We start from the raw sequence: 274,920 nt of genomic DNA, 5'->3' as shown, positions 1-274,920 counted from the left end.
CAGTTTTGCCAAATTAACCAATTCTGATATGTCGGTGATAAAATAAGGCAAATTTAGTTTCGAAATGTGAAATTCCCCAGTTATATGTTGAATGGAAAAGCAGCTGCTGAGCTCCATTGTCCTGGACGTTGTGTAGTGCATCAACTAACGGTGCATGAATTACTGGGACAAGATCTTTTGGGATCTTATTTTGTCTCCACTCATTATCTGTGGAAAAACTGATGAATTTAACCTTCTTCTCACACGACCACTGGTGAAACGTCATTAGCTGTAACATAAAGGGCAGAAATAAAGCAAAACAGTTGACACTACCAACAGAGAAAAACGTGTCTCTTCAGGTTGAATGGTACGATTGTACAAAAGCTGTTTTGCAGAAGGTAACAGTTCAGTTTTAAAATGTGAAACTCAATAATGAAATGTAAAAACTCAAACAACAGTTCTTCTTTTTCTTTGTATTTTGCAAGCAGCAGATCTGCCTGGGGAGAAACAACATGACCCACAAATTAGCAGAGACACAACTGTCTTCAGCTCCCTGCGTCCTTCTCAGCAGACCAGGGGCCGTCGCTGAAAAACTTCCAAGATCACTTACCGAGAAAAAAAAAACAAAAAACAGAAGAGCAAAAGAAAATTGTGGAGCGGCCAGGCCACAGCCCTGAGGATTATTCTCCTAGTGTTACATGGCTTAGCTGCAGCCCAACCTTTGACTCTTGTTAGGGATGACTTGACTCCTGGCCCTGTGCAGGCAGGGAGGGGCCTCCGGTTTGTGTTTGTTGCTTATTGTATGGAAATAGAAATGCTACACATTTATTTGGAGGTACACTGGATGTGATGTTTGCTAGGAGTGTTAGCAGGTGAATTTTGAAGGGATTGTTCAGGAGTATTTATGCTAGCTTCAGTGAAAAGGTTGTAAGAATCTGCACTTACATTTTTAAAAACCTCGAAGGAGTTTGTAAACCATCAGAACATTTGCATTTAAAGGTGGGGTATTATGTAAAATTGACTTTTTTTTAGCTTTACGTCATGTTAAAATGTTATTTTGTCATCAAGGTTGAGCGTCAGAAGCTACAGGAGCTTCTTAAAGAGACAGAAACCCAATTTTAAGTCAAAGATCTGTTATGTTTGAAATATATAGAAGTTTTGTAACAATTCAAGGTGATTTTGTTATAAAATGTCACTATTATGTGCTTGGAAAATACCCAACCTGCCCCTTTTATGGGGATTCACATAGATAAACATTTAAACCAATGATCTTCCTGTGATCTTTGTTCTGTTCTTTGTGCATTTAGATTTATTTCAATGTTAGACTTTCAGCTTTATTTTATAGTTTCCTTCACTCTAAATCTATTCATATATGGCAGTTTTTGGCCCATCTAATTCTCCACTTGTGCACCAATCTTTGGGATCAGAGTTTCTGCTACATTATATGCTGCGCTTTGTGTTTCTCTATTTACTCCCTCGCTATATAAACTCAACGTTTCCTCCGGTTACTCCTCATTTTGTAAGTTTTCCATTTCCATCGCTAAATCTTCATCTTCAGCTCAAGCACTTGTCTGAATTTCAGCCCAGCTTTAAACTCACAAACCAGCCCAGTGATGTCACGAGAGGCCGATCTGTTTTCGCTCTCTGTTGAGCATCGCCACATCGTGTTCGTGCTTCATTAGCGGAGCACGATAACGGTCGACTCTTTTGTGTGTGTGCCATGCGGCTGTGAGCGCTCAGCTTCATGCTAAGTCCTCCCAGATCTCCCAAATGCCGCTGCACATGTGTATAAACACTTTACAAAGCTGCGCGTAATCTGCCTTTTCTTTGCTGCACTCTTAGTTTCATCTGCGGGGGGATTACTGTAACACTTTCTGTGTGGATGTGAGAATCTGCAAGAGGAGGAGGAACATGCAGAATGGTGGGAGAAGGAAAACAAATTGTATGTAATCTCTCCATAGAAAGGACAGTTGAACGAAGGGAGTCTTGCCGGGCCTCCATCTTTTTTTTTTTTTTTCTTTTTTTTTTTCTATGGGACAGAAAATCCCATAATCCTCCATGTTTGATGTCTCAAGGCTAATGGTGTTTATTAGGACAGCCCGAAAGGCGCTTTGTCCACGGCACGGTTGCTGTTGAGGTTTTGAATGACATTGCAGGAGGAGAGCTGGTAACTTTAGCTTAATCTTGGCTTAGCCGGCCCCGATGCATGCGCAGGTGTGTGGCCCATAAGCCCAGAGGAGGCCGGGCTCTCCTGTGCAAACCAAAGATCAATCCTGCTGCAGGGGCCTAAGATGTCCCGAGGAACACACAGTGCACCTTTAACCCGGGAGATTTTAGCCCCTTCATGAACCAAACTGCCCATTATCACATTTTAATTAAATGACTGCTCTCATTCCGTTTATCTACTCAATAAGATATGGGATGACCTTTTTCTGCCGAGTCAGCGTACGTTTCATGAAGCAAGCCACGGAGTTTGAGTTTATGTTTCAGCCGCTTCATTCATCTCCAAACCTTCTGCTTTGCTTTGGCCTCCGGGTCGTTGCCCTTCATCAACACGCCGTGTTTGTGAGTTTAGTTTTCGTTCACACAGCAGGTCCTGAAGCTCAGTTCAGGTTTTGGTTGAAATCAGATTTTTTGTTTTTTGCATGGTCGATCGTATTACTAATTCAGTGGTTCTTAACCTTTTTTGAGGTACCGAACCCATCAGATTCATATGCACATTCACTGAACCCTTCTGTAGTGATGAATAAAATGATTTTTTTTCCAAATTCAAGACATAGGGTCAAATCCAAGATCACTAAGTCTTCTTAAAAGGTAGAGTCTCTGAGAACAGTTCTTCAAAATATAATCAGTGTTTTCAGCAAAGTTGATCTGACTGTCCAGGAACGACCCAAGGTATTTAAAATTTGCCACAGTTTCAACAGGTTGGCCATCGAGAGAAACTGGAACCACTTTAAGGTCTTGTTTAGATCATTTAATTAGCTCTACATTCTTAAGAGAATGAAAAATTAATAATAAATAAAAAAGACTTTGCGGTATTCTGATTTAGTAATGTAATTATATTAGTTGTGTTACCACCCCCACGCCACTAGAGGCAGTAGCAAGCCCGAAAAGATGTGACTAAGGAGCAGATTTAGAAGTTCACCGAAAGCTACAGTATTTGGTAAAAACTGTGAGCTTTGCTGAAGTAATTAAAGACAAAAGTTCAAATCCATGCTGAGAGTGGAGCTCCTTCAATCAGGGCTAATCCGCAGCTCTGATTGGCTAAGCAATGTAACGTGATCCACTGATTGGCTAAGCAATGTAACGTGATCCACTGATTGGCTAAGCAATGTAACGTGATCCACTGATTGGCTAAGCAATGTAACGTGATCCTCTGCAGCAAGTGATGGCAAAGCCGCGCGTCATCACGACTTTACACAAGTGTGTCTTTACCTCCGCGGCAGGCTCCGCCGAACCCCTGGGGTTCGACCGAACCCAGGTTAAGAACCACTGTACTAATTAAATGCGACCGCTATGAGACTTAATGTGTGAACGACCCTAATAATGGATGGAGACATTTATGGATAAAGTTTATTCAGCAGTTTTGTCACAAGATCATAAAAAAGACAAAGGAAGCTAAGAAGAAGATAAGACAACTAATAGCAATGAGTTTCATGCAGTACTGACTGCATTTTCTGTAGGGAAGTTTGTTTTCAGGTGAAGTTGGAATCAATCTGATTGTGATCCGCTTCACTCACACAGAATACTTTCATAACTTCATAATCATCATTTTCAGCCATTATTCACGTCCTGATTAATCAACTGCCTCTAACTTTTTCTACTGCAGAATTACGACGTACGTCTCACATCAATGACATAACAGCTGGAAAATAAGAATCGGGCCATTAAGACAGCCGTAAAAAAGTCGAATATTTTTCGCATATGGTCATAAAAAGCAGATTTCAGTCGGTTTTCAATCAATCAATCAATCAAATTTTATTTGTATAGCATATTTCAGCAACAAGACATTTCGAAGTGCTTTACATCATAAAAACACAAAAATACAAAGTCATAGAAACACAGTCTGGTTAGAAACATTTCATTTTGCCGTCATTACACGTCAGAATATTGATAAATCTTTCACTGGTCATGTTTCAGCTCTAAACTGGAGAGTTTTTAGTCGAGATTTAAAGGAGCTCAGTGTTTCGGCTGCTTTGCAGTTTTCTGGAAGTTTGTTCCAGATTTGTGGTGCATAGAAGCTGAATGCTGCTTCTCCTTGTTTGGTTCTGGTTCTAGGGATGCAGAGCAGAACCAGAACCAGAAGACCTGAGAGGTTCTGGAAGGTTGCTATGACAACAGCAGATCTAAAACGTTCAGTGATTCATAAACTAACAACATATTTTAAAGTCTCTGATCTACAGGAAGCCAGTGAAGGACTGTAGAACTGGGAGATGTGCTCTAACTTCCTGGTTTTAGTCAGAACTCCAGCAGCAGCGTTCTGATCAGCTGCAGCTGGAGGAATGGTTTTTTTTATTCAGATCTGTGAGGAAACCAATGCATTAATCAATGCGACTAAACATAAAGTCATGGATGAGTTTCTCTAGATCTCGCTGAGACATCAGTCCTCTGATCCTGGAGATGTTCTTCAGGTGATAGAAGGCTGATTTTGCCTGCTGTGTGAACGTAGCCTAACATTTAATATCCAGTAAGTAGAAAGTAAAGCTTCAAAAGCTTCCTTTCTTTTTTTTTCTCCAGCAGTTTCTAATCATTTTATTTGTTTTTATTGGATAATAAAAATACATTCTTGACAAAAATGGAATTAAACTTGACACAACGTGGAAATTATGTCAGTAGCAATGTGGACAGCTTTCATGCCACAACAACCTTTAAATGAGCTCAGTGTATATTTTTACAAACAAACAGGACATTACTGCAACATATTTTATTTCTTTTTTGTTGTTTTTAGTATGAAGCTTAAACTTGACCTGATGAACAGCGAAGACTCTGACTGCTGACTCACTTAGAGCCTATTCCTCCAATAAACGAATTCATTTCCAATAATTTAATAACCGAAATCAGCTCAGCGATGCGTAAACACTATGTTGATGAGGTCACGTTTACCTCATGGCTGCATCTTAAGGCGGCTGCGTTAACCTACATAAAGAACCAGGGTGACATCATGTGTGGATTGAAACACTGTGTGATGAAATAATGTGATATTTTTAGACACAAAGGAGTGAATGTGATTCATTTTTAGGATCAAAGGCAAACAGAGGACTTATTGTTTCTTTTTTCAGTGTAATTCCCAAACCGAGGGTTTCTTCCCTGTAAAGGAAACCCTCATCATTTGCCCAAACCCAACATTTCTTCGATTGCTACCATCATCCATCAAATTACACGTTTTGTGGTTTCATTTCCCAGTGGGGAGGATTCTGCCCCCTCTGCCCTGGATTCACCCCGCCTGCGGATTCACTCCTTCTCCACCCCTCTTTTATTTACTCCACAAAGAAAGCTTGATGCACAGAAGAAAACATCACTTCCTGTTAGGAAGGAAATGCCTCAGCGTCATAAACACGAGTCCATTAATCTTTTCTAGCTCTCTGTTTGTGATTCAGAGCTTCTTTTTGTTGAGAATCTGTGAAATTTCTCTGCCAGTTGATTACAAACAGATCTAAACGTGAACACAGTTGACCAACAGGGGGCGATAGCAGGAAGTTTAACAAGCATATCGGTTTCACCAGAATCAAAGTTTCTGCTTAAATCCTCTTTTGATGACTCGTGTTTTTCTTCTTTTTCTTCTCATTCGGTTGCTTTTTAAATTTAATTTGACTTTTATTGGTGTTTTTGAACCGAAAAAAGAGGAGAAAAGTGGATCAACAATTATCTACGGCTGAAATCAGGAGGAGCGGAAAACTAACAATGCCAGAGTTTGCAGCGACCACCTTCTAACAGGAAACGATCGCATCGTTTAAATTGTATTTTCAGATGTTTTATTGGACAGTTACTTAGAAAGACAAGCATTCATATTTAAGGTAAGATGTGTTATTATTTTTAACCATTTTTTAATGGATTTTCTGTAGATCGCTGCGAATGGTTGATCTACATTGGTCAGATGCAGCATGACTCAACATTAACATACAAATCCAGCATGAATTTGGGTTTTACAGAAGCTAAATAAATTACAAGTAGATCCAAGCACATAGTGGGTTAGCTTGTTGTTAGCGATAGCATTGTTATCGTAGCCTAATTACTTAAATTAGCATAACTCACTTCTCACCCGGGCAGAAACAAGTCGACAGACATTTAATGCTTCTTTCGATCCTAAATGCTTGAGCCAAACTGAAATAAAATAACTTTATGCTTCCAGGCTTTCGAAAGCCTTCATGTGACTCTCCTATCATATGAGTTCTGCAGCTCCAGATAGTTAGTTATGTTACAGTGTAAATCCAAGACAATATGGATCATATCCTAAATATACACGTATTTTTTATTTATTTTATACATCTCGTCTGTTCCAGCCCATTTGGGGCATTATCATACTCGTTGTGATCCATTTTGCTCTGTTTTGAATCAGAGAAATCCACTTCCGGACCCCCATCTGAATTTTGCGCGTCATCCGGGTCACGTGTCCGAAACCCAGCAATATACTGACCTATAAATAAATTAGTTCAGAGAAAACTGAACTAATATATAATATATTATTATAATAATATAATATATTATTATAATATATATATATTATAATAATATATTATATATTATATTATTATCTGATGATATTACTTATATTACAGTCAGCTAGTTAAAGTGAATTTAAATGAAGGGCTTCAGGTTAAATGTAGATAAAAACTAATAACGCCTTTTAGATTTTAATTTCTTCTTCTGAATTTTATCCTGCTTTGTTTTGCTTTGTTGACAAAGTTTGCGGTTTAAGCTTAATAAAAATGAGAAAAAGTGACCAGTTAGAAACCCTCTGAAAGCTGCTGTGCCGTACAAATATCATCAACATCCATCCTTGTGACTGAAACACGAGGGTTTCCCTGCCAATTGTTTTTTCTGCGGCGTGCTAATTGCAGCCCCTGGTCGTCCATCAGACCCCCGCTTCGCCCACTTTTGATGTGACAGCTCTCGTTTTCTCTCACTGGCGATCCCTCGCTCCAGCCATGCGTGGGTCACGATGTTCTGTGAAAGTGGCATTAATTGTTTTGAACTATTTGGTGGCCGACCGCAGTAGGTGGGCTTCATAATCTATACTGACACCAGAAGAAGACGGCCAGGAAACGCCGGGACCCCCTGCTCTGCAGCAACTGGTAATTAGAGAAACTGACTTCGAAAGAGGAAGATGATTCTCATCTTCCGTTTCTGTTTGGTGGAGTTAAAACGTTCCAGAAGCTCCTGATTCAAAGAATCATCATGACAGGATGTCTACGTTCTGCGATTCAAAGTCTGAGGTCTGAGAATGAAATATGACCTCAAAATAAATAAATGATCAGAAGTTGCTGACAGGAAACAAACTTCCTTCCTACAATTATAAGACAATCAAATCAGGAAAGATTATGTAGGAAGGGAGGAAGAAAAAGGACAGAAAACAAAGGCAGGAATGGTGGGAAGTCGAAGGAAGGAAGGATGAAAGTAAGAAGGAAAGGAAAGAAGGAAGGAAGCAATGAAAGGAGAAAGGGAGAGGGAAAGAGAGCAAAGAAGGAAGGAAGGAAGGAAGGAATTAATGAAAGAAGGAAGAAATTAAAAAGGAAGGAAGGGAGAAGGAAAGGAAAAAAGGGATCAAAGAGGGAAGGAAGGAAGAAATGAAGGAATTAAGGAAGGAAGGAAGAAATGAACGGAAGAAGTAAATGACAGGAAGGGAGCAAAGAAGGAAGGAAGAAATCAATGAATTAAATAAGTAAGGAAGGAAGAAATGAAAGGAAAAATGCCTTTTCTTCATGAAAGTAACTTTTAATTTGTCGTTTATCACAATCTGATGTTTCAACAGTTTGATTAAGGTCTTTGTATTGACATAAGTTTTGTATTCTTTGAAGAAATATTTACAGTTTTTGTGTTCTGGACTCAACACTTAAATCAGACTTCTTCTCTGAGCTCTCCTTTGGTTGGACAAATGATTCTTTTTTCTCGGTGGAGTAAAAACGTTTTTCCAGAGCCACAAAGCGAACAGCTGAGGAGAGTCCAGGTGAGCCTCCTCCTCCTCCTCCTCCTCCTCCTCCTCCTCCTCCTCCTCCTCCTCCTCCTCCTCCTCCTCCTCCTCCTCCTCCTCCTCCTCCTCCTCCTCCTCGTGATCACTGGCATGTTACAATCACTTTAATTGGGCTGTGTTTGATTTTCAGCCACAGGTCCTCAACACCCCCCACCACCGGCTCCACACTCCAGCAGACACCCAAAATACTCTCCACCTCAGTCGCTAAAATGAAGCGTGGAGCTGTGATTGGCCGGAGCTGAGAGTGACCGCGCAGCTGGAGGGAGGCGGATGGCTCACAAGCTCCTTCCACATGTCAGAGGCGTCTCTCTGGTCTGCTTCTTTACTTCTGTTTTTCTGGATGGACACCTTAGAAACAAGATGACGCCTGCAGTTTACTGAGCGATTCAGGATAAAGATACAATCAGTTCAAAGGTCATTCATTTGCTCCCAGAATGACCAAACACTGCAAAAACATGAAATCTTGCCAAGTAGTTTTGTCTAGTTTCTAATTCAAATATTTTGGTACATTTGAAATAAGACAAACTAACTTACACGTAACTTTTCAGCAAGAAATAGCAGCTTGTTTTAAGTCAATAATTCCTTAATACTGATGAAAAGTAGTTGTTCTATTGGCAGATTATTTCACTTATAACAAGACATTTTCCCCATTTTAGAAATTAATTTATGTGTCAATAAAACTAGTACTTAATATCAATATTAAGGAATTATTTACCTTAAAAAAGCCTCTAGTTTACTAAGAGATTTGCACTAGAAACTAGACCAAAAATACTTGGTAAGCGTTTGAGTTTTTACAGTGTTCAGTGCACATACTTGAAATAAGACAAAACTAATTTATAAGTAACTTTTCAACAAAATTTAGTAGTTTTTTAAGTCAATAAATTCCTTAATGAAGATAAAAAGTTCAAACGGCAGGATATTGAACTTAGAACATGGGAAAATGTCTTATAAGATATGATAGTGGAACAAGCATTTTTTTAATCAATATTAAGGAATTATTGCCTTAAAACAAGCTGCTATATGTTGCTGAAAAATTACTTCTAAGTTAGTTTTGTCTTATTTCAACCGTAAGATATCATCACTAGAAACTAGACCAAAAAGTGACTTTTTAACAATATATAGTAGCTCGTTTAAAGTCAGTAATTCCTTAATATTGATTTAAAAATGTACTAGTTCCACTAGAAGATTATTCCATTTATAACAACATGTTTTTCCCTTGTTATAAATTAATTAATCTGCCAATAGGACTTGCACTTTTTTGTCAATATTTAGTAATTATTGACTTAAAACAAGCTCCTATATCTTGCTCAAAAGTTGTAAGTGCACTAATTTACTTTAGAAACTAAACCAAAAATACTTTATAAGATTTTGTGTTTTTGCAGTGCAGTGACAACAAGGATACAAATCTGTATTTGTAGAAAAAGAAACAGTCCGTTTCTTCTTCTCTCAACTTAAAAGTCTTCATTCAGACTCAACGTGGGACTTGAATGTCTTTTCATGAGACTAAGTTGTGATGTGCTCTGTTTCACATTAGTCCAAAAACTTTAAAAGAGAGCTGAACTCCACAGATTAATAAATGAATTACTTTTTAAGTACCGACTTCCACTTTCCTAATCCAATCCAAACCCATCCAGTTGATGGTGATTATTATATCCATGACTGCTCTGCTGCTAATTGAAGAGGTTTGTCTCCATAAAGCGATAATAAACAGAGTTGGCTCTGTGCTGTTTCCAACTCACCAGTGCGTCATGCTGGATGGGCATGTTTCCATTCAAAGAGGCCAATTAGGCCTGCAGACGTCCCTGTTCAGCACCGACTGATCAGGCTGAGGGCACAAACACAAACAAACACACGCAGGACCCCATTATCCTTCACCGCATCCAAACATTTAACTCTGAAACCTGCAACTTGGGCAGAACTGCTGACACGGCGCCTTTTAATGCAGGGGTGTCCAAAGTGTGGTCCAGGGGGCTGTTTGTGGCCCTTGGAATGAGTTAGTGTGGCCCCTGCACTGTAAAACATTTGAAGTTGGTTTAACGTGAAAATGAAAGCTGACAAGAAAATTTTACTGGTTTTTACTATGAAATTAAGATATTTTAACTTGATATTTTGAGTAAAATAATAGAGAAATTGTGAAATAATTAATTGGTTTAAATTGCAGCATTAAGTTAAAACTTACAATTCAAGATGAATGAGCTTTAAAAACAATGTTTAAACAACTTGTCTCTTGTTGTTAAATCAACTTCATGAACTTTAATTTCTGAGTTAAAACCAATAAAATGTTCTTGTTGAGTTAAACTGCATCGTCAAGGCAGCAGGTGGACTTTCATTGTCAAGTTAAATCGCCTTCAGATGTTTTACAGTGTACGGCACATATAAATCTGTCATTAATGTCCTGTACAGCACAAATTCTGCTTCTTCCCATAAATCCATTGAAATGAATCTGCTTTAATCACCAACTGAGAATAAATGTAAGAAGTTATTGGAGGGAATTTCATGCTTCATCCCGGCTCTCGCTCAGGAATCTGTGCTAAATTAAAGCACATATTTCCTCCGGGGTCCTGGGGGCTGGACGTGGGGCGGTTTCATGCCGCCCTGTCAGTTGCTGTTGCTGAATCAGTTTGAAGACGGATCAAAGAGGTTTTTCTCCCCAAGCTGCAGTCTGGTCAGTCGGACACTCGGGCTCCTGCGTGTCGGCTGCAGATTGGACCGTCAGGCGGAGCAGCAGCAGCTCTGTGCCCTGTTGGTCCTCTGCTCCTATGGGTCACTGTGATCCTGCTCAAGAATAACAAGCTTTACCAGCTCTGAGATGCTCTGGCTTTTAAAAATAAAGTAAAAAGAGATGGAAAATAGAATCGTGACGTTTTTAAAACTGTTTAGAATGTTGAAAAATGCCAAAAACTTGCGTAGCAATAATTTTCAGTTCAGATTAAATAATCCTTTTGTCACAATTAAGGCTGAAACAATTAATCAGACTAATTGTGATTAATTGATTATTGAAATAATCGTCAGTTTAGTACTTCATTGATCACTAACTGCAGCACACAGACTCAAAAAAAGGCCAAAGACGCATTCAGAGTGGTAACTAAGCCAAAACTGTGCAATGTATACATACATTTCCTATTTAAAATAATAATAAAAACCCGTTGTTTGTGAGTAAGTGGCATAGTTTTAGCTTCATTTGGTTCAAATTGTGCAAAAAAAACCCCCCCAAAAAACAAAAAAACTCTAATTAGGCACTTTTTGTCGTCCATCTAATCCAAAAATTGTATCTTCCGATTCGTCCTTTGCAGGCGTGCACTGACTGAATGCTGCATTTCAACACAGCATTCAGTGTTTGTTCATTTTGTTATTTAAAAAGGAACTGAATGATTTATTTGCATGTTTTACTGTATTTCTAATATTGCATAAAAAGGCGTCAGTAGTTTAATGAAAACTAATTATTTTTGTCTGATTAGTCGATTATTTGTCAGAATAATCAACAAAATAACCGATAACCAAAATAATTAGTTGTAGGTCTGATTAATTATCTTTGTTAAATGTAGGAGGTGTATATTTTTTTCCCAACATGATGTTAACATGGACCAATGCAGTTCTTTGGAAGAGTTTGAGGTATTTTTAGTTAGATTTTTTTTGTAGTGTAGCTGATTTTCTGCACATGTGTTCAACAGTATAAATATTTACAGTGAAGCTTTACTCTAAGTGCATTTTGGTGTGAGGTGGCAGTTTACATTTCCCAGCATTTTAGGCCAATGGAGTAAAATTTCCACAACCTTTGGTCCTCCTGCAATCTCTCAACATTCGACTCCTATCATATCGTCCTCACACACACACACACACACACACACACACAGAGCATCATAATTACACCATGTACAGCTTTCCCCACGTAACAGCCTATATTCCATCTTAATTCCCTATCAAATGCATTGAAAGTGCAGCTTGTTGACTGATCTGTGGCGGCTGTCTGGAGCACATAGATAAATCGTGTGTGTGTGTGTGTGTGTGTGTGTGTGTGTGTGTGTGTGTGTACTACATACAGAGAACCTCTTCCATTATATTCACCAGTAAAAGCAGGTCATTCTCACGTTTTTGCAGTTAGTTAGATTTAAAGGTTTGATGTGAATTAAGTTTTGGTTTGGGTTAGGAATAGACTAAGATTAGGAAAATATCTGGATAAATACAGTTACTACAATGGAAGGAAATCCATACAAAGTCCTCATTTTGCATAGATGTACAAAACTGTGTGTTGGTGTGCATCAGCTATAGATTAGCACCTTATTATCCGTCAGTCTTAACCTTTGCTAACAAAGCTGACACCTATTTGCCAAACAACCTGGAAGACAAACAAACACTCAACAAGAAAACCTGATGAAAGCTGACGTAGAGCCGAACATGGAGAAGCAGCATTCAGCTTCTAGGCACCACAGATCTGGAACAAACAGCTGAAACACTGAAGATGTGCTTCCATTACAAATTAGCACAAATCTTCATCTATATTCTGCTAACATTGAAAAAACACAATTTTGCAACTGTGGTGTTTCCTTTAAATAATTTTTTTTAATTAAAATCACATAGGAATAATCTCATCCAGGAATAAGTCTTTATAAGTCATATAAACAGTTACATGATATATTTCAGCCATGGTGTTAGCCTTCATCATCTACCAGCCATCGGAGGAAACGTCGGCGTCTTATCCAGACCTTGGAGAGAGATGCCTCCTATCCTATGTGGCGTTTTGGGGAAATTGCAGTCGGCCATTTTAGAGAAGAGCTATAGATTCAAGGAGCCAGCAGCTGTGCACTGTGCCAAAAACCCCCAAAACAAATCATCATCCTCCTCCTATCACTTCCTGTCGTCCTCTTCGTGGTTTTCACCTGTAGTAACATCCAGCTGCTGATCACGTGATTCGTGTGATGGGAAAAAAGTGTGAAAAACCTCCTGATCCTAGCACAAGAACTTTTTATCAAAAATTTCCAAATGGACTTGTTTCCATTACTCAGATTTATTTTTGTAATTTCATGTTGCACATTTCCATGGTTCCTTTATATCAAAGCTAAAAACCCAACTGTTTCGAGTTGCCTTTAATTAGTAGTGAAAGTTGATCAACTTATTTGATGAGTATCGATGATTTCGATGATAACATTTTACTAAATGTAATATTTACTGCTCGTTTCACAACTGGAGACTATGAAGCTTTTATGATGTGAACCACTTTGAACCTTTTGTTGCTGAAAACACAAATCAATCTGACTTTACTAGTTAGAAAGAGATGGTGGACAGATTTACTATATATCTTAGGCTTTATGATAAAGTACGAGTACATAAAAATCATCTTTTTTAGAACCTGGATGGTTTGAGTGTTTGGTTTTTTATGGACATGCAGGCATTGACCAACTGTTGCACAGTGAGAAATATTTTTATTTTATCCCTACATTTTCTTTGCATTATTTTGTTGTTAAAAACATAAATTAATTATATTCAGCGTTACCATAAAAATTCATTTGAAGCTCCAAATGAACCATTTTTACAAACCAGATTAGGAAATGGCCTCCATTCGGGTTTTGATGGATAAATATTATCAGAATCGCACATTAGCTTAATCTCTGTGTTTATTTCTGCTTGTCTTCATTCTTATTAGTTGTGACCTGCTGTTCCCCCCCCCCAAACTCTCACATTTACCCAGAAAAAGATTTGTTCCCGAGTGAGGTAGGAGGGGGTAACGCAGCTGTCAATGGACTCCCATCAGGTCAGTGTTATCATAAGCTCCCCATTAGCATCTCTGGCTTTTCTCTCTTTCAAGAACGGCAACAAACAAAATATTTACATGGAAATGAGTGAAATGTACCTAATTAGTTTCTCTCCTGGCATTGTTAGGCAGCATAAAGATGGGGCCGAATCGCTTTTGAGTTTCCCAGCTTGAGCTCAGCAGCTGCTCAGCAGTGAAGCCGAGGAATTCAGCAGGAAAAAGTTTTCAGATGTTTTTATGTTTACAGCTTAAAGGAGGAATCAAAGCTGAGGAATCGGCAGAGGTGGAGACAAAAACTCTACTCAAGTAAGAGTGGCACTACTTCGACAAGTAAAAGTAAAAAGTATCCGTCCAAAGAAATTACTCAAGAGTAAAGAAATATTTGGTAAAAAAGTTGACTCAAGTACTAAGAAACTGGTCAAATGACCAATAATTTTATATTTAAAGATTACGTCATCAGACGGACCAAAATGTAAAAGAGTTAAGTGGAAATTTTGGTATTTTAATGACGAAGGTAACAATAATTCAAGTAATGCAAGAAACAAAAAAAATTACAAAATCAGGCAAAGAAAAAAATTTTCCAAATCAGTTTCTTTCACTAACAGATTTATGAAACTTTAACAGAAACTGAAGGTGCGTCTGGTGAATTTTTGGTTAAAACATGTTTGTTTTTCATTCAGTGGGTAGAAAATTCAGAAAATGTATTCAAGTTGAGAGTAAAATTTGCACTTTTTAAGCGTACAAAGCTTTTTTACGTATTATTTTTACTTTGCTATATAAAGTTAAGCGCAGTAAAAATACTCCTAAAAGTACATTTTTAAAAAAAGTTGCTAAAGTAAATGTAATTGAGTAAATGTAACCAGTTACTACCTAACTCTGACTTAGCATGTTAGCAATGAAGTTTTCAGAAAGGGAAGGAAAGCAAAGGTGATATATTCTGAAATAAACTAATTTGGGGGATTAAATGCACATAATGTGCCCCAGATCATGTAAATCAACTGAAGCTGATACCTCAGCTACACTATAGATCTATAATTTAATGTTTACATTTTAAGCAGCTTCACAGATGTCTAACATCATGTTTTTACTGTCACATTACAGCCCTTTCTAAAGCCAAACATTACGGAGGTTGTTTTATTGTGTAAATTGTGTAAAAGCACCTTGTGGTCTGCAGCAGGTTATGTTTTCATCCCTGAAGCCTTTAAACTGAGCCTGGATCAGAGTCTCCAGAGCCTGCTGCTGAACTGATCTGAAGAGCAGGATTAGCCCTGTTCACAGGCTTTTCTGGGCTTTAATCTTTAATCCAAACCATAATATACACCACACCATCAGTGGCTGCCGCTCATTTCTGCTTAAGATGAAACCGTCACAGAGCACTCGCATGTCAAAGGCCACTTAAACAACAGCTGTTTGCTTAGAGCAGTGGTCCCCAAACTATGGCCCGCGGGCCAGATCCGGCCTGCCGCCACATTTGGTCCGGCCCCCTGAACAATACCAGAGAGCATTCAGATTTTTTTTTCATATATTGCATTTTCCGGTTTATATGTGGATTTTTCTTCAACCACCAGGGGGCTCTTTAGCAGGAAGTGTGTCCTGTAAACTGTGGGTGTTTTGTTTTGCATGGCGCATTGCTGCCATCTGTTGGACTTTTAGGGAACTGCTTGACTTTTATGTTATTTAATCAGTACGGTTGTTTCCTAGCAGTAGAGCAGATGAACACGTGTTTGTTATGAATGCCGCAGGTCGAGTTCTTCGAACCAATGCCTGTAAGTAGCTGCTTATACTTCAAAACGAGCCTTTATGTTAACATATGGGGAATTCATATGTTAAAGTTACTTTCCCTCAATGGAATACTAGTCAGTCCCAGTTACTGTTTCACTAACAGTTTTTGCCCATGTGCTTTCTGGGTAAAAATCAATCGAGAAACGCGCATCGCATCGCCCCCCGCCCCCGTCAACAATTTCCGGCAGCGCAGGTGATAATATGAGATATGAATGGATGACAGTTTGTTTTTTCACTCATTCAGGAGGAATTGCTGATCGTAGCACAATTTCACTTTTGCTACATCATTGAATATCTGCAAAATGATGACTCAGTATTTAGTTTAAACCAAGTGGAATCAAAAGGTCTTGGTTAAGATATTGAAACATGCTTTTTTTTTTTTTACCTTAACTTAACCTTGCAGGGTGTTGGTGTGGGGTGTGCGCTGTGTCTGTTTTCACCAACAAGGGGAGCTCATGTGAGGAACATGAGGATATTTTCCCAGTCCTTTTGTTTGGTTCAGTTCGAATATTCTCTGATCGTTAGATAAATTGACTGCAAAAACATGAAATCTTACCAAGTAATTTTGGTTTAGTTTCTAGTGCAAATATCTTAATTCACTTGAAGTAAGACAAAATAACTTATAAGTAACCTTTAAGCAAGATAAATGAGCTTGTTTTAAGGAAATAATTCCTTAATATTGATGAAAATGTTCTAGTTCCACTGGAAGACTATTTTACTTGTAGCAAGATATTTTTCAAATTCAAAATCAAAAATACTTTATTAATCCCAAAGGGAAATTAAATGTTGTTGTAGCTCTTCAAGATTTTCCCCTTGTTATAAGTGAAATAATTTTGTTATTTTTTTGTTGCTTACATGAATTACTGTCATGTTTGTGCTTAAAATACAAAATGTACACTTAGCTTTATATTTTGGTCCGTCTGACGGTGTAATTTTTAAATATGACATGATTGATCATTTGATTAGTTACTCGGTACTTCAGGACAATTTTTACAAAATACTTTTTACTTTTACTTGAGTAAAAATATGTTGAAGTAGTGCTACTCTTACTTGAGTATAATCTGTGGGTACTGTGCCCACCTCTGGGTTTAGATTAGGATTAGCATTGAGGCGTGACTTGAGTTTCATGGTAATCTCTGGGTTTAGGGTAAAGAAATTATTTTTAAAAAACAGATGGAAATCAATGCAAAGGGCTTTTCCACTGGCAGATTATTTCACTTATTGGAAGACATTTTTTCCATGTTACCAGTGATATAATCTGAAAGTGGAACTAATATTTCTTCATCAATATTCAGAAATTATTGACTTAAAACAAGCTCCTATTTCTTGCTGAAAAGTTACTTGTTGGATTTGATTTATTTCAAATGTATTAAGATATTTGCACCAGGAATTGGACTAAAAAATGGTTTGTAAAATTTTGTGTTTTTGCCAAGTATTTTTTGCCTCCAAGATGGTGAAAATATTTCAAATCACTGCATCCAAATGGCTCACATTTCACACACAGTCCATACCGTTAACATCCCTCCAGATTCACCAGATCCTTTGGTTTTCTCCCCTCTACCGGGACGAGGCTGGGGAATTTCCCGGCTCTCCTCTGCGCTGCCGACCCGGGGTTAATAGGTGTTCAACACTCCTATTATCCAGGAGCGTTTGTGAATTACCAGCAGAGTGATGTTTACCACTGATATATATATATGCTAATGTGGATCCCTAATTGGGTGGGAGGCGCTGAGGGCGGAGGGGTTGCAGTCGAGTGTAAAATTGATTTGTGAGGGCCGATATTTTATTTGATGGTAGCGGTCGAAGTTGTTGGCAGGAGTCCGGTGAAAAAGTAGCTCCGTTTCAGAAAAATGGACTAAAACTCTCCGGTGATGATGGATTAATGTGTTTAATGTGATACAGCTCTGGACTCAGGAAGAGTTCTGAACTCTTCCTGAGTTAAAACATCAGTGTTGTTGTTCCTAAATGAATATGAACCTGTTTTCTTTGCATTATTCGAGGTCTGAAAGCGCTGCGTCTTTTCGCTATTTTGACCATTTCTCATTTTCTGCTAATAAATACTAAATTTCTGCTTGGAATTTCAGAGACATGTTGTCAGTAGTTCATAGAATAAAAGAACAAAGTTCATTTCACTCAAACATAAACCTATAAAAAGTAAAATCGGAGAAACTGATCATTTTATGTTGTCTCTTAATGTTTTCCAGAGCTGTACAAAGAAGCACATTTTAATTACTTTCTGCTGTTTTTATGTTTTCATCTTTGCAAAGATGCAAAAAGGGTTTCATTCAGAAGAAATAAGTGTTTTGCATTCTTTGGTATTCTGCAGTGAATACAGCCACCCAGTTATATTTTATTATTATTTGCAGTTAGTACAATAAATTTAATTAACCTCCATGTTTGTGTTGTGTGTTCACAGAAGATTCACATTCAGGATGGTTATAAAACAAAACACATCTATACAAAAGCATTACTAAGCGAATTTTCACCCCTGATATTCTGGCCGACTCGGTCTGGTTGATTTGTTGCATTTTGAGCTGCTGCGGTTCGTTTTCACGCTGCACTGTGTCAAACGAACCGAACCCTCTGAGAAACCTGTTCACCTCCTCGCCTGTGGTGGCGCTGCACCGAGAACTACTGAAGGAAACGACAAACTACTTTGGATAAAACACTGAGCGCAACTTCCTGCTTCATAAGATGTAAACAAAAACAGAGTGGCGTCAGATTTTAGCGGTTGAGGGATTTCTGTTTTATTTTTGGCAAATTACTACAAACCATTTCTGCCGCTAGCGCTAAACTCTCACATTTGTTTTTTGGCGAATGCCCTGCGCTTTTAGCCCATTTCCTGCTTTTGGAGCGGTTTCCGACCTGCTTGGTATTCACATATAGATCCCTTTCACGCATCAATTATGATTCTTTATGTCAGGATTTTTTTTCCAAAGTGTTTTTGATTTTCTTAAGGCATAAAAAAGGTGCAAAAAAAATTTTTGTAACAAGAAAATATTTTTTATAAGATTTTTGTTTTGGAGATTGGTGGTCAATTTCTCCAAATACAAAGGTTTTTTTTTGGAAAATACATCAGTAGTATTAGTCTTTAGAGATTACTCTATGTCACAATATTTTTTTACCTGCAAAGATCCTCTTCAGTAGAAGGAGGGTCTGAATATTCCTGAGTTGCTTTTTGTCGGTCGGCCATATTGGATTTAATAAAATGTTTTTTCTTGTACTTGCAGTGGATGGCCAGTAGTGGGCAGTGTGTTGTATGATGCACTAGTGTCCACTTCAGTGGTCTGTGTGCATTTATAACTTAAAAATCCACCAGAAAAATGGCTTTTAGGCGTCTGTCCACTTCAGTAACCGTGATGCATGAAAGGGATATTCGAACTGCACCAGATTTCACTTCAACCGAACCGAGACCGAGGATTTTTGGCCGACCAGGATTCGCTTTTTTGGTCTTTACAACAGTTTGATTCACTCCCCCACAAACAAACTGGACTTTGAAGGCAAACAAACTAGAGCTTGATTTAAGTGGACTAAGCAGGGCTGGTGTGAATGCACACTATGACACCAGGAGCGGTGTTTTTTATTTGGGCGGCTGCCCAGGGTGTCATTAGAAAGGTGAAAGGAAGCAGCTGGTAAAACGGAATTTAACTTCTGTTATGTAATATCTGTCACTTCCACCCTAATATAATGTTCTGTTGCATGTGGTTGTTGAGGATTTGGATCCCCTGCTTAACACTGAGACTAGTATGACCAGGTTATGAGCTTTTTATCCTGCCTCAGTCTCAGATGATTCCCATCACTTTGGCTAGTTTGGGGTTGGCAGAAGGAGGAGTTTGCCTTAGGCCCCATTTATAAGAACCACTAATAGACACCAGGACTCTGACCTAAAGAAACAAACTTCATCAGTTCTTCATCTGATACCTCAGCTCTTTAAAATCTGTCTGAAAATCCAAGAGTTTCCCGTTTTTTTTTTCTTCTTAGCACCTAATTGTGATTCTCAGTGTGTAAATCAAGCACGCTTGGACAAATATGTTTTCCTTTGATAAGTTGAATTTCATCTCATGTGCCAGGCTCCGCTCCCTCTTTGTGGCTCAAGCCGAAGGTTTTAAGCTGCCGTACGTGAGCTGCATGGCTGAACGTCTGCGGGCTTTGAAACAAACAGCCTGCGAACTCTTTAAGTATATTATCGGCCAAGTTCTTTTAAGAGCACGTTGCTAAAGAAGCTTACCATTTAATTAATGTAACTTCAGCAAGATTACACCCGGCCCAGCCTTGTAAGCAGAGGCAGAGTCTTATTGACCTTCTATGCAAGAGCTTAAAGACGCAAGAATGGCGTTTTTACTCAACTTTGATGGGATAACTGGTATAATCTTACATAGGAATGGGAAGAATAAAGTGTTTTAAACATAATTCCCATCCAACCTCTGAGAGGCCCTGCGTGACGCTCAAGTGGCCCACTGCGATGCGAAAACTTTCCTGTTTCCTGAAGTGAAGCTTGACTCTACGAAGCCTATTTTTGTTTTTGTTCAGGATTTAAAAGAATCATTTTGGGCCATTTTAAGCTCAGAAAACATGAGCTTCAAAAACAACATGTTCTGTTTATTGATCTTGATATAAATTGATTTCTGAGGATCTAGAAAATCTAGAAAAACTCCAACTTTAATATAGAAATAATGTTGATTTTATTTGATTGACTGTCCAATTGTGACACAAACTGGTCAGCTAACAAATAACATAAATCATGATAACAAATAATAGCATTAAACAAAAATATCATCATAATATTTGGTATTATCAAAATTAATTATTCCCTTTAAGTTAACAGAGATTTAATACAATTCTTGTTTCATAAATTAAATAAAATTAGATTTTTTAAATGTTTTTTGGTCCTTTTCTCCACCCAAAACCTCAATGCTCAGACCTAATACTATCCCAGATGTTACCAACAACCCCCAAAGCCTTTTTCTGTTTTTTCTTTCTTTTTTGTGTGTTTTTGGTGTTGCCCTTTCAAACATTCTTTAACAGTGGGATAAAGACGACGGGAGGGATTGGGGGAGATTAGACTACGGGATCCTGCAGGCATTGTCTGAGAAACTGGAGATAAAAAAAAGGGGGTGAAGAAGAAAAAAAAAACGTTGGTTCGGTTTTGATTCTGGGGTCTGGGGGGCAGGGAGGGACTGCAGAGGGAGGGAGGGGGCGTAATGGCGGCGGTGGGGGCGGAGCCAGGAGGCTCAAAGTGCAGGTGGTTCTGCTGGCTGGGCGGTCAGCTGCCATGTGGGCTCAATAAAAGGATATGGATATATGGAGACGCCCGGGCTTTCTGTTTTCTCTTTCTCATTTTGTGTGACAGAAGAGATTTCAAAAGCTTAATCTGATCTACATTTTTTCCCAGATGCCCTGATTCCCCTTATGGATCTTGATTATTGATATTTTTATATACACTGCTCAAAAAAATAAAGGGAACACTTTAACATTTAAGTGAACACTGAAGTGTTCCCTTTATTTATTTGAGCAGTATATATATTTAAAAAAAACACACACCATGAATGATCATTGATTAATTTCGGATGGATCTTTCTCAACAAATGCATTTTATAAAAAGTCACAAAAGACATGTTGGCTTTTCATCCTAATATCTATTTTTAAAAACACCAGTGGGATCCATTTGCTTAAAAAAACAACTTTGTAGCTATAATGTTAAATATTGGCTTTGTGGTTAAGACTACAGTAACAGGACATATTAGCTCTGTTTCCCTTTACCAACGGTGCAATTTGACATTTGGGAAATAAATCTGCTAAATGGAAACAGAGCAATTTTGAAAAGACTCCAAGTTTTTTGCTAGGATTCTTTGGTCGTATTGAAATTGGCTTGTTTCAAAATGGAAACACTTTTTTCTCAGCACACGAGTCACATGATCAGCTGGATGCTGATCATTTTAACAACTTATTGCATGAACAAACTTTTTCATGTGTGATTTTTATAGCATTTCTTATTTAATGGAGGCACCACAATGGCCAAATTGTGTTTTTTCAACATTAGACTTTGAACGCAGCAAATATACAGAGTTCAATAAAGTATATTACATATTAAATCACTTTAACAGAGTTTTCCTTCAACAGCTATGAGACGTCTCTAAGTGCAAATTTTGCAGGTATGATTGTAAAAATGACAATAAGAATGTATATTTCCAATGTTGTTTTTTTTGCTTGAAGAAACATCTAAAATAAAACAAAAGTATTTTTTGTCACTGCAAAAGTGGTTTCTTGTTGCTATTATTCAACATCATACTTCATCATCTGTGACTCTAATTCACCTGCTAAACATCAAGGAAGATAAACGAGAATCTCTGATTGCACACTGCAAAAACACAAAATCTAAACAAGTGTTTTATGGCTGGACTACTGCAAATATCTTAATGCACTTAAAATAAGACAAAACTAACATATACGTAACTTTTCAGCAAGAAATATGAACTTGTTTTAAGTAAATAATCCCTTAATATTCATATTTGCAGATTCACTTATAACATTTGAAAATATCTTGTTATAAGTTAAATAATCTGGCAGTGGAACTAATATGTTTCAGAAATATTAAGGATTTATTGACTTAAAAGAGGCTCCTGTATCTATGTGTTTTTGCAGAAACTGTTTCATTGATTTTCTTGTCCTTTTCAAACCTTGGCAGTTTTTTTTATTTTCTTTTGTCCAGATGTTTAGTTTATGAAATGGAGACATCTGCCATGGGACCCATCTGAGGGGCGTTTCTTTTCCGCTGCAACAACTGAGGATCATTTTCTCTTTGCTTCCTGTGAGCAAATGTTGTGATGTAACTCTTCCCATAAAGATCTATTTCTGAAAGCTTCAGGTTTCCAGTAGTGCCTCATATTTAGAAAAGTTTGTTTAGGAAGGCTTGAAACTGAGACAGCATTCTGATTAATTATTTACATTTTCCTCAATCGTTGTGTTACCCCTTCATATTGTTCTCTTCTGGAGGTTGTTTTAGAGACATGTACAAACGGATAATAACACATTTTCAGTCAGATTATTGTCATTTGAATCAAGCCAAAGCTTTGTCTTTTTTAAGAATATCAAGAGGCTTCAGCAAAAACCATAAAATCAGCAAAACTTTCCTTTCATTCTGTTACGTTTTAAAAACCTTAACATCACTTTAACCAATTTTAGGATCTCATAAATTTAGTCTCATTTCAGATACATTTACTTTCAAAACAAACAGGTAAACTGTGAGTTACAGGAAAAAAAATACATCCCTTAAGGTCACGTTGTAAAACATTTGAAGTTGGTTTGACTTGAAAACAAAAGTCCACCTGCTGCCTTGAAAATGTAATTTAAGTCGACAAGAAAATTGTTTTGGTTTTAACTCAGAAATTAAAGTTCATGAAGTTGATTTAACAAGAAGAGACAAAGTTGTCTAAACATTGTTTTTTAATTTCATTAATCTTGAATTGTGAGTTTTAATTTAATGCTGCAAATTAAACCAAATCATTATTTCACAAAATGCAAGAAAAAAAAATCTGTCCTCACCTGGTTAAAGAGCCACATTTCTCCATTATTTCACTCACAATACCAAGTTAAAATATCTACTTTAAAATAATCTAAATTTCTGTTTCAAGTTGCATGAACAAAATTTCTGATCTGATAATGAATTTTATTAAACTCCTCAATGAATTCAGCTCAGAAACATTCAGTGTGATCAGGACTTTATCCTCAGGCTTTAAAATAAACATTGTCCTTAATAAATCACCAGAGTCAGATCAATGTAACGCACTTCCATCTCAGGATACAGAAACATGCCGCTAAGCATTCTGGGAAATAGTTCCCACTCCTGTCTTTTTCTTCTTTCAGTTTTTTAAGTGCAAACCTAAAAACTCTAGTTTATTCAACTCTTGGATTTTTGACTAAATTAATAAAAAGTGAACACAACTTACTGCTGTAAGTTTATCTTCCACAAACTCACATTTAGGTTAAAAATATAAAACTTTAAATTTATCTGACTCAAACAGTAGAAGACAGTAGAAACAACTAAATGCAGCTCAAATGTTTTGCAGTGTAACGGCACTAATGCTGATTAATTTGTTTTTGGGGTAGCTGATCGGCGGGGGGTTATCAGCTGGTGATCAGCTGCCTGTTACAGATCCGATTCAGATGTCGGCTAATTAACACCAGCTGAATCTCTAATCTGCTTCCATTCATGTGTTAAAGTGAACAGGCTTTAATTGTTCTTTCCTTTAGTCTTTAATGTGTTTTGGTTTCAAAACATCCACGACAGGAAGATGGATGAAGCTGACAAACGGCTTCATCCATCCATTTAATTTGATGACTTTGGTTACGTCTCGCCGCTTGTTTATTTGTTTTAATTATATCCTCACTTTAATATTTTTATGGTTTTTAGTCAGAGGAAAAACTTACTTCAGTTTATTCTCTGTCCTCTTAAAACTGATGCCGCTATATATTTTTTAAAAAGGTATTCCTGCAAATTAGTAAACAAAAGCTTTTATTGTGAAACGCCTTACGTGTTCTCAGATCAGCGGAAGTGGCTCAGATTCATTTTAAACGTCACATTTTCAAATGACATTGAAAGATTTCGCCAAACTGGCGCCCCGGTGGGTTGAGTTTGCCATGATGGAGTCAGCGCAGCCATTAGCGCGGCCAGATTGATTCATTACACTAATGTGAGTCTAACCCTGTTGGCCCTGTTGAAATGCGTGCAATATGACACTCCTCAAATTTGTTCTAACACATGCCCTGGGGAGCCAAACACAGCCACCGCTAATGGGGGAGGAGGAGCCAATTATGCAGAGCGGAGCTGACTGTCAACAGATATTAGGACGGTATCTGTTGTGGCTGCTATCAGCAGGACCAGCCTCCTCCTCACACACAACAAACCCACATCATCTCCCAGAATCCCCCTCTGCTGCGCAGTTTGGGGTTCAAAGACGCGGCAGGAGCAGGAGGAGCTGCAGAGTCTCAGATGGAAAAGTTGTTTTTAAAGTGAATCTTTAAGGCATCCAGGTCACTTTGAGATGAGGATGATGGATTCAGGCTCGATTATTTGTCTGATTTATACAGTAGTTACATTTGATTGAGTAATTTCTTTGAAAATATTTACTTTTGGGAGTATTTTTACTAAAAATGTACTTTTTATTTTTGTTTTATTTCTAGTCTTACTTGAGCAAAATGTCTGTATTTTCTACCGACTGAATGAAAAAGAAAACATGTTTTAACATGTTTGCTAACACTGCGGTGTGAGTTGGGTTGTAGTTACATTTACACAATTACATTTTCTTGAGTTTTTAAAAATAGTATTTTTTCTATGCTGTATTTTTTACTACTTGAGTAATTGTATTATGAAGTATTTCTACTATTACTTGAGTAAGATTTCTGGATTTTCTACCCACTGAATGAAAAACAAACATGTTTTAGCCAAAATTCACCAGACACAGAGACACACCTGCAGTTTCTGTTAAAGTTTCATAAGATTTTTATTGAAAAACCTGATTTGAAAAATTTTTCTTTTGCTTGATTTTGTTATTTTTTGTCATTTAAATGAATTATTGTTCTTTTTTACCCTTAAAATACCAGAAGTTCCACTTAACTTTATATTTTTGTCCATCTGATGATGTAATTTTTAAGAATGATTAAATGATTGATAATGTGATCAGTTACTCAGTACTTGAGTAGATTTTTTACCAAATACTTTTTTTAAATATGTTGAAGTAGTGCTACTTTTACTTGAGTAAAATTGATGGATGCTCTTTTGGCTACGTATCACAAAATGTATCAGGACTTTTAAATACCTTATGGACCATTTTTATTTATTTTCAATGCATAATTCATTGATTTTTGAACCAGAGCCATGCAGTTTTGTAGTTTACATCTTAATCTGAAGAGCAATTTTCTCACCACAGATGTTTTTACTTTTATTTCCGGTTCACCAGTTTATTATACACATGTTAAGAGTTTGTGTGATTCCTGATTTTTGTTCCCACTTAAACTGGAACGATATAGGAACCTTTTATTTCAAGATAAAAAAAAGTAGCCCATACCATAAATTGAAATAAAAACAAATCATGTAAAAATAACACATCCATCACAAAGCAGATACACAATTATTACAATATTTTAATCTAAAAAGCCACATGTTGCAGTTGTCAGAGCTCTTACATAAGTTTATACACAAGTTTACATGTTATTCATGACAAACAGTTTTACTTGCAGATGGTCATCATGAAAGTCTGGAGGTTTCAGAAAGCGTCCTGATTGGTTTATTTCCAGTTTCTTCATTATAGCTTTACTGTAGTTACACCACAGGTTTGATTAGATGTTTGTTTATCTAAACCAACATGAACTGATTAGATAAATGAAATGTTTTGTTTATCTCCAGATAAGAAAAATCTAAATAAATCTCACAACTTGTTTCAAACACAAATGACAGAAAATCAATATATTTGATTCATGAAAACATGTTTTTCCCAGTCAAAAGTGCTGAAAAACATATTATCAGTGAGGTGAAACGTACGCTGCTTTTTCTGTCTCTGTTTATTACAAAAGCAAAGATCTTTGATTAGAAGAAATATTTTCATCTTCATGTCAAACTTTAACTGTGAGGTTTGCTTTTCCGATCAGAACAGATTTTTTGTTTTTCTCCAGAACCTGTTGCTGAGCTCAGACTAAACAAAGAAACGTTGAAACGCATCTCTACTAAGTGATGCTCTCCTGTGAGTGAAGCAGCATCAGACTGGGTGGTCTTTATTTACCTGAAGCTGAGGGAGATTTCTGCCCCCTGCGAGCCGCTGCCGTCCCCTGAACCGCCCTAAACTCTGTCAACACCCGACCAAAACTCTGAGCCCGAAACAACCCGGATAACGGCCGCCATCAAAATGTGCTGCGTCAGAAGTCTTTCTGTGGAAGTCAGTGGTCATGGGAATGCAAGTTATTAATTTTGTGTTGAATAAACCAGAGTTTTTAGGTTAGCACTTAAAAACCTGAAAGAAGAAAAAGACAGGAGTAGGAACTATTTCCCAGAATGCTTAGCGGCATGTTTCTGTATCCTGAGATGGGAGTGTGTTACATTGATCTGACTCTGGTGTTTTAAGTACTTATTTTAACTTGGTAATGTGAGTAAAATAATAGATAAATGTGGCTCTTTAACTGGGTGAGGACAGGTTTTTTCTTGCATATTGTGAAATAATTATTTTGATTAAATTGCAAATTGTTTTAACTGACAATTCGAGTTTTAACTTGAATTAAAACTCACAATTCAAGATGAATGAACTTAAAAACAATGTTTAGACAACTTGTCTCTTGTTGTTAAATCAACTTTATGAACTTTGATTTCTGAGCTAAAACCAAAACAATGTACAGATATTTAGTTACAACGTCTGCATTGTAATGTCAAGGCAGCAGGTGGATCTCATTCTCAAGTTAAACCACCTTCACATGTTTTACAGTGTGAACTCTAAACAATGTGTTTTATTCTTGTTTATTAAGTGCAGGACGAATTAAAAATCAATCAAATTTTATTTGTTTAGCATATTTCATCAACAAGGCATTTCAAGGTGCTTCACATAATTAAAGAAAAAAAATAAAAACAGTATGTGACATTAATAAATAGGTGAAAAGTAAAGATAAAAACATTAAAAACATCAAAGACATCAAAACCTGAACTCTAATCCTAATTTATCCATAAGCAACTCTAAACAGGTGGGTTTTAAGTTGGGATTTAAAGGCACCCAGTGTTTCAGCTGTTTTACAGTTTTCTGGAAGTTTGTTCCAAATCTGTGGTGTGTAGAAACTGAATGCTGCTTCTCCTCATTTGGTTCTGGGGATGCAGAGCAGAACCAGAAGATCTGAGGGGTCCAGACGGTTGGTACAGTAATAACAGATATTTGAGGTATTGTGGTGCTAAACCGTTCAGTGATTTATAAACTAACAACAGCATTAAAGAGGAATAAAAAGTGGTAACCGTGCTGCCTGACAGCTGGGTTCCTCCGCGCCGTGGGCCCGGCGGCCTCACCGGTGCCACTCCTTCCCCCCTGAAGGCCACATTCTTCCAGATCCATGCTGTCTGAGCAAACTGCCCTTCTGAGGCATCCTGACTGGCCACTGCCTTGGCAACTTGCATTGTTGCTCGATGCAAATCTGCTCACACTGGGACAGAGGCTCGGGGAGGGGGCATCCTGGGCTCAGGAGCCGGGATAGAGAAAGGAGGCAGGCCAATAAATGAAAGTTTGCCTTAAATCCTCAGGATAATAGAGGCAGAGGTTGGGGCCGAGGCTCGAGGCCGAGATAAACAGAGGGATTACTCCTTGGTTTTGCATCACTCGCTCTCCTCTGGGTGGCCCTCAGCCATCAGGAAAGCACAGAGGGGAGAGGGGCTGGCGAGAGAAGAAAAAACGTTTAACGCATGGACATTCTCACAGCACATGGGGGAAAAGGAGTGAGCCTAATTCCATCAAAGACTGAGAAATTAGCAATTAATTTATTCCAACCTCCCTGCCCCTGCTCCTTTTCTATTTTCAGCCCAATTGTTGGTTAGTTCTGCAACATCTGGTCCAGAACAGTCAGCGCGCCTGATGACGGATGCGCCGTCCATTAAAGTAGAAAGGCAGAGAAAATCTTCCCCTTTTCATTCATTTCTTGTCCATGGGAGATTAGTTTGGTATGAAGAAAGTAATCATTAAAAATGTTGCTCCTTTTGCAGGCCATGCATATCCACCACGGGCAGCGCCTTTATTTGCAATTGTAATTTAAAGAATAATTAAAGAAGTTAAATGATTTTGTAAATGTAGAACAACTTGAGTCTTTGTACTCAAGGGTGCATGAACCTGCACCTTATGGCTGGTTGCTCCGATAAACCCGGTAATGAAAGAATGCAGCGCCGCACTAATGACAAATTTTTGGAGTGTATTGGATTTGCTCAGCCTGCAGCTCGTGCTGACGCTGATGAACTGCAGAGCAGGAGACTGGTAGCAAACATTGGGACTGATTTTTACAACAGGACGTCAGTTATGTAATTTTTATTACAAAGCAAATCAATAAAAAAATAATAATTTGCTGATATCTATGGGCAGATTGGATGTGTGCAGCAACCTGCAAGTTTTAAAAACTAGATATAATGAAATGTATTTTAAAATCCAATCCAGCATTTCAAAATGTTTGTATTTATTTAAGTATTTCTGTCTAACAAAATTTAATAAACATGTTTAATTTGTAGCCGAGCGCCTTTAAATTAAAGCCTGAATATTTTTAAAAGACTTACAGTGGAAACCACTCATTTACATGCAATTCATAAAAGACAAATCATTTCTACATTTTAATGTCGCAATTAGGAGGAAGGTTGTTTTTTTTACAAAGAGAGAAATAGTTTTCACAGTCAGATTACTTTTCTAAATTCTCTGAAAACTCAAATGACGATGTTAAAGTTTTGTAACTTTCTCTGTAATTTGATTTCAATCAAATTTGAGTTTGATTTGGAAAGTTTTTCTTTTGCTTGTGTGTTATTTTGTAATTATGTTATTTATATGAATGATTAAAATGGTAAAATGATCTGCCTGATTTTGTAATGTTAAAAATGAAATGATTGATGTTTTAATCAGTTTCTCTACTTCAGTAAACTTTTTACCAAATACTTTCATACTCTTTCTGGAATAATTTCTTTATATATATATATACATATATATATTTATTTTAAATTGAGTAAAAGTTCAACTCTTACTTGAGTTCAACTTTTGATTCTGTGAAAACAGAAAAGAAACTTGAATCAACAACCACATAAAGACAAACTAGCCAAGAATTGAAGCAGAAACAGTTTTTTCTGTTCCTCCTATAAGCTGCTGATTAACAGGTGGGCAGATTGAGAAAAGCTCCAGCTGCAGCTGCCATTAAGAAAAATCAGCAGCAGTAAAACAGAAACGGGTACGGGACAAAAATGGAGGAGAGAAACAAAACACAAAGTTTAACAAATATGGAAACAAATCTGAGAAAAACCCTTTAGTACTAAGATATTCATGTCTGACATAAAGACTGCAGAATGACTTATGAACTTATGCAACGATGAACGAAATAAAATCAACTGGGAAAGCAAAATGCCGACATCGTTGTTGTTCTATATTTACCAAATGAACAGCAGCTGTTCACTATGACACACCCAAACGGCACAACTTCACCTCGGTACGTTCCTCCGCTAACGTTTGACATTTTGAATGATGTATGTAAACCTGTTAGGTGTAGTGTTGCCACGGTAACGTCAAAACTATGTTGATTTAGCACACGTGACGTATTTCAGCGTAAAACAATACAGACTTTCTAACCGTAGTCAGTTAGAAATACGTCTACGCTTCAGATCATTAAGCAGAGAAATCACTGGTTTGAGTAAAAATTATATTTTCACATGGCAAATAATTTAGTAGCACGTTTAGTCGAATGATGGAAAACCTGCATGTTCAGACGAAGGCAGCACAACATGTTGGTTATGGTGCTTTTAGCTCTAAAACTGAGTGAGGTGAGTTTGTCCAGACAGATAAAAGAAACGCTGAAGAGAGAAACGCATGAAGAAGAAAAGCTGATCAGATAAACTGATCCGAAATGTTTTAAACCGAAACCTGAAAGATGTAAAAGAAAATGAAAAACTTCCATCACTACAAATCAAAGAGAAGCAAAGACTCGAAGAATAACTCAGTTTTAAAGTACAGCTCTGGAAAAATAACAAAAAAAACCCAATTAAAATAATCAATTTCTCTGATTTTACTCTTTATAGGTTTATGTTTGAGTAAAATGAACTTTGTTCTTTTATTCCATGAACTACTGACAACATGTCTCTGAAATTTAAAGCAAAAATGTAGTTTTTATTAGTAGAAAGGTGAGAAATGGTCAAAATAAAAAAGATGCAGTGCTTTCAGATCTCAACAATGCAAAGAAAACAAGTTTATATTCATTTAGAAACAACAACACTAATGTTTTAACTCAGGAAGAGTTCAGAAACCAATATCTGGTTTAAAAACCAGGAGGTTTTCAATGCGGCTCTTCGTTTTTTCCAGAGCTGTTTGATCTTTACCAGCTTCTAAAACCTGAAACATACAAAAAACACAGATTTAATAAACACAGATGAAGCCAAACGCTTGAAAGTTTGTGAAACACGAAGCCAGTTCCCAAACCTGTAGCTGCAAATGAGAAAAAACAAAACAGTAACTTATATTAAATCTCCTTCTAAGGACGAGAACAAAATTATGAATCTTAAACTGAAATCTGTCTTATATTTGTAAAACTCAATTTATGTTCTCAGATGTTTGTGCTTTTTTGGGTTTCCTTTACATTTGGGACAGAAAAAAAAAGTTAATTTCGTAATGAAATCAAAAGTCTGACCTCGGCGCTGTATTTTATTTTCCCATGATTCTCTTGGCAGCGTCTCGGCGAGGAAAACAGCCTGACGTGACGGAAAGAAAGGAGTCGCATCCGTCCGGCTGTTGATCACGTGACTCTTTCGATGCGATAAAAGTGTTTCAATACGGCTGAAAAATCATGAGCGCAAAAACATGAGCTTCTTCAAAATTGGCTGGGTTCTGCTAAGCAAATGTATTTTTGTCATTTCAATTTGCGCAGCTGTAGCTTCGCATCAAGCAGCTTTTCACTTACTCTGATTAAACTGTTGGAAAACTGCAGCGAGACAGAAACGAGGAGAAGCAGCATTCACCTTCTACGCGCCACAGATTTGGAACAAACTTCCAGAAAACTGTAAAACAGCTGAAACACTGGGTGCCTTTTGAATCTCAACTTAAAACCCACCTGTTTAGAGTTGCTTATGGCTAAATTAGTGTTAGAGTGCGGGTTTTGATATCTTCGATGTTTTTAATGTTTTTACTTTTTATCTATTTATTAATTTCTTTTTATTTCTCTTTCTCACTGTTTATGTTTTAACGATGTAAAGCCCCCGCCCCAGAAAACGTCCCAGTTAAAGGACGTTTAACTGAAGTCCTAAAAGGGGCGCGGGTTTTAATGTTTTAATGGGTTTTTTTCCAAAATCTTTCTCTTTCACCGTTTATTCAATGTCACATGCTGTTTTTATTTTAATTATGTAAAGCACTTTGAAATGCCTTGCTGCTGAAATATGCTATAGAAATAAAATTTGATTGATTGACTGTTGCTGTAAACTCTGTAAGTGGAGCCACTTCAGCAGATGAATCCTAAATGAGGGGCTTTATTCACATCAGGAATTAAAGACATGCTGCTATACTTCTGCTGTTTTACGTGAACATTTAAAGTTTGTTCATATTTCTTCTCGTAATGAAATCAAAAGTCTGACCTCGGCGCTATATTTTATTTTCCCATGATTCTCTTGGCAGCATCTCGGCGAGGAAAACAGCCTGACGTGACGGAAAGAAACTTGAAAGAGCACAAAGGCACAAAGAGGCGGAGGGCGCAGCGGCTGGAGGCGGCCGTCTTGGGCCCAACCGAGGACCCGGCCCCGCCATAAAGCCGGGCCACTCCATTTCTGAGCGAATGCTAATGAGATTTCTCTGATCCTTCTGCTGCTTCCCATGTTTTCAACACCTTCAAGGACCACATGGCGCTCGCAGCATAAAGACAACTAAATGAGAAATCGGAGCGTTTTTTGTGATGCCGGGGGCCTCCTCGCTTTTCAACCTGGCCGCCCATTCAGCCAACCCTCCCCGAGGCGGGAGGATGAAAAAAAGACGGTGCTACGGGGGGGCGGATAGGTAAATAATAAAAAAAAAAAAGCATTTTGTGAATGAGAAGCAATAATCAATTTATGGCTGTGTGAGGAAGACGGACTGCCGGATGGGAAGCTGCAGGGGAGGGGAAAGCAAAGGAAGGGAGATGCTCGCGTTCTGATTCTCTTTCTCACAGCCGCTGTAATGAGATCACTGACATCTTGAGCCGGCCTTCACTATGGCCGCCGAACAACGGGCCACCAGATGAAAGGTGAATGGGCGTAGGTTCCCGCTGACTGGCTCAGAAGCGCTTTAATAGCACAGCGCTCGAAGAAAGGTTCCTGGGCAGGAGCTCATATTAGCAGCGAAGCACACTGCTTAATAGGATGATGCCTTTTGGCTTTTGTCATGAGATGATTAAGGGCTTCGTTGTCACTGGTGCCTGCAGAGCACAAGGCACTAGAACCCACTCTGACTGGCTTTATTGTCTGACTCCGTGTTGCAGAAAGGAGAGCTTTTGGTGAAAACACCTCTCAGGCAGCTATCAGGTGAGCTCTGCCTTTCAGGCTCACATACATGGCCTCCTTCAGCATATCTCAAGTGCTTTGTTTTCCTCTAAAGACCCTTAAATGTGTCACCATGTCCGGACGACGACAAATGCCAAAATGAGAGCAGCAGGCTGCACACATGAGGCTGCACTGCAAAAACACAAAATCTGACCAGGTTTCTAATGCAAACATCTCAATACGCTTGAAATAAGACAAAACTAACTCATAGATGACTTTTCAGCAAGAAATAGGAGCTTGTTTAAGTCAATAATTCCTTGATGTTGGCAGATTGTTTCACTTGCTATAAGTGAATTTTTCTGCCATTAGAACAGGAACTTTTTCATCAAAATTAAGGAATTAATTTTCATATTTCTTCCTGAAAAGTTCCTTATAAGTTCATTTCATCTTATTTTAGCTGTTCTAAGACATTTGCACTGGAAGCTAGACCAAAGATACTTTTGTATTTTTACAGTGTAGCCTGTAATTATCCTTGAACAGATTCGTTACTGTTGATGAGAACGGATCATCATTTCTTTCATTACAACCTTAAATTAATCCTTCCTATTAGTAATGTAAGTTCGCTAATAATGAGCAGCGGTGGACAAAAATGTACTCAAGTTAATTTACTACAGTATTTTCCGCACTATAAGGCGCACCTAAAAACCTTCAATTTCCTCAAAAGCCGACAGTGCGCCTTATAATCCGGTGCGCCTTGTATATGGACCAATATTGAGCCACAACAGGTCTAGCAACTACGGCAAGCATAGACATAATATAAGGATAGCCTTCATAGCGGGGCTAAACCCCTATTACACCAAGCACTGTAGCTAATATTAGCTGGTATCTCCCCGGTGGACATAAATACAGTAAAGTAATATTCTAATCACAATATATACACAATAATATGTCCATCTTACTTGTGAAATGTTGTCTGTGGAGCCCTCACATCAATAGTCCATCGATCCGAACAACAATATCCCTCAGTGCTGAGGCATCTTCTGCTGTTTTGATTGAACAAAGTAGGAGGGGCTACCGCTCCAAGATGGCCGCCGTATTTCCTGCGCCGGAGCAGCCAATGCGGCGTCTGCTCTTATATTATGTCTGACTTAAGCAGCCGCCGACTTCTTTTTCTCCCGTAGAAGAAGAAGCGCGCGGTGCATGCTGGGATAGTTGTCAGAACGCTGGTTTGTTAATAAAGTTTTATAACATATTTAAAGCCAGGGGGGAGGGGCGGGGAAGAGAGACAGAGGCTGCGGCGGCAGCGTGTCGGTTGGTCTTTGTTACCCAGAAAGCAGTTGGGCACAATATCGCAACACCAACACCGTGAGTGAAACAATGACTGGGGCAGCCTACTATATAAAGCATTCGTGGAATATATATATTTTTTTTTTTTACAAATGTTGATGTTTAAAAATAGCGTATGGAACAAATCGGCAACCCAAACTGAAGCGTCTATTCTATGCGCCTTATAATGCGGTGCGCCTTATTTATGAAAAAGTTTTAAAATAGGCCATTCATTGAAGGTGCGCCGTATAGTGCGGAAAATACGGTAATTGATGTTAAAAATTGACAGATTTTCTCTTGTACCAAAAGGGTTGATCGTCTTTCCATAACATAAAGTTTTCATAATATACAGAATTTAAGAAAAACATCATTACATCTTAACAGTGTTTTGTATTAAATACTGACTGAATGAAAATTGTTTTCTTCTCTCTTACGATCAAAGAATCAGTTTGTTTGTGTAGCACATTTCAGCAACAAGGCAATTCAAAGACATCATAGAAACATAAAAAAACATATCACATGGTCAACTGTTGTGAAAAAGTAACAGACATTGTAACAGATATTGATGTGTATTTGATGATTTACTGCTGTAAGTTTATATTTCGCAAACACATTTAAGTTCAAAATCTAAAACTGGATACATTTATTTGACTTAAAGAGTAGAAGATAGTCGACACAACTAAATGCAGCTCAAATGTTTTACAGTGTGGGCTCTATATTTCTTCCGCTAAGGTTTAATGTAAACATCCATCAGTTTTAGACCTGTCCTGTGGCACAACATAAAGGCATGAAGTTAGCTCTACTTATGCTCTAAATAAAAGGAATATTGTGTGTTATACTGTCATCACAATTTAGCACATCCTGAAGGAGGCTGAAAAGAATGAAAACTGGCCAGTCTGACGTTAAACAGAGAATGCTCTATTTCCATTTTTTGCAATCAATGCAGGTCTTTTCAGTCAGGAGAGCTTTATACTCGGGATTAGTTTTGGTGACTTAAGAAGCTAGACTAGCGCCGTACCCCCACCATCTGCAACTGCTCGGCACTCCTTAACCCCCCTTCCACCCTCCTTAACCTCCCCAAACCCCCCCAACCCTCACAAAAATAGCACAAGGATGCCGCCACCCTTTTCACTCCTGCCTAACAAGGCAGCTCCGAAGCACAGGCCCACTCCAAGTAATTAAATCAATCCCTTTGTGTTCCCCGATATTCCCCTTCAGTGGGTGACTGACTGCCCAAGATCTGATTACGACTCTTCATGCATATTCAAGCTACAACTTGCCAAGAACAACCGCATACTTTTTAAAAAACAACTATTACCAACGTCCTCATTTTTAAATAACGTTCTGGAGGGTTTTTTTCTGTTGTTGTACAGTTTGTGAAGTCAAAGGTTTGATTCTGACTGACTGTCGAAGGAGGCGCGGTCGTCACCGACTGTCGAGGCCTCGGCGAATTTGGGGGAAAAAGGCGTAAGAAGAGAAGTTAGGGTCGAAGCCCGAAAGACAAATTGGATTAGCAAGTATTGGATTAAAGGTAAAACGGAGGGATAACAAACAAGAAAAGCTGCCTGTGATCACAGGCTTTAATATATTTCTTTTCCTCTTAGATCCCTTTATTCTCTGCCTCCCCCTTTTTCCTCCTTTCTTTCTTTCTTGAGTACAGATCCCAGGCTTAAGACAGACTTATTAAAACTGGGATTAATTTGTAATGCTCCCCTAACCCTCGGGGTCAACCGAAGATTTGTTATCTAAAGCAAACAGGAAAAATGTACTCCAACAACACGAGGCGTTAAAGCCGTGTCCGTGGGGCTCCGGGGAGACTTTAGCTTTGTGTGAAAGGTGTTATCCGGAGATATATAGGAGAGGAGCGACAGCCCATTAGGGCTCTCAAGGTGTGGATTAAGATGATAATTCAAATTTACAATTATATCTGGCTTTTTTAGAAGAAATATTAGGGATATGTTTTTAAAAAGTCATGTAGAAATCACTAAGAAAACTCTGATTAACCCCATCTCTTTCATTTTTATTTAGTTTTTGAGAACTTACATCATCCTAAAGTGATTTAAATGTTATTTTTGTTTTATTTTCTATGGGAAATCAGTGAAGGTGCAAAGCTGACCAGCTGACCAGCTGACAGACCGACAACATCTACAGGTTTGTTGTTGGTCCTTAAAACCAAAATCTTCCTTCATCCTCCTTGATTTCAAAGGATCGTTAATCAACTTTTTAATAATTTATAATACTTGCTACATTTCACCAAAACCAAGCAGCTTTATCCATAATCTTTTTGAGAATTTTCACAGCATTTCTGAAAGAAAATGTGTTTCAGTGTAATTTTTTTGTTCTGTTTTTATTCACTTTGCTGCTGTGAGACATTAAATTATGTTTCTGTTACATTTTCTTTCAGTTCACACCGAAGATAAAACAACATGGGTGAAAAGGACGACACAAAAACAAATATTTAATTTGATGAGCATCTTGTATAGTATTAAAAATATCTATTAGAGATACTTTTATTACTCATATGATGATGAACAGATTTACTGTAACGCTGAGTTGTTTCTCCGCTGTTGGCACATTTAGCAGCGCATTCACAAGGGTGATTGACAGCGCTAAGACCCTCCTCCTGACTCTGATTGGTTGTTTTTGGCCAGGAGCTGTGATTTCGTTTCACAGATCAACTGTCTCACATTTCACTGTCGTAACATGGTGACAGTTTGAACAAACATGTAAATAAAATATATTTTTTAAAAGTTACATTCTGCAGCTTTCAATCAACTTTAAATCTAAACTTTATGATTCTCAGAACATAAAACCCCCCCAAAATTATAATTATCAGCAGAAAGTTGCTGACGACTGAATAGCTTCTTTATTCACTGATAACTTTTAAACGCACACTGCTACTCTTATTTTCCTGTGAACTCTTTTGACATCATATAAAACTCCTAAATCGAGCTAAATTAGATTTATTTAAATGAAAACATTACAACCCTTAACCTGAAAAGGAGTGAAATGAAAACATTTCTTTTTAAAGTGAATATATTGATTTAAAATCATTGTTATGGGGGAATCCAACATAAATCTGAAAGTTTTCTTTTCTTATCAAAACATTGAAAGTAATGGTGTTTTTTCTTTTTTTTTTGTAATCAACATTATTTCGATTTAAGTGTTTTTCCTTTTACAAAGATCTTTGACCTGAACAAATGAAGGAAAAAGGTTGAGCCGTCTCCTCGTTTTTCCTTGGCCTCTGAAAATGTGATCGGTGTCTCGCATGTCCATTTTCCGTTGGTAATCCTCCACAAATTGCCCTCCGCTGCAGTTTGTGCATCTGCTATTTGCACTGGATTAATGTGAGTCACTGGCGGCAAGTGTTCAAATCAATGTTTATTAATGGTTTCTTTAAGTGTTTAAAGATTAAGTCATTAACATATTGATGAAGTTTTTAAAGTTGCCCGTGGAGAGAAAAGGAGCCGGAGCTGGAGAGGGTTAGACGAGCCGCCAGGAACCAGAAAACGAGACTCTGAGGAGGAAGACAGAAAAAAAGAGGAACAATAAGAGTCTGGTGGTTCATTCAGCAACAAGGAGAGGCTGTGTTACTGCACCACATACATCCACATTCCTCTTTTCTTCAAGATTCACACTGAAACATGCAGTTCTGGTTGTTAAAGTGACTGAAACATCCAGTGAGAGCTGCATTCTCAATGCGATGCAGCTCAGTCAATTCAAATTGATTTTACTGTTCAGGAATGGCCGCCGCTGCCCTTTTGCTCGCCACTGTAATTCCCTCCCTCACCTGATAAAGGAGCCGATCCATAATAAATCAATTCTAATTAGGTTTATGTTAGGAGGGAAGAAGGAGGAGGGTTAGCCCGTTGCTGACGGGACTCTGCTGTTGTTTTTCCTTTCTATCCGTCAGTCATCAGCACACTTGATATCACTTAATCTTGTGATTATTAAGTGTGGATTACTGATGCCGTTATTTGCTTATGCTCCTTGTATCAAGGACATACGAGCGTTCTTTCCTCCAAGCTCTTTTCTCTTTAATGATTTTGTGTCAAACAAAGGGGCCAAATTTAACAGAATGTGTCAAAGTTGTTTCTGCTTCTTTTAAAGGTGATCTGTTTTGCTGGATGGATTGATGGTCTATATAAAACATGTTCATTGTCATTTTTAGACAGAGATTTCAGTCTGATCAGTTCTGCCTATTCTGATCTCCTTTAAGGTGTTTTAGGGCGTCTTGTTCCTTTAAATCCACACAAGCTGCTGCTGGCCACACACCGAAACTCAACACTTACACTCAAACTTGAAACCCAATGTGCAATTATACAACTGCTTTGAAAAGCAGACGAGGAGCCTCCTGCACAACCAACAAGAATACATAAAGTGGTTTCTAGATAGTAAGTCAATAACAAAACACTTGTCTTTTCCAGCAGCCATTGCATGCAGCGGTAAAACCAGCTGACCAGACGTGCTGGAACTTCCCTGGGGTTGCTAGGTAACAAACTTGGCTTCAGTGGGGTTGCTAGGTGACGGGCAGTTCCTGCTGATTTGTGACGTTATATTTCCTCTGTGTGTGTTTTTAAGTGATTGGGCTTTTTTTTAGAAACAGTAAAAATATGCAATACAAATAAACTTGACTTTTGAAAATAACGACCTTTAAGCAGGTACAGAATAAACTTTTTTATAAACCCCACATTTCTTTACTAAAAATATCTAGTTTACTACACTAATCTTAAATGTTGTTTTTACATTGGCTGTAAGTAGAAAATCGTCATAATTAACAAAACCAAATGCTTGAAAGCATCACTCTGTGTACAGTTAATCTGTAGAATGTGAAGTAACTTATTTTAATTTATAGGAGATAACTGTACATACAGTGTGTTTATGATCAGTTTTCAATAATGACTAAAGACAGACAGAAGTGTTGCTTAACATAGGAAAGAGATAAATAATTTAGGAATGTTTCAGAGGACGCTTTTTAAAATAAACGGTAACAACATGCAGAAGTAAACGCAGAGCTGTCCGTCCCCCCGCTCAGAGTCTAGTTGCAATTCTGAACTTAACAATGTACCACTCTGCGCCTGCCATTGATTTCTCCACCATTTATTTCTGTTTTGGTTCATGCATGGGGTCTCTGCATTTGAAAGTGGATGCTCGTCTCTGAAAGACGGATCCATGCATAGACTCCACTACTTTTGTAGTCTGCTGCGGTTTTATATGATAAGGTTTTTTTTAGACGTTCAAAATCAATATGTAATCCTGTGCAGGGGCTTATCCCCAGGACTGGGCCATTTGTGGGGCTCTTTGAGCTTTGTTACAGGTCTTCTGGGCACTCCGTGCTGCAGATTGATTAGCTTCAGCACCAGAATCCTATCAAATAGCCAGCTCTGATGATGGAGCAAATTCTCTCGCCGCCTCTAGTTGACTGGACCTGGAGATAAGGACGGATGGCAATTCCTTGCCTTGTGAAGGCCGAGGTGCAGGGAGGGAGAGGTTGTGTCTGCCCTGACCCCCTGCGTGGCTCACACAGAACCAGGAGCTGCTTGGGAAGGAGGGTATAATTTTTTTGTGGTCGTTCATACTTATAACTTAATGTGACCGCAATTAGACTTTGTGCGAACTGTTTACGACCCCAAAGTGACCCACATTCGCAGAAGAAGAACGCTGACGTCAACCAGCAATGCATTGTTTACAAAAATAAAAATGGATGCCTCTATGTATTAGATCAATTTCAAAGTTTATTTAGCAATGGGAGCCGATCGTGTTGCCACAAGATCTAAAAAGAAGGCTGTGGCTTTTTGTGGAGCATTGGAGGCAGCTTGTGTAGAGAAATCTGTTTGGGTGTTTAGTCAGAACCAAGAGTGGTGGGATTGTGATGCGATGCTCGTCAGGGGAATTTTAATCATAATTTCATGAATATTTTTTTTTTTTGGTCATTGTTTAGGTCTGATCTGGTTTCGTCTGCAACATTTTCTTAGGGAAGGTCAGACTAAACCAGGCCAGAAAAAATTTAAACAGAAAAACTTATTTATTTTTTATATTTTTATTGGGGTTTACATTTATGTATTTATTGAAGTAGATTACTGTATGCCTTTCTATGACCTGAATGGGGGGCTAGTTGAGTGGCAAGCATTTTTCAACAGGGGCCAATGGCCCCTTTCTTCCCCCCTTGGAGACGCTATGATGCACGTCTCAGGTCACATAAAAGTTGAATAAAATTAAACATGAACCTTCAGATCACAGAGTCTTTGAAAATTGGACACATATTTGACTTAGTTAGTACCACATATGGAAGTGTCACAAATACAATTTTTTCAATGAAAAAATCTTAATTGGGCCTTTTAGACCTGAGTAATTTTATTATAAAGTATCGTTATGCTGGATTCTCCACAGTGAGAAACTTCACTGAATGGAAAACAAACATGACACAGAATCACACCTGCAGTTATTATTTAAGTTTCATAAGTTTTATTTTGACAGAAATTGATTTTTATTTTTTTTATTTGCCTTTTTTTATTATTTTTTTTAAATTATGTTACAAAATTAATTCATTTCATTTTGGTCCTTCAACTGATGATACAATTTTTAAATATTAAACAATTGATAATTTGAACAAAAACTAGAAAACTTTTTACCAAATACTTTTTTACTCTTCCTTGAGTTTTTTTTTTTTGGATGGCTTTTGGTTTTATTTTTACTTTAGTAAAAAATACGTTGAAGTAATGAGTCCAATTTTTGACCTCTCACGTTAAAGTCCTGGTTTTGCGTTTGGTTTTTTATCTTTCCATGTTCGGACGATAGCTTGAACAGAGATCTGTGATGTGTTATTATCTAAGCTTGTTTTAAACTTTTCAACAAGAATTTTACCATTTTTATCAAATCTACAGTAATTTGTAAAGTTTGAAGATGATGAAGATTTTTTTTTTTAAATCATCTTTTTGGCACATTTTCTTCAACTTTGTTGAAGTTACCTTTAAAATCAAGTTTGCATCCAGCAGATGGGAAAAACCTTATCATGTTTACTTTATTCCTCTTTTTTCTTGCACAGAGGGTGCCAGGGAAGTGAATCCGTGCATTCCTGCATGCCTTGCCAGCGCTCACATGGTTACCGGTGCTCCGCATTGTAAGAGATATCTGAATGAGCGCTGGCCATGCGAGTTTTAAGGTGATTGCCCGAGGGGCAGCAGAGTGAAAGAGCGAAGAACAGAGCCAGAGAGGAGAGGAAGGGGGGCATAATCCTAAAAGGATTGGAAGTTCACCCCCATACACACACAAACACACACACACACACACACCTTAGTAATTCCCTTCACACAGTGTGTGTGTTTCAGGGGGTGATGGGTACTGGATGGGGTCAGTTGGTTTCGTGGCTCTGGTGTCTGATTTCTCCATCCTCGTCGTCCCCCCTGCCTCCCTTCATTGTTTGCCTTCTTAATGAGCGGGGCCGGGCCCGGGGCCCCTGATTGACACCTCCAGACTGCTCTCTCTCAACTCTCTGGGGTTATCTCTGTCTGGACTCGCTTCCTACTGTACCTGATGCCAAACGACGAGTTGCTTCTTATTCCCAATGAGATACTAGCAAGTCTGTGTTTTTTAACACTGAAAAGTGACTATTCCACTTCCTTGAACAGGTTAGAATAGATCTATTTGATGTACAAAACATGTTCATTTAATTAGCTGCAGAAAATCGTTCTTAGATAATGAGATTTTAGTCTGGTCAGTTCTGCCTATTTTGATCTCCATTCACAATTTGCTGTTTTTGAACGTTTTGTCTCTTTAGATCCAGATAGTCTGCTGCTGGCCACGCCCCCTAACTTAATGTTTACACATGCATCAGAAAATGTCTGCAAGCAGGCCCAAAATTACGCAAAAAGAGACTCCTGCACAACCAACAAGAATGCAGTAAGTGGTTTCTGAATATTAAGTCAACAACAAAATATTTGTCTTTTCCAGCAGCCGTTGTAAAGCGCATAAAGAGGTAAAACCAGCTGACCAGACATGCTGGAGCTCTGCTTGGGTCGCTAGGTAACGAGGCAGTGCCTGCTGATCTGTGATGTTTCATTACAGAGGTTTTTGAAACGGCTCATTTTTCAGACACCAAAAAGATTAACTTATTGCCACAAACTGTCTCGGGTTTTTTTTAAGCACTTGGTCTGTTTTTTAGAAGCAGTAGAAACTCAAATGAAAGAACAAAAATGTGAATTTTGCGTAATACATCCCACTTAAGTATAAATACGCAAACCACTCTTGCACATGGGCGTCATCTTCAATCAGTATTTTAAGAAGCGCTCACTGTGGTATAATTTTAGACTGATGTTCTTCCTGGTGGAAAGAAAATGTCCGCAGTACTTAAACACAAGTTCTTCCTCCTGACAACTAGCGATCCATAAAATTGAGATATTCAGATATTCGTTTCTTTTTTCTTTAAATAAAAATAAATATAGCAAGAATACTTGACGAGACTTTCAAAGAAAATTAGCTTGTTTTCTGTGCTTAACCAAACACACAAGTGCATTATTAGGATGGAGGATCATAAGTGTCTGAATAGTGTAAATTTACGCAATAAAAATACCTAATTCTGTGTGTGTGTGTGATAAGATCTGTCAAAATGCCTTTCTAAATATAAACTGGGTTTAACCAGATGAGATGGTTGTCTCTTTAACTTGCAGACGGTGTTATTTACGCCTTCAGTGAATCTCCTCTCCGTTCTGCAGATGTTTGTCAGATTGCTCCTCACACACAGCTGTGCACACAGCCAGGTAAGATGACAGTCAGTGAAGTGCTGTTATCTACTCCGCCAGCCTCCAGTTGCTCCACTGAGCCCAGTTCATCATTACTGGGACGGCGTGTGCAGAGAGGACGCGGCGGCCGGGTCAAGTGACTGCACTCTGCAGAGAGAAACCTCTCCTGTCCTATCTGTCCCATCAAACTGCTGCAACACCTTTATAAATGACAACAATCTGCCTACCAAGCTCCTTTCCAAATTATCATCACACATTTGGTCAAGTAAACAAAGTTTCTTTGGTCTAGTTTCTAGTGTAAATATCTTAGTACATTTCAAATAAGGCAAACTTTTTCAGGAATATATAGGAGCTTAAGAGTCAATGAAAAGAGCCTTTAAACTGATCTTTTTTACATAGTGAACTTTTTGCAGCACCAGCAAATGCATTTAAAAGTTCAAGTTTACCAGATGGATTTTTTTTCTTACCTGCACCAGTAGCACTTTTATATATCTGTATGTATTTATAGTCACACTATAGTTTTTCAGTATTTTTTTGTGTACTCTGGTAGCTAAGCAACAACATTTCTAACCCTAACCCAATGACAAGAAAGTTAGTCTATGTTTAATTTTATGGCTGACAAATAATCACTGTTTGATGTACTGTAATTTCTACTTTAACTGACCAACGATATATTTAAATTTCGTAATTGGCTCTAATCACAGTCGTCTCATCTTTAAATATTTTTAACCGGTTTGTCTGTCATCATCCAGCCTCTAGTTTTTCTTTAAGCCTCTTTCACAGCAGAGTTCTTAAATTATTACAATTTAAACTATTACTTCAACAGCATGCTGGATGATAAACGGTGACGGTCGTTTTTATAAACTTTCACAACTCAAAGTGAACATTTTTCATTAAAAAACTGCAGAATGAAGTTTGTTCTTACCTGTGAGTCGCAGTGAAACAGAAGCGTTCAGCTCAGAGTAGCAGCAGTGTGTGTTCGCAGCGCCGGCCAGCATGTTTCACCTGGGTTGTGTTTTCACCTGCGTGCTCAGGATAAACACCACCCCTCTCTGGACTCGCCTGGTTCTGGAGGTTCTTCTGCGTGTCCGGTTCTGTGTGGCGCTTTAAAAGGACGGCAGTGAGCGGCACCAGCCTACGGGAGCCTGCAGGAGTCTGTGTGCTTTCTGACAACCTGAGATTTTATGCATCATGCTTTTGATGACCACCAACAACACAGAGAGGAAAGCCTCTGCAGACTTAACCCCCACCATCTCCAACACACACACACACACACACACACACACACACACACACACACACACACACACACACACACACACACACACACACACACACATCTCATCAGGCCGCCTGATCCCTGGATTTACAGGCTTAGTATTAAGAAAATACTCCTGCAATTTGGGATTAAATCCCCCAAACCGTTTCCAACAACAATGACTGTCCGTCCGTTTGATATCTTGATACTTGTCATCAGTTGCTGCTTTTATTGCCGTCAGGCACCTGAAACTTTTAATCTGCTCATTTAAGTATTTCTGAGAAAAGCTGTTTTTTTTAATTATGCATTTTGATGTTAAGACACTTTTAGTGGAAAAGCTGGATGTAAAATATGTTTCTGACTTTTCTTGACAGTTGAGCTGCCTGGTTTGTTTTGTGCTATAATTACTTTTTTAAATGTTTTAAACATTAAAAGCCTTTCCTAGGAATAAACTGATAAACAAACCTCTTCGGTTTAGATTGTTACACATGGCTTTACATCGCCCATCATTTATGTGCTGAGTTAAACCAAACTTTAGCTTGGAAGTTTATGAGAAGCAGCTTAACATTTTAGTTAAATGACCTAATTTTGTGTCTATATTTCAACTTTTCTGTCCTAAACCAGCTGTTTGATGGTATTCCCGTCAGAAATAGTTGGAAAAACTGTAGATTTTTCCTATTTGCACCGTCATTAAGAGGAACAAGTTCAAATAATAGCAGGATTTATTTAGTAAAAGTGGAACAATTCCATGTATTTATGCAGAAAATTAAAACAAATGTAACATCATTTAAATGGTTTTCTTTAGCAAATATTCTTATCGCTATAAAAATATTGGTTGCTGCAGTTATAATGTCACATCACATTATAATGACGGAGTCAGCTGACAGGGGAGTCAGCAGCAACAGGTGGGAGAGGGGCAGCACTGGTATGTGCACAACTGGCAAGTAGCAAGTACTGATCATTTGGGCGCATCTCAGATTTGTAGTTTTGATTTCATTTATTACCCGAAATTGAGAAACCTGCTGCAAGAGTGAAAACGTTTCCCGTCTCTCTGATGAGCAACGACTTAAATAAATGTATACATTTGGTAATATGACTCCAGGAAGTATTATTGATCAGCAAATGTAGTTAATTTAGTATAATAAGGGATTAGTTCTGTCATTTTTATTTATTTGAGCCAGAAAAATGAACTGAAGCTTTAGAGAGTTTAATATGAAGCTTAATTCAGTTATGTAAATACAAACACTGATTAATTTTAATCAGCGGACTGGGCCAACACTGAAACCATCTCATTAAATCTGACGGATTGTTTTCTTTGTTTTAAAGTGAGCTTCAAATATTTTTTAGAAATGGCTTTTTGTTATCCTCCTCTGGGTTTTTGTCATTTTTAAATCTTGAAAGATGCTTTCTAGGTAAAGTTTTACTTTTTTTTACTAAGACGCTGCAGAGTTTTCTTATTGCTCATATTTATCTTCCTTCATACACTGAAAAAACTAAATCAGGTGATCCAACTTCAAAAAATGAGTTAATTATTTACAAATTATGTTTATCCAAGTGAATGTATTAAGTTGCCACGTTAAGCAAACGTCAATAAAGTAAGTTTAACAAACTTGAATTGTATTACATGTAACTCTATTTATTCAAACTGAAGCTACTTTCTCTATTTCTGCATTAATACAATAAATATTGACCTTTATTTTAAAGTTTAAGCATTAATGAAGGCAGCTGATTTATTCTTCCCTCTCCTGCAGGCCGAACGGCTCCAACTTTTACGCCTAAACTTTTCGACTTTCAATGTGACGTGTCGCGCCCTGATTGGTCCGCTTCCCCGGCGGAGCGCTGTGATTGGTCGGCAGCGCTGGGGGCCGAATGTGCGGCTGCTTGATTCATAGAGCAGCTGGTTTCACAAACCTTCATCAATCTCCGTCCGTCAGCAGCAGCAGGAGAGAGAAGAGCCGCGGATCACCCAGACAGCGACTTTAGGCTTTTATTTTCTTCTTTCTTTAACGTCTCGGCCTGGAGGCTGGTGTGAAATTATACAAGAGGAGCTGATCTTCAAAATAACCGAATAAATCTTCCCTGATGTGGATATATCTTCTAAATATATGGATAAATATCGTTGGTTTAATATTTAACGGGAATCTACAGAGGAGATCGAGAAAGGTGAGACCTGGGAATTAACTTTTTCTTTCTTTCTTTCTTTCTTTCTTTCTTTCTTTCTTTCTTTCTTTCTTTCTTTCTTTCTTTCTTTCTTTCTTTCTTTCTTTCTTTCTTTCTTTCTTTACTGTAATAACATGTAATTCCATGCGGCTGGAATTACTGGGATATTTTTCTGTCCATTTTTCTGCAACCCTAAAAATCACGCAACGTGCTGGATTGCGGTAACTTGCAAAACATATTTGGGTCGCGAATTAAACAAATTGATAAAATAAAACTGTTTGCATGGCGGCTTTTCCTAAAGCCTTGTTCTTAACATTATTTATTAAATCATTAATATTACAAAATATTTTATATAAAAAGTCTATTTGATAGGAACATAAATACTCCCAGTTGAATTTATCTCCATTTCGGATTACATTTGTTTCAGCTCACTTCGTGTAAAATAACTCAGGCCGTGGATAAACTTTGTACAGTCACTTTCACGCAGTTTGGCGTCAAAACGGACAAAGAACTGCGTAAATGAAGCTCTGAAGTGACGAGTTTCTCAGCGGAACCTAAACATGACATGAACTCCACTGTCAGGTTTACTCCTGATGTAAACTTCCCAGGTGGAAACAGGCTGGAGAAACGCGGACACTCCGCTCAGATAAGAGCTCTCTGCTAATTGCCGCCTGTAGATCTAATCTAAATTATAATGGAGCTCATTTGCACACAGTTTTCGGCGCATTTACATTGCGCAATCCGGGCGCTTCCTGCGGTTTATGGAAACAAGCGGAGCGCTGATGCCTGAGTTCAGCTTTCAGGCGGAAACGAGCTTCACTTTGCGAATATGCGCTGGTTCACACCCAAACTGATGATGATTCCATCAGCGGGCTGTTAAATTCATTTGGTAAATACCATAAATACATTTAGAAAAACATCAACCTTCTTTAAATAATATTTGTCCACAATTACGCGTGTCCGAATGCAGTCGAGCCGAGTTTGGATGCGATATAAAAACCTTCCAAAAGCTGCTTCTGTTTGCGTCCGAGGTGGAAATAAACAGGTTTAAACTGCAGCATTAATCCGCGGTGCAATGAGCCGCGCCTCGGGTTGAGTGGCTCTTCAGGAGCGCATTCCCTCAGAGGATGGAGGAAATCCTCCAGCGGCCTGAGATTCAAACGCGAGTCTCCGCAGGTCCGTCTTAATGGCTGAATTAATGATAACATCACGGAGATGAAAGCCGGAGCGCGACGGGCAGGGAAATGAAATGAGAACCCATCATGTTGACTCGTTTCGGACTGAAAGCTGCTTCATTTCCGTTCAGCTTCTCATTTCTTTCATTCCCTCGAAGCTGTCGATTAGTTTCCATGTCACACGATTGTTCGAATCATCAGCATAAAAGAATAAATAAATAAAAATATTACAATTCAGCTAAAATCAGGGTTCGTTTTTTTTTTTTGTTCTGTTGAATATATTATGTTAAAAATAAGATTTTAGAAAATCATTAATATGGGATTTAAGCAGTTTATCCTCAACTCAATACATTAAAGTTTTAAACATCTTATGCTTTAAAAAACCCGACTGGAATTCAACCAATGAAACGTGTTTAACATTTGGCGTAAATCTAGTTAGATTTTCATCAAATTTTAATAAGTTAAAGACATTCAGCCAATAAATTTAAATACTCATTTCAATAGTTACATTTTTATAATAAATATTTTTCTCTGCCTTGTGTCACCATGTTAAAAAGAAACAAATGATGAGATCACGGTTTAAAGACATAAAGCATTACTGAAGAAGTAAAAAAAAAAACTTTTAAAATCCTATTCTGAGGTGGGATGTAAATGTTTTTAGCGATAGTTAAGATTTGTGTTAATTCTGCAAACAAACTTCAGCTTTTAGCTCAAAACAGAAACTTTCTCCATTCTTAGCTTTCTGACTTTGAGGGACTTGTTAAACTCTTTATTAATTAATTTGACTATTTTCTGCTGAACACTTTAAAAATAAGATCTGAATGAACCGACATGTTCCGTCCAATTCTAAAAGTTGATTGGTGACCAAAGTAAATTAACTACAGCTGCTTGAATGAAACTGTTATTTAACGTCATATAAACAAACGTGCTTGATTCGTTAAATGCTACATTAGTTATCTTTAGAAATAAAATAAAATAAAATAAAATGAAGCTCCCGTTTGGAGGCACCGACTGATCGAGTTCAGTTCGGAACAAAATGGGAATATCAGGTGTTACATTTTATTTAAAATCAGGAGTTATGACATCTGCAGCTCTAAAATATAACATTAAAAGATGCTGAAGCAGTTCTTCGTTAATTTGAGGGAGTCAGCATTGTAGATAATTCCCTTCACCTGACGTAGTTTTTGAGTTTTGCGCGTGTGTGTTTCTGCAGGAGCCGACGGTCCCAGTCGATCACCGGGGACCCGCACCTGTCCAGTCCGCCCAGACTCCGGTCTCCCCTCGCTGCTTCTAGCATGATGTCTTACCTCAAACAGGCCCCGTACGGCATGAGCGGGCTGGGCCTGAGCGGAGCCGCCATGGACCTGCTGCACCCGTCCGTGGGCTATCCCGGTACGCACGAAGTCAAACACAAAATGACGCCTGCAAATGGAAACAAAAACCTCCAAAATGTCTTGTTTTTTTTTCCACTTCCAGGTGCTTGTTTTAGAATATATTCTTATTTTTGTGATGAGTTTTTGCTAAGCTGGTGTGTTTGTTTTACGCTTCAAGCTGAATCCTACCTAAAAGCACTTCATATTCTTAATTTGACTAAAATTAGCGAAACTCACCGGCACCAATTATCCACTTTACTGTAAAGATGAACGATTGTCCGATTTTATCCGATATTTCACATTAAATTATTTGGATTTCGGTGTAGTAAAGTTTGAAAATGAAATGTAAGATTTAGCTCTAACAACATCCAGAATAAAACTAAAGAGTAGCTGTCCTAAAGAATTACTCAAACATATAGCGTCCATTCAAATACTGATCATAACATCTGATTTAATGTTAAAAATTATTTTTTTTAATAATGTCACCAGGCAGACAAGAATATAAAGTTAGGAGCACATTCTTGCATTTTACAGATTAAAATAATAATAAAATCAAATGTAGGCAAAACAAATCCTTTCTCCTAGATATATATATAAAGCAGGTTAAGATATTTCCAGTGACACTATTCAGTGTTTACTGTATCTTTGACCTCTAAGGGACCCAGCAGGTTCAGCAAATGGAAAATAACTTTACAATAAAACTGCAGCTTGTGCAGAAACACAACGTCTCACTTTAAGATAAACTGGAGGTTTCTGATTTAAACAAGTTTTATTCTTCATTCAGTAAAGTTACTCATAGTGGGAGCATCCAGAAATTTTACTCAAGTAAATGTGAAGACACTTCAAAGCAAAATTAGCCAAGCAAAAGTAAAAGGTGTGGTGTAGTAAAACTTGTTTTTCCAAAATGTACTCAAGTAACTTATTATTGACACATCTTAGCAGAGGCTGTCAGGACAAAAGATTCACATGACAACTTGTTAGAATATATTTGAAAAGTTTATTAATACTTCTCAGGTTTTACTCCTTTTTTCTATCTTGGCTTCTAAATAACAGCTAAAGAAAAACCAACTAAATGAGCGAAATAATCAAACAATTATTCAGTGAAAAGGAATTTAACTCAGTATTTAAATTTATGATGTTTTGGTTCCCAAAGTCGCCACAAACAAAAACAAAAGCCCATTATTTGATCTTTTTGGTAACAAATTCACTCAATTTGAATAATTTAGTTATTACTGTAAAATATGTTATAGTTTGGTTGTAGCAAATTTATTACAGGAAATTTTTTATTTTTTATTAGATTTTGTGAAAAATTAAAGAATCAGAACAATTTAATTAGATGCAAATAAAAGAAATATCTAATTGTGCAATTCAAACAGTAACACCAATAATACCCAATTACAAAGGAGTCGGCAGAAACGGAAGCAAAATGTCACGACAAGCAAACAGTTTCTATGAAAACTCGTTTGAGGATTAATTATGACAAGCTGCAAAACAATAACAGTTCATGGATGATTAAAACATTTTTACAGTTAACATTTCATAATGTATGTCAAATTAAATAATTAAAAGAGCAAAATAAATAAAGTTCACCAAAATATAGTGACAGTTCAGCCCACAAAATGTTTACAATCTTCTAATCTGTCATGTTTTTTGCATCGAGTTTCATCCAGAAAACGTGAAGCAAACAGAAAACAGGACCGAATCTTTAGTGAGATGCAGTAAAGAGCTGTTGTTGTTACAGTAACTTGGTGACAAACAGACCAAATTGTTTGCAGTGTAATTACACCAGGATGTGGCAGTTTTTTAATCGGGCAAAATGGCTCTCTGCCCAGGACTGCAATCCATCAGGGGGCGACAAGCACTCTGAAATTAAGATTTTGTCATTTGCGTCTGTAATTAGTTTTCTGCTGCTTGCATGTCCAGCGGTTGCACACCAGTGTCATTTTACAGTGCAGAATGCAAGCACTGTAAAAAAAAAAAAAAAAATGCTAATGGTTCTGAAGTTGGTGTCTGATTTGAAGATTTCTACTTGGTTTTACATGTTGGGCTTTTTGCTGCTTTTTTTTTGAAGGAATTTGAACTGAATTTGACCATAAGTAGCTCAAAATCTAAATGATTAAAACTGAAATTGACAATAGAGTCTTTAAGACACAGCTTGAGATTTATTCAAACTTAATTTGTTTTGTAAAAACACAGAAAAGAGTTAAACGTTAAGCACTTTTTCAGATTGAATCAAGATCAAACATGGACTCAATTCATTATTCATTGCAGATTTTTACTAAACAGCAGATTTAATTTATTTGAAGTTTTTAACATGAAGGTGATTAAATAAAAGCAGGTATCGCTGTGCAGGAGACGCTCACCTGTAATGTCAGGAGAAAAACCATCAGGTTGCTTTCCAAGTTTCTGCCACAAAAGTTTTGAGTAAACTGGGTTTGTGCAATTTTTGTTCATCGCTCCAAGTTTTGAATTTGGTTGTTGTGTTTTGCAACTTTATAATTAAAGTTTTCCATGTTTATGATGTTGATTTGTTCTTTCATTGAAAGCTGATTTTTTTTTTTTCCTTGAGGGAAAATCGTAACAAGTTTAGACCGAAGCTTTATGCACAGTTGCACATTTAACTTTAGGGTTTTATCAGGGTTTTGAAGTGTCCTGCATGGTGATCAACAATAACACTTTTTTGTGATTTTTTTTGTTTTTTTGTTCCATCAGCCAACCCTCGAAAGCAGCGGCGGGAACGTACGACCTTCACCCGGACGCAGCTGGACATCCTGGAGTCTCTGTTCGCCAAAACGCGCTACCCAGACATCTTCATGAGGGAGGAGGTGGCGCTGAAAATCAACCTGCCAGAGTCCAGAGTGCAGGTCAGCGAGGAGAAACAGTCACAAAAAATACACAACTTCTCATCTGGAGGAGGAAAAAATACTGACTTGGCTTCTTTTTTTTTTTAGTCTGGAGTCGAAGGTTAAATTTAAACTTAAATGCGTTTTCTGAAGCTTCCAACTTCAGGAAATAAAGTGTAAAGAGTTTAATAGGATTCAGTGTCACTTCCTGTGAGACTCATCTGTGTTTCACCTCGGGCTCCATTAACTTTGCTGTGAGCAAGAAATGTTCAGCGACTTTCAGTCGAGTTTAGACAAGTCTTTAAAGAAAGGAGAGAGTTTGGCAGCTTTTGATATGACGAGCTTTCTATCTAAAAAGCTTCTCAGAGATTTTCCTTAGCTAGCTTTAGAAATCCTCAGCCGGGATTAGAGCTGGAATACCGGCTGCTTTTCCTTGTTTTATCTGAGAAACGTCCAAGTTTCAACATTTCTATTATCATTGTGGGTTACATTTTATAGAAACAAAGATTATTTTAGCAAAATGCAGCAAATGTATATTGTTGTATTAGCTTCACAGCTACAGTAAGTTACAAACTAGGAAGTTGTTTTTGTACAAAATGAATTAGGTAAATGGAAAAGAAAAAAAGCTTTCTTTATCTTACAGATATTTTTTCTTCAAAAGAATTTAATTAACCCGAAATCTGAAAGGTGTGAAGATGAAAAGATTTTGACAAAATGTGGCACATCTCATCATCATCTTTTAAGTTTTATAAATAGTAATTATTAGTCATTAATTATCTAAATCATAGAAAACCTGAAGCTCGGGAGGTTTTCCTACACGGTTATAACCAGGTAACATCTTACCTGTGTTGGCTCCTTCATTTGGTAGAAATCCTGATTATTGACCCCAGAGGTTGAAGTTAACTAAACCTAAATGGACTTTTACCATCCACAAACAACTGATTTCTCAAAAACATCATAGTGAATATTATTTTTATGAACATTTAAGCTTTCGCCATGCAGTTATTGACAGAAAGTCTGATGATTATTTACACAAATCAGGAAAGTATGAGGCAGAACTCCACAAATGATCTTCCTGTGATAAAGGAAAGCAAATGGAAGATGGAAAGAAAAAACACTTAATAAAAACAATCAAAGCTGAGTAAGCTTTAACCTTAACCACTAGTACTTTTTTTTTCTTTTTATTATATGTTTTTGCAAAAGACTCAGATTTCCTACGTAAATAATCATTGGGTTTTCTGTGAACAGCCACCTAATGCAACTGTGACAATAGTTTAAAAGTCTGCAAAATGCAATTCATGAATATATTTAGACTAAAGTTATTTTTGGAAACTAGTTCACTTTGGTGAACTATGTTGAATTAGCCATTAGCTTTAGCCTCAGGGATCAACTAATAGTGAAAAAAGACTGAAGGTCAGATATTAACTGATCACAACATTTTAATAAAAGACACCCAAAACCCTGAAGTATCAAGTCAAACAGGTCAGTTCATGTAGAAAGTTTTTCTCTATTGATCCAGTTTGGAGGTGAGACACTAAATTAGAAATACAGTTAATTAAGGCAGAAGTCAGCATTTTGCATCTCCGGTTGTTGTTTGATGCCAGAGAAGTTTAACTAAGAAGAAAATGTTTGGACTCACTCTGAGTTTTATGTATCTGACGTAGATTTATTTTAGTAATTGATTATTCTGATGAGCAAGCGAGTAATCGGATTTTAATAATTGTACATTCTGCAGATTTTTTAAGCTTAATTCATACAATATCAATGTGATTGATATTGCAAATAAACAAATAATTAAATTCCTTAAATACGCATTTTATTTCCTAAAATGCAATAACATGGCTCTCCTTTGAATATGGTAGATCATTTGTAGCAAAATATGCATCTTCAGCTAAAATAATACTAATCTGTTGACTATTTTTAATAATTGGATAACAAAATTTCAACCAGGTGAAGTTAAAGCTATGTTCCTTCAGGGGTTCTGGGTAAAACATGTTTACAAAGAAGGTTTCCATATAAAATGTAAAATGTATATAATTTTGATCGATTAATCATGATTAATCGTGATTAATCATGATTAATGAGATCATTCATGATTATTTGTGATTAGTCACATTATTTACACATTAATCGCACTGTCAATGGCATGGAGTGTGGCTTAATTTATGCTCTGAGAATGTTTTTTATTCAGCAAGTGGCATATTTTAGAGTTTGTATAGCCAAATTAGTGATTATTTGATTACTAAATAAGTTGACAATAAGTCCATTAATCGATTAATCACAATTAATCCGATTAATCAAATCAAATAAAATTTTATTTGTATAGCACATTTCAGCAGCAAGGCATTTCAAAGTGCTTTACATCATTAAACACAGAGTCATGCAACACTGCATAAATAATCAAAAGCATTAAATTTCCTGCTGAGTCGATGTTCTGCCCTTCAAATCGGCAAAAAAAAAAAAAGCAGGGCGACAGAGGGACTCCAACCCGCACCCCTTTTCATCAACAATTAATCGTGATTAATCACAATTAATCAAGATTAATCAAGGATTAACCTGGTTATAACTGTGTAGGAAAACCTCCCGAGCTATCGTTTCAGGTTCACGATTAATCACAATTTTGTGATTGATCACAATTAATCAGATTAATTGCTTCAGTCCCAGTCTGATGTACAGTAATGACCTTTTAACGTCTTCGTTCCTCAGGTTTGGTTCAAGAACAGGCGAGCCAAGTGTCGGCAGCAGCAGCAGAGCAACAACAGCGCCAAGGTAAAACCACTGAAGAAGAAGTCGTCTCCGACCAGGGAGAGCACTGGATCGGAGAGCAGCGGCCAGTTCACTCCGCCGGCTGTGTCCAGCTCTTCCGCCTCCACCTCTACCTCCTCCTCCTCCTCTTCCTCGTCCTCTGTCTCCTCTGGTCTTGGCGGTCCTGCTTTGATCAGCACTTCTACCTCCGTCACCGCTCCGGTGTCGTCCATCTGGAGCCCGGCGCCGATCTCCCCAGCCCCGGCGCCGGCCAACCTGCCCGACCCGGTCGCTCCAACCAGTGCATCCTGCATGCAGCGCTCCGCCACCTCCTCCTCGAACGCCGGAGCAGCTTCCTATCCGGTGTCCTACAGCCAAACGGCGGCGTACAGCCAGGGCTACCCGGCCTCGGCGTCGGGCTCCTACTTCAGCGGGGTGGAGTGTGGCTCCTACCTGGCACCCATGCATTCCCACCACCACCCGCACCACCCGCACCAGCTCAGCCCCATGACGGGCTCCTCCATGACCGGACACCCACACCACCATATTGGCCAGACGACGGGCCACCACCACCACCACCCGCCACACCACCACCAGACGTACAGCGCGCCCGGCTTGGCCTTTAACTCCACAGACTGTCTGGATTACAAGGAGCAGACTGCAGCTTCAGCCTGGAAGCTCAACTTCAACGCTACCGACTGTTTGGACTACAAAGACCAGGCCTCTTGGCGCTTCCAGGTTCTGTGACTTCCTTTGCTCCTTGCTTAGTATGCTCAAAAACCTTCGTTTTGTTTGTTTTTTGTAAATTGAAGATCCTGAATCTAATAGAAAAGAAATTTTTAAAGGGGCAGTGTTATGAAAAACGTATGTTTTTTTTCATCTTATTCCCTCATTTGAGAAATCCTTTCATCTCCCCTGGCAACCATTCAGCTGCACAAAACACCTAGGTGGACTTTGCTCCGCCCCCACTCAGCTCCTTCAGACTAGCCTGCAGCAATTAGCAAACATCTGATGTAACTGCATATCTGCTGAACTCCTTATATGAGCCATTTCTCAGTGAAACACTGGTAAAAAAAAAAAAAAAACACTATTAAAGGGTTAAAGACGAGCACACTTTATTTAAAATAGTGTCCATAAACCTGACATGACACTGTCATAAACATGAAGGAGTGTTCATGAACTTTACGACCGTTGTCATGAACTGTCATTCAGTAAATAAACTGCCATGCACTAAAAGTCACATTAAAAGTCCATTAAAGGCGTAAACTTTGCATTATTCGGTCAAGAATGACCCTTTCAATGTAAAGTTCTATTAAAATTAACATAAAAAATTCAGTAGAAGAGTCAACTTTGCATTAAAAGTGTCATTATTTACTGAATGAGACTTTATGAGCACTCCTTCATGTTTATGATACTATCTTGTCTTAAATAAAGTGATGTTGTGATGACTTCCTGAAGGCGGAGTTTCAGAACGAGCTGGAGTTTTTAAAGAGACAGAGACCCAATTTCAAGGCGTTAAATTACAAAGTAAAATTTCTTTAAAATCATATTTGATATATAGCATTTTTTTAAACAACTTAAGTAAACATAGTTACTTATAGTTGTGCTGTAAAAGTGGCACTATGTGCCTGAAAGAGACAGAATGCTGCCCCTTTAAAGACGTACCTGTGAATGAACTGAAACCATGCACTGAGCAGCTACACCTTGACTTCAACCCTGCTGTTACTTGTGGATTATTTTTCTACTCCAGAATTTGGGAAAGAAAATAAAAACTGACTTATTTCCAACTGAAGGCCTTTAACAGGAAAACTCCTCTGGAGATACACACAGTCTGGGATCACCTCAGCGATTGTTCCCTGAAAGAAAGAAATAAAAACGTACAAGATGGGGAGAAACAGCCACCTGTTGGACAATACGACGGGCTGAGATCTTATTTTTAACAACGAGATGCTGCTGGGATTTTCAGCCTGAATCTCAGAATCTCCATTTTACAGGAGAGTGTCGCAGAACGGTTTGCAGCACTTGTTTGGGATTGTCACACTTTCCTAGTTGCTCTTTGCAAGGGAAAGAAAAGCAAAATGTGAATTTGTATCACAATGTCAGAATGCTGTAGATTATAAAAATGTACATTTGTGTCTTTATAATAAAGTCTTGTTTAAACCCCGAGAAATGTTTGTCATTTCTAAAGATCCAGTGTTGGCAGGAGCAGTTAGTTAGTCGCTCTGGTTTAAAACAACGTGGTGAACTGATTTTACTGCATTTATTGCTACACTGTTAAACATTGGAGATGTATTTAGTTGTTTCTACTGTCTTCTACTCTTTGAGTCAAATAAATTTAGCCAGTTTTAGTTTTTTAACCTAAATGTGAGTTTGTAGAAGATAAACTTACAGCAGTAAGTTGTGTTAACTTATTAATTTTGTCGAACCTCCAAGAGTTGAAGAAACTAGAGTTTTTAGGTTTGAACTTAAAAAACTGAAAGGAGACAAAGACAGGAGTGAGAACTATTTCCCAGAATGCTTAGCGGCATGTTTCTGTATCCTGAGATGGAAGTGCGTTACATTGATCTGACTCTGGTGTTTTATTAAGGAAAATGTTTATTTTAAAGCCTGAGGATAAAGTCCTGATCACACTGAATGTTTCTGAGCTGAATTCATTGTGAAGTTTAATAAAATTCATTATCAGATCAAAAATTTTGTTCATGCAACTTGAAACAAGAATTTAAATTATTCTAAAGTAAAAAAGTAGGTATTTTAACTTGATATTGTGAGTAAAATAACAGAGAAATGTGGCTCTTTAACCAGGTGAGGACAGTTTTTTCTTGCATTTTGTGAAATAATTATTTAGTTTAAATTTCATTGTTAAAACTCACAATTCAAGAATAATGAACTTAAAGTTTAGACAACTTGTCTCTTGTTAAATCAACTTCATGAACTTTAATTTCTGAGTTTCATCATTTATTTTGTTATGCCTGTAACAACAAACACGTCCAGCTCTGGTTAACTTACCTGCTGATAACAAACTGTTTGCTCACCAGTTTACAATCAGCCAATCAGATGGACTGATCAATCAATAACCTCCAATAACGTCGTTCCTGGGTGAGGAGATGACAACAGACCTAATGATTTCCTGAGAAACGTCACACATTTACCTCTGCTAGTATGTTTTCTGGGCTAAAGTGACGAAATGATCACGCTACCTTTCTAATTGGAATTTTTATTTTACGCTATAAACTCCATAAACTCACTGAGATGTGAGTTTAACAAACTCACATTAGAGAAATAGTTTGTTATTCCTGTAATAAGCAAAGCAGCACCAAAATTTAAAAGACTTATTTATTTACAAAAACAGAGCAGTGTGTTTGTTTTATATGGCTGCGAGTTTTTGGGAAAAGTTTCCAACAAATTTTCAAAATTTAGCCAGAATTTTCTCTAAGATGTTTAATGACCAGTCAGAGCCTGAAGGAGGGGCTTAGTGCTGTCCATTCAGCTTGTGTACGTGCTGCTCATTGTGCTAAAGGTTTATTTTTATTTTTTTTACTTTATCCTAGTGACTCCAGACATTTGTGTCCAGAGTGATTTTTAAAGATGAGGATGTCTGAAGTCAGTCTCTAGCTGAAGCAGAAAATTTCTTGATTTAAAACAACTGAAAATGAAAATGTTCTTATTAGCAGTGTACAAAATTATGGTGTATATTAACAGTCTATATGTTAAAGTAGACAGTTGTTCATAGTTAAAACTTTATTTTTTACTGAAAAGATTCTGATTATCAGATTATCAGCAGGCAGAGCTTCGGGTTTGGATGAGAGACTTTTTGCGTTAGGATGAGGATGAGTTTTTCGGCTTTATTTAAATTATTGTGCTTTGCAAACCATCAGTACACTGTAACATTATTTCCACATCACACGACTCATGTGATTCACAACTGGATGTTACTACTGGTGGAAATGAGGAAGAAGACTGCGTCAACAGGAAGTGGTGGGAAGATGATGGCGCAGCATGTTTTTAAACAACGTATCGTGAGAACAAACTTATTCACGTGTGATTTTAATTGTCTCATATTTAATGGGAACACTGCAACTGAGAAATTGTGTTTTTCTGACATTATACCAGCAAAGTTTTGTGCATATTTGTAATGGAAACGCAGCTACTGCAAAAAAAATTTCAAACAAACCCTTAAAAAGCTGCACATAAATCTGGGCACACAACATTCCTGCTTCTTACCTGTTGGTCACATTTTAAAATCAATCAGAATCACATAAAAGATCAACAACACAAAACTCAGAAGATGACAATCAAAGGTTTCAAATCTTTTGTAAAAGATATTAAAAAAAAAGAAGTAGTATTTGCTGTAGCTCAAAGTGGGTCAGTGTAAATGTTATCTCTGGCACCCAGAGGAAAACATTCAGCGAGGATGTCAATAATCAGAGCCGTCCCCCTCAGCAGCGCTGGACCAGGTTAGCAAACATGTACACTGGCATTCCCCGTGTTTGTTTGGCCGCAATATACAACTCATTTGATCCGAGGGAAAAAGGGACGAATCACGATTTTAATTAACCACTGCCCTGCTTCCTTGCTGTGTCCCTCCAGCAGCTGGACAAACAGTTTTTTTTGTAAACATGGCGTCTGCGCCACGTGTTTGCCCGCCCTGCATCCAGCCGGGTTTTACCAGCATGCACCGCTGCCTTGTGCAAACACCGACCCAGATGTACCACAGTAGGGCAAACTAATCTGTAGGCCACGTTCAGGCCATGAACAAGATGAACGGCGGCTCATTTCTTATCTCTGTAGTGACTAAATGTCTTGCCTAAATAAATTCCAGGTTCTTTTAGGAGCTTTTTTTTAACCACTTAAGTGAGTAAAAAGAAAATTAACAAAAACAGTTAGAGAAGTTCTGCTGGACAAAGATATTTCCCAAAGAAGATAGCAGCAGCGAGAGAAAGAGCAAATCCACCTTTAGATGAAGAAGATGGTCCTTTGATTCATTTTTATTCTGCAAGGGAGAAAAATGCACAAATCACAAACGATAGATAGATGAAGAGCCAGGACTGAATTATGAAAACAATCTCAAGTAACTGCCATGATTTTTAATGATTTATCACATGAACACGTTTATTTATGTGCACTTTTAATTTAATTCCTTATTTAATGGAAATGCTACAATTGCAAAGTTGTGTTTTTCGACATGGGCAGAATATTGACAAAGATTTTCTTGCATTCATAAAGGAAATGCTGCTGGTGACGCATCATCTTCCATCCACATTCTCAGTGAGAATCATCATTTTCAGGGAAAACGTTGCCAACATTTTTTAAACAACCAGGATGATTTTCAAACCAACTTGTAGGTGAGAAAAAAACTTCTTGTTACCTTTTAATCCAGCATTTTTTTTCCCATCAGTGTTTGGGTTTGTGGATCTTATGAATTAAACAAAAAGGCAGAAAAAAGGTATAGAAATCAAAATGATGAGTTATCATTATAAACCCTTCCAGCATCTCTGTGTGTTTGTAGTTTCATATGGAAATGGCTTTCACACGCCAGCTAAATAGATTACGATACAGTGAGGGATTAGGGGTTGCCTTGCCGCCGGCCCGCTAATCCTAAACGCAGACTGTCATCAGCCCTCACATGTCCGGGACTCCTTCTGCACAAAATGGCTCCTTGGCTTAAGAAGCCAATCTAGTGACACACATGCACACGCACACACACACACACACATGCACACACACAAAGACAATCCGCTACCTCCTCCTCCTCCTTCAGCATGAATATTCCTATCAGGCCTGTCAGCGACAGGAAAGACAATGACATTCGTCTTCAAAGCAGGAGATTAGATGCTGCACGAGACAAAAGCCGACTCTTTGAAGTGATTTCAGTTCACATTCCAGCAAGTTAACCACACGACAATAACAGTTCGGGAGTTTTTAAAAAACTTTGGTCAGACTTCAGGGATTTCAGCTTCTAGGCAGGAATCACAGTCTGAGCGCTTTCTGCCTTTCTTTTACATACGTTCACGATGCAGTCGATTATTTTGGATGTTTCGAGAACAAACTGTACATTTTCCTCTTGACCAACTGTGTGTCAGGCTGCACTGAGTCCTTGCAGATAATATTTATGTCTTGTCAAGAAACTCCCCTAAAAGCCTCACATGAACCTTACTTAAATATAAAATCATGTATGCTTTGATTTTGTCACCTAAGGGTCATATAGTTGTGGTATTTGTAACAAGGTCGATCCTTCAGTGGATTTAAATGCACAGATTAAATAATAACATTTCTTCAGAGCATTTGGAAAGTAATGTCTGTGATCAGGTGTGTTGTAGATTCAACGAAAAGGGAAAATAAAAGCAAGTTTTAGGGAAACTTCAACTGATGAAAATATCGCCAATACCAACATTTCAAGACAAATACAGTCAAGTAGTTTGGTCAGATTTAAAAAAAAATACTTTATGTTAAAAATGAAACAGCAAATTAATGCACTTAGAATGAGTATGTTTATCCTTTTCTCACTAATTGAATTAATAATAAAACTATCTAAATAAACAACATATTAACTGCCACGCGGTAAAGTAAAGATAAATTATTGCAGGATTTATTTTTGTTCCATATCTTACTTTTATTAATGAATGCATGTATTTGTTTGTTATTTTTATAAGGAAAGGTAATCGTTCTGCTTTTATTTGTTTGTGTTTACAGTAGAAAGTCCTGGGCTGAAATCCCAGCTTGGCAGAGGAGAGAAATTTCACGTTTCTCTGGTGAATTTTGTAGCGTTTCTCTGCTTCCTGAGGTCTGAGGGTGTGAATACTTTCTGTCTTCTTGTTTTTCTGTGAGGCAGCAGGTCCAAACTTTAGCTATGAAAAATTTACTGCAAATATTCATGAAATTTAACTGACACACTTTTGCTCTTAACTGCAAATATTCATGCACTTTTGTTATTTTCGTGGCACATTACGCTTTCTGACGCACGCAGGATGGATGTTACATTCGCAGTTTTATAAACATGCAGATATTTTTGAAATATTTGGAAACTTGCACAATGTGTTCCCTTCCACAAAAATACAAACCCTTATCTTAAATGTCGTTTTTGTTTTGTTACCTTCCAGATCTGCAGTGCATCTTGTTCTCGGCTTCCTACATTTGATGTCTGTGCTTCCTGAGTGCCTGTTCTTTTCTTCCGAGGCCGTGCTGGCTGAAGCGGAGCCTCTCCTTGAAACAAACAGCGATACGAAATCTCTTTTGTCAGGGCCGTGCCTAAGCCTAATCTAATGATTCAGATGACTGGGGGCCATATTTAGCGGATAGCCACTGGCTCACTTCAAACAAGCCGCTACGGGTGGAACTTTCCCAAGGATTAACACTTAAAGGAGAGCCAGAGAGAGGAAGAAAGAGGGGGGAAAAAACAGAGTGGATGTCTTGCAGGGAATCCAGCATTAAGTCGAGTCTCAGAGTGCCAGAGAGGAATGTGTTTGCTGAGCTGTGATCCAGGACTGTTTCAGCACTAATGGAAAAACTGGCCCAGTATGTCTGACATCCGACGTCGGGGCTTTCTGCTAAAACAAACAGACATGCTCATCGAGTTAAATGGTGTTTGGGATTCAAGCAGAAGTATGAGCGATAATAGCTGATCTGTGTTAGCACCGTGACAGACTGGAGAAGAAAACCTGGAGGGTGTAAGGAATGATATTCTATGTATTTAAGGAGAAAACAAAAAAAATGTTGCCAGTGCAAAATCATGAAGTTACTACAGTTAATTAAAACTAACGTAATAAAACTGACATTGAGAAATGAGCTGAAATAAATAAAAACGATATTAAAGATGGATTAAAGCTCTAATATGCAGTTTGTTTATTTGTTTTACATATTTCTTAAAACTGCCTCCTCCTGTGATCCTATTTCTGTCTGAAGAACTGCACCAGAATCGACCAATCAGAGCGTGAAGGAGGGGCTTAGCGCTGTCAATTCCGCTTGTGTACACGCTGCTCATTGTGCAAAAGGTGGAGAAACAGCCTACAGCTACAGGAAAACTGATTATTCTATGATTCATGGTAACTACCCTGAGCATTCACAGCTGTCAAGTCAAGTTAAAGTTTATTTATGTAGCACATTTACAACAGCCTCAGCCGAGGAAAGTGCTTCACAACAAACGCAACATCGCAGGCAGATAAATGATAAAATAGAAAATAGTTTAGTTCAGTAAAAATAATACAAATGTAAAATTGGCAAAGATACCAAAAGCTCATGTGAATAAAATTTAAAACAATACTTAATTTGAGCTGCAGCAGTTTTCTTCCATCCTTTACGTTTTCTCTTTATCTGGCATTGAAGCCCAGGGAGGATAAAACGCCTCAGTTGCTGGTTGTTTTGGAAAAGTCCTGGATAAATAATCATTTAAGTTAGAAAAACATTTGTAGGGAACAAGCTGTAGCTTGCAAGAACTTGATTGACAACACTAACACTCTGATTGGTTGTTTCTGACTGGGAGCGGTGTATTTCTGCAGATGGCAGTAGGACTACAGGGAGGAACTCCATTGTTTTACGTACTTGCCTCACACCCTATGTGCTGACAGTTTTAACAAACGTGACGTATTATTCATAAAAGTGACATACTGCAGATTTAAAAGTTTTTTTTGTTTGTTTGTTTTCTGGGCATGAGACTAAAGTGAAGCTGTTAGGTCCTCTGAAACTAAAATCAGGCTCTTTGTGTTAATTCAAACTAACATATTCTGTCATCACTAGAAAGCTCTAACTTGATAAAAATCACAAAAGTCTAAAGCAAACAAATATTATTTCGTAACAGCTTCAGAAAGATCTAATAACTGAACTTATGATGCTGATTTGTTGCCACTCTGTTAATACAATGACAAAATTAAACAACATTTTCTTCACATCCAGTAATATTTTCAGGTGGATGTTGATCAACAAAGGTTATTATTTGAAGACTCCAGATGTGTTTTGCTAATTGAACTTCCCCCGCTGAAAGATTTGCCTGTTTGTTGGCGACCGACTTTGTTTCTGGCGCTTCGGTAACGAGTCGGAGCTTGTGTCTGACAGCTGGAGGTGCCCCTCGGTGCTGCTGTCACCGCTCTGACTGACAGGCCGCTGCAACACAAGGAACCCTGGATTAAAGTCAGCCAGGCGTAAACAAACACTGACTTTCCTAAAGGAGTGCAAAGCAGAGGGCACAGGGTGCTGACCCGGTTCAGACTCCAGGGATGTTATTCTGCGACTGCAGCAGGTGAGATTCTCAGAGGAGGAAAAGGCTGAAATCATCCTAAGTGACTCAGTTGGCCGTCATTGAACTGAGCCTGAAATGGTAGAAACATCAACAATCCACGTCTGTCCAGTTTGAGTTCAGCAGTTAAACCTGAGAGGACGAAATGATGCATTTTCTAATTAAATGAAATAATCCCCATTAAAGAGAAATAACAGCGATTTCTTCTCGATACACTGTAAAACATTTAAGTTGCATTTAGTTGTGTCTACTACTGACATTTACTCTTTAAGTCAAATACATTTATCCAGTTTTAGATCTTGAGCCTAAATGTGAGTTTGTGGAAGATAAACTTACAGCAGTAAGTTGTGTTAACTTTTTATTAATTTAGTCAAACCTCCAAGAGTTTAATAAACTAGAGTTTTTAGGTTAGCACTTAAAAAACTGAAAGAAGAAAAAGACGGGAGTGGGAACTATTTCCCAGAATGCTTAGCAGCATGTTTCTCTGTCCTGAGATGGAAGTGCGTTACATTGATCTGACTCTGGTGTTTTATTAAGGAAAATGTTCATTTTAAAGCTTGAGGATAAAGTCCTGATCACACTGAATGTTTCTGAGCTGAATTCATTGTGATGTTTAATAAAAATCATCATCAGATCCCACATATCTTTTAAAACCCACTAAAATATACGAGTTTTTCAATCACATTTTAAAAGGTGCGATTTTTCCACAATGTTGTAAATCACAGTCTGGAATTAGATTTTGCAAAATACCCAAAATACCACTTGATTTTCACAAGTTTAGAACTGAAACTGGAGTATTTAGCACTTGTTAATTGTTAAGACTAACCTTGATATTCAGCAATAAAAGTTTTTATTTTCCTTTGTTCTAATCTTTATCATTAACATCAGTAGGATATTGATTCATTTTGAAAGATGTGGTTTAAAAAATATCTTTATATAAAAAAGTGATGCCAGAGTTTTTAGTCCTTTATGTTGCTTTTTAAGTGTAAAATGATAAAGACTGAACAAATAAAGAAAAAAGAAAAGAAAGACTGTGTTAATGTTAATTTGAGAACTTTTAGCACATTAGTAGTGACTTTAAGATGGAGAAACGTCCAGCAGGAGAAACGGTCAAACACTTTTATCAGTGTGTCAACATTCCTGCAGATAGTGAGGTCTAGATGTCACAGCACTTTCCAAATCGGTTCAGTTTAGCAGCGATCTCATCTAGATTGGCTCTCAGATCTTAATTCTTTGTTTAATAATTTGCTGCTAATCGCCTTCCCTCCCAGCTAATGATAAGGCTGCCGCCTTAGTTAAAGTAAATCTTCTCATTGTGAGCTTCTATAAGCTGTTCAATAAATAAGATTAGAGCATATCCTCTGTTACGTTTGAGAATAAGACAAACGCAGTCAGATCCACCTGTGATTATAATGCCATGTTTCTGCCATCCATCCATTTGGCTACTTTAGCATTTTAGTAAGATGGAAAACCAGCAGAGTCAGTTGTTAGGTAAATTACCATTAGCAGAGCAAACTGTTGATGTAATCCTCCACACTGTAAAACATTTGAAGTTGGTTTAACTTGAAAACAAAAGTCCACCTGCTGCCTGGAAAATGTAATTTAAGTCACAAGAAAATTGTTTTGGTTTTTACTCAGAAATTAAAGTTCATGAAGTTGATTTAACAACAAGAGACAAGTTGTCTAAACAATGTTTTTACGTTCATTAATGTTGAATTGGGAGTTTTAACTTAATGCTGCAATTTAAACCAAATATTTATTTCACAATATGCAAGGAAAAATCTGCCCTCACCTGGTTAAAGAGACACATTTCTCTATTATATTACTCACAATATCAAGTTAAAATATCTACTTATCAGAAGATAGAATAATTTCAAATCCTTGTTTCAAACTGCATGAACAAAATTTCTGATCTGATAATGAATTTTATTAAACTTCACAATGAATTCAGCTCAGAAACATTCAGTGTGATCAGGACTTTATCTTCAAGCTTTAAAATGAACATTTTCCTTAATAAAACATCAGAGTCAGATCAATGTAACGCACTTCCATCTCAGGATACAGAAACATGCCGCTAAGCATTCTGGGAAATAGTTCCCACTCCTGTCTTTTTCCTCTTTCAGTTTTTTAAGTGCAAACCTAAAAACTCTAGTTTATTAAACTCTTGGAGGTTTGACTAAATTAATAAGTTAACACAACTTACTGCTGTGAGTTTATCTTTCACAAACTCACATTTAGGTTCAAAATCTAAAACTTTAAACATATTTGACTGAGTAGAAGATAGTAGACACAGGTGAATGCAGCTCAAATGTTTTACAGTGTGTTTGAGGTCAGAGATACATGCGGATGCCTGGGTTTGTGTGGACAGTTTTGGTGACTAATTAAAGTAGTGTGTGACCAATAGGGTGAAACATCAGTGTCCGTCCACACATACCCTCCTTTGTCGTCTTTAAAGTGGTCGTAGGGGTGTTAATAATTTGACCCCCACCTAAAGTGTCTCTTAAGTGATGAGGAGGAGAGGGGCTGTTTGAAGACTGACCCTTCAACTTGTTTCTTGTCCTCCCCTCCTCCTCCTCCTCCTCCTCTCCCTCCCCTCTTCTCATTCTCCTTGTCCTGTTGTCTTCTTCTTCTATCCTCTTTCATGCTCTGTGGCCTCGGCTCCTCCTTTTCAATCTGCCGCGCTCAGCAGTCAGCTCTTACAGGACAAACAGACTGGAACTGTTGCTTTTCTCTTTCATGTGTGGGTGGGAGGCCGGGGCTGTGGGTGTGGATGGTAATGAGAGGTTAAGGCCACGAATATGTTGAACACGTGGATTTCGGACGGTCGTGTTGAAACTTTGGTTGATTCAGTTGGACAACAAGATGCTGCTGAGAAGTATATGGTCTGGACCACAGCTGGAAATAATGTGCAGGTGTCATAATCTGTGGGCACCTTTGTGTTTTCTATCTGTCCTCTCTTGTTTCTTTTAATTTTATTTCTTATTTGCTGTCCCTAGAGTCCACACTGACTTTGATTTAAAAAGCTTTTCACTTCACTTGCAATCTGCTTCAGGAGGAACTGAATTTGAAGGAGCTGATCTCATTTTTTTCCTTCAAGGGTTTTATAAATGATTCAGCAGAAACAAATTTTACATGTTTGAATTGATTTTATGTCGGGTTTATTTTTTGTAATGTGTCGTTTCACTGTATTGTCGTCATTAGGAGATTTATGCTGGTTAAATAAAGGATAAATGAAGAAGAATTTATTTATGTTCAGTTTTTTAGGGCTCGTTGACAGCAGCCCTGTTTATTATGCTTTAATCAAATTCTAGATTACTTGTGTAGAAAGTCCGGTTTGTTTTTGGAGGTGTGAATGCAAAATCAAAATCTAATAACGCAAACTCTGCTCCACTTACAACCCGCGGTCCCGATGTGAACTCTGGTGCAAGCGGATTGGAGACCGCTCCAACAGCAGGGCATTGTGGGTAAATAAACCCAAAATAAACACGACAGTCTAAAGCTAGAGGGGAAAATAGCTTGTAATCAATTACCAAAGCAAAAGGAACATTTTACAACCGCTAACATCTGACTCTATTCCATTTTGTTTACATTTTGTGCTTCATGTCTTCTTCAGGTTTTTGTAATGTTTTCTTCAGTAGTTCTTGATGCAGCGCCCCCCAAAGACAAGAAGGTGAATAAGCTTTTCATCGGGTTTGGTTCATTTGGCACCACACCAGGTGAAAATGTAACAAATTTAAGTACCAGGTAGAAAAACATCCTTCGTTACGTTTTCTCCTCCTTCTTCACTTTTCTCTTGATTTATGGAAAAGGAAGAGATTAAATGACATGTTGGTAAAACATGGGGCCACAACCTTGCAAACACAGAAACTGACCTGGAGTTCATTATTTCTCCTCTCCTTTATTCAGCCTTGTCCTTACTTTGAGATTATCATCGTGTAAAAAGTCTGTCAATTTGTCCTTTAACTTTCTTATGAATAATTAATTAGCTAAATTTAAGAAAAAAATCTATCTTTCCAACATTCTTATTTTGACTATCTGCACAGTGATTTGTTATACAATGTTACTATTATTGTTGTTTTTGTTGTGGTTTTTGATAATCTTATTTTCTATATATTGTTTTGACACCTGAAGAACTTTTTGTGGACAATAATAAAGACTCTTTCGTATCTATTTTATTTTATTCTTGCCTCTTAGTGTTTGTTAAACTCAATTTTCTTAACAATAATTAAAAACATGTACAACTATAAACGTAAAAAGTCTTGTTGGTAGCTAATATTTGAGTAAAAAATTGATTGTTCTCTACTTTCTTTCTGCTTTCTGATATTTTTCACCTGTTTTATAGAGCTTCCTGTCAGTCTACTCCAAAAGCACTTGCAAGAAAAATCGTCATTTTTTCTGTTTCCTTTATCCCCCTACTTTCCTTCCTCCTGTACTTTCTTCCCAATTCCCAGGCACTTGTATGTTTTCTCAGCTTGGGAAGGCTGCAGGCGGCAGAGCAGCAGCAGCAGCAGTCGGGCCGCTGGCTGCCAAAAAGGGAATTAAGTCAGTTGCCAGGCTGGATAAGAAATTGGATTCTCTTCCTTTTCTGTTATCCCTCTGGAGCAGATCCTGTTGGGCGTCAGGGAGGGGCTGGGGGTTTTGGAGATGGAGGAGCGGCGTTTGGGGATGTACAGGTGGTACGGCGGGGTTAGATCTCTGCCAGGTTGCTGTCACCTTTCTGAGTCCACATCAGGCCACACCTTCCCCTCTAAACCCGGGCTCCGTGTCTGAGCGGCAGCTGCAGCCAGCCGGGGGCCGGCATCAGGAAAACCAGACACACCAGCTTATGCATCTTCACAGGATGCAGCACCTGGTCAGACCTCCACCCTGCTGGGTTGTAACACTGCTGACTTATATCATTAGAGGCTTTGGGGCTCCATCACAAATCTCCTGGCAACTTCAGCTGGCACCATAATGGAGGAACAGCAAAGAGCCCGCTGTGTGTAAATAATGCTCTGTTTGCACCGTATTCTGGGGAAAGGGAATCAGAGGTTGTCTTATTTTTCATGCACACATTGTGGTGTTATGGCTTCAGAGGGTCCTGGTCGGGGCTCTGGGTCCCTGTGACCTGATGTGTGCACACACTGCTTCCTTATTAAATAACATGACTTGCTGTTCCCAATGTCTTTACTGGAACAAAACTGCAAAGCCACAAAATCTTACCAAGTAATTTTTGCATAGTTTCTAGTGGAAATATCTTAGTACTTGAAATAAGGCAAAACTAACTTGCATGTAAGTTTCCACCAAGAAATAGGAGCTTAAGTCAGTAATTCCTTAATTTTGATGAAAAAGTTCTACTTTTACTGCAGATTACTTCACCTATAACATAGGAAAAATGTCTTGTTATAAGTGAATATATCTGTCAATGTAACTAGTACTTTTTTTTTCTTTTACCAATATTGAGGAGTTATTGACCTAAAACGGTCTGTCTGAAACTGTGGTCCAGGGCCGCCCTCTAGTGGTCCGCAAGGTACTGCATTTAAACTGCCGTTTGTTTTTTGCCGTGACGTCAGGTCAAAGCATACAGTTAGCAAAGCAATGTTTTCTGCTTTGATAAGCAAAGCAGAAGACAAATAAACAACATATGAAACACTTTTACAAGCATCAAATAAACCGTTCCAGCATGTTTGGTCAGCTGGTTTTACCGCTGTATGCGCTGTACAATAGCTGCTGGAAAAGACAAGTGTTTTGTTGTTGACTTACTACCCAGAAACCACTTGTTGGTTGTGCAGGAGGCACCATTTCTGCTTTTCAAAGATGTACAGTTGTATAATTGCACATCTGCGGGCAGAGATTTTCATGTGCGATTGTAAACGTTGAGTTGGAGGGCGTGGCTTTAAAGTGACAAGACGCCCTAAAACAACTCATTCTAAAAGGATTTCGAAATAGGAAGAACTGGCCAGACTAAAATCTTATCTAGGAATGATTCTGTGCAAAAAAATATTAATTAACATGTTTTGATTAGGCCATAGAGTTAAACTAACCCGTTCAAGAAGCATAATAGGTCACCATGCGTCTGTTAAGCCTCTTTTCTGTGTTTCTTCTTCGTCTTTATTTTGGTGACATTAGACCTCAGTTTTCAGTTTTGTCATTTTGGAAATTGTAAACAATAACTTAGAGTTTCTAATTGGTCCTATATTTTCCCGACCGGCCGACTACGGCTGTGCTATCACTGAGGGGGTAGAATTAAGACCACATAGGGAACCAAATAACATTTTTAAAAGCTGGGAGACTTAAGTAGAAAATTGGCTTAGCATGCAGATTGCAAAGTCAACAATGGAAACATATATCCCATCTTGGAGTGATTGAAGTCCCTGTCTTTCAGATGAACAAAGTGTTTGATTTCCACCATGCCTCTTACATAAACTGCTAACTTGATTTCACACCCTGCATCTGAGGGTGACAACAAACGCTTTAATTAGAGAAAGATGATGCAGGGAAGAGGAGGGAGGAAAGGTGATAGACGGTAACAAATCCCCAGCACACGGCAGACAGCTTAAATATACAACCAGCAAAGCGAAATATGATTTTTTTTTCCCTCCCTACTTTTCATATCGTATTATTTCTCTCTTCATTCTCTAGCTTAAAACTGTGAATATTTTTGCATAGCTTAAAGTCTGGGTGCTATCTCACCCAAACTTACGCTGTTCATTAGCATCGTCAGGGGTTTATGCAGGAGGTGTGTAAGGCTAGAGGGGATGGGTGCATGCCAAAATGAGGCCTTTGTGGTTAAGATCTGGACATCGAACGCATCATTCTGGTTCGGGCAGCAGAATGACGGGCGCTTTGTCGCCCTTCGAATTCGGACGAGTCACCCCGCAAGATTAGCCCCTTTCAGAGTAGCTCCATTATCTAAGTAGTTGTTGTTACGGTGATGGAAGAGAATAAAAAGAAAGGGAATAATAAAGCAAAGCAAAAAGATCAAATCTATCACACTTGATCCTCTGGACATTATTAAGTAGGCAGGCTGATCAGGAAAAGTGATAAACGCTCAGCAATAAGCGCGCCAATCATCGCCTTCACCTTCTCTACAGCCTGCAAAACAATTGCCTTCTCCACTCTCAGATTGGGCTTTATTGGTCAGCAAATAATCAAAGCCCCTTTTTTCCATTGGAGGGGATTAGAAAGGCAAAGTTAAGCCTGCTGGATGAGACACCATGGCGGAGAGGCCAGGGGTGGTCTCCTTATCAGGGATATGCTGTTGGATGCAGCTCTGCCACAGAGCAGATTGCTTTCACTGTCACTTGTCTGCAGAGAAGAACAAAGAAGCAGCGCTGCCACAATAATACCCCCGCTCCGATGGGACACAGAAAATGTTCCTTTATGTATCTATTATTAGGGGCACTAGGATCAAACATGCCTCCACTTTCTCTGAATGTTTCCTTTTTTATTCTTTTATTCACCAGCCCTCCATTGAGCTGGGTTAATTTGGTTTTTATAAACTACTTCCTCTATTTGGGCGAGACAACACTGCAGGGTGTCCGCATATCCTTAAAAAGTCTTAAATTCATGTTTCTAAAATTAAGGCCTTAAAATGGCTTAAATTAATCAAGAAAATGTAAGATGGCCTTAAATACGTCAAACAAAGGTCTTGATTTTTGTTGTGGCAGGATTATTAAATCTTCAGGTTTTCCCCCAGTGTATTATAAGCTTGGCGGGCCACCAGGCTTTACTTGTGCCCCCACCAGGCTTAGCATTGCTTATTTATTTGCATTTTTTAAAACTTTATAATTGGTGTTCAGATATTAATCCTCCAATCTTCCAATAACACATACATATCAAGTGATATTTTCACATTTTCTGTCCACTTTAAGCATTTTTAACTTGAAAAAACGCTGGAAGAACGACTGCTGAGCGCCTCAACCGCCAGGCTTAGCAAGTTTTCTGGGGGAAAACCTTGAATCTCGTATATCATATATAGTTTTTGTGATGAGATTTGAGTCAGACATGACATGGTTGAGGCTACTGCTAAGTAGCTGCTAATTAACTCTTGCTAGCTGACTAACTAGCTTGATGAGTGCAAAATGATTACCTTTAACAAATCTCTTTATTATTTCAAACTCTAATATTATTTATCAATGGAGGTCAAGGAGCATCCCACACCAGATTGATTGGAAGATCAAAACCCTCTGTAGTTTTTTTTTTTTTTCTAAAAAAGAAAACAAAACAAAACAGTAAACAGAAGGACTTTTCCTTCAGGCCGTGTGGTTGATCTCCAGAAATTTAACACCATTTTGGATCAAACAAATTTTAAGTTTCCAGTGTCACGTCTTTTTCTTATCTTTTCCTGTCTCACTTTTACCATCTCATGTTTCTCCTCATCGGCCCTTTTACACGACTCTTTCTTCTTCAGCCTTATTCTGTCTCTGTTTTAGGATCTTGAGGGATTCCTGGCTCATTTGATGCTCTGCAGAGAGGCGACATAAAGGAGTGAGCAGCCTGAGGGGCCTGACGGTGGCGTTAGGCGGACAGAGTGGCGCCAGGACTCACCAGCAGCCACAGTCCAGCACGTTTCCTCAGATTCCTTCAGTGCAAATTAAACACGTGACACAAACTCTTATTTTTAATGTGTCTACTGTTTTTGTAAGAAAAGTGAAATGGCTCATCTACTTTACATTTTCAAAATTTTGTGAAATGAAAAGTAATCTATTAATTTATTTCCATATATCCTTTCCTCACTATTGATAGAAATTATTTAATATTATATTTATTTCCATTACTTCTCCATTGCAATATGACACATTTGGAGCCACGATCAATTAAAATTTTTATGATCAATTTTGCTTTTGAAATATTCAGTGACAATTTATTGATATTACACCAAATTTTTATAAAACATTTTAAATTACTAAAGCAATGTGCAAATGTGTGCCATTTGTACTTTGCTACTGAAATGTGTAGCATTTGTAGCATTATAAATGCTATCATTATTTACAAAGACATTTGTAAATAGCAAAATAAAGTAACAAAGTAAAATTCTAATTTAATTTAAAAACATCTTCTTGTTTCCCGGCTGGTCAGTTCTTCATTGTTGTTTTATTTACCTGCGTCTTCATTCACCATATGATTGAAATTCCAAAAATAATTTTGTTTTGTGGAAACACAGCAACTTAAAAAAGGACTCAAGCTTTTCAATAACAAGGTTTTGCACTAAAGTGAAGTGTTTTTCCGTCGGCTATAAAATTTGTGTATTTTGCAGAACTTCAGTGGAAACACAAGTCGTATGATCAATAACTGGATGTTACTAAGACAAAGAAGACGACAGGAAGTGGTAAGAGGATGACATATTTTTTAAGGACTTATCACATAAACAGTTATTTACCTGTGATTTTAATTGTGAAATTGTGTTTTTTCGCCATTAGCCAATGTTAGAGCCATAAATAGGAAATATTTAAGTTATTTGTAAGATGGTTTGTTTGTATTTTATAAATTTTAGTTAAGACGATTGATATTTGTTTAGGCATTTTTATTGTGAAATTTAGTTTTATTTTGAAAGGCTTATTTCCTGTCTGTTTGTATATTGCCTTAAACAAAAGGAACCATTTTCTGATTACTTAGACATGGAGCAAACACAGTTTTTGACCATCCACGTTTCGCACCCGTCCTTTACTTCCAGTGTCTAAGGAATGACACAGATATTGGATCTGTTGCCATATCAGCCAATATAGAAAACGTTTTGTGAACATTTGAAAACTTCTGTTTGAAAGTCCTCAAACTTTACTCTTTACATCCAAACCTAGAAAGTGATAAATGAATCCAAATGTAATTAAACTTCAAGAAAAACAACTATTCTTTGATTTCTTTTAGTTTTGTCAGACGGGTTGTCCTCAAGTCTAACAATATTCATTATAACCTCAGTGCTATAACCAGGCAAGAGGCGACACGATGTTGCACATGGGAGATGGCAGGACATTAGGAGGTCGTCTTCACTTACAAAACATGTGAAATTCTCAGGACTTCTCTCCCTCAGGAGGGGAGCAAGGGTGAAGAGTTGAAAAGTTCAACTCTTCACATAGAGCGAAAAGAAAGGTAAGTGGTGCAGTCATGCAAATATCTGAGGCGAGGACAGAAGAGGAGGCGGAGGGCAGGATTAGATCGAGCTAAGGTGACAAAAGGACAAACAATAGGTGGAGCTGCACTGAGTATTTGACAGAGTAAACTGAGATTTATGCTTTCTTTTGGGTTGACTCCAGGTTTTCACTAGGAATATTCCTCAATCCAATGTTGGAGAAGTTTACATCTCAACAGAACCGCAAGAGAAAAATGCTGTTGACACACAAAAAAACACACTGATATGTTTAAAACACACACTGCTGATACAAGACTGTAAATTAACACTGCAGCTGCAAAATCAGGTAAGATTTTCAGCGTATTTCTGGATAATACTACGCAATTTTTTATTTCTTTCTACAAATAAAGCACAAATCAGCAATGGTTTCTTTGAATAAACGTTTCTCACAAAACAGTTACATCGTAAATCTGCTCCTTCTAATGTCTGACGATTCATAAATCACCACTCGAGCGCCTCACACCAGCGAGTTTTCAAACATTGAGGTTTCAAAGAGGCTTGAATTATACATTTTTCTAAGTAGACTCAGAATTATTGGTTTTAACTTTATTATTAGCGACTAGCGTATAGTTTTCACATTGCTATTTTAAAATCTTGTTCTAGCAACAGGCCACTGTTAACCATATTCAGCTTCTATGCGCTACAAATCTGGAGCAAACTTCCAGAAAACTGAAATCAGCCGAAACACTGAATGCTTTAAAATCAAGACTCAAAGCCCATCGGTTTAGATTTGCTTTTAAGCCATAATAAATGGAACATTGATCAATATATTTTATGTGTATTGATGATTTTAATGATGGAAATCAACAAAATGCAGTGTTTGTTACTGGTTTCATAATTGGTGGCTGTATGATGTGTTTATGATGGTTTTTTTCAAGCCTTACCTGCCTTGTTGCTGAAATGTGCTACAAAAATAACTCTGATTGATTAATATGTCTATTTATTATGCTTTTCTGTCAATTTTCCTGTTTGTCAAGAAAGCTGACTCACCTCACAGTAACCAAACGTTCCTACTGGTATAAATAAAGTAGATTGATTGAAAACATATTTATTCTGGAACTAATTGGTTGAAAATGGTACCGATGTTATCAGTGTCAAGTTTGGATTTTTTTTGTATCTGGGACTAATCTAGATGTCACTTGGTTTTACCCAATTTGCAGGACAGGAAGAAGGAGATGCAGTGAGTGAACACTCAGAGGGGATAACTCAACACTTTCACCATTTGTCAACACAATTAGCCATTAATCAGCATAAGAGAGCTGGCTCTGGCCCAGCACCAGCACTTTAGGCGTTTTCTATCAGTGCCATTCCAGACAGATGGTGGAGTAAGTGTGACTGGCACAGGAACCGGTGGGAACAGAGCGGATATTGTTGCCAGAGAGTATTAGGACGGGGGACGGGAGGGTGTGGTGAGTGATGCACAGGGCATGACCAGTCCTAATTATCCCAAAACGTTGCCAAGTGTTGGTTATCTGACGAGGTTTAAGAGCTGGGGTGTGGAATTTTCAAAACAAAATTCATGTCGTACATAATTTCTAAAAACAACTCTTGTTCGTTGCCATCAGCCCAGCTTTTGGTTTTTCCCACGATGTGAGAAAGAGCAGCGAAGGAAGCGACCAGCGACTGCTATCGGAGCATCTGAAGCAGCTCGGAGTTTTAATCCTTGGTTTAGATGAGTTTCTCCGATCCAGTTTGCAAATCCCCATTGGAATGTGACCGTGAACACACCGACTTTACCGAGATATGGATCGGCTGACGTGGCCCTGAGGAGCTGATAAACAAAGCAAGCTGGGGTACAGCAGGTGCAGCGTGACTGCCCAAGGAGGGATCAAAATGGCGGATGGGTATTGTGTTCATACGGGCAACGGGGAAGGCCAGACCCTCGCCGTCTGCTAGGATCAGCAGATAACTGGTCATTCCAGGTGAGATCAGCAGTTCAACCAAAGGTCGGACTAATCTGACACAATATTCCTTATTTTCACACGCAACAAGCATGATCAACAACAGAAAAAAACTGTCTTGGCGATGCAATCAGGCTATCTGTGCTGCTATCCTCATAATCCAAATATTCATAATCCCTGCACAAGTTGGTTCACAAGACACAACAAACAAATCCCGAGACATAGAGGTGACGCCAGATGTAGAAATGAGCTTGTTCTTTTCTCGTAACTTCATCAGGCGAGCGATGAAAATCTCAGCTCGCATCCAGCTCGACACTCAGAAATGAACATTCCCAACATTCCTGCTCTGTGCCGACGACCTGAGCTGCTGAAAGACAGCTCCGCTGGCAGCTTTAATTACTGCTCACAGTTGCAGTCATGGGAAATGTCGTCAACAATAAACTTCAGCAGATTTGCTGGAGTGGAAAAAAAATACTTGTACTTCAAATTTGTTGAGGAGAATCTGGAAATATTTGTGCTGAGTGGAAATGTTTAGTTCCTGCAAAGCTGCACTTGCAACACATGAGATTTTCTGTAAGTATAACTTTCATGTGTGGCTTTTTGACACATTTTCTAGTTTTTAGCCACAATATGACTGCTTTTGTTTTTGTTTTTCCAAAGAATTTCTTAAGTGATTCATTTTAACATGCTGCTACTGACAGTGTGGTGCTTTGATTTTGACATGACTTTCTTGTGCTTTTCTTGGATTATTTAATTATTATTTACATAAATCCATCGTGTTTTTGTGTGAGATCAGGTCCATCTCAGTATCAACAGCATGTTGCTCACGGTGCAACGAGATCATGTTTTTAAAGTAACTGGTCTGTAAGTTTTCACATCTATCTATCTATCTATCTATCTATCTATCTATCTATCTATCTATCTATCTATCTATCTATCTATCTATCTATCTATCTATCTATCTATCTATCTATCTATCTATCTATCTATCTATCTATCTATCTATCTATCTATCTATCTATCTAGTTTCTATCACAAATATTTTAGTACGCTGGAATTAAGACAAAGGTTTTCAGCAACATATGAGAGCCTGTTTTCAGTCAACAATTCTTAAATTCTTAGATGAAAAAAGTTGTAGTTTTTCTGACAGATAATTTCATTTAAAACAGTTTTAAAAAATATCTAGTTTAACCAACTTTTTAAAAATATTATGGACTTTAAACATGCTTATGTATCTTGCTGAACACTTACATTTTAAGTTATTTTTGTCTTATTTCAAGTGTATTATGATATTTACACTAGAAACTTTCTTGAGAGTTTTTGTTATTATCAAGAATTATGCCTACCTACAGCGGAAAAACACAAAATCTTACCAAGAAATAGTTTAGTTTGTATTGCAAAAATGTTAGTAAACTTAAATTAAGACAAAAATGACTAAACACAAGTTTTCAGTAAAGTATGGAGCCTGTTTTATGTCAATAATTGTTGGATATAGATACAAAAAGTTGTAGTTCCACTGCCAGATTATTTAACTTAAAACGGGAGAATATATCTTGTTCAGCCAGTGAAACTAGTACTTTTTTAATCAATATTCAAGAACTACTGACTTAAAACAAGCTTATGTATCTTTCTGAATTATTTTAAAGTTCTGTCTTATTTCAAATGTACTAAGATATTTGCACTAGAAACTAAACAAAAGTTCTTGGTAAGATTTGTTGTTTTTGCAGTCAGTCCCTCCGTCCGTCTGTCTGTCCTGTGGAAGAAGTCAGAATGAGAAGCTTTTGTATTTTGAACCGCGTGTGTTTTTACATGGAAGTGTCAGGTGTGCCTGTGTGTGCAGGAGCCCTCACCCTTATTGGCAGCTGTCAGTGACTGACAGCTAAAACGGAGGGCAGGGAGGACAGACAATGCAGGGTAATGAGAGATGCGGTGAACAGGCTGGGCCATGCCTCCGCTGCTGCAGCGCGGCTAAGGTGACACGTCAGGCCCACGCCGCAGCGCTTTGTTTACACGTCACCTGTCAGACCTGAAGAGGGGCCTGAAGTGGAGAAGAGGCACTCATTAATACCAACCGATGATTACTGTTTCCAACATGCAGCTGAGTGATTACTGGGAGGAGCCTTCATTTGCGAAACGCACATTCGTTGTTGGCTTCCAGCGATCATCTTTGGTTGAACTTTTTGTTTCCACATAATTTATTCAGAGGAAAGAGTGCTTTGAGAGAGAAAATGTTCCTTTTTTTATTGTTTGAACCTGTGCTGACCCTGAGATGGTGAATTTTCATACCAGACCGGTTGAGCGTTTAACGTGGTAGGGCATGTGAAAGCAAGATATTTTCTTTATTCATAGTCCAAAGTGCAGCACAGCAGCTGGTGGGGCACATCTACCTCTACCTTCACAGCCAGTTTTTCAGAGTTAAATCAACACTGTGCCAAGATCATTTGGTTCTTTTCAGAACTGACATGATGCCACCTGTCAATCATTTTAGCGGGTTGGTCAGCTGCAGACCAGTCTGATGAGGCAAAAAATATCTGTTAATGCATTGAGTTCCACCAACATTGCCATTATAACACTGTTTGTTTGTAGCGTAGTATGTGCATTTCCACTATCATATAGTTCCGCAAATTGAAATTACAAAAATAAATGAATAAAAAATAATGGAAACATGGCATTTTTGATAAAAGCTGCTTCACTATGATCCTGTGGTTTTCAGCCATATAAAAATAAATGTATTTCGCAAAACCTCAATGCAAACACTTTTATCACGTCACAGGAGTCATGGGATCAACAGCTGGATGTTACTACTGACAAAAACCACAAAGAAGTCAACAGGAAGTAGCAGAAGGATAATCATTTGTTCTTTGTTTTCGGACAATGTGCAGCTGGCTCCACCAAGTTCTCACAGCATGACGTTTGGCAGCAAACAAGCTTTTTCACATGTGATTTTAATGTCATTTTTTATTTAAAGGAAACTCTACAATTGAGAAATTGTGTTTTTTCAACATTAGCAGAATGTAAAGAAATATTTGTGCACATTTGTAGAGGAACCACGTTAATAATGCTACAGTTTGTTGTGACCACCATCTCTCTGCTCTCATCCAACTTAAGGTTGACTTCATGCAACAGCGTCAGGTTGTAAGTGTGTTGGATTCTCACTCTAATTGACCGAGTGACTGGCTAGCTGTTATTTGGCAGGTTAGGACCTGCTGTGCAAATCACTCAAGGAAATCCACCAGGTTTTCGTCTGACCATGAAATCCTTCGTTTGAATTCACAGCACTAGGAAAAACTTCTCTGCACGAGTTTACACAGTTTACTGAAGCTGATAAGTGTGATGTAGAGATGTATTCTCCCGGGAAGAACCAGGGTTGTTGCTTTAGAATATTTTGGAAATTTCTCACACCACAAGAAATTATCACAAAGCCCTAAGAACTGATGCCATCTAATGTCATAATTACTGCCATTTCTGGTTCCAGCCTTTAAAATGCCAGCTTCTCTGATGGGTCTGAAACTTTTCCTGTGGCTCCCCCTTCAGGACAAACCCGAGAACTTCAGCAGGCTTCAAAAATAAATACATTTTCAAAATTGTTCATTTTGACTTAAACTCTATTATTTTTCTCTGTCCAAGAAAATCATAAATCTTTCTCAAAAATAAATCTGGATGAGTTTATTCAGCCGTATTCCCTCAGCCCAACTACATGTTTTTAGTTTTTTTCTGACCTATTATTAAGTTTCACCACCTGTAACGCAGTTTATTTGCTCTACTTCCGCATGTGAGCGGAGCCGGTGTCATGTCAATTATTTCAAATTCAAAATCATCTAAAAAAAAAAATCTGATCTAGGACTCAAGTAAAATAACTAAAAAATAATCACAAAAGCAAAAATTGTGTTGCTCATCCGGGGGAACATAATTTGTCCCAGGTGGTTTTAGATTTTAAGACCAGTCTAAATCCATTAGATTTGTTTTCAAAATCGAATGCATAATGTGTGAGTTTGAGAAAGATAAACTTACAGCAGTAAGTTGTTTTAAAGTTTTATTAATTTTGTCAAACCTCCAAGAGTTTAATAAACTAGAGTTTTTACCTCCTAAATAACTGAAAGGAGAAAAAGACAGGAGTTGGAACTATTTCCCATAATGCTTAGCGGCATGTTTCTGTATCCTGAGATGCGTTACATTGATCTGACTCTGGTGTTTTATTAAGGAAAATGTTTATTTCAAAGCCTGAGGATAAAGTCCTGATCACACTGAATGTTTCTGAGCTGAATTCATTGTGAAGTTTAATAAAATTCATTTTCAGATCAGAAATTTTGTTCATGCAGTTTGAAACAAACATTTAAATTATTCTAAAGTAAAATAAGTAGATATTTTAACTTGATATTGTGAGTAAAATAATAAAGAAATGTGGCTCTTTAACCAGGTGAGGGCAGTTTTTTTTCTTGCATATTGTGAAATAAATATTTGGTTTAAATTGCAGCATTAAGTTAAAACTCACAATTCAAGATTAATTAACTTAGAAAACAATGTTTAGACAACTTGTCTCTTGTTGTTAAATCAACTTCATGAACTTTAATTTCTGAGTTAAAACCAAAACATTTTTCTTGTGACTTAAATTAAATTTTCAAGGCAGCAGGTGGGCTTTTGATTTCAAGTTAATACACCTTCAAATCACTAGCGGAACAAGTCAGCGTAGGGCCGGGGGCGGGCCAATTACCGGGCCCCTAACGAATCACCGGGCCCCTTACGTGCATCAGCTGTTGGAAACTGTTGAGCGGGAGGGGGAGGGGATGGGGGGGACGAAACTGAAACTGTTGACTTTAACATTAAATACACCTTTGTCAACAGGTGAGGGCGCACTTTTTCCGTCTTAAATCAAGTCGGAAAAAGTGCTTAAAGTCGCTTAAATCAGACATTTACGCGACTTGAAACCATTCCTCCCTCCCTGGCACCTCCAGACCCGGGCCCCCATCCGGCCCGGTTCGGGGTGGGGCAGCCGCCCCCCCTATAGCTCCGTCCCTGCTTCAAAAGTTTTACAGTGTACAGGTGCTAGCTGGCCATTAATCCTGATCAAGTTAACATTACTTTTAGGCTTAGACTTTTATTTAGTCAGCCAAGATCCAGACATTTTTGTATTGAATGAAACCTGCTAAGCAGAAGTTCCCCGTTTGACCACAGAGGGGCGCTCTGTTGCTGCTGGGAAGCCTAACATCCTGAGGATAGATCCCCTATCCCTCCCTCTGCTCCTCCCCCACCTGTGTGCAGGTGAGCCAGGTGTATAAAGGAGTCTTTCTCCTGGTGCAAACAGACTCCAATAGATCCACACACTGAGATCTTTGTCACAAACCGTCGGATTTCCTCAGGAAGATGGAGACGCCTCTCGCACTCTGCATCGTTCTCGTGTTTGTCTCCTCAGGTAATTAAAACAAACTTAGTTTCATATTTCATGGACTTACATATTAGAGCTTGTATGACTTCAGCTTAAATTAAAAATTGATGTCTAAAAAGTTTTCTGGGATCTGACTCCAGAGGTAAAGAGATGAAGGTCTTGCATTTACAGGCCGGAAAAAGAAAAACCTGACATTTTTTGAGAAATTAATATTTTCTGGTAACATTCACCAGAACCTGATGGGTGTCACCTGATTAATTGTTGTAGTTAATAATTTTTATTAAACTAAACCAGTTCATCTAAACCTGCAGCTTTTATTTTACTTACTTCTCTGCAAATTTCTTCAAAATGTGAAAAAAAAAAATCCAGTTCTCATAAAAGTATAAAAGAAATTCCTGTTTTAGTTTCTGTTGCTTTTGTTCTTCAGGTTTGGCAGAAAAGGTAAAAACAAAACCTGTAAGGAATAAAGAGTCAATCATAAGTTAGGAGATCTTATATTGGGATATTCAACAATAAAATCCATTGTTTTCAAATAGTTCAGTACTAATTCGGACATAAAGGAAAACCAGATTTGCAGCCTTTCAGTGTGAATAACAAAGTGAACCATAGATCTGCTAATACTAGAACACACAGACCGTTTTTGGAAACTACACAGACACCTCTGTTATCACACTGTGACACAAAACCATTTGGGTCAGGGCATGAAAGCTTTGTCCTTTTATAACCTGTTCATGTTTTCTTTATACGGATCTTTTTACACACTGGCTCAACAATGTCAGCTCATTTTTGAAAAGGTTTCAGCTCAGACTGATCAGGAACACTTTTCCAAACTTTCCCCAGGTTATAAAAAGCTCTGATCTGCATTTTCTAAAGTTGTCGTCCAAGACCACAATCTGAAGCCATAAAACCTGTCCAGAGGGTTATTACATTATTTATTTTCACTGGGAAAAAATAAATAATAAACCTCATAAAGCTTCACTGGGGAAGTTTCTGTCCTTTTGAAAAATGCAAGATGGAAAAAAGTCCAGAAAATATATACATTTTTTACTCATTTTTATTTCTTTCACACTTATCCAGACCAGGAAAAAATGTAAGTGTGAGTATAAACTCTGTTTCAGATTCATGTTATCTGAAACAGATAACATGACTTGACTTATCTTATTTAAAGATAAGTCAAGTCTCTCTTTGTTTGCCTGCTGAACGTCTGTGTATTGTTTTTCTGTTTGTTCAGTGTTGGTCTCCAGAAGCCATAGTATTACTGCAGCACCTGGGTCGATTACAGCAAATGAAACCACAACCAGCAACAGCTCAATATCTCCTCAACCCACCAACTCCACATCTGATCCAGGCGTCACCAGCAACACCACGGCAGTTACAGCCGAATCCTCCAACATGACGACTGCGGGCAGCAACGCAACAACGATCAACACCACTTCCCCAAGTAGCAACAGCTCTACAGTTTCTCCAAACGTCACACCAGAACCAGATGGAAACAACGGCACGCAGAACACCAGCACCAACACCGACTCACCACTGGTCACAAACCCGACTACAGCCGTTCCAGCGAACACCACGTCAAGCATGAATGAAACTGTTTCCATGAATCCAAACTCAACAAGTGCTCCAAACCCGACTACAGCCGTCCCAGCGAACACCACGTCAAGCATGAATGAAACTGTTTCCATGAGTCCAAACTCAACAAGTGCTCCAAACCCGACTACAACTGCCAACACAAACCAAACATCTGAGAATGTGACGGCTACCCCAAATGTGAACTCAACTGTCACGCCAAACACAAACCCAGCGATGACCCAGAACTCCAACCTCACCTCAAACCCAACAACCAGCTCCAGAACCAGCTCCAGAACCAGCTCCAGTCCCGCTGCGGCAGGTGGGGGGGTTCCTGGATGGGGTATTGCTCTGTTGGTTCTGGCTGCTCTGGTTCTGCTGCTGCTCCTCCTGCTGCTGATTGCTCTGGTGAGTACAGTTTACATCTTTAAGCTCATTTCTCTTGATGCAGAGCAGGAAAAGCTGCCGATTAAATCCCAGCAGCAGCACACTGTAAAATGGTGTTGTAAAAAGTTAAACACTAAATTAAATATGTCAACGAGTTACCATAGCAGAGTACTTTTTACAGTACATTCATTCCAGTCCTGTTTGTTCCGCTTTAATCAAACTCTAATTTATTTGTCTAGAAAGTCCAGTTTGTTTGGGGAGGTGTGAATGCGCGATCCAACTCTGATGTGGACCAAAAAAGTGAACTCTGGTCCACTTTAAAGTCCAAGTCTCGGTTGGCTGATATGAATGCCAAGTGGATTGGAGAACGCTCTAAAAGAAGGAAGTGGACTATAGTGCAGTGTATTCTGGGTAAATACAACCAAAACAAAAGCTCAAGTCTGGCTTGTGGTCTTTTACAAAATACAAAGGTGGTTGTAGGAGAAATCCTACAACCACCAGAATCTTGAACTCGTCCATTTCTGTTCACATCTTGTGAAGAAGGAAGTTTGCACACAGGGTCTTATAATAATGTTTTCTTGTTGTTTCTTTAGTGGTTATTGGTGCAGCGCCACCTGTACAGGTGAGGGAAAGAGTGCTGTATAAAAGTGAACAGCATGATACAATTTTTATCCCCAAATGAACAGAGTCTCCCAGAATATAAGACATGAAAATGACACCAGACAAGATTTCAAACCTGTTCACCTCCTGTCCTGTGGTGGCGCTGCACCAAGAACCACTAAAGAAAACAACAAGAAAATGTTAGAAGAAGACCCTGAACGCAACTTCCTTCTTCACAAAATGTTAATTAAAATGAGTGGCATAAAATTTTAGCAGTTGCAGGATTTCTCTTTTGGTCTGTGGCAAAAGACCACAAGTCATTTCTTCCGCTAGCACCAGACCTGCGCGTTTTGGACTTGTATTTACCCAGAATGCCTTGATCTATAGTCTACTTTCTGTTTTTGGCCTGCTTGTCATTCACATGAGCGTTCAAACCGCACCAGAATTCACTTCAACTGAATCAAGAGCGAGGTTTGTATGAGGACCAGATTTTGCTTGTTTGGTCCGCAGCAGGTGTTCGATTGCATATTCACACCAGATTTTCTAAACAAAGAAACAGGAGCTTTATTAAAACAGACTAAACAGGGCTGGTGTGAATGAACTCTTATTCTATTTCTGAATTAATGGGTCAGTGTGTACGCCTACTATCTGAACACTCAATTAGAAAAAAACTGAACAGTTTTTGTTGCATTCTGTGTGTTGATTTCAATGTTAACTGGGATTCATGTCTATATTTTTCACCTGTCCTGTCCTGAAGTTTCAGGGACATCATATGAAGAAGCTGCCTGTATGATATTTATAGCTGTGATACTTTATGAAATCAGTGTAGACAGGCTGCACAATAAAATATGATCCTGTGTTTGACCTTCAACCTTTTGAATGGATAGTGTGTACAGTAGGTGTGTACATGTGGAGAAGGTGTGTATGGCAGTTTGTCACATGGTGATGTGTAATTATTAGAATGGCGAGGTAAAGTCAGATCATTTTATTTATATCACACATTTTCAACAACAAGACAGTTCAAAGTGTTTTACATGAATTAGAAGGAAAAACAAAGAAAACAAAACCAAAAGAAAGACAAAAACATAAAGGCAACAACAACAAAAGGACAGAAGTACAACACAATTTAAACTAATAGGAGTTTCTACAGATCTAAAGTTTGTTCTCGATTGGTAATAAGAATAATTTCTTATTACCAATAAGTGTTCCACAATTTATCAACTTCTAAAGGTTTCTCTGGATCTTAAGTTTGTTTTGGATTAGTAAGTATAAAACTAGATGTTGGTTCCAGTTGTTCTGGATTTCTACTCTCTACGTTTGTTCTATATTTGTGAAGTATAAAGCTAAATGTTGGTTCCCCAGGAGAAGGCTAGAAACCTCACAGTAGATAATACCCCCAAAAAATCAAGGGGCAGCAGCATCAGCAAGAAACACTTTTCTCAAAACAACTTAGAAAATATAGAAATCAAAATGTTTTTCCATGTTAAGTGAAAAAATCTGCCAATGGAACTGGTACTTTTTATCAAAATTCAAGAAATGCAGACTTAAACTAAGCAGCTTGTCTTGCTGAAAAGTTACTTGTATGTTAGTTTTGTCTTATCTCAAGTGCATTAATGTGTTTGCACTACAAACTAGACAAACATTCTTGATAAGGTTTTGTTTTTGTACACACAGGCCAAAAAGGCGTAGCAAGGCTTTTTATGAGGAAGGTCATTTTAGCAGTAGATGTGACTGGGAAAGTTATTGCATGCAGGTATTGTAATAAATGTGCTTTGATAAAGGTGTTAATATGTGCAAAAGCAGTGTTTGATGTAATTAAAGTCTTATCTAGACTTTTAAACTCGCCCCTTCCCCATTAAAGCCTCCACCCTGTTCTAAGTTACGTTTACAATCAGAGTAAAACCATCAAAGTTCACGGTTAGGCTACACCTTCAAACGCTGCATTTTGTGTAACTTCTTTGATCCTTCCATTGATGTCTTCTCTGTAAATGTGCTTATTGCGTTTGCAGCTGGTGTGGTTCTGCTGCTCGAGGCGCAGAAACAGCTTCAGTCCCTACTCAAACCTGATTGAAACAAACAACATCCCGATGTACACCACCCACAGCCGCTTCCATTCGGCCAACGGCAGAGATCGCGTGAGTGAAACATTCGCCATCGCTGCTGATCCGGTTTGCTGCTGGATCCTAGAGCTTCGCGGTTTAAAGATGGGCTTTTGATTCATTAAGTAGCTGAGCTTTGGTGACCTACTGTGCTTCCTTGAACAAGTTAGGGTAGATCTATGGGCTATATAAAACATGTTAATTACATTTTTTTTGCAAAAATAATTATTAGATAATGAGATTTTAGTCTTCTCAGTTCTGCCTATAATGAGCTGATTCAGGGTCTCTTGTCACTTTAAATCCAAATAAACTGCTGCTGGCCACGCCCTCCAACTCAGCATTTGCACTTGAACATGAAAATGACTGCAAACAGATGCGCAAATACACAAACGTACATTTTTGAAAAGCAGAAGTGGAGCCTCCTGCACAGTCAACAAGAATGTGTTAAGTAGTTTCTGCATGATGTCAACAACAAAACATTTGTCTTTTCCAGCAGCCATTGTACAGGACACACAGCAGTAAAACCAAGTGACCAAATGTGCTGGAGCTCAGCTTGAGTTGCTAGGTAACGGGCTGGGCATGGCTGGGGTTTCTAGGTAACGGCACAGGGCCTGTTGAATGTGACTTAACAATTGGGAGGTTTGATGAAAGATCTAATTTCCTAGACACCAAAAAAACATTAACTTATTGTCAAAAAACATTAGGAGGGTTTTTTATAAGTAGCTGAGACCCAAATGGAAGCATAAAAACATACAAAATGTGAATTTTGCATAACAGGTTTCCTTTAAAAAACTCCTAAACTCAAGATACAAAACAGTGATGTATCATCATCATGTGGGAAATGGTTTCAGTGGATTCAACATCCAGGAGAGTCTAAGCAAATGAAAACATCTGCCACATTTTCTGGATTTGCACAAATATGAAACATATTTATTCCTCAGAGAGAAATGACTTTAATTCTAAGGAAACACTGAATTTCTGTGAGAAAAAAACCCTCTCAAGTGTAAATCTAATTGAACAGGAACAGGATCCAGCAGATTTAAGATGGATTATAACGTCTCCAACCTCCTGAGGACAGTGTGTTGAGTCTGGGTGTGTCAGAGAGGACAGGCTCAGTTTGAAAGTTATTAATGTGCATTTTTATGAGTCAACGTTTAACAAGGGATTGCAGAGGGACACTTAAAACACTGAACTGTGATGAATGTTTCTGAGATAACAAAAAAAGAACAAATAAAAGCCGTCAGGGTGTGTGTTGACTTTTAGCCACACACATCCTGTATAAATCTTCCTGGAGTTTTGTAATCTACTATTAATGATTTCATTATATTTCTGCCTGGAAATCAACATAATTATTTTCTACAGTCTGCACTGCAAAAACACAAAATGTTACAGAGTATTTTTGGTTTAGTTTCTAGTTCAAATATCTTTGTACACTCGAAATAAGACAAAATTAACTTGCAAATAATTTTTCAGCAAGAAATATGAGTTTATTTTAAGTCAATAATTCCTTAATATTGATGAAAAAAGAACTTGTTCCATTGGAAGATTATTTCAAGATAACTTTCCCCTGTTTTTAGAGAAATAATCTGCCAATGAAATACTTCTTTTTCATCAATCTGTGTGTTTTTGCAGTGAGACACTTTGAGTTAAATTAAGTTTGATAACTTAAGTGGAAATGTATGTCCACATGAAGTTAAAATCAAAAGTGTAAGAAGCTGATTAAGGTAATCACATTACTGATTATTGATCTGTTTCAGGAAGATGTGACGAGGCCCGGGAACCAGCAGAATGGGTCGCACACCATCATCCAGTGACGACCCTGAGCAAGCCAATCAGCAGAGAGGAATCACCAGACTACAGCTGTTTTACAGTTTTATTATTGTAATCATCATTATCTCATGACTGCATCATATTTTTAAGTCCTACTGACTTTATTTATTGTCTGTAAAGAACTTTGAGACTTTGTTGGAAATCTATAATACTGATTCTATCAGCTTTTTTATTTGAAAAGCTGATATTTGTATTCATATATCTTATAATTTATATATTTTTCCATCTATATCCTCTTGTGTATCCCAGACATGGATTTGAACCAAAGACTTTCTGACTACAAGCTACCAACTGTGAATCCCACTAATATATAATAAGTATAAAAATGCTAATTATATGTTACAATCATAGTATTTTAGAATAAATGTAATGAATGAGATATGAGAAGCTGCAGCTGTAAAACAAGTGAAGTTGGTTTAACTTGAAAATGAAAATCCACCTGCTGCCTTGAAAATGCAATTTAATTTGACAAGAAACTTGTTTTGGTTTTAACTCAGAAATTAAAGTTCATAAAGTTGATTTAACAATAACAGACAAGTTGTCTAAACATTGTTTTTTAAGTTCATTAATCTTAAATTGTGAGTTTTAACTTAATGCTGCAATTTAAACCAAATAATTATTTCCTTATATGCAAGAAACAACTAAAGAGCCACATTTCTCTATTATTTTACTTCAATATCAAGTTAATATAACTACTTATTTTACTTTAGAATAATCTAAATCCTTGTTTCAAATTGCATGAACAAAATTTCTGATCTGATGATGAATTTTATTAAAAATCACAATAAATTCAGCTCAGAAACATTCAGTGTGATCAGGACTTTATCCTCAAGCATTTAAAAAATCACAGTTTCTGTTAAATCACTTTTGCATCTCTTTGACTCTGTGGTTCACCAAAACAGTTAAGCATTGTCCAATATTTTAGTTTTATTTTGTTCTGTGTCCTCATAAAAAAAACACACCCGTGGTAAAAGTAGTCTACAACGGCTGCTGGATGTGGTCTCATCTGGTCCTAAAAATCCTGCTGACCAGCTTTCATCAGCAGCTGGGATGTGGCCGTGTGCGGCAGAAAATCAACATTGTTCATAATAGATACTGTCTGAGTTATTATGCCTTATCTTCCATTCAATTTCATATAGATGCAAGAAGCACTGATTAGTCAGATACTGGTTAGCGGCAATATTGACACAAGCAATCCCACTTTGTCCGCTCCAAACGGTTTTTGTTTTGATTATGTTTTCTTTATATCACCATGACAATCCTAAAAAAGATTATTAGAAATAATTCCATGAAGAATTATTAGAAATTTGAAAATATAGTACAAAGCAAATGGATGATTAACTTTTTAGGTCAAAATGATCTAAAAGGTCCAAATGATCACAATTATGATTCATGTTTTATACCAACAAACTTCTAGATTCATCACTTCTCTTTCTGCTGCTTTATCAATAAGTTGATAGATTCTGTTATGCATATTCAAAAATTCTCCACTTTTTTGTAATTTTTAAAAAAAAGTGAAAAACATTAAAACATCTTACAAATAGTTTATAAGTGTTTGTAAATCTTAAGTAAATACTTATTATTTTTATTATTAATATTTGGCATTTTAAAAAACATGTTTTTCCATTTAAGCGATTTAATTTGATCGGTAACATTGGTCATGTATCGTCTATAAGTTTGTTCTGGAGAATCCAATATCTTCTGCCATAATCTGCGGAGACTGAAGAATCAGAGACAAAAGAAAATTGGGCTTGCACAACAAAAGAAAAGAAAACACTGTAAAACAAAAGAAAAACTCTCCATGAGCAGATTGAATCACACTGGACACTACAGTGTGCCTGCCAGGCCTGTGTGTCTGTATAAATGCCACACAAATAAGGAGATTTTGCTTTAAAATGCCAAATAATCAGGAGAGCAGCAAACACAGAGCTTAGACAGCCGCCATTTGTGTTGTTTTGTCTGGTTTTGTTCTGGATGCTTTAAAGAGGATGATGCAAATGAGGATTGTGCATAAAATTAAGAAAATTGCACACAACACTGGTTATTATCTTCATAAAACTGTGTCTGACAGAATGTCTTCAGTCAGAGGCTTCTCAAGATTTACTGTAACACTGACTGCTGCAGGAGATCATTCCTGCGAACACAACCAGCAACATCTAGAACAAATATCTGAGGAAACATTTTTAATTTCCCTTTAAATTCCTGTTGTTGTTTTTTTAATTAACTAGTAAAATTATTGTTGTGTTTCTTTGTGTTTAAATTTAACCTTTTTAAATGTTCCTGCAGGTTTTGGTTACTATTAAAAGATGTTTGTATTATGAAAAATCTCCATCTTTATTCGTTGAGATTGCAAATTGCAAAGTAAATAAGAACACAATGGCAATTATATATATATGCAATGGCAATTTTATATATATATATATATATATATATATATATATATATATATATATATATATATATATTAGTGGTGTGCCGATCGATCGGCTACCGATCATAATCGGCCGATTTCCGTGAAAAAGTGTATGATCGATGATCGGTGATCGCCGATCACGGTCTCTTGTTGCCGATACCGATCACCTGCATCTCATTTCTCAGCCTGCCTGTGCAGCTGGTCTCCTCTTTCCTTCACACTGCACAAACTCGCAGCAACAAATCCTAAGCGATGTGGAACTATAACGCACTGAGTGACTGGGGAAGTTTGCGTGTTGCGGCGGAAAATTGAAGCAGGTCAAAATGCATCAACACGATGAAGCTAATACGACATAAAAACAATGGCATACTTGACGGAGTTTGGCTACATCGAGGCTCACTGCAGTAAAAAAGACATATGGAGGATCAGATAGCAGGTAAAGCAGCGCACAGCTACAAACACTCACCCGGATATATATATATATATATATATATATATATATATATATATATATATATATATATATATATATATATATATATATATATATATATATATACTTAAACAAATATAAATCTTTGCAAATATAAAACTTTTTCTTTTATTCATCTAAAATTTAAACACTTCAGATTTGACCATAAAACACCATTAAAGTTACCCCTTTTTATTGTAGTAAATATATTAATATGAAATTTATTATCACATTATTTTATGTTACAGAAAATATTTTGCTTTCTTCAGATCAAATGGAATTTTTAGAAAATGATTTCATATTTAAATGCAAAAAATGTGATTTAAAATGTCTTCTTTTTAATAACCACCTGGCCTGATGTTAGCTTATGCTCTTTTTATCCCACTTGATCTTCTGCTGCCCCTGTCCTTAATATTTCTGTCTTATTCAGGGTATCAGGGTTTAATTTGGCACCAGCTGCTGTGTCCCAGTTTGCTTTTTATCGTGTAGGAAAATTCCATGTGAAAATGGATCCTCATTGTTCACAGACTGATTCCTGTCCTCCAGCCAAAAGTCCAGGTTTATTCTTATCCAGGGCAGAGAGTCTCACAAAGGCAGAAAACAAAGGTGTGTGATGGGGTGTGGCAGCAGAGCAATGTGTGGCCTGAACCGTGTCTTATTGTAGCACAATGAAGCAGGTATCAACGTAAAGGACTGGGCCAGGCGGCGAAATGTTTGCTGTCGTGATTTGTCAGCTGACGACAAACTGACTCTTGGGTTTCTATTTATTCATTGTGGAAATGTGACTAAATGTTAGACTGAGTCATTTTTTCCTTTTAATTTCCGTAAGTGGAGAACCTGGTTTCTGACTCACAACGCTGCTTTGCACTGTCACTAACTGGGTAATAACAGATAAAATTATTGTTGAAAAATGTTTTAACATTTTTATTAAAATTGTTATTGTTAATTCTGGTGAATAGCTTAATCACATCAGATAAATCAGTAGATTTTAGGTTTGGAAACAATCAATTAGATGAAGTTTATGAAGTTCTGGTTGGATTTTCTTACCTTCCATAAGGGGGCGCTGCAAGATCTGATTTTTTCTTTTATTCTGGTGATTCTATGTACACTGTAAAACTTTTGAAGTTGGTTTAACTTGAAAATGAAAGTCCACCTGCTACCTTGAAAATGTAATTTAAGTCACAAGAAAATTGTTTTGGTTTTAACTCAGAAATTAAAGTTCATGAAGTTGATTTAACAACAAGAGACAAGTTGTCTAAACATTGCTTTTTAAGTTCATTAATCTTGAATTGTGAGTTTTAACTTAATGCTGCAACTTAATCCAAATAATCATTTCACAATATGAAGAAAAAAAAAACTTGTCCTCACCTGGTTAAAAAGCAACATTTCTCTATTATTTTACTCACAATATCAAGTAAAAAAATACTTATTGAGCTTTTAATGGTGTTTTTCTGCAGTTTGCTACTGGTACAGACACAAAAATAATAATCTGGTCATGTGGCAGTCACAGTTTTATTAATCAAATATTTTAAAGCAGATAGCAGACATTCATAGACATTAAAATAAATATAAATGACAGCGGTACAGATATTCTGTTATATCTGTTAACAGACTTACAAGAGTATGTATGTCAAATTTCACTCCAGAATATTTTATTTAAGAGGTAGGATTTTGCTAAGGTTGATCGTTTAAGTTGTGGTTTAATCAGCTTCCCAATTCCTCGTTTATTTTTCACTGAAACGGAAAAAAGTCTAAAACAATCAGAAGAGAGTGACTGACAAACAAACACCAGAAGATGATCAGTTTCTGATTGACTTGGCAAAAACCAAGCGTTTGATTTGAAATTAAAACATGTTAAATTAACTTTGTTTATTGAATTAAAATGTGCAGATAGTAGTAACTGGACATATTTTATGGGCTGCACAGTGGTGCAGTTGGTAGAGCTGTTGCCTTGCAGCAAGAAGGTTCTGGGTTCGATTCCCGGTCTTTCTGCATGGAGTTTCCATGTTCTCCTTGTGCATGCGTGGGTTTTCTCCAGGTACTCCGGTTTCCTCCCACAGTCCAAAAACATGACTGTCAGGTTAATTGGCCTCTCCAAATTGTCCCTAGGTGTGAGTGTGTGTGTGCATGGTTGTTTGTCCTGTGTGTCTCTGTGTTGCCCTGCAACAGACTGGCGACCTGTCCAGGGTGACCCCACCTCTCGCCCGGAACGTTAGCTGGAGAGGCACCAGCAACCCCCCAGACCCCACTGAGGGACAAGGGTGTAAGAAAATGGATGGATGGACATATTTTATTATCGCTAACTGCTTTAATATTTCTGTAACTTTTAACAGTGTTAAATGTTAGTTTTTACCTGAGATGATTTCTTTCTGATTGTCTCTCAGAAGCTGGTGATGGGAGGGTTAGGAGCTTGTAAGTCACTTTTCATGGCATAAAGTGCTTTGAGTGATCAGTACGACAAGAAAAGTGCTTAATATATTCAGTATATTTACCATTTAGTGTGACATACTTATAGAAACAGGAGTAACACAGAGATTAATAATACAATCAAGATTTACCTGAAATTAATATTACACAACATTTTTGTCCTGAAGTGCCATCCTTCACTGAGTTAGTCCAACTGTGGCTTTGGTTTTACAAGATAAATACAGGCCCACCCAATCAATTAGAATATTACCAAAAGCCCATTTATTACTGGAACTTTGTCTCTAAGTGAAACACATTATATAGACTAATTACACGTAGATAGATGTTAAAAGCCTTTATTTCTGTTAAGTATAAAGATTTTCCATTTACAAATGAAAACATGACATTTAAAATCAGAATATTGCACCATTAAAAACATATGTAATACATAAATGTCGGTTTACTTAACACTTGCTTAAAGGTTATTTTTCAAAAAGGCCTCATTTGAATGCAAGTTTTAATTTATTGAATATGGCTGTACATTCCTGAATTATTTTAAAAACCAATTATGTTTTTATGTTTAGAGTTTTTTTAAAGATGGGCGAGTGGGCGACTTTATTGGGAAATGCTTATCTATTTGTGATGACGGCGTTGATGTCATCATCCACTAACAGGAAGCACGTTCCTGTTTTCACCTTATTCCCCAAACAACATTTTACAGTTCAGGTATGGCCAGTTATTGGCCTTTACTGGAAGAATAATAACAAAAAGAAGTTTGAAAGTCGAGCTTTTAAACATTATGTGTGGCTCTTTAGCTCAGCTGCTTGGAGTGTTGTAATGCTTAAGTCATGGGTTCAAATCCCCATACTGGAAAATTCAAATCTAAAGTCTGGCAACCAATACTAAAAAATAAAAAAGCATGACAAATGAAATCTTTAAAATAAAATGCTGGAAAATGAAATATTATTCATGTTGACTTTGAGCACTTTACTATGATTTCCATTGTGTTAAGATCATGTAAGTTGTTCTTAAATCGACGGAAACTCGTCTGTAAGGTAAGTTAGCTCAGCTGTTTGGTGTGTGGTGCTTGTCTTCCCATGCAGAACTTTCTGTGCATGCCCCTTTACTGTTTCTTGCTGATTTTCATCAATGAGCTAATTCTGCGGTAGCCTGCCACTCACTGCCTTTATGTAACGCTATAATATGCATTTTGGGTTGCAGCAGCCTTCGTCTCTTTTTTCCCCTGCATTGACGTCACTGACTCCCACTCGCACCTCCTTCATACACCAGTTTTACTGTACAACCACTAACACTTTTTATTTACACCTGTGCCACGCATGAAACTCTCCATGGCGTCCTGGTCAGAGGCTATTTGCGGACTCAAAATCTTATTAAGCGACTAGACTGGGCTCGGCGCTTTGGGTCTGCGTATTTGTGGGCTGCAGGTAGGGTTGGGCGGAGGTGTGAGTTGGAGCCGCTCGTAAGAGACGCAAGAAGGCGTGAAAGTCGGACTGCAGCGCGGTTAAGGACGCCTCGGGGTATCCTGTCGCACCTTCCTCTTTACTCTGCCGTCTTTCTGTTGGGTCATAAGCCGCCATTTTTTTTTTCCTTCAGAGGACGGCTGTTATCGTTTGAAGGCAACAAAACACGGCGGGACCATGCTGACGCTGCTGACGTCCATGTATCTGGTGGTGCGGGCTGTTTCCCAGCAGGTGAGCTAAAAGCAGCACAGCTGCTTAGAAAAACCGGGGGACGGAGCCGACTTTGAACGCACCACGGCAGAAGAAGTCATACGTAAAACCGTTTCTGTCCCAAATGTGTCTGCCTCTTATCGTTTTTTTTTTTTCCTTTCTTTTGCTACATTGGTAAATATAGGGGTGCAGCATAGGGCCCTATATTTTTGTTAGGTAGGCCTTTAAAATGAAAATATTAAAAAAGTATTTCTAAACATACTAACACGTTTGTTGCTTTGACATTTGACAAAGGTAAATCTCTCTGATTTATTCAATAATATAAGTCAAAGTCTGAGGTTTTGATAAAGTATTTACTCCAGTAAGTCAAAGAATGTATATCAAACAACTTCCGCTTACTGATTTCAGAATAAAAGTCTCCAAACAAAGCCAACCTAATTAGCCATGAAATGTGAATTTTTATGTAAAATGTAATAACAACTATAATTGTTGGTATTGTTATTGTGGGTATGCATTTATTGTTTAAAATTACTCATTCAGAGATATAGTTTCATTAAAACCTTTAAGGATACATGAATGTATGTCAAACCTAATCTTTATTCAAGTGAAAACATGAGCTACATGATTTTATAAAGTCATGCAATGGAGATATTGTTAAAATTGACAATATTTTTAAAAATATTGAGTCCATTTTTTTCTCTCATGCTCTTCTGCAGCCAACAGCATCTTTATATCAAGTAACTGAGATTTCTTAGAACAGTCTGAATGTATTATTGGCATAATGTGTAAATTAATAACATTGATGTTATAATTGTATGTAAATATTAACCATTAGCACTTTATTTGGTGTATGTTATGCAGGCAGTTCAGTGAAAACATTTTAATTTAGGTACATAATTTAGGTAAATAATTCTTTAACTGATGTAAGGTTTAAACTAAACACCTCGTTGTTTATTTATTTTTCTTTTAATTTGCAAACAACGCTTAATAATAAAAGAAAAATAACTCGAGTGACCCCCACTAGAACGATCAACTTCAGCAGGAGCGGATCTACTTTTATTTTGACAGTTACATTTTCAGACTTCCGGTTGCGTTCTCTGTGTTTGCCGGTGCTTTGCAGCAGCTGAACAAACTGCAGCTTATCAGCACCACGGTCAGCTCCTCGCTCTGCTGAGCTGCTGCAGCTTTGAGCAGCTTGATAAAAACAGAACTTGAAAATCCAACATGGCTGCTGTGCCCTTGACCTGCTTACACCCTGGCATCAGTTTACCTGGAAACACCACCTGATTCCCTGTCTGATCTCTCCTGCACAGTGCCTCCCAGCCCTGATCCTGCATGTTTTTTTTTAGACGTTTGCCAGCCTCAGCACACCTGATTTTAAGGAATGAGTTACCTCAGCAGCTTGTCATCAGGTTTTCCTGTTAGTTGGTCATTGATTTCAATCTTGCATGCTGCCGTACTCTAAGAAGCAACAGCTACATTTATCACTCTGTCGGTTGTTTTTCATGCAATGTGTCTGGTTTCAGATGAGGTTTTTGCGCAGTGGTGGATAAATACAAGAAATGAAAACTTGTAACCTTTTTGAGCTTGAACCTCTTTTAAAAATCCTCACTAAAGCATTTATTTAAGAGTTTCAAAGTTCAAAGGGTAAAAAGCGTATTTCTAATTTTAGCATCTACTGTACAAAATAACTTTAAGACAATAACCTCTTGACTGTTCCTTGTAAAAGCAGAGTAGTCCTAGAAGGTCAGACGGGATTCATTACAAGGATTTACCTCCTGCCAAGCTACAGATAACAGGTTGACAACTTAACAAGTTTACAGTTAACCCAAGAGACTTCCTGCAGCAGAGGGAGAGACTTTTACTTTGAAATGAAAGTAATCATCTAATTCAGTGGCCCCCAAACTTTTTCCTGTGAGGGCCACATAACTTTTCCCTTCCTATGTTAACATAAAGGTTCGTTTTGAAGTATAAGTTGCTACTTACAGGCTTCAAAGATTTCGACCTGGAATGCAGCGTTCATAACAAACACGTGTGTTCATCTGCTCTACCGCTAGCAAACAACCGTACTGATTAAATAACATAAAAGTCAAGCAGTTCCCTAAAAGTCCAACAGATGGCAGCAATGCAAAACAAAACACCCACAGTTTCCTGCTAAAGAGCCCCCTGGTGGTTGAAGAAAAATCCACATATAAACCGGAAAATACAATATGTGATCTGAATGCTCTCTGCTATTGTTCAAGGGGCCGGACCAAATGTGGAGGCGGGCCCGCGGGCCGTAGCTTGGGGACCACTGATCTAATTCAACCCAGTGAATTCACCTGGGATGAATCAGTTACTTATGTTTTACACAAATGAGCACTTATTGTGTTATAAAAATGAGTTCTTAAATCAGGATTTATCAGAAAATAACAAGAATTTTATTAGATTCTTGTTATAAGATTAATAGCTTATTTCTGAAAATGTTTTTTTAAAACCCTCCTTGGGTCTTTTTTAAAGTCTTAGTTTTATGCATCTTTGCTTAACACAGATTTTTTTTTGGTTAATACACATTTTAAACTAAATGGAGTAAATGACTGAAATCGGTTCAAAACTTTGTTCCGTTGTCGTCCACTAGGTGAAGATATTTTCTTATGTACTGTAAATTTTTCAAGGTGCATAACACCAACACAATCATTAAAATAGTCATTTAAAGCATCACTAATTTAGGATGTTAAATAATTTTATTTGCTACATATTGTGAGGACTGAAATGAACGGTATTCCTGAAAATAATTTAGAAAAACATATGGTGACATCTAATAATATTATAAAAATTATTAAAAGTGCATTTTTTTGTGTGTGTTGCAGAGAAAGCACAAAATGAATTTTTGGGCCCGTATTTTACTATAATCTAGTAAAATATGGGTGCATAACACTGGCTTTGCTTCACATGCTCACAGCCTAATACAGGATTGATTTCAAGATCTTGTTATTATGCTTATATAATAACATATTCATATCCCATCAAGAAACCAAAGGTCAAAATACCAAATGCTCCTTATCATTTCTAAATCCAAAGTAAAAAGCAATCATGGTGATCATGTGATCTAGCTTATCCTATTCTCTGAAATAATTAGATCTTTTCTGAAAATTGATCATTTAAAGAAAATTTTAAAGATTCACTTTCACTCAGTTTGTTTTTGAGCTGTTTTTACGATTTTATGGTTTTATAGTTGTTGTTTTTTTACATGTTTTATGTTTAAATCTTGAGTGCTTTCTGTAAACACATTAGTGTTTTGCTTAATTCATTTTTCAAAATTTCCTCTCAAGAATATGTATCTGAATACTATATATATATATATATATATATATATATGCAGTTAACCCTTACTGAACCTTATTCAGTGGCTTTGTAGATTTTTTTTTTAAGGTTAGGTGATTCCTCGAATACTTAGTGTAATAGTTGGTCTTTTTTCTCCCAAAGGTTCAAGATCTTACAGGTTCTTAAAGATCTTACAGGTTCTTAAATGACAATGGGATCTAATGGGCTTGTGTCTTGAAAATATATTTTAAAAGTGAAATGTTAATGATAGGGAAACAGACTTATTAGACGTCTTATTATTAGACGTCTGACGTCTTAAATAAAATCGTGTAATTTCTCAGTTGGCCACAAGATGTCACTGCTATGCGGCTTAAAGAATCTCTTCTAAAAAAGGAGTCTTTTCAGAAAATCGTTCACTGTTGTATGTGGCACGAGTGGGCGCGGTTTGATCAGAGCAATGCATTATGGGGTGTTGCGTTCTTTTTGAGGTAGTTGCAGTCAGAAAGGGTGAAAAAGCATCGTAAAAAGACTACAAGTCCCGTACTTAAGTAGGAAATGTCACTTCAACGTCTGACTGTAGAATACACGGATAGAGGTGACCCCTCCGTCTACCAGTCCGACTCTGAGCAGGGAGAGCAGCAGCTGAGCCAACGCAACTTCATCCTTTAGCAGAAATGGTAAGAGGAGCAAATTAATGATTAGAAATATCACTTTATCATCTTATAAAGACTTTGCCAACGTACGTCTTTCGAAATAACCCAAATGTAGTTTTGTAGACGGTGGAAGCATCGCACGTTATTGTTCACTTTATGCTAAAATGCTAATATTATTCGTGGGATTTACTCTGTTTTGGTGGGCTGCTTTAGCCGGGATGTTGCGCAGTTAGCATCTCGGTAATGAGGGCCTGCGGTTGAATGTAAACACACAAAGTTAGCATCAAGACACAGCGGTGCTTGTTAGTTCAACACTGAGCGCTGCTGCTGCTGCTGCTGCTACTCGACGGTGCTTTCATACATTTTCATCCGCTTTGACACAGACAGGGCGGGTGGCGTGGCGCAGGCGTCACAATGACGTCACCGAGACTTTTGATTTTTATTCTGCCCGATTAACCAATCAGGGCGATCTTCATCACGGTGGATTTTAACGGTTGAAAAACGATTACATATTGGCTGTTTAGTCTTTTAAAGCAGAATGATGTGAAGATGATTCTTAAATGCCAGCAAACAAATCAAATTAAAAACAAAGTTGAATGACTTGAGATTCAACTTAAGGTTTATGCAAAGTAATTCTGTTGTTTTGAGTGATCTTAATGGAGTTTGTGGCCGAGTCTCCTTCATGTGAAGGACAGAGCTCTGCTGCAGGGCTAGTTGCTGTTATTGACCTTGTCAACAAACTGCCTCACAGGAGGGTTTAACCGGTTACAGACATGCACTCCTTTCATAAAACAATGTACACACACAACGAGTGCACAACAGAAATGCAGGCTGCTGCCATAACATGTCTCTTAAGTAACTGGGTCGGTTACTCAAACGAGCCACTCTTGTGTTTTTTCCCCTCCAGGCTGAACCAATTCGTGTTGTGGTGACTGGTGCTGCAGGCCAGATTGCTTACTCCCTGCTGTACAGCATTGCAAAGGGAGATGTGTTTGGCAAGGACCAGGTAAGATTCATTCAGGTTTTATTATATAACCTTCAGCATCAGCAGAAGGCCCCCTTTTGCCATGAACCCGATCACTGCACAGCTGGAACAAAGTGCTTTACTGTTATGTAATGGAATTACAATGAATAATGTACGTTCACTGAAAGAATACCCTTGATTTACTTGCAACATGGCTTGATAATGTAGAGGCGGAAAAGAAAAATAAGACTTTAAGAAACAATCCCAAGAAATTTAAGTATAAGCCGGAGATGCAGAGAGTTGCACTGATCCTACTCAGGACCCAGTGAAAATATATAATCTGTATCAGTTTCAGGATTTAAATTCAACCTTGTAAAATTGTCTCAGAATGTAATTGATGCACCATTTGCTCAAAATGTAATCATGTTGGTAACCTTGCAGCTCAGCAAAAACAAAAACCGACATTTTATTTTACAAGTTTCTGAGATACAGCCGTGCAGAAAAACATGTTTAGTGACTTGCAAAAGCACCTCTTGAGGTTTTTAATAGAACTGCAGGTGATAAACTAACATAGAAATGTGCACAGTTGTGGAGCAGAAAGAAAATGAAAGGTGTAGCATGCTTTTTGCTTTCTTTCTGTTTTTTGGGGCACCACTTTTACCCTGACAGTGATAAATAAAACCCAGTTCAAACCTATTCCCTTCAAAAATCAGCTAATTGGTAAGAATTGTCAGTTCAAACCTATTCCCTTCAAAAATCAGCTAATTGGTAAGAATTGTCAGACATGCACTTAACAAATATAGTCCTGTTTGCAGTTTGCAACAATAGGTAAAGGACGGGGTACACAGGAAGTACATGCTTTGGTCAGGTGAGACAAAAAATGAACATCTTGGTCTATATTTAATATCCTATGTGTGAGCAGCTATAAACTTTAATTAGTGGCTGCGCTAAATATCCTGAAAGAACAATTCATAGCTGCAAAGATATTTAGAAAACTTGTGGAATTGAAAGTGTTATTTGTTTTGCTCCTAAATTTTAAAAAAATTAAACCCTTTCGGTGTTTAAAGTCAGGTGTTGACTTTAAATACAGTTTAACAAGATGGAGAACTCTGTAAAAATGTCTTTCAGGAAACATTGAGGAATATGAAGGACATTTGGTGGCGTAAATTCTAGGAAAGGTTTTAATTTTTCTGAACCAGATGGAATGTCATAGAGTGTGCATTTAAACCAACATTGAGATCACCCTTTTCACCCCTGAACTGTTAGTTCTTGACTTTGTCGTCTGAAAAATCCTCCTAAAATCAATTTTCCGTCGTATCATCAGCCAATCATCCTGATCCTGCTGGACATCCCCCCCATGCTGCCTGTGCTGGACGGAGTCGTCATGGAGCTGCAGGACTGCGCCCTCCCTCTGCTGATGGGTGAGTGTTTTCCTCTTTCTAATCAAAAGGAGACTAACACTTCTTTTAAAATCTTATTTAACGAAGGTTTTTATACCTGTTGTTGAGTCTTACGTTAAAACGCTTCATCACAAACGATGCATATGACCCCTTTTGTTTCATGATGTTTTCCCAAAGAAAACGGACAATGAATCACATATTACTTTCAAGTGGGCTATAATGAGCCTCTGTGGTGTCCTTGAGAAGTGCTTCTCCTACACACAGGAGGAAGGAGTGTCAAAAACAAGGCTTCTGATTGGATGCTGGTTCAGCCACCACAGCAGCCAATCAGAGCTGTGGTGGTACAACAATGAACAGAGCAGCAGTGAGCACAGATTGAAGTTCAGTCTGATAGCAGATGGATTTGGTCAACCCAGCAAACGGCAAACCAATGTTATCATTAAGATCAGTCGAAGCAGCAGGAATTAATCTCCAAGATTAATCTCGGTAATGAGATGGTGTTTCTCTGAAGTCTTCAGATCTTTTAGCTTTGAGACTGAAGGAAAAAGTAGCATAGTATGCATAGGAAGTCGTCAGAATGTTAAGAAGAATGCATCCAGGTCTTTACTTTTCCATCAAAATGTTCAGGCAACCTAACATGTTCCACATTTTCTTTTTTTTTTTTTCATTTGAATATGGACAAGTGTGTAAAGTATAAACTAATACTGAACACTATGACATTTATAGCCTTAGGTATAAAGGCTGTAAATAGCCTTTATAACTTCCCCAGAAGTGCACTTCAACTTCTGGGGAAGTTGCAGTGCACTTCCCCAGATGGGCCTTTAATAACATAAAACAATTTAAGAACATTAAAACAACATGGCAAGATTAAATGTTATGCATAACATAAATCCTAAACTTCTGCCTCTGCTTTCTACAGAGGTCATCCCCACTGACAAGGTGGAGGTGGGCTTCAAGGACATCGATGCCGCCATCTTGGTGGGCTCCATGCCCAGGAAGGAGGGAATGGAGAGAAAGGACCTCCTGAAAGCAAACGTGGCGATCTTTAAGACTCAGGGATCCGCTTTGGACAAGTATGCCAAGAAGAGCGTAAAGGTGACGCCTCAGGCTTCCTTTGGACTTGGTTATGTGTTATTGGGCTACATAATGGTGTCTAACCTCAGCTTACTGCACTCCAACTTTGAGGGAACAATTTCCCAGAAAAGTTATTTTTTTCTTTCTATTGTTATTCTTATACTGCTACTGACAAAAACATGAAAGTGCTGAAATGGGCTCTTTTCACCAGGAAAAACTGCTGTCTTTTTACAAACCCAGCAGTTTTTTTCTGCTGTCCTTTAAATCTGTGTTCAACCACAGTTTCATGTTGCTACAAAGTCACAGTTTACTATAATCTATAAATCTGTAGCAAATAAATCAGCACCTTATGTCATTAAAACTTCTGAGTGACATTAGATAGGTTAAATATCTCCAGAAATCAATGTGTGATAAATGGCAAATCTGTGCAGGAAGGAAAACATTTAATTATTTACACTCTCACCCACAGACAGGCTGATTTTATTAATTTTGCATATGAATATTGCGCTATATACTTTAGTTATCTGTCGGATGGTGGTTAAAACATTTAAATGACAAAAAGACAAAAACAGAAGGAATTTGTAAGGGTGCTTTTTACAGCACTTTATCTATAAAAATATACAAGTTTAACAGTTTGTTCTAACTTTTATTGATGAAAAGGGTCAAGTTCCACTAGCAGATTATTTCACTAAAACATGGGAAAATGTCTTGTTATAAGTGATATAAACTGCCATTGGAACAAGTACTTATTAAGCTGTTACTGACTTAAAGCCAGCTCATATTTCTTGCTGAGAAGTTATTTGTAAGTTGTAATATGACATTTTCACTAGAAACTAAACCAAAAATACTTGACAAGATTGTGTTTTTAAAGTATGACTATCTAGTGATTTTGACAGAAACTTCCTGATATTATGATATCAGCTGTTTCTCAGCTGTGTGTAACTGCTGTTGCCTGACTCACAGAGACGTTCTTGATTCTTCCCATCAGGTTTTGGTGGTTGGAAACCCGGCAAACACAAACTGTCTGGTTGCCTCCAAGTCTGCTCCATCTATCCCAAAAGAGAACTTCTCCTGCCTGACCCGACTGGACCACAACAGAGCGTGCTCCCAGGTATGTCCAGGTCTTTATGAAGATGGCCCTCATTTATGAGCACACTGGAAAAAACAAGGACAAAACGACTTCCTTTAGCTTCTTGAATATACTGTTGAAACCAAAAGTAGAAGCTTCTTAAAGAGGCAGAGACCTGTGTGTTGATTCTAATTTGAAAGAAGATTTTAAAGTCATGATTGCATAATAAATTTAAAAAAGTTCAGTAATTTCTATTTGCATGATTAATCTTTTTCTCTCTTTTTCTGGATGACAAATGTCTTCAGTCTGGTGCTTTGGTCTCAACTAACGCTTAATTCATTTTATTTGTTGTTTTGTTTATTTATCCTGGACATTTAAAATGTCTTCCAGTTCCAGTGTTAAATGTTCATTAGAATTTAAAATTCATTTATCTCTGAGAATTTTTTGATGTTCTCCAACAATATTATCGTTTATCATAAGAACTTTTAGGACAAATTGTAGCCCTGCAAAATTTAAGATGATCCTCTTAGTTACAGTACATCTCTCTGACCTGCAGGTGGCGATGCGTTGCAGCGTGTCCTCCAGCCACGTCAAGAACGTCATCATCTGGGGGAACCACTCCTCCACTCAGTACCCTGACGTCCACCATGCCAAGGTGAACGTCGCCGGCGGTGAGAAGTCCGCGTACGAAGCTGTGAAGAACGACGCCTGGCTCAGAGGAGACTTCATCTCCGTGAGTACTCGGCCTCCTGTCAAAGACGGGTGTATGAAAATAAAAAAGAATTTAAAAATACCTTTATTTTTGAAATATTTTCCTTCTGCAGACGGTGCAGCAGAGAGGTGCAGCCGTCATCAAGGCGAGGAAACTGTCCAGCGCCATGTCGGCTGCCAAGGCCATCTGTGACCACATGAGGGATATCTGGTTTGGCACCAAGGAGGTCAGTGTGAGCAGAAAGGACAGGAAGTGGTTACTTTGACAAAAATCATTACTTCCAGAAGAAGAAAAAAAAACAATACAATGGAATATTAATCTTTGAGGGTTCGTCTGAAAACATGGTATGAGTTCATGGGGTAGGACGTCATAAGTTGTTTGTTTTTTTACTCCCACTCCTTTTCGACCATGTTAAGATTATTGTGGTACAAAAATATGTCTTTTGCATTTCTTGTTCATGTCTGTTTTTTTAATACTGCTATCATGTTTGAAATAAATAAAATTTAAAAAATGCTGCTTTCATTTCTCAGCAGCAGGAACTCTTGGGATAATACTATTTTCTGTTTTAATTTTATCAAAATAAAAATCAGAACCTTTGTTTTTCTTTTTTATATTAGTAGGTATTAACAAGTATGTCTATCAGACATTTTTGTCTGATCTTTGCTAATTATTTTAAGCTCAATCAGTTTCCCTGAACATTAATTTTGAAGTCTTCACACAGATTGTCAATTGCATTTAGGTCTGGACTTCGACTAGGCCATTCTAACACTTGAATATGTTTGATTTAAACCACTTTAGCTCTGGCTGCATCTTTAAGGAGTATTATGTAAAATCAACTCTTTTTTTTTAGATTTGCATCATATTACGATGTCATTCCCTAATCAAAAACACACTAAGTTTGTTGCTTTGATTCCTTCATGCATGTTTGAGGAATCCTTAAATCTCCCTTAGCAACCATTCATGCCTAACAGCAATTAGCAAACACCTGGTGCAGCTGCAAATCTGCTGAGCTTATACAAACTGCTCATTATGCTAGAAAAGGCACGATGAAGAGCATTTTTGTGAATCTGAAAATGAGTTTAGTAGAGTAGGAGCTTCTTAAAGAGACAGGGATCAATTTCAAGATGTGAAATATGTCTGTGATGAGAAGCCAAGCTTTTTTTAAGTTGTTTTTGATACAGCATAGTTGGTGTCACTCTCTGTTGTTTAAACTACTATAAATAGTTTCTCTGTTTGGTTTCCTGCAGGGTGAGTTCATCTCCATGGGTGTGTATGCTGCTGGAAACTCCTACGGCATCCCGGAGGACCTCATTTACTCCTTCCCTGTCCAGATCAAGGTGAGCTGGATCTCAAAACCATTTCAGTATGAGAACGATTGATGGAATCAGGCTGTTCTGTTCGTATGGGTTAGGACACTCAACTTTATTCCTGTTGATTGTTAAACATATTCAGTTTTTTTCTGGCGACTTTAAACCTTGAATGAGAAATGTTTCTTTTTGTCAAACTGAGGCTTTTAAGTGAAAAGAAAACCACTTGTTTCAAAACTTTTAAGTATCATACACAAAGTACAGGGTTTGTGAAATCCTTGAAAATGTTTGAATTTTGTAATAAAGTGCAATCTAATGTTTCTTTAAAAGCCTATATTCGAAAGACATTATGTACAGTTGTAACCAGATATGAAGAGATAATAAAACATGATTTTCTTTTCTCACTGTCTGAAGTTACATCAGGCCACATCTCTCGTTTTAGGTCAGTTGGAATTACCAAAGATATTTTTATTTACTAAATGCCTAAAAACTTGGCGAGAACATTTTTTAAGAAATTTAATTACTTAAGAGAGATCCATCTTTTTCAGTTTTTTTTATTTTATTTTTTTACTTAGACCAGTCAGGTCTATATGGTGTGTGTAAGAGAGGCATTTTTTTTATATTTTAGTTTACCTTGTCCCCTCTGTAGAATGTACATTACTATCACAAGATATTATTAGCGGTAATAAACAATGTTAGAAACAGTTAAATCGAAACAGTTTTTTAGTTAGTTTGTATTTTTATCTCCAAGGTGTGGTGCTGGAAAAGTTTGGAAACTTGCCTTGTAAATACTTGAACTTTACTGTCGGATAAGTGTACGGACCCTGAAAGTGTTTTCTCTGTTCTAATTCCCAGAACAAGTCCTGGAAAATAGTGGATGGTCTCGACATCAATGACTTCTCTAGAGCCAAGATGGAAGCCACAGCAGCCGAGCTGGTGGAGGAGCGAGACACGGCCCTGGACTTCCTGTCCAAGTGACTGTCCCCTCCTGCTGACCAGCAGCAGCTCTTACATCCTGGCTGTTCTCGCCTCTGAAGATGTCCTCCACTGCTAAACCATCTGAGCTGGAGTCTGTGTGTCACCTCTGAGAGTACGTGTGGATGTGTGTGTGTTCGAGCGTGTGTGTGTGTGTGTGTGTGTGTAACTTGGCCCCTTCTTCAGGTTTCCAGAAAACCTGCTATAACCTCCACAACCTGGCCTGACCTGTGTGTGTGTTTGCGTGTGTGTGTGTGTGTGTGCAAGACATCAAGACGTCTCTGTTAGTAGATGAAAACACACACATTAGCTGTGCAGAAACTGTAACAAACCATCTTCTCTTCAATAAAACTATGAAATCTGACCAACCCTCTCCAGCCTCATCAGTTCTCATCACTCTCACTACTACACACCTCAGCCTGCTCCTAAACATCTCCGTTTGTTTTAAACTGAGCTGAAACAAGAGCTCAAAGGTTTAGCATTTGATATAAAACAAATGGCATGCTTTGTATACATTTTACACACTCAGTTTTACATACTCGTAACAGCCTTTTGGTCCATCGTTTGCTTACAGTAGACGACAGCAACCACACGGGGGCGGCATAATTTCAAATTCAATTATGTGTTAGTGTATTTGTACACAGTAAAAAAATCTATGAAATAATTTTTATTCGAAATGAAACTAATAGGCAGTAGATATAGACGCATAGATGGATATAATATTGTTTATCTTGATTACTCAAAACCAATAGCATTTGTGTACAGACATGAGGTAGTGTGTTTGTTTTTGGTTAAAACTTCTTTATTTAGTGGGTGGAGTATCTAGAAACTACTCAGGTAAAGGTGGCGACACTTAATACTCAAGTAGAAGTAAAAAGTACTAAAAACATTTCTATTTCTAAAAGGTACTCTAGTAAATGTAGAGCTGAGTAGTAACTAGCTACATTTACTCAATTACATTTACTGGAGTAACTGAAAAAAGTATTTTTTACCACACTGCAACTTTTCACTTCAGCAATTTTATTATGAAGTATTACTATTCTTACTTGAAGAACAAAAATGTTTTAAGCCAAAATTCACCAGACACAGACACATACCTAATAATAAACTTTAACAAAGTTGATTATTATTAAAAGAAACTGATTTGGGGGAAAAAAACTGCCTGACTTTTTTTTTGTTGTTATTGCTTATATGAATTATTTTCATCCTTAAAATACCAAAAATTCAATTTTGATCCGTCTGTTCAAGTTATTTTTAAATATTAAATGACTGATAATTTGATCAGTTACTTAGTAGGCTACTTTTTACTTTTACTTGAGTAAAATATGATGAAGTAGTGCGCTCTTACTCGAGTACAAGTTTTGGGTACTCTACCCACCTCTGAGTAAATGTAAGTTACTAACATACTGTAATAATTTTACAGTAACAAGTTACATGTCGATATCGATCAGAAAAATAATAAAAAGCAAATAAAACAGAGTTTTTATGACGTGTTTTTAACTGTGCTTTTTTTTATAACTTAAATATATTTAGCTTTTATTAGCTGTTGACCGGACGAAAACATAAAAGTAAAAGAAACTCGTTTTGACTTCATCATATATAGTTTCGTAATCATGTCTATGATCGAGTTCCTCAGTGGGCGGGGCAAACATTGACGAACGTCTTGGACCAATGGCGGCCGTGATTTCCAGCTCCTATGGTTACGTCACTACCGTTAGAGTGAGGGACGGGCTCGCGCTGCAGAAGCAACAGGCTAAGCTTCTCGGGCGGCGTGATGACGCTGCTGCCAGTTTCCACCTTGTTACTCGCCTTTTTTCTGTCCCACCTTTAAGTCCTCGGGTGGTCCATGGTACTCAGTGTGAAACTGTCCGTCCGAACCGCGGAAGGTTTCTGTTTTTTAGGCTTTGACTTTTTGAGCAGGTGGGTAAGAGCTTCGCTAGAGAGAAATGTAGCTCTTAGTGCAAGTTTGGTGTCCTTTTTCACGGCTGTGGGCTGACATACGTGTTTTATTTAAATGCACCGAGTCTTGTGCTTCTGCCCTGAATCTGTGTCAAACCAATGTGCATTTGTGTTTGTGGTTTTATGTGTCACAGAACTTGCACACACACATTATTAAAGTTTGAAACATCATTAGGGTCATTTTAAAACCAGATAGGTGTATTTTCTAACAAATCAACCTATTTAATTATGTATATTTAAATCCCCAACTGAAGCTATAGAAATGTTTAAAACACATAATGTGATGAATCTGAATATTTCAAGCTGGCTTTACCCAAATAGTTACTTTATTACGAGATTATAAATGCATTTGGGCCTCAGAAGTTTGACCTTTTGACCTCAAAAACAAACTGTTTAAATCTCTCCGACCTACTTGTTTTTGATGCCAAATATGGAATATTACATTGCACCTGTTCCAGGTCTACTTTAGTGAAAGCCTCTGTCAGTGACTTAAACATTAATTTTTACTCCTTTAGTGTAAAATAGATGTTTTTTTTAAAAACCCTGAATGGGTTTGCAAACATTAAAATATTTTTTTAAATGATGTTTGGCTGCTGGGAGTATTTTATTTAACTCTCTAAAACCTGCTTTTAACCTAACAATTTTCAAAACATAACCTTTAATCAAAAAGATGCAGACTAATCCACTTTGAATTCTTGCTCATTTATTAAAATGGAAGCCTTTTTATTTCTGATACTTATTTTGTTTTTAATTTGCCCAAATGTTTGGGTGTATTTGAGACTACCACAGTGTATGCTAATCAAAGAAGAAGAAAAGCCAATATAATAATAATAATAATGTTTAAGGCGTAATGCTGCTTAAATTGTATCCAGATGATTTAGTTGTAAATGTAATCAGCTGTAAGCGCCAGAAGTTCCAGCCCAAAACTTTAAAGTGTTGTGGACGGAGACCTGGAAGGGGTCTGACGGAGACACTCCCAACACACACTTTGACACTCTCTCTGGTTGTGTGTGATTGGTGTGTGTGTCTGTGGGCCGGCCCTGCGCTCAGATTAGAATCACAGCCCAGAGTGTGTGAGCTTCCTCTGAGCTGAGGATGAGGAGGCTGTGTATTGTTGTGGGACAGAGACTGGTGCTGCGGTTTTAACTAGGGACCAATTTTGACTTTTTAATGCATGTAAGGACTCTTGGTGAGCTGCTTGACCTGCCAGGAAAACCTGCGAGCTGCTGACTGTCTCCACAGCTTGTTACTGTAATCTTTGTTCTTTAAACAGACGCTGGTAAAAATGTCACTTACGGTAGACGGTAAGTTTACTGCCTGCTAGAAGAGTCATCAGGACTTTTCAGAAAGGTTTTCTTACCAGACGTGTAAAAAAAAAAAAGTTTGATAATGACAATTTTTTTTTTTTGCTAATATTGCTTTTAATTAGAATAAATAACAATAGCAAAAACATGAGTAGCTCATTTGTTTCCAAGGGAGTAAAAAGGAAGATCTTTGTGTGCGTTTCCAGCCCTCATCAGAGGACCGATGACGGAGTTTGAGGAGAAGCTCCGTCAGCAGCATGAAGCCTCCATGCATAAGGAGCTGGAGGCGCTGCTGGCCACGGCCAACAAAGCTGAAGCTGAGGTGGGTAAACCTCTGCAGAAACGTCCTCAAAACTCCGATTGCAGGTGAAACCATGTGGGAGTATTAAGCTCTTGTTGTTTGCAGGTTTATGCACTTTAATCATGTTTATTCTGTGCACTTTTGTCTTTTATTGTTAAATATTCCAAAAATGACAAATTTGTCATAGTCCATGACTCTTGTTCCACTGTGTGGGCCACATAGTGGAACAAGAGTCAAGGACTGGTTTATCTGTATTTACATGTATTGAGTAACTGTTTGCAGACAGTGTTCCTGCAAACCGAAAGTCCGTCAGAGCTTCTGTCTGGAAACACGGCTACGCAGGAATCGAGATAAACAACCTTTAAGTTCCGACCCAAATGCACACATGATGCTGAAATGGCCTGTTTAAGAAAAACAAGCAGTGCTCTGGCATCTTCTGCCTGTTTTAAACACAAGTTTTTCACAGATTACAAATATTTTTTTGATATTTCTGAAACTTTCTAACACTTTAGTTGTGTCTTAGCTATTTTCCAGGCCAGCCTCGTCACTGGTGCACAGAATATGGGTCAGTTATTTGGTTAAGAAAAAAAGGTGTTTTTTAAAATTATGTTCTCTAAATTAACAGTTATATCTTTATAAGAAAACATAGACGACACAAAGGGATACCAGTATTGTTTTTAAAGTTTGATGATGGAGGAGACAACAATCCTTTTAATGCAAATATATGAACATAGTCTATGACAAATTATCAACTCAAAGCTATTTTTATGTCACTTAAATATTTGTTACTATATTTTTTCAACAAACAAGTAAAACAAAGAAACTGAACGATAGAAATGTTAATATTCTGACAATTTACTAGATTAGTATGTTTGTTAATTATTATTCCAGTTCTCATTCTTCATTTAAAGTCTTATAAAAAGGTCAGTTTTTTTCCCATTTTTTGCAGAGTTGTGCTTCTTGTAGCCTTACCATCTTTGTCAATTTTTCCATCAAAATATTTCTTCCACAATTTTTATGTATTAAGCTTTTGTTGTTTGCAGCTCTTGGTAATGGAGTAATGTTATTTTTAAGTGGTTCTCAGATTTTTTTATAGCAGCTCCCTCCTCATTAATTACTAAAATGGGAAATATGACAGACATTTTACAAGAGGACTTGAACTTTGAGTTCCTCTTTACTCAGAGAGCTCAAATCCAAATCTCAGTCTGTAAACATTTACAGAAAGCTCTGCTGAAGTCAGAATGTCCAACATTTTCTAAAATCCCACCAAGGTTAAGATCCAATAAACATCTGCCATCCATCTAAAAGTTATTGATAGATAACAATAAACAGTTTAGTCAACATTTTGCACTAATTGTCTGAGCAATCCGCTTTTGTCACTTCTGATACTGATACAGAAAGACGGTGCTGAATTGACTTAAAACATTTCTTATTTTAAACACAGACAAATTGATTTCATAACTGCACCAGTACAGCAGATAAATACACCAATCACTTCACACATTTTACATGGTCCAACATGTAAAAACAACTTTAATTTGTTCAGTCAGTGCAATTAAGAAAATAACAGCCAATTAAAATAAATAAAAGAAACTGAAACTGATCAAAACAATAGATTGACTACCAAATAAACTGCAACAAAAATATATTTCAAATGGTTCAGAAAGTGCAATAAGGAATTCTAAATACAATGTAAAATAACAAATAAAACATAAAGTTGCCCTTAACAATCCAGCACATTGTCACCAATACCCGATTGAGATTTTCTTTCAATATTGGTACAGATACAGATATTAATATTGTATCGGTGCATCTCTAGTTTGAACATTATCACATCTTGCTGTGCAGCTTTGCTTGGTTACCATGTTGCTGCAAGGTTTATAAAAGCAGAGAAAGATTATTATTGGCTTGTGCCAATAACGGCCGTTAGATTGAGAAACAAATCAATCAGTAATTCTCACCGGCTCGTACTTTTTAATTTCATTCCCACATGCAGGCTCCAAACTTCTCATTTGATAAGTTTTTCTTTGCAACAAAGATCGTTTGTTTAACTGTTTACTCAGTTTAAACAAAACATGAGGAAAAACCTGTTTTCCATCAGAGACAACTAATCTTTGGTTGGTTTTGTTTCAGGTCTCCAGAAAAGACTTCGATGGCTTCAAGAACCTCTTCCACAGATTCCTGCAGGTCAAAGGTCCCTCAGTGGACTGGGCCAAAATCAAGCGGCCACCAGAGGAATCGGTAAGCCTCCTGACACCTGAAGTCATGCTGTTTATTCGGCTCCATGTCGCAATCCCTCTGGTTCTGCAGTCCAGCTCTGGTGCTCACAATAAGCTTCGACTCGGACGTCAGGCTGCAGGATTGAACAAAGTCTTTTTTTTTATAGCACATTCCCACACAGTTTTACATTAAATCAAATACATTTAAAGTACATCTAAACTAAATGTAGCATGAATTTAACTTAAAAGTCTCACTTTAGCATTCAAATCCAAATAATGGTTCCCATAATTTTCAAGTAACTTTATTTAATTTACAAAATCATTTTCAACAGAAATTTGACTGCAGCATAGATAATTAATTTTATTTATAGTGGCACAACTCAAACATAAATGTCGCAATCTGATGCGATTAACAAGATTGTAGCAAAAGCTAATTCCTGTCTGCAGTCCTTTGACAAGTTACAAAAATGAATGTACAATAAAATAAGACAAAAAAATGTAACACTATCAGTTGTTTTCCAGTCACAATACACACGCACACACACACACACACACACACACACACACACAGTTATACAGATATCAGCATCAGCAGCTTTCTACTCTGAAAACTTTTGCTACATGTTATTTTTAAATAAATCCCTTCAATTAAATCTCAGTTTAACTGCATATTTGCATCTTGAAATGTCCACTTATTACCCATAAAACCAGGTTCTCTGCAGACCGATTCAGCCTAATGAAAGCTTGTTTTTCAGCTATAATCTGCTCCGTCTGCACCGCCCCATTTGGGAAGAAAAAGTAAACGTTGCCTACGTTGCAGCATAAATGAATATGTTAGCTGCATTTAGCTGCTTTTAATAGTAACTGATATTTCTGGGTTTCTAAATGTGGCTCCTAGTGAGTTTGCAGCCGCCTTATTTGATGTCTGTGTTGACAGCGAAAGTCATTCAGAGTCTGGTTCTCGCTCAAGGACACACTCACATGTAGAGCGTAGCTGTGAGCAGCAGTCACATGATTAGTCGCCACTTGGTTTACTTCCTGAAACTCGTCCTCCCTCAAGACTCGCTGACCCCACAGGGTTGGTCTGCATGCGGCTACTTTCCTGGTTAGCGTAAGAAAACTAGTATTTTTTGTAATTATTCAATAAATGGAGATATCTGAACATTAAGAATTTAACTTTACAGACCTTCCAAATGTCTTCCAGATTTTTTACAATTGCTCTTTTTATTTACTTTAATGAATTTTGTTTGAATTTTATCTGGCAGTTAGTGGTTCACTGATAAATCGACACCAGTTTTCTTATTTTTGGAAGATCAACAGTCGGCTGATACTCGAATGAAAAACCAGTCTTCTCCATCAATCTTATCTGCCTCTTATCTGCTGGTGAAAATCAGCCACATATGTGATTAGCAGTACTCACCCCACTAATGCCAGCCTATTTACTTTGTCGCTACATTTAAAAATAAAAAAAATCGATATTGGACAAAATCGGATTCGGCAGATCAGGCTGTTTAAAGATTTGTGATCAGCCAGAAAATTGCAGTTTGTGCATCTTTGGTTCTGAAACGGATGAAAAATAATATATTTTATTCTATATTACTTGCAAACAAAAATTAACAAATTTTAAAAGCGGTTTAATACAAATGCGTTTCACGCTTTGCAAATATTTATGTGTTGGTGTACCACATAATATCCCAGTGAAACACGTGGAAGTTTGTGTTTCTAATATGACTAAATGTGGAAAACTTTGTGTAGACGTATGAATACTTTTGGAAAGCTCTGCTGCACAGAAAAATAAAGGCAAATCCTTTTGCCTTAAATTTCAAATCTTTGTTTTTACGTAAACTTTAAAAACGATTACTGCACTGCAAAAACAAAACATTTCCAAGTAGTTTTGTCTAGTTTCTATGGGGCACATATTTTACTAGTTCACTTGAAATAAGATAAAAAACTAATCTAACTTTTTATCAAGAAATAGGACCTTGTTTAAAGTCAGTAATTCTTTAATATTGATAAAAAAGTATTAGTACCACTGACAGATCATTTCACTTATAAAAAGAAATTTTTCCTACACTGTAAGTGGGAAAAAAATTATTTACATGAAGCTTACACTTTTTTTAATCAATATTGAATAATTATTTACTTAAAACAAGCTCTTATATCTTGCTAAAAACATTATTTATAAGTTAGTTTTGTCTTATTTCACGTGTACTGCTTTGCACAAGAAACTAAACAAATACTTGGTAGGGTTTTGTGGTTTTGGAGTGTAGATTGATGTGAATTAATCTGCTGGTCTGACTTCAGTTCCTTCACTAAAACGTGGAACTGTTCCTTTAAATGATTCACTGGCAGTAGAATGGGAATGCACGTCAACCTCCTGAAACTAGCAAGTGTAACCAGACCTAGACGTTGAGAACATCCAGGTTCTGACCAGTTATTAATCAGCATGGTGACTTTTCACACACACACACACACACACACACACACACACACACACACACACACACACACACACACACACACACACACACACACACACACACACACTCCTAGAATACCCAGGACATTGAAGGTTACGGCTGAGAATAGCCTGACCGCCACAGCATTCACAACGTTCGCTTTGGAAGACATTAAACCCCCGAGATATCCACCCACCCAACTCCTTGATAATCACTGGGTCACACGAAAAAATGAGTCTAATTCATATGAAATGCTATATTTTGGTGTGCAGCTGTTGCTGGTTTGGTGCAACACTCACATTAATCACTGACCTGTTGCACAGCATTCATTTGAACCTGAGATAGAAATCAAGAATGGGGCCAACACACAGCCTGGTTTCTTCTTCTGCACCTGCACAAAGTTATTTTCCAATAAGTCAGTGTGTGTTTGTCATGTTTCATCAACATGTCTGCTGTAATGGGGGGAAGCGTTTAAGAGCTTTTCTCTAGCTTTAAAGCTGCCCTCCCCCCAATAACTTCACCAGGACACGAGGTCTTCAGATTACAGACAGCTGGTTGAAGACAGAGGGATAGCAGCCTGTAGCAACAGCTCCCAAAGCTCAGATCCAACTGGGGTTCTGGACATGCAAGTCTGGGTCTTTGAGGTTCTCTTTAGAAATGAACCCGGTTATTGAAACAGAAAAACAAAAACTGCATCCATCACGCTGTCAGTCTTCACAACAAAATTACCAAAGACCCCCTGAACGACGTCTCCACTCTCCACAAAGACAATTTCAGCTGAAAACAAAATCCATCCCCTGTTCACGTTTTATTTCTTTTCATTTACCCTCAGCAGGACACAGATTTGATTTAAAAAGCAGCAGAAACAACAAATTTCAATGGAACCTATTATGCAAAATTAACTTTATCCACATTTTTTTTCTTCCAGTTAGTCAACTGCTTCTAAAAAAAACAACACCTAGCCATTTTTGGAAATAAGTTGAAGTTTTTTGATGTCCAGAAAATGAGCCATTTCAAAAACCTTCCGATTGTTAAGTGACAATTAATGGGCTTTATCGGTTTCCTAGCTGTATGCTCTGTACAATGGCTGCTGGAAAAGACAAGTGTTTTGTTGTTGAGTTACCATCCCGAAGCCACTTGCTACATCCTTGTTGATTGTGCAGGAGGCTCCACTTCTGCTTTTTAAAGATGTGCGGTTGTATAATTGCGCATCTGTTTGCAGCCATTTTCACATGTGAATGTAAACGTTGAATTGGGGTTTTTGGCCAGCAGCAGATTATTTGGATTTAAAGACAAGACGCCTTGAAGCAGCTCCTTGTGAAAGGAGCTGAAAAAATTCAGAACTGACCAGACAGAAATCGTATTATCTAAGCAGAAAAATGTAATGAACATGTTTTGTACAGCCTACAAACCTATCCTAACCTGCTTACTTCTGTCTATTAGCCATTGCTAAAGCTACAGGCAGACTACAATTCTAAAACAGCTCAGAAAATATATCCCGTTTGCTGAATGGCCTGGTTGCAATTCTACCAGATGAAGCCAAGTCAGAAAGTCCAGACAGGCATGACCAGGCTGAGAGAAAACTGTGAAATAAATAAATAAAAGCAACAAATTGACCAGTATTTTGGCCGGTGAAGCTTATTGTTTTCACATCAGTTTTTAAACTGGGTTTAAAAACTGTCGTCGTCAATGCCTGCTTGCTCAACGAAGAGTCGGGGTCGTGACCCGCTTACATTTTTATCCTGTTGCTCAGAAGCTGGAAAGTTTGGGAATCAAAGGTCTATAGGATTGGTTGCGTTTCTCAGTCAGTTGCTAAACCTGCAGATCAGTTTTAGATTGGCACTGACTTGTGTGATTCCTCTACATGAACTGTCTGCATGTCAAATGAAGGCCTCTCTGCTGCTGCCTGATTAAGTTGCAGCTGGTACTGAGACTCGCGGTGTGTTCAAAGTGAAACCGTAAGCCTCCGCTCAGTTACGACTGTCAGGAGCCAATAGGAAGCAAGCCTTTAGAAGTTTATTTTAAGGGTTGATTTTTAAATAATCCGCCATGACCGCTGAAAATAAAAGCATCTGGCTCAACCTGTTATGCTATTTAGGGATCTCTGACCCTGAGATGGCCTGTTTGGGAAGGTGAATAGGACTTTGATTGATCACAGTGACTCATAAAAGTCTAAAAAGTTATTTAGACACAGACATCCTTTGATTTGGAAAAAGTGCAGCATCTTTATATAGATACAGTGAGCTCTAATAATCCTAAATGTTAAAATCATAATAGTTTTGGATGGTTTCAAACATAGTTAATTTTAAAGTATCGCTACAATAAATCCAGTTCTTCTCATATGAACATTTCCAACGAGATGGTTATTTACAGGGAGAAAATAAACGACAAACATACAGAGAGAAAGTCACAAGAATCTCTTGAGAAAGTTCTGTCATTACCTGAACTGTTTGACTACACAGTAGTACGTCTGATAATCTAAAATTAAAAATGCATCATAAAGTCAACAGTTGGGAAAAGCAATAAATAAAATGTCATTCTGCCATTGTTAAAATTATCAAAACACATTGAACATATTGATCAATGTTCCATTTATTATGTTTCAAAAGCAACTCTAAACAGGAGGGGTTTTAGTCTGGATTTAAAGGAGCTCAGTGTTTCAGCAGTTTTTCAGTTTTCTGGATTTTTTCCAGATTTGTGGTCCATAGAAGCTGAATGCTGCTTCTCCATGTTTGGTTCTGGTTCTGGGGATCAAGAGCAGAACCCGAAGACCTGAGAGGTTCTGGAAAGTTGCTATGACAACAGCAGATCTTTAATGTATTGTGGTGCTGAGCTGTTCAGTGATTTATAAACTAGCATCAGTATTTTAAAGTCTCTGATCTACAGGAAGCCAGTGTAGCGACTGCAGAACTGGGTGATGTGCTCCAACTTCCTGGTTTTAGTCAGAACTCCAGCAGCAGCGTCTGGATCAGCTGCAGCTGGAGGATTGATTAGTTTAGTCAGACCTGTGAGGAGACTAATGCATTAATCAATGCGACTAAAGATAAACACATGAATGAGTTTCTCTACATCTCGCTGAGACATCAGTATTTTAACTGTGTTTATGCGACTCTGAAGGTTCAGGTTTGAGCCCATCACTACTCCCAGGTTTCTAGCTGTAATAACTGAAGCTGTGTGTAAATGTTATCCCCTCTCTTCTGTTTGCTCAGGTCCAGCCCTACGACAGGATCAAGGCGAAGGGACTCCCAGAAAGCATCACTTCCTGCCTCAACAAGCTCGTCGTGGTCAAACTGAACGGAGGTCTGGGAACCAGCATGGGCTGCAAGGGCCCCAAAAGTCTGATCAGCGTCCGCAACGAGAACACCTTCCTGGACCTGACTGTGCAGCAGATCGAGGTGCAGCAGCAGCTCTGCAGTGGGAAGAAGCATTTAGATCCGCTGCTCATGTTTTCAAAACTCTTTTTGCTCGTTTTGTTTGTAGCATCTCAACAAAACCTTTAATGCTGACGTGCCGCTGGTTCTCATGAACTCTTTCAACACTGATGAGGACACCAAGAAGATCCTGCAGAAATACACACACCACCGGGTCAAAATCCACACATTCAACCAGAGCAGGTGCACAACGCACTGACATCCATTTGGTTTCCTGTAACTAGTTGCTTAAGAAGCTAAATGAGACATCAGAACAGTTTTTAAATCAAGGAAAGCATATGCACATTTTATTTTATGGCTTAATCCAAATTGTATTCGTAAAGATGGTGGCATCGTATTCAAAAAGATTTGAGGTTTCAAAAGCTGCCAAATGTGGATCAGCAAACTATTGAGCAAAGGCTGTGATTTCTTGGATTTCTTGGTTTTTTATTGTAAATGCCAGTCTTGGAGTAAATTACTTCCAAACATTTTATTAAGTAATGTTTATTATTTCAGCTCCCGGTTCCTCAAGATGATCTCCAATGTGGATGGGACAAGTTTTAGGCTTTTAGCGGGAAATGTCTTATCCCTTACACTGCAAAAACACAAATCTTCCAAGTATTTCTAGTGCAAATATCTTTGTACACTTGAAATAAGGCAAAACTAACTTAAAAATAACTTTTCAGCAAGATACAGGAGCTTGTTTTATGTAATTAATACTTAATATTGATGAAAATGTACTTCTGTATTCCCACTGTCAGATTATTTCACTTAAAGGGGAAATGTCTTGTTATAAGTGAAATGATCTTCCAGTGGAACTAGTACTTTTTAAAATTAATATTGGGGAATTACTTACATAAAACAAGATCCTGCATCTTGCAAAAAAGTTGCCTTTAAGTTAGTTTTTATTTTAAGTGTCCTAAGATATTTGGACTAGAAACCAGACCAAGATTTAGTTTTTTGCAGTGCAGGATGTTGGCAGTCAGAAAGATTTGCTCCATTTCAAACTTACTGGATCATTCTAGTATCACATGACAGACAAAATATTTCAGTTGTGTGAAAAATTAACTGTAAAAAAGGTCTCAATAAGCTACATTTCATTCACTCAGATATCCGAGAATCAACAAGGAGTCTCTGCTGCCGATCGCTAAGAGCATGGGCGTGAACGGAGAGAACACGGAGGCCTGGTACCCGCCGGGTCACGGAGACATCTACGCTAGCTTCTGCAACTCCGGAGTGCTGGACAAACTCCTGGCTGAGGGAAGAGAGTACATCTTTGTGTCCAACATCGACAACCTGGGAGCCACCGTGGATCTCTTCATCCTCCACCACCTGATGAGCCAGCCGGCCGACAAACGCTGCGAGTTCGTCATGGAGGTCACGGACAAGACCAGAGCTGACGTCAAGGTGAACGCGGTTTATCCTGCTTTCCAGTTTCTGTACCGATCTGAGGAATCTACTCCGTCCCCTCTTCGTCTTGGTCTCTGCAGGGTGGAACTCTGATCCAGTATGAGGATCATCTGAGGCTGCTGGAGATCGCTCAGGTCCCCAAAGCCCATGTGGACGAGTTCAAGTCCGTCACCAAGTTCAAGATCTTCAACACCAACAACCTGTGGATTTCCCTGCCGGCCATCAAGAGGCTGCAGGAGAACAACAGCATGGACCTGGAGATCATCGTAAACCCAAAGGTAAGTCGAGAGGGCCTCTGATTTAGAGTAGACTCCGTTTGATTAAGACCAAAATTACAGCATTTTAACATTTTTCAGTTGATGTGGTTCATTTTCACACTGTGTCAAACGAACCAAACCCTTTGAAAACCTGTTCACCTCCTCACCTTTGGTGGCGCTGCCCCATGAACCACTGAAGGAAACGACACAAAAACACTGAGCTCAACTTTCTTCTTCACTAGATGTAAACAAAAATGGAGTGGCGTCAGATTTTAGCAGTTATAGGATTTCTCTTTTGTCTTTGGCTGAAGACCACGAACAATTTCTCCCTCTACAGCTAGATTTGCACATTTGTTTTGGTTATATTTACCCAGAATGCCCTTCACAATAATCCGTTTCCTGCTTTTGGAGCGGTCTCCAGTCCACTTGGACCATTTATGCATTCGAACCGAACTAAGACCGAGGTTTTTAGGCGGACCAGAGTTCTCTTGTTTGGTTCGCATTAGAGTTTGATTGTGCATTCACACCTCTCCAAAGCGGACTAAACAGGGCTGCTATGAATGCACTCTAACTTTTTTAGGGAGCATTCACACCAGCCCTGTTCAGTCCTCACACTGCAGTTTGTTTGCCTAGATAGTCCGGTTCATTTGGGGAGGAGTGAATGCACAATTGAACTCTGGTTTGCCTACAGCCCTCGGTTTGGTTGAAGTAAACTCTTGTGCAGTTTGAATCCATGTGTGAACGCCAAGTGGACAGGAAGCGGACTATAGCATAGAGTATTCTGGGTAAATACAACCAAAACAAAAGCATGACTCCAGAGCTATCTGGAGAAATGGCTCATAGTCTTTTACTAAAAACAAGAGAAATCCTACAACTGCTAAAACCTGATGCCTCTCCATTTCCATTTCTATTTTGTAAAGAAGGAAGTTGTTTTTGTGTCATTTCCTTCAGTAGCTCTAGATGCAGCGCCACCACAAGTGACGGAGGTGAACGGGTTTTTCTATTGGTTCTATATTATTTGAGACAATCCAGTGAGAAAGTGAACCAACTGAAGATTTAGCAAAAGTTACAACTTTGGTCCCCAATCGAACCGAGTCTACTGAACCATCACTTATGAAAACAACATTCACGGATTGTATTCTTTGACTCGGAATCAAATGTGAAACATTTTGGATTGACCTGAACTTTTATCTCCTCTGCAGACATTAGATGGGGGTCTGAATGTCATCCAGCTGGAGACGGCAGTGGGCGCTGCCATCAAGAGCTTCAAGAACGCCATGGGAGTGAACGTCCCCCGTAGCCGCTTCCTGCCGGTGAAGACCTCGTCCGACCTCCTGCTGGTGATGTCCAACCTGTACAGCCTGGACGCCGGATCGCTCACCATGAGCAAGAAGAGGGAGTTTCCCACAACGCCGCATGTTAAACTGGGCAGCTCCTTCACCAAGGTCTGCAACCATCACAACCTGTTTCTGCCATTTACCGTATTTTCCGGACTATAGATCGCACCTTACTATAAACCACATCTACAAAGTTTTAAAAAAAACAAAAAAAACGGAAACGTTCATATATAAGCCGCTGGTATCCGCTGCTCTCGGTTTTGCAATCTGCTATTAAGGACGCAGCTCTGCGTCTCCAACACCAAACCATGGATTCGTTCACGCTGAGCTTAGTGCAGCAGATATCGATCTGGTAGTGCAGATCGATAACCTTCAACTTAAAATCTGCATCATATGAATTTCTTCTTGTAGTTTCCATGATTAGGGAGTATGCGTTTGAAAACATGTCTCCGTTGTGCCTGCTGCTAGCATGTGCTTGTTCTAAATGAAAATCAACTCTTTCTTCCTTGATTTCCAATTTTGATTTCCAATGATTCACTTTCTGCTAAAGCGCCCCCTGGTGGTTGAAGAAAAATCCACAGAAAAGCCGCACTGGGCTATAAGCCGCATGGTTCAAAGTTTAGGAAAAAAGTAGCGACTTATAATCTGAAAAATACGGTAATCTGTAAACAAATTTCAAACAGAAGCCAGACTGATGACGGGCGAAATATGCTTTAAGTTTCTGCTGTTTGTTTGTTTCTGCAGGTTCAGGACTTTCTGACCAGGTTTGAAAATATCCCAGATATGTTGGAGTTGGATCACCTCACTGTGTCCGGAGACGTCACCTTCGGGAAGAACGTCTCTCTGAAGGTAAAACTGAGATATGACCAGTTTTTCACATCTCAGAAGAATTAATGTTTTAATTTCAACTTATGAGGTGTTGATTTCAATTAATTACATAGAAATTAATGCAATTAATCACTTTTTTATAATAAAGTTCTGAGTGGAACCTGTATATCGGCATGGTTCTGGTACGCCCAGGCTTGTCTAATTAAAGGAAACACATGCAGTTTACATTTACTTTTTTCTGGATATGTGTCTACCTTCAAAATATAAAAGGAAAATTTCATCAAGTAATCGCTGTAATTAATGTAAATTCCTCCTGATTTGATTTGTGTGTCGGTGCTGTATAACGTTTGTCCTGCTGTGGTTTTCTTTTTTTTTCTTTTTCTGTATAAATAATCAAAATATCTAATAAATATGTAAGTAAAAAGATTATTAAAGTATAAATACTGGCTATTGCTGCTCATTTTCAGTAAAAAGCTGGATAAGTGCCTAACTTAAAATTCATCTGGGGGCCACAAATGGCCCTCAGGCCACACTTTGGACACCCCTGGTGTAAATAAATGACTGATTTAATGTCCAACCAACAATAAATTTGATTTCGGTTAAAGTGAAATCATGAAATGCGTCATTCTCACCAGGGAACCGTCATCATCATCGCCAACCACGGCGACAGGATCGACATTCCGGCCGGAGCGATGCTGGAGAACAAGATCGTCTCAGGAAACCTGAGGATCCTGGATCACTGAGGCCTTCGGGGAGGAAAACAATACACCATGTGCACTATGGAGAGATTTCTGCTGTTTCTCAGACGGGAAATGTGAATGTTTAGGTCAGGTTTGTTCTCCTGATGTTCTCTGAAGACACAGAGTCATCAGGGCTGTTGCTGCAAGATGTGGAACATTTTTCCTCAATAAAGCTGTACAATATGATTGGAGTATTTCGTCGTTTGTTGAACTGAAATGAGCTTTTATTAAATTTGGTTGATTTAATGAAAGTAGGACAGTGATGTTTTAAAAATTCTCAGTCTTCTCAATTTTATTTGAAACTATAAGTGAAAACCAATGTAAAATATTTAACTTGTAAAATGTCTAACCCAGCAGTCAGCAACGTTTGACGTCCATAGAGCCATTTGTGCCAAATGCATTTTGCCCACAGCCACAAAGTTGCACCATTATGGGGTGGGAGGAAGCAATGCGTGTTTTTTTTTCTAAATAATTGAGATAGAAAAAATGTGTGCTTGATTAAATCAACTTGCTTTATATTAGGAAACGTGGCGGCCTTGGACTGAACGGTTTGAGTTCACTTCCACCGCCGCCATTGACAAAACTACAAGCAGACTACAAATCTAAAAGCGCAGAAAACCGACGTCATCGTTAACTTTTGCTTGCTGATTGGCCCGGTTGAAATTATACCGGAGGAATCCAGGTCAATGGGAGAAATATGGAGCTAAATTGGGGCCATTGGGGTGTGTCAAGTCTGAAACTGAAAAAAATAAACTTTTAATCTGAAAAGTGAGCTGTGAATTGAGATTGAATGAAGTGGGACAGCATAGGAAGGCAATGGCTAATGATAAACTCCCTCTTTGAAATGAAATCTGACCGACAGCAGAAAACATGCCATAAATAAACAGAACACAGTGCAGTCCATCATCCCATTTTATTCACAGCAGGATTGAAGAAATCAACATCTTTTTGGACTCATACATGCTCCCAGACTCTCTCCCTCTCCTTTGCACAGACACAGTGGTATGGTAGGCACACCGTGTCGAAGAGCTCAGATGTGTCGTCTAACAGCAGATCAAAAGGAGGCACTTCTGATGCAAACAGTGATGAGCGTTCATGCTTCGAGTGTCATACAGGAGACGGATGTGCTCAAGAAGTTTCCAGTTCACCGACTTCAGACCATCACTGATTCACATCCGATGTTTGTTAGGATTTTATCGGTTTTCCTTCGTAGGAGAACGTAGCACCCCGACTTCCCCCTAAATTATAATTGAACAGAGGCAGCTGAAGTGGGGAAACGCTGCTGAACAGAACTAAACGCACTGAACCTTTAAACCTGTAGGGACTTTAACTCAATCCAACCGTTTCATAATCTGCCAGTGAAAAGCTACAAGCTGGTCTCTGCTCTCCTCTTCATCATCGTGCTCTGATAATTACCAAACAGCAGGTGTGTATGGGATTCTCTGATGATAAAAAACAAAAAAAGAAAAGCCTGAGTAGCAGCCAGCTAAAGAAGACGTGATGCATGATTGGTTAATCAACAGAATCCCCACGTTAGAAACAATTTGACTTTGGTAACGACAGGATGAAGCTGAGGTTTGAGATGCGTTCACAGTCGGGGACGCTTCAGATTCTTCAGGATCACGATTTCCCCTCAAGTCCCAAAAAGCTGTTTTGTTAATCGTATAAAAGTAAGAAAAACCCTTTAAACATTGCAGCCAGCTGAAGGAAAAAAGTTTGTCCCAATTACGAATGTTTGCAAGAAGTCAGAAAAATAAATTACCCCACCATTAGTTTTCCTTCCTCCCACTAAGCAACTCCAATAATTTACTAGCGTTTGTGTTGAACTGCACACAGTGGGACGAGGTGGCGATAGCTTGAAGGAGACTGTGTGCGTTTTCTTCGGTCTCTGTAGCCGTCAACGTTCCAGCTCGCCGCCGCTGCTCCTCTTCTCCTAGATTAGTGTTTTTTTTGGTCCCTGCGGGGCCTCCTCCGCCCCTCGTCTCAGACGGCCACTTGTGGCCAGGATCAGCCGCCGGTTCTGGGCGTTAGGGTATCGTCTGATCTGGACGTCCAGACTCCATCACCTCTTCTGCTCCCAGATCTCGGCCATGTTCAGGTCGAGTCGCTCCAGGCTCTTCAGAGCCAGGATGTTCTCCGTGTAGAAGGCCACGTCCACCACCACCAGCCTGCAGACACAGTTTATAACAACTGATATAGGGAAACTGATCGCAAGTGTTTCATTATGTTAATAATTACAAATGACGGAAAGTATTTTCAAAAAGTGGCTTTTAAATACAGGATCATCATTTTTGTTCTACTGTGAGAATAAAGTGATATAAGCAGAATAAATATGCAGCTTAGCCAGGAAAAAACATCTTAAAATTACAGAAAAAGGTTTTTTTAATGTGAAAAAAACTTTGATAGTCATCAGGATCTGATGCAACCAGGTCAGTTTGTGTTGTTTCTTCTCAGAAATATTGTTTGAAAATCCTGCTACTGATCATTTGATTCTGATGCGTTTAAAAATTAAGTATTTCTATTAAATACTTACCTGTAAAACTTTTACCAAAGTACAACCATTTTTAAGTTGGAATTCTCATGAAACTACTACTTTATTCTTGTAATGAAGAAAAACTCACTTGAAAACATTTCTGCTGGTATTTGGCCAGTTTTACTCATTTTAAATAACATTTAGCATGTCCCTGTTTGCATAGTTTTATTTTTCACATATTGTAAAAAGTCTGATGTCTTCTAATGCAGAAACACACAAACACATTTTTGTACATTTTATAAAAATATTATTTCTACTCAGTTCAACGTACCTTGGATTGAAATGTGCCAGAAAACTAGAGCAAATTAATTCTATTAAATGTGTTAATAGAAGGTTTTTTTGAAGAAATTTCTCATTTTGTTGCTGGGAATCAACTCAGATTTTGCAGAATAAAATCTAATTAACTAAAAAAAACCAATTACAGCAAAAGTTAAGAAATTGCCTCTTTGTTTCATTAAAATATTCTGTGTTTAATTCATAGTTGTGCAGATTAAAACAAAAAATGATTTTGTATTTTAAGTTGGAAAACTATTTGACCCAACAGAGAACTTTCAACTTTAGGATTCTGGTTCTTGTTGTAAAAAGTTGTATTCTATTAACTTATTGATCTATACACCAGTGCTGCTTACGTTTCAATTTTGGGTTTAAAAGAATGTATGAAATCACAACTAAGACTAAGATTATTATTAGAAAGAGGTAATGAGTGGCTTGTGTGTATGTGTGTGTGTGTGTGTGTGTGTGTGTGTTACCCATGCTGCGGTCCTCCATCATTACTGACCCCGAGTCGAGCCAGCTGCCTCTTAAGGTGCATTTTAAAACAAGCATTGATCCTTAGAAACAGCATCTGTGCAGAAAAACACGTTTCCAGTCCAGCTCAACTTTTTTTTTTTTTTAAATAAAACATTTTATTTTACTGAAAGGTGACCTTTAACCCTGAACCTCACCCGAGTCTGTTCTTCAGGCAGCAGCTCAAAGATGGCTTCATGCATCTTGGCCATCTGTTTACAGATGTTTCTGAAGCAGGCCGACGGCATCGGGGCTTTCACTTCATACTGAGGGAAAAACAACAACATCACAGCAGGTAACTCACCTGGCTGCTGCAGATCCACCTGGACTTCACACCCAGCAACAAAAGTTATCCAATCAGGAGGTCACCGACTATATCTGTTAATAAACTCAACTTATGATCTCTTGATTGATTTGGGATTTTTTTTTAAGGTGCTGCAGTGAAAATGCTGCTAAGGAGGTTCAAAATCAAAACCCTACTATTTATAATCATGTAATTTTGACGTCATTAGTCTAGTTTCCAGATTTAAAAAAAACAAAAACATAACTTTATGGGCAAAAAGTTTCCAACAGAAGAAAAGGGGACTCAGAGAACCTTTACTAAAACATTCAGCTTCCTGTTGTGTATATCGCCACTAAGCTGCCTGGAGGAGCAGCTGACATCCCTCTGTAAAAAAATAAAGTTTCCTTTCTAGAGCATTCCTGCCCCCACACCACAGAGGCTGCTTCACTTCAGCAGCAAGGAGCGTCGTCTCCTCTCTGACCTGGCAGCGTTTGAGCATGGTGCGTTTACTGAGCAGAAAAACGTCAGACTTTTAGAATAACGCCGTCTGACTCCGGTCACCAAGGCTCACAGCAGACATTGATGCTCAATTCAGATTCTTTTTTTTTGTTTGTTTTTAAACAGAAACTGGATTTTCTTTTTTTTTTTACAGTGAAACTACTGGAACACGCTTCTGTGTAAATGGTTTACAACTCCAAAGCGACTCAGATGTGCAAACGAGGAATGTTGACGCCACACAACAGCGGCCCGCTTACAGAAGTAGTAATGAACGGAGCCAATTCTGGATCGATTTTAAAGTTTTATTCAGCAATGGGAACCGACACCATCGTCACACAATCACACCAAGACAAAGGAAGCTAATAAAAAGAAACCACACACGTCTGTTTGGATGTTTAGCTGGAGCTAACAATGGTGTGATTGTGACCTGATGAACTTCAGCGACTCAGACTAATTATAATTTCCAGTCATTGTTTACACACGTTTCAACAATGGCGTAAAACTTGGATGAAATTTGGCCTCATCGTTGAGACTGGAGACACTTTGAAAACAACCGGATTCGTATCTGATTAAGAGCTACATGTGGAAGTGGCAAAGATCGGATTTTTGGGGGTGTAAAGTTCAGAATCGGGTTGTTTAGACTGGATTACTGTGTGAACGTAACCCAAATGATTTTTTCCAATATCTCTCAACTTGAAATAATCAGTCGGCAAAGCCGGAACAAAATGTTCCCAAGGCCGGTACAAACCGACATGATGAGCATGAAAGTACCACTGTCAGCCCGGTCGGTTTCAGAACCAGAGAAAAGACCAAGATGGCCGAAAGATGAGACAGAGAAGGAGTGAGAAGACCAGCTAATCGTTTGGTCATGCGAGATTCATGCAAATAGAGTTTCTGATGTTACCTTTGATAAAAACTTCTCAAACAGGCTGTCCATGATGGCCACCAGCTTGGCAGAGATTTCTGAGATGTGATCGTTGTAGTCCTGCAAAACAAAAACAAAAAACATCCTCCAGTGATCACACCAAAGATCTGGATATAAAGTCAAAATGATTTTTTTAGTTACCTTCATGATGTGGTCAAAGTGTCTGAGAACACTGAACTGTTTGGGCTGCAGCTTGGTCTCAAAATGTGCTCTGATGATGGGAATGTAGTGAACCACCAGCTGCAGGCAGCGGGATGCTAATGCTACACACACACACAGCAATGCCGCTCAGAATCAAACAAAACCAAGTCAGAATGATGGGTTCAGTGTTGGTGCGTACCCAGGTTTTTTGTAGTGATGGTCTTGAGGCCGACGACCTGCAAAGCTCCTGCTCCGAGGACCAGCTGGCAGCTGCGGGAGTTAAAGTGCTGCAACAGGAAGAAAACAGGAAGTAAACCTCAAGATTTTTGGTTAATCTTGACTTTCAAAGTGTTAATTTCACAAAAACAGAGGCTAAAAAACATACACCACACATTTACATCTACAGTACAGATGCTTCTTTGTTTTTGAGACATCTCTGACATTAACCGTTAGCTTCCCCACTGAACACAGTCGTCATGGCGACTCCGTTCTGATGAACTGGGTTGGGACGTCCGTCTGTCAAGCTCCTCACCTTGAGCAGGTCCGACAGACGCGTTAGCATGTCTGTGGCGATGGATGGGATGTCGTTCACACACTGACAGTATTCCAGAAAGATCCGGATCAGCAGCAGAACGGTTCTGAACAAACAGAAAGCAGAAACCTGCTCTGGTTGCTGCATTCAGGTCATGTGTTACGGCTACGGCTGGATAAAAAAGTGTAATCGGATTAATCCCACTATAGCCACTACGTCATTAAGCAAACTTCAAAAAATATTCAAGAAAATATTTTAGTGTCTCAAACCAAACATCTCAGTTTTCCATGTTTTCATATTCATCAGAAGAAGCAATTTTGTTTCAAACGTAATTTAGAAAACTGTGAACTGGTTGTGCTTCAGTGGAAGGATAAAGCGATTAATCTGCGTTATAAGATGCCAACACGTTAAACTTTTTAGATTAATTGTGTGTTAACGTCGACAGCCCTAGATTAAATTCATTTATACCCAAGAATTGAGTTCAAGTTGGTCTCCAACATCACTAAACCACATTAAAAGTTTCCATTGTGTTCACTCCCTGTGTGAGGAAACTTACCCGACAACAGCGTATTTCTGGCCGTTGACGAGCAGAAAGTCTGCAGGTTTTCTGTCCTCTGTGCCTGTAGGATAAATCGTTACTTTAGTAGTTCGTTTTTAACATTTATATACTGTTAGTGTCTCACTGAACAGGGACTATTACAGAAAGCATTATGACTGATGAATGCAGCAACTGTGACTGGATGTTTGGGCCGACCTGACACTTTGCGCTCCGGTAGAGATATTTTGCCGTCAGCGATGGAGTTGACCAGATCCTGAAACTCTGCTGGAACGTCGGCCTGCTTCCAGCGCTCGTTATCCAGGAGGAGGCTGCGCAGAAACGATAAAAACAAACCTTCAGAAAACCTGCCTGGTACTGGAAACATTCAGTCAAATTCAACACTGTGAAAGAGCAGAGTTGCATGTAACTCGCTTAATTAAAGTGTTATTGTGGATGGTTATGGCTGTGGGCAAGATAGATCTCCTGTAGCAGTCTGTGTTACAACAAATTTGGAGAAGCCTCTGACTGAAGACACTTTTTTTTGCCAATTTTTTGAAATACCTGAACTTTAATATGAATACGTGTCAGGCGTTTCCAATTTGTTAGACATTAAATCTGTAAAAAAGGAAAGAATACAACTAAAAATAGATAGATTGAATAAACAGATGGAAAAGCAGATAAACTGATAAGTGGATACAACTTTTAGATAAATATGAGAAAATGAATAAATAGAAATACAAGTATTTTTCACACTTTTCCACTTTTTTTATATTTGTCCAAACTTGGAAAGTAGTTTTTTTCCCAGACGGCAACAGTGAGGAAAAACTGGATTTGTTTTTATTAATATTCATGCAGGGCACAAAGTAAAGACAACAACCACTACTGTCAATAAAAACAAACTGATCTGAAAAGTGAAGCTGAAAGGAGGGGAGGAGATTTTTTTCAAACCGATTTAGTAATTGATTTGTTGATTTTAGAATTAAACATCAATGCACAACTACCCATGCAAGCAGCAAGTTTACCTGATTTAAAGAGGAATTCACTGCATTCTTTTTAATATTACGTTTTAATATTTGCTTACATCTAATGAAAAAGCAAAAACACCTCAACAGGACTGTTCCCAAAATGAGACAGTGGAGAATCTTGTCGTTTTGATTTATTTCTACATGAGGCTTCTTGGCATGTATATCACAATATGTCCAATTTGGTTTTCTTTCTGTAATAGCATTGACATTTTTCTCATTATTACTTTAATTTCTTGTGCAAACAATGGCTAATCTTGTGTGCCATTATTAATGCAATACGGTAATTTTTCCAGACGGCAACAGTGAGGAAAAACTGGATTGTAATTATAGGCATCTTTCTTGACACTTAAGGACGCCATATAAAGTGCATAAAGTCAAAAGATACAGCAGTAAAATAATAAATCAATTTAATAAAGCATAAAGCATCAGATGGATATTGATACATAAAAATGTGATTTAAAAAAAGGGGGGGGAAAGCAGATTTACCTGAGTTTTGTCTTCCGTTCTTCGTGGAATCGGTTGACAAAGCGGTTGGCCTGGCTCTGCAGCGCCCCCCTCAGGGAGACGCTGCGCCTGCCGCACAGATCCTCCGTATCCCTGACGAAGCCCTCCACCGCCTGAGAGAGCGACACGAACTCCGCCGAGCTCAGGCGCTCCAGGGACCCGTCCTGTCGGGAGGAAAGCTTCATGAAAACGAACAGAAACCCCAAAAACCGGATCTTTTTCTCTGAAAACACCGATCTCACGCTACCTTGGCTCTGGCCGTCAGGACTTTGACGCAGCGGTCGTGGCTAACGTCGGAAGCTACGTACAGCAGCTCCTGCAGGTTGTTGATGACGCGGTTCAGCTCCATTTCAGTGGGCATCGGGTTCTCACCAGAGCTGAACACAAGCAGATTCACCGTTTACAGCTTAGCTTAGCAGGCGGCCATTTCCATCTGAACTTATAACAAAGATCGTACAACCATAAGGGGCGGTTGGGAGATATACTGTGAATTTCCTGGGGTTTGTTTGTAGCTCTGTCCTTCTTTCACTCCATAATGACTTTCTACACTCAAACCCTGTAGCGCCAAGCTTAAAAGTTTTTTTTTTTTTTTTTTTTTTTACAAAATGCAAGTAGCTTCATAAAGGTTTGCAACAGAAATGAGAAAGTGGCAAAAATGAATATTGTCTAACCAACTTATCAAAACAATAATTTAATATTTAGAAATTAAATCAGATGGACCAAAATATAAAGGTAAGTGGAAATTTTGGTAATTTAAAGACCAAGATGAAAAAAAAAAAAATTCAGGCTAAAGAAACCATTTTCCAATCAGTTTTTCAAAATAAAACCTATGAAACTAACGAAAGCTGCTGATGTGCGTCAGTGTCTGGTGAATTTTTGATGAAAACACGTTTATTCTGTATTCAGTGAAGTTACTCACAGTATGCAGGAGTTTTACTCGAGTAAATAAATGGTAAGTGGCCCGTGCTGGTTACCAAAGCTACTTACGTAAATGCAACTACTTACTACCCAACTGAAAAAAAGCCAGCTAGCTAGCAATGGTGAATTAGCAGCTAGTTAACCGCCTTGAGTCAGAACGCAGTGAAGATGTCTGCATACGAATATGCTCACCTTCCTAAAATAATGCCCCAAATCACTTTAGGTCAAAAAAAGTGTCCTAAATAAAATAAAAATAATAAATCACCTCCTTTTTATTGAAAAAAAATATCTAGGGAAAAAACAAGGAAAGAAAAAAAACAGCAGAATTTAATAATTGTAATTAAACTTAAGGCCAACTTAAATTTTTTTTATGAATTTAAAATATTTTAAGACTTTTTATAGCAAATTTAATTACAAAAACATAAAATGCTGACACTGGGAAACGTACATGAAGCCGTGTTCTCTGCCTGCAGAAACCTCAGAGATCCCAGAGGAAGAGTCGCCTTCTGCAGCAGCTTCAGGCCGGTTCTGCTGGAACCTTGAGCCCGCCGCAGAGCGCTGGTCCAGACCCGCCACCCCCGACTCCTGCTGCTGCTGCTGCTGGGCTTCATTCAACGCGTCACTGATGAACAGACCCTCATGGGTGAGATAAGCCAGCTCAGCTTCCCCCTGCAGGGCCACTGGCCCCTGGGAGACGTCCGCTGGCGCCGAACTGGTTTCTGCCAGGAGTCGATTCTTATGGCTTGAAGACAGAACCTGAAGAACTACGTTCCTGATCACATTTAAGGTATCCTAGGAAAGAGAAAGAGGAAGAAAATAAGACTTTGTATGTCAGTGTATTGACCCAAACATGTCGTTAATTATCCGAGATGGGTAATAAACTGGGTTTTCCCTCACCTTGATTCTCTGCAGGAAGAGAAGGAAACTCTCAAAGATGTTTTCCAGAAGCTCAAACCACTGAGGGAACGTCATCAGACGCATCTGGTCAGCTAGCCTGAAACAAACAGGACGTTTGGAAATTCATACAATATTCATTCCTTTTCATATTTCATCATTAAATTCACAAACAATTGTTGGTTTTATGCCACAGAAAAACAAAAAGCTCAATTTGGAAGTGGAAAGGATAAATACATTTTGTTGTACTTTTGGAGTCTATTACTGCAGAAAATTTGAAGTTAGTCTCTCTTGGTGCAGCATTGGTATCTATACATTATTTTTGGGGCCTGTGGCTACAAAAATGATGAATTTAGACAAAGAGTTCCTGTCCTACTTTACAAACCCACAACTGAATGATCCAAATGTGGAAAGAAAGGATTTAAAAGTATGAAATGCTAAGTTTAAATTTATGGATCTTGATTCTGATCAGCTTCACTGCCAAAGTGCTGTGCAGTGTCAGTTTTCTGCCACTCAAAGCGTTTTGCATGTAGGTCAAAGACACAGAGTATATATATATTTTAATCTATAGCCCAGGAGTTTTACTGGTTATTATGCTGCTCTGTAGCTGTAGTTATTTTTAAAGACAACAGCTCTATAAAAGTCAATCCTCATTGTTCAAATGTTACTTACAGGAGTGGGAATTTATGTAATTTATCATGATTAATTGGAATTTATAATGGTTATGGTTATTCTTAAGAAATTTATCAAGTTTAAACATCCAAAAACTGATTAATTTTACCATTTTCTCCACTATTTAATGAACCTACAAATTCAAAAACCTGACTAAAAGCAGTTACTGTGTGCAGTTTAATGATATAAATCACATTTTTATGTGACTGGTGTCCATAATTTATAAACCATGGGGGTTTATCTGGTTTTTGTTCTGATAAAACTAAATGTTGGTTCTCTATGTTTGATTCTATTGGTAAGTCCATCCATCCATTTTCTTTACACCCTTGTCCCTTTAGTGGGGTCAGGAGGTGCTGGTGCCCATCTCCAGCTAACGTTCCGGGCGAGAGGCGGGGTCACCCTGGACAGGTCGCCAGTCTGTCGCAGGTCTATTGGTAAGTATAAAAACTAAATGTTGGTTCCAGTTGTGTGGTCTTTATTTCCTGTTAGAGTCAGTTAAGCATTCGTTTGGGTGGAAAAGTTAAGGACTTGACAGGAAATGAAAAATAAAAATAACCCATATCAGAATCGATCTGTGTTTGAACACCTTAAACAAGCCCAGGATTCACGGACAGGTCAGGGAACTTACTTTAAGATAACTTCGGTGTCGATTTCTTCTATGTGAACAACACGTTCTGCCACACACTGCAAAAACAAGCAGATCCAATAAACGAGAGAGAAATCTCAACACGTCGCTCTACGATGCACAGACTGCGACAAACCGTGGCGATCTGTACCTGATAGACGATGGCCTTGGCAGCTGCGATCATCTCGTCGCTGTAAATATCCAGGAAGTCCAGCTTCCTCTGCCGCAGCAGCCCGAACACCAGCGACTCCAGACGCTCCTTTAAACACAGAAACAGCAGCAGAAGCTGAGTCCACACGACCTGGGCTGAAGACACGTTTCTATTTCACATTGATTTATTGATTTGTTCCACATGCTTAGGAAAAAGATCAGTAGTAATTAAAACGGGAAGCAATCATGTCAAACAGACTGAACGCGTTTAAACATCAACAATCAGGACGTTATGATCGGATCTAGATCTCCATCTAAAAATTATCTTCATGCAGGTTTGAGCCCTGATTCACAATCTGGGATCTGAGCCTGATTTCAGCAGCAGATGGGCTTTTATGGATTGGCTGAATCAGATCGTCAGTGGTGTGTGTGTGTGTGTCCAACCTTTTGAGAGTCAGCATTTGGTTTATGGACCTGTGATGAGCACAGCATCCATTAAACACAGAATCAACTCCAAAGTTACAAAACTCGGCCTATTCAAACAAAATCCAAAAGTTTATAGCATAAATTGCTTTTGTAAATTAAAAAACTGAATGACGGAAGAAAAAAAACCCAACAAACTGAACTAGTTTTTTCTTGCAAAGCAGATTCTGAAGAATCGGTTCGGTTCAATCAACCTGAAATCTATTCCCTTTGCTGCAAAACAGACGAAAGTAAAAATAGAAAGTGCTACAAAATTTTAGAAAAATGCGAGCACTAAAGATGGTCTGGACGGAAACGTGTGGAAACTAAACAGTTCTCGTATGCAGAAGCTGCTATAACTCTCAGAAATGTTATTTTTATTTTTTTATAGAAAACAGCAAGAAGGGTGCTGTGGTGGAGCAGGGGCAAAGCACAACCCACATATTGAGACCTTAGTTCTCATGCCGGTGGTCGCAGGTTCAATTCCCTGCCTGGTGACATTTGCCGCATGTCTTCCCCGCCTCTCATAACCCTCTTTCCTGTCAAACTACTTTCAAATAAAGGCCACTAGAGCCAACAAAACCTTTATAAAAACAGAAAGAAGAAAAGCTTTGAAAACAAACCTTCTCCAACACCTGTGGTTCCTCCTTTAGGTTGCGGTTCAGGTCGCTGCGGGCGTACATGCTAAAATCCTCCACCATCATCTTATCGATCAGCTTCTCCAGCTCACACAGCTGGGAGCCCAGATGTCTGAGGAACACACACACACACAGAGCAAAATCATGACATCAGTGAGTGGAAGTGGGTTCAGTTTGCACAAGGGATGCAAATAATTGATTTACAACTAAATGTTGATTAAAGGTTTATTAGATTAAAATTTGTTCTAATGTCCACTTGGACCTTCTTTTAGTGTTGTAGTTTGGCCGCCAACCAGCAGAGGGCATCGCTGGTCATCATTGAGCAGAGCCAGTTGATACAGAAATAAAGATGGTGGCGATATCCCAGAAAGGGAAAGAAAAACAGCAAAAAACAGTCTGGTGTGGGATGAAAAAATTGCACTTCATTCAGTTTTATTTTGAAATATAAGCACTTGACAGGTTCCTTAAGTTTTGACGTAATAGCGCTTTATTCAGCTGAGCTGCAAGCTGGCGCAATGTCAACTTCTCAAATAAAAATTGGTGACGTGCTACGAAGGTGAGGATGTCAGACAAGCTGAAGGGATAATGCAGAAAAAATTTAACATGATGGAAAATGAAGACAAAGGTTGAGTTTGAAGGCTGTCGTGAGTTAAATCACTTTATGGAGCGAAGATTTAACTTTCCTTCAAGAGCAACGACAGACTTTATGTCTGTATGAACATCTCTCTGTTCATGGGGGATTAAGTGTTTCACATATTTTATTATTTTCATTTTCCTATTCAGTAACCTAAGAGGTTCCTGTTACACATGCTTAAGTTTATTAATGTGAGAAAATCATAATTTTCTGTTCAGTCAGACAGTGTTTAATACAGAAAAATACAATAGTGTTAAAATGTAATGGACTTTTTGTATTTAGCATATGAAAAATGTTGCCCACTTTATAGAAGAGAAAAGTCAGCTGCCAAGTCAACCAACAAGATTAAACATCAACCACGGAGCTAGGAAAATAAAAAGCTGCACTATGAAGGACACAGGAAGCTTCTTCCCACCTGAAGCTGTGGATTCCCTGCAGCTCCTGCTGCAGCACCTCCTTGGTGGTGGCGATCAGCTCCAGCGCTCCAACAAACTCTGAGGTAGAGAGCAGCAGCTGCACGGTGGGCTGCGTCTGATGCACTGCCGCCATCAGCTTCAGCTTGTTGTGCAGCTTCACGCAGTTGTTGCGAGTCAGCGCGATGCGGAGGGCCCGCAGCGGCCCCTGGCACATGACGCGGTCCATGGCGGCGGTGCGGCTCCGCAGGACGGCCACCGCCTGCTGCGTCTCCTGCAGCCGGTCCTGCAGCTCGTGCTGAGAGGACATGGCGTGGAAAAACGCCTCGGAGCGCAGAGAGATCTGCCGAGCGATGCTGACCTCCACTACGTCCAGGTAGTGGCTCAGCTGGAGGAAGGAAGTTACATCAATACTGGAGAAAATTCAACCTAAAGGGATTTCTATTGCTGATTAGTTCCAGAAAGAAAGGGTGCAAATGGAAATCTCACTAAATTAAAAATATAACAATGAAAATGTGTATTCTTACTTTAAGATGAACATTGTGGTGCCATAAAATGAGACTTTTTGTAAAGGTCTAAAACTCCAACGTTAAGGAAGATTTGTTATCTACGATGGAGTAATAGGGCCAGGATAAGGAAACAAAACAAAAAACAGGGAAATTGCAAGAATAAACTCTTAAAATCACAAGTTTAGCAGAGTAAAGTCATAATATTATCAGAATAAAGTTGTAGTAATATAAGAAAACGGTGTAAAAAAGAATAAAAAGTCAAAGTGCTAAAAGAATGTGGTGAGAATAAAGCCATAATGTTATGACTTTCTCTCATTAATGCAACTATTTTCTAGTGTTTATGCAACTTTCTTCTGGTAATATTGTGTCTTTATTCTGCTAATATGACGTCATTGTCAAATTATCATGACTTTATTCTCATGAGAAAGAAAAGAAGAAAAAAAAAAATCTTAGTCTGGCCCCCATACTGTCATCATCATCTCCTGAACAGATTAATACGGAAATGTTGAACTTGTTTCCTCTTCTGCATGTTTCACCTTTTCCTGCAGCAGCTTGGAGGAAGCGACGTCTCTGCTTTTCCCTCCCGCGCCGTGGAAGTGTGACCAAGGCAGGACCGTGTTGAAGGTAGCTGGATCCTCCAAAGCAAACTCTGGCCTCATAAAAATCTGGAAAACAGGTCAGGTTATTGCACAAAACCTACTGTGTCCAGCTTTTTCCACCGATTCACTTAAATTAAACCATTATTCACATAATAACATCCTCCAAAATATATTTTTGGAGGCAGTAGAGGTAAAAATATCCAGTTAATGGAAACAACGAAACATCAAGAATATATAAACAAGCAAAAAAAAAAAAAACATACTCAGACCAGTAACTAAGCAAAACTTCAGCAAAAAATATATACATTTTGCATTTAAGATTCAAGACAATTCTCCTAAAACTATGCCACTCCTTAAATGGCACCTTGTTAAAAGTTATATTTCAGACATTACTTTTTATAATCGGTCATAAACTTTCCCTCCAAGTGCAAACAGCAGAAAGTAAAGACGTTTTACCTTTGGAACTTGTTCGAGCTCAGCTCTGGATTTGTCTGCAGGAAAACGAAAAAACAAGGAAAAAGTTTATTATTCAGTTATTTAAAAACCAAGAATAAATCAGGGATTTATTGTAAAAAAAATAAGCAACATCTCATCCTGCATTAACAGTTCATTTAGTTTACTGATGACTCAAAGTGAAGGAAAGCTTCACCTTTTTTTTTTTTAAAGAAAAAAACTGACTTTTTTCTGTAACTTTGTCCCTATTTTTGTTATGCGCCGCCCTGCTTATAACCTCATCCAACCAGTTTTAAATGCAACTTTTCTTTAAAAAAATATTTGTAAAAAATTTTAAAAAATACTAAAGTGTTGCACATTCCAGCTAAGAACAGCTTAATATAACGTAGTTAAAAGAAATCTTATTTATTCCAACATTTACGGTGTTTAAACAAAAGCTGGTCCCAAACTAATAAAATCACTTTCTGTACATGAAAAAGAAAAAGAAATTAAACTCAGTGATCGTAGTAACCACTCATCCTTAAGATGCTCATAAAGGCAGACAAGGGGAAAAACTGGAAAACATTTCCAGCCAATCAGATTACAGAGAGTGACCTCAGTCTCATCAATCGTAGACGGACAGCAGCGTCTCTGCTGACCAGGGATGTCAAACTCATTTTCCTTTTGGTCAAATCAAGATCATAAATGTTCTTAAAGGGCCGGTTCTGCCAGAATGTATTGATAAAACTTGTTAAATTGTTAAAATATCGTTTAAATTGAACGACATTGAACATCTTTTCAGTCCCTTCATGATTTTCCGTTCGATTTTTATTTTTATGCAATAAAAAGTGTTTCTGGCGGTAATTTAGAAATACTTGCACTTATCTATGATAGTAAATGCGACTCGCCATATCATTATGGATTATAACTCAACATTTAGTAAGGCTGAGGAAGGCGTTTAGTAGAAGTAGTAAATACTGCCACCTGCAGGTGGGAGTAAACCATCATTTAGATCCAATGACTTCCCATTTTTGCAAAAAATCTAATAAATTCACAATTATGTATCATCACAAAAAAGTGCAGGGATTTGTTGATTTTGCATGAATTTTCTCAATAATTCACAAGAAACTGAAGTGAATAATTGATGCAATTTGGCAGTAAAAGAATAAAATGAATTGATAAAACAATATTTAAGCACACTGTCATCATGACGGTTCTATTTATGTCACTTTAGAGCAGTGGGCCCCAAACTTTTTCCTGTGAGGGCCACATAACTTTTCCCTTCTCTGGTGGGGGGCCGGCGTCAGTTTGTAACAGAAAAAGTGCTACACGTTTATCACCTGCACTGCCGTAAGTTGTTGACGGGAGGGGCTGGGGTCGCATTTCTAGATTGATTTTTACCCAGAAAGCACATGGGCAAAAACCGTTAGTGAAACAGTCACTGGGACTGACTAGTATTCCATTGAGGGAAAGTAACTTTAACATATGAATTCCTCATATGTTAACATAAAGGCTCGTTTTGAAGTATAAGCTGCTACTTACAGGCTTCGAAGAACTCGACCTGGAATGCGGCGTTCATAACAAACACGTGTTCATCTGCTCTACTGCTAGCAAACAACCGTACTGATTAAATAACATAAAAGTCAAGCAGTTCCCTAAAAGTCCAACAGATGGCAGCAATGCAAAACAAAACACCCACAGTTTACAGGACACACTTCCTGCTAAAGAGCCCCCTGGTGGTTGAAGAAAAATCCACATATAAACCGGAAAATGCAATACATGAAAAAAAATCTGAATGATCTCTGGCATTGTTCAGGGGGCCGGACCAAATGTGGAGGTGGGCCGGATCCGGCCCGCGGGCCGTAGTTTGGGGACCACTGCTTTAAGAGTCTAGAGGGCCTCATAAAAAGCCAGATTTGGCCCCTGTGGCCTGAGTTTGACATGTACTGCAGACAAAGCAATCCTTCAAAAAAAAACAAACAAAATCAGAATGGAAATTATCAAGCGGTTGATTTATTGTGACAGACTTGGCCTCGAGATTTTCCTAAAACCTGAAGAATAAGTTGCTCCTGCAGTTCATTAAAACCCACATTACTTTCTGCTTGTGTAAAATATCCTCAGTTATTTTGTCTTCTTTAGTCTCTATATTGTTAACGCTGTGTTGTGCAACACTGCGCTGAAGGCAGCATCATTTTTCATTGATCGGTTTATAGAGGAAGCAGAGGGAGGGAGAGTCTGAATAATTCATACCGTGGTTGGTGGTGATACTGGAAGCTGCATCCACATCATCTTTATTGGGGCAGATCGTCTTGCAGCGTTCATGGATTCGTTCCCTCTAAAAATAACAGCATACAAAGAAAATAAACGTTTCAGACCAAAACGAGCGAAAGACTAATAAAACTTCATGCAGCAGGAGGAAGGAAACAGAAACGTCAGCAGCTGTAAAGTTTATCATTCTGAAACCAGAAGGAGGAAATGATAAACATGCAGGTGGTTGGTCACATGATTCCCTCTAAGCTAGATGACTAATGGAAAGAAAGTGCTGAAGTTACAAGAATTTATATTAAGAAAGGTCAAAATTAAAATCATTTCCTTTTACAGCTACATGAAGCCGACTGAAAATTTTAATTTCTTTCACTACGAAAAAACAAAAAAGTCTGAAAGGTTTGTGTCATCGGTACAGACCAGTTTGTTATTTTTATATCATTTAAAAAAATGTGGCTGAAAGGCAAAATTTACTAAATTTAATGTTTAAATTCAAGGCTCCAACAAACGATTATTTTAGCAATTATTCTGAAAATTAACCGGATTTAAAAAACACAGTACACTGTAGATTCTCATTTAACCACTTATAAATATTTTTATTTCTAATATTGTGTAAAATATTAGTAAATTGCTGCAGCTCCAGGATTTTGTGTGTTTTTGTGGCTTTTTGTTCTCAAAATCACATATTTTGTGACACTAATTTAGAAATATTTGTAAGGAATTTTTATGATATTTGCGCTAATTGATGTTAACTGTGACTTTTTAATACTCATCTCATCAATCACAGACTATTACTTCACATCAAGTGAGGCTGAGGCAGCAGTGACTGAAACACAATGTTTTTCACCAATTCTGAGAAAAATTTGCAGTAAAATTAGAAAAAAAACGTGGAGACCTGTTAATTTTGCGTGAATTTTAAGGATTTGTGAAAGACAAACTGGAGGGACTTGATGTAATTTGGCATCTAGAGGGCCGCACAAAAATCTACGGCGGGCCAGATTTGGCCCCCAGGCCTCGGGTTTGACACGTGCCTAAATTAGTGTTCGCTTGTAGCAAAGGATGCATCTGCAGCAAAAAATAAAATAAGTACTTCGAGCAGCATGTGAGAAGCTCAGCCTTTCTGCTCGACTTATTGATACAGTTCTGATCTGTTGATTTTTTTTTTTTTTGATTGACCAATTAATGATGCAACAATAATTAGTTTAATAGGAGATTTTCTTTACCGAATTTGAACCAGGTAAAGCTAAAAACTATGCCACTTGAGTTAAAGGTAGAAAATATTTACAAAGTCTTTTTATTTTTCATCTAAATTGCAAAATGTTTTTTTTTTTGCATAATTTTGTTTAAATTTAAATTAAATTTACCGGTAGCTATAAAAATGTACTTGCCGTCATCAGCTGATTGGACGTCAGGCGTCCAATCAGAGGACAACGAGGCTCTGAAGAACAAAGCTGAGTGTTTACCTGAGTCATTTCCTGTGAGTACGGCCCAAAGTGTTCCCTGGAGATGTTGGGCAGGTGGAAAGACGGCATCACCTCCGTCTCCGTGAAGTCCAGCCCCCATGTTTTGGTAAAAAAGTCCGACTCTCGTTTCGCCAGCCTCGGGTCGTTCAGCGCGGCGGGGAGGTTGACCTTTGAACTGTACACCGTCCACCGGTCGTGCTCCGCCACCACGGATGGACCATTGTGCAGACCCCTCCCCTCACCTGCAGAACGGACACACAAACGTGAATCCAGACCGGATTTCATGCTGGATTAAAACTCAAACATCCTTAAAATCATAAATGGAAAGAAAAACTAAAGATTACTGCAAAATATCAATATAAACACAACGGACGGGTTTATTTTTGACACATATAGGGTAGAAACCAGAAGTTTAGATACAGCTGTGTGTAATTAATGTATTAATTAACCTGCCAGAAGTTTCCACAGCGATGACATCATCATCTGGGCATGAAGAGACTAATTATTCTGATTCTTCAGCAGTGGTGGAGAAAGTACTCAAAAAATTTACTTAAGTAAAAGTACCACATTAACATTTTACTTAAGTAAGTAAGTAAAAAAGTACTGGCTTTTAAAAATGCTTAAGTATTAAAAGTAAAAGTACTTGCTGAATACATAACATAATGCTAAATCTAGTGAACCGAATTTAATACATAAAAGTGCATTTAATAAACATGCCAGATAACATTCTATTGGTTATTCTCTGTAAAGTTAGTCTTAGATATGTGATCTATGAACATAATTCAGGAATGGAAACATTGTCTCCTTCAACATAGCATGAACTCATAGTGACTTATTAGAACAAATCCAACTGAAAGGAGTAAAGGTGGCAACCAAAGCCATGTAGCAGAGTTGTAGTCAGCCCACGAACCCGAGACCAAGACCAGCGCCCGCGCTAATGACAATAAAATTAAGTTTACCTATCAAAATTGGTTCTCAGATTGATCTGAAAGATCCACATTCCCATAAAAACACCTAGATATTAAATACTTAGAGCTGACCAGAATCATTTAAAACTCATTTCATTCTGTTTTGCTTTCATTGCTGTGCTACAATCTGCAGAAGTCTTAAGACATCAATGCGTAAATGTTCTCATTATTGTGGCATTTAGCAAATAGAAATAATCTTAATTCTAACTGACCTAAAACAAGAGACGTTTGGTCATTTTGTCTATGTAAATTTCTGGTTTCAACTTTATGTCTACATGTGGGGAAACATGTTCAAAAAGAACTGAAATTTAAAAACACCTGAAAACAAGAGTAACTAGGTCAACTCTTCAAACTCTGCACTGATTTTCTAATTTGGGCATAAAGGATTATTTTTAAAAAAAATGACATCAGCTCATTAGAGAAGAATATTAATAACCTGCTAAAAAAAAAAAAAAAGAAATGTGTAGAGAATCTTCCAATTTTATACCATAAAACAAAACATAAGGCTTTAACCCGTCAGAACTTTTTCCCGGTTCTTCAGGTGCGAAAAGATACAGAAAAGAAGCAAAAATGGTTCAGCACGATGAAGAGCTGTGTTTTTCCTGCTCACCGGTTGGCTCCTTGGGGCAAACGTCGGGCAGGGAGCGGATGCCCCGGCTGCGGAGCGGGGAGAGGCCACGCTCCTTCAGGTGGACCCCGTCTCGGCCCCCACCGGCCCGGCGAGGCAGCGGGGAGGAGCTGCTGCTGGAGGCCATGGCATCGGGACTCGCCTCCCAGGAGGCTAGCTGCAAACGCCAACAAGAGAAACACCTGGAGGTTTACGGCTCTGAAAGGTTCACATCTTTTAAGGAATTCATGACGACAGCAGAAAATACAGTGGGAATCTGAGGAAAATTCAACCCATTTAAATGTTGTTGTATTTTTAGAAGGGCTGCCACAGTCAATTATTAACCATTTTTTAATTATAAAATATGATTTAATTATTCATGTAATAATTGGCTGCACAGTGGCGCAGTTGGTAGAGCTGTTGCCTTGCAGCAAGAAGGTTCTGGGTTCGATTCCCGGTTTTTCTGCATGGAGTTTGCATGTTCTCCCTGTGCATGCGTGGGTTTTCTCCGGGTACTCCAGTTTCCTCCCACAGTCCAAAAAAACATGACTGTCAGGTTAATTGGTCTGTCTAAATTGCCCCTAGGTGTGAATGTGTGTGTGTGTATGGTTGTGTGTCTCTGTGTTGACCTGCGACAGACTGGCGACCTGTCCAGGGTGACCCCACCTCTCGCCCGAAACGTTAGCTGGAGAGGCACCAGCAACCCTCCTGACCCCACTAAGGGACAAAGGTGTAAGAAAATGGATGGATGGATATTCATGTAATTGTATATTCTATAAGATAATTAAATTCCATATTTAATTATTTATAATTAGTAGTTTTTTTTTTAAATAATGTACTTTTTAAATTACAATTAGTACATTTGTACCAGCAGATTTTTTTCTGTATTTTTCATATAAACATCTTTTATTCACTAAAAGATGCATTTAAACAATTCCTTTTTTTAAATAAAAAATATATATTGCCTAAATTGCAGCAACAGCATTAATTTAATGTGATTATGACTAATCAAATTAATTAGTGGGCACCAAAACATGCTTAGAAGTTTTTTTCCCTTTTTTACAGAATTTAAACCAAATGAAGTAAAATCTATGCTACTTGAGGAGCTTTGGGTAAAACTTATGTACAGACCAAAAAATTTGCTTTCTTTTTGTTTTAAATCTTATATGCAAAACATATAATTTTTTTGGTGTAACTAATATATCAACAGATTAGACTGGGGTAAAAAATACTTGATCATTTGTGACAAAAGATGCATCTGCAGCTTAAAAAACGCTTTTATCATTAACATGCGAAAAGCTCCGTCCTTTCTGCTCAACTTGACATCAAAACTGTGTAGAGCTGGTTTTTAAATAAATATATATGTAGTTGATTAATTGAATAATAGCTGGACAACAAAATGTGATCAACAGGAGATTAAAAAACAGAATTTGAACTTGATGAAGCAGTTTTGGGTAGAACATATTTACAGATGTTTTTTTTTGTTCTCGTCTTAAATGCTAAATGTACAAATGTTTTGTAAAGTTTTGGCACATTTACTGCTCTGAATGTTCTTTCAGCAAACTGTATTTTTGAGTCTGTATACTGTAGCCAATGATTAATCGATTACTACATTAGTTGGCAATTACTGGAGTAATTCATCACTAACAATGTTAAGATGTTGGACATTTTTCTACCACATAAAGCAGCAAAGCAAAACCAACAGAATGTATTCTCACTTCTACTTGACGCATCACTTGGTTCCACTTGTTTTTTGCCACGTTGACAGAAAATGTTAGCGACAGGAAGTGGCACCTGCTCATGTTTGCACTAATCACTGCTGCACCAGTCAACATTCAGGCGACATGAAGCCCCGCGTGCTGCTTCTTCCACACCTGCAGCTTGTTACGAGTAGAAAACGAGAGCTGATGTAGTTTAATGGCAACTACTGGAGTTTGGGCCCATTTCAGGACGGGTTGGGGCTCCACTTTGGCTCGCTGCAGTTTCCTTTGTCCTGTGGGATTTTCTACAGAAAGTGTCGGGATGTTCAGACGGTTTCGGTTCTAACTGGACTGATGAGGCGTAAGACCCCCTGCTGCTAATCCCATCACGCAGAAGAAAGGATTACATGAAACATACGGAACCTTATTATTGCCATCACAACTACTAGTAACGCAAACGTCAGAACAACAATCTGAGAGCATAATTCTTTAGACTCGCTTGGCTTGTTTTAGTCACGTTATAATTACACGAGGCAGTTGAAATAACTGATGAATTTAGGGCTGACATGATTAATTATTTTTAAAAATTAACTAATTTAGTAATTGATTAATCGCTAGCTGGAGTTTAGATCCAGAAAAGACCATCTGCTCAAAGGACAAAGTGAGAGCAGTAATTAAGCCAAAACTGTACAAAAATATACACATTTTGCATCTAAAAAACTCCAGAAAAACTTTATTTTTTACCCTCATCTACTCAATTGACCTAATTTTAGCTTCAGCTCAGACAAATTGAAAAAGACAAAAATGTACAATATATATTTTGCATCTAAAAATGAAAGCAATTTTTACCCCAATCTACTTAAATGTCCTAATTTTAGCTTCACCTGGTAGAATATTAAATAAAAATATTTTTTTAAACTGAGCCAAATTTAGTATTAAAAAAAAAAAAAAAAATCAAACTAAGCGGAAAAAAAATTTATACATTTTTCATCCTTCCAAATTGTCAAGAAAAAAATTTGGTCTGTAAATATGTTTTATCCAAAACTCCTCATGTAGCAGTTTTAGCATCTGCTGGTTCAAATTATGTAAAAAATATAAAAAGAAAAATAAAAATCTCACTTTTTGCTTCCCAAGTATGAGTTTCTGAAACAATACAAACATCAGCGCTACACCCTATTATAAATTTTTACAAAAGGAGGCTCAAGTCTTTAAAAGAAAAATCTGAAGAATGTGATTTTTTTTTTTAACTGATCAAAAAGAAAAAAATCAGTTACTAAAAATAATGGTTAGTTGCAGCTCTAGTCCCATGACAGGCACAGATTTATGAAGCTTTAAGGAACCAAATAAAGTGTTAACACCACAATAACACTGTGTCTAAGGAAGCTACACTGATTACAGTCTGACACACATTTTTTATTGATTCTGGTCAGTAAACAGAGATTGAAATTGAGGATATGTATAAATCCTGTTTATTAAAATCTTCAGAAACAATCTGAGCTTCCACCACTTTCTGTCCATAAAACATGTCCTGCAAAGAGATCATGGATGAGTAACAACTGGGGTTTTTATGTAAATTTACCTCCTACAAGTAGATAAGAGACAGTTAAAACCTCAAATAAAACCAATAGTTCTTATTTATCAAATCCATGCAAATTATGCTTAGGGATTCCACCTGCCTTTTCCCCCCCAAGAGAGAATAATTAGATGATAAACGAGCATATTTAAGAAAAATATTCATGTCTGATCATATAGGTCTGACATTTGTAAAAGTTCATAATGACTGCTGAATATCCTAAATGTTTAAATCGATCACTGAACCTTTACGGGACTCAGATGTCAGTTTCAGTGAAACAAATGGGCAGAAAAAGGAAGGAAACGCCTCATAGTTTAGAAAAGTGTTGTTTCAGAGCCCACACAGGCTCTGCCATTTAAATTAACTCAGGTCCAAACCGCTTCTTTAATTTTCTACAAGACTTGTTCAAATATATTCAGTATATACATCTAGGAAGGACCAAGCAGCTGGAAAAGTATGCATTATTGCCATGAAGATTGCAGACGCATGTAAAATACATACAAGGAGCAAAGATATCAAACCAAAGATTGCATCCCAGCAGTCCTTTACAGTAGCACAGATATTGAACAGAATGATTGCACGTCGCCATTTTCTGCAGCTCTAGTTCTTTTAAATATTCCGTCTCAAATGTCCACGCTTTTCCTGACTCTGTGGCAAATGTCTGAACACGATCATCTAAAAATTTCTGGAGGCAAAGAAGAGATTCTGCTGCTACAATGCAGTTCATTTTCCCTTAAATGTTGATATTTCAGTTCCCAGAGAAATTGGCAAAATTATTATCAGAGGTAAAATAAAATACATGGGAAAAAATATAAATAAAAATATTCATCTCTGCGTCTTCTGGACATCAAAATACTAGAACTGGTTTAATACAGAATGTGACATTATGGTTTTTCCATGTGTATACTAGGACTGTAAACAAGTACAATATTAAGTTAAGGAACATTAAAAATGTTTTAATAAAAATAAACGTAGAGAAGTAGCAGAGGTGAACATAAATTCTCTGTTGTGACACCAAAACTTCACATGTCAGAGTCCTGAAGTCATCAGGTGATTCAGACATGAAGAAGTACAGAGGGCTGACGAAGCACTTTGTGCCACGGTGTGGGAACAATCATCTTATTTTAAATGTCAACAAAATGAGGAAGAGGACTGCAGATTTTAAAAGAAACAAGATTAGATCAAACTATTTTCATCATGGGAGAAAACATGGAGGTTCAGGAGAATAAACACCTCGGTGTTCCTCTGAACAATAGACTGAACTGGAGACGCAACAGTGAAGGAAAAACACAGTGTCTTCAGTCAGAGGCCATTTCAGAATCGCTTTAACACATACTGCTATGGGAGACCCTTCCTGCCCACAGCCATCAGAATCAACAACAACTCTGAACAATTTTGGATAATACGAGTTATAACATTTAAATTTCCCTTTGTGATAAAGAAAGTATTTTGTACTGAATTGAATTAATCTACCAATTCATTTAAGTGCTGCTTAAATGAATTAGTTTAAGCAGCACTTATATTTTAATTTCTATTTTGATCTTGGGTAGAATCTCAAACTAAATTACATTAATCGTGTCTGTGTGTTTTATTTACCCCTATCAAAGTTGTTGTTCTGCCAGTGCAGCACTGAAGTGCAACTTGTTTGTAAAGTGCAACAGAAATAAAATAGACATCAACATATCGGGTCCTACAGCTAGCACAGACAGAGAGGGGGAGGCTGATCGGTAGGGGACAATACTGACACGTTTCCAGGTAAATATTAACTTTTTATTGAGACTTTGTGTTGCTGGGCTGAACTGTAAGATCATGATTGAAGCTCCCTTAAAAAAAAAAACAAGAGACGGGAGCTAGCCAGTTAGCTTTAGCTCAGCTCTCTTCTTCGCCTGTGCTTGTTCAATTACCATTACCAGAGCTGACAACGAAGTTAAAACAAAATACCAAAAACACGACGCACGCAAGCACTTTTCCTTTTGATATCACAAGGTGAAACGACGCAGAGTATCTGTTGTCTGTGCCTCTAGCTAATGCTAATGCTATCAGCTGCGGTTACACGTAGACTGGCTAATGCTAACAGGCTTAAAAAGAGCAGCCAACCAGATCATACACACACACACACAATAAACGAAACAAAATGTTCAGTGACTGTGGAGTTCAGCCATGCCCCTACCTGTCTAGTAAAGCGCAGTAGCAGGTATCTCTCCTCTTCAGCATCACAGGAACACAGGAGGAACTGGAAAATGACAAACACTCATACAGAACAAGCTAGCACCGGTACAACGACCATCATGCACTGCTGAGGCAAAGCAAAACTGTTTTCCTTCAGTTTCTCTCTGCAGGGTTGCTGCTGCCACCTGCTGGCCAGAACATTTTTTTTTTTAGCATAAATTCTTGACTTACTCTTTTCAACCATTCCATTGCTTTAAATTAATCACCCGGACCAAAACGGATCTTATAACTGTTGTACATTCAACTGCTGTTAATAATCCAGAAACGATAGCAGAACAACTTCAACACCTTCCTCTCTAACTGGTAGCTGGACTTTTCCTCAACAAGCAAAACATTCTGAACTATTACACAGAACACAGAAAAGGTCTTTCCTCAGGGATATGTACTCGGCACCCTGCTCTTCACGCTGCCGACAAATGACTGCCAGGTGATGCATAACCAATCACCTGCTCAAGTTTGGGAATGGCACAACCTTTACAGCTGGGGTCTTCAGCTCCGTAAGAGCATCCTGCGATTTTTAGAGGCATATCTGCTCCAAAATACCTGAATCAAATAAATAGCAACACTACAAAAACACAAAATCTTACAAAGTATTTTAGGCAGGTTTCTAGTCCGAATATCTTTGTACACTTAAAATAAAACAACACTAACTTACAAGTAACTTTTTAGCAAAAAAGTAGAGGCTTGTTGTTATGTAAATAATTCCTTAATATTGATGAAAAGGTACTTGTTCCATTTGAAGATTATTTTTGCTTAATATAAAACATTTTTCCCATGTTATAAGTTAATTTATCTGACAATAGAACAAATACTTTTTCATCAATATTAAGGAATTATTTACTTAAATATGCCTCTGTATCTTGCTAAAAAATTACCTGTAAGTTAGTTTTGTCTTACTTCCAGTGTTGTAAAATATTTGCACCAAAATTACTTGGAAATATTTTGTGTTTTTGCAGTGTAGTTGCCAAGCTTCGCTGACTTCTGGAGGTAATTCAGACGTTTTCTTCAGAAAGTGTACACAAAAAAGCACCTCTACTGACATAAAACAAGTTTACAGAGGTGCGTAGTAACTAGTTACATTTACTCTGGTCGTTTTGCTTCGCTTTTTACTTTTATTTGAGTAAGAATCACTATTATGTCTTGTGTACATTTCTGACAACCCTAGAATAGAATAGAATCACTTTATTTATCCTCCATGGCTAACTGAGTGAACAAATAGACAAATAATAAAAAGTCAAACAATATAAAAGCAAACAGTTGAAATAGAAATAAAAATACAGCAAATGAAGGACAAACCTAAGCATTTTTCTTTTGCCTGAATCTGTTATGTTGTATTTATTTTTATTACAGTGCAGAATTTGAACTTTAACATTTTAAAATATTAACTCAGATGTTAAGATCAGTGACTCAGTACTTGAGTAGCCATTGTACCAAATATATTTTTACTTGAGTAATCTCTTGGGTGGCCACTTTTCACTTTCACTCGAGTAAAAACTTAATTTAGTTCAGTTTATGCTTTTTTTCTTTTGATGAACAATATGGCCTTTAAACGTCTTCTGTAACTTTGAAATATTGTCCAATTAAAACAGTATTTTAACTGGATTGACAAAATAAAGAGGCAGCTAGTAATGATCAACAATCTTTATTTTTTTGGACAGTACAAAAACAGTCAAGAGGGCAGAAGAGCTGAATGAAACAAACAGTGAAAATCTAAAATGAAACATCAAGCGTCAGTAAAGTGGTTACAATATTATTTGCATTGACTTTAAATTAAACCTGAAAGATTTTATAATAATGTTTTCAAGCCGTTTCCCAAAAGACCATAAACCAACAAAAATACAGAGACACAATTTAAAATATGTTAAAAAGTTCCCAAAGTGTTAAATGTTAAAATATTGATTTAGGAGTACATGCGTCTTACATTCAAAAAAGCAGTAAATTCAGCCACTTGGTGGCGCTGTAGAAAGATGTTGCATATCCTCAACAACGGTTTGGTAAAAACTTTATTGCCCACATAATGGAAAATTGCTGGTTTACAGTGTCAGAGGTTTACAGTTCGTTGTTTAAAAACATAGAAAGATTACTACTTAAGACACAAGACAAGGGTTTCAAAAGCTTCCCACATCTACATCTGTAGATAAAATTACAGATTATTTCTAATCATGAGATATTTAAGAAGGAAGTGACCTGATTTTAAAAGAGAAGATGTAAAAATGTAATCCCACAGTTTGTCTCTTGTTTTTTAATCCAGTGTTTTTGTCAGAGCTACAGAGGGACTCCAGCGTTACACCGGACCCAAAATAACGATCATCCCTTGGCGTTACTAGTATTTAGAGTGAAGGACATACTGGTATCCTGCTGCTGTGAATCTCTGCACTGCTTTAAAAACACAGTACTAACAAGAGGTATTTTTCTATTTATTTTAAATAGAAACATTTCTATTTACTTTAAATAGAAACATAAGGCAAATTAAAAATTATTACCACTTTCCCAGAGTTTTTCTGAAGGTGCTCCTTGAGAGGAAATCCTCCTCTGAAGGAGAACGCAGCCAGAGACACACAAAATATTCAAAAAACGTGACAGGAATCCATAAATGCACTTTGTGTTTAACGAATTTAATTTCAGTTTTTAGAAACCTCACACTCCCAAGGTGTTTTGTTCCTCTTCCATCAGAAGTCATTTCTAGTCCAGAGGACTTTGGAAGATGAGTCTGACAAAACCGGTGTCTCCCCTGAGAGGGTGGATGCAGAACGGACAGGCGGCGTGGAACGCGTGGGTGCCGTGCGGCAGCAAGATCTGACTCCAGTACGCCGTCGTCTTCTCCGAACAGACGTGGCCGCAGGGGACGAAGGCGTGAGTGGGGCCCTCGGCGTCTACGTAGAAGGCCGGCTCACAGCCCAGCCACAGCGGCACGTAGGGCCCCTGCGCTCGGCACATGGGACACTCCCGCTCCTGGCACTCCGCCTCCACCTCGGGCGCCCGCCGGCCTCCCCAGCAGTGGTAGCCGTGGACATGTCCGCAGCGCAAGTACGCCCACGGCTGCTTCTCGTCCAACACGTCCTTGCGTCGCATGCTGGGGAAGGCCAGGGTGTTGAAGCCGACAGGGCACTGGGGCCGGCCGGCGTTGAACTCCTGCCGCAGCGCCTCCAGGTGTTTGACCGTGGGGGTGCAAGAGAGGCCCTCCGCTGTACGCCACAGGAGCGTGGTGCCGCAGAGGTCAATCAGGGAGCCGTCCACCAGCTGGTTGCACTCAGAATCCACCTGCAAAACGCCAAGATGAGGACTTTAATGTTACACTGGAAGTCTGATGAATGTCCCTCAATATCCATGTGGGTGAAAGTCAGTTTTTTTTTTTAAAGCTCCACTTCAACGGGATCAACACAAAAGTTTTACAAAAAATGTCAATGTTTTCTGTCCCGTTTCTCAAACTTCCTTCATGAAAAGAGTTACTGAAACAAACAAATCTTCCAATAACATTGTAACTTATTGGTTGGGTCTGTATGTTGAGAAATAAACCAGATTAATGTATGTTTACGGAAGCGCTACCCACCATCTTGCCTCTCTGCTGAGCAGATCTGGTCTCTCGCAGTGTAAAGACGTTTCCGCAGACAGAGATTTCCCTCCACACACCCGGTCTGGAGTCCTGGGCGAAACCCTGCCGAGGATGCATGACCAGAACTCCGTTTGTGGTCAGCCCGTCCATGTGACCGTCATGTATTCTCCACTTGGCTGCCTTCTCCTGTGACAAGAACATTATGCAAATCTTAGAAAGTAAGCAGTGAAGAATCGCAGCGCTAAAATAGACGTAGCTTTCGAGGTTCTTGAATCGTACCCCGAGGAAGATGTTTTTGGAGGAGTCGAAGCCTGCAGCGTAGATCCGAGCAGAATAAGGCGGGTTCCTCTGGCAGATGATGCGGCAGGCGAAGCGGGAGATTGTGCTCTGAATTGTCTGAGCGTCAGTGAGGCTCTGCCCGGCCGGTACAGTGTCTGTGACCACAAAGTCGATGGGATTCTCTGTGGAACGGCCGATCTGTAACCAAGTGTACATTTACAGAGCAAAGACTTAGTAAGGACCCCGTCCCATTTCCTTTTATTGTTTGGCGTATCTCAGTGATGTTTCGTTGGACGGTAAATTGTCCCAAAAGTTATTGCGATAAACAATATTATTTGGAGACCATTTTCAAGTAATATATCATCAACGGCATAATAATGCAAATGCACATTCTAAAACATTAATAAACATTCAACACAAGAACTGGGAGACATTTTAAATATCCAAAATAAACAAACAGAATATAATAACTAAAATGAATTATGAAGTCTCTAAACTAAAATGTCCTTCAAAATTAGAAGGTTTAGTTGAGGCAAATGGACCAGAATAAAACCTTTTATTATCCAATTTTTGATAGAAAGAGAAAAGACAAAAATGATAAATCATGCAAATGGAAACTGAGCTCATTTTAATTTGTGGGCATCTACAGCCCACATTTCTACAAATTGATTATTTAAAAGAAGTTACATGGATGATCAGGGAAACATTTGAGAGATAAATGGGTTTAATGGGACTTTGCACAAATCAGATGGTTGAATAACAGATTAAAAACAAAAAATTATTTTATTGTTGAACTTGGATATTCAATAACTTGGCAGAAAAAAGTTGTTGAATCTAATTTTTACAGACTCTACAATTAACTCAATGAAAACTTTTAATAGAGTTCCACAAGTTGTAACGTGACATACAGTGAAAACGTTTAAATTGTGAATATTTTCCATGATGTCTGAAACATGCTGCAAATAAAAACTAATAAAACGAAGAAAATGTCCTGCGTCTACAGAAAAACTATTTAGTTCAAATTCAAAAAATACTTTATTAATCCCAAAGGGAAATTCAATGTTGTCGTAACTCATTGATTTAGATTTTCAAAGAGTTATTGAAGATGACAAAGACATAAAAAATAATAATAAATGATAAATAAAAATTATAAAATGTTGTATTTTATTTAAAACATAATAAAGTCACCTGTAGAAGATTATACCCAACAATCATGGACATCTAACTTTGACAGTCATTAATTGATGCACAATTTAATTACACTATTTTACAGCCAAGATACAAGTTAAGATAGCAAGCAATAAAAATAAAACCTTAATCTTGATGTGCTAGCAAGGTGAGAATGGAGGCCACACACCTGGAACATGTCTGTGTTGCTGTCATGCGTGTACTCCACCACTACAGTATGCGCCCGAGACAGTGTGTACGATATGCTGTGCTGTTCCTTGTTGCTGATAGCCTTTAAAAACACACAAAGGGTTACAAAATATTTAAAACATAAAGAATCAAACATGTATAAAACTTTCCTTGAGACTTAGAGGCACAGGTGAGAAAATGTACGCAATAAGGATCTTCCAGCTGCCTTTTATTTCCATAGTCACAGTAGTAAAGGTTGCATCAGAGGCTCGAATCAGTGTGATGCAAATGGACTCGTGTGTTTGAGTTCTCACCTTGGCAGCCTGAGGAGTGCAGGATGTGTGCACGGTGCTGGGTTTCACGCCATTCGCCTTGTTTTTGCGACACAGAGCGAAGCGGCTTTTCCTCCTCCCTCTCTCACCAGACGGCAGAGAGCCATTACACCTGAACACGGACAACAGCAGCAGCAGCTTATCAACAACTCACTGCGCCAGCAAATAATCAGACAAGAGCTGGGAGACAAACCAATTTAATCAAATCTTTGCTTTTTGATGATTTAATTTCTGGAAATGTTTCTTTGTTTTGTTTTACATATGTTCACCTCTGGTTTCCATAGATTAGAATAATGTTTGAACGCCCACGGCGGCGGCCATCTTGTTTGATGAGCTTCTATTTATTTGAACTTTGAATTCAGGTGAATTAAGACAGATATTCCACCAGACAATGGAACATCATTAAGTTGTAATAGCACAAGATAAAAGTCGTACAACAATAAATCAATAAATTGAAAATAATAATAAAGGTATGTTATTGCAAGAATAAAGTCAATAATACGAGAATAAAGTTGAGATCATACAAGATCAGTTGTACAATAAAGTTATAAAAATATGAGAATAAAGTCGTAATAAAATATCAAAATAAAGTCAATTTTACAAGAATAGTCAAAAAATGTGAGAGAGAAGTCTTAATAACATGAAATCAAAGTCTTACAGAGTCGGAATAATATCAGAATAAAGCCATATTATTCAAGAATAAAATTGTAATGATACTAAATTAAAGTTGTATGACAGTAAAGCCAGAATAATACGTGAAAAAGTCACAAAATTATCAGAATAGTTGTAAAACTAGGAGAATAAATTAGTAATTTTATGAGAACTCCCAACATGAAAAATAAAAATTTAAATGTGAAGTTAAACTTTGGTATCTGTTTTATAAATAAGGAAATACTTCACCTTTAAACACATCAACATCAAATAGACTGTCTATTTGGAAGAAAAACCACACAGACTGAGATGTTACATCTTGATAAATTAAATAAAAGCCACTTTTTGAAAATATTTTCTGTCATTTGTGATTTTGTTTTTAGAAAAACTGAGAGGGAAAAAAAGAAGATTAAAATCAGAAATTTGACTTGGTATGAAAAAAAATGACATTTAATTTTATCTTGCAGACAAGATATGCAGTCGTATCTACAAGCTCTTTAAGATCTATTAGTGTTTCAGGGTTTTTATGGAAATCCCAAGGAAACTAATCATCACGTACGGTTTTAAAGGTTTCCATAGCAACCATCCAATCATAAGGCATAGATAAAACTCTTTACAGTATAAACACAACACAGGACTAAAGTTACACAGTTGAGCTCTATAATGCTGCACAGAAGCGTTTCAACAAGTCTGGGCCTTCACTTTACGGCAGGTTTAAGGGGTGACATAAGTGCAGAAGATGGATTAGCAAACAACTGATGGTGTCAGGACATGATACTGTGGAATATAGTGCAGGTATCTGTTAAAGGTGTTAGTTCTGTGTCCGTCATACAGCGACAGTCTTCAGTCAGAGGCTTCTTCAGATTTGTTGCAGGACTGACTGCTTCCTTGATCCATCCTGACCCTCAGCATCAACATCCACAACCACTCTGAAGAGACTTGGATGGTATGAGTTAGGACAACATTTAATTTCCCTTCGAGATAAATATTTTTGAATCAAATTTAGAGACATCCAGCTCAACTAATACAAAGCTGGTTCTGAATTCAGTAATTCAACCCTATAGGGTTACGAACTGAATATGTGTGAAGTGGTGAAGGGGGTGGAGTTGAACATGGAAGAACAATCATAATGAAGGGGCAACCAAAACAGCTGCTACGTGAACACGTTAGAGTAGGAATTAAATTCTTAAAGCATGCATGTTTAATGGTGCATTCACACCAGCCCTGTTTGGTCCACTTCCATCAAACTCTAGCTGGTTTGTCTAGAAAGCCCGGTTCATTTGGGGAGGAGCGAATGCACAAACTCTGATGTGGAACAAACAAGCAAACTCTTGGGTCTCGGTTTGGTTGAAGTGAACTCTGGAGCGTTTCGAATGCAAATGTGAACGCCAAGTGGACCAGAGACCACTCCAAAAGGAGGAAGTGGACTATAGCGCAAAGCATTCTGGGAAAATACAAACAAAACAATTGCACAGACTTTGTCTTTTACCAAAGGCAAAAGAGAAATCCTAGACCCGCCAAAGTCTGGCGCCATTCCGTTTATGTTTACATTTTGTGAAGAAGGAAGTTGCACTCAGCGTCTTCTTCAGATGTTTTTGTCAGTTTCCTCCAGTGGTTCCTGGTGCAGCGCCACCACAGGTGAGGAGGTGAACAGGTTTTTCAGAGGGTTTGGTTTATTTGACATAGTGTAGTGTGAAAGCGAACTGCACCAGCTGGAAATGTAGCAAATGATGCAACTTTGGTTCCCAATCAGGTGTGAAAACACCGTAAGGTTTTGTCATTTCAAATATTCCTCAGATAATTAAGACACTCTCTAATTTCTTTATGCATCACATAAGCTGCATGCTATTTTATGCTAGTAATAATCAAAGAACTACACTATTTTACATTTGTGATGGTTGGTGGACAGAATAGGCTCCTTCCTGGCGTATCTCCCAACACAACCGGTTGGTCTCTAGATGGCAGCTAACGGTTGCTATGGAAACGGTGAACCCAAGATGCCTCAGTTTGGACATTTTGCTTCCCTTTCCATCCTGTTCATTGTGTGTGGTGATAAGATAGACATGGCTGGCTCCTTGCCCAGTCTGGTGACCAGTAGATAAAAGAAAAGCGCTGCAGTTTCACGTCATATTTATCCCCCAGGAAAATAAAGTTATGGATTACTAATTAAAGGTTCCTAGAAACTCAGATGAGCTGAAAGTAAAATAAATTGAATAATTCAGTTCTATTCATTCGTCAATAGCTAACTTAAATCAGGAGGTTTTGCTAATCTTAAACAGAAAATGATCTCCAACAACTAGCAAATTATTGCTAAAACTGTCACATATTTCATACATTTTGGACATGCAGTTAAATTAACATTAACATGTTGTCTCTTTATAAGTTTTGCATCTGTTGGAGATAAATATATTCTTAAATGGATTTTACTCAGAAATCCTTCTCCTAATGTCCGTAGGTGCAAATTGTAACAAAGGTTTTCTCTGTAATATATTTTGTTCAAATGCTAACTGGAGAAATCTTTGTAGAAGAACGAACACTTTCTATCCAGATTCAAGACGAGGCTGCAGAGATTTGGCGATTCATAATCAGTCCACTGAAACAACAAGGACAGCAAACAAATCTAACTTTAATTAGTTTGCTAAACACCACAAAGAATATTGTCTTATAAACTCCATGACATTTAAGATGACAGAAGCCTTAATTAAAAAGTCAGTTTAGTTGGAGGTTATCTTCAGAGCCAGACTTTAAGCCGCAGGTCAAGTAAACAGGAGCTCAGTTAAAAGCCAAGCTATTCTCTTAATGGATAATGCACACTTCCTGCAATTCAGACCCAGAAACTCCCTCCCTCCTTTTATAGACAAGGTCAAACCACCCCCACTTCCAATGTGGCTCCACTGAATCAAACCAAACTCGGCTTCTGTTTGCATAAACTATATGGCTCTTTAAAATGAAGCCTTATGAGTAGAATAATTGCCGGGTTGCAAAGCCTCCCAGACTGTTTAATTTCATATGGGGACAGTACAATGCAAAAGCAAACAAAAAGTCTCACACCGCAGTGGCCACAACTTTCCTGACGTCCTTCGACTTCCCTGAACCGCAGTGAATGGCTCAGAGTCAGGAAGTCAGCTGAATTCTTTGCTGTGGTCGGGTTTCTCAACACTTGACTGGATTTAAGCTGAGTTACGCAGCAGCCAAATAATAAACCGATAGATTGAGCCAAGACCCAGTGTTGCCAGTTATGATTACACGAGTGCTTGTTTTCATAAATACGAGTGTAACCAGAGCTTTTTTTGTCCGCGTGATGCTAGAAAAGTAAGAGTGTTTTCATTAAACGTGTAATGAAAACACAGTGCAAGCTTGATTTCTTGTGACAATCAAACGGTTTTTCAGAGGGGAAGATGTTCTCTATGCACCAGTACAAACTGTAAATTGTTTCTAATAAATTACTGGTTTCCAGTACTCGTCCAGATGTAGTATTTTGTAAAGGTGCACCAATTTATCGGTGCCGATTTCCTTAATTTTGGGGGAATCAGAGATCGGCCGATTTTTACATGTGAAGCCGATCTTATCCACCAATGTCATCAACCTTAGCAAAGGTCTAAAATTCAACCACTGTGCTTTTCTTTTCTCCTGTGAGAGAGGTTTGACTGACAAACCGGCCGACCAGATCATGTCTGCGCATTTACAGTTAACAGTAGTCACCCCATTGCTGCCAATTCAGCAACTTTCTTTACATATTGAGCAACATTTCAGATAAAAAAAATGGTAGCAGCCAAAATCGGAATCGGTAAGTTAGGCTTTTTAATAGATCGGTAATCGGCGATCGGCCAGAAAACTGCAATCGGTGCATCCCTAGTATTTTGCATAGTTTTCTGTGTTTTCATAACATGGCAAAAACACAAAATCTCACCAACTTTTTTTGTCTAATGCAAATGTCTTAGTCCATTTGAAGATAAAACTACTTTACAAGTAACTTTCTTTAACAAGATATTACCTTACTTTAAGTAAGTAATGCTTTGGTATTGATTTTAAAAAGCATTAATTCCATCAGATTATTTCACTTGTAACAAAAAAAACAAGTTAAACTAGAACTTTTTCATCAATATTAAGGAATTATTAGTCTGAAACAAGCTCCTATGTCTTGCTAAGAAGTTAATTGTAAGTTAGTTTAGTTTTATTTAAAGTGAAATAAGATATTGGCAGTAGAAACCAGACCAAAACTACATGGTAGGATTTTGAGTTTTTGCTTTGTGAAACCTGGAATGAGTCCAAACAACAATCTAGTGCTGTCCCTTCTATTTACCCATGAGTTTCTTAAGAGAGGGAACAATCTTCTACAACCTACTTTTTTACTCACAGCACCTGATGAGATCCATAGATGTTACTTTTTTTAAACCATAGCTTATCAGAACTCAGTTGCGAGTTTTAGCAGTGAGAAAAAACGCTGATATTCTTGCAATGCATCAAGTACGACAAAAAGGGAAGTTATGTTTTCTGTTAGCAGTACAAACACATTTTTCTAATATGGGAACTAAACTGGAAACGGACTAAAAAAAACCCTACAGCATTCTTTTCTTGGGATTATGGCACATTTACCAATCTTTAAAAAAGCTCATGTTTGATATCTTTTTATATTTAGTAAAGTTGTGACATCTGTTTTTCCCCTAACCAAGACCGAGACTTCAAGTGAAACCAAAACCATATCAGTTTTTATCTCTGCTTGTTTGGACAACTTTTAATTCCTTGTATGCAGGTTTAAATCAAGTTTTTAATTGTTTCAACCATTTGTCTGCCAATTTATTTTTTAGTTTTTTGAAACTGCTTAGTAAATTAAAATAGTTTTATAAAAATCGAGAAAATGTCTTAATTTACTGCAAATGAACATCCAACCTGGGAAAAAAAGGTATGTGGCATAGTGACTTTAAAAAATGCAATGAAAGCAGGTTTTTGTTTGAGCATTTCAAGTCAACTAAAGTTTCTGTCCCACTTATTTTATTTTGTTGCACTTTAAAACACTTGCTTAAAACTAAAACACAGTTATATTCAAAGTAAGACTTGCATATCTGTCATATGCTGGCATAAAGTGGCATGAAAACTAAGCACATTTTTCTCAATTAGTTAATTTTGAGAACACTACAGCTTCAGTTTTCCTTTTCTTGCAGTGTCAAGTTTATTTTTTATTTTTTTACTTCTTGTTTCCATTATTTTGTTAGTTTCACTCATGATAACAGCCTCGATTCAGATCAGTCACCTCTTTGTTGTTTGTACCGAATGTTGCAGCCTGAAGGGACCTTAGTGACAAAGTACTGAAGTTCTGTCCTTCCCCCACTGGCGTCCTGTTTGTTACAAGCCAGATTTTAAGATTGTTTTAGTCGTCTATGGTTTGACTCTTGTTTACTTTAAGGAACTTTTATTATAGTCCAGCCAAAGTACTTAGCGCCATTACCCAGATGATCCTGGACGTCCCGCAAACCAAAAATGAAAACAGACGTTCTTTTATAGTGAAGTTTGACACAATGATGTGTTTTATTCTGTATTTTAAACTAGACTTTACACATTAGATCATTTGTATATTTTTCTTCCCATTTTAGCAATGCATCCTTCATTGTTTATGCCACTTAAAGTGACATTTCTAAAACCCAAAACAGTCAGCATCTTACCCCAGCACGATGAGCTCTCCATATCTGACTGGTCCTTTGGTGGAAGCCGGGGAGGGCGAGATGTTTTCCTGACCCAGTGAAAACATCTGTGCAGCCCTTTGAGGGATCATGTGAGGACTTTCCCACTTCGAGTTATCCCTTCGAGGAATGTCAGAGCACCTCCATCTGATGACGAAAATCAATAGTCAAGCTTATGGAAGACAAGAATAATCAAACAAGTTTCCTCAACCAACCAAAGAGGACGTCATTCTACATTTTTCATTTAAAATTCAAAAAACCTTTTTGCACATTTATGCACAACATACAAAGAGAAAGGCTTCAACATGGCCCCACTCATAGCTTCAATACTCCTTGATACACCCACACCGTCTTTGTACTCGGGGCAACACTGGTAAACAATGTATGCATTCACCCAGCACACTGAGTGGGGTTGTGAGGTGTAAAATGGAGGCGATTTACGTCTGCAGCAGGGTGACTCACTAAGCAGCACGCTGGTATTGATGTAAAAATGCTTTGTACCAAGAAAAAGAAAGAAACAAGCTCAGCATTCATGCAAAAGCTTATTTATGATGTCATGACCCGCAAAGGGTAGAAACGCAACTTACACTGCTGGCTAATAGGACAAATTCTGCAGTAAATCTGTAACTCCGGTTCGTTCTCAACAGAGAATTATCACCTATTAACATCGTCATCTTCCCATTTTTTGACATAGAGAGGGTCAATGAACAGGTATATGGCATAGTGACTTTCAAAAATGCAATGAAAGCAGGTTTTTGTTTGAGCATTTCAAGTCAACTTTAAGGTTTCTGTCCCACTTATTTTATTTTGTTGCACTTTAGAACATTTGCTTATAACCAAAACACAGTTTTGGTTATAGCAGGGAGAAATGCTTGGATTTTCAAGATATGCTGTGAAAAATGTTCCCAAATCAGGTTCCCTTGGTCTGGAGCCACAATGGAGGAGCCACTGCGGTGTGTGGAAATGTTTTGTTTGTTAATATTATCCAAAAGCCCTGCGACAGACTGGCGACCTGTCCAGGGTGAACCGTGCCTCTCGCCCGAAACGTTAGCTGGAGAGGCGCCAGCGACCCTCCCAACCCCACTAGGGAAAATGGATGGATGGATGAATATTTTCCAAAGTTTTTTATTGATAACTGCAGTTATCAAAAGGTAAAAAACACCTACTATCCAAACCAATTGAGTATAAGGCCAGTTGTGATGGTTACCAATTATCATAAGCAGTCCTATAACTGGCAATATACAATGTTTAATTATGTTTGACATATTGATATTCCTTTTATAGTTTTATTCTTTGAAAGCTGCCTTCAAATAAAAAAATATATATTATATGCATTTTACTTTGCTGTGGAGGAATTCTGACCCTCTCTTAGCGGGATTATTTTATTTTATTTAACCAGGTAAGTTGAGTGAGACCAAATTCTCATTTACAACAACAAGCTGTTCAGAAAAAAAAAATCATACACCATACATCATTTAAAAATATAAAAACAAACAGAAAAATAGATAAATAAAAATGCAACCGTTAATTCAGATTTATTGGAGTTTTCCAGCATGATTGGCCTGTATTTTGTTCCTCATCGACATTTCAGGCATACCGTATGGTTGCCTACATGTGCCAGGGTAGATCTCATCTATATGAGATTCTGATTGTGTGACTTTAATAAATCAAGACTGAATCCAGCATCAAAGTTGATGTAAAAGACTACATCCATACAGCAGGCAAATACGACCAAAATGCAATTTTACTTCACCCAAAAAGAAAAAAACCTCTGATTTTTGCCACTTCCCTGAGATACTAAATCGGAGAGGTATCCAATAGTTTTTAAAGCACCTGAGAGCCTGAACGGCCACGTGGCATTTTATCCATCTTTTACATCATCGATGTGAGACAAGCGTCATAATTCTGCTTCAGAAGACGTCAGGCGCGGTAAATCTAGACATAAAACAATGGTGGAAAATGTATGTTTCATTACAATCCCACCACTTACAGTTCTGACTACGCATCCCAACAGATTTATCTACTGAAGCTGCAGTCAATGTCCCTATTCTTTTTTTTAAGCTTCTTTTATCTTGTCATCTAGTGACGATCCTGTCAATTTTAAAATCAATCCATAAATTGCCTCATCTATTATTACTTCTGCAAACAGTGTGCTCCTGCGTGACGTCCAAAACCTTCATTTTATTTATTTTAGCTATAAATATTTAGGATTGCGGGTGTAAAATTGATCACTGTCCTGCTGTACAACTCAAGTGTGTTGGTGAGTCATTTTTCTAGAGTTCACGGATCCATTATTATGGCAAATGGATCCAAGTCTGAAGGAAGCAAACTATCAAACATGGAGATGGCAGGGTGGATTAGAGAGATTGTGGTTAAAAACGTTTTTTTTTTCTGTAGGATTCTCTTTAATGAAAATATATACGTTGAGCGACTGAACCGTTGGGTAGTTGTTTTGCAATCATAATGTTGTAGATTAGATTCCAGCTTTCTTGCCGTCACGTCGATGTGCAAGGCCAGGCACTTATCCAAGTTGACTACCGACGTGTGTGAATTAGTGCATAAGTGTGTGTGTGTGTGTGTGTGTGTGTGTGTGTGTGTGTAAATGTGGCTCCAGTGTAAAGCGAATTGAGTGGTCATTATGTCTGGAAAAGCCCCATCTAACCTTTCGTATTTAGTGAAAAGCAGCTAAAGATCAGAGAGTAGAAAACTGGTAAGTTTATCCAAAAACCACAGCAAAGACTCTCAAGACGTTTTTGCTGCAAATTACCTCAGAATACCAGAGATAAAAAAAAACTAGAGCGAAGAGACAGGAAACACAAGATTGCATCAGAAGATACTGATCATAAACTGAGAGAGAGAGAGAAAGCTAAAAGGTGTGAAAAAGTCACATGAGGGGGCTGAAAGGTTAAAAAAATCATTTGAAGTCAGATGATAGTTTAAAAGAAAACAGCACTTCTATAAATAAGTTTTAAAAGGGCTTCCTGTCAATTCTTCCTCATCAGAAAGATATTTTACAATATCAAGCAACACATTTAATTCAAATCAAAAAGTTTAAATTTGTGTATACGTTCAGTTAATCATTGACTGCAGCTTAAAATAAAATAATTATTTTGACAAAACTTCTGTTTCTGACATATGACCAATAAAAAAAGATTTTTAACAATAATTTGGGCCCTGGTAAAAACCATTGTTTGTGCAATAAACAGACGTGGCTCCTTTGCTATGAAATACAGAATCAATGCCTGTCCTGCAACTTATAGTAGGATGCAACTTGTATAGAAGTTTTGTTTTTTTCCCCGTCTTTATGACACAATTTTTACTGATCCATTAAATGCTGGGGTACACCAATTTATTGGAGCCAAATTTCTTAATTTTGGGAGATCGGAGGTCGTCTGATACTGGCATGTGAAGCCGATTTATCGACCTCAGCAAAGGTCTAAGAATCAATGACTGTCCTCTTCTGTTCTTCCATGAGAAAGGTTTGACTGATAGACCGGCCCGCCAGGTCATGTTTGCAGTTAATAGTCACACCAGTATTACCAACTCAGCAACCTTCTTACTACATTTAGTGACATTTCAGACAAATAATATTGGAATCGGCCAAAATCTGAATCGGCAAGTCATGCTTTTTAAAGATTGGTAATTAGCAATTGGCCAGAAAACTGCAGTCGGTGCAGCCCTAGATAAATGCAAATCGTGGGCTGAGAGCAAGATGGTCATCTAGAGCAGGGGTGGGCAACTCCAGGCCTCGAGGGCCGGACTCCTGCAACTTTTAGATGGTCTCTACTTCAACACACCTGAGTCAAATATTGAGGTCGTTAGCAGGACTCTGGAGAACCTGACTTCACTTGGGAGGCGATTCAGCTGTTGGATTCAAATGTGTTGGACCAGGAAGACATCTAAGAGTTGCAGGACACCGGCCCTTGAGGACCAGGATTGCCCACCTCTGATCTAGAGGAACAAGTCCACGAAGAATCCACAGTACAGTTACGTTTCTACACTACAGTAGAGGTCAAATAGGTAATTAGAAATGAAGCTCCATGCAACGCAACCACTTCTTTATCACCCCGGATTTACACTGCATGCGTCTCCCCTCTGTTGCGCATTTTGCAAGAATTAAAAAAAGAAGAGAAGACAGATCAATGGAAACATGCAAAACATATTCACCAATTACAAGGGTTTGATTGGTGCAATTTTAGTACAGATCTTCTGGAAAATTATAATACAACATTCCTGTTTTATAAGCAGCTAATAGTGACGTATTAGCATAAGCATGACTGGGGCTTGTGATAATTTTTTAAATATTTTTATGAGGGGATTCTGCATGAGTGTCATCTGCTTTTGTGCAGAACTATTTAAACCAAAATGAGTTTCTTCCTTACATCAACACCTCTATCAGAGCAGATTTACTCACATTTCTGACAAAAAAACATCACAAGGAATCAAGCGAGTCGTGCAGGAAAACACATTTAGTCACAGGCAGAAGTGGCTCATCTAGTTTGCATTTACTGTTCTGTCTAAATCAACATGAACAGGGAAAACTAGTTTACCAACGCAGCCTCAAACTAAATCATACATCACGCATCACAAAGTATGCAGGAACTGAACAGGCTGATGTCTACTAATTATCCTGCAAAGTACACTAAAAAGGCAGAAATAAACACAGCAAAGGACACTGTTAAAGACTAAATTATAAAGTATTTAGTTTATATAATGTCAATCTGTCCTGAAACTTAAAACGAGTTGCGTTACGTTTAAACCTGCAGTCGCAGTCACTTTTTGTTACGCGTCAAGTTTCAACATCTGCAAAATAAAAATAAATAAAAAGCTTATTTTAGGACTCTGTAACAGCTAACTCGACAGTTGCAAAGCGGTGGCAGGTTTCATCCGCTAAATTATTTATCCACAGAGGCAACAAACGACTCAGCAGGACTGAGTTTAGCCACAGCGAGGCCGCCGGACGGCTTTAGGCGTCATTCAGACCTGGATCATTTTTCTGCATGACTACGTTGCAAAAAAGCCGAGTCATCCAAAATCCTGACAGTGGTGAAGATGAAAGTCATTGTAAATAATATTAAGTGCAATATGCGTCTTTTTCAAAATCTTCTTACACTAAAAACAATTTTGTGACCAAAAAAAATGTTCATCAGTTCATCTGTACTTGTATGAAACAAGTACAGAGCTGGAATAAAAAAACATCACACAAAATACATCTTTTTAACCCATTTCTGCTTGAAATATGTAAAACTTATCACTGTGATAATCATTTTCAGCAGGCAAAGAAGCAGAGAATGCCCATTTTTCAAAATAAAAATCATTTAATGTCATTAACCTATTTCTGAGAGCCATTCTTCCCAGTATCACAAACAACATGATCAAGAGCAAAGACTCTGAAAACTTGTAGGAAAAGGTCCCTTCTGGCCACTACACAAATTTCTGCTTTTCTGATATGCAGCCTCTAATCTCGAGTGTTATACAAGCCAAATTAAGCAGAGTTTCTGCACCCTGGTTCTGTTATTAGTAAGTGCGAGCCTACTGCAGGCAGGGAGAGAGTCCAGCTGTGGGTTTGTGGGCTCAGCAGCGACGGGCAGAAGAATGAAGCTGCAGCTGTCACGTCTAGACATTCTGTCCGACAACTGAAAAAGCAACAGCAACCCCGCTCGATTCTCACTGACCGTCTGGACTTTCTCCCGTTGACCTGGATTTCTCCGGTAGATTTTCTACCGGGCCAATCAGCGAACAGAAGAAAAAATTGTGAACAATGATTTTGACGTTCTGGGTTGCTTTAGATTTGTGGTCTGGCTGTAGTTTTAGCAATGGCAGCGGAGGAAGCGAATATTTCCGATACTGAATTACGACCCTCTTGTTCGGCTTGGCACTTCTCTATTTGCAGTACGAGATGGTTGTTTACGGCGCACGCGGTGAATTCTGGTAAACTTCGTAGCATTGAACTGGCGAATTACACACATAATGACCAAACGTTAGCGATTGGGTAAAATATAAAACTTCAAGAGTTCACACCTCCAGCAAGCAATTGTTTCTCAGTGGCTGAGGGTCAAGATCCTCTGGACGAAGGCGAAGTGTAGTACAAGGAGCTGACTATTATCAGACTAGTGTTGATCCTGTCAACTTTAGCTTTAATCAGAATCTCGATTTTAGCATACAAATCTCATTTTTAATTCAGGCTTTTATCTGCTGCAGTTTACAAACATAGTCTCAAAGCTAGTTTCCGACAAATAAAGCAGAAAGACATAAATAAGAGCAACATTATTGGGATCAAAATAAAGCTTGTGTGAGCAAGTAGAAAAGAAAGTAAAGTGCAAATATTACATGACATAATGGTCTAAATACCACTTAATTTCATTTAGAAGAACAATTACTGAGTGTATTTTTGAATTGAACTGAATTCAAAAGGAAAATATTTAGCTAGTAATTAAGCATTTGAAATATATCTTTTGGAGCCACTGATTTATCTATTTTTTGTTGTTAAAAAGGAGACTGATATGACTGTTGGAGGACGTGGTAGGCTGAACCGAGACAGTCACTTTTATTCCACCTTAACTGAGCATCCATTCATGCTCACTAAGGTTAAACGTTGTTTAGGTTTCAGGTCAACCTTTGCCTGTGGAGATGGGTCGACGCGTCCATGGGCTTTTGATGCAATGGGGGGGACAGTTGGAACAAAAAGGGCAGAGACCCAAGTTTCCAATGGGGAACAAAAGCAGCGTCTGCCGGGACAGATGCAGTGGTAGTGGGATGATGCATGCTAATCAGTTTGTGGTGCTGAACAAAGAAAGGCCAGCTGGTCAGTTTGGATGTGACAGACCAGTGGTGTCAACTACAACTGAAGAGGAGACAAAAATAAAAATTATTAACTTCAAGCATTGCCAGGGGCAACTTTCATGGATCCGTTGAGAGTTTAAATTCAGTGCAACCTAAATGAGTGTTTGCTGTGCCCTGTAATTAAAGGTTTGGATCAGCATTTCTAATTATTCACTGCTGTATAAATAAGCAGAACACAAAATTTTAAAGTAAAAGTACAAGAAGAAGAAGTGTAAGGTCCTTTAAAAACAACGAGTAACTAGATTTATATTTGAAGGTAAGGCAACAGAAAAAGAAATAAACTATAAGTCAAGACAGGAGCCAACTTTCATCCCACAAGACTAATATTTAACGTTTAAGGACAAATGTTAGTCCTAACAAAGAGCTAACTATTAAAGCGATGAAAAAAATACAGTAGTTTTAACATTTACCATAACTACGACCAACTATTTTAAGTTGTTTGGTCGGTTTAGTCAAAAGTAGCTCTTTGTTGTTAGCTTTTAATATGACTTGACGCCGACACTGAGGAAAAATAGGTGGTTAAAAGGAATGAGGGAAAGTTATATCATAAACAAATAAACTCACCGAAGTTACAGTCGTGTATAATCTCCCCCGGGTGGCTTTGTTCGGAAACTGAAATAGTTGGGGTTTTATTTTCTAAAAGAAAAACAACGATGAGCTTAAATATATAAATGTTGCCCTTATTGCAATATCCGCTGGTAGTTTAATGAGTTTGTAATCTTCGGAAAACTCGGAGGAAAAGACAGAAACTTGCTTCGTCTCTAAACTGACGCTGAGCTCTGACGAAACAGTAGTCGTTATAAACGGTTCCCACATCCGGGAAGATTTCAAAATAAAACCAAACCGGAAGCTTGTATAGGTCCCCCAGCTGAATTTATTCATCACTGTTCAGCTGATATCTCATTAATATTACTCAGTTACATTTATTTGAATGACTTAATATGTATTAGTTTTATATTTTGAAATGTAAAATACGCGAATTTGTATATAACTAGATTTTTTTCCCTGTTTGATGACATTTCTCAGTATCAAAGCAAATGATCTGATCAGAAGTTAATTAGCCTTGTTACCAAATACTTCTTAAAACTTACTTGAGTAATTTCTTGGAAAGCTACGTTTTACTTTTACTTGAGTAAACATATGTAGGAGTAGTGCTACTCTTACTTGAGCAAACTTCTTGCCTACCTCTGGTTCAACCATGTGTATATCAACAACGAAAAATTCAACCAGTCATTCAGCTTGGCCTGCTTTATGTTTTGTTTATATATTTTTGTTTGTACTAAGAAGCCTTGAATGTCTTTATTTTGGAGTACAAATATATGAATCATCCTACCTAATACCTAGTTTTAGAAATTATTTTTTTATTTTACTTAATTGCCATGGGAAGAACTTTCAGGATTATTTTTTTTCACTTCAAGACTGCTTTAGGCAACAGTTTAATTGCCATGAACTTTCTTCTCCTCAGACTATTTGTACATTTCACCAAGCCTTCCAGAGAACTTGGAAGAAAAAGAACAATAATAATGATGAAAACACGCCTTGGGGCAACATACAGGTATTTAAAGCAGGACAAACCTGTACAGACTTCAGTCGTATATGAGTCATAGTCTGTGTGCTCCTGAGGACGGTTCTGTTCTTCTACTGTATTTGTTGCCTAAATGTTCCTGGCAAAAGTGCGTGGAGAAACCAAAAATTTTACTCGCACTACTTCAACTTCAATGTATTTCTAAAATATAGCCAGCCAAGAAATTACACTAGAGTAAAAACGTAAAAACTTAAGGCTACCTAACTAATTGATGAGAAAATTTGGTTTAATACTGAAAAATTATGTCATCAGACAAGCAAAAATATTAACTTATGTGCGAATTAATAGTACCACTTTTAAGTACTCTACCCATTTCTACTTGTTTTGTTTAATTTTCTCCCAACACTCAGTTGTCTTTTTTCAAAGTCTTACATTTTTACTCATTTCAAAACTTAAAATTAGATATTAATGTAAAAAAAATACTACAAATTTTCTACAGTAGATATTCATAAAAAGTTCCCCTCCTTTCCCTCCTAAAGGTCATGCATGAAAAAACACTTGTATAAAGAAATGTTACAGCACAACATTTATTTTTAAATATTTATGGTGCAGTGTATAAAATATTTTTGTTTGATTATTTAATTGATTTGGTTGAAGTTCCAAATAAATTCACTTCATGTATTAAATGATTAAATATTGTCCTGTTTTTAATAATAACAACAACAAAAAACAATTCCCAACATCCACTCTTAACTCCTTTATCTCACTATATTGTCCGTCAGAAACAGTTTCCTTTTTCTTTTAAAGCAAGCACGCCATCTAGTGGTCAACCAGGAAAATTCAAGCGCCAACCTGTAAGCAAATTTTAAATACCTTGGGTCATTCTGTCAGCTCAACTTTGCTGAACGCGAATGCATAAACCATCCATTTTCTTACACCCTTGTCCCTCAGTGGGGTTGGGAGGGTTGCTGGTGTCTCTCTCCAGCTAACGTTCCAGTTGAGAGGCAGGGGTCACCCTGGACAGGTTGCCAGTCTGTCGCAGGGCAACACAGAGACACACAACCATGCACACACACCTAGGGGCAATTTAGACAGACCAATTAACCTGACAGTCATGTTTTTGGACTGTGGGAGGAAACCGGAGTACCCGGAGAAAACCCACGCATGAACAGGGAGAACATGCAAACTCCATGCAGAAAGACCGGGGCCAGGAATTGAACCCAGAACCTTCTTGCTGCAAGGCAACAGCTCTACCAACTGCTCCACTGTGCAGCCCATGCATAAACCAGACACTATAAATTATACCTATACATCTTCATCAATTATAGAAGGTATAAAAGAAATAAGGGGACATGAAAAGCAACATGATAAAAAAAACATTTACAATGTACACATGAGAAACTTAACTGAGCAAGTCAGTAAAGTTCATTATTAAAAATTTACATTTTTCACAATTCACAGTTTTGTTTTCACTGTGCTTCATTCTTCTGAGAGCCTTTTTGTTAAAGTCCATTCTGTATAAAAGCTAAAATAAAACTATTTAGTCTAAAAACACATTTATAGAATTTGTGCACTTTTGCATGCCATGGGTAAATGTTGTCATTTAGTTTGGTTAAGAAGGATTATTGCACTGTATGACTTTTTATAGATGTTCTTAGTAGCTAAAAGGATCCAATAGCGCCTTCATGAGCTCAGAAGTTCAAACCTATGAAAAAAGAGGATGGATGCTCTGCTAAAATATTCCTTGTCGTCTTCCACGTTCTTTCAGCAAACATTGAGACAGAGCTGTTTGTGGTTTCACCACTATTTACATTTTGCCTGCCATTGAAAGTATTCTTAAAAGTTTGTCTTTTAGTCTGGAGCTCACGTGGCCAAACCAACCAGGGAGATGAAAAGTTAAAACACCCTCAATAATTGTACTGTGGACAAGTCCTAGTTGACTAACCCCAAGATCACTTAGTGAACATTCCTTAAAAATATAGTCAGTGTTTTCATCAAAGTCCAGGAATGACCCAAGGTATTTAAAATTTGCAACAGTTTCAACAGGTTGGCCATTGAGTGAAACTTCAGGTCTCATTTAGGTCATTTACTTATGTAGCAGGAAGAAGCCTGCCCCAATATTCAAAACACCTGGCCCCTAATCACCTCATGAGGGGTGGAGAGTATAAAGGCAGACTCTCTCACCTGGTTGCTTATGCTGACATTTGGTCACACGTCGCTGGGAAGGTTGCTTGGGTAGCATGCAGGTTTTAAAGCTCTAACATCAAAAACCACTGGAAGCTCCTGCCTGGTACTGGGGTGTGGCTGTAATTTACCCTCCCCAGTGCAGTTTGCACATGAAACGGAACGTAATGGAAAGCTGATCCTCCTGCTGTGGGCTGGAAAGGATCCTCTGGGTTGGGGTGAAGTCATCCAGCTCTGGCTGAGAGCTGACGGTACTGGAACTGTGTGTTGTGCGAGTGGCCGGTGTTGGGGTTTCTTCACGATTGAATGCCTGTTCACAAGTGTTTGGGGTGATTTATTTTGGATTTATACATTTATTTTAGGAACCAGTTCCCATTTGGACTGCCCTCCCCCTGCTGGTAGGCCTCAGTACTGTACAATCCCTTCCTATTGTGTTCCTTATGTTGTGATTGTCTATTTTTTTAACATGAAACAATAAATGTAATCCCTTTTTTTTGGAAAAGTCTTGTTCTCTCTGGTCACGAACCTCGAGCCTACTGGCAGTGTATTTCCTTGGGTGCAATTCCCAAGGTGGCGTTGTTGACAACTTCTGGTTACCCTGCTGTGAGGAGCAGAGTGCCAGACTCCTACCCTAGTGTTGCCACAATCACATCTACATCCTTAAGAGAATTTTAAAAAGTATTGTGTTTTATTAGAGAATATATCTTTTACTGTGCCAGTAAAGCTTTAATTAATAATAAATAATAAGGACTTTGTGGTATTCAGATTTAGTGATACATTTATGTTAGTTGCGTTACCACCCCCACCCCACTAGAGACAGTAGCAGACCCAAAAAGATTCAACTAAGGAGCACATTTAGAAGTACACAGAAAGCTACAGAATTTAAGAAATGTTAAATTCTCAGCATGTGGGATGCTTTTGTTAACACTTGTATAATTTTTTTTGGGGGGGGGTTGTTGAAAAAGGCAAAACTACACATATACTAGAATTAAATTATTCAATAACCAGGGACGCTCCCTATCCTTTTTTTTTTTTGGAGGGACAGAACATAAAACAGCAATATTTCATTGTTTAATATATTGACAGAGCAACAAAGCTCAAAAACACAAAAACTTACCAAGATTTCATCTAGTTTCTATTCCAAATATCTTCGTTCGCTTTAAATAATGTCAAATTTGTCAAATTTATTTATATAGCACTTTTAAAAACAGATTTAAAAGTGCACCACAAAAACACAACAGAATAAGTTGATGAGAAGAGAAAGAGGAAAAAAATATAAAAATTACAGTGGTGCAGTTGGTAGAGCTGTTGCCTTGCAGCAAGAATGTTCTGGGTTCGATTCCCGGTCTTTCTGCATGGAGTTTGCATGTTCTCCCTGTGCATGCGTGGGTTTTCTCCAGGTACTCCGGTTTCCTCCCACAGTCTGAAAACACAACTCTCAGGTTAATTGGTCTGTCTAAATTGGCCCTAGGTGTGAGTGTGTGCATGGTTGTTTGTCCTGTCTGTCAGAGGACAATAAAATCCGAACAAAACTCAGATGACCCAGGATTCCACCAGCATTTAAACGCACCACGTACGCACAAATCTGGAGAATAAAAAATCTATTCCAAGGTGGAAGAGCAATGTAGTATTGCTATAAGGGGAATAAATAAAGCTTTTAAATTGGTAAGAAGATGCCATACCTTTGAGGCATTAATTCAATATAAGAAAGCACAAGCTATAGTTAGGAAGACTATTAGAGCAGCTAAGAAGACATGTTGGAGACAGTATTGTAATTCTATTGGAAGAGAGACCAAATTGTCTGAGGTATGGAGAGTTATTAAGAAAATGAATGGTGTTATAAAAAGAGTTTTTCCTCACCGGTTTTAGAATTAAAAATAGCTGTTAGTAAAGAAAAGGCAGAGTTATTAGCAGAAACATTAATTAAGGTGCATAGTTCAGAAAATTTATCTGAAGATATGAAAAGTAAGGGCTGCACAGTGGCGCAGTTGGTAGAGCTGTTGCCTTGCAGCAAGAAGGTTCTGGGTTCGATTCCCGGCCCGGGTCTTTCTGCATGGAGTTTGCATGTTCTCCTTGTGCATGCGTGGGTTTTCTCCGGGTACTCTGGTTAATTGGCCTCTCCAAATTGCCCCTAGGTGTGTGTGTGTGTGTGTGTGTGTGTGTGTGTGTGTGTGTGTGTGTGTGTGTGTGTGTGTGTGTGTGTGTGTGTGGTTGTTTGTCTCTGTGTTGCCCTGCAACAGACTGGCAACCTGTCCAGGTTGCCAGTTAGCTGGAGATGGGCACCAGCACCCCTCCCAACCCCACCAAGGGACAAGGGTGCAAGAAAATGGATGGATGGATATGAAAAGTAATAAAGAAAATTTATTGGATGAAAATCCAGAAGTTACTACTAAGAGAGTAGTTTCAAATTAGGATTTAGAAATGCCTTTTACTATGTATGAGTTAGAAAACATTATTAATGCTAAGCAGGGAAGGATGGAGTGTGTTATACAATGCTCAAACATTTTAAATATTCATCTCTTACTGTTATTTTAAAATGGTTTAATTTGATTTGGATGACTGGGAGTATTCCTGCAGAATGGAAACAGTCAGTTATAATTCCCATATTAAAACCAGGTAAAACTGCAACTGACCCGTCAAATTATAGACCTATAGCTCTTACATCTCAATTAGGGAAAATAATGGAGAGGATTGTTACAGATAGGCTTTCATATTTTATCGAGAGTAAAAATAAATTCTGTCCCTTTCAGAGTGGTTTTCGTAAAGGGAGAAGTACGACGGATGCAGTTCTGTGTTTAGAGTCAGAGATAAGAAAAGCTCAAGCGAATAAAGAGTTAGTGATAGATGTGTTCTTTGATATAGAAAAGGCTTATGATATGTTATGGAAAGAAGGATTATTGATTAAATTAAGGAAACTTGGTATAGGAGGTAAGATTTATAATTGGGTTTTGGGTTTTTTGTTTGGTAGAGAAATAGAAGTTCCGGTTGGGGCAAATTTCTCTACTAGGTATTCTGTTGAGAATGGTGCTCCACAAGGCAGTGTGTGTAGCCCAATTCTTTTTAATATTATGATTAATGACATTTTTGATGAGATAGATAGTAGTATAGGCAAATCTTTATTTGCAGATGATGGTACTCTATGGGTGCGGGGACATAATCTGGTATATTTGCAGAAAAAGATGCAGGATGCCATTTTGAAAGTGGAAGGTTGGGCTAATAAATGGGGATTTAGGATGTCAATTGCAAAGACTCAAGTTATTTGTTTTTATAGAAGGCAAAAGGAAGTTAAGTTGAACCTTTATAAACAAAAGCTTGAACAAGTGAAAACTGACGTTTTTAGGTGTCATCTTTGATGAAAGTTTAACTTGGAAACATCAGATAGAATCAGTTCAAAATAAATGTAAAAAAGTGAATAATTTGTTGAGGTGTCTGTGGACAGGAATGGGGAGCTTCAAGAAGTGCACTGTTGGGAGTTTATCAGTTCTTCTCTGGATTATGGGTGTATAGCATTTATGGAAGCTGCTGAAGGTCATTTGAGAAAACTTGATAGTGAGCAAACACAAGGATTGAGAATTTATTGTGGAGCTTTCAGAACATCATCTTTAGCTGCTCTACAAGTAGAAACTGGTGAGTTTCCTTTAAGATTAAGAAGGTTGAAACTAACGTATATGTACTGGGTGAACCTACAAGGACATAAATATGATCATCCAGCTAAGATGGTGCTGAAGGACTGTTGGGAACATCATAAATTAAATTGTGATAGTTTTGGATGGATTGGGGACATAAAGGCAAAACATCTTGGTTTAACTATGCTCCAGTATAGTGTTACAGTTCCTCATTCTGAAAATCCACCATGGTTATTTATTTCTCCAGAAGTTGATCTTCAATTGAGGGAAATTCTTAAAAAGGGAAAGACTCCAGAATGGGTTGTAGTCGATAGATATTTTGAAAGATATAAAGACAACATAGTTATATATACAGATGGATCTAAATATCCAAATAGTGGTAGAACTGGGCAGCAGTTAATATCCCACACCATAAAGTCTTGATTAAGAGGAGAACATCTCATCATTTAGCTGTTTTTACAGTTGAATTATCAGCGATTATATTAGTCTTAGAATGGTTGTTTGATAATGATATTAGGGAAGTAAGTACATTTATTATAGCATCAGGTAGTCAAGCAGCATTATTAAGTATAAAATCTGGCAAATCTTGCAGATTAGATTTAATATTAAGAATATTCCAATAATTAGTTCATCTACATAACAATAAATGCTTGGTTCAATTTGTCTGGATTCCTGCACATGCAGGTATAGAAGGAAATGAGGAAGTAGATATTCTAGCTAAGCAGGCCTTGAAATCAGAAATTGTTCATTTGAATATTCCTTAGAGTAAAAGTGAGGGTAAATCAATTATTCAAAAAGAAATGATTACGATTTGGCAGGATCAATGGGATAACCATGATAACGGGAGACAATTATATGCAATTCAAAAGAGTGTGGGAGGTAGTAATTGTTTGAGTGGAAGGCGGAGAGAAGAAGTAATTATGACTCGACTTAGAATTGGGCATTCTGGGCTTAATAGTTCTCTCTTTAAAATAGGAAAGCATGAGACTGGGGCTTGTAATTATTGCAGCCAGGTGGAAACAGTGGAGCATGTCTTGTTAGAACGTGATAAATACTCAGAGGAACGTCAGCTTTTAAAGTCATTACTAAGCAGAAAGAATATAGGACTGTCTACGATCAATCTTTTAGGTAATAAATCAAATTATGTTAGAAATCTCTTATTTAGGTTCTTAAATAACACTGGGTTAATTCATCGTATTTAGAATATGTGTAAGTATGTGTGTGTATGCCAGTGCATGCTCATGCATTCATACATGTATTTAACGAGCGTGTTAAGATGTGAATTTGCACATCGTACACATCATTGAGGTGTGTTAAATTCCCTCTGAGATCTCTGATGACCACACTCCAGTCTGGTAGGTGGCGGTAAATGCACCTCAAGTTGGATGCCAGCCGCCAATAAAAATCAAAAGAGGAAGAAGAAGAAATCTGGAGAATGACGTCGCTGCTGCAAACTGACCCGCCGCTCCGTGGCGGGTTTTTTTTTTTTTTTTTTTTTTAATTTTTAAAATAAAACCCGCCACCTAAAAATGTGGGAAACTGCTAGATCTGACAAGCCTCCCCGCGGTTCAGTCATCCAGGGTTAGTTATCCTAGACGTCGGAAAGGTCATCCTCAGGTGAGATTTCTCTGTATTTATCTGTGCTGTTGTCTGCTAAAATGATTTTTTTTCAGGTATTAGAAATGGTCTCCCAAAAGGTGGACTCTTTTTAGCGCCACAATTGAAGCATAAATGTTCATAAAGTTAAGTAAAAATGTTGACTAAAAGTAAAATACTCAGTTTAATTACAATAAAAAAGTATTTGCATGTCTAAAGAGGCTTAGAGTCTAATTCAGATATACTTGGATTATGCTTTAAGACTACATTTATTAATTATTTACTTTGCTATTAAAAGAAAATACACTTGTCTGGTTATCAGAAAACGTACTTTATTTCAGACAGGGAGTTTTTACTTCTTTCTGATAGAAAGTAAATATCTGTCACTTAGAATATAGACATTCAGCACCATGTGGAGATGAGTCAGTACTTCCTTAAGGTGGCAAAATGTAACTGAAATTTAGCGCCATATTATATTTTGTAGTGACAATGTGAATTCATAAAAACAAATGATCCTCCTGCAATCGATGGACTTTATTTAGCTCTGACTGGAAACCGTGGTAGAAAACCGGAATAATTACATGGTGTTCGTCATTGCCGCCAGATTTTCAATAAACACATCAATGCATTTTACAATAATCAAACCCATTTCAGCTATACAGAATTAATTTATGTAAGATACAGTTAAAATATTACTGAATCAAGGTTTTATGACGAATTATCATGAAGAAATGCCTTTTTTTATGTTACCTAGAAGGCATAAAACATTTGCATGACCACTGCATTCTCTTTTGTAAATCGAGTTAGTGTGCCGCTTTTTAGTTTTCAGATATTAAATATTTCAAACTTTTACTACTAAGGAAGGGAAAAAATGCTGCAGGTTGATTGGAGAAGTTTTTACTTCAACAAAAAATGAAAACATTAACGGACGCTTTCATTTCCTTATAACCTTTGGTCCTTAGAATAAACACTAGATTTGTCCTGAAAACACATGGATTCAAGAAAAATGAGAAGTTTTGGTTTTGATTCCTTTAATGAACAGAGGAAAGAAAAATTCAATTTAAAGTTGTCACCAATATAAGAACCGATCAAACCGATCAGGTGCAAAATTAGCTGATGTACTTCCCTTTATTGATTTGTAACATATTGTAAATTAAATATAGTTGATTTTGGGGCAACATACTGTCAAATTGCAAAATTATGCTTGTTTTTTATGAGTGGAAGACCTATAATGAGCTACTGTTCTCTAAATACACTTTAATATCTTACTTAGGATTTGCCTGTTTGCAGAGGAGCGACAGAAGTAGCAAAATGTGGAATGAAAAGAAGCAGAGTTCACCTTCTGATCGGTGAGTTTGGCCTCTTGTTGCTTTTGTAGATTAATAAACTTTGAGTAAAACACTTATGTTTTTTTTTTTATATATACTCAGTGGTCAGATTGTTGCCATCATCATCTTCATTCTCGGTCTGGAAAGTCTGCTGCCCTGGAACTTCTTCATCACCGCCTCACAGGTTTTTGTTTACATATGGATATATAAAAATCCTTTAATTTTCTGCTGTCTTTGTAAATGCATTTTGACATGAAGCATTTAAACGATTCTTTTTTGTTTTTCTGTCTTCAAGTACTTCAACATGCGGCTGAATGAGAGCGTCTCCTCCAACGGTACATCAAGCCCGGTGCAGAGAAAGTACAACTACGACAGCTGGATGGTTTTGCTCTCCCAGCTTCCTCTGCTCCTCTTCACTCTGCTCAACTCGTTGCTCTATCAGTGGTGAGGGCAGCTGCAGCTGAAATTTGCATCGTTTCTCATTCGTCTCGTTTTTCTCTTGGTGTTTTAGTGATCTGGCATTATTTCATGAAACTCTTCCTCTGGCCCCTGCAGGGTGAAGGAGCGTCTCCGCGTGGCCTTCAGCCTGGTCGTCATCTTCCTCCTCTTCGCCCTCACTGCCGGCCTGGTCCAGGTCGACATGCAGCCCGACAACTTCTTTTCGGTCACCATGGCAACCATTTGGTTCTTCAACGGTACGTTCCTCAACGTTAAATCCTCTGGTTTCAGAATGCAGAACCTTTCGATTTTATTCTCGAGGAAACGTTGGATTGTCGAAACGGGCGACATAAAATACCTGCTTGGATGTGGAATATTTTAAGGAGCGCTTTGATGCTGCTGTCGTTTCGTGACGCTCGATCTGATTGTTTTAACCTTTGTGTGTTGATGTGTGTGTGCAGTGTTCAGTGCGGTGCTGCAGGGCAGCCTCTTCGGGATGGTCGGCCTGTTTCCTCCTCGTTACAGCACTGTGTTCATGAGCGGTCAGGGACTGGCTGGGATCTTCGCTGGCGTCGCCATGCTGTGCTCCATCATGAGTAAGAACCTTACAAACACCTGTATTATTTATTTGTTAAGGTTTTATTGGCTCCAGTGGCCTTTATTTGATAGTGAATTGACAGAAAAGTGGGTAATGAGAGGAGGGGAAGACATGCAGCAAAGGTTGGCAGGTTGGGAATCGAACCTGCGACGGCCGTGTCGAGGACTAAGGCCTCCATATGTGGGTTGTGCTTAACCTCTGCACCACCAGTTACAATAAACAGTTTCTGTTCTTCTATAATATTGGCTATAATACCCCTTTATATTATCTAAATCAGACTGTTTTTTCAGTTGTATCTTTATTGATTTTCAAAGAAATTTTACATAGCGTCCACTCACTAAATCCCTTTGTCGATACTTAAGAAGAAAAGGAAAGTACAGTAGATAAAACAAGCGTAGCAACTACTATTTCCCAGAGCAAGATTGGTTCTCTGCATTAGGCTCCTGAACAAGTAATCGCCTCTCAAGTGAAAGTTGTCTGATTTCTTCATGCATGTCTAGTTATATTTATCGGTGTTATAAGAGTCCACAACTGTTTATCAAGCTCATCATGGATCATTTTGCTATTTCCAGATTAATCAGACAGACAGAGGTGTTAAACTGCAAAAACACAAAACCTTACAAAACAATTTTGTCTAGTTTCTAGTGCAAATATCTTGGTGCACTTGAAATAAAACAAAACTAACTTACAAGTAACTTTTTAGCAAGATGTAGATGATTGTTTTGAGTAAATAAGAGAAGAGACTGGTCCTACAGTAAACTTAAAAATCTGTTTCTCTGCAGGTAAAAGTGACCCACGGTCAGCTGCGTTGGGATACTTTGTCACTCCATGTTTGGCCACATTAGGGGCTTTACTCTGCTACCTGCTGCTGCCTCACCTGGTGAGCTGAGAGTCTCCAGATCTAAATAAATATTACTTAATCAGGAAGCCTGGTAGTTATAGAAAACATAAAATAATAAGAGACCAGAGATCAGTTTTTCTGATTTTATTCTTTATACGTTTATGTTTGAGTGAAATGAACTTTGTTCTTCTATTCTATGAACTTCTGACAACATGCCTCTGAAATTATAAGCAAACATTTTGTATTTATTTGCAGAAAATGAGAAATGATCAAAATAACAAAAAACATGCAGTGCTTTCAGATCTCAAATGAAAAGAAAACAAGTTAATGTGCATTTAAAATCAACAATACTAATGTTTTAACTCAGGAAGAGTTCAGAGATCAAGATTTGGTGGAATAACAAGGAGGTTTTCAATGATACTCCAGAGCTGTTTATGTGTGAAATGGTGTATTTTTCCATCTGTTCAGCCTCCTGATGTTGTTGGTTTGTCCTGCAGGAATTTGCTCATTATTATCTGAACAGAAATCAGGCTGTCAAACTGGACACATCCAATAAGCTCCTCAGCAACACAGGTTGGTTTTATGTACCATAACTTAAAGTTACATCAGCTGATTTAATGTAATTAAGGATTTCGGTAATCTTTGACTTTTTTTTTCTCTTATTTTTGAAGACAAAATATCCTTAAATGGGAACGTAAAAGACCTGGAGGCGAGAGGAGTCCCAGAGGAGAGTGACGAACGCTCTTCTGTCTTTGCCGTCTTTAAGAAGGTAAATTAATCCTCACAGTTGTTTTCTCTGTGATGAGAGACGGTTAAAGACGTAAAAATAAAGTCGGATCCAGCTAAAGATGAGACAAACCTGCTTTTCTTTCTCATCTTACAGTCTGTTGTTGTTGTCTGACAGATCTGGCCGATGGCTCTGTGTGTGACGTTGGTGTTCGCCGTCACGCTGTCGGTGTTTCCGGTCATCACAGTCCGAGTGAAGACGGTTTACACGAAGAACGCTGACTGGGGTGAGACTCTGACAAGGCAGCAAAACGCATTATTTTATGTCTCATCCATTTATTTTTAAACCCTGTAAATAAAAATAGACATTTCAGAGAGAAAAAGAAAATCACATTTGTCGTTCATTTGCCTGATAATGGAGCCAATAGTTATTATTTAATGTTTTTATTTTTTATGATATAAAGTAGAATAATGCATTTTCTATTTGTGTAGTTTTAATATGTAATTAAATTACTATTTTTAAGCAATGAAAACAAATGTTATGTTTTAATGCTGATTTGTACTTATCCTGGTCTGTTTTCTGTGTCTTTCAGACAAAGTGTTTACCTGTGTCTGCTGCATTCTTGTTTTTAACATCATGGATTTGGCCGGCCGCAGCGCCCCGTCTCTCTTTCAGTGGGTGAGTCTGCAGACACGCTACCAGAACATTCCTCGCTTCTAAAGTCAAACCTTCAACAACTTAAAGGATAACTGGATTTTCTTCATTGTACTGAGCTTTTTAAAGAAGATTTTTGTGAAATTTCTGATTAAATGAATTTAAATTATCCATCTTTCCAGTTAAAATCATAAAATTAAAAAGCAAGACGAGAAGTTTAGCCACAACTTGTATTTTGAATTTAAAAAGTACTTTTTTGCATAAGCTAAAGGGAAAATTTTACATTTTGCACATTTTTATATACTTAAAAAAAAACAAAAAAACACCCAGCCTGTTTTTTGGCAATAAGTTGATGTTTTTTGGTGTCTGGAAAAAGAGCAGTTTCAAAAACCTTTGGAATGTAACGTCACAAATCAGCATGCACTGCCCGTTACCTAGCAACCCCAGGGAAGTGCAGCCCTGTTACCTAGCAACCAAAGCAGAGTTCCAGCTGGTTTTACTGCTTTGGTTTTACTACTGTAGACATTTTTCTGCTGAAAAAGACAATTGTTTAGTTGTTGACTTACCATCCAGCAACTACATGCTGCATTCTTGTTGTTTGTGCAGGAGGCTCTACTTCTGCTTTTCAAAGATGTACGGTTGTAAAATTGTGCATCAGTTTGCAGCCATTTTCATGTGCAAGTGTAAACGTTGAGTTGGGGGCGTGACCGGGAGCAGCATATTTGGATTTAGCTCATTCTGAAAAGTGCTCAAATATTCAGAACTGATCAGACTAAAACCTTATCTAAGAACAATTTTATTCAAAAAATGTGGTAAGCATGTTTTGTGTAGGTTAGCACAGACGCATCCTAACCTGTTCAAGGTCAATGAGCTTTAAAGTTTGGACCTGATTTCTGACCGCCTCTGCTGATGTTTGTGCAGCCGTCCAAACAGAGCCGTCTGTTTCCCGTCGCCGTTCTGTCCCGTCTCGTCTTCATCCCTCTGCTCATGATGTGCAACATTCCCAACTCGAAGCTCACCGTCCTCTTCAGACACGACAGCGCCTTTGTTGTCATCATGGCTCTGTTCTCCTTCTCCAACGGCTACCTGGCGACCCTCTGCATGGCCTACGCTCCACAGTGAGTACTAAACCAGAACCAGGAAACATTAGACTCTCTCAGTCTTCTGATGGCTGTAAAAACTAAAACCTCACTTCATTTTTATGGATGGCTTTCTAAACATTTAAGTAATCTTGATGTTTTAAACAGAATGCTGCGTAGCTCCAATCTCTGTTCTGTTAGATGAAACTTAAATCAGCTTCCTTTATCCAACAAACTCTCAAACTAACTACAAACCACCGGCTGCTATGAGATTCTCTTATCATAACCGTGAGTAAAAATAATACAGATGCAACAATTTCTACTGCAGTAAATTGAATAAAGCGTTTCAAATGATATCTGTGGCATAAGTTTGTTATTTTGAAGTTTAGATTTAAGCAAAAATTATATTAAATGTATGATATAAATATCTAAATGTAGCTGGGAAGATCTTGGAAAGGTAAGGTTGGAAAATCAGACACTTTTCAAAACACACTTCCTACGGATGTGACCAAACTTTTCTCCAGATTTTTCTCTTGCTTACAACAAGGACGGATACGGAGGTTTAGAGATATTTATGAGACATGACGGTGGACATGATGGGAAACTCAAAGAGCTCCAACCACCTCTCTCTTTACGACCATCATGTAAAAGGTCTACGTTTTAGGCTAGTTTACTTTTTCACTAGTTGGTGAAATAGAAAACATACCAAGATATTTTCTCCCATGCTTTTAATTAAATAATCTGCCAATAAAACTGGAACTTTTTCATGAATTATTGACTTAAAACGAGTTTATACATCTTGTTGAAAAATTATTTGTAAGTTAATTTTGTCTTATTTCAAGTGTAATAATTTGTTTGCACTAGAAACTAAACCAAAAATACTTGGTAAGATTTTGTGCTTTTGCAGTGATGTGATTCAATTTGACAGAATATAAATAAATAACTCTGGGTTCCTGCAGTGCATTATGAGCCTGGCGGGCTTAGCATTGTTTATGTAGTTTATTTTTATTTTTTATTGCCTTTTTTTAAGACTTTGTAGTTGGTGTTTAGGTATTAATCTTCCAGTTAGCAAGTTTTCTGGTTTTCCTTGCAACTAATACGTTAAATATAAATGTATTTGTAATTTTCAGCAGTGAAGATAATTTTTCTGTAGTAAATATGGCACCAAAACTGGCTCCCCTCCAGCCCCGGGCCCCACATCCTTGTAAAACCGGCCCTGTCTTCAGTAATCGATCAAACATTCAGCACAAAAACAAAAACTAGATTTCCGTTTCCATCTAAACTACAGAGCTGTTGAATCATTCATCAAATATTTTGATGTTTCGCTTGTTTGGAACCAAATTTTCCAGATGACCAGCGCCACCTGCTGTACAACATGAAAATAATCAACATTGAAAGCGACCAAGCTGATGGTTAAAGCTCAGTCAGCTTCATATTGGGGTTGGTGGCTCTCATAGTTTATTTCCTGCAGGTTGGTGAGGAGCAGAGACTGTGAGACGGCCGGCTCTCTGATGACCTTCTTCCTCGTTCTGGGTCTGGCTGTGGGAGCCTCGTTCTCATTCCTACTGGGAAATCTGGTTTAGACAAAGTCCACTTAGAGACCCGACATAAAGCACTTGGATCAGGACTTGTTTTCCTCTTTGCTCATGTTTGCTTTATATGCACATATTGCTTTTTATATGACTGTAACGTTCTTGAATTATCACTTTTTATACCATTTTTTAAATAAATGTTTAACTTTAAACATTTCTTACTTTAAAGTTTTGTATTTACCATACAAATAATTAAAATGAAAGTACTTCTTACTACTCACAATCGCCCCCTGCTGGTAACATGGTGTGACTGTAATTCGCAGCTAATAAAAAAAAGAATTGTTTTCTATCAAAGAACAACAGTCTAAATCAGGCTTTTTTAATTTGTAGACTTTTTTTCCTACATATTTATATTTTGATGCACTGAATTGATGTTTTAAAGGGATTTTTGTGTTAAGGGAATTGTTTCAACGTCTACATTTATTTTTTACGAAGAACTTATTTATGTTTTCTATGGGGTTTTTTGTAATGTTATATATGTCATATATATTTATGGACTATGTTTTGTGCAACTGATTAAATTGGTTTGTACACGATCTGAAGTAGTTTTTGTCATTTTTAATCTTATATACAATGTTCTTTGTGGGGGTTTTTTTGTACTTCCTCAATTAAAATATAAACATAAATTGGTAGCGTGATAGAGAATCACGTTTGTTGCTGAATATTAACATGTTATGGCGCTAAATTGTGGTGAGCGCTGATTGTCTTGTTGGTTTGAGCCTGAGTGGAGTAAAGGCGCCACCTAGTGGTGAGATTTTCTGCCCTTTTAGAATCCTGTTCCCTTTATAATTAATTGTGTTGATGCCATCGCTTGTAATTCTTAATTTGTCCATCATATTCATGTAGTTTTCATCTTGTTTTTTATTTAGACGTAAGGCTGTAACTAAAGATTATTTTAATAATTGACAAATTAAATAAAACTGGTACTTTAGCCTTTTTATACAATATTAAAATTAGATTAAAAGATGGAGGTAGACAAATAATTTAATTCCCTTAGAAAATACACATTTTATTGTCAAAAATTCAAGAACATTAGTGTGAGCTTGATTATTTGTTGCAAAGGACGCATTTGCAGCTAAAAACCTACTTCTAAAATTAGTTTGTTTTTTTGATTAACTGATTAATTATTGGATAGAAAGGAAGGTGCTTATATATATTTATATATTTTTTTTTTACTTAAATTGAACAAGGTGAAATTAAAAATGCTAAAAGAGGAATTTTGGGTAGAACATAATTAAAGGATGGTTTTTTTTTATCTTAAATGCAAAATGTGCATTTAAAATATGCACATTTTTTACCACAGTTTTTGCTTAATTACTTTTCTGACTTTGTTGTTGAAGAAAAAGAAAGTAAGACCAAACATCCTTTCATTTGCACAGCATCCAAAACCAGAGAGAACAATTGTCCGAACACGCTAAGCGTAAGGCGACAGAAACAACTAACTAAACAGAGCAACTCCACCATGTTGCCAAAACGAGCAGCGCAGTTCTAGGATCACGTTTAGTTGTCGCCGTTGCATCTGAGCAGCACTTTGCCTCCACTGACCGTGTTTCCTCTCCCAGAGGCTCGGCCCTTTCCTTCAGCCAGCAGACCTCTGGCTTCCTCCCATTCTTCCACTCTGTGGAAAATAAAAAGAGAAAATTCAGAGAGCGCTTCTGACTTTCACTAAATCGCACCAAGTGAAGCCTTTCTACCACAATTAGGAGAGAATTTCCTTCCGTTTCCCGCCCAGCTGCACAGTTGGTGAGTAATTCTGGGACGTAAATCCCGCTTGTTTTTAAACAAATTCTTATCAGATTTCTTAATATTCCTGCTGACATGATTGCTACATATATTATTTACTTTCCATTGAAATGACAGCAGATTGCTGAGTTTAGTGTGCAGATCCAGTTGTACTGTTTCCTCAAACCCCTCTGAAAGTTTAGTAAAGTTTTAAGGTGAATTTAGTTCAGTATCAAGTACTGAGAAAATGATTTATTGCTTGCAGTTTTTGACTAGATAAATCTTAAAACCTGACTGAAGAGTAACTGTAGATTAATTAATTATAGTCTGTAGATGAGTTTGCTGCTTTAGGAACAGAAATCTTCATGTTTAAAGCAGTTTTAGTTCTTGCCGTACAGCAGAGTAAATACTTGTAAATAGACAATTTGAGTTTTCACAAGATGCTCCAGCCGTGAGGATGAGGGGTAAGATCCTCAAGAAAATGTTTAATAGCAAGTAAGTGGTTATATTTAAAGCTCTCCAAATTTAGAATAATAAGAAAAATATATATATATCATACATAACTTGAATGAATTTAACCACTTACTTTTATACGACCATAAAAGATGGCAATCGTTTTTACTTTTTCAGTATTAAAGTCTTTCATTTGCTGGTCTACTTAGTGTTTTTGCTGTTTCTTAAGCAGCAGCTGAAATGTTTTCATCTGTAAATCCAAAAGTTGTGTTGTTTTAAACACAACTTTTTTGTTGTTTTTTTTTTTTTTGCAAAAGTGAAACTTACATGTTCTTATTTTTTATTTGTTTTGGTCTTCATGAAACCAGATATTTGCATTTCTCACCGTTTGAATTTGAAAATGTCCAAACTTTTCTTGTTTTAGTTTAGAATTACCTAAATTATTTCTACTTGCTAAATGCCAGAAGCTTATCGAGAATATTTTCTAGAGACTTTTTTCTTTTTTTTTTTGCTACTTTTCTCAAATTCAAAAATGTACATTTGGTCAGAATGAGTCAAATCTTTTCCCACAAATTTCTCACCAATAACTGATAATTCTAACTAAGCCAAAACAAGAAAATTTTGGTCGAATTTAACTTCAGACAATGAGAAAAAATGTGTTTGTGTCTAGTTTTACCTTTACAAAAGTTAATAAACAAATGAAGACTCACATAGACGTTACATTGATTCTTATCCCAAGAATTAGTGTCAGACTGCTGCATCGTTGGTGCACAAAGGAGCGTAATCGCAGGTCCTTCCTCCCAGCTGTAACTATATCAGGAAAAAAGAAAAAACACTAGAACCTCATCTTTAAGAGCTCAAAATGGGCAGAAGATTCATGCCCTTGATTATACTTTTAATCAAAGGTTTGAGTTTTGTTTTTATCCGCTGCCTGTGGATCATCTAGCCTCTTTTTTTTTTATGAATCTGAGAAACAAATGAAGTTGTGAAACTTCTTTTGCGGGAGCCCGAGGAGGAGTTAGCGCCTGACAATGAGCGCATTTCTTACTGACCTGGCAGAGAAAGGCATGTGGGGGCAGCTGATCGCCAGAGCTGCGCTGTGTGAGCTGGAGGGTCAAATCAGGCAGGTTCAAGCTTTCCGTCAGTGTTGATTCAGACCTAAGCGACGTCACAGCCAGTCAAACTGGAGCTGCAGCTTATTGCTCTGCTGTTTGCTTCCTGCAGATGAAAATGGCTGAATCACACAGGGTGACAGCGCAGGGCAGGAAGGTAAGTTTGCACACCTGACAAGTTAACAATTAACCAGAACTTTAAAAAAAAAAAGTCTCTAAAACACATTCTTCAGTTTTGTGAATGCAGCTGGAGTTCTCTGGTGGCAGGTAATGTTTGAACTTTTAACTTAGTTTGAGTTTTCTAAAGCGATGTGAACCTGTTTTTGTTCCTATAGCATCAAGTCCTCAAGAATATGCAAAAGATCCTTTTGAAAACTATCAAAATAAAAGCTTCGTTTTAACTTTGCAGGTTAGAAAAGCGCATTTTAAACCACTAACATTAAAAATAATGATCTATTATTTATTTATCTGTATATTTATATTATTATTATTATTATTTTGTAGCTGAATTTTATACCCTCTATTTATTTGAATGTAAAGTTTCCGTTTCATATTTTCATAAACTCAGTAAATATATTGGAGAAAAAAATAGCGGTCTAGTTAAAGGCAATTGTGTCTCACAAGATTTGAAAGCGGTCAAATTAATTTCATGACATTGTCGATAAAAGAGTCCTGGATTCTCCAAATTGTTGACATTAATGAGATTTCCTTGTCAGTGAATATTAAAAACACTCACTGATTAAACCAATACAAACAAAAACAAACAAAAAACACCTAGAAGGATTTTTAATGCCATTTTTTTTACACAAGTTGTATTATTCCCAAAGAGAACAGGCATCGGAGGACACCAGCTGTTTGCACGGTGAATGTACTGTAGCAGGGAGTCGCTGAAGCACCTGACGGTTGGTCACAACAACAAAGTGATCGGATCATAACTTCATCATTCAGTCGAGAAAATTCCACCACTTTCACGCAAACACAAAATGCGACCGCGATCAAACTCCTTCAAGGCTCGTAATGCTGTGAAATGAGGAAGCTGACTGTTGGATGCTCCTGCAACTGCCTGAGAATCGCTTTACCTGCCACTACACCATGTATGTCCTCTAAACAGCTCTGTGCAAACCTAATTATTTTAATACCGTCGGCTGGTTCTAACATACCAGAGGAGGGTAAAGTATCCGGAAATATTACTCAAGTAAGAGTAGCACTACTTTAACATAGTTTTACTCAAGTTAAAAGTAGGAATAAGCAAGTAAGAGTAAGAAAAGAATTTTATAAAAAGTCTACTCAAGTTCTGTCTAATTAATCAAATTACCAGTCATTTAATGTTTAAAAAATATAAAGTTATGTGGAAATTTTGTTATTTTATAGATCAAAATTACAATAATTCGTATAAAAAACGTCATTATAAAACAAAAACAAAAATCAGGCAAAGTATTTTTTTTTTCCAAATTAATTTCTTTCAATAAAAATACTTATGAAACTAACAAAAACTTCAGGTTTGTGTCTGGTGAATGTTTGGCTAAAACATGTTTGTTTTGCACTCAGTAGAAAATCCAGAAGTTTTACTAAAGTAAGAGTAGAGATTAGTGGTGCACGATATATCGACGCTAAAATCGGTATCAGCAGATTATTTTTTTAACATATTGGGATCGGTTTGGTAGATGAAACCGGGCCGATATTAACAATATTTGTTTCTGTTTCCAAAGGTGTTGAAACGGTAGATAATTACATACATGGTATTGGTAAATATTGGTTATTGTCCATAACAGCTGTACTAAAATTGGATATCAATATCGGCCCAATTTTTCATATTGGTGCATCCCTACGATACTTCATAATAAAATTACTCAAATAAAAGTAAAAATACTCCTACAAGTATTTTTTGTTCTATAATGCTACTCAAGTAAATGTAACTTGTTCTTACCCAACTCTGTTCATATTCCCAGTGTTTTGTTTTGCTGTTTTACATTTTTCCTCAGATGTAACAGACAAAATCTACAGTGAAGACTGAAGATCTTTAAATACATTATAAAATATTTTTAAATGTCTTTCCTCTTGTTACCAAAGCTGAAAATGTAGATTAGATTCTAAATAAAAGCATCCATCCTTTTCACTTTAAAATAAATCTCTAACAAAGTTGACGCTAATAGCTTTTATTTTGAATGCTATGCCAATGTAATCAAACTTCCTGCTTCTCTGCAGTTCGGCACATGGCAGTCACAGGACCGGGCTTGTTACGTCACTTTGTGAACTTAGTACCCGATACGCAAAAGCAGATTAAAATGTTTTCGCCACACATATGTGTAATTAAATACAAAGAAGCCCAGAAAAGTTATGATGCATTTTTAAATTTTCTTTCAGAAATGGAGTTTACCACAGAGACCCGAGACGGATCAGAACAAATTGGCATCTCGATGTCCGGATGGAGAAGCTGAAAGAAAACTGGTAAATAATAATAATAATAATAATAATAATAATAATAATAATAATAATAATGAATGCAACACATGTAAAACCAGGAGACAAATAATCTCTAAAAAGTAACTTCTTCATAAAGAGTTATGTTCTGAAAGAATATTTCATCATAGATTTTTTTTCCTTTCATAATAGCCTACATCAGTTTGCACTGCAAAAACACATAATCGTCCCAAGTATTTTTGGTTAAGTTTCTAGCACAAATAGCTCAGTACACTTGAAATAAGACAAATCTAACTTACAAATATTCTTTCAGCAAGAAATACAAGTTTGTTTTAAGTTCATATTGATAGAAAAAATACTACACTGCAAAAACACAAAATCTTGCCAATCAATTTTGGTCTAATTTCTAGTGTAAATTTATTAGTACACTTGAAATATGACAAACTAATTTAAAAATATATTTTTAAGCAAGCTATAGAGCCTTGTTTTAAGTAAATAATTTCTTATCATTGACAAAAAAGTGCTTGTTCCAGTGGCAGATAAATTAACTTATAACAAGGAAAAATGTCCTTTTATAAGTGAAATAATCTGCCAATGAAACAAGTACATTTCTATCAATAATAAGGAATTATTTACTTAAAACAAGGCTATGTATCCTACTGTAAATTTACTTGTAAGTTTGTTTTGTCTTATTTCAAGATATTTGTATTAGAAATGTGAAAAAAAAATGCTAGGTAAGATTTTGTGTTTATAATGATTGTTTCTCTGAGCTTATTGTTGATACTTTTCCTTCTTGGCATTGTTTTAACACACTTAAATATCACCTGGTCGACAAAATGTGAAAACCTCAGCTTCTTTTAAACCGATTATTAATGGTTGATGACTAATACAGTGTGTTGGTTATCAACTTAGTACATTACAGTGCATGTTAGAGGTGATATGGACGTTTAATCACAATATTTGTTCGGTACTGTTTTGGTAACGATAAATAAGAACTGTTTCTCTCTCTTTTAGGAGCTCAGCAATCACAGACCCACAAATACAAATACTGCTTTTGAAAATCATTCCCATTTATCTTTAGGACACCAAAACATATTCACAAAAGAGGCGTGACTTTTATCACTAAACTCCACACAGTAATGGCATTTAGTCACAATTTCACATTTATTTAATGATGGAGGACAGTAAAAACAGCAACTCCAACAATACGGAAAGTTTTGAGGAGTTTTAAACAGTTGGAATTCATTGTGACTGTTATAAATGATACACTAAATAAATACCCATCCGTATAGCAGAGCTTGCCTTTTGAGCCATCTAACATTTTATTTACCTAAGACTTTCTAGACCTGATAGTTTTTTTTAATGTGAGATTCTGACGATATTGTGAACAATTTGCTGTTTTATCAAAAGCTAAGATGAATTAAAGATAAATCTGTAAATGTGGTTTTTTTTTCTGCTGGTCTCTTTGACAAAATCAGCCTGAATTTAATTAATTTAATTTCTAGTTCAAATCTCTCTTAAAGACATTTGATCCACACCAACACGTTTCATTGAAACATAATTTTAAAAAATTATTAAAACTATTATATTGTTAATTTAATTTCCCTTTATAATTGATAAATAATTGCTGATTTCATGCCTTGAAGTCCCACGCCCAGTCCAAAGAGATGCAAACTTCATTTTAAAGCATCGTAAATTGTCTCTCTGTTGCCATGGAAACGTTTTGTGTTTCCAGGAAGTTCCTTTCAGAGGTCAAATCTCCGGCGGGCTGCAGCCAGGGAAGAAGGTGATCGTGGTTGGGCTTGTGGATCCGAGTCCAGACCGGTAAAAATCTGGTTGTTTAAACTTTGTATGTTTGTTAGTAACTAGTTTTCTTTTAGATGCTTTTAATGTGTAGAACTTTTTGTTTAATTGGTAGTAGAGGTGTAAAGAGCCTCTGCATGAATCGGTAGTTTTATGTACTTTTACTATAAAAAGGAAGTTTAAAACAGACCAAATTTTCTTGTCACACTGTAAAACATTTGAAGTTGGTTTAACTTGAAAATGAAAATCCAAGTTAAATGAAATGTAATTTTACTAAACAAGAAAATGGTTTTGATTTTAACTCGGAAATTAAAGTTCATGAAGTTGATTTAACAACAAGAGACAAGTTGTCTAAACATTGTTTTTTAAGTTCATTAATGTTGAATTGTAAGTTTTAATTTCATGCTGCAAATTAAACCAAATAATTATTTCACAAAATGCAAGAAAAAAATTGTCCTCACCTGGTTAAATAACCACATTTCTCTATTGTTTTACTCACAATATCAAGTTAAAATAACTACTTCTTTCAAATTGCATGAACAAAATTTCTGATCTGATGATGAATTTTATTAAACATCACAATGAATTCGGCTCAGAAACATTTAGTGTGATCAGGACTTTATCCTCAGGCTTTAAAATAAACATTTTCCTTAATAAAACACCAGAGTCAGGTCAATGTAACGCACTTCCATCTCAGGATGCAGAAACATGCCGCTAAGCATTCTGGGAAATAGTTCCCACTCCCGTCTTTTTTAAGTGCTAACCTAAAAACTCTCGTTTATTCAACTCTTGGACGTTTAACCAAATTAATAAAAAAGTTTAACTTTAAGTTTATCTTTCACAAACTCACATTTAGGTTCAAAATCTAAAACTGGATAAATTTATTTGACTTAAAGAGCAGAAGACAGTAGAAACAACTAAATACAGCTTGAATGTTTTACAGTGCAGGATTGAATTAAAACCAAATGTTCATATTAAAACACTTCACCTCCTCTGCAGGCGTAAATCTACTGAATTATTGTCAGTGGGATTAGATATTCGATCTGCTTAATGGCCGCCGTACTTCTTCTTCTCTCCAGGTTCTACGTCGCTCTGACTTGCGGCCGCGGGTCCAGGGAGCCGCCACCTAATGTGGCGCTGGAGCTCTGCGTCCGCTTTAAAGACCGGCAGGTTCTGCGGAGAGCCTGCGTGTCGGGATCCTGGGGCGAAGTGGAGAGAGCGGTTCCTTTTTTCCCTTTTATCAAAGATCAGCCCTTCAAGGTACCAGAATCTCTGCAGAAACCCGACGCTTTCTTTTGCAGTACTTGTGGCGGACATTTTGTAACTTTCATAAAAGGTTTTTTACATATTTGTTCAATCTGTGACCATGTTGTAACATGAGAATCTGTGAAAAGATTGATCTTCAATGCCTTCCCCTAGTGCTAACTAGAAACAACCAATCAGAGCTAGGAGTGCTGTCAATCAACTTTATGTATGTGCTGCTCACACCCTCCTCCTTTCTCTCTGGTTCACCACAACGGAGCATGTGATGAATGCTCAGGCTAGTTAGCTTGGCCACTGATGATGACAGGTAAATGGTTTTTCTGGAATGCACATTGAGCAGCATGCACATGAGGGTGATTGACAGCACCAAGTCCCTCTTCCTGGCCCTGATTGGTTGTTTTTGAGTGGAACCGGTGCAGAGTTTCTCTGAAATCAATTTTTCCACAGATTATCTGTTTCATATTAAACTGTCACAACATGGTGACGGCTTCAACAAATCTGCAAAAACATATTTTGTAAAAGTTAAATAAAGAAAAACTTTGTAACACACAGTTCAAATATTGTAGCAATAAAAAGACAACATGATAAACAGAATCCTACTTTTAATAAATGTGTAAATAATCCTAATTTTTGTCCAAATTATTTCTGTAGATTGGATATTTAAAATCATCAGATTAGCAGGTGGCAGTTTTTCCTGAGTTTCAACGATTAATCAGATGCATCACTTATTGAAATAATTGTGAAATGAGTTAGTGACTGATTATTTGGTAACTGCAGCACACAGACTCAAAAAACCAAGAAAAGATATCTGAGACTGTTCTGAGTGGATTGTTGATGCTGGACCTGAACTTGTTGTTCTGCCTGCAGATTGAGATCCACTGCGAACACGGCAGATTTCGGGTGTTTGTGGACGGACAGCAGCTGTGCAGCTTTCAGCACAGAGTTCTGCCGCTCAGCCACGTCGACACTCTGTGGATCAAAGGCAGCTTAAAAATCACAAAACTTGCCTAAAACAAAAGACTTTTAGATTTTTACACTTCAGAAGATCACAGACGTTTCTATTTATTCAAAAATGCTTTTATAGTATGTGTTTAAAGTTGTTCTACTTTTGAGATACTTTGTTGATATAGTTTTTTAGTTTTGAAATTTATCATCACTACTCACTTCAATCCTATTTTTATTTGAAAAAAATAATAATTAGCTCATGTTTTCTCTGAAAATTACAGTTTCATTGCTTTTTAAAATTATTTTACGTTCAACTTTGGCTACAAACATTATTATTTTATGTTTTATTCAATCATAGTTCATGAACACGACATACTTTCTGACTACAAATTAAACTGAAACTTGACTGAAGACACTGTTGGGTTTACTACCTCAATCCAATTATTCACTACCAAATTAGATTTCTTTACTTTTAAAATGTAAGCTCTTTGTTTTATTTCATGCAATTGCACTATAAAGTTAGTTTTGATGTTGCATTATAGGAGATTCGGGTGAAAATTGTCATTCTTTGCACAGATTTTAATGTGTGTCATGCCTTTTTATGTTTTGTAAAATAAATAAATGATTAAATGTCTGTTTCTGAGTGGATAAAGTATTATTATAATATATTCTGTTTATTTTTTAAACAATAATTAAACTTTCCATGTAATGCATGTACACTGAAACAATGTGTTTCTGCTTCAACATTTACTTCATCGGTCTTCAGTAACTTCTGATGGTGTTCTGAGCTGCTAGGTCTCTTTTTTGAACATGCAACAAACTGAACAAAACAGAAAATTAAATGTTGAATTGAATAATAATATACATATATATTTTTTTACTTTTCTGTTTTTCACTGTGCTGCAGTTTACAACAGAGTCTTTTACATTTTCATCCTGATGTAAAATTTCAGGGTTTTGCAGACTGCATGTCTTTGCGATGTAAAGCACACAAAAGGAAATGTGCAACAGAGGAACTGGTGCGTAATATCGACGGCATGTTGGGCTGTTGTAGATAGAAAAAACAAGATGCTCATTTTTGCCAAAACCTCTTGATTAATTTCAAAATTGATCTCAAAATTTCGCAGTTCTTTGGTGGAGATTTGCTCCTTTTTTTCTATCTACAATGACCCAAACGCGGCGTCTTGGCGGAACAGAAACGTTAACATGAACTGGAAGTTCACCAGCTCTGATCAACTGGAAGTACACCGGTTTGGCCAGCAGGAGGCAGTAGACAGATGTCGCATTTTTAAATTGGTATTTGAACTAATGTTCAGGAGATGGCGTCACAACTTTAACCCTATGAAATCTCAAGTCAGAGTCATTATAAATAAAATCTATAATAATTTTTATATTTTTTCTTTCTTTCTCTTCTCATGAACTTATTCTGTTGTGTTTTTGTGGTGCACTTTTAAACCTGTTTTTAAAAGAGCTATATAAATAAAATTTGACAAATTTGACATTATTTAAAGCGTACAAAGATATTCGGAATAGAAACTAGATAAACTAGATAAAATCTTAGTAAGCTTTTGTGTTTTTGAGCTTTGCTGCTCTGTCAATATATTAAACAATAAAATATTGCTGTTTTATGTTCTGTCCCTCCAAAAAAAAAGCATATGGAGCATCCCTAGTTATTGAATAATTTAATTCTAGTATATGTGTAGTTTTGCCTTTTTCAACACCCTCCCCCCCAAAAAATTAATTATACAAGTGTTAACAAAAGCATGCAGTACCAAATGATAAATAAAGTTCCCAGTCTGTGAAGTATTGTCATGTAAAATGTCTGTGATTGGGGTGAAGAAGACGCCCTGCAGCCTCGTCTTCTTCAGTTTCATGGAGATGCTCCACTGTTATCACCTCCTGTCTTCCTCTCATCCATAATACATCGCAGTCACAGTTCGCCGACCTGCTTTACACTTCCATCAGCCCTGCCTGCATCAGCACACTGTGTGTCTGTCTGTGTCTGTGTCTGTCTGTGTCTGTGTGTGTGTGTGGGGGGGATCATACTTGGATTACTTGCTCCACATGAGTGTGGGTTTGTTTACACAGGCGCAATTTAGAGGGTCATCTTCGTCTCAGAGGACACTGAGGTGCTTTCACTGTTCAGTGGGAAAATCTGGTTAAACTTCAGAGGAGCGGATTGGTAAACTGATGTCAGGTCTGTAGAAATGAACATTTGCTTTAATAAAACACCAGACTCAGGTCAATGTAACGCAGTTCCATCTCAGGACACAGAAACATGCCGCTAAGCATTCTGGGAAATAGTTCCCACTCCTGTCTTTCTCTACTTTCAGTTTTTAAAGTGCCAACCTAAAAACTCTAGTTTATTCAACTCTTGGAGGTTTGATAAAAATTAATAAAAAGTTAACACAGCTTACTGCTGTAAGTTTATCTTTCACAAACTCACATTTAGGTTCAAAATCTAAAACTGGATACATTTATTTAACTTAAAGAAAAGAAAGTAGTAGACACAACCAAATACAGCTCAAATGTTTTACAGTGTAGGTACCTCTGCATGTAAAAACCTGTTATATATCATCAGTCATGTATTAGTAGTAGTTTTGGGATGGGTATTCGTTAAGTCTTGTACCCAGCAGGTCAAACCACCTCCATTATTTTACCCAGTGAAAATAACTTGAGCTCTGAGCAGGTGGAGACCAACGTTGACAGGATTTAATTTACTAAATAGAGAAAATCAGAGCAATTTGAGCAACAACAATTGGACTTGTACCTGTGAGTGTTAAAGCAGTTCATTAAGAACGTGCTAGCTGTTCCCTACCAACACCTTTTGCAGTGTTAGGCAGGGTGTGACCTCTCCACACCTCCAGGTTTCGCCTGATATCTTAACTAATATCAGGTTACGCCTGATATCTTTGAAATATTCAAATGTCAACACATCTTGTCTCATTTTGTGTCTCTTCTGCAGTTGTTTTGTGTTTCCTTCACTGAAATGAAGGAAGCAGAAAAAGTTTCAGCATGGTGATGCATTCATGTCAGCTCTGTGAAAGTAATGTGTATAAAAAAGCTATAAATAAATTAAACATTAAAGTATGAAACAGGAGAGAAAAAAACAAGTCTCAAAATAAAAGTTTTATTTTAAATGAGCTCCATAATTTTAAGTTACAAAAAAATCAACAAAAAAACCCCAGGTCACCATACTATACTATAATATGCACCAGATTTACATCATTTTAAAGGTTATATTGAAAAGTGCTATAACAGTATGCATATAAAAAATACTAAAAAAAACAAACTACAGCACTTTATTACCATAAAAAATCCTCAAATTATCATGTTTTAGTTAGAGAAAATGAGTGAAAACGTAAATATATGAATTTTTAATTGACATGTTAGGCAGTAAAAAGCACTATCTGGTAGAAATTAAACCTTATATTTAACATATTAGTGAGGTAAAAGTTACTAAGGAAGTTAATGTACTCATATTTCTAAAAAAAGTCTCATAATTGAATCATAGTATGACTTTGACCTGACTATTAGGGAACTTTTACCAAAAGTTTAAAATATTTTGGAAATTTTTTTGAAGTAAATATTTTTAACAAATTGGGTTACAGTAATGGTCACATCAAAGTAACTGTGGAACCAGCCATCTGGGTCAGCTGAGCGCTCAAGTTGTTCGTCTTCAAGCTGAGAAGCTGCAATAAACCAGATGCAGCTTCAAAGCTTCCATACAGAAACTGTAAACTGGCGGCCTCCATCACTCCCAGCGTTCCCATCATCTCAGCAGGCCACAGTTTCATGTTCAGCGATAAAAAGTCAGTTCTGTCCTTTCACATCTCGTGACGTTGCGTCAGGAGTTTAGAAAGATTTCCATCGAATAGCCGACAGTATCGTATGGACGAAGTAGAGCAGAGTTGCTACAAACGAGAAAACCTGAAAAGAAGAAAAACAGTTCAGACAGTTCAGATTTACTAACACCTGTAGTTAAAAAAAGGTGTATCATCGTGATGTTGTTTTTGTAGATGCTAAGCTAATTACATCGTTTCAAACAACAGGAACATTCATGATAAAATATAGATAAAGATAAAATCTTTTTAGCTTGTTAGTTAGGATTTATTTACTTTCCACCAAACTCACTGTTGTTTTTCTACGTTTAAAGAAACTGTTTCCAATAACAGAACTTAACAGAACTTCAAAAGATCCACGCTAATCCTTAAAGCTAATGTTTATCACTGATCAGATCACTACTTCTGTGCTATCATCCAAATGCTGAAAGTTTTAAAAATATAAACATATTAGAAACGTTTATATTTTTAAAATGTAATTTAAATATATATATTTTAATTACATATATATATATATTTCACTTTTTAAATTAAAACATTTAAAAATATTTTTCACAAATTTTCATTTAAAAAAAAATGTAATTTCTAGAAAATTAAAAAATATATTTTCAGTCTTTAAAAAAATCTACATTTTTAATTTCTAGAAAATTAAACATATTTTTATCATCATTGTTAGCTAGCTAAGAGGTTCGAGGCTAAGAGGCTAGTTAACAATGAAGCTAACCAACAAATGAAAACATTTTAAAAAATATTTTCTTTTTTTAGAAAATGAACATTTTTCATTTTTAGAAAATTAAAAATATATTTTTTAAATTGTATGTTTTCTGACATGAATTGCGCACTTCATTTAGTTAGCTCGTTAGCTAGCTAACAACAACGTGAACACATTAAATAAAAGGTGAACAAGTAGGCTATACTCCAGAACAAGTTTCTTGTACAACAGATTTTCTTTGGTCAGCATTCATTCGTTTTCCAAGTCAAGTTTTCCAGAAATAGTTTAATTTCTCTGATGCACCACAATGCCCTCCATAAATACAGGGTACTTACAACCGCAGAGATATCCAGCTTGTAGACTTTAGTGAGGGGATCGGATTTGTAGTCCATGGTGACTTTAGCCAGAGCAACTGAGGCGCTGAGGTAGAAGACGACGGCAATGAGATGATAGATAAAGTCCTGATGGAGGAAGATGGAAGAGAAGAGCACAGAATGAGAGAAATGCTTGTTATAGAAAATCTAATAAACATAAAATGTGATTATATGTTTACATTTGAGAAAAAAAAACATTGACAACTGCCAAAAGCTTGTGAAAACCCAATATAAAATAAGAAAGTCACTTTCTGTGGTAGAGGTGTGCCGATCGATCAGCCACCGATCATAATTGGCCGATTTCCGTGAAAAAGCGTAGGTTCTGCTGTTGAACCGCTGCTACGCTACAGGTAGCAATATTTCACAGACGGAGCGCCGCTTCTGCTCCACCTGGTAGTGACTCTCACACTGAACCTATGCTTAAAGCTGCAGCATCTAACCTAAAAAAATACATTTTACATACGTATTAAAACTTTCGCTGTCCGAACATGAGACAGATAATCTCTAAAAAAAAAAATCGATCTCCTCCCTGTTCTGCATAATTACTCCGCTCAGTCAGAAACAGCCAATCAAAGCTAGCAGTAATCAGCTAGCCGCCATGCTATCAGGAAGTTTTCATTCAGTAACTCTGGATTGTTTATTGTAACGAATCCTGTATTTGCCTTTGAATGTTAAGTTTTATACTTGAATTTTTTTGGCAATGTTGAGAGGTTTTTTGCATTATTTAGCCTCTTCAGAGCCTTCATATGTTATCAGTCTGTTAAAGATGGTATTACCAATAGCAGTACAATTTGCACAATGCATGTTTGTTTTTTTTCTTGGAAAAAGTTATTAAAAACAAGTTTTTGTCTAAATTAAGGTGAATTCATGGCTCATTTTTCCACATAATGTAACCTGTAGTGCTTATGATTAAAAAAATAATAATTATGTGATGACCTCATGGGTGATCGGAATCAGAATCGGCAGGAAAAAACCTGATCGGCACATCTTTACTAAATACACATACCTAACCACTTTATTAGCTATGACTTGCTTTTACATTTTGCTTTCAAAACTTCCTTAATTCATCTTTCCACAGATACAAAAGGTGAAGCGTTAAGTGGCCGTTAAGTGAATATCCTGGATTTAGACGCTGCAAAAACACAAAGTATTTTTATCTGGCTTCTGCTGCAAATATAGTACAGTGGAAATAAGACAAATCTAATTTACGATTAACTTTTCAGCAAGATTTATGAACATGTAAGAAAACAATTCTTAAATATTGATGAAAAAGTTGGCAGATTATTCTTCTCATAACAAGACATTTATCTTCAGTTAAAAGTGAAATAATCAATATAAAAAAACTATTGGCTTAAAACAAGCCGATATATCTTGCTGAAAAGTTACTTGTCAATTAGTTTAGTCTTATTTAAAGTATACTAAAGTACTTGCACTAAAATCTAGACAAAGATTTTGTTTTTATGTTGAATGCAACATCAATGTTTTTTAAGCAAAAGTTTTCTTTAAATTTAAAAAGATGTTGGAATACTTTTACAAATTAAAATTGTTTTTAGTGTAATTTAGTACTTAGAAACATCTCCAAAATATCTAGCAGCTTTTGCCTGCAGCATGTGGATTGAAACGAACGACTGACCAGCTGATGACTTCTCCAAAAGTAAGCATTATGTTTGTACAAGTCACTAAAACAAGAGTTTGCTGTGTTGTTTTTTCTGCCAGTGATAACTTACTGCAGCTGCCCAGCCACTGGAGTTGCCGTGGGAACCGCAGGCGAACACCACCAACCAGACGAAGGTCATGACGAAGCAGAAGACTGAGACAAACATGACCCAGGCCTGAGGGTTCTGCGGTACCACGTAGGTGCACGCCACCAGGATCCACACCAGGCCACCGAAGATCTGCAGGCACGCCGGAGAGACGTCAGACAACACTGGACACAACGCTGAACACAACGCTGAACACAACGCTGGACACAACACACAACACTGGACACAACACTGGACACAACACTGAACACAACACTGGACACAACGCTGGACACAACACACAACACTGAACACAACACTGGACACAACACTACACACAACACTGAACACAACACTGGACACAACACTGGACACAACACACAACACTGGACACAACACTGGACACAACACACAACACTGAACACAACACTGGACACAACACTGAACACAACACTGGACACAACACTGAACACAACACTGGACACAACACTGGACACAACACACAACACTGGACACAACACTGGACACAACACACAACACTGGACACAACGCTGGACACAACACTGGACACAACACTGGACACAACACTGGACACAACACTGGACACAACACTGAACACAACACTGAACACAACACTGGACACAACACTGAACACAACACTGGACACAACACTGAACACAACACTGAACACAACACTGGACACAACGCTGGACACAACGCTGGACACAACGCTGAACACAACACTGGACACAACGCTGGACACAACACTGGACACAACGCTGGACACAACACTGGACACAACACTGGACACAACACTGGACACAACACTGAACACAACACTGAACACAACACTGAACACAACACTGAACACAACACTGGACACAACACTGAACACAACACTGAACACAACACTGGACACAACGCTGGACACAACGCTGGACACAACGCTGCTTCATTTCCTCATTCATGGGTTGTTGTTGTTGTAAAAGATGGAATGTTGTCTGACTAGTGGACTCAAACCGCAGAGGGTTAGAGAAAGTTCACCTTTAACAGGGAAAACATTGTTAGAAACCCTGTCTTGTTCTCAAAGGTATTTACCCGCTCAGTTGGTGGTGATTACAATGCAAAACAGAAAACCTCACCAAGTACTTTTGTCTAGTTTCTGTCGCAAACATCGTAGTGCAGTCGAAACAAGACGAAACTGACTTATCAGTAGCTTTCAGCAAGATGAACCGGCTTATTTTGAGTGGTAAATTCCTTAGTATTGATGAAAAAGTTCTACATTTCTTCTCTTATAACGTGGGAAAAATGTCTTGTTATAAGAAAAATAATCTGCCAATGGAACAAGAACTTTTTCATCAATATTAACAAATTATTGACGTAAAACAAGCTCCTATTTCTTGCTGAAAAGTTACTTGTGAGTTCATTTTTTCTTATTGCAAGTGATCTAAGATATTTGCGACAGAAACTAGACAAAAAATCTTGGTATGATTTTGTGTTTTTGCAGTGTACTCACTGAACTCTGACAAAAGTTTAAAGCACGCACTGCAAAAACACAAAATCTTACCAAGTATTTTTGGTTTAGTTTCTAGTTCAAATATCTTACTTAGTTCACTTGAAATAAGGCAAAACTAACTTATAAATAACACTGTACAAGATATATCTTCTTGTTTGTTCTAGTTTCATTGGCAGATTATTTCACTTATTGCAAGATACTTTTCCCATGTTTTTAGTGTCATAATCTGTCAGTGGAACCAGAACTTTTTCATCAATATTACCGACTTAAAATAGGCAGATATATCTGAAAAGTTACTCGTTAGTTTTGTCTTATTTCAAGCGTAGTGAGATATTAGTACTAGAAAAACTAAACCAAGAATACTTGGTAAGATTTTTTATATATTTTCTGCTCATATTGTGAAGCTAATCCATGTGTGATTCTTTTGGGCCTGCAGGTAGGAGAATGAATGTCTGTCTCTGAAAACGTTGAACATAAACGACAGCACTCAGCCTCTGTTTAAAGATGCACAGCTTGAGTTTCCATCATTTTGTCCATCCTGCATGTCCAGCTCGCTCCACAGCAGGGAGCCGGGTGCCTCTGCCTTCGTTTATTCAACACCACTAATGATTGACGGGCTGCATTATTCATGGCGCCGACCCTCCTAACCTGCTGCCTTTACAGTCCAATTCCACCTGCATGTTTGCTCCTTTTCTCTGTGGGTCATTTTGAGTTCAGACTCCAGTTAAACACAAAGACGTCAGCAGCATTCCACAAACGTCTTACTAAAGTTAGAAGAGCTGGGAGGAAACCTTTGTGGGTTTTCTTTTAAAGGTTTTATTGGCTCTAGTGGCCTTTATTTGATAGGAAGGTGGGCATTGAGAGAGGGTGAAGGCATGCGGCAAAGGTCACCAGGTCAGGAATTGAACCGGCGACGGCCACGTCGAGGACTGAGGCCTTCATGTGTGGGTTGTGCTCAACCCCTGCGGGTTGTGGGTTTTTGATGTCTCTCTTCTGTCTAACAGGGTTAATTGAGGAATTAAATCTCCTGTAACTGTTTTTGACCTCTAACCCTTAATTTGATTGGCTCACTAATTTTCCTTCTTACATTTACGTTTAACTTCACTGTAAAACATTTGAGCTGTATTTAGTTGTTTCTACTGTCTTCTACTCTTTAAGTCACATAAATTTAAAGTTTTAGATTTTGAGCCTAAATGTGAGTTTGTGGAAGATAAACTTACAGCAGTAAGTTGTTAACTTGTTATTAATTTGGTCAAACCTCCAAGAGTTTAATAAACTAGAGTTTTTAGGTTTGCACTTAAAAAACTGAAAGTAGAAAAAGACAGGAGTGGGAACTATTTCCCAGAATGCTTAGTGGCATGTTTCTGTATCCTGAGATGGAAGTGTGTTACATTGATCTGACTTTGGTGTTTTATTGGGGCAAATGTTTATTTTAAAGCTTGAGGATAAAGTCCTGATCACACTGAATGTTTCTGAGCTGAATTCATTGTGATGCTTAATAAAATTCATTATCAGATCAGAAATTTTGTTCATGCAGTTTGAAACAAGAATTTAAATTATTCTAAAGTAAAATAAGTAGATATTTTATGAGTAAAATAGAAGAAAAATGTGGCTTTAAATTTTTTTCCTTGCATATTGTGAAATAAATATTTGGTTTAAATTGCAGCATTAAGTCAAAACTCACAATTCAAGATTAATGAACTTAAAAAACAAAGTTTAGACAACTTGTCTCTTGTTGTTAAATCAACTTCTTGAACTTTAATTTCTGAGTTAAAACCAAAACAGCTTTTTGAGACTTAAATTACTTTTTCCAGGCAGCAGGTGGACTTTTGTTTTCAAGTTAAACCACCTTTAGACAACCTGATAGGTTTGCGGGACAATCACAAGCAGAGATGGGCTACATTTAAAATGTTTACACTATTCAAACTGATTAAATCTTTTAAAGAGGAGTCAGAACAGGTACTTTATAGAGCTCCCTCTCCTCCAGACGTCACTGTTGATCAGGGGGACAAATGTCTCTCAAAGTGTTCCTCCGTCGCACCTCAAACACGCTGTTACATTATATTAATCGACTTGGCTTTAAGTTTGTTGCTTGTGAGAAGATGGAGAGGAAAGCTGGATCCAAACACACAACTTTCCAACTGCAAATCATCTTCCTGTTCCTGTTCAGAATGTAACTGACTCAATTTGTGGCCTTCATCAGCGTCATTCGAAGGATGAAGGCTGCAAACCGAAATGTTGGTCTGCGTATAAAGTTGTTTCCTCATCCTTCAAGTGTTGTTAATGTCTTTTGGGAGTCAGCGAAGTTGTTCCAATTATATGAAACTTTATTTGAAAGTTTCATATAATTTATAATAAGTTTTATTATAAATTATTTAAAATTTAATGGACGCAGAGACAGAAAAGAAAGGGGGAAAGTTTGCTGCTTCCTGCTTTACAAAAACAAATGCATCTCTTTACTGTCCCGTCCTGTGTAACCTAGATTAACCTTACATTTTTCTACCTTCACAAAATGTTTTTACTTCTAATTTTAGATTTGTTCAGCTTGTAAACAACGGTTTAGAAGGAAGTAAAAAATAGCCACTAAAAAAACTGACCGGACTTGTCTTGAGGAATGACGTGAAACGTGGTTTTATTTTTAAACCTAAGAATGACAAAACTAACAAAAGGAGAGTTCAGCTTAGTTTGTCAAGTTCTGCAGCTTTCTGAAATTTTCTATGACGTTTTGTAGAGCCCAGGAGGCAGTTTGATCCGTGCGTAAAAGCTAATTTTGCGCACATGGAGGCGCCAAATTCCTCTTTATGGGGGAAAAAATGAAATAAAATAATAAAAATAAACTCTTGCTCTGTTGTAAGTTGCTGTTAAAACCCTCGTAGACGCCATTTCTTACCAGTTCAGGCACGTAGAGGATGTCCGGAATGGTGGTGCAAACCCCCACGCCGTTGGGCAGGTGGCCCATCGTTACAGTGTTGGAAGCCATTTCCGCGGATCTGCTGAAGCTGAAGCTGAAGAGAGACTGAGGAGGATTCAGACCTGCCTGGCTTTAAACCAGAAGGAGCCGACTGGAAAAACCGGAATCCCCATCAGCCGAGCGCAGACACGCCCGGCGGCCCGCACGGCGCAGGATGGATCTGAGGAGCTGAGACAGACTGACGGGGAGAGACGCGCTAATTAATCTTTGACCAGAGTCTACTTTATCACCATGGCAACCTGAGGCAGAGCAGCTGCCGACAACAAAACAACAACACAAGAGGAACAACAAAAAACTGCTCCTCTAATTTCTACCACAAATGACAAATGTATCTAAAAAATGGCGCAAAATTAGGAACGTTTGTAAACTTGATTGTCTTGACAAGTTATGGATGGATTTCTGTTCACATCCAGTGAGTGAACAATTTGTGAAACCTTTTTGGCAAAATTATAACTAAATGTCTCACCAGGTTTGTGAATAAATTTACACTTTGTCCATTGTTTTAAGGCACATGAGTCAAACTCAAGGCCCGTGGGCCAAATCTGGCCCACCACAGCTTTTTATGTGGCCCTCTTCTAGACTAAACACTAAATATGCTAAATATTATCTCATCAATCAAATCAATGCAGGTTTTATCTGTTTATTGTCAAATTATATCAATCAGTCCCTCCAGTTTCTTGAGGATTAATTTATCGTGGAAATTCACACAAAATCTCTTTTTTTGCATCACACATAGTTGGGAGTTTACAGCAGATTTTTCTCAAAAATTATCAAAAAATTTCTTACTTGTACTGAACAGCTGCCTCAGCTTTAATTGAACTGAGATTACGGTCCATGATCTATAGTGTAAGGAATGACATTTGCATTTAGCATCATAAGTAAGCACAAATATTTCTAAATTAGCGCCACAAACACAAAATCCTGCAGTGACTGAAAAGATGTTCAATAATATTATTTAATTTTAAGAATTTTTTGATATTTTAACAGTCTGTGAATAGGTTTTATCATAGACTCTTTCTCAACCCGCCCTTTAAGAGCGTTCATGATCTTGATTTGGCCTAAAACGAAGATGAGTTTCACACCCCTGTTTTAGAGATTACCTCAAGCTAGGTGGAGAGTGTCTAAATTAAACATTTCTGTTCTCAAATTACACAAACAGCAGGTTGTTAAAAAGTAAAGTCACTACAAAATACATGTGAAACATTTTTGTTAAATATATTCATTGACTCAAAATCCGATGTTGATGACTTTGGTAAACATCTGATCAGTGAGGATTTGTGTAAAGTGGTTTACATTGACCCTCCTTTTCTCATTTGTTTTATAGCAAGTCAGAGAAAAATGTCAAACTGCTGATTAGGCATTTACTTTATTTACAACAGAAATAGATACATTGTTGTTGATGCCTGTAAACAACAGACCAATGGAGATGTCGAGCATCTTATTTGGCAGGACCGGGCTGCCGGGCAGCTGAGCTGTCCAACAAACACCTCGGATAATCGACTTGCTGGATCCGGTTTCCTGCCGCTGTCATCCTATCCCACAGCCTGGGAAACCTACTCCTGAGGAGGAAAACACTCCATCCCAAAACAAAAACAACACCACACACCTACATGGCGGCAAAACTCTGTTCTTCCATCTGTGACGAGACGTTAAGCTGAACGTTACACTGTAAAACATTTGAAGGTGGTTTAACTTGAAAACAAAAGTCCACCTGCTGCCTTGAAAATGCAATTTAAGTCGACAAGAAAATTGTTTTGGTTTTAACTCAGAAATGAAAGTTCATGAAGTTGATTTAACAACAAGAGACAAGTTGTCTAAATGTTGTTTTTTAAGTTAATTAATCTTGAATTGTGAGTTTTAACTTAATGCTGCAATTTAAACTAAATAATTAGGTGCCCTCACCTGGTTAAAGAGCTAAGTTTCTCTATTATTATCACTCTATGTCAAGTTAAAACAACTGCTTATTTTACTTTAGAATAATTTGAATTCTTGTTTCAAATTGCATGAACAAAATATCTGATCTGACAATGAATTTTATTAAACATTCATTCACTACATTACATACATTCTTATTTCATGTACACTAAGATGTTTGCACTGGAAATACTCGGTAGGATTTTGTGTTTTTACAGTGTATCTGATCCACCTGGCTGTTACGTTGCGTGAGTTGGGAGTTGAAACAAAGCCGTCCCTGTGCATGAATTACTCACTGGGTGACAAACGGTGCACACCCAGTGAAAGAAACTACTGGATGAGAACTGTTGAACAAAACAAATAAAAGGGAATCATAGTGACGCAATAACAAAAGGAGAAAATAATCCCAAAAAAGAAAAAAAAAAAACTACACCCAGGTGCAGCAGATCATGACAACACGCAGAAAACGGTTATGATAGTCAGTTTTCCCAGAAGTCTCAACAGTAATGAATGAGAAACGGGGAAAAAATATTTTAATGCATTGCAATTGTCAATTATATTTCATAATCCATATGATGGTTGACCAGGTTAACTTCAGCATCAGCAAAAACATCCAGACAATGGTTCATGCTGACGCAATTCCTTTAGAAAAATGCTGAAACTTGAAATTCCTCCCTTATCTCTTTGCTTTGCAGACCTGTTATTAGGTAGCAGAGTCTGTTTTAGTATAATCTTCAACTAAATCCGTAAAATGATACGATCATAAATGCAACAACTCCTAGGATTACCGTCATTGGTCATTATTCATGAATGGATTACATATTTATTGAAATGGATTACATAATTGAAACTTCAGGTGAATTAAAACTTCTAGAGGAACGTAAGCAAACTATCGAGCTCCTTTTAATTGATGCAGGGGCGTCAAACTCATTTTCATTTTGGGCCATATCAAAAATCTGAATGTTCTTAAAGGGCCGGTTGTGCCAGAATGTATTGACAAATCCAATTCAACAGCTAAAATATCAATAAATAGCTGCTCCTCCATGCAGGATTTTATGATTGTTTTAGTGTTTTTTGCAATCTAAAATTTGTAAGGCATTTTTACGATATTTGCGCAAATGATTGATGCCAAATGTGACTTTTTGTTACTCGCCGTATCGGTTACGGACTATAACATACAATCAAGTAAGGCTGAGGCAGCAGTCGCTTAAACTCAACATTTTTGACAGTAAAATCAGAAAAAAAAATGTGGGGATCTGTTGATTTTGTGTAAATTTTGCCGATTCGTGAAAAACTGGAGTGACTTATTGATGTAATTTGAAGTCTACAGGGCCACATAAAAAACTTCGCCGGGCCAGACTGGCACCTGGGCCTTGAGTTTGACACCTGTGGCTTATTGAGTCAGACTCAGGTTCATGTTTCTCCATGCGTGGATTAAACGGGCTCACTGTGGTTCACCAGATTCCCAAAGCTTTAGAAAGTGCTTTGTAACCTTTTCCAATCTGCCAGATCTCAACAACTTTCTTCTTCTTTTGTTCCTGAATTTTTGTGACCTGGACGAAGGTGAGATTCCAGACACACTGCGATATATTTTGGTGCTGCATTGCAAGCAAGAGGGAAAACAAAGCATTGTAGGCAACAAGTTATCTGTTCATTTTTCATTTTATATCATTCAAATAGCTGTTTTTTGTACTTTGCTTTTGTTTTTTCCTGACTGAGAAACTACGACAATGTTATCTAAACCGGTTTGATTCCTGGATGGCTGCAGGTCTTTATCGTCTGTTAAACTGCTTCTCTTCGTCTTGTAAGAATGCAAATGTTGTCTTTACTCTCGTCAAACCAACATCTTCTCTCCAAACCATCTGATGGATGTGTTTGATAAATTGTGTCTTTTTCGAAGAGCACATGGATTATTATCTGTGCTAACTCCTTCTAGCTTTGAAAAATCCTCATTATGTCAATATCTACTGTTCATTACGCTCAGATTTCTGGAGTTCAGCTTAAGCAGAAGATCAGATTCCAAATTAAGGAATTTCCATCCATCTATCCATTTTCTTACACCCTTGTCCCTCAGTGGGGTCAGGAGGGTTGCTGGTGCCTCTCCAGATAACGTTCTGGGCGAGAGGCGGGGTCACCCTGGACAGGTCGCCAGTCTGTCAAAGGGCAACACAGAGACACACAACCATGCACACACACACACTCACACCTAGGGGTAATTTGGAGAGGCCAATTAAACTGACAGTCATGTTTTTGGACTGTGGGAGGAAACCGGAGTACCTGGAGAAAACCCACACATGCACAGGGAGAACATGCAAACTCCATGCAGAAAGACCAGGGCCGGGAATCGAACCCAGAACCTTCTTGCTGCAAGGCAACAGCTCTACCAACTGCGCCACTGAGCAGCCCAAATTAAGGAATTTCTGCAACCAATTAAAAAGAAAACGAATTAGCTTGATTGTTAACTCAGCTTGTGTCCTAAACAGTTCATGTAAATACTGATCCAGATCATTTTAACTGCATTAACTCCGATACGCTCAGTTTTTTTCATGTTGTTAGCGCAGATAATCTCACCTGATACTGAGGTGATGTTGCGTGACACGTGACGTTCTTGTTTCTGGAGTACTGCCAGAACAAAACATCAGATCAGTTAATGGCCACATTCCTGAAAAGCGATTGGAAGGACGAGTTTGTTTCTGTCGTTGATGAACATCGCTCTGTACGTCACACACACACAACACACACTCCACTGGAAGACGAGATATCTGATTAACTCCAGATTCTAAGTCGTAGATTAATTAAATCACCACTGCAGGTATCTGTAACATTGGTGCTGGTCTTATCATAGCAAAACAGTGAAGTTGGAAAAACATCGAACTTTAACATATGTCAAAAATGTTAAAATAATTTGACAAGAAATTTTATTTAATTAAACTGAAGCCCTCTCTATATTTTAACCTCTGTCCAGGAGAAAAACGGAGTAATCCACTCACTGTTATACTGCAAATACTCTTAAAAAGTTGTCTTTGGTTGATGTTTTGAAGTTTTATTCATGTGTTTGTTACAAGTAGTGTAGTTTCTTGCATGAAAGCACAAAAAGTCTTTATTCGACAGAAGACATTCACATGAGGGGAGGAGGACGGCGTTGTACTTGAGCCTCCCGATCAACCGGTTCAACCACCACCCGCTCTCCTTTGCTGTTGAAGAAGTTAAGAAATCAAGGGTGGGACCTCGATTTCCTGCTTACCAAACTTTATGCATTTTCAATTGTAATCTAGTAATGCACTTGAAAAAAGCTGAAGTTTGGGTTCATTAAAACGGGACACAGTGGGTGTTGGTTTTTTTTACAAGATGTGAATGTTGTGTTGTAGCTGATATCACAGCTTCTGTTTTTAAAGGTCAATAGTTTACCAAAAATGTTTAAAGAAACAAATACAGAGGAATTACTGTGTTATTCTTCAGTAACCAATTATTGCAGTTCCATTATAAATTTCAAACACTTTTATATTTTTTAGTGAGAATAAGAGAAAAATGGATCTAAACCTGAAGTGAAATGTAAAAAACCCCTAGATAAATAAATTGTTTTGATGCTTTTTCAACTTCTTTGGCATGTGTAATCAAACGGGTTTTGGTTTAATCAGACAGGTTTTCTTTTGGACATATTCTGGTCAGGAAACACCAGGAGGGACGGATGGATGGACAGATGGATGAATGGAACTATTGTGTTACTTTTGGTAATTCTGTGAATTTGTCATTTATGTTTTCAAAGTTTTCAATAAAATGTTTTCCTTGAATTTTTTTCAATGTCTTAGTTGAATTTTTTTTACAGCACTTTATTTTTTGCTTGTGTACAAATATAATACCAGCATAAAGCATAATGTCAAATTTTTTGTTTTACATATTCAACCCTGTTGACTTAAATGTGCGCTATAAATGTTTATCTTAAATTACATTGTTTAGTGATGTTTCAATATTTGTTTTTTATTAAACATGCGACTTCTCCAATGTTTTTCTACATATTTTGTTAATAAATAATACATTTCAACGTCATGTCCATCGATTCAGAGGCTGAAAATAAAATACCCCACCAAGCATACGTTATTTTTCAGTTCCGGTGGCCCCACCTGCTGGCCAGCAGAGGTATCGCCCCACTGCGCCTTTACTCTGAGTATTACGGTGTTCGGATAAGGTCTTTTACCGTAACTGGGAGTGTGTGGTTACTTTTCGATTGACATGGCAGCTGTTGCCAAACAGCAGCTGCTCTTCAGCTCAACGTGAGTCTACTATCCTTGTTTTACGGTCTGAAGCAGCGATATATGATCGATAATATTGCTTTAGTTGGCTTGTTCGCTGCCTTGTAGGTTCATGTGGTTAGCTTAGCCTGTTGTACTTTGATCTTTGATATCGACGTTGCTGTTGACGCGGCGGAAGCGACGAACGGAACCAGAACTGTCATATTAAAAGTCAACAATAACCAGGTAAGCTCAACGACTTAAATGAGCAGAATGTGATCATAGAGCCTGTTTGTTAGCACAGTTTGCACGTCAGGCTGATACAGAAACAACAGGGCTGGTTGAGTATGATGTTTATTTCTGACAACATTAAAGCTGTACCGGAGTTCAGCTTGAAAATTCATGTATAGTACGAGCTGAAGAACTCAGTGTCCTGGTATGGTCCAATAAAACATGCGGTTTGAATAAAGGTTTTCGTCTTTCAGAATATGTTGAATCAAAAAACAGGTTTTTCTGATTTTTCCTGTGTCACGTATCTGCTAGAAGCGAGAGGGGCGTGGCTGCATGATGTTATCTGTCCTGTAGTAATCTCTGAGGAGCAGTTCAAGACAAGACTGCTTGTTGTACACAGAGTTGGGTAGTAAATAACTCAAAAACATTCACTTAATTAACTTTTTTCACATATATAAAATGTGCTTTTAGGAGTATTTTTACTATGCTGTTCTTTTTACGCTTACTTGAGTAATTTTATTATGAAGTATTTCTGCTCTTCAGTAAAATTTCTGGATTTTCTACCCACTGAATGAAATACAAAACATGTTTTAACAAAAAATTCACCAGACACACGTGCAGTTTTTTTAAACGCTTTATATGTTTTTATATTGATGATTTGAAAAAAAATTATATTTTGCCTGAATTAGTTATTTTTGTCACATGAATTATTGTCATTTTGGTCCTTAGCACACCTAATTAACTACATTTTGGTCTGTCTGATTATGTAATTTCTAAATATTAAGTGATTGCTAATTTGACCAGTTTCTGAATACTTGAGTAAAACCTTTTACCAAATACTGTTTTTACTCTTGAGTAATTTATTGAATGGCTACTTTTAACTTTTACTTCAGTGAAAATATGTTGAAGTTGGGGTACTCTCACTTGAGTACAATTTTTGTGGACTCTGCTCACTTCTGATTGTATGAATCACTGATCCATCTATCTGATCAATGAGATTTAACAAAACTTTACATTTTGCAAGTCTTTTTTATAGACTGGTAATGCAAAGGGATTTATAACTTCAGTACCTGAGAGCTGCAACTTTTACATGCATCCATTCACCAACCACTTGAATAGTTCAATTACCTTTCTCAGACTGTCAAGCTCAGCAGACACCTTGTAAAAAGAAAATACAATCATTTGTTTCTGGTTTATTGGAGCAGAACTGCTTCTAGAAGTGCATTTTCTATGCACCACAAATCTGGAACGAACTTCCAGAAAACTGCAAAACAGCGGAAACACTAAGTTCCTTTAAATTACGAGTTGCTTTTGACCCATAATCACTGTAACGTTGACCAACATGTTTGATGTGAATTGATTTTGATTAAATGTAATGTTTGTTACTGACTTCTCAATTGGTGAGTGTATGATGTTTTATATCTTTGTAAAGTATTTAAGTCAAACTTTTTGTTTTTCAATGAATTTAAGACATGTTATTACCTTAATTTTAGGTGCTTAAGACTATTTAAGAATGCACAGATGTTATATTAACAAAAACTCTGTCTTTTTCTACAGGCATAAAGGACAGACCGGGAACTTCTTTGTTTACAAGATGAAGATGTGCCAACAGCTGGATCAGTTTTCCTCAGAGCTATCAGTTCACAGCAGAGTTATCTGATTTCACTGCCTCTAATTCCTCAGAGCAAACCGTTTTCAATGTTGATCTGAAGAGTTCGGATTAGACCTCATTGCTTGTTGGAGTTATTTGACCTGCCGTCGGGTTCAACTCTTTGTTTTCATCAATGCGGCAATGGAAGGTTTTCTTCAGTCAGCACATGCGATGGTCCAGCGCTTTCACTCAAGCCCTCACCCTGTCCATCATCACGTTCTGCGTCGTCCTGCCTCTGTGCTGCCAGCGCCTGCTCTATTCCTACTACTTCTTCAGGTTCACGTACCTGAACTCCATGAGCGATGAGGTCCTGCAGAAGAGCCTTGAGCGAGGCCAGGACGCTCTGCACTTCTGGCAGAGCGGCTATCCAATGGAGTCGACCAGATTCAGCGATGTCGCCCAGAATCCGGAGCTGCTGGTGACCGTGGTGACGGCCAGGCGCAACGAGGGACGGGACTTCCACTACCTGCTCCAGGTGATGCGGCAGCTGAGCAGAATCGCAGCTGACTGTGGGGGTCGGCGATGCGCCGAGATGCTGCTTTGCGACGTGGAGAGCGGCCCGGAGGAAAACCAGGACGCAAAGCTGCTGGAGGGTCATTTCAAAGTCATACGGCGTTCAACTCAAGAGCAGCAAGCCAACAGGGAGTCACCCAACACCTTCGAGAGGGAGAAGAGGGATTACGTGTTCTGCCTCCGCCAGGGATGGGAGCTGGTCAAGCCCAAGAACATGATCCTCCTGGAGGACGACGCTCTACCTGGAGAGGAGTTCTTCACAGTGGTTAAGGATCTGCTTTCTCGCCGGTTTGCCTTCCACACGCTGTACATCAAGCTGTATCACCCTGAAAGGCTGCAGCGCTACTGGAACCCCGAGCCGTACCGCATCCTGGAGTGGGTGGGGCTCGGTTTGGTGGGGGCAACCGCGCTCCTCCTCTCAATCCCTTACTGTAACCCCTGCTCCCTCTCCTTCACTCTGTCGGCCAACCACCTCGTCTTCTTCACCCTCTACTTTATGGTGGCCGCCGAGCTGATAGGAAGGCACTACCTCTTGGAGGTGCGGAGAATCTCCCCGCAGCTCTACGCCGTCTCCCCGGCAACCGAGTGCTGCACCCCGGCCATGCTTTTCCCCGGCAACGCCTCGCTAAGGGTGGCGGACTTCCTGGATGGCTCGTTCTGCTACAAAGGGAACGCCAAGGATATGGTTCTCTACCGCAAGGCCAGGACCACTCTCGGAGAAAGAGCGCACAGCGTGGAACCCAACCTCGTCACGCACATCGGGGCCTATTCCTCAGTCAGACCCAACCCATCCAGGCCCAAACTCCTCTAAAAAAACACTTCACTGCAAAAAGTGTTTTTTGGTCTAGTTTTTGGTGCAGATATATTAGTACACTTAAAATAATACAAGTTATAAGTAACTTTTCATCAAGATAAAGTGGCTTATTTTAGCTCAGTAATTTCTTAACATTCCTCTGGCAGATTATTTGACTGATAACATAGGAAAAGCGTCTTGGTATGCACTGAAACAAAGAATTGAGCTCCAGCTTATAAAAAAAATGTAGTTAATTTTTCCAAACTATAAAATAACTTAAAATATTTACGTGTATTAACTTAATTTGATTACATGTAACAAATTAACTCTTTTTTTTTAAGTTGAATCTTTTCAGTGTAAGTGAACTACTCCTTTTTTTTGTCAATATTAAGGAATTATTTTCTTAAAACGTGCACCTATTTATTGCAGAAAATGTACTTGTGAGCTAGTGTGGTCTTATTTCAAGTGTACTAAGATATTTGTTCTAAAAATGATTGTGAAGATGTGTTTTTAGTGTCGGGTTCACTTTTTTCTGTCACATCATGAAGGCAGAACATGTTGATTTTTGGTTTGGAAATGTTAATGAATGTTTAGACAGGTTTACTGAGTTTTACTTTACTTTACTCACTCTTTTCCACCTGAGTTGCACTTTTAGTTTGAGCTGCCTTCACCAGTTTCTGTCTTTTGTATTAAGTTAGTTTTAGGTGGGAAAAATAAAATAAAGTAAAAGCTGCCAGTTGCATAGAAAGCAATACAACTGAATGGGGTGGCTTTAATTGTTTTCCATATTTAAAAACATGACAAAGGTGATTAGCTTTTCAAATGGGTTTTGGTATTTTTTATTATAATTATTTACCCAGATTTTTGGATACGTATGATTGCTACGGGATGTTTTATATTCACTTTAAAAACTGACCAGTTAAAAAGGTTTTTCTAAAATCTTACTATAATCTATTAGAAGAAATGAGGTTGTGGGAATCTGTTAAATATCATCTACAGGCAGCAGGTCATCAGGAGTTATTTTGGCTTGATCTGGGTTTTTAATTTGAAATATTTCCTTAGGTCAGTTGGCCCAAAAAGTTAACAATGGCAAAGTTTAAACTTATGATTTTAATGACAACTTCACTTGCAAGGACCACGCCACAAAGATATATGATTAAAGATTTATTGATGAAGGGATGAATGATCTTGGTCATTGGGAGAATAATGGCGAGTTTGAGAAGTGAAGATTCTGCGTGGGGGTTTGGTCTTCGGGAAACCTGTGTCCATGTTGTTTTATAGCCTTGGCTTTGCAGATTTATTTGCTTTGCTTTATTTTTAAAATTGAATGAGAAAAAAAATATGGATCTCCTGATGCTGGAAATCTTTGGGAATTTGTTCATTTAACTTGTTCATTTTGAGCTGATGATTTGAACACAGAACCTCTTTGAAAGAGGAATATTTTTTTGATTTTCTTACAGTTTGTCTGCAGACTGGATGAGTTTTAAACATATCTTTACAGTTTATATGTGGTTGTCCAACATGTTTCTGTAAAAGTTTTAGAACTGATTAAAAGGAAGCCATCTTAAACAGCAGATGTTTTTAGACTTAAACTGCTGTCAGAATGCTGTAAAACCAAACATATCGGGGTTAGCTGTATATTGTACAACTATATAAATGAGAAACACAATTTTTTAGTGAAAAAAACCTTAAGAGAAAAATAAACCCAATTACTGTGCAGGATCTCATCTCATGTTTCCGTTTCTGTAATTAGATTTTTCTTATAAGCTTTACAAAGCAGAGTAAATCACCGATTTCACTGATTCTTTAACTGATGTTAGTGAATGTATGAATGCCTGTACTTCTCAATCTGCTGCTGAAGTGACTAAACAAATAAGATAAAACTTTACCTTTTCACAAGTTCTTGGATTAAATCACTGCTTTTATTGTGCAGAGGCAAACAGAGGTGAATAGATCTGATGTTGGGCTGAATTCCCATTACAACCTGTTGAGTTTTTCTGTCTTACTGCCCAAGAGTCCTGGTTTAGCAAAGGGATTGCACCAAAATGCTGAACTTCAATTGCCACCAATCCACTGACCCCTCAGTGTCACTGAATGTGCCTTAGATGTGCTACCCATGGACTCGCTTGGTTATTTTTTAACCTTTATGAACCTCAAGTGAATTATTCATTTGTTACTTTGAAGACAAATGGGTAGATACAAGCGGCCATTTCCTCCAGTGAAGCCGCCGCTAACCATTTACAAAGTAAGCTAACTGTTAACATGTCCCACTCGGTCATCAAGGGATCCTCAGCTTCATGGACTCAATCCTCAGTTTGATGGTAGATCACCTTAGTATATCCATAATTGATCTGCTGCCCGCTCCTGGCACGTTTTTTTATCCCTGACATATTTCAAGCAGGCTTTGAATAAGATTTCCGTAAAGTAACTTACCTTATAACAAACACAGCGATTTCAAACATGGCGCTCCTGCAGCCTACTCGTCCACTCTTGCCCATCATCAACAGGTCGGCGCCAAAGTAACAGGCCTCAGTCAACACAGAGATGATCTCTGTTGGATCCAGTGGCGATTCTAGACCTAATTTAGGGGGGCTTTAGCACCCCTGAATAGGGTTGCCATCCATCCTGTAAAATACGGAGTCATCCCATATTTGGCCTTTGAATGTGCATCCTGTAATGAACCGTACATGGTGGTCGGCCCACATGGGTTTGTCTATTTAGGGCCCAGGTAGGCCCCACGTAGGCTGTGGCCCTAGATGGGCAAACCCATGTGGGGCCACCATGGAGCCCACAGACAAACCTTTATGGGACCCATATATCAGCCCTCCTTTCCCCCACATGGGGCCCACCAAGGCATGCTGGCAGGGCTTAAGGGGTAAGCTTGCTATAACTTTGTGCAAAGGTTTATCACAGGACTTTAAGAGTCTCAGGGTTGCTTCCTATGTTAAAACTAAGCAAAATGAACATATTAAAAGTATTCACAACCTCATAAAAGTTTTGGCACCCTGGTCAATTTTGATGTTTATGAGGTCAGAAACAACAGACATTAGGTTGTTGTTGTTGTTGTGCTATTAGCTAGCTGCTAGCTAACTATTTTGCTAGCAACACAAGATAACTGAAAAGCTTCTTCCCTGTATCGTTAATGATATCAGTCATTCTTCAGCATTGCTTATGCAATAGGGGCAGATCGCTCGTCCAAAACGAATCAACTCCATAATCGATATATGTCAGATCTTCTATTTTCCTTTGCTGTATAATGTACATTGCATTTATTCCAGTGTTAGGCAAATGTATCTTGAAGGAGAATATCACTTAAATTCATTAAGAATTAATTTAGAATAAAAAAAAACTCATCCTGAATTACCATGATAGATATAATGTATGTAATAAAAGTGTGTCATTAATGAAGGGGAAAAAAGTCGATCCAGACTTTAAGTACGTTTAGGGTCTGGTAAAGATGCAATTAAATATTTTCCCAAAATATTCAATAAAAAAAAAACACCAGTTAATCAAAATAAATTTGTAATCAAAACTTTTGGAATTGTAATTATTTCCTTTTTTTTCTTTTTTTTTTTTTTTTACAAAAAGTTTTGTTTAAAAAATGTTTTTTTAATTAAATAAGTAATTTTGTCTCGTGAACTTAAAATGTTATTTGCCAAACGTAAACTTCTATTTGCACACACCAGAAATCTTTTTGTTGTAATTTTATGATGTCATGTAAGAATCACAAGCAAAACTTTGAGTCACAAACAAAAACATAGAATAGCAAGAAAAGATTTCTGACAATAAGTTTGTTTTCCAAATAATTTTTTCACTTCATGAGCAAAAATGTGTGATTTTAATATTTTAAAAAGTTTTTAAGCAAAACCCAGAAGGCTTTTCTCATGGTGACATGCATTAACAATTAATTTTTTTCTAAAAAGATATGCTGTACTGTTTCTAACTTTCCACAATAAATACAACCGGTATTAAGTTTATTCATTAAGTTAAGAGTACTATTTAATCCTGTATATCCAAACCAACACGTATGTACGGGAAAGTGAGATACTACTTAGTGAGCTTAGTAGTAATAAAAATAAGTTAGTTATAAGAGAATTGTTTCAGAGTTCATCAGGAAATATAGCTTTTGATAGTATTTTTTAATTTTCTTAGAAGAACGAGGAGGCTATGAGCTTCTTATCCATACTCCAACCTGGAAGGTGGCGGTAATGCACCTTAAAGTTGTTTGCCAACCGCCAGAAAAAAGACGAAGAAGAAGACGAGAAACAAGATGGCGCATGGTTTGTTTTGTTGAATTTTCGAGAGTTTGTATAAACGAGTTTATCAACAAGCATTTGACTGCTGTTGAAGAAACATTCACAGAGTTTAAAGAAATCATCAAGAGGAAGAGATGGATGATCAACGCAGACTGCTGGATTTCTCCCGGAAGCCCAAGATAATCTTATACCGAATAGGTAAGAAACGCCAGCGTTTGGATTCAGGTTACCGCAGTGAAGTTAGTTTCAAGTTGGATATTCGATATTCGAGCTCCGGGGAGTAGCGGCGTTTAGCTAAAGGTTGATCCGATTTATGAACGCTAATGTCGGCCGGCGGTTCTCCACCGCTCCCGGCCGCAGCGCCCGAAGGTTCACTTAGGGACTGTCTACAAATTACCGAACCAAACCTTCCTGTCAAAGAAATGTTAATAAATGCCTTGAATTGTAACCAAAAACTAATTGTAAGTGCTATTTCATGCTTTTTTACATGAGACTCAATATCATCTATTAAATTTTAAAGTCATACAATATTTTCAATTATTTTAATATTAAATAATGGAATGTTCTCTTAAATAGCTTCCAGGTCATGTGACCTATTGATTCAAAATCACTTTCAAATAATTATACAAGTCTCTGTAGATGAGGCACAAACTTTTGTTTTCCATTTTTAGCCATTTTCCATTTTTTAGGATTTTTTTGGTCAAAATTTAGGGTTTTTCTTCAATAGCTTCCAGGTCATGTGACCTATAGACTCAAAATCTGTGTGAAATTGTTCTATCAGTCTGTATAGATGAGGCACAATCATTTGTTTTTCATTTTAATACTTTATTTTTTAGCAATTTTATTTGTCAAAATTTAGTATGTTTTTGTTTAGCTTCCAAGACATTTGTCCTATTGATTCAAAACCACTTTGAAATTGCTTTATAAATCAATAGAGATGAGGCACTCTCCTTATTTCCCCATTTTAGATATTTTTCTTTTTTTTTCCATAATTTAAATTAAAAAAATATGATTGGTGTTTAATAGCTTACATTTCATGTGACCCAATGACAAGGAACAAAAAGGGTTAAATGGAATAGATATGATTGTGCACCACCTAGTCTAGTAGAATAATTTTACATTTATTTAGAGTTAATTGGTCACATGACCCATAAGCTATTAAGAAAATTCAATCAATCAATCATCTTCCCCTTGTCCGCAGTCGGGTTGTGGGGTCAGCAGAGGCCCAGACTTCCCTCTCCCCAGCTCCTCCAGGGGAATCCCAAGGCGTTCCCAGGCCAGCTGAGAGACATAGTCCCTCCAGCGTGTCCTGGGTCTTCCTGTGGGCCTCCTCCTGGTAGGACGTGCCGAAAAGACCTCACTAGGGAGGCGCCAAGGAGGCATTCTAATCTGATGCCTGACCCACCTCAGCTGGCTCCTCTCAAAGTGAAAAATCAGCGGCTCTACTCTGAGTCCCTCCTGGATGACTGAGCTTCTCATCCTATCACTAAGGAAGAGCCCAGACAACGTATGGAAAAAAATAATATTGGCCGCTTGTGTTTGTAATTTTGTTCTTTCAGTCAAGACCCTTAAACCAATGCCATAGATAAAGGTAAGGACGTAGATCGACTGGCAAATAGAGACCTTCCTTTTTGATCCAGCTGCCTGTTCACCACGACAGACTGGTCCAGCGCCCACTTTACTGCAGACGCTACGCCAATCCGTCTATTGATCTCCTGTTCCATTTTTCCCCTCATTCTTAATGTTATGGATTCTGCATTTTCCTCCATCTCTTTTAGCCTCTTTCATCTGCTTAACACGCTGCAGCATACATAACCATGTTTATATGTGACTGCTGGCAGTCATATGTAAACAGACTGAAACTGATTAGAGTACCCTTTAGGGAGGGTCCAGATTGCAGAGATGAATAAAAAGCTAAACTTGCTACAATCTTTGCCTCACTTGGCTTCTTGTCACTTGGCCCCAGAGCTGGACGATGAATGTAACCTAAGGAGCATGATGTTCCATTTGGATGATATGTATGGATTGTGAAATTTGATCATCTTTTAGAATTAAAGCTTATTTTTATATATAACCAAATCTCATTATTTCTCAATTTACAATGAGTGGTTCTGGTCGGGTCCTGAAACTGGTTAATGAACATGGGTGGCGAACAGAGACAGAAATGAATGAACTCCAACAATGAACAAGATGCTAAGATGCTTAAACTCCTCCACTTGGGTCAGGAAAATCTTACTTGACCCAAATAAGGTACTCTACCCTTTTCGAGCTCAAGACCATGGCTTTGGATCTGGAGGTACTGATCCTCCTCCCGGCCGCTTCACACTCGGCTACTACTACTACTACTGCTCCAGTGAAGCTGTAGATCACGACATGATGAAGCCAGAAGGGCCACATCATCTGCCAAAAGCAGAGGCGTGATCCCAAGGCCACCAAAATGGATCCCTTCAAAACCCTGGTTGTGCAGAACGTGGCCTCGGACAGAAAACCCCCAAATCAAAAAAATCTAATCAAATTTTATTTATATATCACATTTCAATAAGGCATTTCAAAGAGCTTTACACCATAAAATTACAAAAATAAAAAGTCATAGAAACAACAACAACTGAAACATTACATTTTCAGACTAGTATAATTAGTCTTTATAGACTAATAATTAATAACTAGTATAATTATACTAGTCTATAAAGACTACTATAATTATTTGAAAGTGATTTTGAGTCAACAGGTCACATGACGTGGAAGCTATTGAAGAAAAACCTATGTTAACCAAAAAAATCCTAAAACATGGAAAATGGCTAAAAATGGAAAACAAAAGTTTGTGCCTCATCTATAGAGACTAGTATAATTATTTTAAAGTGATTTTTAGTCTATAGGTCACATGACCTTGAAGCTATTGAAGAAAAACTCTCAATTTTGACCAAAAAATTCCTAAAAAAATGGAAAATGGCTAAAATGATTTTTTTTACAATATTTTTCGGCGAGAATGTTGATGTATAGATCTCAGATATCTTCTCGGTGCATCAATAAATCACTTAATTGCAATATTGCTCCGACGTTTTCGGAGATGTCTGTTCCCGCTGCATTAACAGCCAGCTCCCCTCGCCAGCTGTCAGCTGACCGGGCGCTCCATGTTCGGTACACCGAGAGAGAACGCACGTCTCCCGGCAAATCGTTTTAAAAACTCCCGGTAGTTTCCCCCTATGAGTGGAGGCGGAACACAGATATTAAGCCTGTAAAATTTTTTGGTTCACTTAAGTATTTAATTTATTCCTGAGCAAATGGGTTTGACTAATTAAACTAAGACTTAAAACATAAGTTTTATTTAACTGTAATGTCTTACTTCCTGAGATCTAGAGAGTATTTGAAAATGAATAATTTGCTTACATTCCTTGCTATAAATGTTTAAACATTTTAGAATCAAACAGATTTCTTTTTTAGTATGGAACAGCCTTTATCACAAAAGGTGAAGAATAATACAGAAAAAACGAGTAAAAAACTACCTTCGAGTCCGTTTTTTTCCTTAGCACTCTGTGCTTCACGTTGTCACGGTTGCTAAGCAACATAACGCCAAGATGGAGGCTAGGCAGCTAGCTGAAGGCTACAGCTTCTCTCTTCTGGTCGTCCATATTCGTGGCCTTCGAAGGACCCGTCTTCCGTAGACCGGGCCGTTTCTCACATAGACATAATAAAAGGACAGACGCCTAATGGACCGCTCTCGTCTTATCAATACATATTTATATAAATATAGACAGAAATAAATAATGATTAATACTGAATAATATTAAGCTATACATGTTTAGCGCACACACACGGGAAACCTTCAAAACATAAACGGGAGATTTGGGAGGTATCTTACTTTGACAGAGTGAAGTTCATAATAGCCATTGCCATCTGTGTAAACTTTTCTGGTGAATGTTATAACGTGTAATATTATTATTTTTATAATGTTTCCTTTCTATAATAGGCTCTTGTATCAGATATGTAAGTCAGTGTTAGAAAATAACTGAAACTTTAAAAAAAATAATAATCTCGGTTACCTTTCAGAGCGGGGACTGAACACCAAGTACTATAGCACTATACCAGCTAGCATTAGCTGATATTTCACTGGTGGACATAAATACAGTAAAGTAATATTCTAATCACAAAATATGCACAATATTATGTCCATCTTACTTGCGACACGTTGTCTGTCAAGCCCTCATGTCAATAGTCCGTCGATCTGATCAACAATATCCTGCGGTGCTGAGGCATCTTCTGCTGTTTTGGTCCAGCACAGCAGGAGGGTCTTTTGTTTGCGTCTCTTTTTTTGCTTGCTACATTTTATTTGCTTTTTGTTTCCGTCATCTCTTCTTGTTTGCTGTATTTCATTTGTTTGCGTCTCTTTCTTTGTTTGCATGTTTTCTCTGTTGCTAAGAATTATCATTATTCTTAGCAGTAAAATAGAAAAGGTCTGGTGAAAGCCCAGTGCATGCTGGTCCTGTACCAGTCCCTAAACTTACAGAAAATGGACAAACTGTCAAGATTCTGGGTTCTTGGGTTAGGATTTTTTTTTAAGTAAAGAAACAAAAAATATAAAATAAACAATTAACATGAAACTGAACTCAAAGTTCAAAGTAATAAAAATAAAAAGTTAATTGCTCCAACACAGAAAATATTAGAAATAATACTAGAAAATTATTTTTAAACAATAACGATCATGCCTGGAGGGAATAAATTAATCAGAAATATTTAATTTGGTAATTTTCCAAATGTCAGCTGAATGTCTGCACTCTTGAATTTTCAGATGTGTTTATTTGGTGATTTCTGTCTTAAATAATGAAAGTCTGTTAATTACTTCAGTAACGTTAACAATTCCTCTTTTTTTCTTGTTTTCCTCTCCAGATTGCTTGCAACATAACGTTTATGAGAACGAGATGTATAACCAGGAGAGGAGATCCAATCTGGACCAGGACGAGGTAGAACCTCTGCAGGTGAAACAAGAAAAAGAAGAGCCAGAAGATCAACATATAAAAGAAGAGCAGCAGGATCTAGAATATCAACAAATAAAAGCGGAAGAGAAAGAAGTTTACTCCAGTCAGGGTGAAGAACAGCTTGAATTAAAACAGGAGACTGATACCTGCATGGTGGTTCCTGTTTATGAACAAACAAACCAAACTGAATCAGAACCAAACAAGGAGCAGGTCATCTTCCAGGAAACTGCTGAAGCTGAGAAGCAAAATCAGAATAGAAGAAAACCTTTCTCCTGTGTGACCTGTAAAAAGCTTTTTGCTTTCAAATATTCTCTTGATGCTCATAAGAGGATTCACACAGGTGAAAAGCCATTTTCATGTGTGAACTGTGGAAAAGGTTTTAGTCGAAAACGGAATTTAACTCGGCACATGATGATTCACACAGGTGAAAAGCCGTTTTCCTGTGGGACCTGTGGAAAAAGTGTTATGCGAAAAATTGATTTAAATCGGCACATGATGATTCACACAAGTGAAAAGCCGTTTTCATGTGGGACCTGTGGAAAAAGTTTTAGTCGCAAATTACATTTAACACAGCACATGATGATTCACACAGGTGAAAAGCCATTTTCATGTGGGACCTGTGGAAAAAGTTTTAGTCAAAAACCGAATTTAACTCAGCACATGATGATTCACACAGAAGAAAAGCCATTTTCATGTGGGACCTGTGGAAAAGGTTTTAGTCGAAAACCGACTTTAACTAAGCACATGATTATTCACACAGAAGAAAAGCCATTTTCATGTGGGACCTGTGGAAAAGGTTTTAGTCAAAAACCGAATTTAACTCAGCACATGATGATTCACACAGAAGAAAAGCCATTTTCATGTGGGACCTGTGGAAAAGGTTTTAATCAAAAACTGACTTTAACTCAGCACATGATGATTCACACAGGTGAAAAGCCGTTTTCATGTGGAACCTGTGGAATAGGTTTTAGTCGAAAACCGACTTTAACTCAGCACATGATGATTCACACAGGTGAAAAGCCGTTTTCATGTGGAACCTGTGGAAAAAGTTTTAGTCAAAAACCGACTTTAACTCGGCACATGATGATTCACACAGGTGAAAAGCCGTTTTCATGTGGAACCTGTGGAAAAAGTTTTAGTCACAAACTTCGTTTAACACAGCACATGATAATTCACACAGGTGAAAAGCCATTTTCATGTGTGAACTGTGAAAAAACTTTTATTCAAAAAAGGAATTTAACTAAGCACATGATGATTCACACAGGTGAAAAGCCGTTTTCATGTGGGACCTGTGGAAAAAGTTTTAGTCAAAATGGGTATTTAACTCAGCACATGATGATGCACACAGGTGAAAAGCCGTTTTCATGTGTGACCTGTGGAAAAAGTTTTAGTCAAAAACCGAATTTAACTCAGCACATGATGATTCACACAGGTGAAAAGCCATTTTCATGTGGGACCTGTGGAAAAGGTTTTAGTCGAAAACCGACTTTAACTCAGCACATGATGATTCACACAGGTGAAAAGCCATTTTCATGTGGGACCTGTGGAAAAGGTTTTAGTCAAAAACCGACTTTAACTCGGCACATGATGATTCACACAGGTGAAAAGCCGTTTTCATGTGGAACCTGTGGAAAAGGTTTTAGTCAAAAACCGACTTTAACTCGGCACATGATGATTCACACAGGTGAAAAGCCGTTTTCATGTGGGACCTGTGGAAAAAGTTTTAGTCATAATGGGTATTTAACTCAGCACATGAGGCGTCACACAGGTGAAACGCCGTAGAACTATTTTCCATATATGTCTTATTTATGTAGAGGTTCATATAAAACAGTGTTTCTCAACCTTTTTTGGGCCAGCGCCCCCTAGCCTTTTTCCAGGTCCCTCACCGCCCCCCACCAAAGAATTTGTAGGATACTTTGCACTGACTATTATTTTATCATTAATATTACTATCGCCATTGTAGATGTTTTGATTTTTATGTTTGTTTCTGTATTTATCATCAAAAATAATTTCCCAGAGAACAATGTCATGGGAATAGAAATTATTTTCACAGGCGTCTATGAAAAATGCAATGAACATTCAAGTTAAAATTGGTAGGCCTAACAGCAGCAAATCAGAGTGGAAAAAATATTTTTATTTTGTGCCATTTTATAGTTGTTAAATGTTTCACAAAATGACCAGATAAAAAATGTACAACATGCCAGTTTAAACTTTGAACTATTAGCAAAACGACTGACTGAGCTCTGCAACATTAAAACATGGATAGAACTGTAACTACATTAATCATAGCTCTTCTTCTCTTCAGTTTTTTTCTGGTGGTGCAGCTCTGTGCTGCCTTCAGGAGAATGGGACATCAGAGTAGCATCCATAAAATTTCACCCACATGGCATTTATTGCGCAAACCAGAACTTTCAATGAAAACCAACATTTCCAGGTCCTTTTAATGCCATACAAATATGAGACAGAAACATGGATTATATCTTTATATAGACCTGTCTATTGATTTATAGATTAATAGTTTTACTGGACAGAAATGACAAAGAACAAATCTGGTTCTTAATCAAATCCTAATGAGTCAAATTGAAAGTCATGGAGTCATCAGCCTCATGACATTAACACTGACATGAAAAATAATATTGAAGAAATAAATATATCAAATCTAATTAAAAACATAAATAAGTGATAAGTTCTTTACTGTTATGTTCTGTAAGATATATTTATTCTCAGTACTCTCTCAGATGTGGTTTCAACAAAGCCATGACATTTCAACAATATTATTTTACCTTTTATCTGGAAATAGTGTGTTTATTCTTGCCATACAGTCCTCTGTATTAATTATTACTCAAAAGGTCTTGCCATACCAGTTTATTCCTCTGTATTAACTTTAGTTTCTTAGTTTATTCTTGCATTTTGTTCTTCATTCATTTCCATTTAGTTTCCTTTGATTAGTATTATCCTCTCTTGGCTTATTGCTATGTCCACTTTAGTTTCTTTCCTGTTGCTACATTTATTTGATAATTTCAGTAATTTTCACTCATCACCTGCTGCGCTGCCTAATCGTCATGTGTTTCACATCATTTTTTGATTTTTCACTGTTCAGCGTTGGATTCTCTGTTTTTATGCCATAATTCACATCTAGTTCGTCGCTCCGTTTTATGTCCCGCTTCTCCTGTTTCAGAGTTTTGCACAATGTGCGGTCTTTTTTTTCTAAGCCCCTAAGGTGCAGGGCGGTCGGGAAGCGTATCGATGGGGAAAAGGCAGACCGACATAAACCTTTTAAAACAACGGAAACAATTTCTGCATTCTTATTATTGAAATTAAAAAGTGCTGTGTTGTTCTATCACCCCCGTTTCATACCGGACCACTTACAGCACCGTGTTAACTCTATAAAATGAACGCTCTCTATCGTGGTATCACCCATGGAGGGATTTCTTGATTTAAATGGGTTCATTTTTCAGAGGGATACAAAGTGAGGGTATCGGGATTTTAGCTACCAGTAGCAGGAGAACGGAGCTGCGCCAAGAAGCTAACAGAAGCTAACAAACACTGAATAGAAGAAGAGCTGCCATCGATACAGTTGCAGCCAAGCATGATTTAATGTTACACAATACAGTTTTACCAAGTTGCTCAAAGTCTAAACTGGCATTGTTGTGCATTTAAGGTGTAAAGTTTACCTTCGACCAAACGCCCCCCAAAGGCATCCCAGCGCCCCCCTTTTGTAAAAATGTCCGCCAGCGCCCCCTGCCATCCTCTGAACGCCCCCTGGGGGGCGGTACCGCCCACGTTGAGAACCGCTAATATAAAAGATGAAAACTGGAGGGCTTCTTGTCTATAAAGTGGGAAAATTGTTTAATTTTTGAATTTGTTAAATGTGATCATTTGGATCTTGACATTTGCATATTGGAGATATAAAATATGAACTTGCAGGATTGATTTGTATTTTTCTGTATAGAGAGAATGAGTGGGGTGAATGAAATTTACTTTAATACATTTTTAATCCAAAATAAGATGTGCTGTTGTGTACTATTAGTAGATTTTCATTAATTGTTTGCAATCTGAAATTTACAGTATTAAAAATATCTTTGATAGGTTTGTCTTTACAGCAAAACTAGACTGAAACTGATGTTTCAAATTATATTAACCAGTCTATATAAAAGCTTTTCAAATAAGTTGGCATGCCCTTTTACTTAGAAAATGCAATATACAATATAATCATATTTTCCTTCATTGATTGTTCTTGATTGTACAAATTATGTGTGATTATTGTCTCCAATAATTTGGTGTGTCGCTTGTCTTAGTTGTATAATTCTTCTATTTTCTGCTGTGGCTGTTTTCTGTTAAAGATCACTATCTTTTTTAAAAGTTTAAACTAATTTAATCTATAAACATATAAATATGCATTTTATTAAGTCCTTACAAAGTCATTTATGACTTGCATATCCTTTGACGTAAGCTAATACAAGTGAATGGACCGAACTTCACAAAGTGCTGTTCTGCAAAGTAGTTTAAAACCCTCCTGTTATGTTGTGGGTCAATTTGACACGTTTCAAAGTTTAAAAGTTTTTTAAAAATAGAAGTATTTTTTCTGCATGAAACTATTTCTATTTGCCTTAATAGGTGCACTCTATGTATAAAATGAAAATGGTTCATTTTACACATTTGCAGCCCCCCCTGGGTCTATTTGTTACATCGATACTGTTCGGGTCAATTTGACCCGGCAGTCAAGTTAAAGGGTAAAAAGGTTAAAAAAATGTCCAATTCTATTTGTTTCTTTGCACCTATGAGACATATTTCACCACACACACACCACACCACACATGCATGCACACACCACACACACACCTAAACAATCACGCAAACCCACTCTTTCACTATTCTCTTTACTTCACTAGAAAGCTGCCTGAAAGCAGGTGTTCATACAACTTTTGACAGGTACCTTTTCTGTTCCCCTGGACAAACTCCACCCACACTGAATGGACACTCAGTAGAAGTGGAGGGAACATAAATACTCTCTGCAAGGGAGTCCTAAACACATTACACACTGAAGGTACATGTGATATTGTCACTGTCAGAGATTAGGAAATGAGCAGCAGGGAAATAAAAAGATGAAAACCCTGGAAGCTCTGGAACTTCTTGTTGATCATTCCAGGGTTGACTAGGATGGCAGTAACTCGCATTATAGACATCAAGTCAGTCTTTGAGCTACTCAGGCCTCGTGTAATACAGAAAATTCTTGTTGAAATGACAAATCTAAAAGGAAGGTGAGTTTTTGGAGAGAACTGGAAGGAGCTGGACCAAATGCATTTACATGCATATTTGGAGGTCCTCATTCTGACCAGAGTTTATAAGTCAAAGGACGAGTCAACAGCCAGTCTAAGGGATGCAGAGACAGGCAGGGTAATATTTCGGGCCATAATGTTTCTGGAGACTTTTCTCCAGAGTAATCCGATTTGACAATCGATGGACAAGACAAACTAGCAGCTAATAGAACAGTGTGGTACATGTGGGTTGTAACTTCCCCTGTTCTATAACCCAGGCCCTAATGTCACAGTAGATTGAAGACTTGTGGCATTCATAAAGTTCACCCCTGGCATTCAGAAGGCATATATTGCCTAAATGAGTAGCGACCCTACTCATTTAGGCAATATATGGCTTCCACACCAGCTAAATATGGCATAAAAATCTGGGCAGCATGTGATGAAAAACCCAGTTTTGTTTTGAACACGCAGATTTAAACTGGAAAACCAGCTGGAGGATCATCTTCAGGACTCATTTGTCTTGATTTTAGTCAGCGGGTCAATTTGACCCAGAGCAGAAAAGTGTCTCAAGTTCAATTATAAAGATGACCCCTTCAAAAAAAAATTAAATGTAATATAAAGAAATTTACAAAAAATCACTTTCAAGAATAGTGTCATTTTGTGTTTGGGTTTTTTCAGTGGGCATAAAAAATTGAAAATCAAATTTTTATGTCCAAATGAGTAAATTGTCGTCATTGATCCTTTATTTGTGAGAAATAAAAAAACATCATTGCACAAATATTGATTGAAATGGTTAGTATTGGAATTAATAATCGGATACAAAAAAGTTTTGGAGGATGTTTTAGGTTTCTGACGCTATTGCATGACTAAACACTCTCCGGGTCAAATTGACCCACGAACATTATTGCTGTACCTCAGAAACAAACATAATAGGAGGGTTAAGTTAATATTTGACACATTTTCTCACACGCTAATATATTTGGTAATCAAATGACTAAACACAGAGTTTATTATTTTTAATGTGATTATTTAGTTGTTTTGGGGGATTTCTGAATAAAGAGCACAATTTGATAGAAATTATTCTGATAGTTTTTATATTGACACTGATGAACACACACACTTTTACAGCATTTTATTCAAGAATATATTGACATGAATCCATAATTTAACGTGCATTTAACATTTGAAGAAGACAAGAAAAAAATAATTTTCTTTTATTTTTTGACATTTTATTGTAACAACAATAAACTTTGATAAATCAGACATTGTCAAACATTAGCTACATATTTTTCTTACTTTTGTCCTGCAAAAATATTACAGTATAACAGTTAACTTTGCTATGGACAGCAGAGTGGAAATAAATTCTAACAGTTAATTATTTTTATTTCATTACATTAGCTGTCTTGATACTATGGAGGAATTCAAAGGTGCTAAACTCATGAATTAAGAGACGATGCACAAAACTCCATTCTCTCCGGCTCACCGACAACCAGGAAGACATTTAATGCACATCTGCTGCATCACACATTACATGTTCATCATCTCATTTTCATCATCTCAGAATCCAAAATATCTCGTCTTTTGCTTCTGGCTTCGAGCATTTATACCGTTTCAGTCTGCTATTGTGTATTGGAAACTGTCTGACCAATGGCATTCTGAATCTTGCTTCTGGCTCTGTTTTACATTGAGTGTGTATTGGAAGTTCCGAGAAATCTGGGTTTGACCTCGTGGAAGTTAAATCTGCTCCTTCAGAGGACCATTAGTCAGATTGTTAGTTCTTATCTGTCCAAACAGACATCCTTTCCATGTTCTGTTTTCGCTCCATTTGCGTGCAACGCACAATGGAAGGAAAAGAGACACACCAAAATCTTCTGCAATAACAACTCAATAATATTTCGGCTCCGACATAATGAAAAGACACTTGCTAGGAATTCCTTCCACAACAACTTACTGGGTCAGATTGACCCGGACATTCGACATAATACATTCCTTTTCAGTAAAACATATCTTAATGTGAATTAACATAACTTTTAACTATTAATATAATTATATTCTTCTACAATACATTAGTACTTCATATTGAGATATTTCACCTAAAAATACACAAAACGTGCCCCCTTCACTTCCGGATTGCAATGTCAGTCTCATACCATTTCCAAATAATAGCCGGGGTCGGCGATGCACCGAGGTGCTGCTTTGCGACGTGGAGAGCGGCCCGGAGGAAAACCAGGACGCAAAGCTGCTGAAGGGTCATTTCAAGGTCATACGGCGTTCAACTCAAGAGCAGCAAGCCAACAGGGAGTCACCCAACACCTTCGAGAGGGAGAAGAGGGATTACGTGTTCTGCCTTTGCCAGGGATGGGAGCTGGTCAAGCCCAAGAACATGATCCTCCTGGAGGACGACGCTCTACCTGGAGAGGAGTTCTTCACAGTGGTTAAGGATCTGCTTTCTCGCCGGTTTGCCTTCCACACGCTGTGCATCAAGCTGTATCACCCTGAAAGGCTTTAGCGCTACTGGAACCCCGAGCCGTACCGCATCCTGGAGTGGGTGGGGCTCGGTTTGGTGGGGGCAACCGCGCTCCTCCTCTCAATCCCTTACTGTAACCCCTGCTCCCTCTCCTTCACTCTGTCGGCCAACCACCTCGTCTTCTTCACCCTCTACTTTATGGTGGCCGCCGAGCTGATAGGAAGGCACTACCTCTTGGAGGTGCGGAGAATCTCCCCGCAGCTCTACGCCGTCTCCCCGGCAACCGAGTGCTGCACCCCGGCCATGCTTTTCCCCGGCAACGCCTCGCTAAGGGTGGCGGACTTCCTGGATGGCTCGTTCTGCTACAAAGGGAACGCCAAGGATATGGTTTGTTGAGAAAAATTATTATTTTGAGTGTTTAACACAGTTTAAACCTTTTAGAACGAATTTCTTAAGTTTGAACAGGTTTGTGTGAGTGATTTAAAACCCGAAGAATTAGTACAAAGGAGAATAGAGGATTTGCAAGAGAATTTTGGCTCAGACCCCTGGGGTCTTATCATTAAAGACAGGAGGTCATAAATTAACATATGCAGGAAGGTGGAGGACATTATCACTTGAATTACTCTGAGAAAGGGAACTTTGGTCGGTTCACGTAACCAGGATGAGAAGTCTTCCAAACTAACATCTGACATGGTGCAAAAACTGAATATAACATAAAATGTTTTGTTTAGTATTAGAAAATACTTAGGTTTATGGTGAATGAATGTCTTAATTCTTATTTGTTTCTAATTCCTAATTAGAAACAGGAATTGTACTTCATTATTTTCTGTTTATTATCTATTGCTTTTGGTTTGATATCAGGACTAAACTTTGGAGATGCTGAGTGCAGAAGAACAAATTGGGTTTTTGGAGAACTTTTCATTGAATTAAAATACAGTATTAAAGGTTTGTTCCTGGCAGAGCAGAAGAGAAACCAGAATTTCACAGCTACCTGTGAGGTTCCTGCATCTGTTTCTCTTTGCCCAGATGGCTGTAGAGCCACAGGAGGCCGGATACTGTTAAGAAAATAAATTTAAAATAAGTTAGTTTTAGAATTTATCATGACTTGATTGAAATACCATAATTATAGTTTTAAAATTTATAACATATTCTGACCTATTGATATATTTTACTGTAGTTAAAGCAGATTGTTTGCCAAGATCTTCTGATCTGCTCTTTGTCTGTTGGGAAACAATCAGTAGGAAGTTCTAGCTTTTCACACTGATCTGTGAAAAGCCATAAACCCCCATGAATTCGGAGAGTCTGCTTCCACCTTATTTAACAAAAGGTGTTTGATCTTGCGACCAAACTGCAGGACTTTTTCTAAATTTAAAAGGGCCAGAGATGCCTTCCAATTGGTCAAGTAGAGATACGCCTTATTTGAATACATTAAAGAGGTAAACACACCTACAGGTATAAAAGTTTGTGCACAAGGGTAACAATTCAGAAAAAAGCTGATTTATTTTACTTCTGCACCAGCTCTTTCTCCAAGGACGTCCTTGATATTTCTTTGTCTTCTTGTCTCAGGTAACAATGTTTCTATCTGTGTTTCTTCAGTTTCCTGTACTATCTTATATTTTCTTCTGATTGGATTAAATCCTGTAATTCTGTGACGTCAACACGCATTGTTGTGTTTTTGTCCCCGCACGTGGCCACGCGAGAAAACCCGGGATCAAAAGGAAGTATCAGAGCCAGAGTTTTGCTAAATTTACCAGTAATATAAAAATTCTTCCTTAACAGGTTCTCTACCGCAAGGCCAGGACCACTCTCGGAGAAAGAGCGCACAGCGTGGAACCCAACTTCGTCACGCACATCGGGGCCTATTCCTCAGTCAGACCCAACCCATCCAGGCCCAAACTCCTCTAAAAAGAACATTTCACTGCAAAAAGTGTTTTTTGGTCTAGTTTTTGGTGCAGATATATTAGTACACTTAAAATAATATAAGTTATAAGTAACTTTTCATCAAGATAAAGTGGCTTATTTTAGCTCAGTAATTTCTTAACATTCCTCTGGCAGATTATTTGACTGATAACATAGGAAAAACGTCTTGGTATGCACTGAAACAAAGAATTGAGCTCCAGCTTATTAAAAAAATGTAGTTAATTTGTTACATATAATCACATTAAGTTTGCCAAACTATAAAATAACTTAAAATATTTACGTGTATTAACTTAATTTGATTACATGTAACAAATTAACTCTTTTTTTTTAAGTTGAATCTTTTCAGTGTAAGTGAACTACTACTTTTTTTTGTCAATATTAAGGAATTATTTTCTTAAAACGTGCACCTATTTATTGCAGAAAATGTACTTGTGAGCTAGTGTGGTCTTATTTCAAGTGTACTAAGATATTTGTTCTAAAAATGATTGTGAAGATGTGTTTTTAGTGTCGGGTTCACTTTTTTCTGTCACATCATGAAGGCAGAACATGTTGATTTTTGGTTTGGAAATATTAATGAATGTTTAGACAGGTTTACTGAGTTTTACTTTACTTTACTCACTCTTTTCCACCTGAGTTGCACTTTTAGTTTGAGCTGCCTTCACCAGTTTCTGTCTTTTGTATTAAGTTAGTTTTAGGTGGGACAAATAAAATAAAGTAAAAGCTGCCAGTTGCATAGAAAGCAATACAACTGAATGGGGTGGCTTTAATTGTTTTCCATATTTAAAAACATGACAAAGGTGATTAGCTTTTCAAATGGGTTTTGGTATTTTTTATTATTATTTACCCAGATTTTTGGATACGTATGATTGCTACGGGATGTTTTATATTCACTTTAAAAACTGACGAATTAAAAAGGTTTTTCTAAAATCATACTATAATCTATTAGAAGAAATGAGGTTGTGGGAATGTGTTAAATATCATCTACAGGCAGCAGGTCATCAGGAGTTATTTTGGCTTGATCTGGGTTCTTAATTTGAAATATTTCCTTAGGTCAGTTGGCCCAAAAAGTTAACAATGGCAAAGTTTAAACTTATGATTTTAATGACAACTTCACTTGCAAGGACCACGCCACAAAGATATATGATTAAAGATTTATTGATGAAGGGATGAATGATCTTGGTCATTGGGAGAATAATGGCGAGTTTGAGAAGTGAAGATTCTGCGTGGGGGTTTGGTCTTCGGGAAACCTGTGTCCATTTTGTTTTATAGCCTTGGCTTTGCAGATTTATTTGCTTTGCTTTATTTTTAAAATTGAATGAGAAAAAAAATATGGATCTCCTGATGCTGGAAATCTTTGGGAATTTGTTCATTTAACTTGTTCATTTTGAGCTGATGATTTGAACACAAAACCTCTTTGAAAGAGGAATATTTTTTTGATTTTCTTACAGTTTGTCTGCAGACTGGATGAGTTTTAAACATATCTTTACAGTTTATATGTGGTTGTCCAACATGTTTCTGTAAAAGTTTTAGAACTGATTAAAAGGAAGCCATCTTAAACAGCAGATGTTTTTAGACTTAAACTGCTGTCAGAATGCTGTAAAACCAAACATATCGGGGTTAGCTGTATATTGTACAACTATATAAATGAGAAACACAATTTTTTAGTGAAAAAAACCTTAAGAGAAAAATAAACCCAATTACTGTGCAGGATCTCATCTCATGTTTCCGTTTCTGTAATTAGATTTTTCTTATAAGCTTTACAAAGCAGAGTAAATCACCGATTTCACTGATTCTTTAACTGATGTTAGTGGATGCATGAATGCCTGTACTTCTCAATCTGCTGCTGAAGTGACTAAACAAATAAGATAAAACTTTACCTTTTCACAAGTTCTTGGATTAAATCACTGCTTTTATTGTGCAGAGGCAAACAGAGGTGAATAGATCTGATGTTGGGCTGAATTCCCATTACAACCTGTTGAGTTTTTCTGTCTTACTGCCCAAGAGTCCTGGTTTAGCAAAGGGATTGCACCAAAATGCTGAACTTCAATTGCCACCAATCCACTGACCCCTCAGTGTCACTGAATGTGCCTTAGATGTGCTACCCATGGACTCGCTTGGTTATTTTTTAACCTTTATGAACCTCAAGTGAATTATTCATTTGTTACTTTGAAGACAAATGGATAGATACAAGCGGCCATTTCCTCCAGTGAAGCCGCCGCTAACCATTTACAAAGTAAGCTAACTGTTAACATGTCCCACTCGGTCATCAAGGGATCCTCAGCTTCATGGACTCAATCCTCAGTTTGATGGTAGATCACCTTAGTATATCCATAATTGATCTGCTGCCCGCTCCTGGCACGTTTTTTTATCCCTGACATATTTCAAGCAGGCTTTGAATAAGATTTCCGTAAAGTAACTTACTTTATAACAAACATAGCGATTTCAAACATGGCGCTCCTGCAGCCTACTCGTCCACTCTTGCCCATCATCAACAGGTCGGCGCCAAAGTAACAGGCCTCAGTCAACACAGAGATGATCTCTGTTGGATCCAGTGGCGATTCTAGACCTAATTTAGGGGGGCTTTAGCACCCCTGAATAGGGTTGCCATCCGTCCTGTAAAATACGGAGTCGTCCCATATTTGGCCTTTGAATGTGCATCCTGTAATGAACCGTACATGGTGGTCGGCCCACATGGGTTTGTCTATTTAGGGCCCAGGTAGGCCCCACGTAGGCTGTGGCCCTAGATGGGCAAACCCATGTGGGGCCACCATGGAGCCCACAGACGAACTTTTATGGGACCCATATATCAGCCCTCCTTTCCCCCACATGGGGCCCACCAAGGCATGCTGGCAGGGCTTAAGGGGTAAGCTTGCTATAACTTTGTGCAAAGGTTTATCACAGGACTTTAAGAGTCTCAGGGTAGCTTCCTATGTTAAAACTAAGCAAAATGAACATATTAAAAGTATTCACACCCTCATAAAAGTTTTGGCACCCTGGTCAATTTTGATGTTTATGAGGTCAGAAACAACAGACATTAGGTTGTTGTTGTTGTGCTATTAGCTAGCTGCTAGCTAACTATTTTGCTAGCAACACAAGATAACTGAAAAGCTTCTTCCCTGTATCGTTAATGATATCAGTCATTCTTCAGCATTGCTTATGCAATAGGGGCAGATCGCTCGTCCAAAACGAATCAACTCCATAATCGATATATGTCAGATCTTCTATTTTCCTTTGCTGTATAATGTACATTGCATTTATTCCAGTGTTAGGCAAATGTATCTTGAAGGAGAATATCACTTAAATTCATTAAGAATTAATTTAGAATTTAAAAAAACTCATCCTGAATTACCATGATAGACATAATGTATGTAATAAAAGTGTCATTAATGAAGGGGAAAAAAGTTTATCCAGACTTTAAGTACGTTTAGGGTCTGGTGAGGATGCAATTAAATATTTTCCCAAAATATTCAATTAAAAAAAAAAACAGTTAAGCAAAATAAATTTGTAATCAAAACTTTTGGAATTGTAATTATTTCCCTTTTTTTTCTTTTTTTTTTAACAAAAAGTTTTGTTTAAAATTTTTTTTAAATTAAATAAGTAATTTTGTCTCGTGAACTTAAAATGTTATTTGCCAAACACAAACTTCTATTTGCACACACCAGAAATCTTTTTGTTGTAATTTTAGGCCCTGCCCATAATGTCATATAAGAATCACAAGCAAAACTTTGAGTCACAAACAAAAACATAGAATAACAAGAAAAGATTCCTGACAATAAGTTTGTTTTAATATTTTAAAAAGTTTTTAAGCAAAACCCAGAAGGCTTTTCTCATGGTGACATGCATTAACAATTAATTTTTTTCTAAAAAGATATACTGTACTGTTTCTAACTTTCCTCAATAAATACAACAACCTGTATTAAGTTTATTCATTAAGTTAAGAGTACTATTTAATACTGTATGTCCAAACCAACAAATATGTACGGGAAAGAGAGATACTACTTAGTGAGCTTAGTAGTAATAAAAATAAGTTGGTTATAAGAGAATTGTTTCAGAGTTAATCGGGAGATATAGTTTTTGATAGTATTTTTAATTTTCTTAGAAGAACGAGGAGGCTATGAGCTTCTTATCCATACTCCAACCTGGAAGGTGGCGGTAATGCACCTTAAAGTTGTTTGCCAACCGCCAGAAAAAAGACGAAGAAGAAGACGAGAAACAAGATGGCGCATGGTTTGTTTTGTTGAATTTTCGAGAGTTTGTATAAACGAGTTTATCAACAAGCATTTGACTGCTGTTGAAGAAACATTCACAGAGTTTAAAGAAATCATCAAGAGGAAGAGATGGATGATCAACGCAGACTGCTGGATTTCTCCCGGAAGCCCAAGATAATCTTATACCGAATAGGTAAGAAACACCAGCGTTTGGATTCAGGTTAAGGTTTGAATGTATGAAGCTTTCTGCATGAGGGTCATTATAGTAACCGTTCCCCTCCTGTATACATGTTTATATATCAGATAAAAGAACGCAAAAATCACAACTACGCTGTGAGAATGGCTTATTTATGTAGAGTGAAAATGGAACCAGTTATCTTTCTTAGGGCTCTCCTCCTTTAACTGCTGAGACTTACTTTCATAAACAGGAGAAATATGAAAAACAATTCAGCAAAAGGCTAGTAAAGCAAGTGTTTCACGCAACAGGGCTGTCGGTGTAACAGACGCAGATTTTTTCCTGTAAACAGGATACAACAGGTTAAAATAACGAGGCAGACGCAACTCCGTATTTCTAAAATCATCCTGGAATCTGTTCTGTTTATTGTTTCTATAATGAACAGTTTCTTTTTATCCTTCCACATAAAGGCACAGCTGGTCTTTATATGAACCTGTGGCCGACGGGTGCAAATGCGCAGCAACAGAGAAAACAAGCAAACAAAAAAAGATTCAAAGAAATGTAATGCAGCAAATAAGAAGAAATGACGCAAACAAAAGGCAAATAAAATGTAGCAAACAGCAAATAAAATGCAACAAACAAAAAGACGCAAACAAATAGCAAATAAAACGCAGCAAACAAAAAGAGACGCAAATGAAATGCAGCAAACAAAAGATGCAAACAAAAAGTGCTGAAAGCGGAAGTGCTCCAGACCACTAGAGGGAGTCGAACAAAAAAACAGCTGTGTCCAAATTTAGGGTCTGCATCCTTTAAAACGGGTGATGAGAAACGCAGACAGCAATTTTTTTTTTTTTTTTTGCTGTATTACACAAAATGATTTTTTACAATATTTTTCGGCGAGAATGTAGATGTATAGATCTCAAATATCTGCTAGGTGCATCAATAAATCACTTAATTGCAATATCGCTCCGACGTTTTCGGAGATGTCTGCTCCCGCTGCATTAACAGCCAGCTCCCCTCGCCAGCTGTCAGCTGACCGGTGTTATGCCCAGAAAAGCCCCCCTGCCCAAATTTGCATCCCCTGTCGCGGGAGCGCGCATCGCTCTAAGCTCTCGCATATTGACGAGGAAACGGATAAAAATATGACCGAAGAGGAAATTTTTAAGATATTTGTAACATTATCACGTTTCCTAACCATGTAATCCCTAATACGGTGGGTTTTATTTCGCAAATTATTTGAAATAAATACGGTTTTTACACTTTTATTGACACATATGAGTCGAACTTTTTTTCAGTCCGTGTCTGTTGTAAACGTTCTCCGCAAATGGTTTGAAATTCTCTGCTTTGTCTTTTGATATCATAATAGCTCAAAAGCATTACAACAGAGACCCATTATGTAGAACATTTTATATCATGCTTCACTTCTAGTCTGTTAATGTAGGAGGAAATGCAACTTAATTTATGAGCCTGAAAATATTGGCATCCGTCTTGTTGATATGAAACTTATAGCATTAGCTCAGAGAACAAGTGTAATTACGTAGAAGAGATTAAATCATTTCAACTCTTTATTTCCCCCAATTAGCACAGGGATGCATGTTTTGGCAATATAGATTTTGAGCCTGCCACAATATGCATCCCTTCTTTATTCCCCACAAATATTATCCTATCGATATAAAACATGTAGCTCCAAGAAATGCTGTTATAAGTTTTAAATCAATAGGATAATATTTGAAGGGAATAGAGAGGGGTGCATATTTTGGCAGGCTGGAGATATTGCCCAAAAACGCACCCCTGTGCTAATTTGAAGAATTAAAGAGTTAAGAATGAAATAACTATTTCTACATAATGAGAGTAGCTCCAAGAAATGCTGGTATAAGTTTTAAATCAATAGGATAATATTTGAAGGGAATAGAGAGGGGTGCATATTTTGGCAGGCTGGAAATTTGCCCAAAAACGCACCCCTGTGCTAATTTGAAGAATTAAAGAGTTAAGAATGAAATAACTATTTCTACATAATGAGAGTAGCTCCAAGAAATGCTGGTATAAGTTTTAAATCAATAGGATAATATTTGAAGGGAATAGAGAGGGGTGCATATTTTGGCAGGCTGGAAATTTGCCCAAAAACGCACCCCTGTGCTAATTTGAAGAATTAAAGAGTTAAGAATGAAATAACTATTTCTACATAATGAGAGTAGCTCCAAGAAATGCTGGTATAAGTTTTAAATCAATAGGATAATATTTGAAGGGAATAGAGAGGGGTGCATATTTTGGCAGGCTGGAGATATTGCCCAAAAACGCACCCCTGTGCTAATTTGAAGAATTAAAGAGTTAAGAATGAAATAACTATTTCTACATAATGAGAGTAGCTCCAAGAAATGCTGGTATAAGTTTTAAATCAATAGGATAATATTTGAAGGGAATAGAGAGGGGTGCATATTTTGGCAGGCTGGAAATCCATATTGCCCAAAAATGCATCCCTGTGCCAACTTTGAGAAATAAAGAGATAAAAGTAAAATAACTATTTCTACATAATGAGAGTAGCTCCAAGAACTGCTGTTATAAGTTTTAAATTAATTGGATAATATTTGAGGGGAATAGATATGGGATGCATATTTTGGCAGGCTGGAAATCCATATTGTCCAAAAATGCATCCCTGTGCTAATTTAAAGAATTCAAGAGTTAATAGTGAAATATTTTTTTCTACATAATCTGAGTAGTTCCAAGAACTGCTGGTACATGTTTTATATCGATAGGATAATATTTGTGGGGAATAAAGAAGGGATGCATATTGTGGCAGGCTCAAAATCTATATTGCCAAAACATGCATCCCTGTGCTAATTGGGGGAAATAAAGAGTTGAAATGATTTAATCTCTTCTACGTAATTACACTTGTTCTCTGAGCTAATGCTATAAGTTTCATATCAACAAGACGGATGCCAATATTTTCAGGCTCATAAATTAAGTTGCATTTCCTCCTACATTAACAGACTAGAAGTGAAGCATGATATAAAATGTTCTACATAATGGGTCTCTGTTGTAATGCTTTTGAGCTATTATGATATCAAAAGACAAAGCAGAGAATTTCAAACCATTTGCGGAGAACGTTTACAACAGACACGGACTGAAAAAAAGTTCGACTCATATGTGTCAATAAAAGTGTAAAAACCGTATTTATTTCAAATAATTTGCGAAATAAAACCCACCGTATTAGGGATTACATGGTTAGGAAACGTGATAATGTTACAAATATCTTAAAAATTTCCTCTTCGGTCATATTTTTATCCGTTTCCTCGTCAATATGCGAGAGCTTAGAGCGATGCGCGCTCCCGCGACAGGGGATGCAAATTTGGGCAGGGGGGCTTTTCTGGGCATAACACCGGGCGCTCCAGGTTCGGTACACCGAGAGAGAACGCACGTCTCCCGGCAAATCGTTTTAAAAACTCCCGCTAGTTTTCCCCGATGAGTGGAGGTGGAACACAGATATTAAGCCAGGTAATAGTTGTAAAAAATTTGTTTCACTGAAGTATTTATTCCTGAACAAATGGGTTTTACTGATTAAAGTTAAGCCTTCAAACATAATAGCTTTATTTAACTGTAATGTCTTACTTCCTGAGATCTAGAGAGTATTTGAAAATGAATAATTTGCTTACATTCCTTGCTATAAATGTTTAAACATTTTAGAATCAAACAGATTTCTTTTTTAGTATGGAACAGCCTTTATCACAAAAGGTGAAGAATAATACAGAAAAAACGAGTAAAAAACTAACTTCGAGTCCGTTTTTTTTTCCTTCGGCACTTTGTACTTCACGTTGTCACGGTTGCTAAGCAACATAACGCCAAGATGGAGGCTAGGCAGCTAGCTGAAGGCTACAGCTTCTCTCTTCTGGTCGTCCATATTCGTGGCCTTCGAAGGACCCGTCTTCCGTAGACCGGGCCGTTTCTCACATAGACATAATAAAAGGACAGACGCCTAATGGACCGCTCTCGTCTTATCAATACATATTTATATAAATATAGACAGAAATAAATAATGATTAATACTGAATAATATTAAGCTATACATGTTTAGCGCACACACACGGGAAACCTTCAAAACATAAACGGGAGATTTGGGAGGTATCTTACTTAGACAGAGTGAAGTTCATAATAGCCATTGCCATCTGTGTAAACTTTTCTGGTGAATGTTATAACGTGTAATATTATTATTTTTATAATGTTTCATTTCTATAATAGGCTCTTGTATCAGATATCTAAGTCAGTGTTAGAAAATAACTGAAACTTTTTTAAAAATAATCTCGGTTAGCTTTCAGAGCGGGGACTGAACACCAAGTACTATAGCACTATACCAGCTAGCATTAGCTGATATTTCACTGGTGGACATAAATACAGTAAAGTAATATTCTAATCACAAAATATACACAATATTATGTCCATCTTACTTGCGAAACGTTGTCTGTCAAGCCCTCATGTCAATAGTCCGTCGATCTGATCAACAATATCCTGCGGTGCTGAGGCATCTTCTGCTGTTTTGGTCCAGCACAGCAGGAGGGTCTTTTGTTTGCGTCTCTTTTTTTGTTTGCTACATTTTATTTGCTTTTTGTATTCGTCATCTCTTCTTGTTTGCTGTATTTCATTTGTTTGCGTCTCTTTCTTTGTTTGCATATTTTCTCTGTTGCTAAGAATTATCATTATTCTTAGCAGTAAAATAGAAAAGGTCTGGTGAAAGCCCAGTGCATGCTGGTCCTGTACCAGTCCCTAAACTTACAGAAAATGGACAAACTGTCAAGATTCTGGGTTATTGGGTTAGGATTTTTCTTTTTAAGTAAAGAAACAAAAAATTTCTTTACATGAAACATGAAACTGAACTCAAAGTTCAAAGTAATAAAAATAAAAAGTTAATCGCTTCAACATAGAAAATACTCGAAATAATACTAGAAAATAATTTTTAAACAATAACAATCATACCTACAGTGAATAAATTAATCAGAAATATTTAATTAGGTAATTTTCCAAATTTCAGCTGAATGTCTGGACTCTTGAATTTTCAGATGTGTTTGTTTGGTGATTTCTGTCTTAAATGATGAATGTCTGTGTCATGAAAACTGGTATAAGAGTGTGAGATCTGTCCAGGTACACGCAGAAAACGGAATAAAGGCTTAAGAGATAACAGCAAATCTTGTATGTTGATTTAATGATGATTAAGAGAAACAAGTATAAAATATAATACATCTGTAAAAGTAAGAACGTCTGTAATGCATAATCAACATATATGTACTGTCTTTTTGATAAGTTAGAATGTTATAATACATTAGAGAAATTTAGGTTTGTACCTTTGAGTTAATAATAACAGCTTGATTATTGTACAATGATCATTGATTATTAAAAATAAGAGATGTGAGGAAGAATCATACTGAAGTAATAAGTTGATAAAGTAACACATTGATTATGTTTTGTGATGAATTACAATGACTGAATGAAGAGAGACTTAAGATTGTAAGAAACAGAATAAAACTGTGTGGTAATGAGTACACTGAGCAGGGTGGGGTTGCTGGGGGAACAGATGGCCAGAAACAGATGGCCAGTGGAAAATTGATTATGCTTTGTGATGAATTACAGATGGCCAGCGGAAAAAGGGGAAGTACCGGAGAGTTGCTGTAATGAGGCATAAGTGAGTCATAAGGGAGGTGATGGTTGGGGAAGGTTGGGACTTTCCACAGACAGTGGGACGGCTCTAAAGTCACGTAGCCCTACCCCGTAGACAGCCCTGGGTTGAGAGGGTATAAAAACCAGAGGATAGGGGAGGAAAGACGTTCTTCGTCCGCGGCGCAGAAGAGGAGCCAACAAGAGGAAGCAGGCTAAAGACCAGCAGAGGACCGCACCCCGGGATCACCCCGGGATCAAGGGAAGCTCAAGACTTCACGCCGCCAAGAAGGGACGAGTTCCAGGTTCCTGGTTCCTGATCCGACCAACTCCTCTGCCTCTACCCAACGTTCTCAACTCTACTGCAGCAGACTTGGAGAAGAGACAGAGGTCATTTAAAGACAAAGATTCTGCACGTTAGAAGGATAACGAACAGTTCTGCTCTGCTTCTCTTCTGAAAGAGGACTTTGCTCTTCCTGGGCAAAGACTTTGGCCAAGGATATTTGAAGATTACAGCTGCCGAGACCAAGTGCCATTGGGTATGAGTTGACCTGCCTCTCCCCCCAAAGTCTCGCTCAGTAAACTCAGTGACACAGGTTAGGGATAGGAATGAAGACAGGATGTGATTGATTTTAAATTGATTTTATTATATTCTTACCGATTTCATAATCTTTGGAAAATAAACCTGCTTGTCATTTGCCCCTGCTAAAGCTTGCTTAATAAAGTTATATTCTAAAATACTAATGAGAATTGTGGACAGTGAATTTAATTGTGTCATTTTTAATCAGTATTGGTTTTGCTGATTGTAGTAAAGAAAGCATACATGATTCTAGAGATGTGGTGACTTTGTGTTTTCCTCTGGTGAGTATTGGAATAATGACCCTGGGACTTAAATCTAAGTCACTAAATCCAATCTAGCCGTTAACAAGTGCCGTTATTTTAGGGAAGGAGCTATCGTTAACAGGAGTGGTTGTAGGGGTTATGCAGTTGTGAGGGCTACTCAGCTGATTGTTCCTCAACTGAAAAGGGTCATAACGTCTGGATCGAAGGTAGTTAGAGCTAGACGAGTCCTTTCCGCTCCCAGTTTGACTAGATAATGCTCCATAAACTATCTTTAGGGTAATCTCCAAGTTATGGAGATTTTCCGGACCTGTTAGACAGAGAACTGGGCAGTAGCAAGTCCAGAGGAGTAGTGAGGCGTAGGCGGGGCTGACTACTAAAGGATAACAAACATCTGTTAATTACTTCAGTAACGTTAGCAGTTTCCTCTTTTTTTCTGTTTTCCTCTCCAGATTGCCTGCAACATAACGTTTATGAGAACGAGATGTATAACCAGGAGAGGAGATCCAATCTGGACCAGGACGAGGTAGAACCTCTGCAGGTGAAACAAGAAAAAGAAGAGCCAGAAGATCAACATATAAAAGAAGAGCAGCAGGATCTAGAATATCAACAAATAAAAGTGGAAGAGAAAGAAGTTTACTCCAGTCAGGGTGAAGAACAGCTTGAATTAAAACAGGAGACTGATACCTGCATGGTGGTTCCTGTTTATGAACAAACAAACCAAACTGAATCAGAACCAAACAAGGAGCAGGTCATCTTCCAGGAAGCTGCTGAAGCTGAGAAGCAAAATCAGAAAAGAAGAAAACCTTTCTCCTGTGTGACCTGTAAAAAGCTTTTTGCTTGCAAATATTCTCTTGATGCTCATAAGAGGATTCACACAGGTGAAAAGCCATTTTCATGTGGAGCCTGTGGAAAAGGTTTTAGTCAAAAACCGACTTTAACTCAGCACATGATGATTCACACAGGTGAAAAGCCATTTTCATGTGGGAACTGTGGAAAAAGTTTTAGTCGCAAATCTCGTTTAACACGGCACATGATAATTCACACAGGTGAAAAGCCGTTTTCATGTGTGACCTGTGGAAAAAGGTTTAGTCGCAAATCTCGTTTAACACAGCACATGATGATTCACACAGGTGAAAAGCTGTTTTCATGTGTGACCTGTGGAAAAAGTTTTAGTCACAAATTTCATTTAACACAGCACATGATTCTTCACACAGGTGAAAAGCCGTTTTCATGTGGAGCCTGTGGAAAAGGTTTTAGTCGAAAATCGAATTTAACTCAGCACATGGTGATTCACACAGATGAAAAGCCATTTTCATGTGGGACCTGTGGAAAAGGTTTTAGTCGAAAACCGACTTTAACTCTGCACATGATGATTCACACAGATGAAAAGCCATTTTCATGTGGAGCCTGTGGAAAAGGTTTTAGTCAAAAATCGAATTTAACTCAGCACATGGTGATTCACACAGATGAAAAGCCATTTTTATGTGGAGCCTGTGGAAAAGGTTTTAGTCAAAAATCAAATTTAACTCAGCACATGATGATTCACACAGGTGAAAAGCCATTTTTATGTGGGACCTGTGGAAAAAGTTTTAGTCATAATGGGTATTTAACTCAGCACATGATGATTCACACAGGTGAAAAGCCGTAGAACTATTTTTCGTATGTCCTATGTAGAGGTTCATATAAAACAGTGTTTCTCAACCTTTTTTGGGCCAGCGCCCCCCTAGCCTTTTTCCAGGTCCCTCACCGCCCCCCACCAAAGAATTTGTAGGATACTTTGCACTGACTATTATTTTATCATTAATATTACTATCGCCATTGTAGATGTTTTGATTTTTATGCTTGTTTCTGTATTTATCATCAAAAATAATTTCCCAGAGAACAATGTCATGGGAATAGAAATTATTTTCACAGGCGTCTATGAAAAATGCAATGAACATTCAAGTTAAAATTGGTAGGCCTAACAGCAGCAAATCAGAGTGGAAAAAATATTTTTATTTTGTGCCATTTTAAAGTTGTTAAATGTTTCACAAAATGACCAGATAAAAAATGTACAACATGCCAGTTTAAACTTTGAACTATTTGCAAAACGACTGACTGAACTCTGCAACATTAAAACATGGATAGAACTGTAACTACATTAATCATAGCTCTTCTTCTCTTCAGTGTTTTTCTGGTGGTGCAGCTCTGTGCTGCCTTCAGGAGAATGGGACATCAGAGTATCATCCATAAAATTTCACCCACATGGCATTTATTGCGCAAACCAGAACTTTCAATGAAAACCAACATTTCCAGGTCCTTTTAATGCCATATGTTAGAATTATTATTTGTTTAATCTTACTTATATGAAGCTTATAGTGTTATGCCACTTTTAGGAGGCTGTTATTTGTTCACTTCTTGTGTTGCAGAAGTAGTCTAACCACATAGAAGAAAGTGCGTGCAAAGCAAGTGTCAGTAGAAACTTGCTTTGAAGACAACAACTGTGTTTTGCTTGAGATAAGCTGCAGAACAGGAACCCACCCCAACGGCCTCGAAGAGAATGTGCTGTTCAGTTATCTTTTGCTGTGTCAAGTTTCAACAGAGTGTGCTCCCCTCCCCCTTAGCTGTTGAAACTTCATGTAACTAGGGCGTTCCTAATCTAATAAAAGAGCGAGGCGAGCAGAGAAACTTCAGAGTGTTTGTTCAGAGATTGTAACTGAAGCTTTCTCTGAGCACTCTCCTTGCAAGTATACAACTCATATTTGTCTGTGTCTCTTTATTGCAGATTGGTGAACAAATGTAAGGTTTTAGACCCAACACCATACAAATATGAGACAGAAACATGGATTATATCTTTATATAGACCTGTCTATTGATTTATAGATTAATAGTTTTACTGGACAGAAATGACAAAGAACAAATCTGGTTCTTAATCAAATCCTAATAAGTCAAATTGAAAGTGTCATGGAGTCATCAGCCTCATGACATTAACACTGACATAAAAAATAATATTGAAGAAATAAATATATCAAATCTAATTAAAAACATAAATAAGTGATAAGTTCTTTACTGTTATGGTCTGTAAGATATATTTATTCTCAGTACTCTCTCAGATGTGGTTTCAACAAAGCCATGACATTTCAACAATATTATTTTACCTTTTATCTGGAAATAGTGTGTTTATTCTTGCCATACAGTCCTCTGTATTAATTATTACTCAAAAGGTCTTGCCATACCAGTTTATTCCTCTGTATTAACTTTAGTTTCTTAGATTATTCTTGCATTTTGTTCTTCATTCATTTCCATTTAGTTTCCTTTGATTAGTATTCTCTCTTGGCTTATTGCTATGTCCACTTTAGTTTCTTTCCTGTTGCTACATTTATTTGATAATTTCAGTAATTTTCACTCATCACCTGCTGCGCTGCCTAATCGTCATGTGTTTCACATCATGTGTTGATTTTTCACTGTTCAGCGTTGGATTCTCTGTTTTTATGCCATAATTCACATCTAGTTCGTCGCTCCGTTTTATGTCCCACTTCTCCTGTTTCAGAGTTTTGCACAATGTGCGGTCTTTTTTTTTTCTATGCCCCTAAGGTGCAGTGCGGTCGGGAAGTGTATCGATGGGGAAAAGGCAGACCGACATAAACCTTTTAAAACAACGGAAACAATTTCTGCATTCTGATTATTGAAATTTAAAAGTGCTGTGTTGTTCTATCACCCCCGTTTCATACCGGACCACTTACAGCACCGTGTTAACTCTATAAAATGAACGCTCTCTATCGTGGTATCACCCATGGAGGGATTTCTTTATTTAAATGGGTTCATTTTTCAGAGGGATACAAAGTGAGGGTATCGGGATTTTAGCTACCAGTAGCAGGAGAACAGAGCTGCGCCAAGAAGCTAACAGAAGCTAACAAACACTGAATAGAAGAAGAGCTGCCATCGATACAGTTGCAGCCAAGCATGATTTAATGTTAGACAATACAGTTTTACCAAGTTGCTCAAAGTCTAAACTGGCATTGTTGTGCATTTAAGGTGTAAAGTTTACCTTCGACCAAACGCCCCCCAAAGGCATCCCAGCGCCCCCCTTTTGTAAAAATGTCCGCCAGCGCCCCCTGCCATCCTCTGAACGCCCCCTGGGGGGCGGTACCGCCCACGTTGAGAACCGCTAATATAAAAGATGAAAACTGGAGGGCTTCTTGTCTATAAAGTGGGAAAATTGTTTAATTTTTGAATTTGTTAAATGTGATCATTTGGATCTTGACATTTGCATATTGGAGATATAAAATATGAACTTCCAGGATTGATTTGTATTTTTCTGTATAGAGAGAATGAGTGGGGTGAATGAAATTTACTTTAATACATTTTTAATCCAAAATAAGATGTGTTGTTGTGTACTATTAGTAGATTTTCATTAATTGTTTGCAATCTGAAATTTACAGTATTAGAAAAGTATTCGATAGGTTTATCTTTACAGCAAAACTAGACTGAAACTGATGTTTCAAATTATATTAACCAGTCTATATAAAAGCTTTTCAAATAAGTTGGCATGCCCTTTTACTTAGAAAATGCAATATACAATATAATCATATTTTCCTTCATTGATTGTTCTTGATTGTACAAATTATGTCTGATTATTGTCTCCAATAATTTGGTGTGTCGCTTGTCTTAGTTGTATAATTCTTCTATTTTCTGCTGTGACTGTTTTCTGTCAAAGATCACTATCTTTTTTTAAAGTTTAAACTAATTTAATCTATAAACATATAAATATGTATTTTATTAAGTCCTTACAAAGTCATTTATGACTTGCATATCCTTTGACGTAAGCTAATACAAGTGAATGGGCCGAACTTCACAAAGTGCTGTTCTGCAAAGTAGTTTAAAACCCTCCTGTTATGTTGCGGGTCAATTTGACCCGTTTCAAAGTTTAATTTTTTTTTAGAAATAGTTAGAAAAAGTTTCATGCAGAAAAAATACTTCTATTTGACTTAATAGGTGCACTCTATGTATAAAATGAAAATGGTTCATTTTACACATTTGCAGCCCCCCCTGGGTCTATTTGTTACATCGATACTGTTCGGGTCAATTTGACCCGGCAGGCAAGTTAAAGGGTAAAAAGGTTAAAAAAATGTCCAATTCTATTTGTTTCTTTGCACCTATGAGACATATTTCACCACACACACACCACACCCACACCACACACACACCTAAACAATCACGCAAACCCACTCTTTCACTATTCTCTTTACTTCACTAGAAAGCTGCCTGAAAGCAGGTGTTCATACAACTTTTGACAGGTACCTTTTCTGTTCCCCTGGACAAACTCCACTCACACTGAGTGGACACTCAGTAGAAATTGAGGGAACATAAATACTCTCTGCAAGGGAGTCCTAAACGCATTACACACTGAAGGTACATGTGATATTGTCACTGTCAGAGATTAGGAAATGAGCAGCAGGGAAATAAAAAGAAAATGCAATATACAATATAATCATATTTTCCTTCATTGATTGTTCTTGATTGTACAATCTCCTTGGGCTGCCACCTTATCGTGGTGGAGAGATTTGAGTGTCCCAATGATCCTAGGAGCTATGCTGTCTGGGGCTTTATGCCCCTGGTAGGGTCACCCAAGGCAGACAGGTCCTAGGTGAGGAACCAGACAAAGCGCAGCCCGAAGACCCCTATGATGAATACAAACTTTGGACTTCGTTTTTCCCTCGCTCGGACGCGGGTCACCGGGGCCCCACTCTGGAGCCAGGCCTGGAGGTGGGGCACGATGGCGAGCGCCTGGTGGCCGGGCTTTTACCCACGGAGCCCGGCCGGGCTCAGCCCGAAGAGGAGACGTGGGTCCCCCTTCCGATGGGCTCACCACCTGTCTGAGGGGCCAAAGGGGTCGGGTGCATTGTGTTATGGGCGGCAGCCAAGGGAGGGGACCCTGGCGGTCTGATCCTCAGCTGCAGAAGCTGGCTTTTGGGACGTGGAATGTCACCTCTCTGGTGGGGAAGGAGCCGGAGCTAGTGTGCGAGGCTGAGAGGTTCCGGTTCTGGAACCAGTCTCCTTGAGAAGGGCTGAGCGTACTTCCACTCTGGAGTTGCCCACGGTGAGAGGCGCCGGGCTGGAGTGGGCATACTTGTTGCCCCCCATTTGGGCGCCTGTACGTTGGGGTTCACCCCGGTGAACGAGAGGGTAGCCTCCCTCCGCCTACGGGTGGGGGGACGGGTTCTGACTGTTGTTTGTGCTTACGGGCCAAACGGCAGTACAGATTACCCACCCTTCTTGGAGTCCTTAGAGGGGGTACTGGAGAGTGCCCCTCCTGGGGACTCCCTGGTTCTACTGGGAGACTTCAACGCTCATGTGGGCAATGACAGTGAGACCTGGAGAGGCGTGGTTGGGAGGAACGGCCCCCCCGATCTGAACCCAAGTGGTGTTCTGTTGTTGGACTTCTGTGCTCGTCACGGATTGTCCATCACGAACACCATGTTCAGGCATAAGGGCGTCCATATGTGCACTTGGCACCAGGACGCCCTAGGCCGCAGTTCGATGATTGACTTTGTCATCGGATTTGCGGCCGTATGTCTTGGACACTCGGGTGAAGAGAGGTGCGGAGCTGTCCACTGACCACTACCTGGTGACGAGTTGGCTCCGGTGGTGGGGGAGGAAGCCGGTCAGACCTGGCAGGCCCAAACGTGTAGTGAGGGTCTGCTGGGAACGTCTGGCAGAGTCCCCTGTGAGACGGAGCTTCAACTCTCATCTCCGGCAGAACTTCGAACACGTTCCGGGGGAGGTGGGGGACATTGAGTCTGAGTGGACCATGTTCCGTACCTCTATTGCCGAGGCGGCCTATCGGAGCTGCGGCCGCAAGGTTGTTGGTGCCTGTCGCGGCGGCAACCCTCGAACCCGTTGGTGGACACCTTCGGTGAGGGATGCTGTCAAGCTGAAGAAGGAGTCCTACCGGGCCTTTTTGGCCTGTGGGACTCCAGAAGCAGCTGATGGGTACCGGCGGGCGAAACGGCATGCGGCTCGGGTTGTCGTTGAGGCAAAAACTCGGACGTGGGAGGAGTTTGGAGAGGCCATGGAGACAGACTTCCGTACGGCTTTGAGGCGATTCTGGTCCACCATCCGGCGTCTCAGGAGGGGGAAGCAGTGCAGCACCAACACTGTTTATAGTGGGGATGGTGCGCTGCTGACCTCAACTCGGGACGTTGTGGGTCGGTGGGCGGAATACTTCGAAGACCTCCTCAATCCCACAAACATGCCTTCTGTTGAGGAAGCTGAGCATGGGGACTCTGGGTTGGGCTCTCCAATCTCTGGCAACGAGGCCGCCGAGGTAGTCAAAAAGCTCCTCAGTGGCAGGGCCCCGGGGTGGATGAGATCCACCCGGAGTTCCTTAAGGCTCTGGATGTTGCAGGGTTGTGTTGGCTAACGCGACTCTGCAATATCACATGGACATCGGGGGCAGTTCCCTGGACTGGCAGACTGGGGTGGTGGTCCCCCTGTTTAAAAAGGGGACCGGAGGGTGTGCTCCAATTACAGGGGGATCACACTCTTAAGCCTCTCTGGTAAGGTCTATTCAGGGGTCCTGGAGAGGAGGGTCCGTCGGATAGTCGAACCTCGGATTCAGGAAGAGCAGTGTGGTTTTCATCCTGGTCGTGGAACACTGGACCAGCTCTACACCCTCAGCAGGGTCTTGGAGGGTGCATGGGAGTTCGCCCAACCAGTGTACATGTGTTTTGTGGACTTGGAGAAGGCCTTCGACCGTGTCCCTCGGGGGGCCCTGTGGAGGTTACTCCGGGAGTATGGGGTACCGGGCCCTTTGATACGGGCTGCCAGGTCCCTGTATGACCGGTGTCAAAGTCTGGTCCGCATTGCCGGCAGTAAGTCGGGCTCGTTTCCGGTGAGAGTTGGACTCCGCCAAGGCTGCCCTTTGTCACCGATTCTGTTCATTACTTTTATGGACAGAATTTCTAGGTGCAGCTGAGATGTTGAGGGGATCCGTTTTGGTGGTCTTAGGATCGCATCTCTGCTTTTTGCGGATGATGTGGTCCTGTTGGCTTCATCGGAACGTGATCTGCAGCTCTCACTGGAGCGGTTCACAGCCGAGTGTGAAGCGGCCGGGATGAGGCTCAGTGCCTCCAAATCCGAGGCCATGGTCTTGAGCCGGAAAAGGGTAGAGTGCCTTCTCCGGGTCAGGGGGGTCGTCCTGCCTCAAGTGGAGGAGTTTAAGTATCTGGGGATCTTGTTCACGAATGAGGGAAGAAGGGAGCAGGAGATCGACAGGCGGATTGGGGCAGCGTCTGCTGTGAAGCGGGCGCTGTACCGGTCCGTCGTGGTGAAGAGAGAGCTGAGCCAAAAAGCGAAGCTCTCGATTTACCGGTCGATCTACGTTCCCACCCTCATCTATGGTCATGAGCTTTGGGTCATGACCGAAAGAACGAGATCACGGGTACAAGCGGCCGAAATGGGTTTCCTCCGCAGGGTGGCTGGGCTCTCCCTTAGAGATAGGGTGAGAAGCTCGGTCATCCGGGAGGGACTCAGAGTAGAGCCGCTGCTCCTCCACGTCGAGAGGAGCCAGTTGAGGTGGCTCGGGCATCTGGTAAGGATGCCTCTTGGACGCCTCCCTGGTGAGGTGTTCCGGGCACGTCCCACCGGGAGGAGGCCTCGGGGAAGACCCAGGACACGCTGGAGGGATTACGTCTCTCGGCTGGCCTGGGAACGCCTTGGGATTCCCCCGGAGGAGCTGGAAGAAGTGGCTGGGGAGAGGGAAGTCTGGGCCTCCCTTCTGAAGCTGCTGCCCCGCGACCCGACCCCGGATAAGCGGAAGAAAATGGATGGATGGATGGATGGATGGAAATAAAAAGATGAAAACCCTGGAAGCTCTGGAACTTCTTGTTGATCATTCCAGGGTTGACTAGGATGGCAGTAACTCGCATTATAGACATCAAGTCAGTCTTTGAGCTACTCAGGCCTTGTGTAATACAGAAAATCCTTGTTGAAATGACAAATCTAAAAGGAATGTGAGTTTTTGGAGAGAACTGGAAGGAGCTGGACCAAATGCATTTACATGCATATTTGGAGGTCCTCATTCTGACCAGAGTTTATAAGTCAAAGGACGAGTCAACAGCCAGTCTAAGGGATGCAGAGACAGGCAGGGTAATATTTCGGGCCATAATGTTTCTGGAGACTTTTCTCCAGAGTAATCCGATTTGACAATCGATGGACAAGACAAACTAGCAGCTAATAGAACAGTGTGGTACATGTGGGTTGTAACTTCCCCTGTTCTATAACCCAGGCCCTAATGTCACAGTAGATGGAAGACTTGTGGCATTCATAAAGTTCACCCCTGGCATTCAGAAGGCATATATTGCCTAAATGAGTAGCGACCCTACTCATTTAGGCAATATATGGCTTCCACACCAGCTAAATATGGCATAAAAATCTGGGCAGCATGTGATGAAAAACCCAGTTTTGTTTTGAACACGCAGATTTAAACTGGAAAACCAGCTGGAGGATCATCTTCAGGACTCATTTGTCTTGATTTTAGTCAGCGGGTCAATTTGACCCAGAGCAGAAAAGTGTCTCAAGTTCAATTATAAAGATGACCCCTTCAAAAAAAATCTAAATGTAATATAAAGAAATTTACAAAAAATCACTTTCAAGAATATTGTCATTTTGTGTTTGGGTTTTTTCAGTGGGCATAAAAAATTGAAAATCAAATTTTTATGTCCAAATGAGTAAATTGTCGTCATTGATCCTTTATTTGTGAGAAATAAAAAAACATCATTGCACAAGTATTGATTGAAATGGTTAGTATTGGAATTAATAATCGGATACAAAAAAGTTTTTGAGGATGTTTTAGGTTTCTGACGCTATTGCATGACTAAACACTCTCCGGGTCAAATTGACCCACGAACATTATTGCTGTACCTCAGAAACAAACATAATAGGAGGGTTAAGTTAATATTTGACACATTTTCTCACACACGCTAATATATTTGGTAATCAAATGACTAAACACAGAGTTTATTATTTTTAATGTGATTATTTAGTTGTTTTGGGGGATTTCTGAATAAAGAGCACAATTTGATAGAAATTATTCTGATAGTTTTTATATTGACACTGATGAACACACACACTTTTACAGCATTTTATTCAAGAATATATTGACATGAATCCATAATTTAACGTGCATTTAACATTTGAAGAAGACAAGAAAAAAAATAATTTTCTTTTATTTTTTGACATTTTATTGTAACAACAATAAACTTTGATAAATCAGACATTGTCAAACATTAGCTACATATTTTTCTTACTTTTGTCCTGCAAAAATATTACAGTATAAAAGTTAACTTTGCTATGGACAGCAGAGTGGAAATAAATTCTAACAGTTAATTATTTTTATTTCATTACATTAGCTGTCTTGATACTATGGAGGAATTCAAAGGTGCTAAACTCATGAATTAAGAGACGATACACAAAACTCCATTCTCTCCGGCTCACCGACAACCAGGAAGACATTTAATGCACATCTGCGGCATCACACATTACATGTTCATCATCTCATTTTCATCATCTCAGAATCCAAAATGTCTCGTCTTTTGCTTCTGGCTTCGAGCATTTATACCGTTTCAGTCTGCTATTGTGTATTGGAAACTGTCTGACCAATGGCATTCTGAATCTTGCTTCTGGCTCTGTTTTACATTGAGTGTGTATTGGAAGTTCCGAGAATTCTGGGTTTGACCTCGTGGAAGTTAAATCTGCTCCTTCAGAGGACCATTAGTCAAATTGTTAGTTCTTATCTGTCCAAACAGACATCCTTTCCATGTTCTGTTTTCGCCCCATTTGCGTGCAACGCACAATGTAAGGAAAAGAGACACACCAAAATCTTCTGCAATAACAACTCAATAATATTTCGGCTCCGACATAATGAAAAGACACTTGCTAGGAATTCCTTCCACAACAACTTACTGGGTCAGATTGACCCGGACATTCGACATAATACATTCCTTTTCAGTAAAACATATCTTAATGTGAATTAACATAACTTCTAACTATTAATATAAATATATATTAATATAATATATATTATATATAAAAATATATTTCACCTAAAAATACACAAAACGTGCCCCCTTCACTTCCGGATTGCAATGGCAGTCTCATACCATTTCCAAATAAGGTATGAGACCTACAGTGGTCCCTTCCCCCCCTTTCTGTTTGCTGCACGGGGTCCTTCTCGCTCCATTGAGGCGTCTACGTATTTATGTCTATGCTTCTCACCGCCATTAAAGAGAAGAAGATAGGAGAAAAACAAGATGGTGCATGGTTTGTTTAGTGGAATTTTCGAGAGTTTGTCTAAACGAGTTTATCAACAAGCATTTGACTGCTGCTGAAGAAACATTCACAGAGTTTATCAACGCAGACTGCTGGATTTCTCCCGGAAGCCCAAGATAATCTTATACCGAATAGGTAAGAAACACCAGCGTTTGGATTCAGGTTAAGGTTTGAATGTATGAAGCTTTCTGCATGAGGGTCATTATAGTAACCGTTCCCCTCCTGTATAAATGTTTTTATGTCAGATAAAAGAACGCAAACATCACAACTACGCTGTAAGAATGGCTTATTTATGTAGAGAGAAAATGGAACCAGTTATCTTTCTTAGGGCTCTCCTCCTTAAACTGCTGAGACTTACTTTCATAAACAGGAGAAATATGAAGAACAATTCAGCAAAAGGCTAGTAAAGCAAATGTTTCACGCAACAGGGCTGGTGTCGCTGTAACAGACGCAGATTTTCCCTGTAAACAGGATACAACAGGTTAAAATAACGAGGCAGACACAACTCCGTATTTCTAAAATCATCCTGGAATCTGTTCTGTTTATTAGACATTGTGTCAATGTTATTTTTCTGTCATTTGTCAACAGGTTTGTTTCTATAATGAGCTATTTATTTTTTTCTTTCCATATAAAGACACAACTTACGGTGGCCGACGGGTGCAATTGCGCAGACAAAAAAAGAGACGCAAACAAATGAAATGGAGCAAACAAGAAAGAGACGCAAATAAAATGCAGCAAGCCAAAAAGAGATGCAAACAAAAAGCTAATGAAATGCAGCAAACAGAAAAGATGCAAAAAGAAAGTGCTGAAAACGGAAGTGCTCCCGACCACTAGAGGGAGTCGAACAAAAAACAGCTGAGCTCAAATTTAGGGTCCGCATCCTTTAAAACGGGTGTTCAGAAAACCAGTAATGGCAGCAAAATTATTTTTGCTGTATTACACTTAAAATGACACAAAATGATTTTTTTTACAATGTTTTTCGGCGAGAATGTTGATGTATAGATCTCAAATATCTTCTCGGTTCATCAATAAATCACCTAATTGCAATATTGCTCCGACGTTTTCGGAGATGTCTGCTCCCGCTGCATTAACAGCCAGCTCCCCTCGCCAGCTGTCAGCTGACCGGGCGCTCCATGTTCGGTACACCGAGAGAGAACGCACGTCTCCCGGCAAATCGTTTTAAAAACTCTCGCTAGTTTCCCCCTATGAGTGGAGGCGGAACACAGATATTAAGCCTGTAAAAATTTTTGGTTTAATAAAGTATTTAATTTATTTCTGAGCAAATGGGTTTGACTGATTAAAGTTAAGCCTTCAAACATAATAGTTTTATTTAACTGTAAGGTCTTACTTCCTGAGATCTAGAGTATTTGAAAATGAATAATTTGCTTACATTCCTTGCTATAAATGTTTAAACACGGAACAGCCTTTATCACAAAAGGGGAAGAATAATGCAGAAAAAACGAGTAAAAAACTAACTTCTAGTCCGTTTTTTTCTTTAGCACTCTGTGCTTCACGTTGTCACGGTTGCTAAGCAACATAACGCCAAGATGGAGGCTAGGCAGCTAGCTGAAGGCTACAGCTTCTCTCTTCTGGTCGTCCATATTCGTGGCCTTCGAAGGACCCGTCTTCCGTAGACCGGGCCGTTTCTCACATAGACATAATAAAAGGACAGACGCCTAATGGACCGCTCTAGTCTTATCAATACATATTTATATAAATATAGACAGAAATAAATAATGATTAATACTGAATAATATTAAGCTATACATGTTTAGCGCGCACGTACAAACACACACACACACACACACACACACACACACACATAGGAAACCTTCAAAACAAAAACGGGATATTTGGGAGGTATCTTACTTTGACAGAGTGAAGTTCATAATAGCCATTGCCATCTGTGTAAAGCTTTCAGGTGAATGTTATAACGTGTAATATTATTATTTTTATAATATTGTTTCATTTCTATAATAGGCTCTTGTATCAGATATCTAAGTCAGTGTTAGAAAATAACTGAAACTTTTTAAAAAATAATCTTGGTTAGCTTTCAGAGCGGGGACTGAACACCAAGTACTATAGCACTATACCAGCTAGCATTAGCTGATATTTCACTGGTGGACATAAATAATATTCTAATCACAAAATATACACGATATGTCCATCTGACTTGCGAAACGTTGTCTGTCAAGCCCTCATGTCAATAGTCCGTCGATCTGATCAACAATATCCTGCGGTGCTGAGGCATCTTCTGTTGTTTTGGTCGAGCACAGCAGGAGGGTCTTTTGTTTACGTCTCTTTTTTGTTTGTAATAGCTCCAACATAGAAAATATTAAAAATAATACTAGAAAATAATTTTTAAACAATAACAATCATTCATACAGTGAATAAATTAATCAAAAATATTTAATTTGGTAATTTTCCAAATGTCAGCTGAATGTCTGCATTCTTGAATTTTCAGATGTGTTTATTCTGTGATTTCTGTCTTTAATGATGAAAGACATCATTAAAGATGTCTTTCATCAAAAGAGGAAAAAATTCCTCTTTTTTTCTGTTTTCCTCTCCAGATTGCCTGCAACATAACGTTTATGAGAACGAGATGTATAACCAGGAGAGGAGATCCAATCTGGACCAGGACGAGGTAGAACCTCTGCAGGTGAAACAAGAAAAAGAAGAGCCAGAAGATCAACATATAAAAGAAGAGCAGCAGAATCTAGAATATCAACAAATAAAAGTGGAAGAGAAAGAAGTTTACTCCAGTCAGGGTGAAGAACAGCTTGAATTAAAACAGGAGACTGATACCTGCATGGTGGTTCCTGTTTATGAACAAACAAACCAAACTGAATCAGAACCAAACAAGGAGCAGGTCATCTTCCAGGAAGCTGCTGAAGCTGAGAAGAAGAAAAGAAGAAAACCTTTCTCCTGTGTGACCTGTAAAAAGCGTTTTGCTTTCAAATATTCTCCTGATGCTCATAAGAGGATTCACACAGGTGAAAAGCCGTTTTCATGTGTGAACTGTGGAAAAAGTTTTAGTCAAAAAATTGGTTTAACTCGGCACATGATGATTCACACAGGTGAAAAGCCATTTTCATGTGTGACCTGTGGAAAAAGTTTTAGTCAAAAACTTAGTTTAACTAAGCACATGATGATTCACACAGGTGAAAAGCCATTTTCATGTGGGACCTGTGGACAAACTTTTAGTCAAAAAGGGAGTTTAACACAGCACATGATGATTCACACAGGTGAAAAGCCATTTTCATGTGGGACCTGTGGACAAACTTTTAGTCAAAAAGGGAGTTTAACACAGCACATGATGATTCACACAGGTGAAAAGCCATTTTCATGTGGGACCTGTGGAAAAAGTTTTAGTCAAAAAAATAGTTTAACTCGGCACATGATGATTCACACAGGTGAAAAGCCATTTTCATGTGTGACCTGTGGAAAAAGTTTTAGTCACAAACTTAGTTTAACTAAGCACATGATGATTCACACAGGTGAAAAGCCATTTTCATGTGGGACCTGTGGAAAAAGTTTTAGTCACAAACTTAGTTTAACTAAGCACATGATGATTCACACAGGTGAAAAGCCATTTTCATGTGGGACCTGTGGAAAAAGTTTTAGTCACAAACTTAGTTTAACTAAGCACATGATGATTCACACAGGTGAAAAGCCATTTTCATGTGTGACCTGTGGAAAAAGTTTTAGTCACAAACTTAGTTTAACTAAGCACATGATGATTCACACAGGTGAAAAGCCGTTTTCATGTGTGACCTGTGGAAAACGTTTTAGTCGAAAACCGACTTTAACTCAGCACATGATGATTCACACAGGTGAAAAGCCATTTTCATGTGTGAACTGTGGAAAAAGTTTTAGTCACAAACTTAGTTTAACTAAGCACATGATGATTCACACAGGTGAAAAGCCATTTTCATGTGTGAACTGTGGAAAAACCTTTAGTCAAAAAGGGAATTTAACTAAGCACATGATGATTCACACAGGTGAAAAGCCGTTTTCATGTAGGAACTGTGGAAAAAGTTTTAGTCAAAAAGGAAATTTAACTCAGCACATGATGATTCACACAGGTGAAAAGCCGTTTTCATGTGGAGCCTGTGGAAAAAGTTTTAGTCACAAACTTAGTTTAACTAAGCACATGATGATTCACACAGGTGAAAAGCCATTTTCATGTGTGAACTGTGGAAAAGGTTTTAGTCAAAAACGGTATTTAACTCAGCACATGAGGCGTCACACAGGTGAAATGCCGTCACTGTAATAAAACATCATAGATCTCAACTGCACAGCATAGTAATACAAGTGAAAATTCAGGCAGTTTAAGCCTCCACGGTCATAAGGAAGATATAGTAAAGACAAACGGAGTCTGGATTTTCTGTTGTTCCACAAAAAACGTAACATCTTCTTCTTTATTTGGGAGAAGAATTCAGGAGGAGGAGGAAGAGCAACATTCTGAAATATGTAAAGTAACTTGGGCAGTATATTCATTTTTATTGTATTTATTCTCCCAATCATAGACATTGGTAGAGACATCCATCTTTCAAATGAATTGTCTACTTAATTTAATTTATTTAATATGTGATTGTAGTTGGTCCTAGCTACCCATTCCAGATCTGACGAGATGTGTATCCCCAAATATTTAAATTCATTTACCATCTTAAACTGTAATACACTTGATGTTGGGCTAATTTTTTCATTTGCATTTAATAAAATAATTGAAGATTTGGTTCTGTTTATCTTGTATCCAGATATCCCACTATTTTGATATGAAAAGGACCACATCGTCCGCGAACAAGGAAATCCTATGTTCTGTAGGTCCGACAGTGATTCCACTAAGATGTGGGTGTGAGCGAATAGCAATAGCAAATGGCTCTATTGCCAGAGTGAATAGTAAAGGCGACAATGGGCAACCCTGTCTGCAGTCCCTATTGATCTTTATTGATCTAGGTATATTCTTGTTAGTTATTATTTCAGCTGAGGGATTGTTGTATAATATTTTCACCCATTTTACAAAATTATTACGACAGTCAAATTTTTCCATAACTTGAAAAAGATATTCCCAGTGAACCCTATCAAATGCCTTTTCGGCATCTAGTGATAAAAGAGCAGAATCTGAGGTACCTTTATTATAATGAATTATGTTTAGTACTCGCCTTGCGTTATGAAAACCCTGCCTCCCCGAAATGAATCCATTTTGATCTCGATCAATTGATTTTGGGAGCACCATTTGTAAACGTCGTGCTAGCAGCTTGGAGATTATTTTTAGATCTGAATGTAGTAAACTAATGGGCCTAAAATTCTCTCATTTGTTTGGAGATCTACCTGGCTTTGGCAAAAGAATAACCATTGAGGGGGGGAGATAGTTTGAATGGGAAACTTCTTGAAACATATCTAATAGTGGGGTCAAAAGTCTATCTTTAAACGTCTTGTATAAATCTGTTGGGAGCGCCATCTGGTCCCGCTCTTTTCCCTGATTTCATATCATTAATGGCTTGCCCTAGCTCTTCTTTCATAATTTCTAGATCCAAGTTTTCCTTGTCTTCCTCTGAAAATTTTGGTGTATTTAAATTTCTAAGGAATTGATTTATGTCTTCCGATTCGATGTTTATTTGTGCCTTATACAATTCTACTTTAATACATTTTTAATCCAAAATAAGATGTGCTGTTGTGTACTTTTAGTAGACTTTCTTTCATTAATTGTTTTGTAATCTGAAATTTACAGTATTAAGTCTTTGATAATTTTGTCTTTACAGCAAAACTAGACTGAAACTGATGCTTTTTGTTTCAAATTATATTAACCAGTCTTTATAAAAGCTTTTCAAATAATTTGGCATGCTCTTTTACTTAGAAAATGCAATATACAATATAAATATATTTTCCGTCATTGATTGTTAATTGTTCAAATTATGTGTGATTATTGTCTCCAATAATTTGGTGTTTCGCTTGTCTTGGTGGTATAATTTTTCTATTTTCTGCCGTGGCTGTTTTCTATTAAAGATCACTATCTTTTTTAAAGTTTAAACTAATTTAATCTATAAACATATAGATATGAATTTTATTATGTTCTTACAAAGTCATTTATGACTTGCATATCCTTTGACGTAAGCTAATACAAGTGAATGGACCGAACTTCACAAAGTGCTATTCTGCAAAGTATTTTAAGTTAATATTTGACACATTTTCTCACACAAGGTAATATATTTGGTAATCAAATAAATGACTAAACACAGAGTTTGACTTTTAATGTGATTAATTGTTTTGGGGAATTTCTGAATAAAGAGCACAATGTTTTTATTTGATCTAAATTATTCTGATAGTTTTTATATTGAAACTGATGAACAGACACACTTTTACAGCATTTTATTCAAGAATATATTGACATGAATCCATAATTTAATGTGCATTTAACATTTGAAGAAGACAAGAAAAAAATATTTTTTCCTTTTATTTTTGACATTTTATTGTAACAACAATAAACTTTGATAAATCGGACATTGTCAAACATTAGCTACATATTTTTCTTACTTTTGTCCTGCAAAAATTATACAGTATAAAAGTAAACTTTCCTATGGACAGCAGAGTGGAAATACATTCTAAAAGTTTATTTTTATTTCATTATAATTTTTATTTAATCCAATCTAATCCATTTAAATATTATGTTTCATGATGGATTATCGTGCATCTTTTCCCTTTTTGTTTACATTACATGTTACAGAAAGTGTTAAAGTGAGATTGTTTTCCTTCTTTGCATTCCTGAATATAACATCTTTAATTGCCAGCCTCATAACTTCATCACACAGTATTATTCTCAGTTAGCCGGTGAGGTGTGTCAGTAGATAACTAAAGTAATTTTCTGTTTCTGTGATGATTTTTTGAGAACAGCTGTCGTTTTGTGCTGTGGAGAGCAGCATCTTCTGTTTCACTACAGTCAGAGGATGAAGATCAGAAGATGCTGTTGGTCCAGAAATATTTACACACCCAGAACCTTTTCATGTCTCATTACAGCCACAAACCAGCTGGATTTTAACAACATAAAGTAGGAGATAACGGGGAAATGAACTGCTCATTATTTTCAGAATGTTTAACAAAGATAAATTTGAGCAGTTTGGAGGGCATTTGGATTCAGTTACCCTGAGATAAATCCTTATTGTAGCATCTTTTGATTAATTTGTCCTTAAAGGTACGTCTTTGAAGCTTTCCAGAGACTAAAATATTTAATTTCAACCTTTATCTGTCATGTGCATAGCAGAAACATGTTTGCTTGTCCAACGAAAAGCTTACTTTGGTGTCTGCAAGAATGCCACTTCAAACGGTATTCTTGCAGACAACCGAGGCCGTAGTCTTCATGCCGGTGGTCGCAGGTTCTATTCCAAGCCTGGTGACATTTGCCGCAAGACTTTCTCCTCTTTCATGTCAAGCTTCTTTAAAATGAAGGCCACTAGAGCCAACAAAACCTTTAAAAATACAATAAATAAATTTAGAAAATGCAACATGATTTTATAAATATCTATATTTTACACAATATATAGTCTGAATAAAATGTCTGCTGTTCAATGGACAGTAGCTCGAGCTCATTCAGATTGGTTGGAAATTTGCCTGTCAATGTCAGATTTCAAATCTTGGCACAGTTGGAATAAAGTGTGGACTTTTATTGGGTCATTCTAGCCAGGGATGGACCGATGTACAAGTTTGGGCTGATATTAAGGTTGCTGTTGCTTTTGAAACTTTGGGGGAAAAACAACCATATTGCTGCTGACTTCATCACTCCTTCTTTGCTTCAGTTAAACTCCTCACAATCACTGATCACTGTCGCACAGTGGCGCAACTACACATTATTCAGGTGGATGCGAAAACATAAATCGCCTCCCCCTCCCCCCCGAAGGAAGGTATGTCAGGTCAGGGTGAAGGATGTAGAACATACGCTCGTGTCCTCCTCCCCCAGACGACGACATGTGAAAGGTAAAACTCACTACATTTACCTCGTTATGTGCGCGAGGTGAAGGAGCGTAAGGTGCGCTGAAGTGTATGGGAAAACATCATCGGCGCACCGCCCCATCCAGACGGGATTTTGACGCCCCTCTGGTGTTGCGCCCCTATGCGTTGCATGCACTGCATACCACTTTTTGCGCCCCTGCTGTCACATGACCAACTTTGTTCACTCCCCCTCCAGAAACAAATGGCAACAAGAAGGAAATAAATATTGATGGTTAATATTGGCCCAGTTTTGTTTATCGGAACAATATGACTAATATCGGCTGATATTAGTCTATAGTCAGGAGGAAATCGGCACGGTCTCGGAGAAGATGCTCGGGTTTTATGTCCAAAGAGTCGCAGTCTGCTCTCATTGACGTAGTTATGAGATGAAAATCAAGTCCACACCAGGTTCAGGTCTATGTGAAGTATTGTGTGATTGGTCAGAAGTGTGTGGAGTGTTTCATGCAGACAGCATTGTACATGATACTGTGGGGGGGTTTAATATGGTGTTCTTCCTCTCAAGATCTACAGGTGACGGTTCTAGCCAAGCAGGAAATTGAATTTCAAACAGACTCAGTCTTCATGTGTTTTTAGAAACTGCTTCTGTCTTTTGAGGTTGAGGCAGACGAGTGAGAAAATAGTTTTGTTTTTTAACAGCTGCTCTGTGCGTTTTCAGGATTTTGACCTGGCTACCATCTATGTGTCGGATGCCCAGTACAACAGAAACATCTACTTCGATACGTCGCCGCAGGCTGTCAGGTGGGGCCATCACATGTTTGTTTAACAAGATCAAATTCTCAAACACTTGATCTTGGATAAAGCATGTATGAAATAATGAAACCAGGCAGCCATCTTTATTGGAAAATGTTCACTTAGCTTTTTTGGTTTACAAAACTGTGTTTCATCTCTTGTGGCTTTGTCCAGGCTTTTATACGTCACACAGAGTAGGAGATCAATAGTATAAATATCAATAGAAAATTATTAGAATGTTCAATAATTTCACTGAATTCAGATTCAGAACAGCATTCTGGGAGATGTAGGCAGAGGAAGGCTTTAGTTGCTCAACCTCAATTGGCCTCTACTTCACTCTGTTTCCCTAGCAACAGCTCATTTTTTGGGTATAATGTACATTGCATTTATTCCAGCGTTAGGCAATGTATCTTGAAGGAGAATAACACTTAAATTCATTAAGAATTAATTTAGAATAAAAATAAGTCACCCTGAATTACCTTGATACATATATGTATGTAATAAAAGTGTGTCATTAATGAAGGGGGAAAAAAGTCGATCCAGACTTTAAGTACGTTTAGGGTCTGGTGAGGATGCAATTAATATTTTCCCCAATATTCAATAAAAAAAAACCTAAGTTAAGCATAATAAATTTGTAATCAAAACTTTTGGAATTGTAATTATTTCTTTTTTTCTTTTACAAAAGTTTTGTTTAAAATGTTCTTTTTAATTAAATGTAGTTTTGTCTCGTGAACTTAAATGTTATTTGCCAAACATAAACTTCTATTTGCACACACCAGAAATCTTTTTGTTGTAATTTTAGGCCCTGCCATGATGTCATGTGAGAATCACAAGCAAAGTTTGAGTCACAAACAAAAACATAGAATAGCAAGAAAGATTTCTGACAATAAGTTTGTTTTGCCAATAAATTTTTCACTTCATGAGACAAAATGTGTGATTTTAATATTTTAAAAAAGTTTTTAAGCAAAACCCAGAAGGCTTTTCTATGGTGACATGCATTAACAATTAATTTTTTTCTAAAAGATATGCTGTACTGTTTCTAACTTTCCACAATAATACAACACCTGTATTAAGTTTATTCATTAAGTTAAGAGTACTATTTATCCTGTATGTCCAAACCAACAATATGTACGGGAAAGAAAGATACTACTTAGTGAGCTTAGTAGTATAAAATAAGTTAGTTATAAGAGAATTGTTTCAGAGTTCATCAGGAAATATAGCTTTTGATAGATTTTTTTAATTTTCTTAGAAGAACGAGGAGGCTATGAGCTTCTTATCCATACTCCAACCTGGAAGGTGGCGGTAATGCACCTTAAGTTGTTTGCCAACCGCCATAAAAAGACGAAGAAGAAGACGAGAACAAGATGGCGCATGGTTTGTTTTGTTGAATTTTCGAGAGTTTGTATAAACGAGTTTATCAACAAGCATTTGACTGCTGTTGAAGAACATTTACAGAGTTTAAGAAATCATCAAGAGGAAGAGATGGATGATCAACGCAGACTGCTGGATTTCTCCCGGAGCCCAAGATAATCTTATACGATAGGTAAGAACGCCAGCGTTTGGATTCGGTTAAGGTTTGAATGTATGAACTTTCTGCATGAGGGTCATTTTAGTACCGTTCCCTCTGTTAATGTTTATATCAGATAAAGAGCGCAACATCACAACTACGCTGTGAGATGGCTTATTTATGTAGAGAGAAATAGAACCAGTTATCTTTTTAGGGCTCTCTCCTTAACTGCTGGACTTACTTTCATAAACAGGAGAATATGAAGAACATTCAGCAAAGGCTAGTAAGCAATGTTTCACGCAACGGGTGGTGTCGCTGTAACAGACGCAGATTTTTCCTGTAAACAGGATAACAGGTTAAATACGAGGCAGACATAACTCGTATTTCTAATATCCTGGAACTGTACTGTTTATTGTTTCTATAATGAACAGTTTCTTTTTATCCTTCACATAAAGCACAGCTGGTCTTTATATGAACCTGTGGCCGACGGGTGCAATGCGCAGCACAGAGAAACAAGCAACAAAAAGAGATGCAAGAATGTAATGCAGCAAACAAGAAGAGATGACGCACAAAAAGCAAATAAATGTAGCAACAAAGCAATAATGCAACAACAAAAGACGCAAACAATAGCAATAAACGCAACAAACAAAAGAGACGCAATGAATGCAGCAAACAAAGAAAGATGCAACAAAGTGCTGAAACGGAAGTGCTCCAGACCATGAGGGAGTCGAACAAAAAACGCTGTGTCAATTTAGGGTCTGCTCCTTTAAACGGGTGTTCAGAAAGCGCATGGCAGCAATTTTTTTTTGTTGTTGTTGTTTTTTTGTTGTATTACCAAATGATTTTTTACAATATTTTTCGGCGAGAATGTTGATGTTAGATTCAGATTTCTCGGTTCATCATAATCACCTAATTGCATATTGCTCAGACGTTTTCGGAGATGTTGCTCCCGCTGCTTAACAGCCAGCTCCCCTCGCCAGCTGTCAGCTGACCGGGGCGCTCAGTTCGGTACCGGAGAGAACGCACGTCTCCCGGCAATCGTTTTAAAACTCCTGCTAGTTTCCCCTATGAGTGGAGGCGGACACAGATATTAGCCTGTAAATTTTTGGTTCACTAGTATTTATTTATTCTGAGCAATCGGTTTGACTATTAACTAAGATTAAAGATATAGTTTTATTTACTGTATGTCTTACTTCTGAGATCTAGAGAGTAATTGAAATGATAATTTGCTTACATTCCTTGCTATACATGTTTAACATTTTAGAATCAACGATTTCTTTTTGTATGGACAGCCTTTATCAAAAGGTGAAGATAATACAGAAAAACGAGTAAAACTAGCTTCGAGTCCGTTTTTTTTTTCTTCGGCACTTTGTACTTCACGTTGTCACGGTTGCTAAGCAACATAACGCCAGATGGAGGCTAGGCAGCTAGTGAAGGCTACTGCTTTTCTTTCTGGTCGTCCATATTCGTGGCTTCGAAGGACCCGTCTTCCGCAGACCGGGCGTTTCTCACATAGACATAATAAGGACAGACGCCTATGGACCGCTCTCGTCTTATCATACATATTTATATAATATAGACAGAATAATAATGATTACTACTGAATAATATTAAGCTATGCATGTTTAGCACTCACACACACATAGGAACCTTCAACATAACGGGAGATTTGGGAGGTATCTTACTTTGACGAGTGAAGTTCATAATAGCCATTGCCATCTGTGTAACCTTTCCGGTGATGTTTAACGTGTATATTATTATTTTATAATATTGTTTCATTTCTATATAGGTCTTGTATCAGATATCTAAGTCAGTGTTAGAATACTGAACTTTTAAAAATAATCTTGGTTAGCTTTCAGGCGGGACTGAACACCAGTACTATAGCACTATACAGCTGCATTAGCTGATATTTCACTGGTGGAATAAATACAGTAAAGTAATATTCTATTACAAAATTACACATTTATGTCCATCTTACTTGCGACACGTTGTCTGTCAAGCCCTCACGTCAATAGTCCGTCGATCTGATCAACATATCCCCCGGTGCTGAGGATCTTCTGCTGTTTTGGTCCAGACAGCAGGAGGGTCTTTTGTTTGGTCTCTTTTTTTGCTGGCATGTTTTCTCTGTTGCTAAGAATTTCATTATTTTAGCAGTAAATAGAAAGGTTGGTGAAGCCAGTGCATGCTGGTCCTGTACCAGTCCCTAACTTACAGAAAATGGACAACTGTCAAGATTCTGGTTCTTGGATTAGGATTTTTTTTTTAAGTAAAGAACAAAAATATAAATAAACATTAACTGAAACTGACTCAAGTATAAAAATAAAAGTTAATTGCTCCAACATAGAAATATTAGAATATACTAGAAAATTTTTTAAACAATAACGATCATGCCTGGAGTGAATAAATTAATCAGAATATTTAATTTGGTAATTTCCAAATGTCAGCTGATGTTGCACTCTTGAATTTTCAGATGTGTTTATTTGGTGATTTCTGTCTTAAATAATGAAGTCTGTTAATTACTTCAGTAACGTTAACATTCTCTTTTTTTCCTGTTTTCCTCTCCAGATTGCTTGCAACATAACGTTTATGAGACGAGATGTATAACCAGGAGAGGAGATCCAATCTGGACCTGGACGAGGTAGACTCTGCAGGTGAAACAAGAAAAGAGAGCCAGAAGATAACATATAAAGAAGAGCAGCAGGATCTAGTATCAACAATAAAGTGGAAGAGAAAGAAGTTTACTCCAGTCAGGGTGAAGAACAGCTTGAATTAACAGGGACTGATACCTGCATGGTGGTTCCTGTTTATGAACAAACAAACCAAACTGATCGAACCAAACAGGAGCAGTCATCTTCCAGGAAGCTGCTGAAGCTGAGAAGCAAATCAGAAAAGAAACCTTTCTCCTGTGTGACCTGTAAAAGCTTTTGCTTGCATATTCTCTTGATGCTCATAAGAGGATTCACACAGGTGAAAAGCCGTTTTCATGTGGGAACTGTGGAAAAGTTTTAGTCAAAAAAGCATTTAACTGGCACAAGATTATTCACACAGCTGAAAAGCCTTTTTCATGTGGGAACTGTGGAAAGTTTTAGGCGAAAAGTGATTTAACTAAGCACATGATGATTCACACAGGTGAAAAGCCATTTTCATGTGGGACCTGTGGAAATTTTTTTGTCGCAATTACGTTTAACACAGCACATGATGATTCACACAGGTGAAAGCCGTTTTCATGTGGGACCTGTGGAAAAAGTTTTAGTCTTAAACCGGTTTTAACTCAGCACATGATGATTCACACAGGTGAAAAGCCGTTTTCATGTGGGACCTGTGGAAAAAGTTTTAGTCTAAAACCGGCTTTAACTCGGCACATGATGATTCACACAGGTGAAAAGCCGTTTTTCATGTGGGACCTGTGGAAAATTTTTTTGTCGCAAATTACGTTTAACACAGCACATGATGATTCACACAGGTGAAAGCCGTTTTCATGTGGGACCTGTGGAAAAGTTTAGTCTTAACCGGCTTTAACTCAGCACATGATGATTCACAGGTGAAAAGCCGTTTTCATGTGGGACCTGTGGAAAAGTTTTAGTCTTAAACCGGCTTTAATCAGACATGATGATTCACACAGGTGAAAAGCCGTTTCATGTGGGACCTGTGGAAAAAGTTTTAGTCTAAAACCGGCTTTAACTCGGCACATAATGATTCACACAGATGAAAAGCCATTTTCATGTGGACCTGTGGAAAAGGTTTTTATCACAAACTTAGTTTAACTCGGCACATGATGATTCACACAGATGAAAAGCCGTTTCATGTGTGAACTGTGGAAAAACTTTTATTCAAAAGGGAATTTAACTAAGCACATGATGATTCACTCAGGTGAAAGCCGTTTTCATGTGGGACCTGTGGAAAAGGTTTAGTCGAAAACAGACTTTACTCTGCACATGATGATTCACACGGGTGAAAAGCCGTTTACATGTGGAGCCTGTGGAAAAGTTTTAGTCACAAACTTAGTTTAACTAAGCACATGATGATTCACACAGGTGAAAAGCCGTTTTCATGTGTGAACTGTGGAAAAACTTTTATTCAAAAAGGAATTTAACTCGGCACATGATGATTCACACAGGTGAAAAGCCGTTTTCATGTGGGACCTGTGGAAAAAGCTTTATTCAAAAAATTTGTTTAACTCAGCACATGAGGCGTCACACAGGTGAAAAGCGTAGAACTATTTTCGTATGTCCTATGTAGAGGTTCATATAAAACAGTGTTTCTCAACCTTTTTGGGCCAGCGCCCCCGTAGCCTTTTTCCAGGTCCCTCACCGCCCCCCACCAAAGAATTTGTAGGATACTTTGCACTGACTATTATTTTATCATTAATATTACTATCGCCATTGTAGATGTTTGATTTTTATGTTTGTTTCTGTATTTATCATCAAAATAATTTCCCAGAGAACAATGTCATGGGAATAGAAATTATTTTCACAGGCGTCTATGAAAATTTGGTCGAAGTTTACCTTCGACCAAACGTCCCCAAAGGCATCCCAGCATCCCCTTTTGTAAAAAAATCCGCCAGCGCCCCCCAGCCGTCCTCTGAACGCCCCTGGGCGGCGGTACCGCCCACGTTGAGAACCGCTAATATAAAAGATGAAAACCGGAGGGCTTCTTGTCTATAAAGTGGGAAATTGTTTAATTTTGAATTTGTTAATGTGATCATTTGGATCTTGACATTTGCATATTGGAGATATAAAATATGAACTTGCAGGATTGATTTGTATTTTTCTGTATAGAGAGAATGAGTGGGGTGAATGAAATTTACTCTAATACATTTTTAATCCAAAATAAGATGTGCTGTTGTGTACTATTAGTAGATTTTCATTAATTGTTTGCAATCTGAAATTTACAGTATTAAAAAGTATTCGATAGGTTTATCTTCACAGCAAAACTAGACTGAAACTGATGTTTCAATTATATTAACCAGTCTATATAAAAGCTTTTCAAATAAGTTGGCATGCCCTTTTACTTAGAAAATGCAAAATACATATAATCATATTTTCCTTCATTGATTGTTCTTGATTGTACAAATTATGTGTGATTATTGTCTCCAATAATTTGGTGTGTCGCTTGTCTTAGTTGCATAATTTTTCTATTTTCTGCTGTGGCTGTTTTCTGTTAAAGATCACTATCTTTTTTAAAAGTTTAAACTAATTTAATCTATAAACATATATGTATTTTATTAAGTCCTTACAAAGTCATTTATGACTTGCATATCCTTTGACGTAAGCTAATACAGTGAATGGACCGAACTTCACAAAGTGCTGTTCTGCAAATTAGTTTAAAACCCTCCTGTTATGTTGCGGGTCAATTTGACCCGTTTCAAAGTTTAATTTTTTTTTTAAATAGTTAGAAAAAGTTTCATGCAGAAAAAATACTTCTATTTGCCTTAATAGGTGCACTCTATGTATAAAATGAAAATGGTTCATTTTACACATTTGCAGCCCCCCCTGGGTCTATTTGTTACATCGATACTGTTCGGGTCAATTTGACCCGGCAGTCAAGTTAAAGGGTAAAAAGGTTAAAAAAATGTCCAATTCTATTTGTTTCTTTGCACCTATGAGACATATTTCACCACACACACACCACACCACACATGCATGCACACACCACACACACACCTAAACAATCACGCAAACCCACTCTTTCACTATTCTCTTTACTTCACTAGAAAGCTGCCTGAAAGCAGGTGTTCATACAACTTTTGACAGGTACCTTTTCTGTTCCCCTGGACAAACTCCACCCACACTGAGTGGACACTCAGTAGAAATGGAGGGAACATAAATACTCTCTGCAAGGGAGTCCTAAACACATTACACACTGAAGGTACATGTGATATTGTCACTGTCAGAGATTAGGAAATGAGCAGCAGGGAAATAAAAAGATGAAAACCCTGGAAGCTCTGGAACTTCTTGTTGATCATTCCAGGGTTGACTAGGATGGCAGTAACTCGCATTATAGACATCAAGTCAGTCTTTGAGCTACTCAGGCCTTGTGTAATACAGAAAATCCTTGTTGAAATGACAAATCTAAAAGGAAGGTGAGTTTTTGGAGAGAACTGGAAGGAGCTGGACCAAATGCATTTACATGCATATTTGGAGGTCCTCATTCTGACCAGAGTTTATAAGTCAAAGGACGAGTCAACAGCCAGTCTAAGGGATGCAGAGACAGGCAGGGTAATATTTAGGGCCATAATGTTTCTGGAAACTTTTCTCCGGAGTAATCCGATTTGACAATCGATGGACAAGACAAACTAGCAGCTAATAGAACAGTGTGGTACATATGGGTTGTAACTTCCCCTGTTCTATAACCCAGGCCCTAATGTCACAGTAGATGGAAGACTTGTGGCATTCATAAAGTTCACCCCTGGCATTCAGAAGGCATATATTGCCTAAATGAGTAGCGACCCTACTCATTTAGGCAATATATGGCTTCCACACCAGCTAAATATGGCATAAAAATCTGGGCAGCATGTGATGAAAAACCCAGTTTTGTTTTGAACACGCAGATTTAAACTGGAAAACCAGCTGGAGGATCATCTTCAGGACTCATTTGTCTTGATTTTAGTCAGCGGGTCAATTTGACCCAGAGCAGAAAAGTGTCTCAAGTTCAATTATAAAGATGACCCCTTCAAAAAAAATCTAAATGTAATATAAAGAAATTTACAAAAAATCACTTTCAAGAATAGTGTCATTTTGTGTTTGGGTTTTTTCAGTGGGCATAAAAAATTGAAAATCAAATTTTTATGTCCAAATGAGTAAATTGTCGTTATTGATCCTTAATTTGTGAGAAATAAAAAAACCTCATTGCACAAATATTGATTGAAATGGTTAGTATTGGAATTAATAATCAGATACAAAAAAGTTTTGGAGGATGTTTTAGGTTTCTGACGCTATTGCATGACTAAACACTCTCCGGGTCAAATTGACCCACGAACATTATTGCTGTACCTCAGAAACAAACATAATAGGAGGGTTAAGTTAATATTTGACACATTTTCTCACACACGCTAATATATTTGGTAATCAAATGACTAAAAACAGAGTTTATTACTTTTAATGTGATTATTTAGTTGTTTTGGGGGATTTTTGAATAAAGAGCACAATTTGATAGAAATTATTCTGATAGTTTTTATATTGACACTGATGAACACACACACTTTTACAGCATTTTATTCAATAATATATTGACATGAATCCATAATTTAACGTGCATTTAACATTTGAAGAAGACAAGAAAAAAATAATTTTCTTTTATTTTTTGACATTTTATTGTAACAACAATAAACTTTGATAAATCAGACATTGTCAAACATTAGCTACATATTTTTCTTACTTTTGTCCTGCAAAAATATTACAGTATAAAAGTTAACTTTGCTATGGACAGCAGAGTGGAAATAAATTCTAACAGTTAATTATTTTTATTTCATTACATTAGCTGTCTTGATACTATGGAGGAATTCAAAGGTGTATCGTCTCATAAATTAAGAGACGATACACAAAACTCCATTCTCTCCGGCTCACCGACAACCAGGAAGACATTTAATGCACATCTGCGGCATCACACATTACATGTTCATCAGCTCATCATCACGACCTCGTGGAAGTTAAATCTGCTCCTTCAGAGGACCATTAGTCAGATTGTTAGTTCTTATCTGTCCAAACAGACATCCTTTCCATGTTCTGTTTTCGCCCCATTTGCGTGCAACGCACAATGTAAGGAAAAGAGACACACCAAAATCTTCTGCAATAACAACTCAATAATATTTCGGCTCCGACATAATGAAAAGACACTTGCTAGGAATTCCTTCCACAACAACTTACTGGGTCAGATTGACCCGGACATTCGACATAATACATTCCTTTTCAGTAAAACATATCTTAATGTGAATTAACATAACTTTTAACTATTAATATAAATATATATTAATATAATATATATTATATATAAAAATATATTTCACCTAAAAATACACAAAACGTGCCCCCTTCGCTTCCGGATTGCAATGGCAGTCTCATACCATTTCCAAATACGGTACGAGACCTACAGTGGTCCCTTTTCCCCCTTTCTGTTTGCTGCACGGGGTCCTTCTCGCTCCATGAGGCGTCTACGTATTTATGTCTATGCTTCTCACTGCCATTAAAGAGAAGAAGATAGGAAAAAAACAAGATGGTGCATGGTTTGTTTAGTGGAATTTTCGAGAGTTTGTCTAAACGAGTTTATCAACAAGTATTTGACTGCTGCTGAAGAAACATTCACAGAGTTGATCAAAGCAGACTTCTGGATTTCTCCCGGAAGCCCAAGATAATCTTATACCGAATAGGTAAGAAACGCCAGCGTTTGGATTCAGGTTAAGGTTTGAATGTATGAAACTTTCTGCATGAGGGTCATTTTAGTAACCGTTCCCCTCCTTTATAAATGTTTATATATCAGATAAAAGAGCGCAAACATCACAACTACGCTGTAAGAATGGCTTATTTATGTAGAGAGAAAAAAGAACCAGTTATCTTTCTTAGGGCTCTCCTCCTTAAACTGCTGAGACTTACTTTCATAAACAGGAGAAATATGAAGAACATTTCAGCAAAAGGCTAGTAAAGCAAGTGTTTCACGCAACAGGGCTGGTGTCGGTGTAACAGATGCAGATTTTTCCTGTAAACAGGATACAACAGGTTAAAATAACGAGGCAGACACAACTCCGTATTTCTAAAATCCTCCTGGAATCTGTTCTGTTTATTAGACATTGTGTCAATGTTATTTTTCTGTCATTTGTCAACAGGTTTGTTTCTATAATGAACAGTTTCTTTTTATCCTTCCATATAGACACAACTTACGGTGGCCGACGGGTGCAAAAGCGCAGCAACAGAGAAAACATTCAAACAAAAAAAGAGACGCAAACAAATGAAATGGAGCAAACAAGAAGAGATGACGCAAACAAAAAGCAAAGAAAATGCAAACAAAAAGTCGCAAACAAATAGCAAATAAAATGCAGCAAACAAAAGAAAAGATGCAATAAGTGCTTAAAACGGAAGTGCTCCAGACCACTAGAGGGAGTCGAACAAAAAACAGCTGAGCTCAAATTTAGGTTCCGCATCCTTTAAAACGGGTGTTCAGAAAAGCAGCAATGGCAGCAAAATTAATTTTGCTGTATTACACAAAATGATTTTCGGCGAGAATGTAGATGTATAGATCTCAAATATCTGCTAGGTGCATCAAAAAATCACTTAATAGCAATATTGCTCAGACGTTTTCGGTGACCTCGCTGCATTAACAGCCAGCTCCCCTCGCCAGCTGTCAGCTGACCGGGCGCTCCATGTTCGGTACACCGAGAGAGAACGCACGTCTCCCGGCAAATCGTTTTAAAAACTCCCGCTAGTTTCCCCCTATGAGTGGAGGCGGAACACAGATATTAAGCCTGTAAAAATTTTTGGTTCAATGAACTATTTAATTTATTCCTGAACAAATGGGTTTGACTGATTAAAGTTAAGCCTTCAAACATAATAGCTTTATTTAACTGTAATGTCTTACTTCCTGAGATCTAGAGAGTATTTGAAAATGAATAATTTGCTTATGTAGCAGCATAAATGGTACGCTGCCACTTTAAGAGTAATTTCAGCTGCTGCATATAAGCAAGCGTTCACCTGACATGAGGTTGCTTGTGTCGTGACGTCAAATTGAAGTTGCTCCCTTTGTTTGCGCCGTTCTGGGTAAGCGTGGGTGTTATCATTTGTCAGCTTTAGGAATGGCTATTAATGTCAACTGGTTTGTCTGCTTAGCCTCCTTCGCTGCACCTTTAATATCGGGGTCGATCTGTCCATTCATTTCTGCTGATAGGAAGGTAAGAGCTTAGCGTGGCTAAGTAACACCCGTTTCATGTAAACAAAACCTTCACATACCATTTTTTATTACAGTTGCACTGCATCTAGGTGGTACTGAGGATCTGATTATTGGGCATTTATCAGGTCACAGGTAAACGGCTGCTGCAAGTTATAAATTTTGTTGTAGCAGTTGAATTAATTTGCTATATTTTTTTGTTAGCCACCTGATGACTCTTCGGCATTGCACCTGGATTGATACTCGCTGCTGTTTTGCCTAACTCCAAATTGTTTTAAAAAGACCAACTTGAACTTGCCCTGCTTCTGGGAGCAGTGATGGCGCTATTGAAGGAATGAACTGCAACATTGTAGCGCCATTGTACCACTGTTTACTTGTATTGTTTCATTTTTTTGTCTTTCTTTTAAGGACTGAGGCTTCTGTGGTGGCGGTGGTGACCCCTGGTGGCGGTGTCTTGTCTCGCGTGTTTTGTTGGAGCACCTTTTCTTTCTTTGCCGTGTTTTTGTAGTGTCTAGGTGATTCCCTTTTTCTGCACTGGATGTTGCCCCTTTCCCTCACTACTTCCCCACTGGTAAGCCTCAGTTTCCTTTGCAATTTAGACGTTTTATGATAAATCTTGTTAACTGCATTCACTGTTTTAACCATTCAATTTCAGATCATTATTTTAAAAAAGAGATTATAAAGACGAATAAACTTTGTAGAACTTCCTGAATCTTGTCTCATTTTCCAGCAGAACGTACTTGCGTCCTTTCATTACATTTTCCTGGAATTATTCCAGGTGGCGTTGTTGGTCATTATAACCTGTAAGAGTTTATATCTTGGGTTCATAATTAAAAATAAAGAAAATCCACCCCCCAGGTTGCCACAAATTGGCGT

The 274,920-nt window shown here is 37.9% G+C and overlaps 12 protein-coding genes, 3 long non-coding RNA genes and 2 pseudogenes across 24 annotated transcripts in view; 13 read left to right on the top strand and 4 right to left on the bottom strand.

Moving 5' to 3' along the window:
* The first annotated feature begins 46,120 nt into the window (after positions 1-46,120).
* LOC103469896 (homeobox protein OTX1 B) lies at positions 46,121-56,680 on the top strand. Its single transcript, XM_008417942.3, has 4 exons — positions 46,121-46,377; positions 48,763-48,941; positions 51,635-51,786; positions 54,472-56,680. Exons 2-4 carry the CDS (start codon positions 48,845-48,847, stop codon positions 55,255-55,257), a joined length of 1,035 nt encoding a protein of 344 aa, XP_008416164.1. The 5' UTR covers positions 46,121-46,377; positions 48,763-48,844; the 3' UTR covers positions 55,258-56,680.
* A 23,961-nt stretch (positions 56,681-80,641) lies between these two features.
* On the top strand, positions 80,642-89,938 carry LOC103469894 (uncharacterized). Its single transcript, XM_008417927.3, has 4 exons — positions 80,642-81,155; positions 82,360-83,105; positions 85,694-85,819; positions 87,541-89,938. Exons 1-4 carry the CDS (start codon positions 81,107-81,109, stop codon positions 87,595-87,597), a joined length of 978 nt encoding a protein of 325 aa, XP_008416149.2. The 5' UTR covers positions 80,642-81,106; the 3' UTR covers positions 87,598-89,938.
* A 4,283-nt stretch (positions 89,939-94,221) lies between these two features.
* LOC103469884 (malate dehydrogenase, cytoplasmic-like) lies at positions 94,222-106,416 on the top strand. Of its 2 annotated transcripts, XM_008417903.3 has the most exons (10): positions 94,222-94,442; positions 94,519-94,616; positions 99,459-99,557; positions 100,840-100,936; positions 101,835-102,010; positions 102,978-103,100; positions 103,615-103,791; positions 103,883-103,996; positions 105,018-105,107; positions 105,933-106,416. In XM_008417903.3, exons 2-10 carry the CDS (start codon positions 94,563-94,565, stop codon positions 106,053-106,055), a joined length of 1,053 nt encoding a protein of 350 aa, XP_008416125.2. In that variant the 5' UTR covers positions 94,222-94,442; positions 94,519-94,562; the 3' UTR covers positions 106,056-106,416. The 2 variants fall into 2 exon arrangements, with proteins under 2 accessions (XP_008416125.2, XP_008416133.2); XM_008417911.2 differs by lacking the exons at positions 94,222-94,442; positions 94,519-94,616 and adding an exon at positions 98,448-98,575.
* Positions 106,417-107,814: 1,398 nt separating this feature from the next.
* On the top strand, positions 107,815-122,462 carry LOC103469870 (UTP--glucose-1-phosphate uridylyltransferase-like). 2 transcript variants are annotated; one of them, XM_008417892.2, is made up of 10 exons: positions 107,815-107,972; positions 109,522-109,637; positions 111,750-111,857; positions 117,504-117,689; positions 117,775-117,908; positions 118,814-119,111; positions 119,195-119,392; positions 120,574-120,816; positions 121,453-121,557; positions 122,172-122,462. In XM_008417892.2, the coding sequence occupies exons 2-10, from the start codon at positions 109,539-109,541 to the stop codon at positions 122,277-122,279; spliced, it is 1,479 nt and encodes a 492-aa protein (XP_008416114.1). In that variant the 5' UTR covers positions 107,815-107,972; positions 109,522-109,538; the 3' UTR covers positions 122,280-122,462. The 2 variants fall into 2 exon arrangements, with proteins under 2 accessions (XP_008416114.1, XP_008416107.1); XM_008417885.3 differs by lacking the exon at positions 107,815-107,972 and adding an exon at positions 109,087-109,315.
* A 708-nt stretch (positions 122,463-123,170) lies between these two features.
* vps54 (VPS54 subunit of GARP complex) lies at positions 123,171-148,175 on the bottom strand. 2 transcript variants are annotated; one of them, XM_008417854.3, is made up of 25 exons: positions 147,964-148,175; positions 147,734-147,796; positions 142,294-142,468; positions 140,716-140,957; positions 139,238-139,322; positions 137,012-137,046; positions 136,493-136,621; positions 135,450-135,835; positions 134,386-134,512; positions 133,745-133,774; positions 133,302-133,409; positions 133,154-133,209; positions 131,857-131,953; positions 131,408-131,751; positions 130,289-130,418; positions 130,024-130,205; positions 128,729-128,841; positions 128,531-128,594; positions 127,975-128,080; positions 127,642-127,729; positions 127,443-127,564; positions 127,281-127,361; positions 125,754-125,861; positions 125,559-125,653; positions 123,171-124,444 (listed from the first exon to the last, which is right to left on the bottom strand). In XM_008417854.3, exons 1-25 carry the CDS (start codon positions 147,979-147,981, stop codon positions 124,339-124,341), a joined length of 3,090 nt encoding a protein of 1,029 aa, XP_008416076.2. In that variant the 5' UTR covers positions 147,982-148,175; the 3' UTR covers positions 123,171-124,338. The 2 variants fall into 2 exon arrangements, with proteins under 2 accessions (XP_008416076.2, XP_008416084.2); XM_008417862.3 differs by lacking the exon at positions 133,745-133,774 and having other exon boundaries at positions 147,964-148,173.
* Positions 148,176-149,418: 1,243 nt separating this feature from the next.
* On the bottom strand, positions 149,419-167,299 carry LOC103469849 (E3 ubiquitin-protein ligase pellino homolog 1-like). Its single transcript, XM_008417829.3, has 7 exons — positions 167,049-167,299; positions 159,624-159,788; positions 153,295-153,424; positions 152,982-153,083; positions 151,625-151,822; positions 151,343-151,531; positions 149,419-151,053 (listed from the first exon to the last, which is right to left on the bottom strand). Exons 2-7 carry the CDS (start codon positions 159,731-159,733, stop codon positions 150,475-150,477), a joined length of 1,308 nt encoding a protein of 435 aa, XP_008416051.1. The 5' UTR covers positions 159,734-159,788; positions 167,049-167,299; the 3' UTR covers positions 149,419-150,474.
* An 8,007-nt stretch (positions 167,300-175,306) lies between these two features.
* LOC103469829 (equilibrative nucleoside transporter 2-like) lies at positions 175,307-183,186 on the top strand. Of its 3 annotated transcripts, none has more exons than XM_008417785.3 (13): positions 175,307-175,436; positions 176,689-176,764; positions 176,846-176,927; positions 177,039-177,187; positions 177,299-177,438; positions 177,643-177,777; positions 178,562-178,659; positions 179,118-179,193; positions 179,292-179,389; positions 179,525-179,633; positions 179,940-180,025; positions 180,923-181,119; positions 182,552-183,185. In XM_008417785.3, the coding sequence occupies exons 2-13, from the start codon at positions 176,727-176,729 to the stop codon at positions 182,661-182,663; spliced, it is 1,320 nt and encodes a 439-aa protein (XP_008416007.2). In that variant the 5' UTR covers positions 175,307-175,436; positions 176,689-176,726; the 3' UTR covers positions 182,664-183,185. The 3 variants fall into 3 exon arrangements, with proteins under 3 accessions (XP_008416007.2, XP_008416013.2, XP_081466441.1); XM_008417791.3 differs by having other exon boundaries at positions 175,315-175,436; positions 176,706-176,764; positions 182,552-183,186; XM_081610315.1 differs by having other exon boundaries at positions 175,317-175,425.
* Positions 178,750-186,036, bottom strand: LOC103469841 (uncharacterized). The gene is made up of 6 exons (XR_534415.3): positions 185,900-186,036; positions 185,558-185,657; positions 184,218-184,290; positions 179,953-181,126; positions 179,502-179,641; positions 178,750-179,416 (listed from the first exon to the last, which is right to left on the bottom strand). It is a non-coding gene; the product is annotated as an uncharacterized LOC103469841 (long non-coding RNA).
* Positions 184,297-193,025, top strand: LOC145552640 (galectin-related protein-like). Of its 2 annotated transcripts, none has more exons than XM_081610322.1 (6): positions 184,297-184,415; positions 186,072-186,116; positions 188,324-188,407; positions 190,116-190,204; positions 191,263-191,443; positions 192,314-193,025. In XM_081610322.1, exons 2-6 carry the CDS (start codon positions 186,072-186,074, stop codon positions 192,455-192,457), a joined length of 543 nt encoding a protein of 180 aa, XP_081466448.1. In that variant the 5' UTR covers positions 184,297-184,415; the 3' UTR covers positions 192,458-193,025. The 2 variants fall into 2 exon arrangements, with proteins under 2 accessions (XP_081466448.1, XP_081466447.1); XM_081610321.1 differs by lacking the exon at positions 184,297-184,415 and adding an exon at positions 185,652-185,970.
* A 2,481-nt stretch (positions 193,026-195,506) lies between these two features.
* On the bottom strand, positions 195,507-203,619 carry LOC103469815 (myelin and lymphocyte protein-like). Its single transcript, XM_008417769.3, has 4 exons — positions 203,467-203,619; positions 199,046-199,213; positions 197,280-197,405; positions 195,507-196,320 (listed from the first exon to the last, which is right to left on the bottom strand). Exons 1-4 carry the CDS (start codon positions 203,554-203,556, stop codon positions 196,246-196,248), a joined length of 459 nt encoding a protein of 152 aa, XP_008415991.1. The 5' UTR covers positions 203,557-203,619; the 3' UTR covers positions 195,507-196,245.
* A 6,011-nt stretch (positions 203,620-209,630) lies between these two features.
* pgap4 (post-GPI attachment to proteins GalNAc transferase 4) lies at positions 209,631-214,605 on the top strand. Of its 2 annotated transcripts, XM_008417751.3 has the most exons (3): positions 209,643-209,732; positions 209,820-209,936; positions 211,479-214,605. In XM_008417751.3, exon 3 carries the CDS (start codon positions 211,706-211,708, stop codon positions 212,894-212,896), a length of 1,191 nt encoding a protein of 396 aa, XP_008415973.2. In that variant the 5' UTR covers positions 209,643-209,732; positions 209,820-209,936; positions 211,479-211,705; the 3' UTR covers positions 212,897-214,605. The 2 variants fall into 2 exon arrangements, with proteins under 2 accessions (XP_008415982.2, XP_008415973.2); XM_008417760.3 differs by lacking the exon at positions 209,820-209,936 and having other exon boundaries at positions 209,631-209,732.
* A 298-nt stretch (positions 214,606-214,903) lies between these two features.
* LOC145552617 (uncharacterized) lies at positions 214,904-228,442 on the top strand. Of its 2 annotated transcripts, XM_081610271.1 has the most exons (3): positions 214,904-217,332; positions 222,019-222,447; positions 222,532-228,442. In XM_081610271.1, exons 1-3 carry the CDS (start codon positions 217,269-217,271, stop codon positions 223,887-223,889), a joined length of 1,851 nt encoding a protein of 616 aa, XP_081466397.1. In that variant the 5' UTR covers positions 214,904-217,268; the 3' UTR covers positions 223,890-228,442. The 2 variants fall into 2 exon arrangements, with proteins under 2 accessions (XP_081466397.1, XP_081466395.1); XM_081610269.1 differs by having other exon boundaries at positions 222,019-228,442.
* Positions 228,443-229,671: 1,229 nt separating this feature from the next.
* LOC145552627 (GPI-N-acetylgalactosamine transferase PGAP4-like) lies at positions 229,672-233,467 on the top strand. The gene is made up of 2 exons (XM_081610293.1): positions 229,672-230,219; positions 231,612-233,467. The coding sequence occupies exons 1-2, from the start codon at positions 230,031-230,033 to the stop codon at positions 231,735-231,737; spliced, it is 315 nt and encodes a 104-aa protein (XP_081466419.1). The 5' UTR covers positions 229,672-230,030; the 3' UTR covers positions 231,738-233,467.
* Positions 233,468-235,760: 2,293 nt separating this feature from the next.
* Positions 235,761-246,900, top strand: LOC145552630 (uncharacterized). Its single transcript, XR_014088753.1, has 2 exons — positions 235,761-236,153; positions 243,068-246,900. It is a non-coding gene; the product is annotated as an uncharacterized LOC145552630 (long non-coding RNA).
* Positions 246,901-253,784: 6,884 nt separating this feature from the next.
* Positions 253,785-260,171, top strand: LOC145552618 (uncharacterized; annotated as a pseudogene). Its single transcript, XR_014088737.1, has 2 exons — positions 253,785-254,063; positions 256,499-260,171. The product of XR_014088737.1 is annotated as an uncharacterized LOC145552618 (transcript).
* A 6,596-nt stretch (positions 260,172-266,767) lies between these two features.
* Positions 266,768-268,000, top strand: LOC145547578 (uncharacterized; annotated as a pseudogene).
* Positions 268,001-273,872: 5,872 nt separating this feature from the next.
* The window catches only part of LOC145552629 (uncharacterized), a 2,069-nt gene continuing 1,021 nt past the window's right edge, over positions 273,873-274,920 (top strand). Inside the window, exons 1-3 of the long non-coding RNA XR_014088752.1 lie at positions 273,873-273,917; positions 273,987-274,048; positions 274,453-274,920. The exon at positions 274,453-274,920 is cut by the window's right edge and continues 1,021 nt beyond it. This is a non-coding gene — a long non-coding RNA (uncharacterized LOC145552629). The remainder of the gene's footprint in view (positions 273,918-273,986; positions 274,049-274,452) is intronic.

Source organism: Poecilia reticulata, chromosome 1 (assembly GCF_904066995.2).
Source record: "Poecilia reticulata chromosome 1, P_reticulata-male-v2, whole genome shotgun sequence".
Classification (NCBI taxonomy): Eukaryota; Metazoa; Chordata; class Actinopteri; order Cyprinodontiformes; family Poeciliidae; genus Poecilia; species Poecilia reticulata.
This window is presented reverse-complemented; position numbering and strand designations above follow the sequence as displayed.

Excerpts from the sequence above, each read along its gene's own strand:
- LOC103469896 (XM_008417942.3), top strand. The coding sequence starts at position 48,845 with ATGATGTCTTACCTCAAACAGGCCCCGTACGGCATGAGCGGGCTGGGC. Across the intron at positions 48,942-51,634 it reads CCCGTCCGTGGGCTATCCCG|CCAACCCTCGAAAGCAGCGG; the intron begins GTACGCACGAAG and ends TTGTTCCATCAG. Across the intron at positions 51,787-54,471 it reads TGCCAGAGTCCAGAGTGCAG|GTTTGGTTCAAGAACAGGCG; the intron begins GTCAGCGAGGAG and ends TTCGTTCCTCAG.
- LOC103469894 (XM_008417927.3), top strand. The coding sequence starts at position 81,107 with ATGGAGACGCCTCTCGCACTCTGCATCGTTCTCGTGTTTGTCTCCTCA. Across the intron at positions 81,156-82,359 it reads TCTCGTGTTTGTCTCCTCAG|TGTTGGTCTCCAGAAGCCAT; the intron begins GTAATTAAAACA and ends CTGTTTGTTCAG. Across the intron at positions 85,820-87,540 it reads CGGCCAACGGCAGAGATCGC|GAAGATGTGACGAGGCCCGG; the intron begins GTGAGTGAAACA and ends GATCTGTTTCAG.
- LOC103469884 (XM_008417903.3), top strand. The coding sequence starts at position 94,563 with ATGCTGACGCTGCTGACGTCCATGTATCTGGTGGTGCGGGCTGTTTCC. Across the intron at positions 99,558-100,839 it reads ATGTGTTTGGCAAGGACCAG|CCAATCATCCTGATCCTGCT; the intron begins GTAAGATTCATT and ends TCGTATCATCAG. Across the intron at positions 103,997-105,017 it reads TCTGGTTTGGCACCAAGGAG|GGTGAGTTCATCTCCATGGG; the intron begins GTCAGTGTGAGC and ends GGTTTCCTGCAG.
- LOC103469870 (XM_008417885.3), top strand. Across the intron at positions 119,393-120,573 it reads AGATCATCGTAAACCCAAAG|ACATTAGATGGGGGTCTGAA; the intron begins GTAAGTCGAGAG and ends TCTCCTCTGCAG. Across the intron at positions 121,558-122,171 it reads GGAAGAACGTCTCTCTGAAG|GGAACCGTCATCATCATCGC; the intron begins GTAAAACTGAGA and ends CATTCTCACCAG.
- vps54 (XM_008417854.3), bottom strand. Across the intron at positions 142,469-147,733 it reads TACTGCGCTTTACTAGACAG|CTAGCCTCCTGGGAGGCGAG; the intron begins GTAGGGGCATGG and ends TGGCGTTTGCAG. Across the intron at positions 140,958-142,293 it reads TTGCCCCAAGGAGCCAACCG|GTGAGGGGAGGGGTCTGCAC; the intron begins GTGAGCAGGAAA and ends TCCGTTCTGCAG.
- LOC103469849 (XM_008417829.3), bottom strand. The coding sequence starts at position 159,733 with ATGATCCCTCAAAGGGCTGCACAGATGTTTTCACTGGGTCAGGAAAAC. Across the intron at positions 151,532-151,624 it reads CCAAAAACATCTTCCTCGGG|GAGAAGGCAGCCAAGTGGAG; the intron begins GTACGATTCAAG and ends TTCTTGTCACAG. Across the intron at positions 151,054-151,342 it reads CTCAGCAGAGAGGCAAGATG|GTGGATTCTGAGTGCAACCA; the intron begins GTGGGTAGCGCT and ends GGCGTTTTGCAG.
- LOC103469829 (XM_008417791.3), top strand. The coding sequence starts at position 176,727 with ATGTGGAATGAAAAGAAGCAGAGTTCACCTTCTGATCG. Across the intron at positions 177,778-178,561 it reads CATGCTGTGCTCCATCATGA|GTAAAAGTGACCCACGGTCA; the intron begins GTAAGAACCTTA and ends GTTTCTCTGCAG. Across the intron at positions 179,634-179,939 it reads CACGAAGAACGCTGACTGGG|ACAAAGTGTTTACCTGTGTC; the intron begins GTGAGACTCTGA and ends TGTGTCTTTCAG.
- LOC145552640 (XM_081610322.1), top strand. The coding sequence starts at position 186,072 with ATGAAAATGGCTGAATCACACAGGGTGACAGCGCAGGGCAGGAAG. Across the intron at positions 188,408-190,115 it reads GAGAAGCTGAAAGAAAACTG|GAAGTTCCTTTCAGAGGTCA; the intron begins GTAAATAATAAT and ends TTGTGTTTCCAG. Across the intron at positions 190,205-191,262 it reads GTGGATCCGAGTCCAGACCG|GTTCTACGTCGCTCTGACTT; the intron begins GTAAAAATCTGG and ends TCTTCTCTCCAG.
- LOC103469815 (XM_008417769.3), bottom strand. The coding sequence starts at position 203,556 with ATGGCTTCCAACACTGTAACGATGGGCCACCTGCCCAACGGCGTGGGG. Across the intron at positions 199,214-203,466 it reads TCCTCTACGTGCCTGAACTG|ATCTTCGGTGGCCTGGTGTG; the intron begins GTAAGAAATGGC and ends GCGTGCCTGCAG. Across the intron at positions 197,406-199,045 it reads CCAGTGGCTGGGCAGCTGCA|GACTTTATCTATCATCTCAT; the intron begins GTAAGTTATCAC and ends TTCCTCCATCAG.
- pgap4 (XM_008417760.3), top strand. The coding sequence starts at position 211,706 with ATGCGGCAATGGAAGGTTTTCTTCAGTCAGCACATGCGATGGTCCAGC.
- LOC145552617 (XM_081610269.1), top strand. The coding sequence starts at position 217,269 with ATGGATGATCAACGCAGACTGCTGGATTTCTCCCGGAAGCCCAAGATA. Across the intron at positions 217,333-222,018 it reads GATAATCTTATACCGAATAG|ATTGCTTGCAACATAACGTT; the intron begins GTAAGAAACGCC and ends TTTCCTCTCCAG.
- LOC145552627 (XM_081610293.1), top strand. The coding sequence starts at position 230,031 with ATGGTGGCCGCCGAGCTGATAGGAAGGCACTACCTCTTGGAGGTGCGG. Across the intron at positions 230,220-231,611 it reads AAGGGAACGCCAAGGATATG|GTTCTCTACCGCAAGGCCAG; the intron begins GTTTGTTGAGAA and ends CTTCCTTAACAG.